The sequence below is a fragment of the Mustelus asterias genome, chromosome 13 (assembly GCF_964213995.1).
Source record: "Mustelus asterias chromosome 13, sMusAst1.hap1.1, whole genome shotgun sequence".
Taxonomy (NCBI): domain Eukaryota; kingdom Metazoa; phylum Chordata; class Chondrichthyes; order Carcharhiniformes; family Triakidae; genus Mustelus; species Mustelus asterias.
The window spans coordinates 95,467,846-95,718,818 of NC_135813.1; the positions used below are offsets into that span (position 1 = coordinate 95,467,846).

Here is a 250,973-nt window from a genome sequence, read left to right on the forward strand (position 1 = left end):
AATTCTCAACCCCAGAGGACTGTGGGTGCATTTGAATATATTCAAAACAGACATTGATTTTTTTTTTGCTCTTTAAGGGAATCAAGTGATATGGCAATAGGACTGGAAAAATGGAGTTGATGTAGAAAACCAGTCATGATTGTACTGAATGACCTAATCCCACTCCTATTTCTTATATTCTTTATGTATTAAAAACAAGTTCAGGCCTCCATGGATTTAAACTTGTGTCGCTCCCTGTGGGAGTTGCCTTGTTTACGGAAAATTCTTTAGGGCCTCTAGAATTGCTCTAGAGATTTCTGCTTGTTGCTCCTCTTATGGTCCAAGTGATGCACTCTGTCCTCTCCTATCCAGAATAAGGACAATCATTCCTATTCTTCTGAACCTCAATTAGCCCCCAGAGTTTGTTGCCTTTTCAGTGAGTAATCCGGAGTCTCCAAATCTTTTAAAATAGCTTCTCATTTATTAAATTGACATTGTTTTCAATTGAAACTGGCAGCCCTGATTTCCACTGGGAGTTCACCTGAAACCTCTACTCTAGCTGGGCTTCTACACAGAAGCCCTGACTTTTGTTGACATCCGAACCTTAAGACCTGACTCGAGCTAACATTGCAACTTAAAGCCTGAATACAGCTCAGATCCTAACATGAACCCAACCCCATGCCCAACATTAGATCACCATTACAATCCTAAGATCATTACCAATTGAGGCCCTAACATGAACCCAACCCCAAGCTCAACTCCAGTTGGTATTTTAACCCAAAGCCTGATATCAGCTGAGACCCCTAACCTGAGGTGCCAATCCTAATCCTGGCACCTTGACCTTACACCTGACTGCAGCTGGGATTTTAACCTAAAGCCCATGACTGTGGCTACGATCCCCTGGAATAATGGGGTGGCAGGTATTTCATAGAATCATAGAATCCTACAGTGCAGAAGGAGGCCAATCGGCCCATCGAATCTGTACCAATAACAATCCCACCCAGGCCCTATCCCCGTAACCCCACATATTTACGCAGCTAGTCCCTTTGACACTAGGGGCAATTTAACATGGCCAATCAACTAACCCACACATGTCCGGACTGTGGAAGGAAATTGGAGCGCCCGGAGGGAACCCTCGCGGACACGGGGAGAACGTGCAAACTCCACAAAGACAGTTATCCAAGGCCGGAATTGAACCTGGGTCCCGGGAGCTGTGAGGCAGCAGTGTTAACCACTGTGCCACCATGCCACCCATATTTAATGTGGTCCTTGTAATCTCAGCTCCTTTTTGAGACTGGTTTCTCTGTCTCCAATCAGCTAGTTTCAGATTAACACCCACAGCATTCTGTGCTACAGGGAGAGTGGAAAAGAGCTCCAAAAAAATGCAGAAAGAGGAAGTAGGAAAATGAGCACTTGCTCTACCTGAGTGCCCGTTCCATTAAACATCGGCCACCTTTGTTAAGGTGTTCTGTGTGACCGTGCCAATGCTGTGTCAATTAGTATGAGTTATAGGACTGGATACCAGCTCATTCCCACTTGGAACTGGCAACGGGTTAAGGTTGTTGAAACAGAATTTGCAAGCTTTGGTCCATGAGTTTCAAAGAGATTCTTGAAATCCCAAACCCACTTGCCCACCTCAATCTCATCCTGGTCAGAATCAGGGCTGGTGTTTGCAAGAGATTGTTAGATTCTTAAATTGTTTTGAAATTCAAAGTAACAATCAAGTTACCAATTCCAAAGAAGATAATTTCCCCACTTTTTCTTTTCTTGCACCGAAGTAAATCCTTGAATATTTTGATTTTTGAGAGCAGTTTTAAAATCTCCTTGCAGATAAACGGGCGAGTGAATCTCCCTTGAATTAATTTCATTTCAGCCCCAGATATGGGTAGCACAAGAGGGGAGATTTTTTTGTGGATTCAATCCCAGAGATGATAGGACAATATTCAACCCAGGAACCAACCAAAGGAGAAAAGACATCCAGATCCATAAGTGAAAGGATGTCTAATGTATCACCCAGTTCTAGAAAGAGACAATATCCAATGTATGTATCACTCAGTCTCATATGTGAAGGCTGGTGTCTAACCCGTGCATCATCCAGCCACAGAGATGAATCCACACGTCACTGAGTTCCATCCTTCCCACACGCCGTTCAGTCCTAGTAATGAAAAGCATGTCTAACCCACATAGAATCCTACAGTGTAGAAAGAGGCCATTTGGCCCATCAAGACTGCACTGCCAACAATCCCACCCAGGCCCTTATCCCTGTAATCCCACTCATTGACCTTGCTCATTCCCCTGATGCTAAGGGGCAAGTTAGCATGGCCAATCAAGCTAACCTGCACATCAGACATGCTGGTTGGGTGCATTGGCCATGCTAAATTCTCCCTCAGTGTACCTGAACAGGCACTGGAGTGTGGTGACTCGGGGATTTTCACAGTCACTTCATTGTGGTGTTAATGTAAGCCTACTTACGACACTAATAAATGAACTTTAAACTTTAAAACTTTAAACTTTAAACTCTTTAGACTGTGGGAGGAAACTGGAGCACCCGGAGGAAATCCACGCAGACACGGGGAGAATGTGTAAACTCCACACAGACAGTGACCCAAGCTGGACGGTCCCTGGCGCTGTGAGGCAGTGCTAACCACTGTGCCACCATCTGTTGCTGACTGATAGTTAATTAAGACAGTAATCTTTAATTAATACATTTGGTTAATACAAATATACACAGGTTCAGAAAGACAGTTTGTGGAAGACAATCAGTGCTGGGAACCCAGCTATTCACGACATATATTAATGATTTAGATGAGGGAACTAAATGTAATATCTCACATATCTTCCTTTGCACAGGGTCAGAAATACAGTAGGTTTCTCAACTCATGTCCAGCAGTAGATTAGGAAGCTAATGTAAAGAGCAGGGGAATAGCCCTTGGATAGCCCTTTGAAAGAGCTAGCACAGTCACTGTGGGCTGAGTGGCCTCCTCTGCACTTTATCATTCTATGGTTAAATCATATCAAATCGTTATGATATTCAATTACTACTTAATGCTGGATGGGAAGAACAGTGAAGTATTCCTGTCCTCAAATACATCCACCAAAGTAGAAAGACAAAATGCCAGAAATATTTGGCTTTCTATCCCGTCCAAAACTTCACCCTCACCAGGAAACTGGCTGACCCACTTTTATTAAAAATGTTATTTCTTTCTCCGAATTACTGAGCCAGTGTACAGAGTGGACGGAGCAAAGCCTCGCATCCATCTCCTTGCTTGCTCCAAAAAAAAAATCAAATTCAGGCTGAATTCAATTCATGGTCCCCACAAGAACGACATTTTTTGATTTGATTTGATTTATTATTGTCACATGTGTTAGCGTACAATGAACAGTATTGTTTCTTGCGCATTATACAGACAAAGCATACTATTCATAGAGAAGGAAAGGCGAGGGTGCAGAATATAATACCACAGTCGTAGCTAGAGAAAGATCAACTTAATATAAGGTAGCTCCATTCAAAAGGTTGATGGCTGTTCTTGTGTAGGTTGGGACGCGACGGCAGGCGTTTGTATATTTTTCCTGACGGGAGAAGGTGGAAGAGAGAATGTCCGAGATGGGTGGGATCCTTGATTATGCTGGCTGCTTTTCCAAGGCAGCGGGAAGTGTAGACAGAGTCAATGGATGGGAGGCTGGTCTGCGTGATGGACTGGGGTATGTTCACGACCCTTTGTAGTTACTCGCGGTCTCAGATCCAAGCTGACAAGAGAAGGCATTACCAACCTGGTCTCATCCTACGCTTGAAAGGCTGAGAAGAGGCTGACCCACCGTGCAATTCCTGTTTAATTTGCTGCATTTGTGGTTTCCTTTTAGCTTCCATCATGCCGGGCTGCTTCGGGAAAATCCCTTTTGAGTACAGCGACGTGTGAAATGTATATATCGAATATAACAAAGTGGGGTTTGCAAAGGCTTGAATTTATTTATCACCGGCGCTCCGTTGCTACATGTAATAACTTCCCAGCACCCTGCAACCGTAACACTGCGTTGTGGTAGAGTTAATTTACATTGGCGAACTAGGTCTGATTAGCATAAAACATCAATCTGTATCTTCCTCCTCCCCTAGTCCCAATTATAATCTCCTAAACTTCAGTGATTCCTTTCAGGTTTAGAGCGGAAAAAAAACTCTTTTCTGCTGCATTTGCATAAATAAATTAGACTAAATTAACATAATTCAATAATTTATTATCCCGAGAAGAATGCTGGCTTTTCAAGTTGACTTCATAAAGCTATTTGGTAAGCATTAAGGGGGAAAAAAAAACTTGTGTTAGAACTTGCCTAATTTGCATCCATAAATTAGGTCGAATTAGCATAATTTAGTGGTACATTTTCCCGAACGGAATTAACTATTCGCAGGAAGATAAGTTAGATTTTTGCGTTATGCCAGCGAGACTATTTTATAGCCAATTTCCACGTAAATTAAGCATAATTGAGCATATGTTAACACGGAGTAAATGAATGGGTAAAACCTTTGCTGAGTTTTGCTGCATTTACTGAAACGGATAAAAAGATTTGTGATAAATTCTAGGACTCTGCTCCCCATCCCCAGCGCCACATTACACATGGATCGGGTCAAGCGGAGACGGTAAGAGAAATACCTGGCCGTCTGAACTGTTTAAACAGCGCTAGGAAATGTTCCCAGTGCACAACAGGTCTGTCGTGAGCTGTATGTCTGACAATGCAATGTATCTGGCAAATATTGGCGGTATTTATGAATGGAGTGAGTAACATACAGTATTGGAAGAATCTGATTTAGTTCGCACCTTATGTGATGTCAAATTTGAATGGTCACATCTCACACTTCCATGCAATTTTATGAACAAAGTGTATTTTTTTGGGGCGGGGGGGATGTTGGGGGGCGGTGGAATAGACTGAAGGAGAAAGGGCAGCTTCAGATTTCAAATGTGGCTGGAGAAGGTTCTTCCGATTGACAACGTCAAGTAAAGATAAGGCCAAACAAAACCAAAAGAATCAAAGATCACAAGGCTTAAACATATCTACTAATGGTGGTGGTCGATGGAAAATTTTCGGATTGGAGGCAGGTTGCTAGCGGTGTGCCGCAGGGATCAGTGCTTGGTCCTCTGCTCTTTGTGATTTTTATTAATGACTTAGAGGAGGGGGCTGAAGGGTGGATCAGTAAATTTGCTGATGACACCAAGATTGGTGGAGTAGTGGATGAGGTGGAGGGCTGTTGTAGGCTGCAAAGAGACATAGATAGGATGCAAAGCTGGGCTGAAAAATGGCAAATGGAGTTTAACCCTGATAAATGTGAGGTGATTCATTTTGGTAGGACAAATTTAAATGTGGATTACAGGGTCAAAGGTAGGGTTCTGAAGACTGTGGAGGAACAGAGAGATCTTGGGGTCCATATCCACAGATCTCTGAAGGTTGCCACTCAAGTGGATAGAGCTGTGAAGAAGGCCTGTAGTGTGTTAGCTTTTATTAACAGGGGGTTGGAGTTTAAGAGCCGTGGGGTTATGCTGCAACTGTACAGGACCTTGGTGAGACCACATTTGGAATATTGTGTGCAGTTCTGGTCACCTCACTATAGGAAGGATGTGGAAGCGCTGGAAGGAGTGCAGAGGAGATTTACCAGGATGCTGCCTGGTTTGGAGGGTAGGTCATATGAGGAAAGGTTGAGGGAGCTAGGGCTATTCTCTCTGGAGCGGAGGAGGCTGAGGGGAGACTTAATAGAGGTGTATAAAATGATGAAGGGGATAGATAGAGTGAACGTTCAAAGACTATTTCCTCAGGTGGATGGAGCTATTACAAGGGGGCATAACTATAGGGTTCGTGGTGGGAGATACAGGACGGATATCAGAGGTAGGTTCTTTACGCAGAGAGTGGTTGGGGTGTGGAATGGACTGCCTGCAGTGATAGTGGAGTCAGACACTTTAGAAACATTTAAGCGGTTATTGGATAGGCACATGGAGCACACCAGGATGATAGGGAGTGGGATAGCTTGATCTTGGTTTCAGATAAAGCTCGGCACAACATCGTGGGCCGAAGGGCCTGTTCTGTGCTGTACTGTTCTATGTCTATGTAATTATTTCTCCAATGACTCAGTTATTAGATTGAAAATGTAGGAATGTTGGAACAAAGTATACTACCTGAAGGTTATATCACACAAAGTATACTACCTGAAGGTTATATCACACAAAGTACACTACCTGAAGGTTATATCTTGAAAGATAGAGACAGGAAAGACAAAATAGCCTTTGCTCTAAAATGGTAGAACTGAAGAGACCTATCAGGAATTCCCTGTCAGAAATGTGGGAAAATTAAATTTATTGTTCACACTGAATCTCAGCCTGGATGAAGGAATGATGTTCCTCCTGAAGCTGTTTTGATTGTTTCAGATTCTGATAAATCTGGTGTGACTTAATGTACGTTTTAAATATTTTCTAATTTTATTTAGCTTGCTGAGCATTTGTGATTTTTTCCTCTATATTTTTGCAATTTGTTTTGATGCTGTGTGGGAATATGAAGATCACAGAATTGTTAAGGTGCAGAAGGAGGTCATTAGGCCCATCATGTCTGCACCAGCTCTCCAAATGAGCATTGTGGCTTCGTGCCTTCCCCTGCCTTTTCCCCCTTTCCCTGCACATTGTTTCTATTCAAGTAATTATCTACTGTCTCCTTGGATGCCTCGATTGAACTTGCCTCCACCATATTTCCAGGCAGTGTGTCCCAGACCCAAACCACTCGTCTGAAAATATTTTTTCTCACATCACATTTGCTTCTTTTCCTTCTGAGGGGTTGGAGGAAGCCAGCCACAGATGTCAGATGCTGTCATTCTGGAACCCTTTCCTCCACTTGAGTGCTGTGTACCTTGAGAGCTGTGCTGTGTACCTCTGAATTCTGAGTGCATTCTGTAATTCATCTTGAGCTCTCTTATTTTCTATTCATTCACAGGATGTGGATGACACTCGCAAAACCATCATCTATGGTCCATCCATAATTGCCTTTGGTGTAGAACCACCCACTGCTGTAGGAAGAGAGTTACAGGCTTTTACCCAGCAAGCGTGAAGAATTGGTGGTATAGTTCCAAGTGTGTGATCTTTGAGGTGAACTTGTAGGTGTTGCTATTCCCAAAAACCTGCTATCCTTCTAGGTAAAATAAATCATGAGTTTGGAATGCGCTGTTGAGAAAATTGCTTGCCACTTGCTTCGGTGCATCTTGTAGGTGGCACATGCTGCAGTGTGCCAATGATGGAGGGCTTGAATGTTCAAGGTGGTGGATTGGGTGCCAGTCAAGCAGGCTGCTTTTTCCTGAATGGTGTTGAGCTCCTTGATGGTTGGCAAGAGGAGAATGTTTCATTACATTCCTGACCTGTGTTCTAAATGATGGAAAAGCTTTGGGGAGTCAGGAGCCAAATTACTCACCACAGAATTCTCAGCCTCTGACCTGCTCTTGTACAGTAAGAAGTCTCGCAACACCAGGTTAAAGTCCAACAGGTTTATTTGGTAGCAAATACCATAAGCTTTCGGAGCAGAGCTCCTTCGTCCGATGGAGTGGATATCTGTTCTCAAACAGGGCACAGACACAGAAATCAAATTACAGAATACTGATTAGAATGCAAATCTCTACAGCCAGCCAGGTCTTAAATGTACAGACAATGTGGGTGGAGGGAGCATTCAACACAGGTTAAAGAGATGTGTATTGTCTCCAGACAGAACAGCTTGTGAAATTCTGCAAGTCCAGGAGGCAAGCTGTGGGGGTTACTGATAATGTGACATAAATCCAACATCCCGGTTTAGGCTGTCCTCATGTGTGCGGAACTTGGCTATCAGTTTCTGCTCAGCGACTCTGCGCTGTCGTGTGTCGTGAAGGCCGCCTTGGCAAACGCTTACCTGAAGATCCAAGGCTGAATGGCCGTGACTGCTGAAGTGCTCCCCCACAGGAAGAGAACAGTCTTGCCTGGTGATTGTCGAGCGGTGTTCATTCATCCGTTGTCGTAGCGTCTGCATGGTTTCCCCAATGTACCATGCCTCGGGACATCCTTTCTTGCAGCGTAGCAGGTAGACAACGTTGGCCGAGTTGCAAGAGTAGGTACCGTGTACCTGGTAGATGGTGTTCTCACGTGAGATGATGGCATCCGTGTCGATGATCCGGCACGTCTTGCAGAGGTTGCTGTGGCAGGGTTGTGTGGTGTCGTCGTCACTGTTCTCCTGATCATCGACACGGATGCCATCATCTCACGTGAGAACACCATCTACCAGGTACACGGTACCTACTCTTGCAACTCGGCCAACGTTGTCTACCTGCTACGCTGCAAGAAAGGATGTCCTGAGGCATGGTACATTGGGGAAACCATGCAGACGCTACGACAATGGATGAATGAACACCGCTCGACAATCGCCAGGCAAGACTGTTCTCTTCCTGTGGGGGAGCACTTCAGCAGTCACGGCCATTCAGCCTTGGATCTTCAGGTAAGCGTTCTCCAAGGCGGCCTTCACGACACACGACAGCGCAGAGTCGCTGAGCAGAAACTGATAGCCAAGTTCCGCACACATGAGGACAGCCTAAACCGGGATGTTGGATTTATGTCACATTATCAGTAACCCCCACAGCTTGCCTCCTGGACTTGCAGAATTTCACAAGCTGTTCTATCTGGAGACAATACACATCTCTTTAACCTGTGTTGAATGCTCCCTCCACCCACAATGTCTGTACATTTAAGACCTGGCTGGCTGTAGAGATTTGCATTCTAATCAGTATTCTGTAATTTGATTTCTGTGTCTGTGCCCTGTTTGAGAACAGATATCCACTCCATCTGACGAAGGAGCTCTGCTCCGAAAGCTTATGGTATTTGCTACCAAATAAACCTGTTGGACTTTAACCTGGTGTTGCGAGACTTCTTACTGTGCTTACCCCCAGTCCAACGCCGGCCTTCACATCATGACTGCTCTTGTAGCCACAGTATTTATTTGTCTGGTCCTGTTTCTGGTCCATTGTAAGCCCCAGGATGTTGGTGGTGGTGGACCCAGGGATGCGATTGAATGTCAGGGGAGGTGGTTGGACTTGCTCTTGTTGGAAATGGTTATTACCCGGTACTTGTGTGATGCGAATGTCACTAATCAGTTTCAGTTTGGTGTCCAGCTCTTGCTGTGTGGTTATCTGAGGAGCTGAGAATGGAACAGAGTGCCGTGCAATCATCAGCAAATATCCCCATGTCACACTTTATGATGGAGAGAAGGTCACTGATGAAGCAGCTAATGGTGTTGGGCCTCGGACATTACCCTGAGGAACTCCTGCACCGATGCCCTGGGATTGAGGTGACCAACCTTCAACAACCACTGCCATCTTCCTTTGTGCTCCGACCAGTGGAGAGCATTTCTCCAGTTTCCACTGACTCCCATTTTGCTCCTCAGTGAAACACTTGGTCGAATGCTGCCTTGATGTCAAGGGCCGTCACTCTCACCTCACCTCTGGAGTTCAGCTCTTTTGTCCATGTTTGGACTGAGGTTGTAATAAGGTCAGCATATCGGAGTGTCCCTAGTGCAAGCGAAACTGAGTGTCAGTGAGATGTTATCGCTGCGTTAACTTGACAATACCTACCACCACTTTGCTGATGATTGAGAGTAGACTGACCGGGTGGTAATTGGTCAATTTTCATTTGACCTGTTTTTTGTGGACAGGACATTTTTCCACACTGTTGGCGAGATGCCAGTGCTGCAGTTATAATGGAAGCCTTGACTAGGGGCACGGCAAGTTCGAGAGCACAATTATTCTGTACTATTGCTGGAATGTTGTCAGGTCCTATTGCCTTTGCTGTTTCCAGCGCACTCGATTTAATAAGCTGCAGACTGGCATCTCTGATTCTGGGAACCTTGGGCGGAGGGCGGAATGGATCATCCACTCGGCATTTCTGGTGAAGGTGGTTGCAAGTGCTTCAGCTTTGTCTTTTGCACTCGGTTGCTAGGCACCCCATAACGAGGGCGGCCATATTTGTGGAGCTTCCTCCTCCTGTTAGTTTTTTAATTGTCCACCATTATTGAGGACTGGATGCCACAGGGCTCGAGAGCTTAGACCTGACCCATTGGTTGTGGAATCGTTTAACTCTTTCTGAACTAATATGCTTCCATTATTTACCATTCCTGTATTGAAGCTTTGCCGGGTTAGCACGTTATTTTTAGTTTTGCCAGGTGCTGCTCCCACCGTATTCTCCTCATTGAACCAGGGTGGGTTCCCGGGCTTGACACCCTGTGCTGTTTGCCTCTCCCTAACATCACTTGTCTCCCCCTGCATTGTGCCCCCCCCATGTCACATGCCCCCCCGCATCACATGCCCCACTCGCGTCGCGTGCCCAGCCTCATGTCACGTGCCCCCCTCGCGCGCATGGCCCACCTTGCGTCATGTGCCCCCTCTTGTGTTGCGTGCCCCCTCACATCGTGTTCCCCCCCCTCACGCGCATGCCCCCGTCGCATCGCGTCCCGGTCACGTGCCCCCCTCGCAATGCGTGCCCCCCCTTGCGTTGCATGCTGCCCTCACGTCGCGTGCCTCGCGTCACGTGTCCCCCACATCACGTGTCTCCCATGCATCGTGTGCCCCTCCCGCGTCACGTGCCCCTCCCACGTCCTGTGCCTCCCTTGCGTCGCGTGCCCCCTCCTCGCGTCATCTGCCCCCTCGCGTCGCGTGCCCCCACGCGTCGCGTGCCCCCCTCGCGTCGCGTGCCCGTCCTCGCGTCGCGTGCCCGTCCTCGCGTCGCGTGCCAGTCCTCGCGTCGCGTGCCAGTCCTCGCGTCGCGTGCCCGTCCTCGCGTCGCGTGCCCGTCCTCGCGTCGCGTGCCAGTCCTCGCGTCGCGTGCCCCCCCCTGGCGTCGCGTGCCCCCCCGGCGTCGCCTGCCCCCCCCCCGGCGTCGCCTGCCCCCCCCGGCGTCGCCTGCCCCCCCCCGGCGTCGCCTGCCCCCCCCCTGGTGTCGCCTGCCCCCCCTGGCGTCGCCTGCCCCCCCCCTGGCGTCGCGTGCCCCCCCTGGCGTCGCCTGCCCCCCCCTGGCGTCGCCTGCCCCCCCCTGGCGTCGCCTGCCCCCCCCTGGCGTCGCCTGCCCCCCCTGGCGTCGCGCGCCCCCCCTGGCGTCGCGCGCCCCCCCTGGCGTCGCGCGCCCCCCCTGGCGTCGCGCGCCCCCCCTGGCGTCGCGCGCCCCCCCTGGCGTCGCGCGCCCCCCCTGGCGCCGCGCGGCCCCCCCTCCCGCCGCGCGGCCCCCCCTCCCGCCGCGCGGCCCCCCCTCCCGCCGCGCGGCCCCCCTCCCGCCGCGCGGCCCCCCTCGCGTCGCGCGCCCCCCCTCGCGTCGCGCGCCCCCCCCTCATGTGCATCTTCCCCCTCCCACACCTCGTGCCTGCCCCGCATCGCGCGCTTCCCCTTAGTGCTGTGTGCCTCCCCCCCTCATGTCGCGTACCTACCCCCAGCGCCCCGTGCCTCCTTCTCGTGTCATGTGCCTCCTCCCCCCTCCCACACCACGTGCCTCCCCCTGTGTTGTTCGTGTGGTAATTCAAGCTGGCGGGGCTCGGTGATTGATGGAGCATTAATTGTAGCAATGCTGTTGCTGGCGAGTGCTGCAGTCTCTTTACTGAAGCAATCCTCCTGGAGCCAGGAGCAGCCACTGCTGGTGAGCACTGACCCTGTGCAGCCCCTCCCTGCCACTGCTGCAGTAGCAGACAGTGTTCAGGCCAGGAGGAGATTGCACCTTCTACCTTTTTCAAACGATTGCAATTTTTGTGGCGGGGAATTAATTTACTCAACAACACAAAGGGTATAAATTTCACACAATTGACAAATCACTGAAATGTTTGTGAGTGCTTAAACCACAGATCAATGGAAAATGCAGGGAAATAGTTCACCTGATACACAATCAGATAGACACAGAGGGCAGTTAAATATACAATTAATAGAAAGTACTTTGACTTTCAAAGCTATGGGGATTATTGGGAGTGAATCTTGATGTATTTCTGTGTTAGAAATTGAAAAGCAGCCGCTCGGTTTGATACGGCTGCCAGTTATTTGATGCTGTGCCTGGTACTTTGAATTCTAATTGGGAAATGATCTGTCGATTAATTTCTGCCCAGTCATTTTCTGTGACCTGTAGTTTCTGCTGGTGACTGGGGTGTTGAAAGCTGAAGCCTCTTGTTGGAGGGTTTTGGATTGCCCATCCTCCCGTTCCTCCAGGCTGGGGCAGGATCCTGACAGGCCGTGCCATTCCCTCACCCACCTGATCACCTTTTCATAGAATCATAGAAACCCTGCAGCACAGAAAGAGGCCATTCGGCCCATCGAGTCTGCACCGACCACAATTCCACCCAGGCCCCACCCCCATATCCCTACATATTTTACCCGCTAATCCCTCTAACCTACACATCTCAGGACACTAAGGGCAATTTTTAGCATGGCCAATCAACCTAACCCGCGCATCTTTGGACTGTGGGAGGAAACCGGAGCACCCGGAGGAAACCCACGCAGACACGAGGAGAATGTGCAAACTCCACACAGACAGTGACCCAAGCCGGGAATCGAACCCAGGTCCCTGGAGCTGTGAAGCAGCAGTGCTAACCACTGTGCTTTTAGACTGTAATAGCTGCCGATGGATTCACTGACCGGGGGCATCGTCTGATCCCCGCATGTTTTTCCTGCTAGGATGTCTGGATAGTGACAGGAGTGTCGTGGACTTTGTCCCCCCCTCTCCAGCTCAGGGATGCTAGAGTCAAATTTAATGACCTAATCAATGCCCTAGCCATGATTAGCTAACTCAACACGGTGGCACAGTGGTTAGCAGTGCTGCCTCACAGCGCCAGGGACCCGGGTTCGATTCCCGGTTTGGGTCGCTGTCTGTGCAGAGTCTGCACGTTCTTCCCGTGACTATGTGGGTTTCCTCCGGGTGCTCCGGTTTCCTCCCACAGTCCGAAATATGTGCGAGTTAGATGCATTGGCCGTTGTAAATTTTCCCTCAGTGTTACCCGAACAGTGTGGCGACTGGGGATTTTCACAGTAACTACTTGTGACTAATAAATAAATTTTAACTTTAACACATGCTAGAACTTTGAATTTAGGTCCTTATTCATTTGTACTAGCAGAGAATATTTGTGGTGAATTTAGTATCTTTATTGCAACAGAATTTCTTTAACGTAGGATTTTGGGTGAGCAGAACGCTTACCAGCGCCATTTTCAAGGAAGACAACAACTCTCTGCAGAAAATGTGTCTTCTCCACACTGGGTAGAGCATGTGCCACCCCAATCAATGAGATGTCACATTTGGAGAATGGGATGATGGGACGGACACAATGGATGGGATTTTATGGTCCTCTCGTGACGTGTTGTCCAGCGGCAGAGGCAGCTTGCCATTGGCTGGTGGAGAGACCTTCCAGACTGAGCACATATCCTGGGAAAAGACACTGTTTTGTATCAATGACTTAGGAAACCTGGTCGGCATGGACAAGTTGGGCTGAAGGGCCTGTTTCCATGCTGTATATCCCTTTGACTCTAATGGCACCCCAGATATAGCTGGAGATGGGGAAAGTCTGCTTTGGTCCATGCCTGGGAGTGGTGCGAGAATCTTTGGCTGATCAGCCTTTTCTATACCTGTGTCAATATCCTATATTCTCCTTGGCTGAATATACAATCGCAAGAGCTACTTTGAAAGTCCTGGAATGTAAGTTACGTGGCTCTGTCTCTAACATCCGGTAAACAAAGTAAAGTACAGTTTATTTATTAGTCACAAGCAAGGCTTGCATTAACACTGCAATGAAGTTACTGCGAAATTCCCCTAGTGGCCACACTCTGACTCCTGTTTGGGTCAATGCACGTCTTTCAGATTGTGGGAGGAAACTGGAGCACCCGGAGGAAACCCACTTGGAGAACGTACAAACTCCACACAAACAGAGACCCAAGCCGGGAATCGAACCCAGGTCCCTGGCGCTGTGAGGCAGCAGTGCTAACCATTATGCCACCGTGCCGCCCAGCGGGGGCAAGCGTGGGCGTGCACCATTATGCCATTTACTCATGACTTTATCTTGTTATCCTGTTTTCCTTCAACTGCTGAAATACCCTTTCAGTGTTTGTATCTTTGGAGGCACCGTTCGTAATGAAGGATCCGAACCAACTGTGTTGGTGCTCTTTCTTTATGTATAATGTGGAACAATGATGATGCTGTACTCGAACAATCCTTGAGGATTTGTTGCGTGTTTGTAAAAATGGGAAAAACCTTCAATGGAAATATATTTTTTACGAAGCACTAATGCCCTCATGGGAGGAGGGGAAAGAGAGAGAGTCGGAGTGTTTCACCTCTGCAGGAGTCATGGGATGGTACGGTGGCACAGTGGTTAGCACTGCTGCCTCACAGCGCCAGGGACCCAGGTTCAATTCCAGCCTCGGGTCTGTGTGGAGTTTGCACATTTTCCCCGTGTCTGCGTGGGTTTTCTCCGGGTGCTCCGGTTTCCTCCCACAGTCCAAAGATGTGCGGGTTAGGTGGACTGGCCATGCAAAATTGTCCCTTAGTGTCAGGGGGATTAGGGGGGGTAAATATATGGGGTTATGGGGATAGGATGTGGGATTCTTGTCAGTGCAGGCTCGATGGGCCAAATGGCCTCCTTCTGCACTGTACGTTCCATGATTCTAAGATCAGCAGCAATGATACTGACTGAAACATACTCAGCTTCTCAGACCAGGAGTGCCAAGACTAATGGTAATTCTTTTACCACACTGACATCAACCAACTTAACACAGACTAGAGGTTTCTGTGTGGAGCTTTCCGGGTCTGTATATGTGCAGTGGTGAGCCTTTAATAGAGTATTGTGTACAGTTTTAGTCATTGCATTGTACTGGGTACAATGATGAGACATCAAACTGATATTGGGAATGAAGCACTTGGTTGAGGAGGCGAGATTCAGGAGGCTGGGAATGGTTTCAGAAGGAAATAAAAGTGCAGGGGGCAACCCAATCAGTTTTCTAAATTCTCAATAGACAAAATGCGCACCAGCAAATTGTTTCTGAGTCAATCTCTGTAACCAGAGCAGACAGACTGGAGAAAGGGAAGAAAAACAGTTTGCTGTTTTAAACAGGTTCTGCTGAATTGAGGACAGGAGAGCAGGTTAGTGTGAGCCAACTCAGAGGGGAATCTGATTGAGTAATTGGTGCATGTTATAGTGTGGGGGAGAAGCCATACAAATGGTCATTCGCATTATTGGTCCTGCAAACTTTTGGGAGCTGGTTTTCAAACTGGCAGCAGTCACAATTGCCATTCTCTGGAGGGGGAGAAATATTTTCATTTCAGATGGAGGCAGGAAGTTGTTAAACACCGGAGAGCGGATATGGAATGAGCTGCCAGGGGAGGTGGGTACAATTACAACACTTGGACAGGTACGTGGATGGGAAAGGTTTAGAGGGATACGGGCCAAACGCAGGCAAATGGGACTAGTTCAGTTTAGGAAACCTGGTCAGCATGGACGAGTTGGGCCGGAGGGTCTGTTTCCGTGCTGTATATCTCGATGACTCTAAGAGTTAATTTTCATGTTCGTCCTGCGTTATTTTAGTGCTGTATTTAAGCAAATATTAACCTGTTTGGAATAAATATACTAACAGCTGCTCTAACATAGTGCCTGGATAAATGCAGAATGTTAAACATTCATACGTGAGCTTTTCTGATTGAGCAATGATGAACCTCAGGTTTGATCAACTTTTAAGCTCAAATAGTGGCTGATTCAACAGCTTTCACTGGGAAGCTTTATGCAGCCATGGAGAATATAAGCCATGGCTCATGGTGCATGCAGTGAGTCCTTCTGGTAAATGAGGATGTCAGTTTGGACTTCAGAACCTGAAGCCCAGCCACCAGAGACACCAGCTGACACTGCAGAACCAAAGCCAAGGTGCTTTCAGCAAATTGGGATCAGCAGAAGCATTTAAAACAACAATGGCAAATGTCTGTTCTGGGAGAATGCGCTGCAGTGTGAATTTATGCAGCAGGCAGGTACTGGAACTGAGGTTTGCAGCGTCAGCTCATCTGGCCGTTTCAGAAATTTAACCACCGGTGGCACAGTGGTTAGCAGTGCTGCCTCACAGCGCCAGGGACCCGGGTTCGATTCCTGGCTTGGGTCACTGTCTGTGTGGAGTGCGCATGTTCTCCCCATGTCTGCGTGGGTTTCCTCCGGGTGCTCCGGTTTCCTCCCACAGTCCAAAGATGTGCAGGTCAGGTTGATTGGCCACGCTAAATTGCCACTTACTGTCAGGGGGACTAGCTAGGGTAAATACGTGGGGCTACGGGGATAGGAGCTGGGTGGGATTGTGGTCAGTGCAGACTTGATGGGCTGAATGGCCTCCTTCTGCACTGTTGGGATTCTATAACCTAATTCGCTGGGTGGCAAGGTTTTTTTTTAATTCGTTCACGAGATGTGGGTGGCGCTGGCTAGGCCAGCATTCATGGCCCATCCCTAATAGCCCCTAGAGGATGGTGAGCTGCCTTCTTGAACTGCTGCAGTCCATGTGTTGTAGGAATGCCCACTGTCAAGATCGATGTTGGGTGGCTTGTCTGGTTTCATTCCTTTTAGACCTCATAGTGGTTTGTTACTGAGTGGCTTGCTAGGTCAGCTAACAAGGCCACGGGGGCAGGCAGTAATACACAGGTTTATGATCCAACAAACATTATTCTTCATTAGCGTCATCAGGGGTTGGAGGGGGGGGGAGTGGTGGTTAGATCAGTGTTGACTCCGATCCCCATCAGTTTCTCAACATACGGGCTGAAATAAAATGATTCTTAGCCTGTCCGGAAACACAGTGATACAGTAAATAAGCAGTGTCCTGCAAAGGGTTAATGGCTCCTTTGCTGTGATGATTTGAATGAAATGGACTCTTGCGCTCATGACTTGAGGGAATTAGAATGGTCGGCCAACCATTGAGTTGGGAGAGAGGCAGAGGGAATGATGCAAGGTAATGAAATTCAGTCTCCCCCTTGTGATAAACACCACAAGGAACTGGTGACAGAATGAAACGGGACGCTGCATGTTCCAGTCTGACACTGGGAGAATATATTTACACAGTGGGTCTGTCTGTGTGGAATCCAAATCGGCAGCCAGGTTTGATCATTCTGGGCTTATTTTTCTTTTAAAAAAGCTGAAGTTTAAAATCATAAGATGATCAGAATCAGGTCAGGAGTAGGCCATTCAGCCCATCGGCCATTCAGCCCATCGGCCATTCAGCCCATCGGCCACTCTCTGCCATTCAATAGGATTATAGCTGGTACAATTGTGGCCTTAACACAACATAATTTCTTGCTTGTTCCCCATATCCCTTAGACTCCCTAATGAAAAATCAGCCTTGGCTATATTGAATGGCCCAGCCTCCACTGCTCTCTGTGGAAGAGAATTCCAAAAACTAACAACCGTCTGAGAGAAAAGTTCCCCTTCATCTCCATCTTAAATGAGAGACCCTTATCTTTACACCATACTTCCATCTTCTAGATTCTACCACGAGAGGAAACACCCTCTCAACATCAAATCCCTTCAGAATCCAATATATTTTAATATCACCTCTCATTCTTCTAAACTCAGTGTAAGCTGAATATGGGCGGCACGGTGGCACAGTGGTTAGCACTGCTGCCTCACAGCACCAGGGACCCGGGTTCAATTCTCGGCTTGGGTCACTGTCTGTGTGGCGTTTGCATGGGTGCTCCGCTTTCCTCCCACACTCCAAAGATGTCCCGGTGAGGTGGATTGGCCATGCTAAATTGCCCCTTAGTGTCAGGGGGTCTAGCAGGGTAAATGGGGTTAGGGCCTGGGTGGGTTTGTGGTCAGTCCAGACTTGATGGGCCGAATGGCCTCCTTCTGCACTGTAGGACTCTATGATAAGCTCAATCTTTCCTCATAAGACAACCCTTTTGTATTATTTGGAGTTAGGACGGACCTGGAATGTAATTATCATTGGCATTGATTTAGAGATGGAGAGAAGCAGAGTGGGGCTAGAGTAAGTGAGTGAGAGAAAGAGAGAGAGAGAGACTGTGCATCTTTGAGGTGGGAACGAGATGAAACTTGTTGAGTATATGAAATCTCTGGTGAGTAAATTGGATTATCTGCTATTTCCAGAGGGGAGGAAAGAAAATCCCTGAAAATCTTTGGCTTCTTACCGTTCATGAGTCACCCGCAAGAAAGAACAAAAAAAATCAAGAATAGGAATCATAAGTGTTAGATTTTCCTTTATACGCTGGCAGGTTAACCCCTGCAATATGAACACTCTGCCCATTTATTCTCTGGGATAGTACTCACATTGTAATAATTGATTAGAGTAGCCTGGATATACAGGGAACCTGAGGTCAATGTGCAATTAATTGCTGGTGAAGCAACTGAGTAGAGGCCTGAGGCCCACTCTTTCTCTGAGGGGTGGATGCCACTCAGCTGGAAGATGGTGCACTAACTGAGCACTTTGGCCGCTGACCCCATGCAGAACTCCCTTTGGGTCACGTAATCTGTACCAGCAGCATCATCAAGGCCTGGATATCAGCTAACTCCACATTATGGGGTGATAACAATTCATGTGGAGATGCATGGTCAGGACTGTATTATTGGCACTTAAATGTCCTTTGGGCATCAGATCTCCTTTACCCTGTCTCATTTGGAGTGGGATCACAGGACGTGCTGGTACAGAGGAATTTTGGGAGTTGTGATGGGGATTGGTTATTCCAATTGTCTAAGTGGCTAGAATGTGGTGCAGAATGACACCAGCGGCGTGGGTTCTGTCCCGGTGCCGGCTGTGGTAATTCATGGAGGTCGGTCACCCATGGTGATCCCCCCCCTCGAGCTACGTAACCACCTGGTGCCTTGTGGAACGTGCCTAATTACTTTACCTTTGAGGGTAGGGGAGGGACGCACGTCATCATTGAAATTAGGAAGACATCTGTTCGGGCACAGAGAAGTAAGTGTTTTTTGAACGATGCCTGGAAAATAAATGAGGTCGTTTTCCTTACCCGCTCCAAGCAAGATGCTGCAAACCAGAATAATGGTACAATCCTTCAAAAAAATTGACACTTATACTAAATAAATTTGCTCCTTTCAACTACCGGAGGTATAAATAAATCGAAGTATGTCTGAGAGGAGAGTAGCTTTTTTACGCTGGATATCGATTCTATCTGTTTAGCAAGCAGGTTTTTTGTAGTGAGGGCCAAGGAATCTTAAACCAAAAGAGAAGATTAATCCGTACTCTTTTTTTTTCTGGCAGTTTTTCTGGTTTCTCTGAAACGCAATGTTGGGTTACTAAAATGTTATACTTTAACAATGTTTTGCATGGGATCTCACTGCGGACATGCGACATGATCCTTCCAGATATTGTCGCCAATAAACACTTACTTTTATTGTCTAGCGCATTCCCTTTCTGACACCGAAATAAGGATGTGGAAATCGTGGTCAATTATACTTTAAACGATGCATGTGAAGAGATACCACGGTAGGATTTCAAAGTGCAAATTGTCTTTTGCAAAGTACTGAATAAGTGTTTGGATTCTGCAATAAAGAGCCTAAATGAAAGGCCAAGTCCTGTAGTACAGGGTTCCACCCAAAGGAAGTAGCACGTAAGGTTATGTTAATGCACGTGTAATCCAGTTCTAATGAAGGGGCTTTTAACTGAACTGTTAACTCTGTTGAAGGTAAAATACTGCAGACTGGAATCCGAAACAAAAGGAGAAAATGCTGGAATTTGGGAATGTGAATGGCACTGATAAAGGCTGAGAAAGGTGCTAAGAGCATCCATTCATAGAATCCTTACAGTACAGGAGGAGGCCATTGAGTCTGTACTGACTACAATCCTACCCAGGCCCTATTCCCGTAACCCCATGCATTTACCCTGCTAATCCTCCTGACAACACTCGGGTTAATTTATCATGGCCAATCCGCCTAACCCGCACATCTTTGCGCTGTGGGAGGAAACCGGAGCACCCGGAGGAAACCCACGCAGACACAGGGGAGAATGTACAAACTCCACACAGACAGTGACCTGAGGCTGGAATTGAACCTGGGACCCTGGTGCTGTGAGGCAGCAGTGCTAACCACTGTGCCACCCTGCCGCCCCATCGAGAGATCGGAATGTGTGAATGGCAGAACAAAGGCGCAGGTAGTCAGAGGACAACCTGAGAAATACATAGTATAAATCTTGTCCTATTTTCTTCGTCTTTAGCTCTGATGAAGGGTCATCCAGACTCGAAAGGTTGGCTCTATTCTCTCTCCACAGATGCTCTCAGATCTGCTGAGATTTTCCAGCATTTTCTGTTTTGTTAACTCTTTCTTGCTTGATAGATGCCGCCTGACAAGCTGAGTGTTTCCAGCATTTTCTGTACCCCTTTCAAATTTCCAGCATCTGCAGTATTTTTATTTTGTCCTAATCCTGAAGCCTGGGCAAATGATCTGGAGACGTGTTCAATGTACGCCGCAGGGGCCAGGGAATTTCAATTCGGCTAATGAGATAAATTTGAAATTAAAAGCTAGTTAGCGGTAATGGCAACCATGAAACTGTTGGATTATCATAAAAGCCCATCTGGTTCACAAATGTCCTTTTACACACTCTGGAATATATGTGATTCTACAGCAATGTTGTTGCCTCTTAACTGCCTTCTGCATGGCCTAGCAAGCCACTCAACTTCAGCAAACTGCTGCAGAAAGCTATAATAACAATAAAGTCGTGGACAACCATAGCTCATCCACACCTTCTCGGTGGGCACTTGGGGATGGGGGAAGCATATGTTGACCTTTTCAGAAATGCCCAAATCCCATGAAGGAATTCAAACAAAAATACAAGGGAAGGCAAATGAAGAGGAAGTGATGAGGGAATTACAGACTTGGATATTAAAAATGTGTCTATTGTAAGGGTGAGGGATGGATGATGGAGGTCAGGAGTTCCACAAATTGGATGTTCTGGGAAAGAGTAGGTTAAAGGAAACCAAATATTGATCCAACACAAGAAGGTTTAAGAGTGTGCAAGACAATCTTATTCCCTGCGCCCTCCCCCCCCCGGCAGACTGGGTGGGGGGAGCTTGAAATTGCGTGCACGGGATTCCCTCTGGGATCCAGCACACCCCGATCCAGATGCGATTTCTACAGTGGGATGGACAGGGCTTCACACAGGAAGCTCACCCTTGCCCCAGTTAATGCTCTTAAGTGGCCACTTAATGGCCTTCCCCCGCCCAGCCTCAATTGTCAGGCTGGCAGGCGCCAAATAACTCGGGGTGGGAAACAGAAAAGGTTCACATCCTCGATCTCAGGTGGGAAAGCGGGGAAGGGGAGTTGGAACCTCCATCAGGAGCCCCCTTCTGACAGGGGAGGGCATCCTACCTGCGGACCTCCCTCCCCCCGCTCGCCCATCCACTGGTAATCCATCCACCTCCCACTGCTGCCTTGCGATTTCCCCCTGCAGGCATCCCCTACCCTCCCCATCCAGGGACCCCTGCTCGTTACCTTCACACTGACTCCCCGCATTTAGTCCTAGACATGGCTCTGCTGATCTCTTCTGACCATTGCAGTGCTGTCCTGGGATGGGCTCGACAGCAGTTGGCCAATTTGATTTTCTGGCAGCTCTCCAAGGCCGGACATCCTACTCAGCGTGGATGGAAATCCTGCCTGCTGCTAATCAACGCTCATTGGAACATAACTCCGGATGGGGTCAAGACCCCACCATCCGAGAAATTCAGGCCATGGATCTGAGGGGGACCAATTTAGACTCACTGACCATCATAATAGAATTCTCCAAATACTGACTGTGTGGCTCATACTGAAATTGGTGCAAAATATGGAAAGAGTCCTCTTGTCTGATAAAATAATTTACATAAGAAACAGGAGAAACCCGCACTGCTGGAGGACTGCTTTATATATTTCTTCAGTGGATATGGGATTCATCAACAGCACCTGTGTTTATTGCCCATCCATTATTGCCCTTGAGAAAATGGTGACAAATTGCTGCAGTGTTTGTTCAAGGAATTCCCACAATGTTATAGAGTCATAGAGGTTTACAGCATGGAAACAGGCCCTTCGGCCCAACTTGTCCACGATGCCTTTTTTAAAAAAACCCCTAAGCTAATCCCAATTGCCCGCATTTGGCCCATATCGCTCTATACCCATTGTACCCATATAACTATCTAAATGCTTTTTAAAAGATAAAATTGTACCCGCCACTACTACTACCTCTGGCAGCTTGTTCCAGACACTCACCACCCGCTGTGTGAAAAAATTGCCCCTCTGGACACTTTTGTACCTCTCTTCTCTCACCTTAAACCTATGCCCTCTAGTTTTAGACTCCCCTACCTTTGGGAAAAGATATTTACTATCTACCTTGTCTATGCCCCTCATTATTTTATAGACCTCTATGAGGTCACCCTTCAGCCTACTATGCTCCAGAGAAAAAAGTCCCAGTCTATCCAGCCTCTCCTTATTACTCAAACTATCAAGTCGCTGTAGCATCCTAGTAAATCTTTTCTGCACTCTTTCTAGTTTAATAATATCCTTTCTATAATAGGGTGACCAGAATTGCACACAGTATTCCAAGTGTGGCCTTACCAATGTCTTGGTAATTTACTAGGATGCTATCGGGACTTGATGGTTTGGGTTATAAGGAGAGGCTGGATAGACTGGGCCTACTTTCCTCTGGAATGTAGGAGGCTGAGGGGTGATCTTATAGAGGTCTATAAAATAATGAGGGGCACAGATCAGCTAGATAGTCAATATCTTTTCCCAAAAGTAGGGGAGTCTAAAACTAGAGGGCATAGGTTTAAGGTGAGAGGGGAGAGGTACAAAAGTGTCCAGAGGGGCAATTTTTTCACACAGAAGGTGGTGAGTGTCTGGAACAAGCTGCCAGAAGTCATAATAGAGGCGGGTACAGTTTTGTCTTTTAAAAAGCATTTAGATAGTTACATGGATAAGATGGGTACAGAGGGATATGGGCCAAATGCGGGCAATTGAGATTAGCTTAGGGGTTTAAAAAAAAAGGGCGGCATGGACAAGTTAGGCCGAAGGGCTGTTTCCCTGCTGTAAACCTTTATGACTCTATCTATGACTCGATGGATGAATACTGATTCATCAGCTGAGGGAGAGTGGCAGGTGATCATCAGCAAGAGAGTTTTTTTGCCCATGTGTGGTGACCTGATGCCATGAGACTTCATGGGATCCGGAGTGAATGTTGAGGTCTCCCAGAGCCACAGCCTACCGACTGTTTTCCACTGGAGGGTCTGCCTCATGATAGAGCAGTCTGGGACATTGACTGAAAGGTACAGTTCTGCCAGGCTACTGCTCGAATCTTCTGTGAGAAAACGCTCCCAATTTTGACACGTCTCCAGCTGTTCGTGAGGAAGCCTCCACAGTGTTGACTCTGCTGGATGCGCCTTTGACATGTCTGAAAGTGAGGCTAAGGTCAAAGTGGGGTGATCCAACCAGTCTGCTTGTATTCTTCATACGCCTTTTGGTAGCCGTTTGCCTCAACTAAGCAGCCAACTCAGCCATTTCGGTTCAGAGTCCACCACATTGTGGGGGGTCTGGAATCACTTGTAGACAGCAGCAGGTCAGGCGAACCAAATTCCTTCTGAAAGGACATTACTGAACATTATAGAAACCATCGACAGTGCAGTTTGGGATTCTGCCAATTAATCACTGCACCATGGAATTATAAAGGCAGAATAATCAGTAAAGTCACTGAAAAAGAAAACACTGAGGATAATCGGGAAAGATGCTTAAAGGATTAAAGTTCTATCAAATAAAGCAGACACTCTGCCAGCACCTCATTGAAAATATTTTCAATAATTTACTGCATCTCAGTTGCAGCGTTAGATCCAATACTTTCCACTCATTATACCGAAGCGAATCAGTCTTTTTGAAGGGACAGGGAACAGAATCTTCTCACTAATAGTTTACCCCTGACAACCCAAGGAAAATCTTCACTCAACCAACTGGAGGAATTGACTTCAGATTTAGGGAATGCAACAGAGACTGGGTGTGATCTCTTTGTGTTTGACACACAATATACTAGCAACTTAAACACTGAGACAGGTAACTGTATATCAACAAAAGACACAGCAGGAAAGTGGGCAAGCTAGGTCAGCGAATGACTGCGCAGATTATACTTCCAACACCAAGGAGAAATGGCAGCTCCCCATGCTCCCTCCTGCGCCAGCTCCCCGCGCTCTCTGCTCCTCGTGCTCTCTCCTGTACCAGCTCCCCACGCTCCCTCCTGCGCCAGCTCCCCGCGCTCTCTGCTCCCCATGCTCTCTCCTGTACCAGCTCCCCACGCTCCCTCCTGCGCCAGCTCCCCGCGCTCTCTGCTCCCCGTGCTCTCTCCTGTACCAGCTCCCCATGCTCTCTCCTGTGCCAGCTCCCCGCGCTCTCTGCTCCTCGTGCTCTCTCCTGTACCAGCTCCCCATGCTCTCTCCTGTACCAGCTCCCCGCGCTCTCTGCTCCTCGTGCTCTCTCCTGTACCAGCTCCCCATGCTCTCTCCTGTGCCAGCTCCCCGCGCTCTCTGCTCCCCATGCTCTCTCCTGTACCAGCTCCCCGCGCTCTCTCCTGTACCAGCTCCCCGCGCTCTCTCCTGTACCAGCTCCCCGCGCTCTCTCCTGTACCAGCTCCCCGCGCTCTCTCCTGTACCAGCTCCCCGCGCTCTCTCCTGTACCAGCTCCCCGCGCTCTCTCCTGTGCCAGCTCCCCGCGCTCTCTCCTGTGCCAGCTCCCCGCGCTCTCTCCTGTGCCAGCTCCCCGCGCTCTCTGCTCCCCGCGCTCTCTCCTGTGCCAGCTCCCCGCGCTCTCTCCTGTGCCAGCTCCCCGCGCTCTCTCCTGTACCAGCTCCCCGCGCTCTCTGCTCCCCATGCTCTCTCCTGTGCCAGCTCCCCGCGCTCTCTGCTCCCCATGCTCTCTCCTGTACCAGCTCCCCGCGCTCTCTCCTGTACCAGCTCCCCGCGCTCTCTCCTGTACCAGCTCCCCGCGCTCTCTCCTGTACCAGCTCCCCGCGCTCTCTCCTGTGCCAGCTCCCCGCGCTCTCTCCTGTACCAGCTCCCCGCGCTCTCTCCTGTGCCAGCTCCCCGCGCTCTCTCCTGTACCAGCTCCCCGCGCTCTCTCCTGTACCAGCTCCCCGTGCTCTCTCCTGTACCAGCTCCCCGCGCTCTCTCCTGTGCCAGCTCCCCGCGCTCTCTCCTGTGCCAGCTCCCCGCGCTCTCTCCTGTGCCAGCTCCCCGCGCTCTCTCCTGTACCAGCTCCCCGCGCTCTCTCCTGTACCAGCTCCCCGCGCTCTCTCCTGTGCCAGCTCCCCGCGCTCTCTCCTGTGCCAGCTCCCCGCGCTCTCTCCTGTGCCAGCTCCCCGCGCTCTCTCCTGTGCCAGCTCCCCGCGCTCTCTCCTGTGCCAGCTCCCCGCGCTCTCTCCTGTGCCAGCTCCCCGCGCACTCTCCTGTATATGCTCTCTTCCTACCAGCTGTCCACATTCTCTGCTGTGTCACGTCCTAGGTTTTTCTCTCCTGTACCAGCTCCAACTCCTCTACTGTACCAAGCAGCCATGTGGCAGAATGGCGCAATGGTTAGCACTGCTGCCTCACAACCCCAGGGACCCGGGTTCGATTCCCAGCTTGGGTCACTGTCTGTGTGGAGTTTGCACGTGCCCCCTGTGTCTGCGTGGGTTTCCTCCGGGTGCTCCGATTTCCTTCCACAGTCTGAAAGACATGCTGGTTAGGTTCATAAACCTGAACAGGCGCCGGACTGTGGTGACGAGGGGATTTTCACAAGTTCCCTTCCAAGCCACTCACCATCCTGACTTAGAAAAATATCACCGTTCCTTCGCAGTCATTGGGTAAAAATCCTGGAATTCCCTCCCTAGCGGCATTGTGGGTCAACCCACAGCACGTGGACTGCAGCGATTCAAGAAGGCAGCTCACCACCACCTTCTCAAGGACAACTCGGGATGGACAATAAATGCAGGCCATCCAGCAACACCCAAGTCCCACAAATGAATAAAAAAACCACAGCAACTCCTACATATCGGCACTGCTCTATCAATATTCTGAAAGCTCTGTTTTATGGAAGATAGATTAGTCTTCAGGGAGGGAGAGACATTCCTGTCGGGATAAATATACCACATGCAGCAGCTGGTAAAATGCAATGGACTCCATTGCAGTGTTAATGTCAGCCTACTTGTGACAATAATAGATAAACTTTGAACTTTACTGAATGTGATAGACTGGAGACTGGCAGATGAGTAAGGTGGCCTGTGAAGCACTTGACTTATGCTCAGTTGGGGTCTTTCAAGTTATAGTTGGGGTGCTGCAGCTAGTTTGTTTCTCTGGTTGGTAAGAGGAGAATCCATATGAACATTACGAAGAGGAGTGACCATTCAGCCCCACCGCTTGCTCTGCCCCACAACTTGATTGTGGGTAACCTCTATCCTGAATCCATTGTGCACCAGATAAAATTCCTGCTCCTAATCGCTCTCTAGTTAGTCCGGCTGGGATTTGTTGTGTAAAATTGGGTGAGGCCCTGGATCAGACTTACTATAACTCCCCGTGATAAATAAAAACCTCACTGCACCTCATAGACACTGCTCAAATATGGCGACTTGGACAAGATGTTCAGGCACTGTCGCTACTTACTGAATTATGCAAAGTGATTGACCAACTAAAGCTTATTTATTAGTCACAAGTAGGCTTACGTTAACACTGCAATGAAATTACTGTGAAAATCCCCGAGTTGCTACACTCCGGCACCTGTTTGGTCACAATGAGGGAGAAATCAGCATAGCCAATCAACCTAACCAGCACGTCTTTGGACTGCGCCCGGAGGGAACCCATGCAGACACGGGGAGAACGTGCAGACTCCGCACAGACGGTAACGCAAGCCGGGAATCGAACCTGGATCCCTGGTGCTGTGAGGCAGCAGTGCTAACCACTGTGCCACCCCTAACAAGGAGTGGGCAGCGGATTTTATAAGCTGAATGATAATTTTTCTTTATCGGTGTTTGCTGGATTGGCGTTGGAGTGAGTTTGTGGGTGTCATTGCTCCAGGCTTTGAGTGAATCCCCATTGAATCAGATGAAGGGACACTAATCCATTGCTATCAGAATTCCGCATTGCATTCAACATGTAATAAATAACTGCCAACTTCAGGAAGCTGCACATGACGCATTACTTATCATGCCTTTATAGGTCAGGCTTAATTATTAATTGATGAATTGTCCAAAATATTCAGCAGCCCTATTTCTGAACTCCAAGCCTTCCCTTGTTGTGCATAACACCTGGACCCAGTGTTTGATGGGGAACTCCGCTGTCTGAATTGGGAAACATGTTGCTCAGTACAAACTGTGCCGTATACAGCAAGATGAATCAGATTTCCCTCCCATTATCAAGCTCGGGCGAAGATGCTGGAAGGTCATTCAGATTCAGAGTAACTGGAGCAACTTTACAACGTCCTTCGTGCCTAATAATTACTACCTCCATCACCCAAAACTATTGATTTAATATTCACACTGTACCCCACTTTCTTTCGGTAACAGTGATTTAATATTCACACTGTACCCCACTTTCTCCCAGTAACAGAGATTTAATATTCACACTGTACCCCACTTTCTCCCAGTAACAGTGATTTAATATTCACACTGTACCCCACATTCTCCCAGTAACAGTGATTTAATATTCACACTGTACCCCACTTTCTCCCAGTAACAGTGATTTAATATTCACACTGTACCCCACTTTCTCCCAGTAACAGTGATTTAATATTCACACTGTACCCCACTTTCTCCCAGTAACAGAGATTTAATATTCACACTGTACCCCACTTTCTCCCAGTAACAGTGATTTAATATTCACACTGTACCCCACATTCTCCCAGTAACAGTGATTTAATATTCACACTGTACCCCACTTTCTCCCAGTAACAGTGATTTAATATTCACACTGTACCCCACTTTCTCCCAGTAACAGTGATTTAATATTCACACTGTACCCCACATTCTCCCAGTAACAGTGATTTAATATTCACACTGTACCCCACTTTCTCCCAGTAACAGTGATTTAATATTCACACTGTACCCCACTTTCTCCCAGTAACAGTGATTTAATATTCACACTGTACCCCACATTCTCCCAGTAACAGTGATTTAATATTCACACTGTACCCCACTTTCTCCCAGTAACAGTGATTTAATATTCACACTGTACCCCACTTTCTCCCAGTAACAGTGATTTAATATTCACACTGTACCCCACTTTCTCACATTGACAGAGATTTAATATTCACACTGTACCCCACTTTCTCCCAGTAACAGAAATTAAATATTCACACTGTACCCCACTTTCTCCCATTGACAGTGATTTAATATTCACACAGTACCCCACTTTCTCCCAGTAACAGAAATTAAATATTCACACTGTATACCACTTTCCCCCAGTAACAGTGACTTAATATTCAAGCTGTACCCCACTTTCTCCCAGTAAGTGATTTAATATTCACACTGTACCCCACTTTCTCCCAGTAACAGTGATTTAATATTCACACTGTACCCCACTTTCTCCCACTTACAGCGATTTAATATTCACACTGTACCCCACTTTCCCCCATCGACAGTGATTTAATATTCACACTGTACCCCACTTTCTCCCAGTAACAGTGATTTAATATTCACACTGTACCCCACTTTCTCCCAGTAACAGTGATTTAATATTCACACTGTACCCCACTTTCTCCCAGTAACAGAGATTTAATATTCACACTGTACCCCGCTTTCTCCCAGTAAGTGATTTAACATTCACACTGTACCCCATTTTATCTAGTCAGAGATTTAACATTCACACTGTACCCCATTTTATCTAGTCAGAGATTTAATATTCACACTGTACCCCACTTTCTCCCAGTGACAGTGATTTAATATTCACACTGTACCCCACTTTCTCCCAGTAACAGTGATTTAATATTCACACTGTACCCCACTTTCTCCCAGTAACAGTGATTTAATATTCACACTGTACCCCACTTTCTCCCAGTAACAGTGATTTAATATTCACACTGTACCCCACTTTCTCCCAGTATCAGTGATTTAATATTCACTGTACCCCAGATTCTCCCAGTAACAGTGATTTAATATTCACACTGTACCCCACTTTCTCCCAGTAACAGAAATTAAATATTCACACTGTAACCCACTTTCCCCCATTGAGTGATTTAATATTCACACTGTACCCCACTTTCTCCCAGTAAGTGATTTAATATTCACACTGTACCCCACTTTCTCCCAGTAAGTGATTTAATATTCACACTGTACCCCACTTTCTCCCAGTAAGTGATTTAATATTCACACTGTACCCCACTTTCTCTCAGTAAGTGATTTAATATTCACACTGTACCCCACTTTCTCCCACTAACAGTAATTTAATACTCACACTGTACCCCACTTTCTCCCATTGACAGTGATTTAATATTCACACTGTACCCCACTTTCTCCCACTAACAGTAATTTAATATTCACACTGTACCCCACTTTCTCCCATTGACAGTGATTTAATATTCACACTGTACCCCACTTTCTTCCTTTGTGATTTAATACTCACACTGTACCCCACTTTCTCCCATTAACAGTGATTTAATATTCACACTGTACCCCACTTTCTCCCATTAACAGTGATTTAATATTCACACTGTACCCCACTTTCTTCCTTTGAGTGATTTAATATTCACACTGTACCCCACTTTCTTCCTTTGACAGTGATTTAATACTCACACTGTACCCCACTTTCTCCCAGTAACAGTGATTTAATATTCACACTGTACCCCACTTTCTCCCAGTAACAGTGATTTAATATTCACACTGTACCCCACTTTCTTCCTTTGAGTGATTTAATATTCACACTGTACCCCACTTTCTTCCTTTGACAGTGATTTAATACTCACACTGTACCCCACTTTCTCCCAGTAACAGTGATTTAATATTCACACTGTACCCCACTTTCTTCCTTTGAGTGATTTAATATTCACACTGTACCCCACTTTCTTCCTTTGACAGTGATTTAATACTCACACTGTACCCCACTTTCTCCCAGTAACAGTGATTTAATATTCACACTGTACCCCACTTTCTTCCTTTGAGTGATTTAATATTCACACTGTACCCCACTTTCTTCCTTTGAGTGATTTAATATTCACACTGTACCCCACTTTCTTCCTTTGAGTGATTTAATATTCACACTGTACCCCACTTTCTCCCAGTAACAGAGATTTAATATTCACACTGTACCCCACTTTCTTCCTTTGACAGTGATTTAATACTCACACTGTACCCCACTTTCTCCCATTAACAGTGATTTAATATTCACACTGTACCCCACTTTCTCCCAGTAACAGAGATTTAATATTCACACTGTACCCCACTTTCTCCCAGTAACAGTGATTTAATATTCACACTGTACCCCACTTTCTCCCAGGGGAACAGGCATCCTCACCCTCAGGTTGAGGCACCCCCAGGAAGATGGGGGCTATGGGGGGATGCCCCTGGGTGGTGCCCAGCCTGGCACCACCGGCGGGGCACTGGGCAGTGCCAAGGGGGAGGGGACAGAGGGCTGGGCATACTGGGAGGGCAGGGCCTATTTGAGGGGATGATCGGTGGGGGAGTGGGTGGAACCCCCCTGCCAGTCTGCATTTAGGCAATCGGGGCAGGCCATGGGGGGAGGGCCGTCGGGGCTGGCCGTCACACTGTACCCGCTTTGTCCCATTCACAGAAATTTAATCTTCACACTGTCCCCCACTTCACCCATTAACAGATTTTAATATCCACATAGTACCCAACTTTCTCCCATCTCCCTTGCTTTAATATTCACATGTAATCCCTGTAACCCCTCTTTTATTAACACTGCTCTCATATTCAGCCTATTCCTTCCATAATACTCACTTAATATTCCACCAGCAAACTGACTGTATTCACATAAATTTAGAATCATAAATCCAGTATGAACATTAATCATTTTTGCATTATGTTGGACAGATTTCCTCGAGCTGTAAGCTCTGCCTCCGTAGAATATTTGTCAGACATCTATTAAAGATGTTGTAGTAATTCCGTCAAACGCCAGTTTCCCATCACCAAACACCATCACTGTGTAACGTGGAGACAGGCTGTGCCTGTGGCGTCCAGGTAGACGGTCTACACCTTGGGGCACACAATCCTGATCTGGGTTCAGCAGGTTTAAAAACCCCCACTTCTCATTAGACAAGTCTCCGCTCGCTCATTAAGGAAGCTCGTACCCCATGAAGCCCACACGGAGTTCTATCGATGATTCCCGTGGCCCTCGTGGCCATCGCAACATCCTTCCCTCCTTAGACCCGTGTCTCACCCAGCACCCCCACTGCAAGACGGTCCTTTCCACGGCTTAACGGTCGGTCTGAGGTCTGTAGAAGGCTGGGCTGGGAAACTGAACAGGGGGCCTTTGTTTCCAGAGGGAGCGTCGCAGGGTTAGCAATGCGGGGTCCTCCTCGGGTCCCGTTACAGCCCAGAGACCCACTTCTTCAGCCTCCATCTCTGAGTCTGCATATTCACTATCCGGAGGGGTTAATGTGGAGTCAGCTTTGAGATGAGTGCTGACATTGGCAGTGTCCACCTTCACGACTGGTAGTAATACCTGCTCGGGCATAGATCCTTGATTGTTAGTTTACAGTCTCCACAAAGATTTATCAGGCTTAAGAACAAGGACTACAGGTGCAGTCCATTCTGCAAATTGCATGGGCCTTGTATCTAAATTTTCAAGACTCCACCTTCTCCAGCATGGAGTATGGAACTGGTTTGGCTCTGAAATACCCTAGGTGTCGTGTTGGGGTCAGTGTAACTCTTGGCCCTGGCCCCTTTTATTTTTGATGTGGAGATGCCGGCGTTGGACTGGGGTAAGCACAGTAAGAAGTCTCACAACACCAGGTTAAAGTCCAACAGGTTTATTTGGTAGCAAATACCATAAGCTTTCGGAGCAATGCTCCTTCGTCAGATGGAGTGGTCTCTGTTCTCAAACAGGGCACAGACACAGAAATCAAATTACAGAATACTGATTAGAATGCAAATCTCTACAGCCAGCCAGGTCTTAAATGTACAGATAATGTGGGTGGAGGGAGCATTCAACACAGGTTAAAGAGATGTGTATTGTCTCCAGACAGTACAGCTTGTGAAATTCTGCAAGTCCAGGAGGCAAGCTGTGGGGTTACTGATGATGTGACATAAATCCAACATCCCGGTTTAGACCGTCCTCATGTGTGCGGAACTTGGCTATCGGATATTGGCTTGGTCCTTGCCCCAGTACAACAATGAATGGGAGATGAGCTGGTTGCTGCCTATAAGTTACTAGGGCCTTTTATTTGTAAAGGTTCCCCCATGTAGGTGGCTAGTCTGGCCTTCGTATCTTCCAACCTCAGGAGTTGGATGCCAGATTGGAGACGCTTACATGTCTGTTCTCCGAAAACAGAATAAAAGTCCTGTCTCCACCTCCATCCTCAAGGAATGGCCATTCACCAGTAATTATACCATTACGGGCAACTTTGTTGTGATGATACGATTGAATTGTATTGTCCATGTCTCTGGGAGAGGGGATACCTGTGTGGTACGCTCAGATACTGGCCTTGGCTTTTTCACAAGGCAGCACGTATTTTGCCTGTTTCTGAAATTTGGCCTTCGCTATGTCCTTTGACAGTGCTTGCAATTATCCGTCATCTGGCAACATCACCTTTCTGGACTATGTTCTCTAATACACTTGGGGTTGCCACTGCCTTTCCTTGACTGTCTGGTGGTGTCATTAGGGTTCCCATATCAAAAGGGGCCCTTTAATACCTGATTTACACAAGCACTCGTCATTGAGGACTGATTCCATGAGGACCCTCCCCCTAGTTGGAGGGCATTGCTGCCTGATGCCCCTTGTAGTTCCTGAGCCCTTTCTGCGTTCTCAAGTGATGAGGCTATTTCAATGGTATTTTTAAAGTCCAGATTGGGTTCTGCCAACAGCTTCTTTTGGATGGTTAGGTCGTTTATGCCGCATACCAATCTGTCTCGCAACATTACATTGAGAGGAGCTCCAAATTTGCAATATTCTGCCAATGTCCACAACCTAGCCAAGATCTCACTGACTGGTCCCCAGGAGTTCTTCCAGCGATGTTGAAGAGATATTTCTGGAGGATTGCAAAGGGCTTCAGGTTGTAGTGGTTTTTCACCAAGCCTACTAAGTTCATAAGTTCATAAGATATAGGAGCAGAATTAGGTCATTCGTCCCATTGAGACTGCTCCACCATTCAATCATGGCTGATATGCTCCTCATCCCCATTTTCATGCCTTCTCCCCATAACCTTTCAACCCATTATCAATTGTGGTCGGCACGCTAGCACAGTGGTTAGCACTGCTGCCTCACAGCTGCAGGGACCCGGGTTCAATTCCAGGCTTGGTCACTGTCCGTGCAGAGTCTGCACCTTCTCCCCGTGTCTGCGTGGGTTTCCTCCCACAGTCCCAAAGACATACTGGTTAGGTGGCCATGCTAAATTCTCCCTCAGTGTAACCCGAACAGGCGCTGGAGTGCGGCAACTAGGGGATTTTCACAGTATCTTCATTGCGGTGTTAATGTAAACCTACTTGTGACACTAATTTTAAAAAAGCTAAAAAGCTTTTAATTAAAAATCTGTCTAACTCCCCCTTAAATTTACTCACTGTCCCAGCATCCACCGCATTTTGGGGGAGTGAATTCCACAGATTCACAACCCTTTAGGAGAAGTAGTTTCTCCTCAATTCTATTTTAAATTTGCTGCCCCTTATCCTAAGACTATGACCTCTCGTCCTAGAATGCCCCACAAGAGGAAGCATCCGCTCCACGTCTACTTTATCCAGACCTTTTATCATCTTGAATACCTCAATTTCATCTCCTCTCATTCTTCTAAATTCCAGAGAGTATCGGCCGAAACTGTTCAATCTCTCTTCATACGACAAACCCCTCATCTCTGGAATCAGTCCAGTGAACCTCCTCTGAACTGCCTCCAATGTCACTACATCTTTCCTCAAATAAGGGGACCAAACTGTGCACAATACTCCAGGAGCAGCCTCACCAATGCCTTGTTTAGTTGCAACAATACTTCCTTACCTTTATATTCTATTTCTGTAGTTATAAAAGTCAACATTCCATTTGCTTTCTTTATTTTCTGCTGTACCTGCATGCTAGTTTTCTGTGACTCATGAATGAAGACAGATCTTTCTGCACCAGAGCACCCCAAAGTCTCTCCCCATTTAGGTAATAAGTCGCCTACCCATTTTTCCAACCGAAATGCATGACCTCACACTTATCCACATTAACCTCCATCTGCCACATTTTGGCCCACTCTCCTAACCTATCTATATTCATTTGCAAGGTTCTTATTTCTTCATTGCAACTTACTGTCCCGCTTATTTTTCTGTCATCTGCAAATTTGGCTATAGGGCCTTCTATCCCTGAATCCAAGTTGTGAATATAGATTGTAAATAGCTGAGGCCCAAGGGGTGGCAGCCCACTAGTTACTTCTTGCCATCCATTAAAAAAACATTTACGCCAACTCTCTGTCTTCTGTCTATCGGCCAGTCACCTACCCAAGCTAATAAATTACCCCGAATCCCATGTGATCTAACCTTGTAAATTAACCTTTTGTGCGGCACCTTATCAAATGCCTTCCGTAAGTCCAGATATACTACATCTACAGGATCCCTATTATCCACTTTGCTTCCTCGAAGAACTCCAGCAAATTAGTCAAACATGATTTGCCTTTCATAAAACCAGGCTGACTCTGCTGGATAGCGTTTTGACTTTCCAAATGTCCTGATATTGCTTCCTTGATAAATGATTCTAACACTTTCCCAACAACAGATGTTAAACTAACTGGTCGGTAATTTCCATATTTTGCCTCCCTCCCACTTTGAATAATTAGCATTTTCCGAATCCATAGGAACCTTTCCTGTGTCCAGGGAATTTTGAAATATTATAACCAATGGATTCAGTATCTCCACCAATTGGCAGGACTTGCAGATAGTGAGGAGCATTGTCAGAAGCTACAGAAGGATATAGATAGGCTGGAAATTTGGGCAAAGAAATGGCAGATGGAGTTCAATCCTGATAAATGCGAAGTGACGCATTTTGGTAGAAATAATGTAGGGAGGAGCTATACAATAAATGGCAGAACCATAAAGGGTGTAGATACGCAGAGGGATCTGGGTGTGCAAGTCCACAGATCCTTGAAGGTGACGTCACAGGTGGAGAAGGTGGTGAAGAAGGCATATGGCATGCTTGCCTTTATAGGACGGGGCATAGGGTATAAAAGTTGGGGTCTGATGTTGCAGATGTATAGAACGTTGGTTCGGCCGCATTTGGAATACTGCGTCCAGTTCTGGTCGCCACACTACCAGAAGGACGTGGAGGCTTTGGAGAGAGTACAGAGGAGGTTTACCAGGATGTTGCCTGGTATGGAGGGGCTTAGTTATGAGGAGAGATTGGGTAAACTGGGGTTGTTCTCCCTGGAAGGACGGAGGTTGAGGGGAGACTTAATAGAGGTGTATAAAATTATGAAAGGCATAGATAGGGTGAACGGTGGGAAGCTTTTCCCCAGGTCGGTGGTGACGTTCACGAGGGGTCATAGGTTCAAGGTGAAGGGGGGGAGGTTTAACACAGATATCAGAAGGACATATTTTACACAGAGGGTGGTGGGGGCCTGGAATGTGCTGCCAGGCAAGGTGGTGGAGGCGGACACACTGGGAACGTTTAAGACTTATCTAGATAGCCATATGAATGGAGTGGGAATGGAGGGATACAAAAGAATGGTCTAGTTTGGACCAGGGAGCGGCACGTGCTTGGAGGGCCGAAGGGCCTGTTCCTGTGCTGTATTGTTCTTTGTTCGCCGCCATTTCCTGTAATACCCAAGGATGTAGGCCATCAGGCTCCGGGCACTTATCTGGCCTCAATCCCAATAGTTTGCTGAGTACCTTTTCCCTATCGATGTTGTTTGTTCTAAGTTCTACCCTTTTGATTACCTCTGACTTGCCCGTTCCTACAGGAATGGTACTAATGTCCTCCACTGTGAAAACTGAAGCAAAGTATTGATTTAGCATCTCTGCCATTTCAGTGTTCACAGTAAGAAGTTTAACAACACCAGGCTAAAGTCCAACAGGTTTATTTGGTAGCAAAAGCCACACAAGCTTTCGGAGCTCTAAGCCCCTTCTTCAGGTGAGTGGGAATTCTGTTCACAAACAGAGCTTATAAAGACACAGACTCAATTTACATGAATAATGGTTGGAATGTGAATACTTACAACTAATCAAGTCTTTAAGAAACGAAACAATGTGAGTGGAGAGAGCATCAAGACAGGCTAAAAAGATGTGTATTGTCTCCAGACAAGACAGCCAGTGAAACTCTGCAGGTCCACGCAACTGTGGGAGTTACAAATAGTGTGACATGAACCCAATATCCCGGTTGAGGCCGTCCTCGTGTGTGCGGAACTTGGCTATCAGTTTCTGCTCAGCAACTCTGCGCTGTCGTGTGTCGCGAAGGCCGCCTTGGAGAACGCTTACCCGAATATCAGAGGCCGAATGCCCGTGACCACTGAAGTGCTCCCCAACAGGAAGAGAACAGTCTTGCCTGGTGATTGTTGAGCGGTGTTCATTCATCCGTTGTCGCAGCGTCTGCATAGTTTCCCCAATGTACCATGCCTCGGGACATCCTTTCTTGCAGCGTATCAGGTAGACAACGTTGGCCGAATTGCAAGAGTATGTACTGTGTACCTGGTGGATGGTGTTCTCACGTGAGATGATGGCATCTGTGTCGATGATCCGGCACGTCTTGCAGAGGTTGCTGTGGCAGGGTTGTGTGGTGTCATGGTCACTGTAAAGTAAGCGTTCTCCAAGGCGGCCTTCGCGACACACGACAGCGCAGTTGCTGAGCAGAAACTGATAGCCAAGTTCCGCACACACGAGGACAGCCTCAACCGGGATATTGGGTTCATGTCACACTATTTGTAACTCCCACAGTTGCGTGGACCTGCAGAGTTTCACTGGCTGTCTTGTCTGGAGACAATACACATCTTTTTAGCCTGTCTTGATGCTCTCTCCACTCACATTGTTTCGTTTCTTAAAGACTTGATTAGTTGTAAGTATTCGCATTCCAACCATTATTCATGTAAATTGAGTCTGTGTCTTTATAAGCTCTGTTTGTGAACAGAATTCCCACACCTGAAGAAGGGGCTAAGAGCTCCGAAAGCCTGTGTGGCTTTTGCTACCAAATAAACCTGTTGGACTTTAACCTGGTGTTGTTAAACTTCTTACTGTGTTTACCCCAGTCCAACGCCGGCATCTCCCATTGATCTCAAGCAGAGAGCCGTTGGACCCACCTTCTCCCCCCCCTGCCCCGCCCCCCCGCCCCACCCCCCACCACCGATCTCAAGCAGAGAGCCATCGAACATTCGGCACCCACCTCCTCACTAACTGGAGCGCCCGAATTGGACTTTTGTGCAGCATGTCTGTTTTGCACTGATTCTGGACGGGCAAAAGCGGTGGTAACGGGGGAAGTGCCGGTACGTTTGGGTGCGCAGCCCATTAAGTGAATTTAAATTCATACAAATGCATTTAAATGGCCTTTGCTCCCGTTTCGGGCGCGGTCCCGATCGCAGCCATTTTCAGGCCTTGGTAAAGGGGGAACTGGCGTGGAGGTGGGCGCAGATTGTGGTACTCGCCTCGCGCCCGACTTTACCAAGTTTTCGTGCCCGAATACGGGCACAACTTGATGGCAAAATGGGGCCCTGAATGTCAGAGCACTGCATTGCCATCAACAAATCACCTTTCGTTTTCATCTCCTTCAATGTTGTTAGGACAAAATAAGTAACACACTGCGCTCTGCATATTGGGCCCAGCCTTCCCCACTGGTATCGTAGGGTTTCTCGGAAAGAGGTATAATGGCCTTTTCTTCCCAGAGAGGATTCTTGCCTTACGGAGGCTGTCTGGAGGAAGAGATGGAGAAAAAAATCTTCTCCTTGTCACCAATGGAGTAATTCAGCTAAATGGCAGTTTCCCATCACCAAGGCCCCTTCATTGTGTACCAAAGAGAAGAGCTGAACCTGCGGCTGACAGCCAGACAGTCTACACCTCGGGACCTACAATTCCGGTCTGGATTGAACAGCAGGTTTAAAAACCCCATTGACGGTTCTTATTGGGCGAACCTTCGCTCGCTCAATAAGGAAACTCGTACTCCATGAAGCCCAGGCGGAAATCGATCAATGATCCCCTGAGGCTTTTGTGGCCATCATAATAGATGTTCACACTAAATTTATAGTTTAATCCTGAACGTTACGCAAACAGGTTCATTTAAAGGAAGAATCATGCATTTATATTACCCCTTTCATCCCCATTGGACACCTCAAATTGCTTTACAGCCAATGGAAGTGTCATCACTGCTTTGTAGACAAATCAACAACGAGGTAAATGACCAGTGAACCAGTTCTGGTGACAGGTTATTGACTTGAAACACAGGGTGGAATTCTTCCATTGTGAGACCGAGTGCCTGGGCAGGGGTGAGAGTGTGGACTGTTTCCTGCTGTGGAGGCTGGCCCGCTATTGAAGAAAGACAGTGGGCCGACTGATAATTCAGATAGATCACCGAGAGCACTCTGAGACCAGAAGATGGACCTCCTGAGAATGAAGGTAAATCTCCAGGAACATCCTCAGGCTGGATGATGGACCATCTCCAGGACACTGAATCTGCAGATGCTCTCCTGACCCACTGCTAAGGTGGTCCAGGGATGCGGGTGGCCTCAATGGCCAACTGCAGAGGCAGCCACGGGCATTGTTCAGGTGAGTCCCGCCATGTTGTATGGACATGTTTCACGCTGGCGTGCTTTCCCGCCAGTATTGTGGAGAATCTGGCACGGGGGAGGGGGGGGGGAGGTGGCAGCAGTGGTTGATCCCATTAATGGGGTGCTAATGACGTGCCATGGCTGGCACCAGTGGAAGATCCTACTGTAAGTTTATACCAACGTGACACCAATTTCTCGCCCTCCCACCATATTCTCCCAAAATGCCTGCTACCAAACTCGCCGGCGGGTGCTTGGGAGTGTTCCATTCATTAACTCTGCTTCTGTCGCCACGGATAGTGCCTTACCTTGTCTTTTTCAGTTTAAGGTGAGGTTCACTGAGGGATGAATGTTGTAAGAAGTCTCACAACACCAGGTTAAAGTCCAACAGGTTTATTTGGTAGCAAACACCATAAGCTTTCGGAGCACTGCTCCTTCGTCAGATGGAGTGGAAATGTGCTCTCAAACAGTGCACAGACACAGAAATCAAGTTGCAGAATACTGAATAGAATGCGAATCCTACAGCCAGCCAGATCTTAAAGGTACAGACAATGTGGGTAGAGAGAACATTAAACACAGGTTAAAGAGATGTGTATTGTCTCCAGACAGACAGACAGACAGAATAGCTGTTCTGTCTGGAGACAATACACATCTCTTTAACCTGTGTTTAATGTTCCCTCCACCCACATTGTCTGTACCTTTAAGACCTGGCTGGCTGTAGGATTCGCATTCTAATTAGTATTCTGTAACTTGATTTTGTGTCTGTTTGCACTGTTTGAGAGCACATTTCCACTCCATCTGACGAAGGAGCAGTGCTCCAAAAGCTTATGGTATTTGCTACCAAATAAAACTGTTGGACTTTAACCTGGTGTTGTGAGACTTCTTACTGTGTTCACCCCAGTCCAACGCCGGCATCTCCACAATATGAATGTTGGCCAGGACACTGGAAAAACTGCAAAAGAAAATAAAGTAAGGCAGCTGCTGGAAATCTGACACAAAAACGGAACATGCTGCCAAAATTCTGGGGAAGGGAGAAATTGAGGGAATGTTTCGGGTATTGCTAGTTGTGACAGAAGGCGGAGGTCATCCTGTTGCTCTTGAGATAGAGCCTTGGGATTTTTGTTATCTATAGGAACAGGTAGATGACGTCTCTGTTTAATATTCTATCCAAATGACAGGATGTATTAAAGTGTAGCATTCTCTCGGTGCTGCACAGAACGTCAGTCATGATGGACAGATTTGTCATTCGTGATGGGTTGAAGGGTTATGGTGAACGGGCGGGTAAGTGGACTTGAGGCTGAGTTGAGATCAGCCATGATCATATTGAATGGCGGAGCAGGCTCGAAGGGCTGCTCCTGCTCCTAGTTCTTATGTTATATATTTAAATCCTGGCTTGGAGCTTGAATCTATTATTCATGATTCTGCACCAGGAGCACACCCACAGAACCAAGATAGCAAACATGCATTTGTAGGTGAAGAACAGCATCTTGCTTCCTATTTGATTCCCTGACTCCATAATATAACACATTACTGACAGGAGTCATGCTCCAGTGTGTATGCGCTTTCAGACAATACTATGCAACTTTGAACAAAAACTGAATGTTAAAAGAGCCGCTACAAATCACATGAAATTTTGATATAATCAACTCCAGGTATTCCTGAGATTTAAGCAAGTATTTAATTAAATATGGACATTCACAGCCACGTGGGAAATTCACACATCCCTTTGTTTAAAGGTGGAACATTGAGAAAATTGCTACAGCAATCTAGTTGATTGGTCTTTCTGCTTCACTGTAGACACATCAAAACTCAGTGTGTGTTTGATGAATGTGAATGAGTTCCCATCGACCACCCACTGTTTTATGATGGTAGCTTCTCCAGCCCCAGATTGTCAAAAGGCTCACAAAAGGATGTTTATCGACCTGGCTGATTTGGAAAAGGATTTTGAACTCCAGAACAGGTCACATTGTTTAGCCGCCATGTTGGTTGCCTGCGTTTTGAATCAGCTCTGCAGAGTTAGAGAGACCCTCAGAAAACCATTGAACAGGCTGCAGTCAGTGAAACACAGTAAGAAGTTTAACAACACCAGGTTAAAGTCCAACAGGTTTATTTGGTAGCAAAAGCCGCACAAGCTTTCGGAGCCTTAAGCTCCTTCTTCACGTGAGTGGGAATTCTGTTCACAAACAGGGCATATAAAGACACAAACTCAATTTACAGAATAATGGTTGGAATGCGAATACTTACAGCTAATCAAGTCTTAAAGGTACAAACAATGTGAGTGGGGAGAGCATTAAGACAGGTTAAAGAGCTGTGTATTGTCTCCAGACAGGACAGCCAGTGAGATTCTGCAAGTCCAGACAAGCTGTGTGGGTTACAGATAGTGTGACATGAACCCAAGATCCCGGTTGAGGCCGTCCTCATGTGTGCGGAACTTGGCTATCAGTCTCTGCTCAGCGACTCTGCGCTGTCGTGTGTCGTGAAGGCCGCCTTGGAGAACGCTTACCCGAATATCAGAGGCCGAATACCCGTGACCGGGCATTCCAACCGGGTATTCGCATTCCAACCATTATTCTGTAAATTGACTTTGTGTCTTTATATGCCCTGTTTGTGAACAGAATTCCCACTCACCTGAAGAAGGAGCAGCGCTCCGAAAGCTTGTGTGGCTTTTGCTACCAAATAAACCTGTTAGACTTTAACCTGGTGTTGTTAAACTTCTTACTGTGTTTACCCCAGTCCAACGCCGGCATCTCCACATCAGTGAAACAGCCATGGTAATAAACAGCAAGGGCAAGTGGAAGGACTTTCTCCAACCTGTTCCAATTTCAAGTTCACTTGAGAACGAACCACCTGGGATTCAATGACAAGAAGAGTCACAGCTTACTGGGAAACCTCTGCTTATAAGACCTTCACTTCAACGAAAAACATCAGCTCAGCTAAGGAACAACAGGTCTGCCATGAAAGAGAGACTGAGACTATTATACACTGTAATCATGTTGGGTTTTTTCACCTGTATCAAATCTTTGTGTGTGTGACAGAGTGTGTGAATCGAGTGAGTTCAATGTTGCATTTTTAAAGGTGGAGGATGGTAAATAACCTTCGTTATTTTAAAACTCACACAAAAGCTTGCTGCTGGATTTATTTAAATTGGGACAATCACTCTGAGGGTAAGAAAACACACCCACCTCACACACAAGACCATTTTGATCACTGTTTATTACTCACAAACAACCTGTCCTGGTCCCCCCCCCATGCCAACACTATAGTTAAGAAAGCCCACTTTTCTCAGAAGACTAAGGAAATTCAGCATGTCAGCTACAACTCTCACCAACTTTTACAAACGCACCATAGAAAGCATTCTTTCTGGTTGTATCACAGCTTGGTGTGACTCCTGCTCTGCCCAAGACCACAGGAACTACAAAAGGTCGTGAATGTAGCCCAATCCATCACGCAAACCAGCCTCCCATCCATTGACTCTGTCTACACTTCCCGCTGTCTCGGCAAAGCAGCCAGCATAATTAAGGACCCCACGCACCCCGGACATTCTCTCTTCCAGCTCCTTCCATCAGCAAAAAGGTACAGCAGTCTGGGGTCACGTACCAACCAACTCGAGAACAGCTTCTTCCCTGCTGCCGTCAGACTTTTGAATGGATCTACCTTGGATTAAGTTGATCTTTCTCTACACCCTAGCTATGACTGTAACACTACATTCTGCACTCTCTCCTTTCCTTCTCTATGAACGGTATGTTCTGTCTGTATAGCGCGCAAGAAACAATACTTTTCACTGTATGTTAATACATGTGACAATAAATCAAATCAAATCAGGGCGTAAGAAAACACATCGGGTGCGATCTTACCAGCCGTTCATGCCACACTCCCGCTGAAGCGAGGTCAGAGAATTTGGCACTCAGCCAAATCTCCGTTCACTGCAGCAAGATGGGAACATCCCGCCGGCGTGAATGGCGATAAGATTCTGACTGTAAATTCAGTCCGTGGCACAGCTGTCGTAACTCGTCAACACCTTCAGTGCGAGTCATTGGGCAGCTCTTCGGTTCTGCTCTCCAAGGAATGTCTGACCAGCCTTGCAAAGTTCAGAGCAGTCGTATGTGCGTGAACTGTGCACCTATGTTCCAAACCCATTGAGCAGTATTGGCGGGAATAAACCTGGCATCCATTAAGGGCTATGGGGAGAGAGCGGGTAAATGGAGTTGAAATCAACCATGATTGAATAGTGGAGTGGACTCGATGGGCCGAATGGCCTTACTTCCGCTCCTATGTCTTATGGTCTTATCCAGACTGGACTGCGGAATGCTTTCACTGGCTTTGCAAATTAAGTGAGGGGGGGGGGAGTCCCTTTAAATGAACAGCAGTAGGCAACCCCCCCCCCCCCCCCCCCTCCCGGCCCCACCACCCCTTCCCCCACCTGTGAAGAGATTTGAACCTTTAGGACTAATGGAAATGGAAATGTCCAACATTGATTCATCAGCCCAGATGCACCTGAAAGGACCAGATTTTTGCCAAGCGATCATAGTCACATTAGAAAATGTCATACATCATTCCACAGGCAGACAGATGAGCTTTATACAGTGATAAAAAGGGCAACTCGTTATCAAATGGAGTCTGACTCAGGATTAAAATGCTCTTTTAATTAGCGACTCATATTTTGTAAAGGTTTCTCTTTTCTGCTGTGCACTAGGAAACGGGGCTGGTGACATGGTGTTTAAGGAGAGATGTTTTTACAAATGCCGCATATCACATGTGGGTTTGCTCAAGCAATTCCTTAAAGATCTTACTAAATCAGAGTGGTTGGTGACAATTTGGTGGATTCACAGTTGAACAGAACCTTCAGTTCTGAGCAGTGTGTTGAAGATTCTCGGCATCTTGTCTGCTGCACCGGCTGATCCAGCCCCGACCAGTCATCACTTTGTAAATACCAGGAGATTCATTTCTCTCCTATTGATTTTTATTATTTTTCTAAAGGCTAAGGTGAAATATTAAAACTTGCAAAGCACAAAGTGGTATTTCAGTGTGGTGGCTTAGCTGTGGGGCAGCTTTTTCAGGATCTTTGATGCATGCAGAGACACTGAGCTCCTGATCGCAGCTGACATGTGCAGAATGGAGATGGAGGTGCAGGGGGAACAAGGAGATCAGTCAGATGATACCCCTTGTCTCGAGTGTCCTGTTGGTCTGGGGGAAGTATACAATGGAGGAAACAAAAAGAAAATTACAAATGTGTGAAGTTGTAAAGTCAGTCCGGTGGCAAAAAGCACTGAAATATTAATTGACAATAAAACTAATGCAGTTTCAGCATCTGAGAGGCTCAGGCCCGAATCTTAGGTGTGCTATTTACAGGAGACACCAGAGCGTACAAAGCTGGAGCAATGGCTGAGGCCTCCCAGAGCTGGTCTGGTCACTGCCCCCTTCAACGGCAATGATGTGCATCGCTGGGGAGCAAAGAAGACTGTCCCTGTCTACATCAACGGGGACAAAGTAGAAAGGGTCGAGAGCTTCAAGTTTTTAGGTGTCCAGATCACCAACAACCTGTCCTGGTCCCCCCATGCCGATGCTACAGTTAAGAAAGCCCACCAACGCCTCTACTTTCTCAGAAGACTAAGGAAATTTGGCATGTCAGCTACAACTCTCACCAACATTAACAGATGCACCAGAGAAAGCATTCTTTCTGGTTGTAACACAGCTTGTTTGGCTCCTGCTTTGCCCAAGACCGCAAGGATCTACAAAAGGTCGTGAATGTAGCCCAATCCATCACGCAAACCAGCATCCCATCCATTGACTCTGTCTACATTTCCTGCTGCCTTGGCAAAGCAGCCAGCATAATTAAGGACCCCACCTACCCCGGACATTCTCTCTTCCACCTTCTTCCTTTGGGAAAAAGATACAAAAGTCTGAGGTCACGTAGCAACCGACTCAAGAACAGCCTCTTCCCTGCTGCCGTCAGACTTTTGAATGGACCTACCTCGCATTAAGTTGATCTTTCTCTGCACCCTAGCTATGACTGTAACACTACATTTTGCACTCCCTCGTTTCCTTCTCTATGAACGGTATGTTTTGTCTGTATAGCGCGCAAGAAACAATTCTTTTCACTGTGTGATAATATATGTGACAATAAAAATCAAATCAAATCAAAGACTAGGTCAAGGGAAAACACAGTCTGATGAAGTCAGTACAGCGGAAATGGTTTTGTAGAATCATAGAATGAAGAGCTGAAGGAAGTTGGTATTAGTGGATTTGGTGACAATTCGGTGAATTCACAGTTGAACAGTTGAAGATTCTCGGCATCTTGTCTGCTGCACCGGCTGATCCAGCCCCTACCAGTCGTCCCTTTGTAAATACCAGGAGATTCATTTCTGGGAGGTTTTGGGGAAATTGATGGGATTGAAGGCGGACACATCTACAGGGTCTGATAATCTTCATCCCAGAGTACTTAAGGAAGTGGCTCTGGAAATAGTAGATCCATTGGTGTCATTTTCCAAAATTCTTTGGACTCTGGAATGGTTTCGATAGATTGGAGAGTAGCGAATATAAACCCGCTCTTCAAAAATGAAGGTGGAGAGAAAACAGGGAACTTTAGACCAGTGAGCCTAACGCCGGGAGTAGGGAAATTGCTGGAGTCCATTATCAAAGATTTCATAGCTCAGCATTTGGAAAACAGAGGGATAATCAGAACAAACTCAGCATGGATTTACAACAGGGAAATCATGCTTGACCAATCTACCGGAATTCTTTGAAGATATAACTAGTAGAATTGACCAGGGAGAACCAGTGGATGTGGAATGGCCTATCCTCCTGTTTTCTATACGTGTAGAATGGCTACGGCACAGATGGAGGCCCCTTGGCCCATTCTGTTCGTGCCTACCCCCTGTAAGAGCGATTCATCTCGTCCCACTCATTGCCTTTTCCCCGAGGCCCTGCTAATGTTTCTCCTCTGCTTTAGATTTTCTATTGAAAACTACAATTGAATTTAACTCCATCGCGCTCTCAGATTTTCATGTTTTTCAGTCGATTGAGGCAGGAAATGGAGCAGTCTTTCCAGCTCCCAGAGTGACAAACTGTGTGTGATGTCGTGTGGTTCCCAGCAGATTGAAATAATCACACTTTTAGACACAGGTACACAAGCTGACCGAGTGCCGGGACTGACCGAGTGCCGGGACTGACCGAGTGCCGGGACTGACCGAGTGCCGGGACTGACCGAGTGCCGGGACGGACCGAGTGCCGGGACGGACCGAGCGCCGGATCTGGTGATGGCCTGGGGTTCGTTCACAACACTTTCTTGCGGTCTTGGTCAGAGCGGAAACCATTCCAAGCTGTGATACAACCAGAAAGGCTGCTTTCTGTGGTGCATCTGGAGAAGTTGGTGAGAGTTGTAGCGGACAGGCCAATTGTCCTTCGACGCCTGATAAAGGAGAGGCGTTGGTGAGCTTTCTTTACTATAGCATCTTAATGAATAATGTGGCAGCCCAGACGTACATGTATACATGCACATAACAATGTAGTTCCTGCACCATATTGTAATAATAGAACACAGCGTTTATAGGATGAAGGGACATGGATTCAAAATTATGTGAGAAAAGGTTTTCACGAGATTAGTGGTTATTGGCTGAGTTTCTGATTGGAACTACCACAGCAAATTGTGGTAACTCATTGGGGCGATTCCCCCACCTCTCCACGTCGATCCTGGAGAATAGCGCACGGGCCTGAAGATCGGTTTTGTGCCCGGCACCAAACAGTTTGCGACTCTCCAGGCCTCTTTCTAATGGTACAGACCCAGAAAGGGTGTGAGGCAATTAGCATATTTAATGTAGCATTTAAATATTCACGGCCCATTCAACACCCAGCACACGGAATGTTCTGGCCTTCGGGTGCGGCGCAATAATCAGCGCTGCCCTCCAGCAGCGGAGAGCTGGCACCATGGTCAATCCAGGGGCCTCGGAGGCACTTGTAGCTCCAGGTAGTCAAGTGCTCTATTGGACAGTGCCACCTGGCAAGGCCCACCAAACACCCTGGCAATGGCCACTGGACACACCGACGGTGCCAGTTAGACACCACCAGTGTGCCAGGTAGTGCCGAGAGGGTGGGCCTATGATAGGGGGCTGGCAATGCAGGTGGGATCATGCAGGGGTGGATCATGATGAGGGACCCATCGGTGACCCGTGTCGGGGAGCGGGTGGGGGCACATGTTGCTGCCGGTGAGGGGAGGGGTCCCGTTGTCCATGGTGGGGAGGGAGGAGGGGATCTCCTGTTGCACTGAGAACAGACATCCCCTGCGAAATGGCGCCCGGGTGCTCTGCAGCTGGACTCACTTCATGTTTAGGTCCCACCCCCGCTAATATCGCTGTGAAACTCCAAACTCTCCAAAAGCGGATCGCGGGGTGGGTCGGGGTGCGGGGCGGGTCAGGGTGCAGGGTGGGTCAGGGGTGCGGGTCAGGGTGCGGGTCAGGGTGCGGGGTGGGGCGGGGGTCGGGGTGGGGCGGGGGGGCGGGTCAGGGTGGCGGGGCGGGTCGGGGCGGGTCAGGGTGCGGGGCGGGTCAGGGTGTGGGGCGGGTCGGGGTGCGGGGCGGGGGCAGGTCGGGGGGCGGGGCGGGTCGGGGTGCGGGTCAGGCTGACGGGGCGGGTCGGGGGGCGGGGCGGGTCGGGGTGCGGGTCAGGGTGACGGGGCGGGTCGGGGTGCGGGGCGGGTCGGGGTGACGGGTGCGCGGATCACTCCATTATTCTCGCCGTTATGACACGTAGTTTTCTTTTATGAGAACTCTGCCCTGTGTAGGACAACCATAAGACAGCCCACTTCCGTGAGCCAACATGGCGGCACAGTGGTTAGCACTGCTGCCTCACAGCACCAGGGACCCGGGTTCAATTCTGGCCTCGGGTCACTGTCTGTGTGGATTTTGCTCATTCTCCCCGTGTCTGCGTGGGTTTCTTCCGGATGCTCCGGTTTCCTCCCACACTCCAAAGATGTGCTGGGTTAGGTGCATTGGTCATGCTAAAAATTCTCCCTCAGTGTACCCGAACAGGCGCCGGAGTGTGGCAACCACGGGATTTTCACAGTAACTTCATTACAATGTGAATGTATGTCTACTTATGACAAATAAACTTAAATAAATAAGTAAACTTCCTCTCCCAGGCACAGTGTGAGAGTGCTGCACTGTGCAAAGACCCAGAAGAACAGCAAGGAGAGTGGGAGATGCTGGAAACCCTCCTTCCCAAACTCAGAGAGAGGAATGTTTCTCGGCAGTCGGTTAGTGATGGGGAATATGTCAATGACTTCTGAAGCCTAGCATTCTGGCCCTTGAGGTCCAGGCAACCCACTGCTACCTGAGTTTGTTTGCCAGTTCACCCTCTGTGGGATCTAGTGGTTTGGAGAGGGATATTTTAAGCACTGTTGTCTCCTTGATGGATGAACCTTTAATCAGATCACCAAGAGCTGTCACTATTAGCAACCTGAGAAATAGGCCAATTAATGGGAACATGGACTTGAAGTTTATATGCGGCCCCAAGGTATCATGGTATCCACAAAGACAAATGATTGGCCACTCCTGCCCTATGGGAGAGAGGGACTGGTCTGAGCAAAGAGTCAGAGTGAAAGATTAGAAGCTGTAGATTGACACAAGCTGAGATTTTACTGAGCATCCATTTTTGACCATTCCTCAGACGGTCTGGCAGGTACGTGGGGCCTGGAGGGTGGGCAGGGGAGGGGTGGGGGGTGGGAGGGGGAAGGGGCAAAGTTGTGATAGAGGTTTTCCTTTCCTAAAAATGGTCATTTCAATTTGCCTATGTGACCTTGCCTTGACCCTGAGCTGTTCACTGCCAGTGAGCTGTGCCACATTGCAGTGAAGGTGGAAGTGTGGACAATCCAGGCCCTTCCATCAATGACTGCTAATCCCACCTCTCAGCTCTCCCTCAGTATTCCCACACTTGTATCAGCTCTGAAAGTCACCCCTTTACAAGGGGGAGAATCCTGAGCCCCACCCCGAGCAGACACTGTGGCCTGAATTTTCAGGATGCTGGGCACTCAATTCCTGCCATCCAAAGAGTCAGTAGGGAACACATCCCGGCAACCCCAGGAGCACTGATGCTGTGGCATGATCCTGTTGAGGATTAACCAGACAATGCAGGGTGAGTACTCAGTCTCCTAACCTACCAGTAATAGACACAGTGAATTGCACTGTGATGTTCTGTTGATTCATACAGATAATTAACAGCAAATGAGAAACGAGCAACTTTCTAATCCTCCATTTGCATACATAGTCCACCAATCATAGCATAGTTTTTTGCCCTTTCTTATCCAATAGAAAACCATCTCCTTCATTAGTGTAATATGTCAACATATCTTGTTTTTTGCTATTTGTCATGGTAACTTGTCTTTGTTTCATTCTGTGGCCAAGACCGGGTATGCAGTGTTTATGAAACTGACACAAGGCTAGATTAGTCTCTTTCCTGAATGGGCAACCGCTGATCTCAATGAGGCCTTGTTTCCATTTTTGCTGACAGAGTTGCCTGCCATTGTTGTTGTAGCTTAATGTCCCCACCAGCGTTTGCAGTTTCTAACTGTTTTTAACTATAGTTTCACAAGTCCCAGCAACCCCATGGTGCTTTAACAGTGACCACGACACCACACAACCCTGCCACAGCAACCTCTGCAAGATGTGCCGGATCATCGACATGGATGCCATCATCTCACTTGAGAACACATACTCTTGCAACTCGGCCAACGTTGTCTACCTGATACGCAGTAAGAAGTTTAACAACACCAGGTTAAAGTCCAACAGGTTTATTTGGTAGCAAAAGCCACACAAGCTTTCGGAGCTCCAAGCCCCTTCTTCAGGTGAGTGGGAATGCTGTTCACAAACAGGGCATATAAAGACACAGACTCAGTTTACATGAATAATGGTTGGAATGCGAATACTTACAACGAATCAAGTCTTTAAGAAACAAAACAACGTCTGTTTGTGAACAGAATTCCCACTCACCTGAAGAAGGGGCTTGGAGCTCCGAAAGCTTGTGTGGCTTTTGCTACCAAATAAACCTGTTGGACTTTAGCCTGGTGTTGTTAAACTTCTTACTGTGTTTACCCCAGTCCAACGCCGGCATCTCCACATCATGACTACCTGATACGCTGCAGGAAAGGATGTCCCGAGGCATGGTACATTGGGGAGACCATGCAGATGCTACGACAACGGATGAATGAACACCGCTCGACAATCACCAAGCAGCATGCCCATGTTTAGGCTCCACATCAACCTCTTCCCATTTAACTCCTGTACTTTTTCCCTCATATATTTACCTAGTTTTCCCTTGAATGCCCATTGTCCATTATTTCAATGACAGCCATGGTGGCGGGTGAGGTTTCCAGTGTGCACTGTGCAATAGCGAGTGTGAGGTAACTTGGTGTTGTGAGACTTCTTACAATAGGGAATAGCCATGATTTAGATAGTGTTGGCTATCCAGGAGCAATGTGACAGGGAGTCGCAATAATCCCTTCCCCTTGAGCGTTCAGTCAGCAAATCTGTAATTCCTTGAATATCCTCACAGGAAAGGATGTTTTGACATGCTAATCACCATTTAAAAGAGGTAACAAGAAGCCTTCCTGGAAGCAGATTGGAAAATGCATTCACCCCGATTTTAACCCACCCTGAGCCTGACGAGAATGGGATGTTTGAAATGGGGGGGGCAAACCTGCCCATTCACATTTGAGTTTCGCCTGAGCTGCTATTTCAACTCGTGGGTTTTGAAAGGAGTGTGTCAATAATATTTAAATATCTGGGTGCCTTTATTCACACCCTGACCTGAGTTTTAAACTCCCCCCCCCCCCCCCCCCCCCCCACGTCCCACAAGGGGTCTTGTGTGTTATACAGTGCGGACCGGCTTGGGGAAGAGTGGCTGGGTGGATTCGGAGTCGGAAGGAATCCTGAAGTGTGACCATGGAGCCTTGAGCCAGCAAGGAATCCCTGGGTGGGAGACAGTGCTGATGGGAAAAGGACAAAGCAAAATCAATTTCACAAAGACTCGTTTTCGACGACATCACTTTAGACCTAAAAATATGTTACTGAATTGGATAATTCAATGGGACGGCACAGTGGCACAGTGGTTAGCACTGCTGCCTCACAGTGCAGGGACCCGGGTTCGATTTCAGCCTTGGGTCACTGTCTGTGTGGAGTTTGCACCTCCTCCCCGTGTCTGCGTGGGTTTCCTCCGGGTGCTCCGGTTTCCTCCCACAGTCCAAAGATGTGTGGGTTAGGTTGATTGGTCATGCTAAATTGCCCCTTAGTGTCAGGGGGACTAGCTAGGGTAAATGCATGGGGTTAGGGGTATGGGGCCTGGGTGGGATTGCGGTCGGTGCAGACTCGATGGGCCGAATGGCCGCCTCCTGCATTGTAGGGATTCTATGAATTATCAAGAAGAAAATGACAAGGCTACAGCATAAAGGGCAGGGAGGGGAGTGAGTTGCTCTTGAAGTGAGCTAGTACAGAGATGATGGACCAAATGTTCTTGAACTGTGCTGTAATCATTTTATGAGTTCAAGATGAGACAGGAAACACGTTGGCCACGGTGCAATGTCTGTGGACATGACAATGCCATTCCTGTCAATGTCTCCACTGCAGAGGTGGCTGGTGTTATAGATTGGGAAGTCTGGAGTTGAAAAAACACAATAACTTTATCAATTAAATTATGTAGGGATCGGTGAGAACGGAATATTTCCAAGTCCTGTACAATAATGGACCGGGGCTAAATCCAGTCCAGGAAGATTGTCTGTGTATTCCTGTGTAACACACTGCTCATCTGCTGCTGTTTGGGATCAGGCAGCCTCTGTGACTTGACTAATGCAGGGGAAAAACTAACTATACTGCTCAGATCAGTAAGAAGAGCAGAGTTGATGTCTGCTTAACTGACTCAGCTGCAGATAAATCAGTTTTACAAAGAGGCCATGTGATATTCGGAGAACCTCAGAAAAGCCCGAGCTGCTGATTCAGGGCTAATTTGCTTAAATGCATTGACTCCGTGAGGATTAATGAAGTTTGTTTGAAAAAAAATAATTAATTCCATTGAAAAATCACAGAATCAGCAGGGGCTCCTATCAGAGCGCACAGATTCTGGTGTAATCAGTAAAAAAAATTGGAAGAAAGCGAATCAAATTTAAATTGCTTCTATAAAATTAATGGTATTGAAGAATTTTTGGAAACACTCCAAACACTCCCCAAAATCAGAAGTACCATCTCATTCCCTGAGGAATTGAATGCGAGATATTGGATGCAAGCTTGTAAGTTATCAGACGTACATACACAAGTTGCACATCTCAAGGTATCCCTGATGTACACAGGAGATCCTACTCCGGTACTAACACTAGATTTTACTTTTCTCTCCAATTTGTCCCTATGGAGCCTTCCTTAAAGTTGTTGGATTGTCTAATGGGATCCACTCCATTGGGGACCAGCTTCGCCTACATACCTGCCCCAAGTGGATAGTCTTCACCCGTGACCCTCTGCAGAGAATGTCAACACAATATTCAATGCTGCAGGGTTTTAGAGCCCCGCCAGAGACCCTTCTCTTTACCCAACACCTACAAGTATGCACATGGCCTTCAGACAAAGACTCAGTGCTGATTTAATTGTGAGCCCTCCCCAGAGTGCTAAGACAAATGCCAACTGTTGTCCCAGCTCAGTTCAGCAAACTCCAACAGGTCAATGAGCAAACTCAAAAGAGATGCACATTCACATTTGGAGAGTTCAAGACTGTCAGGACAAAAGCTCCCAAGAAATACATCTGAGAAGCCCCAGAAATAAAGGGGGTAAAGGGGTTCGGCTAAAAGCTTGCCAACTTCTTTGTTATAGCAGACACAGTAAAATATCCAGCGTGATTTCAATTTCCAGGATAGGTTGGAGGCATGGTTGGAGGCGGCACAGTGGTTAGCATTGATGCCTCACAGTGCCAGGGACCTGGGTTCGATTCCCAGCTCGGGTCACTGTCTGTGTAGACGTTGCACGTTCTCCCCATGTCTGCGTGGGTTTCCTCCGGGTGCTCCGGTTTCCTCCCACACTCCAAGGATGTGCGGGTTAGGTTGATTGTCCTAATGGGCAATTTAATGGCTGAATTGCCCATTAGTGTCAGGGGGATTAGTAAGGTAAATAAGGATGGTCATGGGGATAGGGCCTGGGTGGGATTGTGGTCAGTGTAGACTTGATGGGCCGAATGGCCTCCTTCTGTACTGTAGAGATTCTATGATGATGATTCTGGGAAGCATGAGATTAGGATCAGTGCAGGAAAAACCAGGGGATCTGTCACAAATGAAGTTAATTACAATCCTGCAGCGGGGCAGAGGTAATAAGAGTGAATATGGAAGGGTGTAATGTATAAGGAATGTCCTTTATCATTGAGGATGTTACTGCCCTGGTGAATGATGGTAACTGATAGATTTTCCTATTCAGGAAGTATTTGGTAAGATTTCTCACAGAGAGTCATAGTCAAAACAACGGCTCAATGGTGTAGTTGTAAATTGGGCAGGGAATTGACTTGGCAAAAGAAAATCTGGCACAAGAGAGATGGTGGCATAACAGTCATGTCACTGAACTGGTAATCCAGAGGTGCAGACTAATAGCAGCTGGTGGAATTAAAACTCAATTAATGAAAGTTGGAATTGAAAATTAGTCTCAGTAACGACCATAAAGCTACCATTGCTTGTTGTGTTCAAAATCATGAGAAGGCGGGAGTGAGTAAATAGGGAAAAACTGTTCCCACTCATAAAAGGATCAAGAACGAGAGGGCACAGATTTAAGGTGGTTTGCAAAAGAAATGTGATGTGAGAAAAAAACCTTTTCACATGAGTGGTTCGGGTCTGGAATGGGCTGCCTGGACTTGCAGTTAGTGAGGAACATTGTCAGAGGCTACAGAAGGATATAGATAGGCTGGAAATTTGGGCAAAGAAATGGCAGATGGAGTTCAATCCAGATAAATGCGAAGTGATGCATTTTGGTAGAACTAACGTAGGGGGGAGCTATATGATAAATCGCAGAACCATAAAGGGTGTAGATATGCAGAGGGACCTGGGTTTGCAAGTCCACAGATCCTTGAAGGTGATGTCACAGGTGGGGAAGGTAGTGAATAAGGCATATGGCATGCTTGCCTTTATAGGACGGGGCATAGAGTATAAAAGTTGGGGTCTGATGTTGCAGTTGTATAGAACGTTGGTTCGGCCGCATTTGGAATACCGCGCCCAGTTCTGGTCGCCACACTACCGGAAGGACGTGGAGGCTTTAGAGAGAGTACAGAGGAGGTTTCCCAGGATGTTGCCTGGTATGGAAGGGCTTAGTTATGAGGAGAGATTGGGTAAACTGGGGTTGTTCTCACTGGAAAGACGGAGGATGAGGGGTGACCTCATAGAGGTGTATAAAATTATGAAAGGCATAGATAGGGTGAATGGTGGGAAGCTTTTTCCCAGATCGGTGGTGACGTTCACGAGGGGTCATAGGTTCAAGGTTAAGAGGGGGAGGTTTAACACGGATATCAGAAGGACGTATTTTACACAGAGGGTGGTGGGGGCCTGGAATGCGCTGCCGGGCAAGGTGGTGGAGGCGGACACACTGGGAACGTTTAAGACTTACCTAGATAGCCACATGAACGGAGTGGGAATGGAGGGATACAAAAGAATGGTCTAGTTTGGACCAGGGAGCGGCACGGGCTTGGAGGGCCGAAGGGCCTGTTCCTGTGCTGTATTGTTCTTTGTTCTTTGTGGTGGAGGCAGGTTCCACTGAGGCATTTAAGAGGAAATTAGATAATTATTTGACTAGAAACAATGTGCAAGGGTACGAGGAAAAGGCAAGGAAATGGCACTAAGTCATAATGCCCTCTTGGAGAGCCAGTGTAGACTTGATGGGCCGAATAACCTCCTGCACCGTAACGATTCTGTGATTCTGTGAAGTAATAATTTTTTGATGCAGCGTTGACTAGTAGAGTCCCCACACAAATCTGTTCTGGGACCTTTTTCTATCCACAAGGTTTATTAATAACCTTGATGTGAGGATAATGAGCAAACTGTCCCGACGACAGATGATAGTCTCCCCAGAACATCAGCAGCAAAGGCTTCACATGCACAGCGTCCTTACTGTGGAACTTTCCTTCTGGAGTTTGTGAAAATCTGTCACTTGTACGGAGAAGGTTAAATGTGGAATGAGTCACAGCTTGTGAATTGACGAAAAATGCAGCTGAGAGCAATTCATTGCCTGTTGCTACCCTATGTAATTCCACCAGTTTTCCTGCACTTCCTGCAACATCGGGATCAATTTTGAAAGGTATCAATCCTGATTTGCCAAACAAATGAGAAGATAAGAAATAGGAGCAGGAGTTGACCATGTGGCCCCTTGTGTCTGCTCTGCTATTTAATCCACTGTGGCCGCTTCAACTCCACTTACCTTCCTGCTCCCCATACCTTTGAGGAACATCACTACAACAGATTATCTGGCCATTCTTACCTCGCTGTTTGGGGAGCTTGCTGTGTGCAAACTGGCTACCACATATCCTACATCACAACAATGACTACACCTTAAACTACCCCATTGACTGTAAGATGCTTTGGGATGTCCAGTAGTTGTGAAAGGCGCTATATAAATGCGAACCATCTATATTTACTTGAGAGTCACTGCAAAGTGTAGTGGCTCACTACACTGACTGATTATTCACACTAAGCCAGGTCCGAGGTGCAATATAGATTTTACCCTGCACTCGAGTCTCTACCCATAATTTTTGTAACAATGATATTGAACACATGAATTTATATTATACGTGAGGTTATTGGGAGAATTCCAAGTATCAAGAGACCATTGGACTGGAGGGCTATATGGAATTCAACCTTCAAACTTACTCCAGGGAAATGCTAAATAATTTTGACAAGGTAATTAATCATCTCCATGATGTCAACAGGATATCTAGTCTGGTACAAATATGAATTCACTGCTTGAAAGAGTAGTGGTAACTGATTGAAATGTAATTTTCTGAATAAGTGCTTGAAAAGGGAAAACAGGGCTGTGAGGGAAGAGGAGGGGAAGTGGGACTAATTGCATAGCTGTTTTCAATGAACCAACATAGACCTGATGGGCCAAATAGCCTTCTTTTGTGCTGTGTGATCCTATTCTAGAGGGCAAAATGGTGAATATTGTGGCTGAAAGCCTGCTTAACTCGTACGTTCGCTGGGTAATATCACCAGAATGCAAGTGACCTGATACAATTCCATCCTTTAGGTTAGACGCTGCAAAGGAGAGGGATGGCAAAGTTCTTCAGTGTTTTCTCCTTCTGGTGCTGACCCATCCTTTAGGCCCATTCAGCTTAACTGCCACTGATTGTGGTTGGGTGCCATTCTCCTCAATGTCCCCTTCCCCTCCTCAATTAAGTCCTTTTGCCATTTGGGCTCCAGCTGCTGCCTCAGAAAGTGCCGTCCTTCTCAATACCATGTGTGAGGGGCAAACGACTGGGAACAAAATTTAATTAAGGAGCTGAACTGACTTTGATTCAGAGAGTTGACAACCGTACTTGCATGAGGGCAAAAGAGCAGGAGTTGGCCATTTTGCACTTCAAGCCTGTTCTGCCATTCGATAAGATCATGCCTGATTTTCCAACCTCTACTCCACCTTCCTGCACTATCCTTATATCACTTGGTACCCAAAAGTCTGTCTTGAATATACTCCCTGACTGAGAATCCACAGCTCCCTGAGAATCCCAAAGATTCACAACCATCGGCATGAAGGAAATTTTCCTTATCCTTGTCGTAGATGGGCAACACCTTATTCTGGGATTGTGGCCTGTTCTTCAGATTCCCCAGTCAGTATTTGCAGACTATTCTACCGCATCAATGTCACAGCCAGACTCAATCTTCACTGCCAACCCCGACTACTGATCAAGAGCAGAAATGCTGTCTGATTTCGCACCCCCCCCCCCGCTGCCCCCCCAACCCCCCCCCCCCCCCCCCCCCCCACCCCACTCACACTTGAACTCCAGGATACTGAGGCACATTGTAGCATCTCTATTTCTCTCCCCCTATTCGTGCTCATTCAGAAGTTGTCTTTGTAGTCTGTTTGATTAAACTAGCTGCTCTGCAATGGACTGGTACAAGTGTCAGGGAGAAGCTTTGTTGTGTGACTGTTGTATCAATAAGACTCCTTTTTTTAAAAAAAACTCACTTTCTGTGGAAAATAGAAAATTCTAATCATGTATTTTTCATTCGCTGCAGAGGCTGTACTGCAGTCCTCAGCTTATTCAGTGGAGCGAGCTCTCTTCACAAATAAAACTTCAAACGTCAGGAAGTGGTGTTGTATAACTAGAGTTTGTGAGCAGGAAATTCGTCCACATTCTTCAGTCCATTGCATAGTTTGTGACATCTTATTCCTCCTTTGAGGAATGAAGCAATTTTTCATTTAGTTATTATTACAATTTTACTTCACTTTGCACCTCTCCTGATCTGCCCCACATCATCTTGAGCTGGATATCATCCAGTTAGACTTCATTTGATGCCAGGAGCTGCCAGGAATTGATTGTCCACAGCAGGTAATTGGATCTTCATAGAATCATAGAAATCATAGAAACCCTACAGTACAGAAAGAGGCCATTCGGCCCATCGAGTCTGCACCGACCACAATCCCACCCAGGCCCTACCCCCATATCCCTACATATTTTACCCACTAATCCCTCTAACCTACACATCTCAGGACTCTAAGGGGCAATTTAAGCATGGTCAATCAACCTAACCCGCACATCTTTGGAATGTGGGAGGAAACCGGAGCACCCGGAGGAAACCCACGCAGACACGAGGAGAATGTGCAAACTCCACACAGACAGTGACCTAAGCCGGGAATCGAACCCAGGTCCCTGGAGCTGTGAAGCAGCAGTGCTAACCACTGTGCTACCGTGCCGCCCAGCATCTTCTTGTTCCATCACTTCAATTTTGTACAATGTGCCTGGGCCGTACTTGGTACCTGTCACCCATTCTACCTGTCTTTTCCCTTTACCCAAACACAGGGACAAAGCTGGATGTTATCAATGGGTTTCGGGCAGGAGGGAGAGAAAATCATAATCAATGGTGCAAACTGTGTATCACATCAATGTGTTGAGTGTGTATCCACACTGTATTAAACAACACTTGGGCAGCATGGTGGCACAGTGGTTAGCACTGTGCCAGGGACCCTGGTTCGATTCCCAGCTTGGGTCACTGTCTGTGTGGAGTTTGCATGTTATCCCCGTGTCTGCGTGGGTTTCCTCCGGGTGCTCCGGTTTCTTCCCACTCCAAAGATGTGCAGGTTAGATGGATTGGCCGTGCTAAATTGACCCTTAGTGTCAGGGGGGTTAGCAGGGTAAATACGTCAGGTTACAAGGATGGGGCCTAGGTGGGATTGTTGTTGGTGCCGGCCCTATGGGCTGAATGGCCTCCTTCTGCACTGTAGGGATTCTATGTTTCTACTATGTAATTAATAAACTGGGCATAGCTGACTCCAATTTTCTAGTCTGGTGTACCTTTGTCTTTTGGTGTGACCCTAAAGGAGATTATGGCCAATATCAAACAGAGAACCATTTCACTCAGAGGGGATCACACTGAACACAGAAGAGGCAGGGACTGCCATACAGAGAATTTAATTCAGCACTTCATCATCGGCAGCCATACCTTCAGCTACCTGGGCTCTGGAATGAGTGATTCATTGAAATCCTCCATTTTTATAACCTCTTTCTCCTTAAAGCCTGTCTCACAGCGCCAGGGGGGCCAGCGGGGTTCGATTCCTAGCTTGAGCCACTATCTGTGTGGAGTTTGTATGTTCTCCCCGTGTCTGCGTGGGTTTCCTCCAGGTGCTCCGGTTTCCTTCCACAGTCCAAAGATGTGCAGGTTAGATGCACGGCCCATGCTAAATTCTCTCTGTGTACCTGAACAGGCGCCGGAGTGTGGCGGCTAGAGGATTTTCACAGTAACTTCACTGCGGTGTGAATGTAAGCCTACTTGTGACTAATAAATAAAAACTTTAAACTTTTAATCACATGTGCTAATACCTCCTTCAGTGGCTCAGGGTCAAATTTTGTTTGATAATATTTCCTGTGCAAAGCCTTTAGACATTTTGTTCTGCAAGTTATTTTTATAGGAGAGAGGGAGAATGAGAGAGTATTGGTACTGAGTATGAGGAGGCAGGGAGCAATTATACTGAGTAATGAGTGGAAAGGTGGGAGCAATGATATACAATAATGAGATGGTGGGAATATATAAAATAATGAGGGAGGCAGTATTAACCTGAGTATTGATGCAATTGCACATAAGGTAATGAGAATGAACAATTACACCGAGTAAGGGAAAGAATATTAATAGAGTGCTGAGAGAGAGAGCAATACTATATAAAACAATGGGTGGGACGATGACTTACAAAGAGTAATGAGAGGGAAGAGTATTTGGAATAAGGGCATGATCACACACTTTGAGAGAACAATTGGAGAGAGTAACATCCGGGGATGAAAAATTGATGACAAGAATTTGGGGGAATTGCTACCCAGAAAATGAGCTGATGTATCTGACTCGTTCCTTGAAAAGTTGAAGAATCCACTCCCCCTAAGTGTTGAGAAGTGCAAGATGCTTTGCAGTTTATAAAATATTCAAGTCATTATACAGTGTAGTTATAATGGATGTTGTGTACGCCTGCTGTTGCTTCAAATTCTATTTCTTTAGTTTCACCAGCTTTTCATTGCTTCTAATCAATCTTCCTTTGGCTGGCCATCTGTTATTCCTCACTCCTCTGCGAAGTACCTTGGAGCATTTTTTCCTATATTAGAAGATGTTACATAAAGGCACATTGTGGGTGTTGTTGAAACATAAGAGTTTGGAACAATCTTCCCGACGGAAAACAAGAGGCTTTGATCCAGCTGTCCAACTTCTAAATGTTTATCTTGTGGAAACAGGAATGTGGCAGTTTTGGTGACTAAATCCCATTATGGTTTGTTGATTTCTGTCAAGTCAAATGACTTTAGAGAATGTCTGCCAGAGCAAAGCAGAATGTAAATGCTCAGATATTAAACTGGTGGATTAGATATGATGCCTCCACAATTTTGGACTCAGTTTCAATGATGCTTACGTGATTGTGGATATAACAGGGTCTCATATCTCAGCATGAGCTAAGCAATAGCACCTCCGAACGGGCCAGTTATAATTTGCTTAGCCATCTGGATTAATCTGAATTTAATTAATGTCCAAGAGGAAGTTTTCCCATTAATCTTAAAGGCAATGGAACACATATTATCCACCTTTTCTTCCTGGGTTTATTTGTCAGGAAAAAGCAAAAGTTTATTGATTAGTCACAAGTAAGGCTTACATTAACACTGCAATGAAGTTACTGTGAAATTCTCCTAGTCGTCACAGTCTAGCACCTGTTCGGGTCAATGCACCTAACCAGCATGTCTTTCAGAATGTAGGAGGAAACCGAGGACTGATATTTACCATTTTAATCATTTCTTGACACAAGAACATAGGAAGAGTAGGCCATCCAGCCCATCGAGCCTGCTGTGCCATTCAGTATGATCCTGGCTGATCATCCACTTCTTGCCTTTTCTCCACATTATCCCCACATCCCTTTATGCCATTTAAAGAATCCGTCAATCTCCGTGTTAAACATACTCAATGACTCTGCTTCCACAGTCCTCTAGGGCAGAGAACTCTAAAACTTCACAACCCTCTGAGGAGAAACATTTCTCCTCACCCCAGTTTCCCCCTCATTTTGAAATGGTGCCCTCTGACCTCAGACTTGCCTCCCAGGGGAAACATTTACTCTGTCTATCCCTTTAAGTATTCTGTAGGTTTCAATGAGATCACCTCTCATTCTACGAAACTCCAGAGAATACAGGCCCAGTTTATCCAGTCTCTCTTTATAGGACAATCCTAATTGGAACAACATTCTTCTCATCGATAATTTTAACAAAAATAATCCAAACGATCGAATTTTGAACTTGCACCAAATGTCCATTGAAATCATGAAGATTTTCAGTCCATTGTGTTTTAAAACAAGAATGTGCTGTGTAAACTGAGTTACTATGGTAACAGAGGCTGAGGATATTTGTGGATGGATTTCTCATTTGGCAGCAGATTGACTGGGAGCATTCTGACAGCGTTACACAATGAATCAGGGTATTACCCAAGTGAATTCACTCTTTCACCTTAATCTGCACAGCCGCCCACCCCCATGTTTAATTAAATCAGAAAGTAACGTTTGCACATTTCTATCCTTCCCTTTTAGTTTGCCACTCTCTCCCCACCCCAAATATACACACATATATCATTGCTCTGTCTAAAGTTTTTTTTTATTAGTGTCACAAGTAGGTTTACATTAACACTGCAATGAAGTTACTGTGAAAATCCCCTAGTCACCACACTCCGGCACCTGTTCGGGTACACTGAGGGAGAATTTAGCATGGCTGATGCACCTAACCAGCACGTCTTTCAGAATGTGGGAAGAAACCGGAGCACCCGGAGGAAACCCACGCAGACACGGGGAGATTGTGCAAACTCCACACAGACAGTGACCCCGAGCCGGGAATCGAAGCTGGCGCTGTGAGGCAGCAGTGCTAACCACTGTGCCACCGTGCCACTGCTAAGCAGCAGGGAGGAGAGATAGAACATAGAAAGAACATAGAACATAGAAAAACTACAGCACAAAACAGGCCCTTCGGCCCCACAAGTTGTACCGAACATATCCCTACCTTTTAGGCCTACCTGTAATCCTCCATCCTATTAAGTCCCATGTACTCATCCAGGAGTCTCTTAAAAGACCCTATTGAGTTTGCCTCCATCACCACTGACGGCAGCCGATTCCACTCGCCCACCACTCTCTGTGTGAAAAACTTCCCCCTAACATCTCCCCTGTACCTACCCCCCAGCACCTTAAACCTGTGTCCTCTCGTAGCAGCCATTTCCACCCTGGGAAAAAGCCTCTGAGAGTCCACCCGATCTATGCCTCTCAACATCTTATATACCTCTATTAGGTCTCCTCTCATCCTACGTCTCTCCAAGGAGAAAAGACCGAGCTCCCTCAGCTTATCCTCATAAGGCATGCCACTCAATCCAGGCAACATCCTTGTAAATCTCCTCTGCACCCTTTCAATCTTTTCCACATCCTTCCTGTAATGAGGCGACCAGAACTGAGCACAGTACTCCAAGTGGGGTCTGACGAGGGTCTTATATAGCTGCATCATTATCCCCGGACTCCTAAACTCAATCCCTCGATTGATAAAGGCCAGCACACCATATGCCTTCTTAACCACCTCCTCCACCTGCGGGGCCGATTTTAGAGTCCTATGGACCCGGACCCCAAGGTCCTTCTGATCCTCTACAGTACTAAGAGTCTTTCCCTTTATATTGTACTCCTTCATCCCATTTGACAGATCCCATCCCAGATGTCCCCACAGTCAATGCCCTCTCCGAATCTGGAGTGTGTGTCAAGGCAAGTTGGGAATCTTGGGTTCAAATCTTCTTGCTCTCTCTAAAACCCCATCACTGACCCACTCCTAACATTGAAAACTTTCCAGAAAACAGGAAATTAAAGGCACATGGGACAGGAAGGCAGCGTTTTGAAGAACTGTGATGAAAAATTCTCAGGCGAGACATGGGAAGGTAGGAGTTAGGAGCAGGAGTAGGCCATTCCGCCCTACGAGCCTGCTCCTCCATTCAATAAGATCATGGCTGGTCAGGTTCTGGTCTCAAATCCACTTTCCTGTCTGCCTCCCATAACCCTGTCTATCAGAAATCTTCCTCACTCAGCCCTTGAATAAATTAATTGGCCCAGCCGCCACTGCTCCCTAACCCTAACTTCACCCTCACCTTGATCAACTGTGCATTGTGTGTTCTGGGTTTAGTTCGGATTTCTGTCTGTGGGTTTCCACCGCCCCACCAACCCTTTCCTTTGGTAATCTGGAAATGTTTTGAAAGAAGTGATCCTGGGGCTTGGAGCACAGCTACTGACAGCCCAACTGGTTAGAATTGAGGATTTGATTTGGTTTATTATTGTCACAATGTATTCGGGTCCAGTGAAAAGTATTGTTTCTTGTGCGCGACACAGACCAAACATACTGTTCATAGAGTACATAGGGAAGCAGGAAAGGAGAGGGTGCAGAATGTGGTAAAGAAGCAGCTCCAAATGAATTGAGTCTGAGGGGAGATTTGTGGTGGTGGGTCCGCAGCTTGGTGTGTGCGGGGTTGTGAGGGAGTTTGCACTGACTGTGGCTTGGGCCCCCCCTCACTGTCACACACACAGGGCAGGCTCTGCCTTTATTTTAGAATGATCAATTTGCATGAAATAGCACCACAGTGACTGACAGCTACAACATTGGCGAGCAGTAGTGGACTAATATCCAACAGCAGAGGCAGAAACTGGGAGGAGGGGGGTACAGTACTGACTGCAATTAAGCAGCAACATTGCTTGCAGGACACACACACACACAGAACAGACAGGAGGATTGCACTGCAGCATCTCGCATCAGGACCTGTTCCCATTCTCTCAGGTAATGTTCCCGCTTGACTTTGATTATTTATTAATGTAGCCCCACCATTCTGCCCCCCTCCCCTAAAAAAAAATCTAGTCTTTATCCCATCGAATCGTAAGCATCAGCAATTTATATTTGCGATCTTTGGAGCAGTGATGTGATATTCAGCGCGCTTCCCGGGACATCAGTCACCCAGGGTTAGTTAGCAGGCGTGTTGGGCAACAGAGGCGAGGTAATGTTTTATTTCAGTGCCTTGACTGTAAGGGGTGTGTTTTAATATTCCTGCTCAGCGCTCCTGCTCTCACCCTTTGTATGTGAGTGGACATTAGCGCTGAGCAGCCGGTATAGTGCCCAATGCAGGGGGTTAAACCCCTTCTCCCTCTCCCCAGATATTTACAGCCACTGTTTATTTTGTTGTGTGTGCGGCGAGTTGTTACATAGCTGGAGCCTTCAATTGAGCATGTTTACAGTTCTGGGAGTTGGCAGGACGGTGGTTGGGGGGGTCGGGGGAGAGGGGCTCAGCTTGGGAGCAAGGGGGGCTGAAGTGTTGCCTTTTCAGTCTCTGGTTTTATGAATGGGGTTGAGAGACAAGAGCGCGGGACTGGATTAATGAACACACTTGAATTCCTATAGAACTGGCCCCAAATGTCCATTTACCCCAATAATGTCGAAAGCCAGGTTGAAGTTTTTTTGCTGATACGATTGATTCTTTATTAAAGATTGGAACATTTGCTGTAATTGGGGGGACAAAAGAATTGTGCTTTGCATCAGGGGGGGGGTTTAACTGTGTTGCCACTGCAGTTTCGAAAATGAGTGTAGCGAATTCACAAAAGATCCCCTTGACTGGATTTTATTGTGGGCTGGGAAGGAGGTGTCTGCTGCGGAGTTTTCCTAAGCCCTATATTTGAGATTCAGCCCACACGACAGGACAGAGCTCCAGTGTACAGTGGGCTTGGAGAGTTTCAATCCAGCTCCCACTGGGCAGTAAGCTGTCCCCGAGTCAGCATTGAGAAAAGCCGCCTGGCGAGGGGAACACCGCAGTTTAGGGTCTCTTGGGGTCACTCTGTTGGAGAGAGAGCTTCGCTCTGCACCAAATGCCTTGTCTCTCGGGGTGTTCGGTACCGGGTTTGGAGAAGTAGAAATTCACCCACTGCGCTGCCGGTAGGTACCACTCCACTGGCTCCAGCTCTGTAAAAGCAGCTTCTCAACAGGTTCAAATAGGGAATTAGATCCATTCCCAAATTCCCCTTGATCAAAACAAGACTGAAGCTTTCACCCCCCCCCCCCCCAACAATTTCTGTTGGTTCTCCCTGGTTTTTAGGAGATTTTTAAAAATAATTTTTAACTCCATCCTTAAAGTTACAAAGCCAGTGCTCAGAGTGGACCCGGCAAATCCCAATCCATTCCTTGCTGCAAAAAAAAGCAATTTCAAATTCCAATTCATGGTCCCCATAAAAGGGACAGACAAGATCCAAGCTGGCATTGCCCCCCCTACCCTCAAATCTTGGGCTTGATCTGACTCTTGATCCAGATACACAAACAAAAATGCCCCGCTTCCCCCCCCCCCCCAAACTCTCACTAAAACGGGAGGTGTTGACACATTTAACCTCAGTTGTTGGTAGTTATTCGGCCCGATTTTAACCTCAAGTGGGATTTGGATGGCTACAAGCTTTACATTCGCTGGTGTAACATTCAGCCGGACCGGTGTTATCTCCCGGGCTTCATTGTAAACAATTCCACATTTACCCGTGGGAAGAGGGTGCAGAGGTGTTGGGAGGGGGGCATAGGGCAGGGTTTCCAGCGGTATGGAGTTAGGGGAAGGGATGAGAGTTTGGGAGTGAGAGTTTGGGGTTGTGGTGTTTGGGGGTGAGAGTTTCAGGGGGTTGTGGAGTTTGAGGGTGAGAGTTTTGGGGCGTTGTGGAGTTTGGGGTTGTGGAGTTTGGGGGTGAGAGTTTGGGGGTGAGAGTTTTGGGGGGTTGTGGAGTTTGGGGTGAGAGTTTTGGGGGGTTGTGGAGTTTGGGGTTGTGTTTGAGGGTGAGAGTTTTGGCGGGTTATGTAGTTTGGGATTGTGGAGTTTGGGGGTGAGAGTTTCAGGGGGTTGTGGAGTTTGGGGTGAGAGTTTTGGGGGGTTGTGGAGTTTGGGGTTGTGTTTGAGGGTGAGAGTTTTGGCGGGTTATGTAGTTTGGGATTGTGGAGTTTGGGGGTGAGAGTTTGGGGTTGTGGTGCTTGGGGGTGAGAGTTTGGGGTTGTGGAGTTTGGGGGTGAGAGTTTGGGGTTGTGGAGTTTGGGGGTGAGAGTTTGGGGTTGTGGAGTTTGGGGGTGAGAGTTTGGGGTTGTGGAGTTTGGGGGTGAGAGTTTGGGGTTGTGTTTGGGGTGAGAGTTTTGGGGGTTGTGGAGTTTGGGGTTGTGTTTGGGGTTGTGGAGTTTTGGAGGTTGTAGAGTTTGGGGTTGTGGAGTTTGGGGGTGAGAGTTTGGGATTGTGGAGTTTGGGGGTGAGAGTTTGGGGTTGTGGAGTTTGGGGGTGAGAGTTTGGGGTTGTGGTGTTTGGGGGTGAGAGTTTGGGGTCGTGGAGTTTGGGGGTGAGAGTTTGGGGTTGTGTTTGGGGTGAGAGTTTTGGGGGTTGTGGTGTTTGGGGTTGTGTTTGGGGTTGTAGAGTTTTGGAGGTTGTAGAGTTTGGGGTTGTGGAGTTTGGGGTTGTGGAGTTTCGGGGGTTGTAGAGTTTCGGGGGTTGTAGAGTTTGGGGTTGTGGAGTTTGGGGTTGTGGAGTTTGGGGGTGAGAGTTTGGGGTTGAGCCCAGCTCCTTCTAGCTTCACGGCCAAAACATTTGAACTCCACCCTTTGCAGCAGCCAATGACCCTGCTTTTGTTTTCCCGCTCAGACCGCATGTCCCAAGTTGTATAAACGCACGTGGTTTCTGTCTGTTTCGGCAGGGAATTTCTGGGATAGTCATAATTTAATTCCTAAATTGTCCTACATCGCAACAGTGACTACTAAATACTATTTATAATATATTCTGAGGGTGCCTTGAGGTTGTCAAAGGTGCTAAATAGATGCAAGTTTATTGTCATTTTTAACCATCCCTGAATTCCTGTGGGAGTGATAATCTTTTCCCAAATTCTCCTCCAATCCAACCTGTATTGTATCCCACTGCCCACTTTGTGTTATAAAATTAAGTCACTCTGACAAAGGTGTGGATTCATTAAGGAAAGTCAGGCAAATGGTGTTCATTTAACTTGCTGGAGTTTCTGAGGCCACAGAGGGTTGATGAGAGTAACACAGTTGATGTGATGTGTATGAACTTCCAAAAGGGATTTGATAAAGTGCCTTTCAGAAAAGTTGAAGTCTGTGGAATAAAAGGGACAGTGGCTGCATGGATATGAGCGGTGAATGGTTGTTTTTTGGACTGAAAAACTGTTCCAATTAGAGAAAAGGTTAAGAACCTTTTCCCCAGGGTGGGGGAGTCCAGAACTAGAAGGCATAGGTTTAAGGCGAGAGGGCAAAGATTTAAAGGGACCTGAGGAGCAACATTTCCACACATAGGGTGGTGAGTATATGGAATGAGCTGCCAGAGGAGATGGTAGAGGCGGTTACAATTACAGCATTTAAAATTCATTTGGACAGGTACACGGATAGGAAAGGTTTAGAGGGATCTGGGCTAAACACAGGCAAATGGGACTAGTTCAGTTTAGGAAACCTGGTTGGCATGGATGAGTTGGGCCAAAGGGCCTGTTTCGGTGCTGGATATCTCTCTGACTCTCTAACCAAAGGACCCTGATTTTAAGGTCGTTAGCAAAAGAAACAATGGTGTCATGAGGAAGATTTATTCGGTGAGTGGTTAGGATCTGGAATGTCCTCCTTGACTGGGTGGTGAAGCCAGATTCAAGTGTGGTTCCCAAAAGGGAACTGGATAAGTACCTGAAAAGAAAATAAATTGGTAGGCTATCAGGAAATGGCAAGAGAGTGAGACTAGCAAAGGTGCTCTTGCGGACAGCTGATATGAGCATGATGGACTGAATGGTCTCCCTCTGTGCCAAAGCCATTCTATGAATTCAATCAAGTAATGACTCTTTAAAATGCAACAAATATAAACCAAACTATATCCAAGGGAGTGAGGGAGAGAACCCAAATATAATTCAGCCAGCAGGAGAAGGTTGACTGGTCGAGTACCTAGGTCTCAGAATTAGAAAGGAGATCCGGGAACTTTTGTTTGAAATATTTTTCAGGGTGGCTGAGTGATGCTCAGAACACATGCTTGCAAATAACTTCTAGAAAAGGCTGTTAAATTAAGATATTCCATTTGTGGTGGGGAGAGTTTCCACCCTCGGTCCCTAAGTTATTTCTTTTAAATAATGTACAAAATTTGCATTCTATTAATCATAGAATCATAGAATCCTACAGTGCAGAAATAGGCCATTCGGCCCATCGAGTCTGCACCAACCACAATCCCACCCAGGCCCTATCCCCATATCCCTACATATTTTACCCACTAATCCCACTAACCTATGCATCCCGGGGCACTAAGGGGAAATTTAGAATGGCCAATCAACCTAACCCGCACATCTTTGGACTGTGGGAGGAAACCGGAGCACCCGGAGGAAACCCACGCAGACACAGGGAGAATGTGCAAACTCCACACAGACAGTGACCCGAGCCGGGATTTGAACCCAGGTTCCTGGAGCTGTGAAGCAGCAGTGCTAACCACTGTGCTACTGTGCTGCCCCATGATCTGTGCTATTGATCAGGAGAAGGGTGGGGTAAGGGGCATAATTTTTAACATGTCTTTTGTTTGCTAGTATCTCCGACTAGTTGCTCTTACCCATGGTATCAGAATACCTTTACCTTTGTGACTGACATCCAGAAGTATTCATAACCCCTTTCCATATCTATTGCAATCTGCCCATTGAGGCTACTCCTCTCAACACTGACTCAATGCCCAACAGAACCATTTTTGCACCATGTGTGATGATTGCTTTCTGTAGGTGGCAAGGTGGCACAGTGGTTAATACTGCTGTCTCACAGCGCCAGGGACCCGGGTTTGATTTCCAGCTTGCGTTACCGTCTGTGGAGTTTGCACAATCTCCCCGTGTCTGTGTGGGTTTCCTCCGGGTGCTCTGGTTTCCTCCCACAGTCCAATGACGTGCTGGATAGGATGCATTGGCCATGCTAAATTCTCCCTCTGTGTACCCGAACAGGTGCTGGACTGTGACAACTAGGGGATTTTCACAGTACCTTCATTGCAGTGTTAATGTAAGCCTCCTTGTGACTAATAAGTAAACTTTAACTTAATGATTCCTGAGATTGCTGGGTCTGTGGAACTGAATAACCAATGAAAGTCCACGATGCATAGTATATGAAGTAAGGTTGGTAGATATTTTGGAGTCTTGCTTAAGGATCTTTTGTAGAACCTTGTCTCAGGATGTGGCTTGGATCGAGTTCCTGATGCGACAAATTGTAATGGTCTGAAAAAGGTCTTGATGAGCTAAAGAGCCTTTTCTCATTATGCCTTTTCACAAAGGCATGCTCTGGGGGAGGGAGAAGGGGATGATGACAGCTGTGGCTTCAAGACCTTGACCTGAGAATCTGTGCTTAGTATTAGATAGTCCTGATTCCATTGCCCTAATAAATTAAACCCATGTGCCCCACACAGGGGTTTAATTTATTCCAAGCAGTACTGAGAGAAAGATCTGACTATTATATACTCACCTGATGAAGGGGCAGTACTCTGAAAGTTCAAGCTACCAAATAAATCTGTTGGACTTTAACCTGGTGTTGTGAGACTTCTTACTGTGCCCACCCTAGCCCAATGCCGGCATCTCCACATCGTTATTATTATACGTCCTTACTTTGGAGGAGTAGGGTAAAGGAAAGTCCAAAGGTGTGCGGGGTTAGGTGGATTGGCCATGCTAAATTGCCCCTTCGTGCCAGGGGGACTAGTAGGGTAAATAATGTGGGATAGGGCCTGGGTGGGATTGTGGTCGATGCAGACTCCATGAGCCGAATGGTCTCCTTCTGCACTGTAGGGATTCTATGATTCTATGAAAGATGAAGTCAATGTCTTGACGTTGCTTACAGAAGGTGTGTCCAATTTGTGCTCACAAAGCTGCAAGTAGCAAACCAAATGTTGGCAATGCAATCCTCAAAATCCAAAAAACTCAATCTTTTATGCTTCTATGTTACTTAGTTCTTTTGTCCCATTGGAATATTGCAGCCTTTGAAGTTTGGAAAAGGCAATCCTTAGTATCGTTCCCTTTTGGTGAATATGTACAAAAACAAACTCTGTTGGTGTCATCAAGATGCGCGTCTTTTGGGCTGTATTGGGAATATTTGATTTGATTTATTGTTGTCACATGTATGAGTATATAGTGAAAAGTATTGTTTCTTATGCGCTATACAAAGCATACCATACAAAGAGAAGGAAAGGCGAGAGTGCAGAATGTAGTGTTACAGTCATAGCTAAGGTGTGGAAAAGGTCAACTTAATGCTAAGGTAGGTAGCATTGTTAGAGAGTTTAAAAGAGTTAGGATGAAGCTTTAGAAGCATAGAACGAGAGTAAAAGATAGAATTAGAAGGTTTGCTGGGCACAGCTTGCAAGAAATTACCTCGCACCGGCACCATCTTGGGAAAACAAAATGGGTTTAAGGGTTATCTGTGAGGCTATGCTCCATGGTACATATCCTTGGGTCCTATCAAGACAAAAGCTTGACCCTCTGCTTTTAAGACCAGTAAGTATGACCGTTAAACAAAGATCCAACCCACAAGTAAATCTGCGTTGGGGGCTGTATTGAGAAAAGCTTTTCAATGCATGTGTGTGGCTGTGAAGAGAAGGGGTTACTATTTAAAACAAAAATTAAAGAGCCCCTCTGCTCGGTAGCACAGTGGTTAGCAGGGGGCGGCATGGTAGCACAGTGGTTAGCACTGCTGCTTCACAGCTCCAGGGACCTGGGTTCGATTCCCGGCTTGGGTCACTGTCTGTGCGGAGTTTGCACATTCTCCTCGTGTCTGCGTGGGTTTCCTCCGGGTGCTCCGGTTTCCTCCCACAGTCCAAAGATGTGCAGGTTAGGTTGATTGGCCATGCTAAAAATTGCTCCTTAATGTCCTGGGATGTGTAGGTTAGAGGGATTAGTGGATAAATGTGTAGGGATATGGGGGTAGGGCCTGGGTGGGATTGTGGTCGGTGCAGACTCGATGGGCCAAATGGCCTCTTTCTGTGCTGTAGGGTTTCTAATGTTTCTAAACTCTGGATAGAAAGTACTGCACAGAAACAGGTCAATTAGTCCAATTGTTCCGTGCTTCACATAAGCACTGCATTAGATTTAATCTGAAGTCAAGTCTTGGGTATGAGTGACTCAATAATCAAAGGTGAATTGCAAACGTCTGGGTATTTGACTGCAGCACATAGCAACATAAAAACAAATGTAATGACAATTGAAATTTGGCCCAGTGAGTCTGCATCTGGTGAACAATTTACACTCGCACACACACTCTCTGATTTACTTCATTTTCGGAAGAGGCAGTGAATGGCCACAGGTTTATTGTTACTTCCATGTGATAGAGCCATGCTCGGCCAGTTGTGTAATGGAGTGGATTGCAGACTGTTACCAGCTGCAATGCTGTGTCCATCAGGCGTCCCTGGCTTGTCAGGCTACTGCAGAATAATAAGGAGCTGACTGCTGCTAAACCACCACTGGCACGAGGCTGCGTACTGCAGGGATTCTCTGCAGCTCTCTAATGCAGAAATAAAAGCAGCATTAACAGAAGTAATTGGGGGAAGAAGCTCTATCCTGAAAGTTCTTAATGTAGAGACTATCGGACGACAACAGCGGTAATGACCTGAGTTCTGAAGCTTTTTGGAAACGTGTTCTGCAAGAGGCAACATCTGAGCTGAAAGATTTCCATATATATATATATATTTTTATTGACAACTTTTGTGACTGATTATTCTCAGGATTGAATTTTTTTAACGTGGTCCGGGAGAAAGATAGCGTGATAATGGATGGTGTGATAATGTAAATGTTTCCTCCCATTGATATGCAATGAGCTCGACTTAAATGGTGTTGGTTCTTCATATTATTCTGGCTTCCTCATCTGGATATTGACCTTGTTTTGCACTGGGGACTTGGTCTGTAAAGTTCAAGTCGAAATGATGTAACTAATAATGGTGGCCCTGTTTATTTTGTTGTTTCAATGGTTGAGTTCTTCTGCTTTGTGAACATTTGAAATGGTGTGACTACACTGCTCGAAGTATTGATGTCGCCCGCTGTAATGTTAAAGCAGCTTAAACCAAAGCGAGAGTTGATGTTTGCAGCAAGTTGAGGCTTACTTGGAGGTGGAGCTGGAAGGTCTTGTTCCGCTGGGGAGTTTAGGGGGGGGGGGGGTTGTGATTTATTCTAATGGGGAGTATTCAGGATGCGTGTGAGAGATTTTTGGGGGGGGGGGGGGAGGGTTGTCGCTCCGATGGGGAGCGCTGTGGTTGGGTGGGGGGGTCTATATTCTGAATGAAAAGTTGGTGGTGCTCAAATGGGAAGAGTTGGAAGTCTGCCTCCGAGCAGGACGATTGGAATCTTGTTGGGAATGGGACCGTTTGAGGGTGCTGAGGGATGGATGAGGGTGATCTTAATGTGAAGGTTAGACGTTTGATGGTGCTGCACAGATTCTGTTTTTGTTAGTGAGCCCCGAGGTGGTGGGACAGTAACTTTAAATATAGCTGCCAAAAATTGTGTTCTTTCAAACTGCAACAGCTGGTGCATTTAACATGGACCTGCGAGTTCTGGAGATTTTATTTCAGTTTGGAGATGAGGGAAGGTGCCAACAAACAGGGAACAAATGTAGTATTAATAGACCAGTAGAAAATTGTTCAGTTTAGGATCTGTAAAGTGAGTTTGTCAGTAAAGCTCTAGAAACTTATAGCAAATTGGTCACTATCTAATTCCTTCAAATGGGGCACTGTCACATTCACACATGACAACCAGCCTCCCTCCAATGTGAACGCCTGTTTTTCTATTTAATTTTAAGATGTTGTAATGGTAGAATGTTTCCATTGATAGTTTCATGATTTTTTTAAAAAATAAATTATATTTTTTATTGCTCCTTTTGTATGTCTCCCAACAGCCCCATTTAATTTCCCAGATAAGAGGCTGGTATTGATCCAGTCACAAGGGAAAGGCGTATGCGAGTGGTTTTGGAAACAATTACTCCTTTTATTTATTTAATTCCTCTCCTTTGCTTGGCCTGAATTTGATGTCTGCTCCTGTCAGGAGGCAGCAGTCAGGAAACTAGTGACCAGGGAACTGTGACAGTAAATTCACATCCGAAGCATCACCGATGCAGCTTATTGAAACGTCACTGTGCCGCACTGCCACGCTGCTCACTTTCAATCATTTTAAATAGGCTCTGCTCACTGCTTGAAAATAACAAGCCCACAGGATTGGGTTGGCACAGCCTTCACTCCCCTTCTGAGACCTGGGTTCAAATCCAGCTCAGACTGATGGGATGGAAATCTGTCCAAAGTGAAATGAGTCCAAGGAACCCGCAACCCAGTGGCCATGAACTTTCGTCATAAGCTGGTCTATAATTGTCACCAAATTGGCAGGCACACCGAAATAGGTCACAAGAGTGGGAAGCTGCAGAACCTCGGCTTGAGCAAGTATTCCCTTAATGTGAATGGCCCAAATGATTGATGCAGTTTGTAATGAAATAGGGCTGATGCCGGGTGAAGCTGTCTAAAATGACAACAGCTATTTGTTGTTAAAAAACTGGGAGGGGTGCCCAGTTAACAGACTGAGATTTCACTTCTTCTGCAATCTAGAACTTAATCCAGTTTGTAGAGGTTGTGAGCCTATTTTCTCTGCTGATTCTTTAGGCTTTATATGCAATGAGTTTTGGCAGCCAGTGAACATTTACCCACCATACAAAATGAAGCAAAAGCACAAAGTGACGGTCTTGTTTAGCCATAGGAAGGCTGCTGTGAGAATGGAAGTATTTACAGGGATGTAGTTACGGGGTGCTCTTGTGTGATTTTAATAAATCTTTCATGGGATGTGGGTGTCACTTGCAAGGCCAGCATTTATTGCCCTCGAGAAGGTGGTGGTGAGCCGCTGCCTTGATTTGTTGCAGACCATTTGGTGGGGGTACTCCTACAGTTGGGGTACATTGTTGGAGCAAAGGAAGCTAAACTCTGCAACTGACTTCACTGATGCTGATACTAATTGTCAATAGTGCAGAATGTCTTCCGCTTGCCAATACTAATGTCTTTTTGCCTCGATTAGCATAAAATGATAAAATTTTTCTACTTTCCTATCACTATGTTGGCGGCGGTCTAAGTGTTGGAGTCGGTGATTCATTCTACTATGGATTGGGATTTGTGCCCACAATCCTTCCCCCAGCATCAATGTTTATCTGTAGCTATGTTTGTTGGGAAAGGAGGAAAGGAGGTATAGAGGATAGAAAGTAACAATTGTTACGGATGCAACTCAAAACATTTCCAGTCATTCACTCACACATCATGAGGGCAAAGGTTTGAGTGCGAGTTGGGGAATGGGAGCTGGTCACCCACCAAGACTATCCTAGGAGTAGGTGGCACATGATGCAAAGCATCTGGCGAGGAGGAGGAGAGGGTGTTCACGGGAAGCGATGGCAAGAGGACATTGTGAGCCCAGAAGGTGCTGTAATGTTACTGATTGCCTTCGTTAATATCGCTGCCAACTCCCTCTAGAAACACCATCACCACAATCAAATGAGCCAACAAATCTCCATTGCCCAAGTATATACCCAATAGTTGTCAGCTTTCCTTTATCTTCATCCTCCTGTTTTCTTCCTTTGCATGGTAGGTTGTTGCATAAGGTTAAATTTCATGGGACCCAGGGTGAGGTAGCAAAATAGATACAAAATTGGCTTGATGACAGAAGACAGAGGGTGGTTGTAGAGGGTTGTTTTTCATACTGGAGGCCTGTGACCAGCGATGTGCCTCAGAGATCGGTGCTGGGTCCACTGTTATTTGCTATTTATATTAATGATTTGGATAAGGATGTAGGAGGCATGGTTAGTAAGTTCGCAGATGACACCAAAATTGGTAGCATAGTGGACAGTGAAGAAGTTTATCTCGGATTGCAACAGGATCTTGATCAATTGGGCCAGTAGGCTGGTGAAGGGACCAATGGAGTTTAATTTAGATAAATGCAAGGTAATCATAGAATCCTAGAAACCCTACAGTGCAGAAGGAGGCCATTCAGCCCATCGAGTCCGCACCGACCACAATCCCACCCAGGCCCTACCCCCATACCCCTACATATTTACCTGCTAATCCCTCTAACCTACGCATCTCAGGACTCTAAGGGGCAATTTTTTTTTAGCATAGCCAATCAACCTAACCCGCACATCTTTGGATTGTGGGAGGAAACCGGAGCACCTGGAGGAAACCCACGCAGACACGAGGAGAATGTGCCAACTCCACACAGGAGCATTTTGGTAGATTGAACCAGGGCAAGACTTAATTAATGGCAGGGTGTTGGGGAGAGTTTTAGAACAAAGAGATCTAGGTTCTTGTCACCTTGAAAGTGGAGTCACAGGTGGACAGAGTGGCGAAGAAGGCATTCGGCATGCTTGATTTCATTGGTCAGAACATTGAATACAGGAGTTGAGATGTCTTGTTGAAGTTGTGCAAGACATTAGTAAGGTCACACTTGGAATACTGTGTACAGTTCTGGTCACCCTATTATAGAAAGGATATTATTAAACTAGAAAGAATGCAGAAAAGATTTACTGGGAAGTTACCAGGACTTGATGGTTTGAGTTATAAGGAAAGGTTGGATAGACTGGGACTTTTTTCTCTGGAGCGTAGGAGGCTGAGGGGTGATCTTATAGAGGTCTATAAAATAATGAGTGGCATAGATGGGCAACATTTTTTCCCAAAGATAGGGGAGTGTAAAACCAGAGGGCCTAGGTTTAACGTGAGAGGGGAGAGATACAAAAGGGTCCAGAAGGTCACAGAGGGTGGTAAGTGTCTGGAACAAGCTGCCAGAGGTAGTAGTAGAGGTGGATACAATTTTGTCTTTTAAAAAGCATTTAGACAGTTACATGGGTACGATGGGTATAGAGGGATATGGGCCAAATGCGGGCAATTGGGATTAGCTTAGGGGTTTTAAAAAAAAAAGGACGGCATGGACAAGTTCGGCTGAAGAGCCTGTTTCTATGCTGTAAACCTCTATGGCTCTCAAACTGAATTTATGTCATCGAACTGGGCCTGAATGTCCCAGGACTGTGCCAAAGTTGTTCATTTTATTTCATCTTCACTGACTACCCTTGAATAAGGAACAATTATAGTGAAATTGCACAGCTCATTGTGCTGTGAAAAGTAATGAATTATAATAATTTATAACAGGCTCCACTTATCCTACCCCGAGCCAAAACAAACTAATAGTCTGTTGATTTGAATTGTGTTGGCACATCCCATAATGTTGCCAACCTGTAACAGATAGAGAGCCTAATGACTAAATTTCACAATCAAAAACCTTTACAATTAATTTGCTGATTCATTTTCCTTTTGACTTTTGTTTTCCTTTCTCCTCTCCAGAAGGCGGTGATTCTTGCTCAGTTACAGCTCTTTGGCTGAAGGCAACGCTCGCAAATGACCAGTGTTAACCAAGGCAGTGAATCCCACTGGAAAAATCACACCAAATGCCATCTTGATGCTCGCCCAGTGTGTGCTCATGCGCTTGGCAGCAAAAGGAGATTAGCAGGCAGCAGTGGAGAGCAGTTGCCATGTCCCACCTGCTGTCATTAGTTGACTGAGCAGAGACTGAGCGAGGGGGCTAGATTGGCTCATTCTCACTTCAGCAAAGTGCATTTTTCCCACTGAGCAGTCGGCAGCCCACTCTTTTCCTTGTTTTGTCAATAAACTTTCAGTGGCTGATTTGGCAATTTGTCAAGCAGTTTACACGATGATTAGATCACCATCTGCTATTGCATCCTACAATCCTGCGACGAGTCATTCAGACGGCAGAATAGTTAACATAGAACATAGAACAGTACAGCACAGAACAGGCCCTTCGGCCCACGATGTTGTGCCGAGCTTTATCTGAAACCAAGATCAAGCTATCCCACTTCCTATCATCCTGGTGTGCTCCATGTGCCTATCCAATAACCGCTTAAATGTTCCTAAAGTGTCTGACTCCACCATCACTACAGGCAGTCCATTCCACACCCCAACCACTCTCTGCGTAAAGAACCTACCTCTGATATCCTTTCTATATCTCCCACCACGAACCCTATAGTTATGCCCCCTTGTAATAGCTCCATCCACCTGAGGAAATAGTCTTTGAACGTTCACTCTATCTATCCCCTTCATCATTTTATAAACCTCTATTAAGTCTCCCTTCAGCCTCCTCCGCTCCAGAGAGAACAGCCCTAGCTCCCTCAACCTTTCCTCACAAGACCTACCCTCCAAACCAGGCAGCATCCTGGTAAATCTCCTCTGCACTCTTTCCAGCGCTTCCACATCCTTCTTATAGTGAGGTGACCAGAACTGCACACAATATTCCAAATGTGGTCTCACCAAGGTCCTGTACAGTTGCAGCATAACCCCACGGCTCTTAAACTCCAACCCCCTGTTAATAAAAGCTAACACACTATAGGCCTTCTTCACAGCTCTATCCACTTGAGTGGCAACCTTTAGAGATCTGTGGATATGGACCCCAAGATCTCTCTGTTCCTCCACAGTCTTCAGAACCCTACCTTTGACCCTGTAATCCACATTTAAATTAGTCCTACCAAAATGAATCACCTCACATTTATCAGGGTTAAACTCCATTTGCCATTTTTCAGCCCAGCTTTGCATCCTATCTATGTCTCTTTGCAGCCTACAACAGCCCTCCACCTCATCCACTACTCCACCAATCTTGGTGTCATCAGCAAATTTACTGATCCACCCTTCAGCCCCCTCTAAATCATTAATAAAAATCACAAAGAGCAGAGGACCAAGCACTGATCCCTGCGGCACTCCGCTAGCAACCTGCAATTCGATTTTGTGTAAATATAACTGATGAAATAGAATGCACAAGCAGAGGGAAGTGTGAAAAGGGAACAGGAGTTACATTGTGAGTTGCTCAAGCAGCAAGCTTGGCCAACAGTGTGAGCGTCATGTTTGCCCCTGGCTAATTGAGATGGGTCCGTGGCCATTTTAATTCCTGCCCCTCAAATTAATACACCAGGCTTGACTCCCATTAGAATGTGACATCCGTTGCATGAGGCCCATGGGAGAAAGTCAGGCACATGACACAGGAAGTTGTGCATGGCAGTCGGGTAAGTTAATCGCAGAGGAGGGGGTCACTGGGGATCACGGTCAGTGGAGGGAGGAAGCCTAATGCCTGTCGTTTTCTTGTGGGGTCTTAGCCCTCTTCTGGGTCTGCACTCCCGACACAACACACCACCCTAAAGGCATGTAGTAAACATAGCATAATTTTGATTGAGGTTGTAAGACTCCAATTCTTGAGTGTCAATGAGATTGTTGCTTGCCTAGTTCAAAAACCGCACACACTACCTGAAACAAGACAGTGGAAATGTTCACGGCATGTGTACCCCATGGATGTGGTAAATGCCATGTTGTAAACTTATTAATCCCTCACCTGACCCGTTCTCATTTGGTTTAACGTTGGCACGAGAAAACTTTGAACCCCAGCGGTATGCAAGCGAGCTTTGCTGTTCCAACATCGCAATAAGTGACAGAGTATAAGAACAGTTGACAAACTGCTGAGTGATCCTGTTCTAAATGGAAGTGCTTGAAAGCACAAATGTTAAGCAGTGCACTACATTGCTTTGACTGCCTGGAATATGATCCATAGCCAGTGACTTACAGTGCTATTAGTGTTCCAAGTAATCACCCTCTTCTTTTAACCGCGAAAATGTCAAGACGGCTGGAGGTTTTTCTTCATTTTTTTGAAACCATGGTTATTGATGGCAGGATTGTACATTATAAAGAATTGTTGTTCAATCACACATGAAGATCTAATCACAAAGTGACACTTTTTTTTATTCCTGCAGTTTTTCTGTCACAACAGTCTCGCCAAAAACACTTGTTTAAAAACTTGAGATTTTCTTATACACTAAAACAAGGTTCTCGGCGAAGTGAAGATGTCGTTGTGTAGACAGCTGTCAGGAAGTTTCTGGTGAAACAATGTCTAATATCCCTTGATTTAGATGATCTTTAAGTCCAATAGCTCCTTGGTTCAATTGGATTGGATCCATTATTCTACAGTTTGGTAATCGTTAGGTACAACATTGTTGTTGCAGCTACCTTAAGTCCAACATGAATTTAACAGGATTGTTGAGGTAATAAAGGTCAACCATGTTTTAATATGTAACAGAGATTTATGTGCATAATATATAAGTGGTCTTGCTGGTCAAAATTGATCTTATAATTGGAATAAATCTGTAAAAATTGGGTGTTGCAGGACAGATGTCAGGTGGCACAGTGGTTAGCACTGCTGCCTCACAGCGCCAGGGACCCGGGTTCAATTCCAGCCTTGGGTCATTGTCTGTGCAGAGTCTGCACATCCTCCCCATGTCTGCGTGGGTTTCCTCCGGGTGCTCTGGTTTCCTCCCACAGTCCAAAGATGTGCGGGATAGGTTGATTGGCCACGCTAAAATTGACCCTAGTGTCAGGGGGATTAGCAGGATAAATATGTGGGGGTTATGGGGATAGGGCCTGGGTAGGATTGTGGTTGGTGCAGACTTGATGGGCCGAATGGCCTCCTTTTGCGCTGTAGGGATTCTATGATTCTGAGATTCTATCGACTCAACTAAGACCCTTGCCTCCGAGTCAGAAAATTGAGGATTTAGGGCCAAATATCGTCAACGCATAATCCAGATTGAATCTCGGTGCAGAAATGAGTATGTGTTGGATATATCTTTCTGATGAAGGATTTTGTGATTCTATTTGAAAACAAGTAGTGAGTTCTTCCACTTTCCAATCAACATTGCTCCCTTAAACCAATATCACTGGAGCGGAACAAACAGAAAGGCTGTTCATTTGCTATTTTTGTGATTTCGCTGTGTGCTTTTCTCTCCCTTCTATTCACATGATAACAATGGCTGCACTTCAAATTGCCCAGGACATTCTGAGGACGTGATTAGGTGCTATTTAAATGCAAGCCCTTTTTTTTCCTTTTCCTACTGTGGACGATATGAATTTCTCTGGAGGTTTGGAACCTATTAGAGAGATTTACTTCCCTTATTTGAGATTGGGAATTGAATGCAGTCGAGGATTGAAGTCAATCTCAGCATTCTATGGAGCTGTATTGGTTAGTAATGGTCTGGATTGTGGATCTCTCAACCCTTTCTTTATAATGTATCCAGTGGGATTGAGATGACTCTTTCAGAAGGGGTGATAGAAAATCTTTTCAGGACAATGATTTGTCTCCTGTGCCATTTTATTTTAATCAGAATGGACCATTGCTATAAAAGTAATTTTATGACATACGTTCTGTTTGGTTAGTTTCTTTTCTGACGTTTATGGGCAAAATAAATCAGGTGATGTGAATGCCTCAATCATTGTCACTGGCCTGCCATTAGAGGGCAGGGTACATAGTGTCCTGGTGAGATTAACTGTGGAGAATTCTTAATGGCTATGAATTATATATAGCGTTTAAAATTCTCGGGAGCGAGTAATAAGACAAATCAAAAGTTTCCTCAGGAAATCAAGTAGTTTGGGTGGAATCCAAGACTGAGCAGATTGTTCAAGAACTGCGGAAGGAACAGTGCTGAGGGACTGATTGACCTTTTGGCCATCCAACTGGTATTGTTAAACACCAGAGCAAGGATCAAATCGTTTCTAGATAAACCTTGTGCTGAAATAAAAGCTTTGTATGCTCCACTAGTTGTGATTGTTACATATTGACTCCTCAATATAACCAAAACTTTACTAATGACAGCTGAAAACACTGCTGACGTTAAATTGATGAAAAAGCAAGAAGCCTTGTTGATGTATCCATTAGAGAATAATACAGTTTCACATCAGGGGCAAGTAATATAAAAATGATTTGTTTCCAGTCATGAAATAGAATTATAAAAGAATGAAGAATTAAATACACATATAAGTCATCTATTTGAAAATTTCTACTGATAAAGCCCACTGGACGTCAGCTTCCTTGTCAGTGATGATCTGTTTCAGGGTAACCTATTCACAAACTGAGACTCAACTTTGTACCCTATCCTCTGGAGTTTTACAGTCCAGATTTTCCCGCACAAAAGTCTTCTACCTGCACTCTCCACATCCAACAGGCTGCTTCATTTCCTCTGAAAAGTTTAAACTCAACTGGCCCCAGCTGGCCTGAGAACTCGGCTGTGTATCTGGAGAGCTATACGCCAGTTTTCAATCAGAGCCTGACGCTGACAAACTTTGGTAAAAATTCCACCCGTCAAATCTAATTCTCATTTCTGAATTCATTGAGTTAAACTTGGACTGACAGTATTGTGTTGCAACTCAACGCAAGTGGGATTACTTCAGAACTAAACTCTGTTTTGCTTTGTTTACGCAGACTCTGCTCGCTCTTAAGTTTCCAGCCATGACGGACACGGTATTTGGGAACAATACTGAGCGTTGGGTCTGCCCTAATGACCGCCAGCTCGTCCTCAGAGCAAAGTAAGCAAAAGCATTCTTTTCTAATTTTGATTATAAGAAAATGCATGTGGAAGCCTTGTTGTGTGATAAAAGAAGTCTGCTTCACCATTTTCCCCCCTCATGCCTGTTTTTGCATGCTCAGTCATACTCCGTTGCATTGTAATAAGGAACTAACTTATTGAAACCCACTGAAAGGCCATGAACAATCCATTACAGACATAATGCTGCAAGCCATTATCATCACACTGCTTCCCACATCTTCCCAGTCCCATGGTGAGGCTTGGATTTCTCGCCAATTATCTCAGCACTGAGTCCATTTCTTCCACTGTTTTTTAGTTTTTGCTCTGGCGCTGAACTTGTAAGAAGTCTCACAACACCAGGTTAAAGTCCAACAGATTTATTTGGTAGCAAATGCCACTAGCTTTCGGAGCGCTGCCCCTTCGTCAGGTGGAGTGGGAGATCTGCTCACAAACAGGGCGTACAGAGACACAAACTCAATTTACAGAATAATGATTGGAATGCGAGTCTTTACAGCTAACTCTGTTTTAATTTCTGAACTTGTAGCCAATGACTAACTACTCCTGAGAAAACTTTCTATAACTTCTGTACAGCAAATGGTAATGTGCTGTGCGTGTTGAGTGTAGCTTTTAAATCAACGTCAAATGTTGTTCTTCCATCCATGTTGAAGGCAGATCCATAGGTGTAGAAAATTCTCTAACGGTGTAGACTCTGGTAGCTCTGAAGTTGTCTGCTTTTTGCAACACCAGTGGAATGATTGTGGCCTCACTGGGATGCTACACACACTGAGTTCTGGGGGTAACTTGGGAAGAATATTGAAATCTGGTGGCTTGGCCAGAATACCTGGTAGTTGGGGAATTTGGTTACTGATCTCACTGACATTAAGGATCCCAGGTCAGATGCTGCTTCAGGTTCTCATTGCAAATTTGAGCGCAGCTTATCTCTGATCTCTGGGCAAAAGTAACCCTTAAGACAGTAGATACCATAGATTTCCTGAGACGCTAGGTGCAGAGTGCACAAGATCTCTGGGACACCAGGTGAGAGAGGCAAATGACCCACTCTTCCTTTAGTGCTACTCTGCCGCCAGTCTCTGGGAGTGCAGTGAATCTCTGAGAGTGCAGTGAACAGCCTGCATCGAATTCATTATTCCCGAAACATTCGAGGCAAGTAAATTCCAACATCTGAGGATATTTGCTGCTCCACTTTTTCGATATCTTTTTCTCTTCCAACTCGAAGAAATGGATTCAAGTTTGATCCACAATACTTGATCATTCACCTCTGTTTTAATTGGAGATCTAAAGCAAGGAATTGCTGCTGTCAGTATTAGCAGACCAACAGTTAATGTGGTGAATAGGCATTAATTCATGGAAATCCATGAATTAGGCTGTAATCTTTCCCTAATTAGTCTCGTCCTTGTGCCACAGCACGGCCATAGACATTATAGACATTATCCAGCTGCTTCTGGACACGTTGTGCCACACAGTAGGATGATTACCTTTCTGGTGGCTCCATTTTAAGAAATGTCAGCATGATAATAAATGTAACTATGCATGTTCAGTGAGCAGTGTTGTATTTACAATCATACGCATCCCGTAACAACACTGCATGGTTTTAAATATTGTCATGTGCATTCAGTGTTGCATGATCCCATTTAATTTAATGAATGGATGGAGATAAAACAAGTACTCATGTGTGATTTCTATTTTGGGGTTGAGTAAAAGTCTGTGAGATGTAAAAAGACGGAACAAATAGGTTTGCTGTTGGGTTTGAAGCAATGTTGCTGTCAAATTCACTTTGAATAATAATACCTTTTTTAAATTGTTCGGCAAACAGCGGGCAGAAGAATTTTAGACAAATGCATTTTAAAGAGATGTTGGCACTGGGGGTAACTATTAAAGTCCAGGTGAGGTCAGACTTGGAGAGATGGTGCCTGAAGTGCCAGAGAGGTTGCCCTATGAAGGTAGCCCTGGTGCTTGGGATTTGGAATGAGACCCACTCTGATCTGGAGCTAGGGTGGGTGAGGGTTTCAACTCCACTGCACTTTCACCAGCTGAGTGGGGCCCAAAAGAAACCTCTTGAGAACATGTGCGGAGTTGAGTAAGATTCCACCAGAATATGGTGCAGATATTTTATTTTGAAAATGTACGCCCAAGTCCTCCAGATCTCACAAGGAATACGCATGATGAGTATAGTGTAGATAAATTTGTTAACATACTGAGAGGATTGATACAAGGTTTCCTAGTCTTGCGAAGACAGATTGAATTGTCTGGGGTACTGTGATCAGGACTTGCTGCTTGCAGTGCTCAGTTTGTAAGTTCAATTTTGATTCCTTCCTTTGTAACCAAAATACAAGCTGGGCTGTCAAGATAAGCCAATGTCAGTTCTGAGCTGAAGACTGTGATTTTAAAAAACTCTGGGCTTTTACTCAACCTGATGACCTGGTAACAATGAAAAATGCTGCAGGAAGCCCGTGTCCTCGTGTGAATTGGAATTTTATTTTAATTTTTCGTTTTCTTTCTTTGCTTAATCCTCTACGTAGTGAGAAGGAACAGTAAGTAATCTATCTTCTCTCTTGTTCTATGTCACTGTCTGTTACTTTTCTTGGCTTTTGATCATTATTTTTAATAATAAATAAATTAAAACCGATGTTGCAAATGTGTTAAAGCAGACTAGGCACCTGGCTGCTGAGCTCTGCTCAGGGATCCAGTGGTTTAAGTTAACCTGCCGCTGAGCCATACTGAATGGGAAGATCACAAGTCTGATTGTTTGGTGCTGGACATGGGACACAAACTACAGCTGGCATCAGCACCCTGAGTTCGGGGGAAAGAGAAAGTTAGATGAAGTTCTTGACCCAGCAGCTGCTGTGGAAAATTATTCCGGATGTCTGGTGAGGGTCGATAGGGCTTGCCCCTTGGGACTTGAATTGCCAGCTGATGTTTGTTCAGACAGGAAGAGTGATCCCTTGGATGGCATATCCGACTACAGCTAGCACCCTCAAAAGCCAAGAGTGGAAAGCTGCAGTGTGGGGTTGGGGGAAGTCATTAGAATCCCTTTCTCATGGGTTTAGTTGATAAATCACTCCCAAGGCTTCAGTAATGTGGAAGATACGCCATTCATCCATATTGGGGTTTTATTTTACATTTTAGGACGTTTTCATTTACGGAGCTTGCTACCAGATCTCCTTTTTGAAGGTTTGGTCAGAGGCTCTGGAGAAATGGCACCACCAGGAAGAATTTCACAAGGAAAAATCCTCCGCACAATGGGAATCCCCCTGTGGTTAGAAGTTTGCGCTTGCTGACATCCTCTCCACCTCCTCCCCTCTTGTCAGTCAAATTGCCACAGATTAGGTGGACCTATTTGTAATGGCTTTTCTCCACAGAGCTGCTTCTTTAATGAATATATTTGATTTGAGTGTATTGAGCAATATTGTAATGATTCTGGTGAAGGGCCACAATCTCCCAATACTGGGTTTGGGTTCCTTCAGACACCGTAATGAAAGTTGAGGAACCCGGCTACCCAAATATACTGTTCTTCAGAAATATTTCATTCTGTACAAATATAGGAGATGGGACAACAGTCTGACACAACCAAAACAAATTGTCTATAGTTTTGTCAGTGTTGCTTATAATATTTGTTATATTGAGTTGTCCATAGGACAGGGGAATCCCATCTTCCATTCCATGAACAGGAATTACTACTTCCCAAGGTTGATTATCTCAATTTCTGAATCATAAAGGAGTCTCGTGCATTATGGTTGCAGTTTTACAAAACAAAAAGGAAATTAAGCAATATCAATCACTATAGATGGACCGATAGCTCCTTCTCTAATATCTAGAACTTTCTATAGCAAATAATGATGAGTGGCACTTGCTCCATAATGGAGAGTTTGTGGGGGGAAGAGGAGACAAAAATGCCCCTCCTGGGTATTTTCTCATCTGCAGATCATATTCTGAGTTACACAGGCATGTGTATCATAAAAAGACACAATGATATTTCTAGTCCAATACACAACTCGCAAAACAGAATTTGAATGTATTTATACTATTTTCTTCAGCTCCTCTTTCAAGTGAATTTCACATTCTAACCTCTCTCGGTAAAGAGATTTCTCCTGAATTTCCGATTGGGTTTATTAACAGCTATCTTCATTCTTTTGACCCCTAGTTTGGTATATTCCACCCTATCCAACCCATTTACTATCCTTAAGCCCTCAATTGGGTCCCTTCTTCACTAGAGAGGGGAACCCCAGCCTGTTTAGGTTTTGCCGAGCAGCTGTAGTATTGCCGTTGCAATCTTTTTTTGCACCTTCTCCGATATCTCCACACCCTTTTTTATAATATGGAGACCAGAATCTAAGTTAAAATGTGTTCACGAAGATTTGCAAAATAGTTATTTGTTATATCTTCGATAAGACGTCAGCATTGGCTCAAAGATTCCATCTTCCCCTCCAAGTCAAGAGGTTGTGAGTTCAAGTCTCGCTATTGGACTTGACCACGTAACCTGGATTAGAGTATGGCACTCCAGTGCAGTACTGATTGAGTTCTACATTACTTGGGATGTTGTCTTTCAATGAGATGTTAAACTGAAGCTGCTCTGTCCTGAAAAGGCTGATGCACAATATCCCCTTGCACTATGTAAAGAGGAATTGGGGAGTTCCATTAGGCCATTGAGTTGGATGATCAGCCATGATGGTAATGAATAGTGGAGCAGGCTCGTAGAGACAAATGGCCTCCTCCTGCTCCTATCTTCGATGTTTCTCCTGGTGTCCTGGCCAGTATTGATCTTTCAACCAACATCAAAAGAAAACATACTATTTATTCTATTGCTGTTCATAGGAATTTGCTGTGTGTAAACTAGTTGCCATACTTGCCTACGAAACAACAGTGACTACACTTCAAGAGTAATTGGTTGGCTATAAAGCTTCTTGACACATCCTTGGGGCACTACTTCATAAAAACTCCTTCCATCAAGAACAACTTGAGCAGGATTAAACAAAATGGCACAAACAAGAAGTGACTCTGATACCCCAGCTCAGAGGTGGCATTAGCCAGACGAATGAAGGATTGGGTCAGGATGTATTGCTACAGGATGGACAGAAGTGTGTAGTACAGAGGAGTTTCCACTTCTACATTTATAGCTGCAGTTACCATTACAGGGATGTCATATTAGAACAAGAGAAGGGTGTCCAAGAGTGCAGTGGTCAAGGTACTTGGTTCACAGAAAACAGGGACGCATGTAATACAACAGAGTCAGTTACCCTGGACATGATGCAGAAGGAATACAAAGGTTTGGGCTCCGATTCAGGAGGGGACACTGTGCCCAAAGTGAACCATTTGACTCATAAAGATCTTCAGAGCCAATCCTCCAATGGACTCTCAGTGGCAATGAAGGTCATGATTGCTCTAAACTTCATGCTTCAGGATACCGAGGAATACTTTACAGAAATAGGTCACCTTGCCATTGATATTCAGGAGATAACTGGAGTTCTATATTCTCAGGTGCCATCTATGTACAGCATAAAAGCAGCTAATTTATTTCAGTTTTTAAAAAAACATTTCATGGGATGTGGGTGCCATTAGGTAGGCCAGCATTTTTTGTTGCCCATCCCTAATTGCCCTTGAAAAGGTGGTGGTGAGCTGCTGGAGTCCATGTGGTAGCCACACTTGGTGTTGTCAGGGAGGGAGTTCCAGGCTTTGACCCAGCTGTACTCATCCAGGCATGTGGAGAGTATTCCATCACACTCCCGACTTGAGCTTTGTAGATGGTGGACAGGCTTTAGGGAGGCTGGAGGTGATTTGTATGTCTAGTGAAGTTAAGTTTCGACCAACATTCTGGGGGTTACAGAGACTACAGTGTCATCAACACGCAAGAAGCTTGACACCATCCAAGACAAAGGAGCAGTGATATATTCCCAAGTCACTTCCAAGGATAGTGGGGGCTTGGAGGGGATCTTCTCGGTGGTGATGTTTGCATTCATCTGCCCCTCTTATCCTTCTAGTTGGTACAGGGTATAGAGTTTGGAATGCTGTTGAAGGAGCTTTGATGAGTTGCAGCTTGTAGATGGTGTACACTGCTGCCACTGTACGTCAGTGGTGGAGTGAGTGGATATTGAAGGGGGTGCATGGGGTGCCAATCAAGCCGGCTGCTTTGTCCTGGATGTTGTCGAGCTTTTTGAGTGTTGTCGGAGCTGCACCCATCCAGGCAAGTGGGGAATATTCCATTACACCCCTGAGTTGTGCCTTGTAGATGATGGACAGGCTTTGGGGAGTCAGGAGGTGAGTTAATCTGAGCAAAATTCACAACCTCTGACCTGCTCTTGTCGTAAGAGCACTGCTCCTTGAAGGAGCAGTGCTCCGAAAGCTTATGGTATTTGCTACCAAATAAACCTGTTGGACTTTAACCTGGTGTTGTGAGACTTCTTACTGCGTTTACCCCAGTCCAACGTCGGCATCTCCACATCATGACTGCTCTTGTAGCCACAGTCCAGTTCAGTTTCTGTAACCCCCAGAATGTTGATCGAAACTTAACTTCAGTAACCGTACAAATACGGTGGCTACAAGAAGCGGGGAATTCTGCAGAGTAATTCACCTCCTGACTTCCCAAAGCCTGTCCTTTATCTACAAAGCACAAGTCAGGAGTGTGATGGAATATTCCCCACTTGCCTGGATGAGTGCAATTCCAACACTCAAGAGGCTCAACACCATCCAAGACACAGCAGCCCGCTTGATGGTGGCTTCCTCTGGTTTAAGTGAATATTAGAGTATTTGTGAGTAAAATTCAAAGGCTTAATTAAACACACAAGCTTATTATTCCATGAAAGGAGCAGTATATATAATGAGACTAATGAATCGATGAAATAGAATTTACCAAGTTGGCCCTGAGCCATTGTTTGAGAGAGTTGTCCATTATAAAGTGGGTTTAATCAACGTCTCTTCATTTACACCCATTTATTGTCAGAGTAGATACGTGAGAAATATTAATGGATATTACAGGTCACTGTGATTGGCATGTTCCCAAATCACCCATTATACTATAATATACCAACCAGTCCTTTCAATTGGTAGGCCAGTAAAATCTATGAAAAATGTGGCATGTAATCCTTTCGGGAAAAGAGGATTTGGGTGGAATTGTACGACCTCATAGTGCCCGTGTTACAGTGGGAAAATGTTGTAAAATCGGGTGTGATGTGCCCAGCAGGAATGGCACCTGTTTTCGCGCCCATTCCCATTTTACCAAAAACAAAATCGGCACAATTGGGACCCCACCCAAAACGGACAAAATGGCAATTTGCATTTTTTTGCATTCATCACAATGTCATTAGTGAGCTTCACTCCCAATCGTCCCAGCTCACCCGCCTTAACCACCTCGTTCGCTGCAGCTTGATCAGTGAGGAAAACACCTCCTCTATAAAAGTCGGATTCGGGCGCTTGATCAGTGAGGGTGAGCGAGGAGGTAAGTCTCTGTGTTCGAACTGCTCCGTGCTATTCAGAGGGGGTTGCGGCCATGTTGTGTTTCGGGTTGAGGGGGGCGCCTGTGAGTGTGTGGGGGGAGGCTGGAGGGACTGCTGTTGCTCACGGGGTCCAACTTTGGACTGTCAGCATGGACCCGGTTCAGAGCGCTGAACCCGGGCCTTAGCGCTGATTCTGGATCCTAGTGCAGGCGGCAGCAAGCGCTGTTGCAGGTGGGGGAAGAGGCAGTGCCGCAGTCTCCGAACTTGTCAAGCAGCACTGTCTGTGGCCACTACTGCATGAGTTCTGGGTGTGTGTTTGTGAATGGGGGGGGGGGTCTGTGTTGCCATGCTGGGATCTGGGGGGTATGGGGTGTGTGTGTTGCTGGGGATCTGTGGGGAGGGGTATGGGGAGTGTGTGTTGCTGGGGGTCTGTGGGGGGGGTATGGGGAATGTGTGGTGCTGAGGGTCTGTGGGGAGGGGTATGGGGAGTGTGTGTTGCTGGGGGTCTGTGGGGGGGGGGTATGGGGAGTGTGTGGTGCTGAGGGTCTGTGGGGAGGGGTATTGGGAGTGTGTGTTGCTGGGACTCGGTGAGAGGGTATGGGGCGTGTGTGTTGCTGGGGATCTGTGGGGAGGGGTATGGGGAGTGTGTGGTGCTGAGGGTCTGTGGGGAGGGGTATGGGGAGTGTGTGTTGCTGGGTGTCTGTAGGAAGGTTGCATGGGGAGTGTGTGTTGCTGGAGGTCTGTCTGGGGTGTATGGAGAGTATATGGTGCTGGGGGTCTGTGGCGGGTAATGTGGGGAGTCTTTGTTGCTGGCTTGGGGCAAGCAGAATTCTTTAACCTCTCTATCTGTCTCCCCAAATTCTGTCCACTCCCCTTCAGACTGACGAGATGGCTTTTGCAATGCAACCATTGATCTTGCTGTTCTTTTGGTTGCTGCTGGAGCTGAGGAGGAGGAGCTGGAGGAAGAATTGCGAGCAGAGGAGGCCCAGGTCTTGTCATTCGCTGGAGTAGAGGGAGACGGCCGCCAGAGGCAGAACGTGGCTGCCATTCGCCCTGAGGGGAGTGGCAGGAGAAGGAGGGAGCGGAGACCCTGCCAGTTCTGGCGACCCTGCCAGTTCCGGCGACATGGTGTCACAGTGGTTAGCACTTGCTGCCTCACAGCGCAAGGGACCTGGGTTCAATTCCGGCCTTGGGTCACTGTCTGTGCAGAGTCTGCACATTCTCCCCATGTCTGCGTGGGTTTCCTCCGGGTGCTCCGGTTTCCTCCCACAGTCCAAAGATGTGCGGGTTAGATTGATTGGCTGTGTTAAATTGACCCTCGTGTCAGGGGATTAGCAGGGTAAATATGTGGGGTTACGGAAATAGGGCCTGGGTGGGATTGTGGTTGGTGCAGACTCGATGGGCCAAATGGCCTCCTGTGTTGTAGGGATTCTATGAAAGTTGCGCACGCGAGCGTCCTTCGAGCAACCGTCAGACTTCGCGTGCTGCCGACGGTTCCAGCTCCAAGAGGAGACAGTGCGACACCTGTGCCATTTGTTGCAGGATCTTGTACCTCGGGGCACACGGGGTCACCTGTGAAAGTCACGGCCGCCTTAAACATTTACACCATCGGGTCCTTCCAGGCTGCCAGTGGAGACCTTTGTGGCATTTCACAACAATCTGTGGACAAGTGTCTGAAGGAGGTCGCGGATACCCGGTACGCCCGGGCCTGCAGGATTCGCAGCCAGTCGGGGTGATGCCAAATGTACAGGAGGCTACAGACTGCACCCATGTTGCATCAAGGCCCCAATGAAGAATCCAGGAAGATTCATGAACAGAAAGAGCTTCCATTCAATACATGTGCAATTGTTGTGTGACAATCATGCACATCTGCACCAGACACCCTAGCAGTGTGCATGACAGCTTCATATTGAGGAGTTCTGATGTCCCGGAGGTGCAGGGATGGCTCCTGGGGGATATGGGGTCCCTGCTTGGACTTGGCTGATGATGCCTGTCGGAGGCCTGAGACTGATGCGGAGACCCGGTTATAATGAGGCCCACGTTGTCACCCGTTCAATGGTGGAGCGGTGCATTCTCTTCAAAATGCGATTCCGGTGCCTGCACCGCTCTGGCGGGGCTCTCCAGTGTAACTCCCCGATATCGTCCTGCGTTGTGGTGGTGTGTTACACAACCTGGTGCAGCAGCGAGAAGACGGCTTGGAGGAAGAGGACGTGGAGGCTGACCAGCTGGGCGTCACTGGGGATGAGGCTGCCCAGCAGGAGGAAGAGGAGGAGGATGACGAGCAACATGGCCTCTCAGCCACTAGCCACACAATTTTGAGAAGCCTGTTGAGGCCTTCAGCTGTGGCCCTCTGGGACTTCGTGGCCTGCTGCGACTTGGCCATCGCTTGGACCCTACCACTCATGGTGAGGATTCCCTACTTGGCAGGCGCTGTAGGGCTGACGGCAGCAAGGATCAGACAGGCGAGGGCGGTGAGAGGGGGGGCCCTCATCACTCGGGACCTGTGTTGCCGCACGTGGGTTCCCCCCCCCCCGCCCCCTTGGAGTCCTACAATCTTCTGCAACATTGTGACCAGAGTGGTGGGCCTGGGCACGCTGTGGTAACAGGTTTCTGTGGCAGGCAGGAGGGTGATGATGACTCGCTAAGCGCCATTATGATGATGCCCTACTGCAAACTAGTCTGACTCCTACCTGAGCTCCGCATGCACATTGGCACCTGGGCCCACGTCTGGGTGGCGGGTAAGGGAGCATTAAACCCCCATGCAGAGCCCTGGGCCGAGTGGGGGGGGAGGAGGGACACTCTCGTGGGTTCTGGGGATGCCATGGCAGATGCTGCAAGTCACTGCCAATGCATGCCACCCACTGTAGCTAGTGAATTATTTGAGCACCTTGATTTTCTCAGTAGCAGTGCGTTGAGGGGCCTCCCCCACTGACCTCAACATGCAGGGCCCCTCCGGTGACCGTTGGGGTAAGTACATCCCTGATAGAGGCTAATTAGAAACAAGTTAGTCACAAGTGTGAAGTGAAATATATTTATTGTTGCCAATAATAGTGCTCTCACATTAAGTGAGAATATAAAAACGTGAACGTGAGACTTTAAAGTGCCTAAATATTCTATCTACCGAGCGTTGCCCTTCACCTGTGCCACCTTAGTGCCGCGAAAGCTTCTTAACCTTATGTGGCTTATCACTACATCTCGGTGTCTCCCCAGGATGTACATCAGAGATGGAGATGGTCAGCTGCCTACTGTGCCCCTTGGCCTGTGATGCCCTTGGCGAGCATCCTCTGGAAAGCTTGGACCTTGAGGGCCCTGGTTGGCTTCAGGGATGTATCAATGACCCTCTTTATCCCACTGCACCTGAGATGCCCTGGTGTCAGGAAGGGGGGAGTCAGAAGGTGTAGCCACTGCCACAGTCTCCTGGGTGGAAGGCCCCGGCACAGGCTCAAGTCCTTCCTCCTCCCTCAGGTACCTGTGGGCCACTGGATCACTCCATGGGATGGCGGTGCTTCTGCAGTGAGCTCCAGAAGCTCCGGTGTCACCTGACTCTACATCCTGGAGGACCACCTATGTTCCTGCCATGGTGGTCGAGCCCTCTGCGATGGCCGTCTTAGTCGGGGGCCACCTGTCAATGGCAGCAACAAGTGCCATCTGACTCTGGGCCGTGCGCTGTAGCCCCTCAGCCATGACCCTCTGCGATTGAACCATGTTCTCGAGGCCTGCTGCCTTACTCCACTGTGTCTCAGCATTGGCCCACTGGGTCTCCTGCAAGCTCTCGAGCCTCTCCGCCACTAGCCACAGAATTTTGAGGAGCCTGTTGAGGCCCTCAGCTGTGGCCTGCTTTGACTCGGCCACGGCCCTCTGGGACTCCGTGGCCTGCTGCGACTTGGCCATCGCTTGGACCCTACCACTCATGGTGAGGATTCCCTGCCCCAGGCTTTCCACTGCAGACCCCACCCTTGCAGTGTTGGCCTGGGAACCGCACAGGACAGGCAATAGCTGGTCCACCTGAAAGCTTTGGGACTCCTCCCAACAGCCTCCAGTTGGTCCAGTGTGGCCATCAGCCCCTCCTGCATTCCCTGGCTCTGTTGCTGCATCACCAGCAGCTGAGGGAGAAGTGATCTCAGAGGCCCAGCATGTAGCCTGGGGCCAGCTGAGTCCTCGCCTCCAGCAGGCCCCCGCGTGCCAGAGGCCTTGGATGTTCCCTCCTCCATCCGATGTACATTAGCAGATGTGTCGTGCACAGCAGAGAGCGACCACCAGATGCCTCGCCACTAACTTGACCTCCCGATGTGAGAGTCTCTGTCATGGTGAGTTGCGAGGTGGAAGCTGACGCAAAACTGGTGCCGGTATCGGAGCTCCCTTCATCCGTTTCCTCCGAGGAGTCTTCCAAGCTGTCAGGGGCAGGATGGGTGGGAGCAGCAGTGGGGGCCGCAGTGCCAGATGGCCCAGGCACGTGGGGTCACTTCCTGCAACACAGGACACAAGGTTAAGCACAAGGGCGGGAGAGGAATCTGGGCTGCATGCAACTTACTTGAGATTTCTCCAACAAGTGGAGAGTTGGTAGGTGCTCACTTCTGTGCTCCAGCCCAACCATGCTGTCGCCTAATGGTCCGCATCCCCTCCTCTCCCGCAAGCTCCAGTGCCCCCGCTCCTCAAAGGAGGTGAGGACCCGGATCTCAGGCTCACCGCCCCCCTGTCTTCGCCCTCTCACAATGATTATGGGTATTCTTCTCCTGTGGGGACAGAAGGAGCCACGTCAAATCTAATGGCACAAGTCCTGCAGGGTTTCAGGGGGTGGCCCTCGGGGGCCAAGGGTTGTGATACTCTTGGGTGGGAGAAGGGAGGTGCTTGGAGGTCAGGGGCTGAAAGCATGCAGGGTGCTGGGGGTGGGGATCTGGGGGTCATTTAGGGGGAAGATGCTAGATGAGGTAAAACACTCCCCCTTGCTGTCCGGATGAGGTGATTCAGTTTCTTGCGGCACTGCTTCCTTGTTGCCCTGGCCAGTACCCTGGCACTAACGCATGCTGTCACTGCCTCCCAGGCTGCGTTTCCATCCCGCCCTCTGGGACGGCATCCTGCTGGGAGAAAGAGGGTGTCCCACCTTTCCTCCACCACCTCCACCAACCTGGCTCGGTCCATGTCTGTAAAATAGGGAGCTGTCTTCCTGGAGGCCATTTCTTCCTGCACTGCCTGTCTGTCCATCCTTGGGGTTTTTATGGAGCTCTCCCTTGTTGGGGCAGATCAGCCGCAGACAGTTTGGGCGAGTCACACGGCCGTTAGAGCAAGTTTAATGCAGTTTGCCTTGTTACCATGGAGGGGAAACCACGTCAGCACTTGCAGGTGTGGTGATGGAGGGGGGGGGGGGCGGGATTTGTGCCTCTGTGATGATCGGGGGAGAGAGAGGGTCATGTCAGTCATCAGAGCCGTGGGGGGGGGGGGGGTGTGGTTGATGAGGGGGCCATGTGTCGGGGGTCTGGGTAGGAGGGGTAAGGGGGTCAGTAATGTTGGGGGGGGTCTCTGATGTCCGTGGGGGGGTGGCAGGGGGGGGGGCTGTATCTGGCCCCGGGGGGGGGGGGGGGGCTGTATCTGGCCCCGGGGGGGGGGGGGGCTGTATCTGGCCCCGGGGGGGGGGGGGGGGGCTGTATCTGGCCCCGGGGGGGGGGGGGGGGGGCTGTATCTGGCCCCGGGGGGGGGGGGGGGGCTGTATCTGGCCCCGGGGGGGGGGGGGGGGGGGGCTGTATCTGGCCCCGGGGGGGGGGGGGGGGGGGGGCTGTATCTGGCCCCGGGGGGGGGGGGGGGGGGGGGGGGGGCTGTATCTGGCCCCGGGGGGGGGGGGGCTGTATCTGGCCCCGGGGGGGGGGGGCTGTATCTGGCCCCGGGGGGGGGGGGGGGGGGGGGGGGGCTGTATCTGGCCCCGGGGGGGGGGGGGGCTGTATCTGGCCCCGGGGGGGGGGGCTGTATCTGGCCCCGGGGGGGGGGGGGGGGGGGGGCTGTATCTGGCCCCGGGGGGGGGGGGGGGGGGCTGTATCTGGCCCCGGGGGGGGGGGGGGGGGGCTGTATCTGGCCCCGGGGGGGGGGGGCTGTATCTGGCCCCGGGGGGGGGGGGGGGGGGGCTGTATCTGGCCCCGGGGGGGGGGGGGGGGGGCTGTATCTGGCCCCGGGGGGGGGGGGGGGGGCTGTATCTGGCCCCGGGGGGGGGGGGGGGGGCTGTATCTGGCCCCGGGGGGGGGCTGTATCTGGCCCCGGGGGGGGGGGGGGGGCTGTATCTGGCCCCGGGGGGGGGGGGGGGCTGTATCTGGCCCCGGGGGGGGGGGGGGGGGCTGTATCTGGCCCGGGGGGGGGGGGGGGCTGTATCTGGCCCCTGGGTGGGGGGGGGGGGGGAGGCTGTATCTGGCCCCGGGGGGGGGGGGCTGTATCTGGCCCCGGGGGGGGGGCTGTATCTGGCCCCGGGGGGGGGGGGCTGTATCTGGCCCCGGGGGGGGGGGGGGGGGGGGTTCTGTCAGCAGAGCTGCTTTTTTCTGGTTTTCCTGCACGTGCGCAGCTTGTGGCTCTGATCTGACCTCCCGGCTGTCTGGTGAATTAGGCCCCGCCCACTGCCTCTAGCAGCTGGAACTGTCTCGCCCATATGTTCAAAGACTAAGTGCATAAAATTGGGAGTAAAAACTCGTCCGAAAAACGGATCAGCAACTCTCCCATATTCACGCTAGCTGGACACTTTGGAAAAAATCTGATAAAGTTCCGCCCAAGGTGCGGCTCTGTTTCTGCAACATGATTCCAATGTTGCGCTTTCCCCTGAACAGAACGGGTATTATTTTCACAGCGATGCTATCACAGTGCCCTATAACAGCTGATAATCAGTGTGAGTTTTGGCAGGGTTGGCCGCTCATACTGTTTTCATGTTAGTAAGACCACATTAAACATGGAGCGGGGGATTGTAATCCAGTCACTATTTCAGTGCATCCGAGATCCACTCAGCTTTCAATGTTGATGTCATCCAAACCCTTGACTGTTATTCATCAATAATTTAAATTTGTGGACCATAACTGAAATAGATGAATTTTCAATTTTATTTTTATGTCCCAAGAATTAAGTTAAAGCTATTTTACAGTATTTTAGCACTAGAGTTCTAAATGTCCGTTTCCTTCTGCACTTTCCAAGTGTGGAGAGGAACCAGTAAAAAATCTTGAGCTCACTGAATGAGTCGAGGACTCTCAATGTTTAAGAAGCATTTAGATGAGCACTTGCAATGCCTTCGCGTACAAGGCTACGGACCAATTGCTGGAAAATAGGATTAGAATAGATAGGCGCTTGACGGCTGGCACAGACCTGCTGGGCCAGATGGCCTCATTCTGTGCTGTAAAGCTCTGACTCTCTATGAGGATAGGCTCTATGGGCAAAGAGTTGAAGTACTAACAACATGGCACTGTGCACTGAAACATTGAGCACAGCATTGCCCCTCTATGAAAATCTGTGTCAGGAATGGGCCTGGAAACCAGTAATCCTTTCTTGCTGGGTTGGTGCACAGAATGGGGAGAATATACAAAGAACAAAGAAACATACAGCACAGGAACAGGCCCTTCGGCCCTCCAAGCCTGTGCCAATCATGATGCCCTAACTAAACTAAAGAGAAACCTTCCCTTACTCGGTCCGTATCCCTCTATCCTCTCCCTATTCATCTACCCATCCAGATGCCTCTTAAATGTTGCTAATGTGGCTGCTTCCACCACCTCCTCAGGCAGTGCGTTCCAGGCACCCACCACTCTCTGCTTGAAAAACTTCCCCCACACATCTCCCTTAAACTTTCCCCCTCTCACCTTGAACCTGTGCCCCCTTGTAATTGGGGAAAAAGCCTCTGACTATCCACCCTGTCTATGCCTCTCGTAATCAGTCTCTGTCTTTCCAATGAAAACAATCCTAGCTTATTCAACCTCTCCTTCTGGTAGTGTGGCGACCAGAACTGCACGCCTTACTCCAAATCCGACCTAACCAAGGTTTTGTATTGCTTTATATATAACACGAAACAGATGGAGAAATTTATCCCTTTTTATATTAAAATAAAAACCTTACTAACTGATGTGCAAAATGTAGCAGGAGGTGCATTCTACAACCCAATACTACACTTGAGATTATGTCATTGTGGATTCATGACATTTAGAAATATTATGGAGCCTCACAATGCAATCAGTGTAAATAAGCCCTTTTAGAACTGGCAGTGCTTATATTTAAAGCTCATCATCTGTGGAGGAAGGCAGTGATAAAAATCAGATGAAAAGATGCCCATGGGATCCATCACTGAAACCGTATGCTCGCCTCCCTCCATTCAATGAGCTAGAATCAATATGAACCAGCAGTGCTAACCGTTTTGCCACTGTGCACTCCCAATAACCACGGACACCCTTTATTAGACAGGTGTTACTTCAGTCTGGCATCCCAAACCCCAGAACTGCTGCTTAGGAACACCATTCCTCCCAAATGAATACTTCGCCGGAGTGATTGCCTGTTTTGAGGTGGGTACTCACACCAACTTTGACCCCCTCCCCAAAAACTCCAGGGCAGGGAGAGCTGTCCATTGCACAATTCACGGTGCTACAAAGGAAAAGTTGCATCTAGCCTTCAGCAACATTGGACAGAGCTGCTGAACTTCTGGAAGTGAATATGAAAATCACCTGGTCTGCCAACTTATAAAACTGAGGGGACTCGACACAAAACTGTTCCCTGTGAAAATGACACAGCTCTAACCCTGGGAAGACTGTTTTGCCAGGAAATTATATGCCCCGATCCAGTTGCACATATAAAGCTGCAAATATGAACTGGCATTAGCTGATCTATCTGGTGTCGTCCATTCAGTAATTCATCCAGTGGTTTAGTCAAAACAATCACCGAACTAAAACCTATAGCTTGCATAAAAATGATTTGATTTGGAACTGTATCAATGTCTTGGGCAGCAAATTGATTACATTTACTACTGAGTATTAAACCCTGGATAATCTCGGAATATTTTATTCTTGGATCAGGATTTTGTGTTATAACCTGGATCAGAAATGTCATGATGTGGAGATGCCGGCGTTGGACTGGGGTGAACACAGTAAGAAGTTTAACAACACCGGGTTAAAGTCCAACAGGTTTATTTGGTAGCAAAAGCCACTAGCTTTCGGAGTGCTGCTCCTTCATCAGGCGAGTGGGAATTCCCACTCACCTGACGAAGGAGCAGCGCTCCGAAAGCTAGTGGCTTTTGCTACCAAATAAACCTGTTGGACTTTAACCCGGTGTTGTTAAACTTCTTACTCAGAAATTTCATACAGGGCTCGATAGGAAGGAACTTGATCAATTTGGTGTCTGTACCTTAGCAATCAATTAAAAAGGGGGGTTAATCGATTGAGATTCTGTTTGGTTTGAATCCTGATCATGGTTTCTTTTAGGTCAGTGACAGTTGATGGGACAGAATCTTGACCTCACTGTAATTCAATACAAGGTTATGAGAAAGTTGATCTAATCACTGTCCAAACTGACAGTCTGTGAGAGGATCCCAGCCATACGTTTCCAAGGCAAACATCTGTGAAATTTGTTGAGTTGTGTGACTGACAGTTTTTTTGGTAGTTTAGCTGACAGTTATCCAAATTTATAAAGCTTTAGGTAGTGCTTAATTATCTCCGTGTTCAAGTTGGAGAGTTGACGACTGGAACTTGCAAAGAGACTTGTCAGACCTGTAAATACCCACTATTCTTAAGAATATAATAAAATGGCAATTATATAAATAGCCATGTTTTCGTGATTGTGAACCATTTATTATTTTCCTTAGTTTGATGAAGAGTGTACACAAAACTTATTTGTCACGCTGCCTTTGGAAGCCAGTCATCCAGCTGTGGGTGTGAGATGTGTGCGCATTTTGAGAAGTGCACTCATGTGCATGTCCCCTGCGCCCTGTTGATGTGACACTCACTCCTCATTTGGACCCTGCTAGTTCATTCAGTGAATGCATCAGCACTCACCAAAGATCAAGGATCAACTATAAGAAGGGCCCAGCAAGCTCTGGTGTTATTTAAAGGTAGTCATGATGTGGAGATGCCGGTGTTGGACTGGGGTGAACACAGTAAGAAGTCTCACAACACCAGGTTAAAGTCCAACAGGTTTATTTGGTAGCAAATACCATAAGCTTGCGGAGCACTGCTCCTTCGTCAGATGGAGTGGAAATGTGCTCTCCAACAGTGCAAACAGACACAAAATCAAGTTGCAGAATACTGATTAGAATGCGAATCCTACAGCCAGCCAGGTCTTAAATGTACAGATAATGTGGGTGGAGGGAGCATTCAACACAGGTTAAAGAGATGTGTATTGTCTCCAGACAGAACAACTAGTGAGATTCTGCAAGCCCAGGAGGCAAGCTGTGGGGGTTACTGATAATGTGACATAAATCCAACATCCCGGTTTCGGCCGTCCTCATGTGTGCGGAACTTGGCTATCAGTTTCTGCTCAGCGACTCTGCGCTGTCGTGTGTCGTGAAGGCCGCCTTGGAGAACGCTTACCTGAAGATCCAAGGCTGAATGGCCGTGACTGCTGAAGTGCTCCCCCACAGGAAGAGAACAGTCTTGCCTGGTGATTGTCGAGCGGTGTTCATTCATCCGTTGTCGTAGCGTCTGCATGGTTTCCCCAATGTACCATGCCTCGGAGGACGGCCTAAACCGGGATGTTGGATTTATGTCACATTATCAGTAACCCCCACAGCTTGCCTCCTGGGCTTGCAGAATCTCACTAGCTGTTCTGTCTGGAGACAATACACATCTCTTTAACCTGTGTTTACTGTTCCCTCCACCCACATTGTCTGTACCTTTAAGACCTGGCTGGCTGTAGGATTCGCATTCTAATCAGTATTCTGCAACTTGATTTTGTGTCTGTTTGCACTGTTTGAGAGCACATTTCCACTCCATCTGACGAAGGAGCAGCGCTCCGAAAGCTTATGGTATTTGCTACCAAATAAACCTGTTGGACTTTAACCTGGTGTTGTGAGACTTCTTATTACGTTATTTAAAGGACCAGGCACATACCTTGCCAATATGATAAATTTAAAGAATAACAGTTATTGCAAGGTTTGTAGAAGTACTGTGGTGTGTCTTTGGAGGTGCTGTGGCAAGTAACTGGATTTGTCACGGGAGTGTTGCAGCATTGTCACCGGGAGGGCAGAGGATTTAGTGCCCTGTCCACACCAGGTCTACAACAGTTATAGGGGCAACAATGCAAGACCTTGTGGATCTGCAGCATGGCAGGGGAGGTGGAACAGAGATTAAGCAGAGGGTATTCGCTGCAGAATGTCCATTGTCGACCTGCAGCCAGATTCTTGACAGTGACAGAGGTTGTCTGGTAGGTCAGCTAATGCACCCAGAGTCTCAGCCGGCATGCCCATTTAGTGCTCTCCTGTTTGCTGCCCCACCAAGGCCCTCATTGGAGATCTGCAGCAGAACCTGTCTGTGACCTCACTGTGGGGAACTGATAAACCATCCTGTACCCTTAAATACACTCATGGCCAGTGACTCACCATGTGCTGGTCCCAACTCATAACCTCTGAGGTATATGTAGTATCAGTGTCTGAGCTAATGGCCACCAGTGTTAGATTAAGAGATGGGGCTATATTCCTCAATGCTGTGCTGTTGGCTCTCACTCCTACTCCTGAGGCTCTTGTGGCAGTTCCTAAATGCATGAAAACAGAAAATCAGAATTGGAAGGTTGGTCTTGAAGGAAGGGGGGGGGGGGGGGGGGTGAAGTGAAATGCAAGAGGCCCATGGTGACACAATCTGCACTTTCTCATCATCATGACAGATAGTTGGGAGTTGAGAAAGGGCATAAGGCAGGAAAAGACCATCATCCCTTGTAACCTGAACCAGATCTTTATGGTTTTCACTGTAATCATTCTAAAGATTGACTGAGAACCTTGGCCACCTGTGTTCCCACTGTTAGGGAACTGTTGACCTGAACGCCCAGATCCCTCTGTATGTTAGGTGGAAGGTAAAGCCTGATTATGAATCAATAAAGTTGCTTCATCTCACTGTAAGATGAGCAATCAGTAGAGCAGTTATGATTGGTCTCATTAGGCTAGATTTAATGAAGGCGACAGGGATTTTGGCCGTGAGTCCCACATTGCCTCTGTTACAGAAGACTTGCTGAATTAAATGCCACTCGGCCTCCTTCTCCAGGATCAAGGACCCCAAAGTCCCATTCACAGAGCTGCCAGCAACTCGTGGGCCTGCAGTTCTCCAGTGCGCTGCAGTGTCACTGGGGAGGCAGTGGCTGCTGCCACTACCACATCCAGCTGAGACTTGGATCAAAGAGGAACACAGGCACTGGTGAGTGGGGGCAGGATTGAAGTCGTAGGGAAGGGGGTTGAGAGGGGTGGAAGCCAGAGAAGGGTGGTGGCTTTCAGCGACCATTCCCTTCCTGACGCCGGCTCCCTCGACCAGGCACTGAGTGCCTTTGAATGAGGGGACCCCCAACCCCCAGGGCTCCATACACAAACATGCCAGGGTTTACTTGTCATACTTCCTGCATAGCGAGTTTCCCACTTGTTTAATACCAGTGATGGTGCAATGAAGCCCTTAACTGGGCATTAAGGTCTCAATTGACAGTGGGTCAGGATGGCCATCCAGGACCTTCTCACCCTGGATATAATTAGGGTGGAAGCGGGAATGTGGTGGCATTCCCACCTTCCCCTCTGATTAAATGCTCCCCTGCCACCAAACTCGCCATGGGGAGGATATTAAATTCTGCACATTTAGTGCAATTGGAACACCTTACCTTTGCAATAATAATATAAAATAAAGAGTGCGACAAGCTGCCCCACATAAATAGGTCACCTTATTTGACTTATGATATAGATAGATTGGAGACTTGGGCACAGAAATGGCAGATGGAGTTTAATCCGGACAAATAAGAGGTGATGCATTTTGGAAGATCAAACTTGGGTGTGAATTATACTGTAAATGGCAAAACCCTTCAGAACATTAACATACAGAAGGATCTGGGTGTGCAGGTCCACAGTTCCTTAAAAGTGGCAACACAGGTGGCCAAGGTGACTAAGAAGGCATCTGGCATGCTTGCCTTCATCGGCTGGAGCAAGAGTTGGGAAATCATGTTGCCGTTATATCAAACCTTGGTTAGGCGGCATTTGGAGTATTGCGTGCAGTTCTGGTCACCACACTACCAGAAGGACGTGGAAGCTTTGGAGAGATTGCAAAGAAGGTTCACCAGGATGTTGCCTGGTCTCGAGGGTGTCGGCTATGAGAAGATGTTGAATAAACTAGGATTGTTTTCACTGGAAAGACGGAGGCTGAGGGGAGACCTGATGGAGGTCTACAAAATTGAGAGGCATCGACAGGGTGGACAGTCAGAGGCTTTTCCCCAGGGTGGAAGTGCCACTTAAAAGGGGGCACAGGTTCAAGGTGAGAGGGGGAAAGTTTAAAGGAGATGTGCGGGGAAAGTTTTTCACGCAGAGAGTGGTGGGTGCCTGGAACGCACTGCCAGAGGAGGTGGTGGAAGCAGGAACATTAGCAACATTTAAGAGGCATCTGGATGGGTGCATGAATAGGGAGGGAATAGAGGGATACGGACCGAGTAAGGGCAGAAGGTTTTCTTTGCAGTTTAGTTAGGGCATCATGATTGGCACAGGCTTGGAGGGCCGAAGGGCCTGTTCCTGTACTGTACTTTTCTTTGTTCTTTGTCCTTGGCATCCAAACGTACTCCATTGTTGCTCATCTGAGTTTCGATAAAATTAGCTGTAGTTTTTTTGAGAAAGGGCAGACGGAACCGTACTCTCTCCCTCCCCCTGCCTCTGATTTTTAATTCCTTTTTGTGCTATTCCTGTCATCCGCCTATTCCCCACGGATCCATTCTCAACCAGAAAAGGATCAAAGATGACAACAACCTGTGTAGCGCCTTTAACGTAATAAAATATTCCAAGATGAATCACAGGAGCAGTGAAAAAAACAAAGTGACACAGAGCCACATTAGGAGATATTTCCAGGATGATGAGATGGTGGCACAGTGGTTAACGCTGCTACCTCACAGTGCCATGGACCTGGGTTCAATTCCAGCCTCGGGTGACAGTCTGTGTGGAGTTTGCATGTTCTCCCCCTATCTGCGTGGGTTTCCTCCGGGTGCTCCGGTTTCCTCCCACAGTCCAAAGATGTGCGGGTTAGGTTGATTGGCCACGCTGAATTGCCCCTTAGTGTTGGGGGGATTAGCGGGGTGACTATGTGGGGTTACAGGGATAGGGCCTGGGTGGGAGTGTTGTTGGTGCAGACTCGATGGGCCGAGAGGACTCCTTCTGTACTGTAGGGATTCTATGACTTGGGAGTCCTTTAAAAATGGCAGGTGGGTCCTGACTCTATGATTCCCACCCCTGTTCCTGGCTCTCTGATTTTCAGAAATGCCTTTAAAAGGTGTGGGCTGGTTCAGGTCATAAGCTCCACCCAGCACTCCTGAATGGACTGATTCCATTGCAGCGATAGGCATGTCGGACCAGATTTATAAGAGTTGTCGATCAGAACCCATCAGAGCAGTCGTGAACCCTAGTCTGCATGAGGGAATCTTTTAAAAGGTGAGTTTAAGAGGTTCTCCTCATGCCCCCATGCCAGGATAAGGCCCCCAACCACCACCCAATAGCCCCTCTTGCCCCAATGCCAAGCCATGCTTTTCCACCAACCCAACATGACTCTTTTTGTATTCATTCGTGCAATGTGCCATGGGTTGGCCAGGATTTATTGCCCATTCCTAATTGTTCTTCAGGAGGTGGTGGTGAGCTGCCTTCTTGAACTGCTGCAGTCCATGTAGTGTAGGTACAGCCACAATGCTGTTAGGGATGAAGTTCCAGGATTTTGATCCAGCGACAGTGAGAAAACATCTTCTAAGTCAGGACGATTAGTCGCTTGGAGGGGAACTTCCAGATGATAGTGTTCCCATGTATCTGCTGTCCATGTCTTTCTAGTTGGTAGTGGTCGTGGGTTTGGAAGGTGCTGTCTAAGGAGCCTTGGTGAGTTCCTGCAGTGCATCTTGTACATGGTACACACTGCTGCCACTGTACATCAGTGTCCATCATGTCCCTTATGCTAAGCCATGGCACTCTAACTCCCCCTGTGGTCCCTATGTCAAGCTATGGTACTTCCATATCCGTTGATCCTCGAGACACTGCACAGAGCAAATGAACCCCAATAGTGACAGGAGAAAACTATTTTAAAAAGGCATTGATTAAGGCCGAGCCAGCAGTGTCCAAATCCTGTGGGGAAAAAATAAAAAGAATCTCCACTTTGCTTTAAAAAAAGCCATTTAACTACAAGCAATAAAAGTGTCAATCGTCCACACCCTTTAAAGTATCAATAATGGGTGAAAGGAGCCCAGTCATTGGTGGTTGTAATGGCCCCTGGCGCCCTTGACCTGTTTCAGACAGATTTGGCCAGGCCACCTGTTACTAATTGCTATCCACTGACACCTTGTTGGAAAGTGAGTGGATGTAAACATTATACGCAGCTCCGTCTACGGGCCCGATTTTATCGCGGTAAAGTTGGGCGTTGGGCCTATACCGCGATCTGCACGCGATTCCGAGCAGATCGCGGCTTTACCGACACCCGATTCGGGCGTGGGTCCGGCTCGAATCGGGCGGCCCAACGATTTAAATGCATTTGCATGCATTTAAATCGACTTAATGAACCGCGCGCCCAACTCTACCGCGGCACGGTAGCACAGTGGTTAGCACTGCTGCTTCACAGCTCCAGGGTCCCGGGTTCGATAGCAGTGCTAACCACTGTGCTACCGCGCGCCCAACTCTACCGCGGCACGGTAGCACAGTGGTTAGCACTGCTGCTTCACAGCTCGGGTCACTGTCTGTGTGGAGTTTGCACATTCTCCTCGTGTCTGCGTGGGTTTCCTCCGGGTGCTCCGGTTTCCTCCCACAGTCCAAAGATGTGCGGGTTAGGTTGATTGGCCAGGTTAAAAAATTGCCCCTTAAAGTCCTGGGATGTGTAGGTTAGAGGGATTAGCGGGTAAAATATGTGGGGGTAGGGCCTGGGTGGGATTGTGGTCGGTGCAGACTCGATGGGCCGAATGGCCTCCTTCTGCACTGTAGGGTTTCTATGATTTTTCTATTTCTAAATCCCACTTTACCGTCTCCTGGTCCGATGCGGATCCGCGCTCTAATCGACCTGCCGACTAAAAATCCGAAGTCGCCGCTGCAGCCTCCGAAGAGCGGGGTCAGAGACTGCAACGGCTCTCTGACCCAGCTCCTCCTCTGGGGAGGGGGGCGGGTGGGAGGAGGAGAGGGGGTGTGACGTATCATCCTCTAGGGGGGGGGGAGGGGATGTGACCGATCATCCTCTGGTGGGGGGTGCTGCCACTTTGCGGCCGATCGGTGGGGAGGGAGGGGGCAGGGGGTTCCGCTGCCACTCTGCAGCCAATCCCTCCTCCCCACCGGAGGAACGAATCCCTCCTCTCCGGAGTGGCCGCATACTTCAAACACCACGACTGTCATTATTCACCTCAGCAGAATGCTGAGCCCCCTGCCCCCTCCCTCCCCACCGATCGGCCGCAGAGTGGCAGCGCCCCCACCCCCGCCCCTCTTCCCCCACCCCACCCCCAGATTGTCTGTGTCAGAGAGCCGCTCTCTCTGCTTTTTTTCTTCCCGCTCGGGCGCGCTCTGTCAGATTTTTTTCGACCTGCGCATGTGCAGTTCAGAGCTCCGATCGGTCCGGCAGTGCTAAGCCCTGCCCACAGCGCGGATCGGACCGGAGCTGGCAAAACGCGTATGGACGCGCTGGAAAGAGGATTCCAGGCTCGGATCCGTATTACGCCCGGATCCCGCCCTTAGACTCCAATTGGTAAAATCGGGCCCTACATTCTGATGCCAGCCTCCTGCCACCACCTCCCCCCCCCCCCCCCCCCCACCTCCTCCCACCCACCCATCATTGTAGTCAAGCAGTCAGACACAGACTGAATGTCAACGGGTGAAATATGTGGGGGAGAGGACTGGTGTCACTGATACTGGGGTCCTGCTTTAACCAGCAGGTTCAGGAGGGGTGGGTATGTGGCAAGTGATATGAAGGGAACAGTCAGAGAGAAGGCAAGATGGAATGGGTCTGTGTGTAACGTAGTTACACCAGTGCTCAGTCACGTAATCCCTCATCACTGTCTTGCTGGAGATAATGTCGTGATTTATGCAGACTTGCAGTTCTCTTGTAAATTCCTCCTTTTGCAATTTTGTAATGTAATAATTTATGATCCTTCATTCAGGGGATATGTTGCAATTCTTCCCTCCTCCCCCCAGTAAGATTGTAATAGATTTTAATAAGTGAGAATGTGGCTTTGGAACATGGAGAAATTGCCATAAATTCTCCGCAGACAGAGAGGTCTGTTTATTTTTTAATGTGAGAACTGGCTACACGGAGCAGGCGCTACGGCAGCAGAATACTAATCGGACCCTTCACAGTCCTGCAGCCAGGAAAGAGAAACCCAAAGTTCTTGTACCTTTTGGTGCTGCGTATGATAAGGTCAGCATCTAATTGTATTGGCAGAATAATGGAATGTTTCTGTGGGACGTGTCCCAGATTGAACAGTTCAGTATCTTTTTGCAATGCTGTCTGAAGCATATTAAAGTTTAATGAGGAACATAACAAGAGCACAATGCCTTATTGCATTTCTTCTGTTTAGTTGCATTTATCCAAGGAACACCACTGTTTCTCTTACCTGGATAAAGTTCTCTTTCTAGGTGATGGCCCAGTGGTATTATCACTAGACTATTAATCCAGAAACTCAGCTAATGTTCTGGGGACCCGGGTTCAAATCCCACCACGGCAGATGGTGACATTTGAATTCAATTAAAAAGAAATCTGGAATTAAGAATCTACTGATGACCATGAATTGTCAGGAAAAACCCATCTGGTTCACTAATGCCCTTTTAGGGAAGGAAAATCTGCCGTCCTTACCTAGTCTGGCCTATATGTGACTCCAGGGCCACAGCAATGTGGTTGACTCTCAACTGCCGATGGGTAATAAATGCCGGCAAACCAGTGACGCCCATGTCCCACGAATGAATAAAAAAACTCCTTTTTTCCTCTCACTCCTTCTTTCCTACTCTCATTCATTCTCCACCTCTTTTGTGTATGGCTCTTTCGCTGTCTCTGTCTGTCTTAGTGTTTAGTTCACTCATTCATTGTCTCTCTCTCCTTCCCCTCTTGTGTATGGCTGTCTCTCCCCTTTCTCACTGTCTATGGTTCAGCTACTCTGGCTCTGTCTCTCTGTACATGGGCTGGATTTTATGCATCCCTGCTGGTGTGCTTGATGGTGGAGGGAGGTACATAAAACTAAGTTGGTGGCCTTCCTGCCACTTATCCACCCACCCCTCACCTGTCTGAAAGTTTATGGGGGCCTTAGGCCTATTGAGACCCTTGAGTGGCCAATCCTGTCCCTGCTAGCTTTTACCTTTGGTGGGGAGGGGGGGATCCTTGCCATGTGGGAAGCCTGAAAACTTTAGCTATGAGAGCTTCCTGTCAGGCAAAGATTGGGGGATCCTTCTTGGGGGATATCCAGGGCCCATCAGGAACACAAAGGCCAACATTGCCTTCCCTTAACACTGTCCCCTGGCCTGTTGAACCTGCCTGCAACCCCCCCCCCCCCTTAACTCGCATTGCTCACCGCAAGTCCCAACCCTGGATTCATCTGTTAGAGCCAATGCTGAGGAACGCAGACTATCTGCTTTTCCAACAGTGCCTGAGATTGCAAAGCTAACCCGATTGGCAGGCAGCTCTCTAAAGGTGAAACTTTCTTCGGTCAAAGGGGAGGAGGTTTTGCCCCAAAGCAATTGAGGCTGTTCCCAGCATTAAATTGCTGTCGGGCAGCCACCAGGATCATGTGCAGCCTCCCATTCTCCCCAGCGACTTATTAGCTGCCTCTCTCTCTGTACCTCTCTCTCTAAGTCTCTATTTGTCTATCGGTATCTCTATCTCTGATGCACCATCAATTGAGCAAAGACTAGTTTGTATGCAAGAACAAATAGGCTTTTATTAGCAAAAGACTTGGAGCATACCCATGCCGATGAACTGGTCCAGACTGAGGCAGGGGGGTGGGGAGCAGTCGCCTTTATACCTGGACCAGGGGGGGGAGGAGTCTCGGGCAGGGCTGGCAGGGATGTGTCCAGGCATGTCACATATACAGGTAATATGCTAACAGTGTTTTACCACATTCTCATGCTCTCTTTCTCTCCTCTCTGTCATTTTATCTCTCTCTATTTCTCCCCTTTCTTTATCTCTCTCTCTCTCATACTGTGTATCTTTCACTGTCTTTCTCTAGTTCTCTCACATGAAGTATGTCAGGGTTGATAATGGAGTACCTTGTGTTGGCTCTGAAAGCTGCAGGCCTGCATGTGCTCCAGGTGCTCATTGCCCCAAACTGTGGGCTGTGGGTCTGCTGGGAGTCAGGTCGCAAGGCTCATTTAAGGACCTCTGCAAGATTAACTAGGGATTTCGACCACCCAACCCCCACCCCCACCCTGGCTGTTAAGTGACCCAGGATTGTTCCCTAATTGAACCCACTATTCCTGCTGGGTCTGGGGCTGCATGAATATGGGATAATGTTTTTCATGCAATTTGGGCTTTTCAATCTTCTGTCTGTGCAGTAACGGCTGTCTTCCTGTTTTCGCACACTCACAGCTCTGGCTGAACCCCCCGTCCCCCCAGTCTCTGTTCTAATGGAGTCCCATGCAAGGATGTCCCTGTGAGATTTGGTCACCCTGTAAGGGACAGAATTGGCTGCAGTCACTCAGCCAACCCCATTACTGGGCACTGAAGGTACCCTTGTTTCCAGGGTTTTCTGTGAGATCCACTTCAATGCTGGGTGTCGGAAGGTGGTTGTCTTTGTTTCCCTGTGACCCCCCCCCTTGCCCCTTGCTTAAGCACCAATGGTGGTTCACATTCTCTGTTTGCATCCAAAATCCCAATCCCCCAAACTCACACTCAGCACTACGTGTTTGCCAGGAGTATTTTTTTATTCATCCCAGGGACATGGATGTCGCTGGCTGGGCCAGCATTTACTGACCATCCCTAACAAAAACATTGCATGAGCTGATCTCTTCTTGTGGCACAAGGTCAACTTATTCGGGCACAGCCACTGACTGGTGAGAGAACAGGGAAGATCATATTAAAGAAATTGAACAGCATCTTCTGTTACTCTGAGTGTCATTTACTGAATGGGGGATAGATTTATTACCTCCTCCTGGGCCCTCAGACAAAACACTGAATGCTTTTTCTCACTTAAACCAGCTTTCGTTCGCCACAGTGTTACTGCCCAATAAAGTACTGTGCAATTTCACAGAATGTAACAAAGCATGGTGAACCCTTTCAGCCGATATCTACTGGGTAAGCCCCTCCAGCTGACAGCCGCAGGCCGTACCCTCAACATAGAACATAGAAACCCTACAGTGCAGAAGGAGGCCATTCGGCCCATCGAGTCCGCACCGACCACAATCCCACCCAGGCCCTACCCCCACATATTTACCCGCTAATCCCTCTAACCTACGCATCCCAGGACTCTGAGGGGCAATTTTTAACCTGGCCAATCAACCTAACCCACACATCTTTGGACTGTGGGAGGAAACCGGAGCACCCGGAGAAAACCCACGCAGACACGAGGAGAATGTGCAAACTCCACACAGACAGTGACCCGAGCCGGGAATCGAACCTGGGACCCTGGAGCTGTGAAGCAGCAGTGCTAACCACTGTGCTACCGTGCTGTCCATACGCCAGGTAGATCCCTCTGGGCCATTTCAGTAGGAGAGACAGGATAGCATTGTTCCTCCTGGCCCTGTCTCCATAGTGTTGCATGTTATCCATCTAATTTCAAAGCGTCACTGTGATTTGATTCAGTATTTTCTCTGTGACCAGACAGTTGATCTCAGATGATACAGTTGTCAAGACTGTACACTTGGCTGTGGCTCGCTCAAAACCACAGCCAAGTGGACAGGTCAAAAGGTCAGGGATCTTCTACCATGGGAGGGAGAGGGTCCACATCAAAACCACATCCTATCCACCAAAGTTTCACACAGGAAAACTCTCGGTGAGAGTTTACTCCATAATGATGAATATTGGAGTTTTGGTCAGTCACCATTTTGGAAGGTGGTTGTCTTTGCTTCCCTGTGACCCCCATTCAGTGTTTTGTCTGAGGGCCCAGGAGGAGGTAATAAATCTATCCCCCATTCAGTGAATGACACTCAGAGTAACAGAAGATGCTGTTCAATTTCTTTAATATGATCTTCTCTGTTCTCTTACCAATCAGTGGCTGTGCCTGAATAAGTTGACCTTGTGCCACAAGAGGAGATCAGCTCATGCAATTTTTTTTTAGGGATGGTCAGTAAATGCTGGCCCAGCCAGCGATGCCCATGTCCCAAGGATGAATAAAAAGAAAGATACTCTTGGCAAATGTGCAGTGCTGAGTGTGAGTTGAGTTTGTGGGATTGGGATTTTGGATGTAAATAGAGAATGTGAACCACCATTGGTGCTTAAACAAGGGGCAAGAGGGGGGGTCACAGGGAAGCAAACGCAACCACCTTCCAAAGTGGTGACTGACCAAAACTCCAATATTCATCATTATGGAATAAACCCCCAACTAGAGTTTTCCTGTGTGAAACTTTGGTGGATAGGATCCGATTTTGATGTGGACCCTCTCTCTCCCATGGTAGAACAGCCTGGTACAGAACAGGGGGAGTGGTCAGTTGGTGAGACGCAGGAATACACCTTCCACATTTCCCCACAAGACAGGGAAGTGGATGGGTCAGCAGGTCTGGGATCTTCCGAGGTGATAGTTTTCTCCTCCGCTGTGTGCTACTTTGGGGGAAGCAAATAAATTAAAGCAACAAATTGAGAGATAAAATGAAAAGGCAGCCCTGAGAGAGAAACTGCATCAAAGTAAACAGAATCTCAAAGAAAACGTCAAGCCTCAAAACAAAGTGTAATTAAAAGGGTCAATAAAATACCACAGTCCCCACGGTGCCCACTGGGCATGGAAGGCCTTGATGATGCTGGCCGACAACGTGTGCTCTCTTTCTGGGCAACCTGGCAGCAAACATAGCCGAGGAAGAAGGGCAGACAATTGGGACAATGACCCCCCCCAACTGCCCACTGCTTGGATGTATTAGTGGCCAGCTTGGCGAAGCCTTGGTGAAGGTCCTCCTCCCTCTCTTCCCATCCCCCATTCCGCTGCAATGTGTCACTTTTCAATGAACAATGGGACACAAAATGCAATTAAACAAATAAAGTATCTTCATGACTGCAAATAACTTTTAACGAGTCTGACACTGGAGAAAAGGGAAGTAAAGTTGGCAGTAAGCCAACCTGGGACATTAATCATAGTTTGGAGGCAGCAAGTTTCATGATGAAAGGATGCACAAGTAATTTGTCGACAGCAGACCGGTTGTGGAAGAGCCAGAGAAAACTTGCTCCAAAACTTAATCAAATCTCACAAACCAAATGGGAATTGACGGAATAATCAGCTTGGTTTAATATTTCATCTAAATAATGACTTCACTAATAGGTCTATGGGCAAAGTGCAGGGGAGTGGGGCAAATTGGATAGTTCTACCAAAGAGATGGTCATATACTGACCTCCTTCTGCACTATATCATTACAAGATTCGATGACAATTGTGACAATACTATAAGACAATACTTTAAGAAATGTATTTATATCTTGTTTCTTGTAAAGGGTGTGTTTGGAAGTCAGCTCTGCTGACGGTGTGGATCTGTCTACATCAGGAAGCCCACATGCTGAAAATGCAAGAAATAGTTGATCCTAGATAATGGGGTGTTCATTTTAATCGAAGCAAATGCATTTTTAATGTATTTTAGGGTTTTCCTCTGGGGTTTCAGAGTAGGGTTTAATTAGTTTGATTGACAAGAGACAGGGTCATGGGAGGAGTTAAGCTTATGGAGAAAAGCAGGCAGATTCTGCTTGGATTTGCAAGGAGCAGGAGGCTCGGTTTTTGCTCTCTCTCCCTCTGGAGTTGGCTGTTTGGGACCCTACTAGAAAATTGGTCTCTCTCTCCAGAGGTGTTGAGGACTGGCGACCATTTTATCATGGTATTTCTCCAGGTAGAATATAAAGAATGGTAGTGCGGGATAACATAACGGGTTGATCATTGGATTAATGCCTTTACATTATCAGGGTTCAAAATTTACTAGTCATTAGAGTTTATTTATTGTGATAATGAGACATAGCGTTGGACTATTCTTAAATCTTGTCGTCTTACACCTTAATACAATCAAGTTCCTCAGGGGAGTGCCCTAGGCCCAATGCTCTTCAGCAACTTCATCAATGACTTTCCTTCCATCATAAGGTCAGAAGTGAGGATGTTCGCTGATGACTGCACAATGTTCAGCACCATTCACGACTCCTCAGATACTGAAGCAGTCCATGTCCAAGTGCAGCAAGACCTGGCTTGGGCTGACAAGTGGCAAATAACATTCACGCCACACAAGTGCCAGGCAATGACCATTCTAACAGGAGAGAATGTAACCAGCTCCCCTTGACTTTCAATGACATTACCATTGCTGAATCCCCCACTATCAACATCTTGGGGTTACCATTGACCAGAACCTAAACTGGACTAGACATATAAATACAGTGGCTACAAAAATAGGTGAGAGGCTAGGAACGCTGTGATGATTAACACATCTCCTGACTCCCCACGTCCTATCCAGTATCCACAAGGCACAGGTGAGGAGTGCGATGGAATACTCTCCACTTGCCTGAATGTGTGCATTTCCAACAACACTCAAGAAACTTGTCCATCCAGGACAAAGCAGCCTGCTTGATTGGCACATCCTCTACCATTGACGTACAGTGGCAGCAGTGTGGCAAGATGCACTGCAGGAACTCACCAAGGCTCTTCAGACAGCACCTTCCAAACCCATAATCACCACCATCTAGAAGGACAAAGACAGCAGATGCATGGGAACACCACCATCAGGAAGTTCCACTCAAGCCACCCACCAACCTGACTTGGGGATGTATCATGGTTTCTTTACTGTCGTTGTATCAAAATACTGACACACCTTCTCTAACAGCACTGCGGGTGTGCCCACATAGTTTGGACTGCAGTGGTCCAAGAAGGTGGCTCACCGCCACTTGTCAAGGGCAATTAGGGATGAACAATAAATGTTGCCCAGATCCCACGAATTTGTTTTCAGTTCTGTAGCAGGCAGCCACAATGAGATCTGTCTGTAGGTAGCAAGTAGTGAAGTTTAGGGTTTGGCAGTAATCTCTCAAAGAAACAGTGGAACTCATTACACCTATTCTTGGGTGACTCCAGGCCGCAATTGTATGAAACACCCACGTATGTTTCAGTCCCACTTTTGTTTCAGCCACATGTTTGCCCATGGGAGGGGTTACACTTCACTGCGGAGAAAAGAGTAATCTGGGCAAGACGGGAGAGGCCTTTCCCTCCACACCCAGTTAGGTGCCCTGGGATTGTAAGACTACTTATGTTCTTAGTGATCTCTCGAGCATCTTGCCAGTATAGCTTATTATGAGCAGCTCCAGATGAGGCTCCCCAAAAGTCGCTGACCTGGGCAAGACCCTGCGATTTGTTATCGTCCTTCTGAGATACCCACAAATTGTTACAAACCCAGGTGAGGTAGGGTGACTGGCTTTATTCAATCCACCCTCTGCTGGGAGCAACAAGGTTTGATCTAACAAAGTTCCCTTTCCTTTGGATACTTTTTCCAGACCCAATAGTTATGTTTAAAAAGGAGTCAATTTAACCAGGCCTTCTTGAGGTAAGATAAGAGTAAGTTTATAAGGAAGGGGAAATGGTAAAACACATGCCTCTATATTCATCTGGATTAGAAGTAGGAACTTTGTTCAATAGTAAATAAATATAAATAAAACATTTTTGGAACAGTCCTTGACTTGTGTAGAATAGATGATGAAACGTTGCGGCCGTAATGCATTGATTCCAGTATAATTGACTTCTGCAGGCGAGTAGATCATTCTCTGATTCAGTTGTACTTCAGTTTTTTCTAACTGTGATACTTTTTGCAAGGCTGGTTGACCTCCATAGTCAGAGGGGGAGTTTTTAGATATTCCTGCAAAAGATTTCCTTTTTTTTCAGGGGCACTGCTTCTGGTGCTGTATCACACACCTTCAGTGTGTGAAACTTCCAGCTGCTTTTCCTCACCGTGCACACAGGCAGAGTGACAGGGCAGAACGGCCCTGGGCAGCTCTCCCAACTCCTTTTGTGTTCCAACAGGAAACCAAGAATATGCTAGTTGGTGCAGGCAGTTATACCCAGGGTTTTTGAGATGAGATAGTTGTTATGTTCTTTTGTCTTTACCGGAGATGGTAACCAAACTTTGGATTCTATTAGAAGCACCTTGTCTGGAAGCATAGGGGAGGGTTCCATTGTCCTTTTTAGAGAGAGACCCTGCAGCCATTCCTGTCAGTGGCTAGCTGTACATTCTCAGCCATCTTGAGGGGTTGTGTCCATTTTAAAACATAAAACTCATGTCTTTTTAATGCCCAGTATATATATTCCATTGCATTTTATCCCATCATCATAACAAGTTGTCGGACAGTGCTCTTCTTATCACAGAATGGCACTGTTGTTCAGCCACGTCTTGGTGTGGAGAGGGTGGAATTTATGTGCTTGGTGTGGAATGTGTACCGTCTGCTCTTCCACTTATCGTTGCCCAGAAACCTACCCACCAGCTCTGAGAGGCAACGATCCTAAACAGATTGACCATATCTACACAGAACTTCTCCCCACTAACCTCAAATCCTACGTTCTACTACGTTAAAGTTGCTTTATAAATGCAATGATAGAAAAGCAAAGTATTGTGGATGCTGGAAATCTGAAGTAAGAACAAAAAATGCTGAAGAAGCTCAGCAGGTCTGGCTGCAACCCCAGAGAGAGAAATAGAGTGAACATTTTGTGTCCAATATGAGTCTCCTCCTTTATATCATACAAATGCAAGTTGGTGTTAATGTCAACAAAAAATCAAGTTGTTTTGCCTCTTCTGTTTGGACATTGACTCCAAAGACAATCAGAAAACAAAGACCTACATTTATACAGCGCCTTTCGTGACCACAGGATGCTTTACAGCCAATGAGCTATTTCTGAAGTGTAGTCACTGTTGGAATGTAGGAAGCACAGCAATCAATTTGCGCACAGCCAGCTCCCACAAACAGCAATATGATAATGATCAATATTTGCCAGGACACCAGGGGTAGCTCCGCCTTGCTCTATTTTGAAAGAGCTGTGGGATGTTTAATGTTCATGTGAGGAGGCCAATGGCTCCTCAGTTTAACGTCTCAACTGAAAGATGGCACGTCTAACAGTGCAGCACCCTCTCAGTACTGCACTGGAGTGTCAGCCTTGATTTTTGTACTCAAGACCTCAACGAGTGAGAATGTAGACTTATAGTGGGGTCGTGCACTTTATATACAGTGACCATATAAATTATCTGTGGGTGGCACAGTGGTTAGCACTGCTGCCTCACAGCTCCAGAGACCTGGGTTCAATTCCCGGCTTGGATCACTGTCTATGTGGAATTTGCACGTTCTCCCTGTGTCTGTGTGGGTTTCCTCCGGGTGCTGCGGTTTCCTCCCACAGGCCAAAGATGTGCGGGTTAGGTGCATTGGCCATGCTAAATTGCCCCTTAGTGTCCCGGGATGCATAGGTTAAAAGGATTAGCAGGGTGAATAGGTGGGGTTATGGGGATAGGGCCCGGGTAGGATTATTGTTGGTGCAGACTCGATGGGCCGAATGGCCTCTTTCTGTACTGTAGGGATTCTATAATTCTATGAATGTACCCTTAATTATACTGTGCCTTCATAAAGTATATACAAGAATGCACATCTGTATATATAATAACTTCGTAAAATGTGAGTATGTTCTTGAGTTCCCGTGAAAGAAGTTATAACATACTCTGCTTTCAAATCAAATGGAAATAGTCTCAAAGGGAGATTAATGCAGATATGAGGTGACCAAAAAAATGCTTTCAGTGAATTTTTAGAGTCATCATTGGTGATGTATCAACATTTCTCAACCCCACAATGGCTCAGTTTGCTGTGATAATGGGTCACACAGATAGGCAAGGCTCCAGGCCTGAGCCCCTCATCTGTGCTGAGATACCTGGTTTTAGTCACAGTAGCAGTTGCTTTCACACCCTTGGAACAGGAAGGGATATAAATCTGTCAGGGTATCTCATCTGATCATTTATCCACCATCGTTGGAAGGTATGAAGTGGAAACCAGAGGGAAGACAAGTTCTGACTTTTCTTTTCCCAATTCATTCTTGGGATTTTGGACTTTGCTGAGAAGGCCAGAAATTGTTGTCCAGTCCTAGTTACCCTGAGAAAGTGAATGAAGGCCCCTTTCTTGAACCATAATTTGTTAAAACTGAGTGGTTTGCCCACTTCAGAGGGAAGCCAGTGATGTGGGAATGGAGTCGTATTTAGCCTTGACTGTGATGTTTCTTCCCAAGTGGAGAATAGCCTGACAACAATCACTCTCTGGGCATACGGATGGTTAAAACAGTTGCATAAGATGCCAAAGGACACGGCCTCCAGAGAACCTTAACCCTGAGAAATTAGTGCCATCAAGAATGAAGGGGGGGGTGCAGGGGAGTGCTCCCACCACAGAGTATCTCTTAAATATGACCCTTGTAGAGATGTGGAGCGAGAAGTGATTGTCTCCCTCCTATTGGAAGTTTGGGGTGGCGGGGTGGCATAGCGGTTAGCACTGCTGCCTCACAGTGCGAAGGACCCGGGTTCAATTCCGGCCTCGGGTCACTGTCTCTGTGGAGTTTGCACATTCTCCCCGTGTCTGCGTAGATTTCCTCCCACACTCCAAAGACCATAAGACATAGGAGCGGAAGTAAGGCCATTCGGCCCATCGAGTCCACTCCACCATTCAATCATGGTTGATTTCAACTGCATTTTAGGTGGATTGGCCATGATAAATTGACCCTTAGTCCCAGGGGGGGTTAGCAGGGTAAATATGTGGGGTTACGAGGATCGGGCCTGGGTGGGATTGTGGTCGGTGCAGACTCGATGGTCCGAATGGCCTCCTTCTGCACTGTAAAGATTCTATGATTCTATGTATTATTCCCTCTACTCTGCTGGGAGTATGTCAATCCCCCTCCCCTCCCGAGGGGAGGGTGCGATTGTCCAGCTTCCTTTTGAAGACAGTGGTATTATTCCGTACGTATCTGTGGATGTGTCTTTAAACACTGTCTGAAAACCTGTGACAGACTCGGGGCCGGCTGGTCAGTCCACACCAACAAAACGGAGAAACAACGGAAAAATGAGGAACTGACTGAGGAGGAAAAGGAAATCATCAATAGAGTAATTGCCCGAGCGGAGAAGATGGAGGAGATGGAGCAGGAACGGATTCGGTGAGTCCTGCGTAATGGAGGGGGAGGGGAAGGGGAGGGGAGGGGGTGTTCATTACCCAGGCATCGGCTTCTGTTCAAGATAGTGACGGACTCAAAAATACTAGAAATGAGGGACTGGCTGCGACTGCTCTTTTCAAAGAGCCAGCACAGGTGGGACAGGCCGAACGGCCTCCTTCAGTGCTGTAATCTTCTGTGGTTATATGAAATACTCAGTATGTCCAGGAACATTTGAAAAGAGAATCCAGGGCTAAGATTCTGGCTGGAGAGCCCACCAGAAATTTAAAATGTACGTGAAGGAAAATGATCTGACTGGGCACCGGGGAATGTGATGCAGTTACTCACAAATAAAACCCACTCCCTCTTCTCAGTTTAACCAATAGCTAGCAATAATAACTATGTATTAAGATTTATATTATTATTGATGACTTAATTTGTTAATAATTGTCAAATTATATTAATTATTGTTTAATTATATCATTAAATTTAAAACAAGCAATTAACAATTAATTTGTCTTTCTGTTGAAAAATTCCAGAATGAGTCACTAATTCATAAAATGTCATCAAGCATCAGTCCACATTTTAAGGTGTAAAAGGTCATGAAATGGTTCAGGGCGGCACGGTGGCACAGTGATCAGCATTGCTGCCTCACCGCGCCAGGAACCTGGGTTCAATTCCAGCCTTGGGTTACTTTTAAAGTTTATTTATTAGTCACAAGTAGGCTTACATTAACACCTGCAGTGAAGTTATTGTGAAAATCCCCTAGTCACCCCACTCCGGCCACTGTTCGGGTACACAGGAGAATTTAGCAAACTAGAGCACCTGGAGGAAACCCATGCAGACACGGGGAGAATGTGCAAACTCCACACAGACAGTGACCCAAGCCGGGAGTCAAACCCGGGTCCCTGGTGCTGTGAGGCGGCAGTGCTAACCACTGTGCCCTCCGTGCCACCCCCACTGTTTGTGCATCTGTGCAGAGTCCGCACGTTCTCTCTGTTTCTTCTGCATGGGTTTCCTCCGAGTGCTCCGGTTTCCTCCCACAGTTCAAAGATGTGCATGTTCAGTGGATTGACCATGCTAAATTGCCCCTTAGTGTCGGGGGGCTAGCAGGGTAAACGAGTGGGGTTACGGGGATAGGGCCTGGGTGGGATTGTTGTCGGTGCAGGTTCGATGGGCTGAATGGCCTCCTTCTGCACTGTAGGGATTCGATGGTTCTACTTTTCCTATTTGTCCATTGGATTTTTAAATGGTGAAATTTCGATCCAAACCACTCAGCAAGAAACTGAACTGACAAACACTGTATACATTTTAATCTCTACTTTATCGGTTTTACACTCAGGCGTCTTGTGGATCGTTTGGACAACATGCGAAAGAATGTCATGGGTGATGGCCTGTCTCGCTGCATCTTGTGTGGGGAGCAGCTGGGGCTGCTGGGTTCACATTCCGTGGTGTGTGAAGACTGCAAAAAGGTAATTGATGTGCTTTGTGGAGTTGGTGCAGTAGGCTCAGCATTGACCAGATATATCATGGCAAAAACAACAATTGTTTATTGCATATCAATAGTTAGGACAGAATCACAGAATTCTACAGTGCAGAAGAGGCCATTCAGCCCATCGAGTCTGCACCGACTCTCTGGCAGAGTATCTTCCCCAGGCCCTCTCCCCTGCCCTATACCCCGTAACCCCACATATTTAGCCCACTAATCCTCCTAACCTACACATCTTGGGACACTATGGGGCAATTTATCATGGCCAATCCATCTAACCCGCACATCTCTGAACCATGGAAGGGAACCAGAGCACCCGGAGGAAACCCATGCAGACGCAGGGAAAATGTGCAATCCCCACACTCACCCAAGGATGGAATTGAACCCAGCTCCCTGTTTAAAAGACATTTTACTGAAATTACTTACTTGTATTTAGGTGCAGTGCATTGGGGTTTTATTTGAACACCTATAGAGAGGCACTCGGTTACAGTTCTGTTTGCACTTCTGACCCACGATCCTGATCTGTGGGTACCCAGTGTGGAGAACCTCCTCATGAAACTACACCTGGGCCTGACCAAACTTGCCAAAAAACAGATCCAGGCAGTGGGCGATCGAGGGGGTTGTCTAGCTCAACTGTCTGCCCCTCTACCGCAGCTATATTCATGGCCGGGTGTCCCTGGAAAGCGAGCAGGTGGTACCATTGAGGTCATCCATGGGCACCGTGGGGACTGGCATGTTTTATTGACCCCTTTAATCACATTTTAATTTGATGTTTTAAGTCTCCTTTACCATTTTGTTTTTGTTCGATGCAGTAACCCTTTAAGGAGCTGCTCTTCTGATTTACCCCTCAATTTGTTTAGTTTAATTGGTTCAACCAAAATAGTATAAGGAGACACTGAAATTGCAGGGTTGGATTAGGAGTTATATACTTGTAATATTTCACTCTGCAAATAAAAATGACTGAGTAAAGATTGGTTCCAGTATTATCCTTCATCAATGATGCTCTGGATTATAACAAGCACAGTCTTTGCAGGAGTGATATTCTTCAAATAATGCTGACAATCTGCCAAATGAACAAGCAGAGCTGAACTCACTGGGCAAGTGATTTTGGTTTAAGAGGTCCTCCAGTTTAAAAATTCACAGCTTGCTTCCTAATGGGTGTTCTCTCAATCAGAGAAGCCATATCTGTGCCTCAGACAGGAGGTATAATGCTTCTCTGCTCCACCTTCCCCAATCCTTTCTCACTGGTTCATTAAAATCTCCAAAACTTGTTCATTTTGGCTTGGAATAGCTGGAGCAGTGCTGCTGGGAGAAAGATGGCATGAATTGGAAGCAAGCCATCAAAGTTGTGGCTTTGATCATTTTAAAATCAAGATTTGAAATATAATTTTCCTGTCTCTGACTCATGCTCCCGTTGAGTGAGGCAACAGTGCAGGCGTGAAACCTTTCAAAATTGGCCTCAACTTCGATTAGTATCATCTTCTTCTCTCCAACATATTTTCAGGTCTTCCCGAGTCTGGGCTGAGAGGAGTAGGTGGGAAGGGTTTCCCTTGCTTCCTGTCCGGGCTGGATACCTGCATTGCAGCCGTAAGGCCATGTTCCATCTGTTTGCACCCCATCGATGAACTGTGACATCTTTTTGAAAATACTGATTTATACAAAAGCAAAATATTGCTGGGGATCTGGAACAACAACAGAAAATGCTGAAAATACTCAGCAGGTCAGGCAGTATCTGAGGAGCAAGAAACAAAATTAGGTTTAGAGTGATACGTTGGCCTGATTGACGCCCTTTTTAGATTATTGCTGTCCAATTTCCATTCATTTTTTTTTTCATTTCATTAATAGCGCATCAATTCAGCTTACTTTGTGAATAAGATTTATTGTAGCCCGCGGAACGGTGGGTAATTATGTGAAGTGGGACTTTGATTTGGAAGTGTCATTTCAGGTGGTTGTGATTTCCAGCTCTGTTTGCTCAGTGTTTTTTTTTTTCACTCCCCAATAGGCAATGATTTGTGTATTTCTGAGATAAAATGGCTTGAGTCATATCGTATCCCATTTGTTTTTCAATTTCCTGGTTGTCTATGACCACCTTGGCCTCGATGTTTACAAGCAATATCATCGCTTGGGCCAGAACTCTCCTCGGAGCTGCTCCTGCTCCTCCACAGCAGTGTTGCCAGAAACTGTAGAAGCGTAGGACACAGAAGGAGGCCATTCAGCCCATTGTGTCTGCAAACTATCCAAACAGTCCCACTCCTTGCTCTTCTCCAATAATTTGCAAGTGTTTACCCAATTCCCTTTTAAAAGTTATTATTGAATCTGTTTCCACCACCCTTTCTGGCAGTGCCTTCCAAATCACAGTAACCTGCTGTGTAAAAATAAATCCTTTCCTTGTTCTGGTTTCCATTGCCAATTTATTTAAACCTGTGTTTTCTGATTACTGACCCTCTGGCAACTGGAGACAGTTTTTCCTTATTTATTCTTTCAAAACCGCTCAATTTTAAATATTAAATAAAGGTATTAAATCTCCCCTTAATCTTCTCTTCTTTTAGGAGAAAACCCAGCTTGTCGACTGTAACTTTGGTTGCCTACATAACCAGGCTTTCCACCACACAGTAATTTATCTCCACAGCTACAGACTTGGTGCCAATGGCAAGATCTTAGTGCTCCCTCTGATGTCTAGTTGGATACACTACACCCACAGTTCAAATACTTTGTTGGCGGGGGGGGTGGTTCTCTGGAATAGATTTTACATTTTTTCCCCTTCCAGCTAATTAGTGAGGATGGCAGTACCTTCACCTGCTCCAGTGGATCTGTCTCTATCTCTTGCTGCAGTATAATGCATTCACACAAAAAGCATCAACAGTTAAGGTCAGTTGCTGACCACTGAACTTCACCTCAGCGGCAGTCTGTGCCTTCAGGAGGAGAGGGGAGGGGTGAAATTGAAAAGGGGTCTGAGAAGTTGGGACAAAACCAAAACTCCTGATAGCTAGCTGTGTGTGTCGTTGTGGTTCTCTGGAATAGTTGAATGCAGTCCAGACCTTGGAAAATTCATGATTCTGGCTTTTCTGTGGGCTTTAATTCAGTTTTCACTGGGTGGAGTTATTAGGTGATTGGCTAATGTTTTGCATTAAACCCCTAACTACGCTAGTCACTAAACTGGGTCATAAAATATCAGTGATGAATGCCAATGTGTGTTCTGTGCCAACAGCAACACACTGAAGAAATGAAACCATCCTCAAGAGTTCCATCCCTATTTGCATAGACTAGGAGGGGAAATCCGAATTGACAGAGTGGCATTAATTAACAGGAGGGTGCCAGAGGACTGGAAAGTAGCTAATGTAACGCCGCTGTTTAAGAAGGGAGGGATGCAGCAGACGGGAAATTATAGGCCGGTTAGCCTGACTTTGGCCATTGGCAAGATTTTAGAATCCATTATTAAAGATGAGATCACTGAGTATTTGGAAGTGCATGATAAAATAGGACTGAGTCAGCACGGCTTTGTCAAGGGGAGGTCATGTCTGACAAATCTGTTAGAGTTCTTTGAGGAGGTAACAAGGAAGTTAGATAAAGGAGAACCAGTGGACGTGATTTATTTAGATTTCCAGAAGGCCTTTGATAAGGTGCTGCATAGGAGACTGTTAAATAGGTTAAATGCCCACTGTGTTAAGGGTAAGATCCTGGCATGGATAGAGGATTGGCTGACTGGCAGAAGGCAGAGAGTGGGGATAAAGGGGTCTTTTACAGGATGGCAGCCGGTGACTAGTGGTGTGCCTCAGGGGTCAGTGCTGGGACCACAACTTTTCACAATATACATTAACGATTTGGAAGAAGGAACTGAAGGCACTGTTACTAAGTTTGCAGATGATGCAAAGATATGTAGAGGGACAGATAGTATTGAGGAAGCAGGGGGGCTGCAGTAGGACTTGGACAGGTTGGGAGAGTGGGCAAAGAAGTGGCAGATGGAATACAATGTGGAAAAGTGAGAGGTTATGCACTTTGGAAGGAGGAATGGAGGCATAGACTTTTTTTAATGGGGAAATACTTTGGAAATCAGAAGCACAAAGGGACTTGGGAGCCATTGTTCAAGATTCTCTTAAGGTTAATGTGCAGGTTCAGTTGGCAGTTAGGAAGGCAAATGCAATGTTGGCATTCATGTCGAGAGGGCTAGAATACAAGAGCAGGGATGTACTTCTGAGGCTGTATAAGGCTCTGGTCAGACCCCATTTGGAGTATTGTGAGCAGTTTTGGGCCCCATATCTAAGGAAGGATGTGCTGGCCTTGGAAAGGGTCCAGGGGAGGTTCACAAGAATGATCCCTGGAATGAAGAGCTTGTCGTATGAGGAACAGTTGAGGACTCTGGGTCTGTACTCGTTGGAGTTTAGAATGATGAGGGGGGATCTTATTAAAACTTACAGGATACTGCGAGGCCTGGATAGAGTGGATGTGGAGAGGATGTTTCCACTAGTAGGAAAAACTAGAACCAGAGGCCACAACCTCAGGCTAAAGGGACGTTCCTTTAAGACAGAGATGAGGAGGAATTTCTTCAGCCAGGTGAATCTGTGGAACTCTTTGCTGCAGAAGGCTGTGGAGGCCAGGTCATTGAGTGTCTTTAAGACAGAGAAAGATAGGTTCTTGATTAATAAGGGGATCAGGGATTATGGGGAAAAGACAGGAAAATGGGGAATGAGAAAAATATCAGCCATGATTGAATGGCGGAGCAGACTCGATGGGCCGAGTGGCCTAATTCTGCTCCCATGTCTTATGGTCTTATGGCATTCCAACGGAATGCAATATTGTTCTTAATTGGAGTCTTCAGAGGTTCCTTTTCCAGAAGGATGACAGAGAATGGATTGACGAGGAAATAAATCTGGTTGATAGTATCATTTTCTACTTTCCAACTCATTACTGAGGCTGACTGTAGTGGCCCATCTGCTGTGTCGGGTGAGATGAGTTAATCTGCTATAATTGGGGGAAGCTGCCAGATGTGTTTTATACAATGTAGTGCCTCAATGTGTTAGAACTGAGGAACATTGAGGAACATCTTTTTACACTGCTCCTGTCAGCACTTTCCCACCTCCAATGTAATGAGAGGGCATCTTCATTCCTTGTCAGATCTGGCTTTGAAGCAGCCCTTTTCACGTCTAGTCAATGGGGAGCGCATCTTCCAGGAGCTTTTGGTTGACTTTAACAATGGACCAAATCATTTAACTTTCTCACCTCCAGAATGTCTGCACCAAGTGTGGGATTGAAACACCCAATCGGCCTCGAGCTGTGTGGTTGTGCAAGATCTGCAGCGAGCAACGAGAGGTAGGTGCCAGCGTTGTGATTCCTCCTGTTCCCCATCAAGAAAAATCAACAGAAATTGGCAGTTTGCTGTGTACAAACCGCCTGAGATCATGTGATGGGTATAGGATGCCAAATGTTAAGGTTCAGTGGCATTTAACGAAACAATGCTGGTCCGGCTTGGGGGGCCGGGGACAGGGAGATAATTAGACAGAGTTGCACCATTCTCCTGGCTGCCCTCCCACACAGGCCCTAGCTGCTGATTTCAGGGTGATATTGGTTGAAGCGGATGTCCACTTACAGGTGAGGGAAACACGAGTCAGGATTTGCAGGTAACAAAGCAACTGACTGAAATTTCTAATTTGGGAACATTTCCGACTCGACCAAGTTAAGATTCGCACTAACCCACACGCATAAGGACACAAAGCCATTTTAAAAAATTACAAGGTATTTAGTTTGTTGTCTCTTCATTAATGCCATCGTTGGCTCAACATTTCAGACAGTTTCCAGCCTGCAGTTTGTGCCTGACTGGGGCTGCTGTGAAGCAGTTGTTGCCATGTCAACATCACAGTTGAACTGTTTGAATTACTGTTGAAGGCCAAGCGAGAAGCTGCTCGTTACCTGATGGTAGATGCTGCTTTCTGTCATTATCACACGAACGTACCATCTCCCCGAGGAGCATAAATAACATGAAATAAAATCATGTGTTACCCTGGCAACCACATCTGTTCATCTGGTACCGTTTGCACATTGGAACACATCACTCTCTATACCCTTCCTACCTCTCCAGCAATATCCTAATGATCTTTCCGCACTCCACTTCCCAATTGCTACCTTCCTTACCGTCAACGTTATTCATTTTGTTCTTAATTAACTTTGCCACTGAATAACCCCTCGTCCTCGGGGACATTATGCCCAGCACCTTTTAAGGATTTTGGTTTGAGTCGACTGAATTTTAATCAGGCTGGGTGATAATTCTCCAAAGAAAAAAAAGTCTGAGTTTTATAATAGCTGTTTTTTTTTTCTGGTTGATTTTGTGGGATGTGGGTTCTGTATCACTGGAGTGAATAAAGCTTCTAACAATTTATGATCATGTTATAGTGACATTGCAGGTTTTTGCAAACATGCCAAACTAATAAAAAATAAGTTGAATGACCACTGCAAGCAGGCGGGCATAGACTGGGGGACATGATCTTAGGGACGATTTTGAGGTTTTAGTTTTGTAATGTATCACATTAGTGAAATGTGAACAACTACTTCCTTCAATTAGTCACTGCCTGGGAATGTGGCTTCAATGAAAAATTCAAACTTTTCTTCTTGGTTTAAATAATTTTAATGCTGCATAATTTATCAGATTCTCATTTATTCTTATCAACAAAAGTCCAGATTTCAACCCTGCCTAACTGGCGGGAACATTACAGATTGGGCTGGGGGTGAGGGAGGGGTGGTTAAAATGGCAGGAGTGTTTGCAACTCGTGTCGAGGAATCTGTGGGGGGGTTTCTCCACCCGCCTGCAACTCCCATCCCCTCCCTTGACGTTAACTCAGGGAGCGATCAAAGCTGAAGTTTCATTTAGGTGTCAACAAAACAGCCAGCCTTGGTCACTTGTCCAAAAGTCACCTCAACAGTCACCACCCCACATTCGACTCACGGGGCCCTAGAACGGGCGCGAAAACGTGGTAAAGTCGGGTGTGAGGTCATTAACGTGATCCGCGTCCGCGCAGATGGCCACTTTACCGAGACCCGGGAATGGCGGCGATCTGATTCGCGCCCGAAACGGGCACAACGGCGATTTAAATGCACTTGCATGTATTTCAGTTGAATTAATGAACTGCCTGCCCAACTTTATCAGCATTTCCCCCTTTACCGCCGCGTTTGCCGATCCGGAATTGCGCCAAAATGAACCTGCTGAATAAAAGTCTGAATCGGGCGCTCCAGCTGCTGAAGAGGCGAGTTCAGAGCTTCCAATGGCTCTCTGACTCAGATCGATGGTGGGGAGGAGGAGGGAGGCGGGTCAGATCATTCTCTGGTTGGGGGGGGGGGGGAGGGGGAGGAGGTGGGTCAGATGTATCTCTGGTGGGGAGGGGGGGGGAAGGAGGCCCGGTCATTGTCTGAGGTGGGGGAGGGGGGGGTGAGTGAGGCCAGATCGTTCTCTGTGGGGGTGGCGGGGGGGGGGGGGGGGGGGGGAGGAAGATGAGTACGGCCAGATCGTTCTCCGGGGGAGGCGGGTAAGATGTATCTCTGGTGGGGGGGAGGCCCGATTGCTCACTGGTGGGGGCGGGCAGGTGGATCTCTGGTGAGGGGTGCAGGGGGGTCCGCTGCCACTCTGCGGGCGATCAGTGGGGGGGGGGCAAGGGGGCAGGGAGTCGCGATCGGTCTGGGTAGTGGGGGTGGGTTGATAAAGGGGCAGTGATGTGTGTGGGGACCATTGCTCCTGCTTTTGGCTCCCGGGCCACTTTCTCTGCTTTCTCCAGCCCGGGAGCGATCTGACACGGGCGCGCTTTTTCAAATTTTTTTCCAACTGCGCATGCGCAATTCGGAGCACCAATCGTTTCGGCCGTGCTAAGCCCCACCCACAACGCGAATGGGACCTGCGATTTTTTTTTTTTTCCAGGTTGAGTGCGTATGGGGGCGCCTGGAAGCAGATTTCTAAGTCGGATCTGAATTAAGCCCAGATTCAGCACTTAGAATAAAAATGGTGAAATCAGGCCCACAATGTCCCACTCCTGGCTTCCTCTCATTTGCACTGGGATCTTGCGGCCAGGCGGGGTGAGGGGGGTGGCGATGATGGGCAGGTGATGGGAAGCGCGCTGCTGCAAGGAATGCTCAGTTCATGGGCACATGGTAGAAGAAAAATACACAGAGGACCTGTGACCCAGAACCAACTCAAGGATTCTGGAATTACTGTTGTTAGTGAGAAAAGTCCTCTCCTGTTTTTAGCCCTTTCCACCTTATTTAAAGGAGGTTTGAGATGCCTCATAACATCCACCACTTAAATTTCCCGCTGGGGCATGGGAGTATATGCACTTTTGGAGGAACTCAATGAAAAGACACAAGGCATGATGGCCAATTTCACTCACAGATCAGACTTGTTCAAACTTTTCATATGGAAGGCAAAATGTTTCTCACCCAAGAGGGCAATGGACATATTTCAGAAAGATAAAGTTTTGCGCAACATGAAACGTATATTACAACAAAAAAGATCGAGGTATGAAAAGAAACAACTTGCTGAGCAATAAAAACAATGAAAAGTAAAGGTGATTAGGGTGAGAGTGTTTCTCCAGCTCTCTCCCAAGTTCAGGGTGCTCATTTACCCACCCTCACCCGCTGTGAGAGTGCGTGATGGTGGCTGAGGGTGTGTGAGAACCCGAATGGAGGTGAGCCAGACCTTTGGACACGTTCTGTCCCCCTCACTTTCACCACCACAACTCACCACCCGCACATCATCTCACCCCCTCTCCCACTCCCTCATCCCTCTCCCACTCACTGCCTCATTCTCTCTCCCCTCAATTCTCTCTCTGCCTCACTCTATCCCCCCCATCTCTCTCTCTCCCCCCCTCACACACTCACTCCCCATTCTCTCTCTCGCTCTCCCTCACTCGCTCTTTTGCTTCCCAACTCATACTCTCACTCCCCATTCTCCCTCCCTCCCTCCCCCCTCACTTTCTCCCTCATTCTCTCGTTCACTTCCCCTCACAATCTTTCTCTCCCTCCCGTCTCTCTCACATAAATTCTCCAGTCACTCACTCTCTCAGACACCACTAGCATCTCTGCTCTCTGGGTCCTGCGCGTTGGCAGCTTTATACCTGGGCCCCCACACACTGTCATCCCTGCTCCTTGGGACCTACACACTGTCATCCCTGCTCCCAGGGGCCCCGTGCTCTGCATCTTTGCTCCCCGAGACAGGCACACTGGCACCTCCGTTCCCTGGACCTCGCGCCCATCACTCAGTTTCCCACGTGCCGTTCCTTGGCGCCTGGCCTCTGCTCCCCAGCACCCGCTGCTCACCACTGCTGGCGTTTGCTGCTGTTCCAATCTCTCCCGTATCTGCTGCTGATAGACCTGTGATTGGAGAGCAGCTCCTTGCAGATTCTTCCATTTAAACCTGTTTAACGAGTATTTTGAAACTTGACTCCAGGGGGCCGCATGGAAGGGTCTCGAGGGTTGCATTCAGCCCTCAGGCTACACGTTGGAGATGCCTGCATTAGGTGACCTGAGTGGGGCCTGCTTGTGTATTCATCCAGAAAATAGGTACCCCTTCTTCACACATACATATTTTATCACATTTTACTTGATCTCCACTAACCTCTTTAAAATATGCCATTAAAAATGTGACTGATGCTAGGGATTCTTCTAATATGCCTGAGCAAGCAGCTACTGCATGGCATCCGCAGCAACAGATCAGAACAGCTCAGTAATAGGAACATCATCAGAATGTACCCAGGAGGTGAGATCAGCCAAACAGAAACCTCTCCATCCTTTCTCATCCACCAAGCCAGAGAAGCTCCATGTGAAACTCCTCACACTGGCAGCTGGATTGTTCCATGTTCAGCTGCCTTGGGATTTGAATTATGTTCAAATGGGATGATAATTTCTGCACAGCCTTGGTTTCTCCAGAGAACAGACATCACACTGAGAGTGAGCTGGTGCCGTGGATACTTATGAGGTAAATCTCATTGTTCATATTGCCAAACTATAAAAGGAATCCTCATAGCAGCACTGCATTCCTCTATAAATCTACAACTGAATAAACCCAGCTCCATGTCACATGCTGCTATCCAATAAAAATGCTGATGCTTACCACATTTGTTCCTTCACTGTATAGGTGAAGATATTAAAATTTTGTGCCGTGATAACTCATTGATTCTAAAATTGAATAATCTGAGTTTTGGATTTTGTGAAGGGAGTGTAGAGATCCAGGTGCTCATCTCACAACTTCAGCACTACAGACGTTAGGCCCACCAGTCTGTAGTTCCCAGGCTTTTCCCAGCAGCCCTTCTTAAACAAAGGCACAACATTTGCTGCCCTCCAAATTTCAGGCACCTCACTTGTGCTGTCAATTATTCAAATATCTCTGCTAGGGAACCTACAATTTCCTCCCTCGTCTCCCACAACATCCTGGGATATACCTCATCAGGTCCCGGGGATTTAGCTACCTTGATGCGCTTTAAGACTTCCAGCACCTCCTTCTCTGTAATATGCACACTCCTCAAGACATCACTATTTATTTCCCCGAGTTGCCTAACATCCATGCCTTTCTCAACAGTAACATGCAAATTAGCTGTTTGTCCCAACCAATCTGTGTCGGTTATGCTTCACATGAGCAGTAGTCCTGATCCTGGTCACAATCCCTTTTGTTTCTTTTCATTTCAAGCATCTACCTAATTGTTCTTAAATGTTGACATGGCCTCTGTTTCAATCACTCACCCCAGTAATGCCTTCTATTGCCTCACAACTATCTACGTAAATCAGGCCTCTCCTTTAAATCTGGTTCATATTTAACTGCGCATCTGGGTCCCTTAATTTTGAAACTCTGCATCGCTGAAAACCATCTGTTTCTATTCACTCTGTTCCATCCTTTCAAAAACTTAAATACCCCAATCAAATCAACTCCTCTTTTCTAATGAAAATAATATCAGACTTTCAAATCATTCTTCATGTTATAGAATCATAGAAACCCTACAATGCAGAAAGAGGCCATTTGGCCCATCGAGTCTGCACCAACCACAATCCCATCCAGGCCCTACCCCCATATCCCTACATATTTACCCGCCAATCCCTCTAACCTACGCATCTCAGGACTCTAAGGGGCAATTTTTAGCATGGCCAATCAACCTAACCCGCACATCTTTGGACTGTGGGAGGAAACCGGAGCACCTGGAGGAAACCCACGCAGACACGAGGAGAATGTGCAAACTCCACACAGACAGTGACCCAAGCTGGGAATCGAACCCAGGTCCCTGGAGCTGTGAAGCAGCAGTGCTAACCACTGTGCTACCGTGCCACCCTTATATTTCTGTAGTGCAGACTGTATCCTAGAGAATGCTGTGCCCTCCCTGTTGCATCAAAGTCCTTCCTAAAATGTGGAGCCCGAAAGGACAGAAAGTGGTGGAGGCGATGTCATTGAATATTATTTAGGTAGACATAGGTAGATTCTTGATGAACAAGGGTGTCAGAGGATATAGTGGGTAGCGGGCAGAATGTGGAGTTGAGACCTGTCCCAATCAGATGTGCCATGACCTTATTGAATGGTGGAGCATGCTTGAAGGGCTGAATGGCCTCCTCCTGTTCTGAATGTGGATGCACATCTGAATACTTGTAAACACACAGTGCTCCAACTGTGGTTTTATATTGATTCACCATTGCAATTTGCTACAATACTCCATATTCTACTGGCTTTCTTTTAGGGCATTTTCAATTTGAACTATTGCATTTAATGTCTTGTTGACCCAGATCTCTCTGCTCTTCCACACCAAACAACCCTGTTCAAAGTGCAGTTTACTTGCATTGTTTTTACCAAGATGTGCCTTAGAAAAATGGACATTTTATTCCATCATTCATGATTTTGCTCATTCTGTTATCATCTTTTAATGTGCAAATGTCTGTGCTCCTCAGAACTATTGACTATGGCTTCCGAAGAGTTGAATGCCATTCCCTGTAGCCCGGGACAGAAACCTGTAGGATGCAATACTCACTCTGAGAAACCTCCCCTCTACTCTCCGTTTCCACCTTTCGAGCCAGTTTTTAATCTATTTACTGCCATCTCCCTAATTCCATTTCCCCCTTAATCTTTGCATTAACCACTGATGTGATATTTTGTCTGAAGCTTTCTCATGTCCATGTACTGAAAACGCATCAATTCACCTTCTCAAAGATCTCTAGATTTGTCAAGTAGTCTCCCTGACTGGAATTCATGTCGGTTCCTGCTCATTGATTTTGCTTCCTCTAAATATGTGGTCATTTTAGCATTAATTAAAGTTCCAAAGCTTTCCCAATCAAGATGTTAAACCAACTTGCCTGTAATTAGCCAGAATAGCTCCATATGTCTTTGTAACTCTCCAGTCCCCTGGCATACATCAATTCTCAATGGATCCCTGAAATATAGAGGGGACACTTTAACCCTGTAGGGTTATTAAACCTGGGTTGTTAAACCAAGCTGGGACATACCTGTCCCAACCCGATCAGGCACACAACTATTTTAAATTGCAAGTACACAGCGCTGATGGGTTCCTCTGGCAGGGGAGTTCCTTAAGGCCCTAGAAATAAACCTTCCATCACCCTCCCCCGTCAGGATGCCTCTCACAGTTATCCAACTGGCATGCCATTCCCGACAGTGGATTTCTGCTGCCTGAATTCCCAATCCCTCCTGCCAACCAGGCTGAGATTCCAAATCTCATTCTGGAAATGAAATCCAGGAGCAATCTTTGCCATTCTCTCACACGCACCTAGCCTCTCGCATGATAAAACCACCCCCATATTTTATAGTTGTTTCCCGTATGGTGCACAAGGCAGACATTCATTTCCATAACTAGTTCTTCCAGGAACAAGTCACTGGTCTGTCACCAGGGGCTTGAGGGTAGGGGGGCACACTGCATCAAGCATGGCTGACCAGGAGTCTTTCCCATTCTTGTCACTTGCCATTTGCATGTGTTGAAAGGATTTTGTAAGTTGATACTCAACTTGTTGGCCGCATTGTGAACACACTTTGCTTGGCCATCAAATCCTGGGGTGGGACTTGAACTGGGAGCTTCTGGCTCAGAGGCAGGGATGCTACCCATTGCACCACAAGACCTCCACGTACTTGATAGTGCCTCTACTATTTTCTTTTTTTGTTTCCCTCAGGAGCCTTCAATATATCCCCTTAGCTTAGCTAACTTCTCTAATATTTCCTCATGTTGTATATGTAATTGCTGGAGCTAGACAGACATACAAAGGAGAAGGGAATAGAGGGTTATGGTGATAAATTATGGATGATTAAGGATGGGAGGAGGCTCGAGTGAGCATGGACTGGTTTGGCCCAATGTCTTGTTCATGTGCTGTATATTCCCTGTAATTCTATGCAATCTCTCATCCCATATTTAACCAATTTGGAGGTCATCTCTTCTCCACTAGTCTTCACTTCTCCAAATGGTGATCTGAGGTAGTTCTGAAAAACCTGGTCACCGCCCTCCCACTAACCCACTCCTCTTCCAATCCCTGTGGGGGATTGTCTCACATCTGACCATTTTTTCTTCTGTGAAATATATCACTGTTCTTTTTAATAAAGCCTTCCTGACCACACTATCAGACTTAACTGGCTCACAATTGGAAATCTGGTATGTGACTGAACATAAGCCCAAAGCATGTAAACAAACCCAAACTGATGCAAACATTGAGTGACAGAAACAATCTGGTTCAGAGTGACAGTGTGGGAAGTACAAATGTCACGCTAGTTACAATTCAGTCAGGGATGTCCCTCAAGGGAGGGAATCAAATTGATCTTACATCTGGCCTGGACATTTCTGGTGTCTGATACTGGTATAAGTAGAAAATTGCTCCATTTACAGAGCTCACATCTGTTAACCTTGACAAGCACAACATTGAGAATCGTGTTTTTTTTATTTGGATTTGCCAGGCTGAATTTCTTTTCACTAAATTCATTTTTCACTGCTACTGATCCAGGTCTGGAAGCGCTCCGGTGCTTGGTTTTTTAAAGGTTTGCCTAAACAGGTGCTTCCGGAACCAATGCCTGTTAACAAGCAGAACCTAGAGCCTGGTAAGGGAGAACATCCTTCACAGGAGCCTCCAGGTCCAGAGCAGAAAGCTTCCCAGAACTGGACCCAAAACAGAGGTGAGTGGAAATGCTCTTCAAGATTTCAATTAGGCAAAACTGTTCTCTTCCAAAGGTTGACTGTGTGAGTTGGGATTTATTGCCCATCCCTGAGGGTATTTAAGAGTCAACCACATTGCCATGAGTCTAGAGTCAGATGTAGGCCAGACCAGGTAAGGATGGCAGATTTCCTTCTATAAAGGTCATTAGTGAACCAGATGGGTTTTTACAACAATCGAAAATGGTTTCATGGTCATCATTAGCCTTTTAATTCCAGCCTTTTTTTTATTGAATTCAATTTTCACCATCTGCCATAGTGGGATTCAAACCCGGATCCCCAGAACATTAGTGTGGGGGCGTGATCTTACCGCTCGTTCACGCCACGCTCCCGCTGCAGTGAGGTCAGAGAACTTGGCAGCTAGCCAAATCTCCGTTCACTGCGGTGGGGTGGGAAAATCCTGCCGGCGTGAGTAGTGGTAAGATTCCGGCCTGGATCTCTGGTTTAGTGGTCCAGCGATGATACCATTACCTGCTGAGATCATGTGGTCAAGGACTGTTAGAACCATGAAGCTATACTCTAGCTTGGGTGGTGAGAAGAAAATTTTGTGGTGGTGGTGGGGGGGGGGGGGGATGAGGGATGGCATTGGAGAGGTCTGAAATTCAGGGACAATATAGGAAATGAAGGCGCGATTATTCCCTCTTTGTAGAGATAACTGGGATTTAAAGACATGCAACACTCTTTTTTTCTGATTTTAAGAATGTGTCTCGGAACTTTTACAAAAAGACTTCTTTTCCAGAAATAAGAGATATAAAGTGCTTTGATAAAATGTCACCTTCCTACTACATAATTTATTAAAGAAATATTTTTCATAAACTGCAATCTTGAAATGTCAAAATCCACCAGGATCTGAAGCAGGGCAAGTTGTGGGGCCTGTAAACCTCTATGGAGACTCCTCCCCAGTGACATTCCTGTCACTAACATTTAATTTCAATAACCCTGTTCAAATATGGGCAGTTTATTAATGTTCTCTGTTTTAAATTACAACCAGCTTTTTTGGAGGGAAGGGGAGTTCACTCCAGGAGTGAGTTGGAGCCACTGCAGTCATCAAAATGCCCCATTTCACACAACGTTTGCTGGCACTTCAATATCTTTGCGCATGGTTAGGCAACGTCAGGGCCCGCCCAGGGTTCCACTTGCAGACTATTAAAAAAGCCATAATTTAAGGGTGGAGGCGCCATCCATGCTCCAATGAGCTTTCAACTCTGATTAAGGACCTGGAATCTTTTAAATTTACAGCAAATTCTCCCAGTCAAAGAATCCAGTTCCTGTCCTCCAGAGGACCATTAACAACAGATTAAATAACCCATGCCTTATTAGCATTTCCCTGTTCACAAGCTCTTTTTATAGCAAGCTTCAATGACATTATCGTCTGTGCACGGTAGACATCTGGATCATCCATCACCAACTTGATAATGTTTTTATTGTCTGCGGACACTTAATATTTAAAATCAATCAAAATCCCGTTTGCAATGCCACAGACAACTCAGCTGTGCAACGTTTCCAGGCTTGGAATCATGTGAACATGCAAGATACACTGTGGGCCTGATTTTTCCTCCGCATTGCGTGGAAATTTGGTAAAGTTGGGCGTGAGGCGAGCAGCGCGATCCACGCCCCCCTCCGTGCCGTTTCCCCCTTTACCAAGGCCCAAAATAGGCCGCGATCGGGACCGCGCCCAAAACAGACACGACAGCCATTTAAATGCATTTGCGTGCATTTAAATTGACTTAATGGGCTGCACGCCCAATCTTACCGGCACTTCCCCCGTTACCGCCGCGTTCGCCCATCCAGATTCAGCGTGAAACAGACATGCTCTACAATCGTCTGATTCGGGCGCTCCAGCTAGTGAGGAGGTAAGTGCAAGCGTCCGACAACTCTCTGCTTGGGGCCAGTGAGTGGGAAGGGGGGGTCCGCTGCCACTCTGCCTGTGATCAGTGAGGGGGAAGGGGGGGTCCGCTGCCACTCTGCCTGAGATCAGTGAGGGGGAAGGGGGGGTCCGCTGCCACTCTGCCTGAGATCAGTGAGGGGGAAGGGGGGGTCCGCTGCCACTCTGCCTGAGATCAGTGAAGGGGAAGGGGGGGTCCGCTGCCACTCTGCCTGAGATCAGTGAGGGGGAAGGGGGGGTCCGCTGCCACTCTGCCTGAGATCAGTGAGTGGGAAGGGGGGGTCCGCTGCCACTCTGCCTGTGATCAGTGAGGGGGAAGGGGGGGTCCGCTGCCACTCTGCCTGAGATCAGTGAGGGGGAAGGGGGGGTCCGCTGCCACTCTGCCTGTGATCAGTGAGGGGGAAGGGGGGGTCCGCTGCCACTCTGCCTGAGATCAGTGAGTGGGAAGGGGGGGTCCGCTGCCACTCTGCCTGTGATCAGTGAGGGGGAAGGGGGGGTCCGCTGCCACTCTGCCTGAGATCAGTGAGGGGGAAGGGGGGGTCTGCTGCCACTCTGCCTGAGATCAGTGAGTGGGAAGGGGGGGTCCGCTGCCACTCTGCCGGTGATCAGTGAGGGGGAAGTGGGGGGTCCGCTGCCACTCTGCCTGTGATCAGTGAAGGGGAAGCGGGGGGGTCCGCTGCCACTCTATCTCTGATCAGTGAGGGGGAAGGCGGGTCCACTGCCACTCTGCCTGTGATCAGTGAGTGGGAAGGGGGGGTCCGCTGCCACTCTGCTTCTGACCAATGAGTGGGAAGGGGGGGTCCACTGCCACTCTGCCTGTGATCAGTGAGGGGGAAGGGGGGGTCCGCTGCCACTCTGCCTGTGATCAGTGAAGGGGAAGGGGAGGTCCGCTGCCACTCTGCCTGAGATCAGTGAGGGGGAAGGGGGGGTCCGCTGCCACTCTGCCTGAGATCAGTGAGGGGGAAGGGGGGGGTCCGCTGCCACTCTGCCTGTGATCAGTGAGGGGGAAGGGGGGTCCACTGCCACTCTGCCTGTGATCAGTGAGGGGGAAGGGGGGGTCCGTTGCCACTCTGCCTGAGATCAGTGAGGGGGAAGGGGGGGTCCGCTGCCACTCTGCCTGTGATCAGTGAGGGGGAAGGGGGGGTCCGCTGCCACTCTGCCTGAGATCAGTGAGGGGGAAGGGGGGGTCCGCTGCCACTCTGCCTGAGATCAGTGAGTGGGAAGGGGGGGTCCGCTGCCACTCTGCCTGTGATCAGTGAGGGGGAAGGGGGGGTCCGCTGCCACTCTGCCTGAGATCAGTGAGTGGGAAGGGGGGGTCTGCTGCCACTCTGCCTGAGATCAGTGAGGGGGAAGGGGGGTCCGCTGCCACTCTGCCTGTGATCAGTGAGGGGGAAGGGGGGGTCCGCTGCCACTCTGCCTGAGATCAGTGAGGGGGAAGGGGGGGTCCGCTGCCACTCTGCCTGTGATCAGTGAGGGGGAAGGGGGGGTCCGCTGCCACTCTGCCTGAGATCAGTGAGGGGGAAGGGGGGGTCCGCTGCCACTCTGCCTGAGATCAGTGAGTGGGAAGGGGGGGTCCGCTGCCACTCTGCCTGTGATCAGTGAGTGGGAAGGGGGGGTCCGCTGCCACTCTGCCTGAGATCAGTGAGGGGGAAGGGGGGTCCGCTGCCACTCTGCCTGTGATCAGTGAGGGGGAAGGGGGGGTCCGCTGCCACTCTGCCTGAGATCAGTGAGGGGGAAGGGGGGGTCCGCTGCCACTCTGCCTGTGATCAGGAGGGGGAAGGGGGGGTCCGCTGCCACTCTGCCTGAGATCAGTGAGGGGGAAGGGGGGTCCGCTGCCACTCTGCCTGTGATCAGTGAGGGGGAAGGGGGGGTCCGCTGCCACTCTGCCTGAGATCAGTGAGTGGGAAGGGGGGGTCCGCTGCCACTCTGCCTGTGATCAGTGAGGGGGAAGGGGGGGTCCGCTGCCACTCTGCCTGAGATCAGTGAGGGGGAAGGGGGGATCCGCTGCCACTCTGCCTGAGATCAGTGAGTGGGAAGGGGGGGTCCGCTGCCACTCTGCCTGTGATCAGTGAGGGGGAAGGGGGGGTCCGCTGCCACTCTGCCTGTGATCAGTGAGTGGGAAGGGGGGGTCCGCTGCCACTCTGCCTCTGATAGGTGGGGGGGTTGCAAATGGTCTGGGTGGTGGGTGGGGGGGATAAGAGGGTCAGCAATGTTGTGGGGGTGGGGCAATGTCTGTGGGGGCCAGCGGGAGGCATTATCCGGCCCGGGAGGGATGTGGCAGGGGAGCCGCATTCCATCAATTTTGTTTCTGCGCATGCGCTGATCGGAGCTGCAGGATTTTGGGCGCGTTAAGCCCTGGCTTATGCAGCACGATTCGGAATCGCTGATATTTTTTCAGGCAGAGTGCGTATGGGGTCACCTGAGAACGGGGTCTAAAAGCGGGATCTGAAACACTCCCAGTTTCAAGTTCACCCAGCACTTGGAATCAAAATGGTAAAATAGGGCCCCATGTGTCTTGTGTGCTGTGCTGCAGTGATCTACATTGACAATCACTCTGCATTCTGCTGATGAAGTAGTTTGTGTATTTCATCACAAAACCTGCAAATAGAGAGGGCTGGATACATTCTCCCCTCTTGTCTGCTTCAGTTTTTAAGGTCTGTTTTGTTTGCTCCACACTCACCTGGATGCTGGAATGCTATTAGCTGTGGTGGTATTGATGCTGCTCTTGGGAGGTATCCTAGGGATGGATCAGCTGGAGATGCTTTGGAGTCCCTGGAGATTGAGGCTGATCCACACAGAGAGGACACCTGCACTCCCCGAGAATGACAAGTACAATGTGTCCCCGCTGGGTGAAGTCACAGACGAGTGACTTGTTCTCGGGCGGAAAATGTTGCTGAGAGAAACACAGAAATTAAGAGCAGGTCATGTGGCCCTTCGAGCCGACACCACTGTACAATACCATAAGACCTAGGAGCGGAAGTAAGGCCATTCGGCCCATCGAGTCCACTCCACCATTCAATCATGGTTGATTTCAACTCCATTTACCCGCTCTCTCCCCATAGCCCTTAATTCCTCGAGAAATCAAGAATTTATCAATTTCTGTCTTGAAGACGCTCAACGTCTCGGCCTCCACAGCCCTCTGTGGCAATGAATTCCACAGACCCACCACTCTCTGGCTGAAGAAATTTCTCCTCATCTCTGTTCTAAAGTGACTCCCTTTTATTCTAAGGCTGTGCCCCCGCGTCCTAGTCTCCCCTGCTAATGGAAACAACTTCCCTACGTCCATCCTATCTAAGCCGTTCATTATCTTGTAAGTTTCTATTAGATCTCCCCTCAACCTCCTAAACTCCAATGAATACAATCCCACGATCCTCAGACGTTCATCGTATGTCAGGCCCATCATGGCTGATCCTCTATTTCACACATACTCCCACATTCTCCCCATACCCCTTGACCCTTTCAGAGTCTAGGAATCTGTTTCTTTCTTAAATATATTCAGTGACTTAGCCTCCAGGGTAGAGAATTCCACAAGTTCACCACACTCTGAGTGAAGAAATGTCTCTTAATCTCGGTCCTAAATGGCTTATCCTGAGACTGTGACTGTTCTAGACCTCCCAGCCAGAAGAAACAAGACCCCTGCACGCAGTCTGTCCAGACCTGTCAACCTTCTGTACTTTTCAATTGAATCTTCTCTCATTCTTCTAAATTTCAATGAATACAAACTAGTTGACTCAATCTCTCCTCACACAACAATCCTGCCATCCCAAGAATCAGTCTAATGAGCCTTCACTGCACTCCCTTTATGACAAGTGTGTCCTTCCTTAGGCAAAACTGCACACAATACTCCAGACGTGTTCCCACCAAGGAAAGAGAGTTTTATGGAAAGTGGGTCTGAGATGCTGTGCATTCAGCAACGTGCTTTATAATTCACACATTTGGTGCCATACTTTTCTCTGAAACAAGTAAAGTCCCCATTATCTGTGTTCTATTTGACTCATGCAGATTTTCATTTTGGAATTTGTGTCCTGAGAATGTCGTTCCATTCTTGAAACAGGGTCAAAAATATCATGGGCGTGATCTTACTGGCCGTTCACACCACACTCCCGCTGCAGCAAGGTCGGAGAATGTTGATAACATTCCGGCCCATGTGTGTGTGTAAAGGTCTCCATGGCAGGTCTGTGTTGCAGTGTTGTATGAAATTATTCGGTGTCATTTCTGAAAGGGTCAGTTACACACATTGAATAAATGTGCATTTATTTCTCTGACTCCCAGAGATCAGTGAGAGGCACATGGAGAATATTTTTTAAAATACAGGCTGCAAACACATTTGTTGATTCAGGTGGTTCAGGTTGTGTAGCAGGGCTTCCATGATGAGATGGGTTGAGGTGCTGGCATAGTGCTGTAAGTACAGTCAGGGTGAACGTGTAGACATTTGCTTAAAACCAATCATTCCCCTCAACTCCACCTCTGAAAGTTGCAAGAAGCTCCTTCCCCACCAGACATATATGAACCAAATCAAGAGTTACATAAAACAACAGCGGATATTCAATTTGTCCAACAATTCAAAAAAGTACAACTCCATGTTGGTGATCACATTCATACATGTCATCATAGAAACCCTACAGTACAGAAAGAGGCCATTCGGCCCATCAAGTCTGCACCGACCACAATCCCATCCAAGCCCTACCCCCATATCCCTACATATTTACCCACTAATCCCTCTAACCTACATATCTAAGGGCACTAAGGGGCAATTTTAGCATGGCCAATCAACCTAACCCACACATCTTTGGACTGTGGGAGGAGCACCCGGAGGAAACCCACGCAGACACGAGGAGAATGTGCAAACTCCACACAGACAGTGACCCGAGCCGGGAATCGAACCCAGGTCCCTGGAGCTGTGAAGCAGCAGTGCTAACCATTGCGCTTCCGTACCGCCCATGTAAAGCCTATTTGATTTTACATTGTTCAAGTTGTTTATTAAATATCACAGTATGGGTTTCTCTGTGGAATTAAACTTTTTACAAGATGATATATGTAATTATTTTGAAAAATCTTACATCAGTGCACATTTCTTATCTGCACGTGACTTCTCATAGAAACTAGAAGCAGGAATAGGCTGTTTGGCTCTTCGAGCCGTTCATTTTGATCATGACTGATCATCAAATTCAATATCCTGATCCCCTCTTTCCTCTTCCCCTCCCCCCCCCCCCCCCCATATCCTTTGATCCATTTAGCCCCAACAGATATATCTAATTTCTTCTTGAAATCAGATATTGCTTTGGCCCCGACTACTTTCTGTGGGAGTGAATTCCACACATTCACCACTCTCTGGGTGAAGAAATTTCTCCTCACCTCAGTTCTAAAAGGTTCAGCTCTTATCCTCAAACTATGACCCCTAGTTCTGGACTCCCCCATTATCGGAAACATTCTTTCTGAATCTACCCTGTCTAACCCTGTATGGATTTTATAAGTTTCTATGAGATCCCTCTCACTAAACTCCAGTGAATATCATCCTAACCAACTTAGTTTCTCCTCATATGACAAAACATAATTGATCTTAATTGATTTAATGTTTGTTTTGATCTGAATTAATGCAAGGTTCTGTTGTTTCGTGCTTTCCACTAGGATTTTCAGAGTGAGGCTTGATTAGGTGCATTGACAGGTCAGGTCATATGACTGGGTACAGCTGGTGCCCAGTTTGGTCTATACGATTATTTAGATTGTTACTTGAATGGGTGTTAATTGAGAGAGGTGTATACTCAGTGAGATCTTGGTGTCCTTATGCATCAGTCATTCAAAGTAAGCGCACAGGTACAGCAGGCGGTAAAGAAGGCAAATGGTATGTTAGCCTTCATAGCGAGAGGATTTGAGTATAGGGGGAGGGATGTTTTGCTGCAATTGTATAGGGCATTGGTGAGGCCACACCTGGAGTATTGTGTGCCGTTTTGGTGGTCTTTATCTGAGGAAGGATGTCCTTGCTATAGGAGGAATACAGCAAAGCTTTACCAGGCTGATACCTGGGATGGCAGGTCTGTCATATAAGGAGAGACTAAATCGGTTAGGATTATATTCACTGGAGTTTAGAAGAGTGAGAGAGGGATCTCATGGAAACTTATAAATTCTAACAGAATTAGACAGGGTAGATTCAGAAAGAATGTTCCCAATGGTGGGGAGTCCAGAACTGGGGATCATAGTTTGAGGATTAGGGGTAAACCTTTTAGAACTGAGGTGAGGAGAATTTTCTTCACCCACAGGGTGGTGAATGTGTGGAATTCACTACCACAGAATGTAGTTAAGGCAAAAACGTTGTCTGATTTCAAGAAGAAATTAGATATAGCTCTAGGGGCTAAAGGGATCAAGGATATGGGGAAGGGGGGGGAAAAAATCAGGATATTGAATTTGATGCTCAGCCATAATCAAGATGAATGGTAGAGCAGGCTCGAAGGGTGAAATGGCCTAGTCCTGCTTCTAGTTTCTATGTGACTGTAGCCCCACACAATGGGGTAAACTCTTAACTTCCCTCTGAACTGGCCGAGCAAACCACCCAGTTCTATTCAAGAAGGCGGTTCCCCACCACCTTCTCAAGGGCAATTCATGACATGCAATAAATCTTGGCACCACAGCAATGCCCACACCTTGTGAATGAATACAATAAAATAAATGGTTGGTGGATGTCTCATCATAAATCATCGTTTTCTGGATGTTCTCTGGGCAAGTGGATGTAAAATTGCTTTCAAAAGAGGCTGTGATCCACTGGGATTAACTGTATCTTTTTTTTCCCTCTAAGAGTCTATCCCTTCTAATCTCTATGAATTGAAAACCATTTTATCTTGCGAATTGTGTTTGCTGTTCAATGTTCACTTATAAAGCTTCATTTTGAAACAGAGTGGACTGAATATCTTCACATAAATTAGTTTTCATGTTAGTTTGCTCAAGGGCAAAACAGTGGGAGACTGATCGATCAGACTGCAGCCCGGTGAGGGATCACAAACATGCACCTAGCTTTAACAATTATAAAGAGCACAATAGAAATATTTACTTCGATATATGTACTATTCAACTTATATGGTGACGAGTCGATTGGGTGGACATTTATATAAAAACAGTGGGATTAAGTTTCTTTATTATGTAATTTGATATTACAAAGTAATTAATACTGGGAAAGTGTCCATTTGTCCCCCGAGAGCATACTTCTCACTTTATTTGATACAGTACTAACTATATTTATCCTAAAGTGTGGTTCACATGGGGGTTTTCCATTTAATAAATTCCTACATAAAAGCTTGCTTTAGATTTAGCCACTAGGCGAATAACTAATGGATGAAATAATCCCTTCTCTTGTTCCCCAAACCCAAGAATATTGGGCGCAATCTTACCACCTCACCGCACCCGTTGATCAGTGTGGTGAGCTGGGAAAATAGCATGCGGGGCAAAAAATTCCAATCCATACCTCTCGGGTATGACGTCACACTGGCGCGAATCACTACCTCTCAATAACATTGTGATCAGGAGCAGCAATAACAAAGATCCTGGAGGTGAGGATCACTGAGCACCAACTCCCAGGGTGCGGGGGGCGGCTCCCAGTCGCTGCCATGGTGCGGGATGGGGGGGGACACTGCATGGGTGCAGGGGTTGGGTGGGGCTTGTAGCAGTCTGGGGGACCTCAAGTCAGGCTTTGCTGATGGCACGGGGCTCCTGTTGCACACATTCCCCCTGCCTGCTGGATGACCCCCAGGGGTTGCATATTAGGTTAAGTCACAACGCCATTGATGTCGCGCTGGTTACCCTGTCATCTGTCTGCTGTGAGAAGTTTAACAACACCAGGTTAAAGTCCAACAGGTTTATTTGGTAGCAAAAGCCACACAAGCTTTCGGAGCTCCAAGCCCCTTCTTACTCACCTGAAGAAGGGGCTTGGAGCTCCGAAAGCTTGTGTGGCTTTTGCTACCAAATAAACCTGTTGGACTTTAACCTGGTGTTGTTAAACTTCTTACTGTGTTTACCCCAGTCCAACGCCGGCATCTCCACATCTGTCTGCTGGACAGATGTTCCATCCCAGCCCCACTAACAGTTACAAACACCAGGCCTGGCAGCTGTTGCCCCAATCACGGGTTCGCTGCAGGTTGGTAGCACGTCTCCTCACACTGCACGGACTCTGCGGTGCTTGATACAGCGGCAATCAGTCACATGAAAGTCAGGAGGGCGTTTCTCCATCCTCGGCCTGAACTGTAAGCCATTCCTGGAAGCCAGTGCACCAGACCACTGGGCAGGTGCACACAGGTTAATGCCTCAATCCTCTCACTAAGCCTGCCATGGTAATGATGTGGTAACGGTCAGCAGCCCATTGAGATGGCACATGGTACCAGGGATGGTGTTGGGTTGCCAGTGTCCATACTCATGAGGAAATGGGTTGCTGGGAGGGAGTGCGGGGCATGGGATGAATAACCTTATGGACTATCTCTCTCCTTTGCCCCCCCCCCCCCCCCCACATTTGTGGCTGCTGAGGCAGAGGAGGGAGATAGCTGCTCGCGGCAAGGACCACCCAAGCTAGAGGCCGCAGCTGGGGTTAGGACATGGTTGCCCATCCTCTGCCTGATGTGGAGATGCCGGCGTTGGACTGGGGTAAGCACAGTAAGGAGTCTCACAACACCAGGTTAAAGTCCAACAGGTTTATTTGGTAGCAAATCTCATCCTCTGCCTATCAGAGCAGAGGACGGTGGTAACAGAGGCCCGGGTGTACAGGACCCTCATGTCCTTTAATGAGCTGCTGGATGCTGTGTGCCACCTGCCGCAGGCTCTGGCTCAATAAGGTGGCAGTGTGGCATTTGTGCCAGCTGCTTGCGCACCTGACACTTTGTGGAGCAGGACAACAGCTGCTCCCTTTGGCAGTGAAGGTCACGGTGGCCTTTTCACCACCAGGTCCTTCCGAGCCTCCAGTAGCAGCATCTCGCAATCCTCTGCACACAAGTGCATCCGTGTGGGCACAGATGTCCTGTATGCCCGGGCAGGCAGGTCCATCCAATTACATGGACTGGGCCCACCAGGATGCCTGGGTTGCACGCTTCGCCGACATCACTGGAATGCCCCATGTGCAGGGGGCTATTGACGGCTCTGCGGGCACTGTACAATTAAGGGGTGTCCTTTATTAATCGAAAGGGGTTCCACTCACTCAACGTTCAGTTTGTGTATGATCACCTTCTGAATATCATGTACGTGTATGCACATCACCCAGGGAGCGTGCACAATAGCTTCATTCTGCGGAACCCGGACATTCTGTCTTCGAGGACCTTCCCGGCTGCCGGGATGGCTCGTGGGGGCAAGGACTACCCACTGCAGTCGTGGCTGATGATGGCAGTGCTGAGGCCCCAAACAGCAGAGACCTGCTACAATGATGCCCATGCTGCTATCCAGTCCATTGTCAAGTGGTGCATCGGGCTCCTGAAGACGTGGTTCCGCTGCCTGGACTGCTCTGTCGGTGCCCTGTAGTACAGCCCCCTGACGGTCTCCTGCATTGTGCTGGTCTGCTGTGCGCTCCACAACTTGGCGCAGCAGTAGGGAGACATGTTGGAGGAGGAAGAGGACCGGGCGGACGCCCTGAAGAGGAGGTGGCCCAGGAGGATGTGGAGGGCAAGGCCGGGGAGGAGCTGGATGATGGAGGAGAGGTGGCTGCAAGGGTCTGGTGGGGCGGGAGGGTGGGCCTACATGGCCCCCACTGCTGGGACTGGAGCAGAGGAGCTCATGCTGCTGAGTCCCACATCAGTGGTGGGGGATGGAGGCCTCGTGACACTCACGGCATTTTCAGATTAGCACTTGGAGCGCCACGGCAGTCAGGGATCTGGTGCTGGGAACTGGGGATCCCAGACTCAGTGGACCGAAGGGTGTCTCTTGTGAAGTATGGCACTCTATACCTCACTGTGTACGGTCGGGGTACAGTCCCTGTGAGGCAGGAACACATTAATCACAGCTGTGGAGTGTGTAAATTGACAAGTACCAAAACACTAACTAGTGCATGCCTTAACCCATGCCCTCTTTGTGACCCTACTTCTTAACCTTACATGGCCTACCGCTACATCTCGGTGCCCCCCAGGATGCACATCAGAAGGGTGGTCACTTGTATCCTCTCCCCCCCCCCCCCCCCCCCCCAACCCAATGGCCTATGATGCCCTTGGCAGGCATCCTCTGGGGAGCTGGGACCTGGAGGATGCCTGCCAAAGCCGTCCAACTTTCAGGTGTCTCAGAAGTAACCGTGCCACCCTGTTCAGGCTGCTATCCGTGCATTGTCAGGAAGGGTGGACTCGGGAGGGCTGGGATGGCCGGAGTCTCCTGGGTGGAAGGCCCTGACATGTGCTCCAATACTTCCTCCTCTGTCCCAAAGAGATAATGCTTCCTAGTTCTGTTTCGGATCAATCTCCTTGTTTTGAGCCATTCCGCCCGACTCCCACCTCACCAGCTGAGAAAATTGTCCCTGGAATATATCAAAGCTCATTTCAACAATTTGATTACGGTGCAGGTAAATCCAGCCCTTTCCCTGAACTGTTTGCCTCAGCTCTACACTACGCTGACCTTTAACACACTTGACTAAGCCACTAAAGAAGCTTCTTCATCAATCTTTTTCCTTCTCTGCTGTCAGACAGTTTTGTTTGCTTGATCTTCAATTTATAAAGCTGGCTCTTGACTATCTGTATCCTTTTAATTTTCTCCTACTCTGTGTTTCTCAGGTCAGGCAGAGGGTGCTATCCCTGCTGAGCAGGCCTCGTATGGTAAGACTGTTTACAGCACCAATACAGCATGTGAAATCCCAGTACATGCATGTGAAATCCCAGTACATGCATGTGAATTGTATGTCCAAACAACCTGCCCGAGAATGATGATGGGGGCCTCTCCAAGAACAATTTATATTGTTGTTGCTTGTTTAGTTTTGATCCCTGGAGTAATGGCTGCCAGCTAAACTGTACTGCTAAAATTGGCTTTCCTGCACCCTTTTTGGTGCAGTTTAACAGGTCTGTGATTCTCCTGTCAGGATAAGGGTACTGGTCCTGCAACAAAGTTGATGCAAGGGGCTGGCACAGTGCCATTATCTCTCGCCAACTAAACAAGAAAACAAACAGCATGTATGACATGGATCAGTGCCCAGCACGGAATGGAGATTTGAATATTGGTGACTTGTGTTTAAGAACAATGACTGTTGCTGGAGTCTGGTCAGGGAGTTGATGACTAAGGAAGCACTGATTTGCAAAGGGTTTTAGAAATTTAGATTTATTTGCTTTCAAACCTTTGACTCTGAGCACAGTTGAGAATTGTGTTATTCCTCCCCTATCCCACTACCAGGAAGTTTTGCCTCTCTCCTCTCTTGAAGCTGCTAACTTATTGGGATATGGGTTCAGAGCTGACGGTGCTGATATATCAACTGACAGTCTATCCTTTGTTTTAATCAAGAAATTAACTATTAGCAGACTACAAATGTCGCGGCGACATCCCCATCCATGTACAGAATTTCTCTGATGTGGAGATGCCGGCGTTGGACTGGGGTGAACACAGTAAGAAGTCTCACAACACCAGGTTAAAGTGCAACAGGTTTATTTGGTAGCAAATACCATAAGCTTTCAGAGCACAGCTCCTTCGTCAGGTGGAGTGGAAATTGCATTTCCACTCCATCTGACGAAGGAGCAGTGCTCCGAAAGCTTATGGTATTTGCTACCAAATAAACCTGTTGCACTTTAACCTGGTGTTGTGAGACTTCTTACTACAATTTCTCTCACAGATCCACACTTAACAGGAAGAATCACTTGAAGGTAATTGGCTGGAATACTGCCTACATATTTTTACTTCAGCTCAAAGAGGAATCGAGATCAATTCGGACGACCCTGGCTGCGATCATTGTCTGAGAATCAAACCTCAGATCATTCTATTCTGGTCGAATTTATTGCCACGCCTCAAGATACATTTCCAAACTAAACTAACTATTAAATGTAATAATTTCTATAACTTTTATTCATTAGCGAGGACTTGGGAATCGCCAGCTACCAGCATTTTCCCCATCCCTAATAGTTATTGAAGGTGGTGTTGAGCTGCTGCCTTGAACTGCTGCAGTCCACGTGATACAAATGCAACCACAGCGCTGTCAGTTCCAGGTTTTTGTACCAGTGACAGTGTAGGGATGGTGATATAACTCCAAATCAGGATGGTGCGCGGCTTGGAGGGAACTTGCAGGTGGTGGTGTTCACATCTACTGCCCAAGGTGCTAGCGATCACGGGGTTTGGAAGGTACGTTCAGAAGAGGCCTGGCAAGTTCCTGCAGTGCATCTTGTAGGTGGTGGAGACAGTGAAAGTTTTACGATGGTGGATGGAGTGCCAATCAAGCGGGGTGCTTTTTCCAGGATGATGTCAAGATTCTTGTCCAAGCTGTGCTCATCCAGGAAAATGGAACGTATTCCATCACACTCCTGACTTGTTCCATAGATGGGGAACAGACTTTGTGGAGTCAGGAACTGAGTCACTCGCTGAATAATTTTCAGCCTCTGACCTGTAATCGCAGTATTTATACGATTCATCCAGTCCAGTTTCTAGTCAGTGGTAATTTCCCAGGTGTGGATAGTGAGGGATTCAGTAATGGCAATGCCTTTGAAAGTCAAAAGGTGATGGTTGGATTTTCTCTTGTTAGAGATAGTCATTGTCTGGTATTTAAGTAATGAGAATGAGAGTTGTTGCTTATCAGCTCAAGCCTGAATATTGTCCGGGTCTTTGCTGAATCTGGGCATGGACTGTTACAGTATCTGAGGAGTTGTGGACAGTGCTGAACATTGTGCAATCATCAGTGAACATCCCCACTTTGACCTAATTATGAATAAATCATCTGAAGATGGTTGAACCTAAAACTCTACCCTGAGGAACTTCTGCACCAATGTCCTGTGACTGAGATAATTAGCTTCTGATAACCACAACCAACTTCCACAGATATCACTCTAACCAATGAAGAGTTTTCCCCCACTCCCATTGATTGCAATTTTGCTAGGTCTTAATGTCACATGCTACGGCCTTGATGTCACAGACAGTCACGCTCACATCACATCTGGAACTCAACTCTCTTTTTCATGTTGGGACCAAGGATGTAGTGAGGTAAGGAGCTGTGTAGCCCTGGCAGAATGAAATGGCATTGTATGTCTATTACAACTAATCCTGAGTTGTAACTTCATCAGGTTGACACCTCATTGCCCGATGCTGATTATGGAATGCTCTCCTGCACTCTTCATTGTACCAGGGTTGATTGATGGTAATGGTGGAGTGAGGTATATGCTGCGTCTTGACATTCCGAGTGTACTAGAATACAATTCTGCTGATGGCCCACAACACCTCATGGAAGCCCAATTTTGAACTGTGAGATCTGTTCTGAATCTGCATTTAGCAGAGTGGTAGTGTAAAGATGGGACTTCATTTCCACAAGGACTGTGTGTTGGTTCCTCCTACCATTGCTGTCATGGAAAGATGCATTTGTGAAATTTAGATCGGTGAGGGTGAGATCAGGTATGTTTTTTTCCTCTGTTCTCTCACCACCTGCCTGGTTTGGCAGATATGTCCTTCACTAATCAGCCAGCTCAGTCACCAGTGGTCCTCCTGAGCCACTCACTGATGGGTACTGAAGTCTCCCCAGAGTACTTTCTGTACTCTCGTTATCCTCAGTGTTCTTTCCAAGTGATGTTCAACATGGAGGCGTACTGATTTATCAGCTGAATATGGTGGTAGGCGGCAATCAGCAGGACGTTTTGGCCATATTTGATTTACTGTCATGAGACTTCATGGTTTCCTGAGCAACTCCTTCCTGGTTTCATGAGCAACTCCTTCCTGGTTGTATATTACTGTGCTGTCCATGCTTAATAATGGAAGGGTCTATGACATTGGCTATAAGGTATGATTCTGTGAGTATGACTATGTCATGTTGTTCCTTGTCTGTGCGACAGTTATCATTTGATGTTAGTAAGGAGGACTTAGCAGGGTCAACTGGAAAGGATGTGCATCAGTCGTTTCCAGTGCCTAGGTCAGTTGTTGGCTGGTCATCTGATTTTATTCTTTTTCTATTGAATTTCAACAGTGGTTTGATATCATTGAGTGGTTTATGAGGCCATTTCCAGAAGGCAATTAAAAGTCAACCACAGTGCTGGGGGTCTGGAGTCATATATAGGCCCAATTGGGTAAGGACAGCAGATTTCCTTCCCTCCAGGACAGAGATGGGCAACCTAAACTAGTGAGTGGATGGCTTGAGTGGCCCTCCTTTATCTCAATGGGCTGCAAGATTGAAATCAGACTTGTTCACTAACCATGTCCCCATGAATAAGATTAAATACATGCCAAATATTTTGCAACGAGTTATAGAATGTGCTTAATCATTTATATACTAATAGAACTATCAACTTCAAATGGTAAAAACAAAATAAATATTTACACTTTGGATGTTTCTGATCGCGTGCACAGCATTCTGAAGTGGGAGGGTGATCAGCCAGATGTCATGGTACACATCGGTACCAATGACGTAGGAAGGAAGAGTGAGGAGATCCTAAAGAGTGAGTATAGAGAGCTTGGTAGGAAGTTAAAAAGCAGGATCCCGAGGGTAGTAATCTCAGGATTGCTACCTGTGCCACGTGCCAGTGAGGGTAAGAGTAGGATGCTCGGGCGGATGAACATGTGGCTGAGGAACTGGTGTAGGGGGCAGGGTTTCAGATTTCTAGATCATTGGGAACTCTTCTGGGGCAGGTGGGACCTGTACAAGAGAGACGGGTTACACCTGAACTATACTTGCAGGGAGGTTTGCTAGTGTTATTGGGGAGGGTTTAAACTAGATTTGCACGGGGATGGGAACCAGAGTGCCAGAGCAGATAGTGGAGTGGGGGTGAAAATAAATGATGTTAATAGTTCATGCAAAATCACAAATAGAAGGGTTGTGTGTGGTGGTAATAATCTTCTGAGGTGTGTCTATTCCAATGCCAGGAGTATTGTGGAGAAGGCAGACGAGCTGAGGGCATGGATTGACACATGGAATTATGACACTATAGCCATTAGTGAAACTAGGCTACAGGAGGGGCAAGACTGGCAGCTCAATGTTCCAGGGTTCCAATGTTTCAGACGTGATAGAGGCAGAGGGATGAAGGGTGGGGGGGTGGCATTGCTAGTCAGGGAAAATGTTACAGCAGTGCTCAGGCAGGACAGATTAGAGGGCTTGTCTACCGAGGCCAAATGGGTGGAGCTGAGAAACAGGAAAGGTATGACCACATTAATGGGGTTGTATTATAGACCACCCAATAGTCAGCGAGAATTGGAGGAGCAAATCTGCAGAGAGATAGCAGACAACTGCAGGAAACATAAAGTTGTGATAGTAGGGGATTTTAATTTTCCACATATAGATTGGGACTCCCATACTGTTAAAGGTCTAGACGGGTTAGAGTTTGTAAAATGTGTTCAGGAAAATTTTCTAAATCAATATATAGAGGTACCAACTAGAGAGGATGCAATATTAGATCTCCTATTAGGAAATGAGTTAGGACAAGTGACGAAAGTGTGTGTAGGGGAACACTTTGGTTCCAGTGATCATAACGCCATTAGTTTCAACTTGATCATGGATAAAGATAGATCTGGTCCTCGGGTTGAGGTTCTAAACTGGAAAAAGGCCAAATTTGAAGAAATGAGAAAGGATCTAAAAAGCGTGGATTGGGACAGGCTGTTCTCTGGCAAGGATGTGAATGGTAAGTGGTTTCTCAAAGGAGAAATTTTGAGAGTGCAGAGTTTGTATGTTCCTGTCAGGATTAAAGGCAAAGTGAATAAGGAACCTTGGTTCTCGAGGGATATTAGAACTCTGATAAAGAAGAAGAGAGAGATGTATGACATGTACAGGCAACAGGGAGCAAATAAGATGCTTGAGGAGTATAAAAAGTGCAAGAAACTACTTAAGAAAGAAATCAGGAGGGTTAAAAGAACTCATGAGGTTGCTTTGGCAGACAAGGTAAAGGATAATCCTAAGAGCTTCTACAGGTATATTAAGAGCAAAAGGATAGTAAGGGATAAAATTGGTCCTCTTGAAGGTCAGAATGGTCGGCTATGTATGGAACCAAAAGAAATGGGGGAGATATTAAATGGGTTTTTTGCATGCGTATTTACTAAGGAAACTGGCATGGAGTCTATGGAAATAAGGCAAACAAGTAGGGAGGTCATGGAACCTATACAGATTAAAGGGGAGGAGGTGCTTGCTGTCTTGAGGCAAATCAGAGTAGATAAATCCCCAGGACCGGACAGGGTATTCCCTCGGACCTTGAAAGAGACTAGTGTTGAAATTGCAAGGGCCCTGGCAGATATATTTAAAACGTCGGTATCCATGGGTGAGGTGCCAGATGATTGGAGGATAGCTCATGTTGTTCCGTTGTTTTAAAAAGGCTCAAAAAGTAATGCGGGAAATTATAGGCCGGTAAGTTTGACGTCAGTAGTAGGTAAATTATTGGAAGGAGTACTAAGAGATAGGATCTACAAATATTTGGATAGATAGGGAATTATTAGGGAGAGTCAACATGGCTTTGTGTGTGGTAGGTCATGTTTAACCAATCTATCAGAGTTTTTCGAGGAGGTTACCAGGAAAGTGAATGAAGGAAAGGCAGTGGATGTTGTCTACATGGACTTCAGTAAGGCCTTTGACAAGGTCCCGCATGGGAGGTTAGTTAGGAAGGTTCAGTCGCTAGGTATACATGGAGAGGTAGTAAATTGGATTAGACATTGGCTCAATGGAAGAAGCCAGAGAGTTGTAGTGGAGGATTGCTTCTCTGAGTGGAGGTCTGTGACTAGTGGTGTGCCACAGGGATCAGTGCTGGGTCCATTGTTGTTTGTCATCAATATCAATGATCTGGATGATAATGTGGTAAATTGGATCAGCAAATTTGCTGATGATACAAAGATTGGAGGTGTAGTGGACAGTGAGGAAGGTTTTCAAAGCTTGCAGAGGGATTTGGACCAGCTAGAAAAATGGGCTGAAGAATGGCAGATGGAGTTTAATGCAGAGAAGTGTGAGGTATTGCACTTTGGAAGGACAAACCAAGGTAGAACATACAAGGTAAATGGTAGGACACTGAAGAGTGCAGTAGAACAGAGGGATCTGGAAATACAGATACGTAATTCCCTAAAAGTAGGGTCACAGGTACATAGGGTCATAAAGAGTGCTTTTGGTACATTGGCCTTTATAAATCAAAGTATTGAGTATAGGAGTTGGAATGTTATGGTGAGGTTGTATAAGAGATTGGTGAGGCCGAATATAGAGTATTGTGTGCAGTTTTGGTCACCTAATTACAGGAAGGATATTAATAAGGTTGAAAGAGTGCAGAGAAGGTTTACAAGGATGTTGCCGGGACTTGAGAAACTGAGTTACAGAGAAAGGTTGAATAGGTTAGGACTTTATTCCCTGGAGCGCAGAAGAATGAGGGGAGATTTGATAGAGGTGTATAAAATTATAATGGGTATAGATAGAGTGAATGCAAGCAGGCTTTTCCCACTGAGGCTAGGGGAGAAACAAACTAGAGGACATGGGTTAAGGGTGAAGGGGGAAAAGTTTAAAGGGAATATTAGGGGGGGCTTCTTCACGCAGAGAGTGGTGGGAGTGTGGAATGAGCTGCCAGATGAAGTAGTGAATGCGGGCTCACTTTTAACATTTAAGAAAAACTTGGACAGGTACATGGATGAGAGGGGTGTGGAGGGATATGGTCCAGGTGCAGGTCAGTGGGACTAGGCAGAAAAATGGTTCGACACAGCCAAGAAGGGCCAAAAGGCCTGTTTCTGTGCTGTAATGGTCTATGGTTCTATGGATAGGGAGGGAGCGCAGAGCTCTCACAGTCAATGTTGCGTGCAGTCAGCACGCACCTCACTTCATTTGCCCTTGCTTTATGTGCGTATCACTTCAATCATACTGATAGGAATAAAATCTATGCAGATGGAAATCAACGAAATGTGGCAACCCTGCGCACAGAGGACAGTCAACAAAATGTTTTGTGGGCTGCACTCAGAACCCAGATGGGCCACATGTGGCCCCCGGGCTGCAGGTTGCCAACTACTGCTCCAGGACATTAGTGAACTGATGGTTTTTATAACAATCTTGTTGTCTCTTGATCACCGTTACTGAGGCTAATTTTTATTCAAGATTTGTTAATGAATTGAATTTAAATTCCAGCAGCTGCTGTGTGGGATTTAAACTCGTGTCGCTGCAGTATTAGTCCCAGCCCCTGGATTATTTGTCCACTAACATATCGCTATGCCATTGTTCCCGTGTGCTTTAGTATTGTGGGAACATGCAGATATGAATGTGCTATTTTAAAATTCAAAATGTACATGCAATTCTGAAATTGTACAGGACTTTGCTATTATTTGATATAACCTTTCTGTCCCCATCACTATCACACCTTCCACATTAACCCATAAATTCTCATTCAAGGTAAACACAGAAATTTCCCACAGATTTATACAATTAATCTCACTCCTCTTTCCCCTGTCATTTATTCCTATCAACGATTTATCCAGTTCCCTTTTGAATGTTGCTGTTGGATATGCTTCCACCTCCCTTTCAGGCAGAACATTCCAGACCACAACATTTCGCTGTATCAGAATGTTTCCTCATGTTGCGTCTTGTCCTTTTGTCAATCATCTAAAATTCTTCTGCTGTTGGAAATGATTGCTCCCTATTTACTCCATCAAAAAGCACAGGCACGATGGGCAGAATGGCCTCCTTCTGTTCTGTGAGGTATTATTCTATAATTCTGTGATTCTAGATGTTCCTTTTTGTGCTTCTTTCACTCCCAACTTCCTGAACTTGGTTCACACATTAATTAGCATTGTGCTTTGACGAATAGAAGTGTCATTGCCTCCCATTTCCCACCCCTCACCAGTCTCCCCCCCACAAGAGGAGGATTTTTAATGAGGTTGACTCTCTCATTTCTGAACAAGCATTGCACATTTTTAACCTACGCACAACACTTACTTTACTAAGATATATCATAAAAAGAGAATAAATAAAGCATTTGTGACAACCCAAAGCTTCAAGGGTCGGGGGGGGGGGGAAGTTGAACAGGGTGCAAACAGTTCCTGATTCCGCATAAATGTGGCTTCAGGACTGGCTTTGAGACTTTATGTGATATGCCCAGGTTAGAAGTTTCTGCTAACAATTTGTGGTTCTGTGTTGCACAGGAGATCCAACCGAGAAAAGAGGAGTCAGCAGAAAGTCAGGTAAGTCCTTCACTCGCTGATCAATATTTTTTAGTTGATGATAACATTTATTTTGGGGATGGGGCAGTGAAATAAGTACTTTCTATATAAAACAAACCCTCCTTTGTGGGTTTTTAATTATATATAGAATATACTATCTGTGGTGAACCATCGTTGGTTCACCACTGGGGTTGTTATTATGTTACTGTTGGGCTAGGGTGTTGTTGTTGTTATGGGGGTTGTACTATGTTGTTGGGTTAGGGTGTTTACCTGTTCTAAGTGCTGTCTTGGCACACTCCAGTGGGGTCCCGCCTCCGGTGGCAGGGTATAAGACCCCCTGCTCCGGCAGGACCCCTTCAGTCTGAACGGTTGTATTAGTGTTAGCAGTTTCGTTGTTATCTGATTAAAGCCTTCAGTTCTAAAGCCTTGTTTCCGGGTGCTCATTGAGGTGCATCAATTTAATCAGATAACTGAGAATATGGAACAGATTCTAAAACCGGATCGTCTGACACTGGACCCACGTGCGGTCGGTGCAACTAACACGTTCGAACATTGGTGGAAGTGCTTCGAGGACTACCTGGCAGCCTCGGTAGCTATCACTACAGACAGTGATAGACTCCAGGTCCTCCACGCAAGGGTAAGCGACACGATTTACCTAGCCATTCGTGCAGCTTCCACTTACCAGGGTGCCGTCGAGCTCCTAAAGAATAGGTACATTACGCCACCCAACGAGATTCACGCTCGTTATCTCCTCGCTACACGACGTCGGCAGTCGGGCGAGACCATAGAAGACTACGCCAATGAACTCCTGCAGCTTGCCAGGGCTTGTGACTGTAAGGACGTCTCCGCCGAGCAGTACATGCACGACCTCGCCCGAGACGCGTTCGTAGCAGGGGTAGGGTCCTCATACATCAGATTAAAATTATTAGAAAAGGGGAAACTCACCTTGACCCAGGCAATGGGGATGGCCGTGAGGTTGGAGGCGGCGTCGAAGAGCTTGGCGCTGTACCCCGAGGACCACGTGCAGTCAACGTGGTTGGAACAATCTCTGCTCCCTCCTCGCCCCGCGAACCCGCGCTCCCAGATCGATTCGACAACGGCGGCAGCTCCAGGTGGCCAGCGATGCTATTTTTGCGGTGGGGCCAAGCATCCACGGCAACAGTGCCCGGCAAGAACGGCAATCTGCAGCCAGTGCGGTAAAAAAGGCCACTACAGCAAAGTCTGCAGGTCCAAACCTAAAAACGGCAGTGCAGCTTGTAACCCTCCAGAACGGAGACCGTCTCTTTCGACGCCGCAGTACCCACGAGGTCCGACCACGTGCGATCTCAGGACGGCGCCATCGTGGCAAACAGAGGAGCAGGAAGACCACCAGGAGTCGCTGCGCTTGGTGCCCTCGGCCACATGCTATCCATGGGGGCGGCCATCATGGTCCACGACGACTAGAAGCGACCAGCAGGGGTCCTCAGCATCCACATCGGCAGCATGCAGCAGCGACCAGCAGGGGTCCTCAGCATCCACATCGGCAGCATGCAGTGACACCCAGGGGCCAACGGTGGCGTCGATCTCCCTGGATCAGACCAGGCATTTCAGACTGGAACATTCTATGATGGAGGTAAAGGTTAGTGGCAGAACTGTAAATTGTCTGTTTGACAGCGGAAGCACCGAAAGTTTCATACACCCTGAAACTGCTAAAAGGTGTGGACTCCGGATTCTCCCTGCCAAACAGACAATTTCCATGGCATCACAGTCCCGGTCTGTACCGATCCAAGGACAATGTATGGTAACTCTTGAGGTACAGGGCACAGTTTACGAGCAATACAGGCTCCTTGTGTTACCTCACCTTTGCGCGCCAATTCTCCTCGGACTAAACTTTATGGCCCACATGAGGAGTGTGATCCTACAGTACGGTGGGCCACTCCCTTCACTGGCAGTAGGGAACCAGCCGCAGCCTCCAAATTGCCCAAAGCGCCCCGCGTGCAATCTATCCACCCTGAAAATCACTACACCATCCCTCTTTAAAAATCTGGTACCTGGCTGCAAGCCCATCGCTACTAAAAGTAGGCGTTACAGCGCTGAGGACCGGATCTTTATTAGATCTGAGGTTCAGCGGCTCCTCAAGGAAGGGATCATACAGGCCAGTGCTAGTCCGTGGAGAGCGCAGGTCGTGGTAGTCAAAAGCGGGAACAAACCTCGGATGGTCATCGACTATAGTCAGACCATTAATCGTTATACGCAGCTGGATGCGTATCCTCTCCCGCGCATTTCTGATATGGTCAATCAGATTGCGCAGTACCGAGTGTTTTCTACCATAGACCTTAAGTCCGCCTACCATCAACTCCCCATCCGCCCAGAGGACCGACAATATACGGCTTTTGAGGCGGATGGTCGTCTATACCAATTCCTCAGGGTTCCATTTGGTGTCACCAATGGGGTCTCGGTCTTCCAGCGTGCTATGGACCGAATGGTGGACCAGAACGGGTTGCGGGCTACCTTCCCGTACCTGGATAACGTCACCATCTGCGGCCATGACCAGCAGGACCACGACACAAATCTCCAACACTTTCTACGCACTGCATCTCACCTGAATCTGACCTATAACAGGGAGAAGTGTGTATTCCGTACGCGCAGGTTAGCTATCCTTGGATACGTGGTGGAAAACGGGGTCATCGGCCCTGATCCAGACCGTATGCGCCCCCTTACTGAACTTCCCTTGCCCGCTAGCACGAAAGCACTGAGGAGATGCCTCGGCTTCTTTTCGTACTATGCACAGTGGGTCCCCAACTATGCGGACAAAGCTCGTCCGCTCATTAAGTCCACGACCTTCCCACTTACACCGGAGGCCCAATTGGCCTTCAAGGCTTTGAAAAGCGACATTGCGAAAGCCACGATGCACGCGGTGGATGAATCCATCCCCTTCCAGGTGGAGAGTGATGCATCTGATTTCGCCCTAGCCGCCACACTAAACTAGGCAGGCAGGCCCGTCGCGTTTTTTTCCCGCACCCTTCAAGGCCCCGAAATTCGGCACTCGGCGGTGGAAAAGGAGGCTCAGGCCATTGTGGAGGCAGTCAGACACTGGCGCCATTACCTGGCAGGTAAGCGGTTCACCCTGATCACGGATCAACGATCCGTGGCGTTTATGTTTAGTAACACGCAGAGGGGCAAGATCAAGAACGATAAGATCTTGCGGTGGAGAATTGAGCTCTCCACCTATAATTACGATATTATGTATCGTCCAGGGAAACTCAATGAGCCCTCGGATGCCCTCTCGCGCGGAACATGCGCCATCATGCAGGAGGACCGCTTGAAGGCTCTCCACAATGATCTATGTCATCCTGGAGTCACCAGACTCTACCACTTTATAAAAGCCCGCAACCTACCCTACTCGGTGGAGGAGGTCAGGTCAGTTACGAGAAGTTGTAAGACTTGCGCAGAATGCAAACCACACTTTTATCGACCAGACCGGGCACATTTGGTCAAGGCCACTCGCCCTTTTGAGAGGCTGAGTGTAGATTTTAAGGGCCCCCTTCCCTCAACGGATCGGAATGTCTATTTCCTTAACATAATAGACGAATTTTCCCGGTTTCCGTTTGTTTTCCCCTGTGCGGACACGTCGACTGCCACCGTCATCAAGGCATTCAGTGAGCTTTTTACCCTGTTCGGGTACCCCTGCTATATTCATAGCGACAGGGGCTCGTCGTTCATGAGCAACGACTTGAGGCAATTCCTGCTCTCATTCGGGATTGCCTCTAGTAGAACCACGAGCTACAACCCTAGGGGTAACGGACAGGTGGAAAGGGAGAATGCTACAGTCTGGAAGGCTGTCCTACTGGCACTAAAATCCAAGGGCCTTCCAGTCTCCCGGTGGCAGGAGGTCCTTCCAAATGCGCTCCATTCTATCCGCTCCCTCCTGTGTACGGCAACCAATGCTACTCCCCACGAGAGGATGTTCTCATTCCCTCGGAAGTCGTCCTCGGGGACCTCATTGCCAGCCTGGTTGACGTACCCAGGACCCGTCCTTCTGCGGCGCCATGTGAGGGCTCGCAAGTCCGACCCCTTGGTCGAACCGGTCCAACTCCTCCACGCCAACCCTCAGTATGCCTATGTGGCATATCCTGACGGGCGAGAGGACACTGTCTCCATCAGAGACCTGGCGCCCGCAGGGGACGTAGCAACTCCTGTCGCTCCTATTCCCCCAGTCACAGATCCACTACTCCTCATTACTTCCCCAGACGTGGCGCGGTCAGCACCGGGACCAGTGCATAACACTTTTACCCCCATGTACAGCTTGCCTGAGACTCGGAGATCGGCGCCACCATCATCACCACCACCAGCACCACCAATCGTTCCAGGATCCCCTGCACCATCGCCTCATCAGGGCCGGCCGGCCCGGGAGTCTTTGAGGGGACAGCCAGATGTTGCTTTGAGAGAGCCACCGCAAGCACCTGCTCCGGTTTCGCAACCGGTGTTGAGACGATCGCAGCGTCGGTGTGGTCCTCCAGACCGTCTGGACTTGTGAATCCTGTTATTTTTTTTTTTTTTTTGTCATTATCTGTTCTCATTCACCCCGCCACCTTTGGTTCCTAAAGGAGGGGTGAATGTGGTGAACCATCGTTGGTTCACCACTGGGGTTGTTATTATGTTACTGTTGGGCTAGGGTGTTGTTGTTGTTATGGGGGTTGTACTATGTTGTTGGGTTAGGGTGTTTACCTGTTCTAAGTGCTGTCTTGGCACACTCCAGTGGGGTCCCGCCTCCGGTGGCAGGGTATAAGACCCCCTGCTCCGGCAGGACCCCTTCAGTCTGAACGGTTGTATTAGTGTTAGCAGTTTCGTTGTTATCTGATTAAAGCCTTCAGTTCTAAAGCCTTGTTTCCGGGTGCTCATTGAGGTGCATCACTATCAGAGAAAGTAGAGATGTTTAAAAAGGCGCTTGAGGATTATAGCGCTATTAATAGATCATCAATTCAGATGGGGTTTAAAAGAGTGTAAGCTCTTGTATTACACAGAATTAATAGTCTAAAAGAACAGACCATTTGGCCTAATGTTTCAGGATCCTCCTCCCTCCCATCTTCATCCTATTACCATATCTTCCTATTCCTTTACTTAGCTTCCCCTTAAATGCGATTCACCTTAACCAGTTCATTTGGTAATGGGTTCCACTTTCTCACAGCTTTGAGTAAAGAAGTTTTTCCTACGCTCCTTATTGAATTTATTGGTAGAAAATATTAATGCCTCTAGAGCATGATTTTCAGCCCCACCCACTGCTGGGATCATCTTGTCCCGTCGAAAGTCAATGGGCTTTTAACTGGGCCACCGAATCTCCCGCGGCGGGCGCGGAAAATCCTGGCCCGAGTTTCAGACACTCCCACAGTTGGAAATGTTCTACTCAAAGTCCACCATGACTTTAAAGCCCTTTGAAGACCTCTATCAGGTCACCTCTCAATCATCTCTCCCCTACAGAAATGCTCAGGAGAGGTGTAAAACAAAGGAATAACGTTTTACAGAAACAATGGTGGAAAGAAAACACATGAAAACTTTCACTGGGGAAGATAGATCTTTAAAACATTAAATAAAAGGTGGTAGGGAAAGGGGTGGAGTATGTAGTGGTGATCTGATGCAGACAACATGATTGGTCAGCTCAATTCCCGTACTGTGAAATTTTAATTAGAAGATAATAGGCATTGCACAATTACCGATTGAAGTCAATGGAAGCGGAGCATTATAATGCGTCCTTCTGATTTCAATGAGGAACTTTAATATTCTTTCCCTTTCCAGTATGTTCCCCTGTATTGAGTCATTTTTAATCATTTGATCTGAAGTAGTACAAGCAATTGCGTATTTCCATTCTCCCAGGGCAGTGGGAAGCTGTTGTTCAGGGATAGTCAGCAGCCTCTTGTCACCAGATCACACCGTCCTGGCTGCAATGAAGTTTGAACAAAGTAGTTTTGCTTGCTCGTGGACTCACTGGGGGAGATTTTCCTCCCTGCCCTCGCTCAGTCCTGGTAATAAACTGTCAGTGAATCCTGTCCAACTCCATTATCGCTTGTCCTTCTTTACTTTGTGTGGCTGATAAACAACAACTTGCATTTGTGTAGCACCTTTAATGTAATAAAATGTTTCAAGGCATCTTACCGGGGCACCATCAAACTTAGTACGACACCAAGCCTTGTGAAAAATATTCGGACAGAGGACCAAAAGCTTGATCAAATGGGTAGGTTTTAAGGAGTATCTTAAAGAAGGATAGAGCAGGGGAGAAGTTTACGGAGAGAATTCCAGAGCTTAGGTTCCAGACAGTTCAGCCTGGCTAAAAAAGACAGGCTTTCATGGGTGGAGATAGGCAGTGACAAGATATTTACTGCTGTTGAACATTCAGGGCGGAATTTAAAATCCCAGTCTTTCTCACTTCCCAAATTTTGCCCAGACCCTGAACCCCTGCAGACTTCCTGGAAGGTGACGCTCTGTGGCTTCAAAAGCTATAAAGGGCTTATTACCAATGATATTTATACATATTATATATATACATATATATACACACACACACAAATAAGGATCTGAGAGACCTGTATACACATCTTCTCTCTGCTCCTCCCTGGCTCCAATTGAGGTTCCTCCCTGACCCAGGACACACACCTTTACGCCCGATTGGCTCGGCTTCCAGCTCTGCCTCTCCATAGGGTTCGGCCTGATCACATGGTCCTCTTAAAGGGGCCACACTACCACACTTTCGATTGGGAGAGGTCCAAAAGCAGACCACAGCACCACCACCTTTGATTTCCCAACCCCCATCCCTCAAGGCTACTGTGGCACCCGCTATGTATCAACCAGGAAAACAAGGTGGAAGATTAGGACTGTGCTTCCCCCATATCATATACAACCTGTGATGGGCCTTCACCTACTGCAGGTACAGTCCAAGTTCAACTCTCAACCCCTCTTCCTGGAAATTCTTAGACACTATTAAATGGGCAGAGTCGTGAGGACAAAGATCAGGATCAAAAACTATCCCATTTTGACAAAAGGGCTTGGGTCCATTAACACAGGAAATATTTCATTGTCTTCCAATCATTAACTGAGATCCTGCTTTTAAAGATACATAATTGATACGTGTACATTTCCCTGTGTATAATAGCCCCGAGTGTGGCGAACCAGCTGCTAGTCAACCTGACCTTCACATTGCAGCAACAATCTTGTCCTTAGCACTGACAATGTAAAGCAAATGGAGCCGTGCCACCAGAGTCATTGCTGTTGACGAGTACAAACATTGCACAAGGAAAAGACAACAGCTCGACTGGCTGTGGACGCACCGTAAAATCCATGATCAGCAACTTACTCTTGGCCTTCAGGACCCTTCCTCTTTCCACTGGGAAAGAACAGCAGAAATCAAAGTGTAATCTTTGACATTCTGATGGCTGTGAATGCTGAGCCGATTGTTGCTCCAGCATTCTGGAATGTGCCCTGTGATAAGACGCCAGCAGCCTTGGGATATGCTCCAGAAATACTTCAAACAGTTGTGAATGAAAAGAGGGCATGAAAGAACTAAAGCCGTCTGTCAGAGGAAAGCAGCCGCTTTGAAGCTTGTTGCCACAGTGTGAATTATACATCAAAAATAAATCACTGGTGCAATCAGATTATTTAAGAGACAACTTCATCTGGGTGTACTACTGGAATAAGCATATTGTGTGCACAGGTTCCCTTTTACTCACTGTATTGATAGGAAAATCAGGTCCATGTAATGGGTGGCCAGTGTGGTACTGTCAGACTCCACCGGCAAGTTGAAAATTCTGCCCATCTTCTCCTGATTAGCCTTTTCGTTGGCCTGTAATTCCTCACTGTGCAAAGATTTCATCCATACTGTTTCCAAAGATGAAAATATCCCTCATCCCAAAAGCACTAGCAATTTTCAGGGAGCTTCTATTGGGGCAGAATCTCTGTCCAAAAACGTGTGTTCCTCTGCTGTCAAAGGGAGCAAGGCAAGTGAGTGCTGGGGGGTTCTCCATTGCCTGGCTTACAGTGGGGCCTAGAGAGATGAGCTATCTGCAGAGTGTACATGGGCCACACGGAGGAGGGAGAGTAAGTGCTTGCCACGAGGTCTCCTCCAAACCAGATGTCCCCGTCCGTTTTTTTTTTTTTTACCCCTACCAAAATAGAGATACCCCAGCTTCGCCTGGTAATGCTCTCCTCAGTAAGAGCTGTGCAGGGAAAACAACATCACAGAATCACCATTTGGCCCATCGTGTCCAAACAAGCTTAGTGCCATCCCCCTGCCTTTTCCCCATTACCCCAGCAGTTGTTTCTATCCAAGTAATCATCGAACACCCTTTTGAAAGCCCCGATTGAACCTGCCTCCACCACGCTTCCAGGTCCTGCATTCCACACCCGAACCACCCCGCTGGGTCAAGAGGTTTTTTCCCACATCACATTTGCTTCTTTGGCAAATCACCTTAAATCTGTGCCCTCGCATTCAGGGCACTGTGTTCCAATCATCAGGAACAATCCACACTTTTATGAACATTATTTATTTTCCCCAATAATGTTCCCTTTAATGTTCCGACAGATAAGCAAGCTGCAGTATCAGCTGCCTTCGCATGGGAAACCAGAAAGGCAGCAAGCTGTTACCCAGCTGCCTTCCTGCAGGGGACAGAGAATGAGTCTAATTAAAGCGGAGCTTTATTATTATCAAATCAAGTAAATAAACTATGAGGTGCATTTGGAGATTGGGAGGGAGCAGTGTAGCTCCAATGTAAGACCATCGTACCTCTTTGCATAATGCTGACTTATAGAGAGTGGGAATCAAAGTTATTAGCAGCACTATCCTGTTTAATGATACCCCACGGCTGCGATGAAAGCTTTGCTCCATAGACGTTAAAATAGTGATTTCTATTTTTGTCCTCAGCCGTTACATAAATCTGTCTCACTGTCCTAATTCTATGGCTGTTTGCAATGGCCATTGGAACCCGAATCACCGAAAAGCGGTTAGCATTGATGAATGAAGTCTCCTGCAAACCATTAGAGATTCTAAATCCTCCAGAGCTTCCTAATGACATTTCGTGTTAAATTTAGGATATTTCAGGGTCGAGCTGGCCTTTTGGGCAAACAAACTGTGGCTCAAGCAGTTGAATTGATGAAACCGGAGGCGGATTCACAGTTTGTGGGGCCCTGTGCTTAGCTTCATCCCCCCCCCCCCTCGCATATTCACACCTCAGATCTGAAGGCTGAATCATAGAATCCCTACAGTTGCCCCCCCACCCCTTGCGCACGCTCTGTCTTACCCCCCCACCCTTCGCCCATGCTCTCTCTCTTTCTTCACCCCCCCCCCCCCCAAAAAACCCCTCTCGCACGCTCTCACTTCTTCCCTGCCCTTCGCACATATTCACTCTCCCTCACCACCTCACTCCCCCGGCCCCCCACCTCCACCACTGGTGTGATGGGGAATGTTGAGGTACAGGAGCTTGATGGAAATGTATTGGCCAAATAGTTTCTGAATATTCTATTATCCCCAACATGATGCTTACGAAGTGAAAAATATTAATGCTGGTTGGCATTTAATTTCAAACCATCAATCATTAATCTTTAGCCTAGCTAGAAATTCATTACACAACAGTTTTAATTATGTAATTCAAGCCTATTAAAACATTAATTATAGAGCTCTACCATAAGATATGGAAACAATCTGGGTAAATATGGTTAAGATAAAGGTCAGTCATAATGGCACTTCAAGCCCAAGAGGCTGAATGGCCTACTTTTGTTCCTGTGTTCCTATCTAGATATTAATAGATGGGGTTTGGCACGTGTGTGCAAGCATTCATGCATCAAGCTCTTTCTCCAGTTCCTCCTGAATGTCACTGGCATCCCCAGCTCCCACATCCCTCCCTCCTCCCCGCCCTCCCCCCCCCCCCCCCCCCCCCCCCAACACCACCATCCCCACATCACTACAAATGAATGAGTCAGCCCCTCCCATGAGTTCCACTAGGGTCCACCCCTACACTGCCCCCGGCACCGGTTGGCACAGTCAGGCACGGTGCTAACCTGGCAATGCCAACCTGTGCCAGGAGGCAATGCCAGGGGACAGCCAGGCTATGTGCCTCCCCCCCCCGCCCCCCCCCCCCCCCCCCCCCCCGGAAGTTATACTCACCTTTATGCCCCCTAGGGGATCCCCACGACAGGTTCACATCTGGGTGAACCGGTTGTAAACCTCGCTGACGTGACATCATGTTGGTGAGGTTTGACAATACGCCTGGGGGGCAGGGGGCGGAGGGGGGGGGGGGGAGTATATAGTGAGGGGGGTGTAAATTATCTGGAAATGAATGTTAATATGTTAAAATCAGGTTCATGACCAATCGGAAATCACAATCTCACCAGTGGGATTTGTGGTTTCTGGGTTTCGCCGGATGTTGAGCCCCGCTGCTGTTCCCACTCACGATCCCGTCAACGTTCCTGGGATAGAATTCCATTGGCACTAACCAGCTGGTAGCATTTCATTCCCATGATGATTGATTCATGAGCCAACCTAGACAGAGTGCGTGCTGTCAAGTTGACCCATTGTAGGAGGCATCCCAATCAAGTCTGATTCAGTCGTCATCAGATGTCTACATGTCCATACTAGCCGGCAGTTCCTGAGTAGAAGCTGTGGATTATAAACCTTCTTCAAGGCTAGGAACAATGCGCCGTACTGTAATGTTACAACTGATTCCCTGGTTAGGATCAGCTAACTTGGTGCTGGGCAACCTGGGAATCCCTGGTTTGTATGGCTCTGTCCCAGTCATAGATTCAGCCATTTTAAAGATCTTTATCCACCTTTAATTTTTCTTTGAAATAGCAATGAGCATATCTCTATATATTTTATTAAAAAACACACAGGGTAATGTTTTAGTCCCTCAAAATATTGTACATAGTTTAATATGAACTGTGAGGAAAGTCTGTGATCATCTGTTCCCAACACAGTTATTGTAAATCCCTGACCTGAGCCCCTTCCTGATCTGGCTCCCAACTGGGAATATGGGATTGAGTAATTATTTGTTTGTTAGAAAGTGGTGGTGGTGAATGTAATGACTTTAACAAGGCCCACAATGTGGACCTCTGAGAATACGAGCTCCCTGATTTAAGGTAGTAATGGCTTATGCAATCAAGGAGCTCTGCATGTGTATGTAACGTGGAATGTCAGGGTTGCTGGACTCCGGGTTTATACTCTGTACAAGGAAGTACCTGTCTGCGTTTTGCTTACTATGTAAATAAATCTATATTTGGTGAAGGGACACTGGCTTCAGAGGAGTCATTTCAGTGGACCTACATCTTGGATTAGTCATAGAAACATAGAAAACTACAGCACAAAACAGGCCCTTCGGCCCCACAAGTTGTGCCGAACATACCCCTACCTTTTAGGCCTACCTATAACCCTCCATCCTAATAAGTCCCATGTACTCATCCAGGAGTCTCTTAAAAGACCCTATTGAGTTTGCCTCCACCACCACTGACGGCAGCCGATTCCACTCGCCTACTACCCTCTGTGTGAAAAACTTCCCCCTAACATTTCCCCTATAGTTACACCCCAGCACCTTAAACCCGTGTCCTCTCGTAGCAGCCATTTCCACCCTGGGATAAAGCCTCTGAGAGTCCACCCGATCTATGCCTCTCAACATCTTCTATACCTCTATTAGGTCTCCTCTCATCCTACGTCTCTCCAAGGAGAAAAGACCGAGCTCCCTCAGCCTATCCTCATAAGGCATGCCACTCATAATAGGCAATTTGTTCAGCTGAATGGCATTTTATATTACTTCAGAGGATAGTTAAGAGTGAATCACATGGGGTTGGAGTCACGTAAAGGGAGGACTGACCAAAGACAGCATGTTTCCTCCCTTAAACCGTAAGCCAGGAAGGTTTTTAATGACAATCCTGCAGTGCAATTGCTGGTACCCAACTTCCCATTCTTCATTTGCTCAACTGCACCTTTCGGGGCAATCCTGTTATTTGGAATATCTACCCTTATTAGTCTGGTCACCGACCAGTATTAACCGAGGAGTCTTAATTTTCCAAATGCTCTCTTTCAGCTGGTGAAGTTGGGTCAATGCCTCCAGGACGAGCCCCCAGTTACGTTTCCTCAGGACGCAGGCCAACCGAGTCACGAGTGATAGCAGGCAGCGAATATGGAGAAAGTGAGAGTCAGGATGGATATGGTGGTGACATGGAGAGTGACACCAATAAGAGCCCAGGAGGTTAGTGAAGTCATTGAAAATGAATGGACGTATAATTTTATTCCAACCTCATGTAGTAAACCGTTATTCTCTCTTTCACAATCACTTCTCTGTTACCCTTTTTCCTTCTCCATTCTCTCACATATTGTGTTCCTTCACGCGCACTCACATTTTTTTGTCTTTTGCCAGCTTTATTTACAGATAACTTTGTTCCGTGTGCAGATAATCAGCTGTGATAATCTTCTCACATTCTCATCTCAAAAGTCATGTAGTTTCTGTGGAGAGTGAAATAAATGTCTTCAGCTTTGAGGAAATAAGTTTCTGTCGGTGAACACTGCCCTCAGCATTAACGATGTGGAGATGCCGGCGTTGGACTGGGGTGAACACAGTAAGAAGTCTCACAACACCAGGTTAAAGTCCAACAGGTTTATTTGGTAGCACTATGTAGCATTATGGTATTTGCTACCAAATAAACCTGTTGGACTTTAACCTGGTGTTGTGAGACCTCTTACTGTGTTCAGCATTAACACCAGAGAGAATGTTAACTGCGACCAAGCTTAAATCATTCACAGATGCTTTGTGTGTTTTTCAAGATGGATTTTATTGAGGGTTGTCGGTTGTGCATGGGCACACTTGCGGATGATGCTCCTCTGCATTACACTGGTATTCCCGCTTAATCCTTGCAAGAATATTCCACCATTGGTGTTTGCAGGGTGATATCATTGATGCATGGTGGACAGATCAGTTGCAGTTGTCCTCAAATGCTTGTACTGTTGCAAAAGCCTCTCTCTATCTTTTCCAGTTTCTACATTACTTTCAGAATATGAATCCATGCATGCTTAGAGATCTTGGCTCCTTTTCCAGTTAGCTTTAATTCACAGAGCTGATTTTGAGAAAGTTGGATCACTGGACCAGCTTCATGCCTTTTGTGTTTGAGACCGGCATGTAGATGGCTTTATGGGACCCCTGGGTTTTGTCAATAAATTCCTGCAGTCAAACCTGAAGTACCATCTCGATTTTCCTCGTGTCTCTCTATTCCCTCCTTGTTATGTATCAGGTCTAATATGCACTAATAAAAGACCATGAAGTAAGTGGGAGTAAATTAACTGGAACTGTTTAATAACACATCTATTCTCCAGCACAGTCAACACAAGACTGGCTTGGAAAGCTCCCCCAAGGTGGAGCTTGAGTCCTGGGTCACCTGACCTGTTCTCTTAAAGGGGCATACAACATACATAATACACACACACAATGCAACTATATATAAAAACATTTTAAAGTAAATTTATTAGTGTCACAAGCAGGCTTACATTAACACTGCAATGAAGTTACTGTGAAAATCCCCTAGTCGCCACGCTCCGGCGCACCTGTTCAGGTACACCAAGGGAAAATTTAGCGTGGCCAATGCACTTAACCAGCACATCTTTTGGACTGTGGGAGGAACCCGGAGCACCAGGAAGAAACCCATGAAACAGTGACCCAAGCCGGGAATCAGCGTCGCTGGCGCTGTGAGGCAGCAGTTCTAACCACTGTGCCACCGTGCTGCCTTGTGAATAACAATATCAACGTCCACTTAAATGTCTACATAGACATGATCAGTCTGTCTGGAGGACAGCCGTTCCTGGATGAGTGTCTCCTTGCCTCAGGAGTCTTCTTGGGTGTCCTTCCCAGAATTCCTGGAAGCTCTCGAGCTTCCCCTCTCGCTTGGGTTACTATCTCCAGTAGACTCTGCCAATGTTTCCTCTCTGGGGGAAACCACCTTTGCTTCAGGAACCCTAAAGCCGGTCGTTTCCCCTGGCTCTGCCTGCCACAATTGCAGAGCAGGGAGGACTTCCTTCCTTTGAAGTGGGGCGGCCACCAGTTTATCCGTGTGCCTCCTTCAGACCCATTCATCTTGGATCTGTACAGTATAAGACAATGACCCTGTCTGGGCCACCACTGTCGCTAGAACCCATTTCTCACCCAACAATAATTCCTCGCCAACACGGTTTCTCCTTTCCTGAACTTCTTTCCCCTCCCACCAGACCACCTCGACCTTCCTACTTTCCTGCCACCACTTTTCTTGTCCCTCCTGCCCACATCAGATCAAAAGGGGTTCTCAATTTGCGACCAAGCATCAACAATGCCGGGTAACACTGGGTCATTGCACGGTGTGTTTAGTATGTATTTAGGAATCAACTCATTCACCTTCCAAGGGAACCCTCCCCTTGGGAAACCTTAAGCACCTGCTTTAAGGTCTGGACAAATCTTTCTGCCTGGCCATTTATCATGGAGTGGTATGGAGCTGACCTCACCTCTTGGGGGTTGAGGTTGTCCACAAACTCCTTTGCCACAAACCGTGGCTCGTTGTCGCTCATTATTTGCTCAGGACTCCCAAATCAAGCAAACAACCTGTCAAGTCAATCTATTGTCACCTCTGCAGACACAAACTTCATACTTGCTACTTCTGGCCATTTTGAGTGGACATCGAACACCAACAAAAGTATTTTTCCTTCCATCAAACTTGCGAAGTCTACATGAATCCTCTGCCAGGGAGCTTCAGCCATAGATGGATGGGCAACAACGGCAGTACTTGCCGCACAGAATTCAGAAGCACCTGCCTTCTCCTCGATCTGTGAGTCAACACTTGGCCACCAAAAATAGTTGTTGGCAATCTCCTTCATTCACACCACTCCCAGGTTCTCTGGGTGCACTTGATCCAGCATCTTTCTTCGTAACATAGGAGGAATGATCACTCTCATTCCACACAAAAGGCAACAACTCCCACCTCCTGGACAGGTAGGGACACAAATCCAGGCTGATTTGTACGTATAGTCTTTCCTCGTAAGACGAAATCCATTACTGGATCGTTTCTTGTGGCGTTTCATACCGGGGCTACAGCCATAGTGCTTTGTCATCTAGGTGAAAACACATCATTTTCAAAAGCCAATCAGGAACAGCCTCCACTGGATTGTTCCCTTCTGGAGGCCACATACAAGCCAGTCCTGTAATGCACCCTGCAAGAAAGCCCCAAAGACACAGTGCTCCACTAGGCTCAAGGACACATTTGGCATTGGTCTTGCTCTCCATCTGGTCCCACTTGTCGAACCGGAACCGTTCTGCAATCAGCAGTGGTTTTGGTACAAAGTGCCCCTCTAGTACTGTGCACAACTCTTGAACAGTTTTCTCCATTGCTTTTTTTGGCTACAGCAGGCTTCACAAAACGCCCAACAGTTTACTTCCCATTGTGCTGAAAAGGACCGGCACCACGTCGTCATCTGCCACCTTCAAGTTTATTTATTTATTAGTCACAAGTAAGGCTTACATTAACACCACAATGAAGTTACTGTGAAAATCCCCTAGTCGCCACACTCCGGTGCCTGTTCGGATACACTGAAGGAGAATTTAGCACGGCCAATCCACCTAACCTGCACATCTTCGGACTGTGGGAGGAAACCAGAGCACCCGGAGAAAACCCACGCAGACACGGGGAGAATGTGCAAACTCCACACAGACAGTGACCCAAGCCGGGAACTGAACCCAGGTTCCTGGCGCTGTGAGGCAGCAGTGCTAACCATTGTGCCACCGTGCTGCCCTTATTCGCGGTGGTAAAATACTGAACAATTTGATGTAGGCCGTCCACAACAGCCTCTTTATCGAGTGTCCCAATCAACCCGAACTTTCCTGCCAATTCTCTGTATTGACTGCAGAGATTTCCCTGCCCCTGGACTAGGCCCACAGCCTGTTTTTCCTGCGCTGCCTGATGTGCTCACTTCTCCCCAAGCGCTTGGTGTTGCCACACCCGACGACCGAGTCTTTTCGATCGCCCGCAACCCGATGCCAGCAACGGTCGTGGAGACCGACTTTAAACCTTTGACAGCTCCCGAATCCGTCCATTTGCTGTTTTCCATGACGCCCTCTTACCCCCATGGTCCTCCCATCCTCCAAGGATTTCCATCTTTACTGTGCATTGTGGATCTCTAGATGGTCCGTATTGAAGATTTTTTCCTTCACTTTCTAGGCCGTCAAAAGCACGCCACCTTCATCACCAGTGTTAAACCCGTTGTACTGAGGCTTCTCCTCAATAACTGCCCCACAGTCAGACGTCAGGGAACACAGCTCTTTATTATGTCTACTTGCTCCATACTCCAAACATTGACTGCCCATACAGGGCGGTTCCCAACAGCTCCCACTCCCGAGGTCACATGACCAGTTCTTAAAGGGGCTATGCCCCAACATGCATAACAGCGGTTAGTTTATTGGTTGGTATCCCTACCTGATACCCACACCAGCAATGTAGCTTGATGTGTCAGCTTGGCTCAGTTGAAAGCTCTCCCATCCCTGATTCTGTAAACTGTAAGTTTTCAGTGTATGATCTCCAATCTTTATAAGCACAAAATTACTTTTAGCACAAAATGCAGCACGAGATCTACTCCTGAGAAATTCAACTTTACTAAAACCCCCAAAATGTGCATAATTCTCACCTATTCTTAGTGCGACACCTGTGCTTGCGCACGATCAGTGAGTGCTGTGACGTCTGGGTCGTAGTTTGAAATGGCCAGTCTCTTACAGTTCAACAGATGAGCATTTGTGAGATGACTTGGACTTGATGATTTTCACCTCACAGAGGTATGTGGACCAAAGTAGGCCTTCACCTTGAGTGCACACAAGGCAGAAGAGGGTATTTCTGTTTACAAGTCCTTTGGTTTGTTCGAACACCTGCTGACATTTTGCTGTCAGTTTTCAAATGTCCACTTAAAAAAAAACGATTTGAGACAAACATAATCTTGTCTAACTCCTGAAAGTATCGGTTGAATCCCTTTTCCAATTTGTTCAGATTGTCACACAAATTGTTTGGATGGAACCCTTTCTGTTTTGACCTGTTGTTGTATTTTCCCCACATTTGGGAAGAGCTCAGTAGTTTTGTTTTTTTTTCAAACTGTGAGGACCACAGGCCCAGTTTCAACTTGAACACACTCACTGCACTGATCAGTCTCTGTCCCTCCCCTGCAGTTCATGGTTCAGCTAATTCAATTTTGTTCTTATGCCTGCAAGAAACACCCAGTCAAGCAACCATGCATGATCTGACAGCTCACTTCATTTCTTGATTTAAGAAAGCTGACAGTATCAGGGAGCAGACCTTAAAATCTCTGGAAGACTTTTCCTCGACTTAACCACCTCACATCCGCACAAAGGACTAGTTCACTGTTGGTGGCATCAAGCTCATCGAGTAACGATTTGAACAAGCGATGTTGCAGAGTGCTGGCACGAATTGAGCTGACAATCTTGACAACTATCATTACACAAGAAAAATGAATGACCTTGCTCACTGGAGCTTGTTGGTGGATAACAAAGTGGTAATTGACAAAGGAGGGGAATTCCGTGTCATTTCTGCAAAGCGTGTTGACACCCAGCACTGATGGTGCACCATCAGTTGTGATTGAAACCAGTTTCTTGATCGGAATGTTATTCTCATCACGTACCTTTTAAATTAGTTGTAGACATCCCCACCCCTTGTCCTCCGAGTGGCAAAAGAGTGAAGAAGTCCTCCTTTGCTGTCGCATCTTCGAATGCCATGTGGACGAAACAATCAGCTGGGCTGTAACTGCCATGTCTACTGATAGGTCAAACTGCAGTGAGAAACATTCACAGCCTGGTAAGTCTTGGTGTATTTGCCGAGACACAATTCCGCCCTTCTGGCTACTGTTAAAGCATCAAACGGCGTGCTCTTGATGGCTATCATAATTGCATCTCTGTTTTTAAACAAGGTGGCAGCAGCAGCCATCATGCCGTCTTGATAACTTCACCGTCAGTGAGCTGCTTCTTATGTTTGGCCAGCAGATGGCCAATGTGAAAAAAACACATTTTTGCGAGCCTTGCGTTTAGCCACACGTTTTGAAGAGTGATTGTTGAGTTTGCAACATTTCCTTTAACTCCCAGTTTTCTTTGTGCGAATGGCGCTGTTTAAAGGGAAATTTTATTAAATTTTTGCATATGTTGTCTTGTGATGCTGTTCCAAACCACCTCTTTTACTCAAGATAATACTCTGTTGACAAGTAGTCTCGCCTTTGACATATTCAAAAGAAACTCACTTTCCCATTCCTGGTAGAAATGGTAGGTTTTTGCCTCTTGGAGGTCCCTCGCCCCTCACTCATCTTTTATCCTCACCCAGCTTTGTCCATGTTTTGGCTCCTGCGATTCAGCAGTCAATGAGCTGATTCGTTCACCATCACGAGAAGCCCAAGTCCCGCCCGTTTTCAGCAGCCAATGACAATTGACTTTTCAAAACTCCAGGATAGATCTGTCAGTTGTGATCGAGCATTTGGGGACCACTAATCGAGGCTATATGTTTGCGTTGAGGGATGACTGTACTGTCAAGAGAAACCACTACCCTTTTGGCGAGGTGTTAAACCAAGGACCTGTTTCCCAGATCAGTGATTAGAAACATAGAAAAAAACAGAACCGGGAAAGAAGGCTGAGTCTAAAAACTCTCAATTGCCCACTCCCTTAAATATCTATCCAATTCTCCCTTAAAGTTTGTTCACACTGTTAAGACTTCATAATGTCAACTTGAGCAGTCCATTCCACACATTCACCACCCTCCTGTGCAAAATAGACAATCATAGAATCCTACAGTTCAGAAGCAGGCCATTCAGCCCATCAAGTCTGCAGCAATCACAATCCCATCCAGGCCCTATCCCTATTACCCCATGCATTCACCCAAGCTAGTCCCCCTGACACTAAGGGGCAATTTAGAATGGCCACGCAACCTAACCCACGCATCTTTGGTCTGTGGGAGGAAACCGGAGCACCCGGAGGAAACCCATGCAGACACGGGGAGAATGTGCAAATTCCACACAGACAGTGACCCAAGCCGGGAATCGAACCCAGGTCCCTGGCTCTGTGAGGCAGCAGTGTTAACCACCGTGCCACCCAATACTTTAATCCAACCTTCCATTTTCTAAGAGAGACTCTATTTCCTATAGCATAAGCGTATTTTGTATAGCAAGGGTTATGGGAAGGAGATGGCGCAGTGGTATTATCGCTAGACTATTAATCCAGAAACTCAGCTAATGCTCTGGGGACCCAAGTTTGAATCCCGTCATGGCAGTTGGGGGAATTTGAATTCAATTAAAAATTAAGAATCTACTGACCATAAAACCATTGTCGATTGTCAGAAAAACCCATCTGGTTCACAACCATTGTCGATTGTCTGGTTCATCAATGTCCTTTAGGGAAGGAAATCTGCTATCCTTACCCGGTCTGGCCTACATGTAACTCCAGAGCCACAGCAATGTGGTTGACTCTCAACTGCCCTCAGGCAGTTAGGAATGGGCAATAAATGCTGATGTGGAGATGCCGATGTTGGACCGGGGTAAACACAGTAAGGAGTCTAACAACACCAGGTTAAAGTCCAACAGGTTTATTTGGTAGCAAACGCCACTCGCTTTCGGAGCGCTGCTCCTTCGTCAAGTGAGTGGGAGTTCTGTTCATAAACAGGGCATATAAAGACACAATCTCAATTTACAGAATAATGAATAATGATTGGAATGCCAGTCTTTACAGCTAATCAAGCCTGAAAGGTACAGACAATGTGAGTGGGTTCATGTCACACTATCTGTAACTCCCACAACTTGCCTGGACTTGCAAAGTCTCACTGGCTGTCCTGTCTGGAGACAATACACATCTCTTTAACCTGTGCTAATGCTCTCTCCACTTACATTGTCTGTACCTTTAAGACTTGATTAGCTGTAAAGACTCGCATTCCAATTATTATTCATTATTTTGTAAATTGAGTTTGTGTCTTTATATGCCCTGTTTGTGAACAGAACTCCCACTTACCTGACAAAGGAGCAGCGCCCTGAAAGCTAGTGGTATTTGCTATCAAATAAACCTGTTGGACTTTAACCTGGTGTTGTTAGACTCCTTACAATAAATGCTGGCCAGCCAGCGACGCCCACATCCCACGAATGAATAAAACAAAACTGTGGGACTGGGAAACAGTACTGCTCAGAGTGTGAGGTAACAAGACATATGACCTGAGACTAGAGTCAGTTGTGTACTGGATGTATAAACCTGGAGTTAGATCATAGTTTGGGCTATACCCTATATATGTGTAAAAGTTGTATGTTATCAATGAATACATAGGGTGGAATTTTCCCATTTTTGCAGAGGGCTGTTGCATCTCTCTGGAACTACATGGTGGAAGTTCCCTTTAGGTGGTGAATTTTTCCCTTATCTGTGGGGTGAGGGTTCCCTTGTGCATGGGGTGGGGAGGGGGTGGGGAGGGGATGCTTCTTTGTTTTTTTTTATTGGAGATCGAGGTGTCCCGACCTCAGGAGTCCCGCTTTTTCTGGCCCTACCCTGTCAACATGACACATGGGCCACTCCTGCAGATCTGTTTTGCAGAGAGTGCTGCATTATCTGGTGAGTAAAACTGGCTGTGCAACTGGTGAGGGTCAGTACTCCACGCCCGCGTCAGCACTCACGTCTTCGCGCTGATCAGAGACGCGGAAACTTACCAGGAGGCAATCGATCTCCTCAAGAGCCAGGACAACCGGCAGCCGAATGAGGTCTACACCAGACATCTGCTGGCCACTCGCAGACAGCAGCCCAGGGAATCGACTGAGCAATTCCTGCACAAACTGCATGCGCTCGGCAGAGCCTGCAGCTGCAAGGCCGTTTCAGCCGCCCAGAACGCCGACGACCTGATCAGAGATGCCTTTGTCGCGGGCATCAGGTCGACCTATATCCGGCAGCGCCTGCTGGAACAAGGTGGGCTGGACCTGAAGAAAACTGTGGAACTTGCCAGTTCGCTGGAGGTGGCTTTCCGGAACCTCGAGGCCTACACTCCCGACCACGAGGGCACACCGTGCACACCGCGACCGCAGCCATCGCTGTACCCGGGAGGGCCGCAAACCTACGCCACGCCCCGTCCCGACGCCAAACTGACCACTGCGGCAGTCCCCGGAGGCCTGAGGTGCTACTTCTGCGGCCTGGAGAAGCACCCACAACGATGCTGCCCGGCGAAAGACGCGATCTGCTCTGGCTGCGGTAAGAAGGGTCATTACCTGAAAGTTTGCAGGGCAAAATCGGCCCCCAGGCCCAGCAGCGCCACGTGCGATCTGCGGGAGGCACTGCCTTCGCGCCATCGGCGTGTGCGATCTGTGGGTGCCACCATTTTGGACACCAGCGGCCACGTGCGACCTATGGAGGCAGCCATCTTGGACACCATCAGACACGTGCGACCAACGGGAGCCGCCATCTTTGGTGACGTCAGCCGAGTCATGGGGGCCGCCATTTTGGGAACCGTCCACCGCATTGCCTAATCCGACAGTGGCCTCGGTCGCGTTGGACCAGTCCAGGCCTCACCAACTCGCCTGGTCGATGATGGACATCAAGGTAAACGGCCACACTACTAATTGATTATTTGACAGTGGGGGTACGGAAAGTTTCATCCACCCTAACACGGTGAGGCGCTACGCACTGCCAGTACTGCCAATGCAGCAATCAATCTCCATGGCTTCGACATCCCAGTCGGTGAATGTCATCGGGTACTGTGTAGCAACTCTGACTGTACAGGGCACGGTGTACGATAAGTGCAGGCTCCTCGTGCTGCCACAGCTCTGCGCTGCCGTACTACTGAGGCTAGATTTCATGTGTCACCTTGGGAGCGTCACCATGGTGTATAATGGGCCTTTTCCCCCAATCTCCGTCCAAAATTCACAGCTATCAGACCAGCCACTGCGCACCACCTGTGGTCTCTCGACCCTTAAAGTCGCCCCTCCCTCACTCTTTGAACACTTCACCCCCGACTGCAAGCCCATTGCCACCAAAAGCAGACGGTACAGCGCTGGAGATAGAGCGTTTATCAAGTCCGAGGTGCGACACCTCCTGAGGGAGGGGATCATTGAGGCCAGTACCAGCCCCTGGAGAGCCCAAGTGGTGGTTGTTAAGACTGGGGAGAAACTTCGCATGGTTATTGACTACAGTCAGACCATTAACCGATACACGCAGCTGGACGCGTATCCCCTTCCCCGCATATCTGACATGGTCAATCAGATTGCACAATATCGGGTGTTCTCCACCATTGATTTGAAGTCTGCATACCACCAGCTCCCTATCCGCCCGGAAGACCGCCAATACACTGCCTTCGAGGCGGATGGCCACCTCTATCACTTCCTTAGGGTCCCCTTCGGCGTCACCAACGGGGTCTCGGTTTTCCAGTGTGAGATGGACCGAATGGTGGACCAGAACGGGTTGCGGGCCACCTTCCCGTACCTGGATAATGTCACCATCTGTGGCCACGATCAGCAAGACCACGACGCCAACCTCCAAAAATTCCTCCATACTGCGGCACTCCTCAACCTGACCTATAAGAAGGAGAAGTGCGTATTCCGCACACGCTGCCTCGCCATCCTTGGTTGTGTTGTGGAGAACGCGGTCATCGGCCCCGATCCCGACCGCATGCGTCCCCTCCTGGAACTTCCCCTCCCCACCATCCTCAAAGCACTGAGGAGATGCCTGGGCTTCTTCTCGTATTACGCCCAGTGGGTCCCCAATTATGTAGACAAAGCCCGTCCGCTCATCAAATCCACATCTTTTCCCCTAGCAGCGGAGGCTCGGCTGGCCTTCGACCGCATCAAAGCGGATATCGCGAAGGCCACAATGCACACTGTAGACGAATCCACCCCATTCCAGGTGGAGAGCGATGCGTCTGATTTTGCCCTAGCCGCCACTCTTAACCAGGCGGGCAGACCCGTGGCCGCCTTCTCGCGCACCCTCCAGGGCCCTGAAATTCGACACTCCTCTGTCAAAAAAGAGGCACAAGCCATCGTGGAGGCTGTATGGCACTGGCGCCACTACTTAGCTGGCAAACAGTTCACCCTGCTCACGGACCAATGGTCCGTTGCCTTTATGTTCAGTAACACACAGCGGGGCAAAATCAAGAACGATAAGATTTTGAGGTGGAGGATCGAGCTCTCCACCTACAATTACGACATTTTATACCGGCCTGGGAAGCTCAATGAGCCCCCAGACACCCTGTCCTGGGGGACCTGTGCCAGTGCGAACCTAGACAGGTTACAGACTCTCCACGATGACCTCTGCCACCCGGGGGTTACCAGGTTCTTCCATTTCATCAAGGCCCGGAACCTGCCATATTCCATTGAGGAAGTCAGGTCTGTAACCAGACACTGCCAAGTCTGCGCGGAGTGCAAGCTGCACTTCTATCGGCCAGACAGAGCGCACGGCATCAAAGCCACCCGCCCTTTCGAACGCCTGAGCGTTGACTTCAAAGGCCCCCTCCCCTCCTCTGACCGCAACATGTACTTCCTCAACATCGTTGATGAGTCTTCGCGGTTCCCCTTTGCTATTCCCTGCCCGGATATGACCTCGGCCACGGTCATCAGGGCCCTGCACAGCCTCTTCACCCTGTTTGGTTTCCCCAGCTATATTCATAGCGACCGGGGTTCCTCTTTTATGAGTGACGAGCTGCGCCAGTACCTGCTCTCCAAAGGCATAGCCTCGAGTAGGACCACCAGCTACAACCCCAGGGGGAACGGACAGGTGGAGAGAGAGAATGCGACAGTCTGGAAGGCCGTTTTATTAGCTCTCCAGTCTAAGGGTCTTCCAGTCTCCCGCTGGCAAGAGGTCCTCCCTGATGCGCTACACTCAATTAGGTCACTACTGTGCACGGCTACCAACGCCACCCCTCATGAACGAATGTTTGTTTTCCCCAGGAAGTCCTCCTCGAGGACCTCACTACCGTCGTGGCTGACGTCCCCAGGCCCTGTCCTGCTCCAGAAGCACGTGCGGACCCATAAGTCGGACCCCCGGTCGAAACGGTCCGGCTCCTCCACGCCAACCCCCAATACGCCTATGTGGCGTACCCCGACGGGCGGGAGGACACGGTCTCCATTCGCGATTTGGCCCCCGCAGGTAATACGTCCCACGGCCCCTCACCCCCAGCTCCCAATGTTGTCCATGATGCACCAGAGTCGCAGCACGCCTGAGCCCCAGGAGCAGCCTCCACACACCCGGCAGTCTGAAGGCGCTACGGACGGCTTCACCGGTTATGGACTGGCGTCTGACCCATCACCACGGCCTCCTGAACCGGCACCACGGCCGACACTGCGGCGGTCGCAGCGGCAGATCAAGCCCCCGGAGAGACTGAACTTGTAACTTGAATCAATAACTTGTGACTGTCGTTCCACCACCTCGCCCCCGCCGAACTCTTTTTAAAACAGGGGGTGAATGTGGTGAACCACTGTAGTTGTCTGTCTATGTGATAGTTTATGTGATATGCCTGGACACGCCCCTGCTGCCTCAATCCGGGGCTCCGCCCTCCTCGGGGTATAAAGGTGGCTGCTCTCCGCCCCTTTTGCCTCAGTTCGGGTTAGCCATCGGTTTGGGAGTGCTTCCGTTCTTTGTTAATAAAAGCCCATCTAGTCTTTGCGTATTCAATGGTGCGTCACATTGTTTGATTGTATGGTTTTTACTGGAGCTGGTTAGTTGTGGTTCAGCTCCTAGGCTGATCTAAAGAGCCAATCCTTATTGCATTCAATGGAATTGATTTAAGACATGAACGACCACACCATAACTCTATGAATCCAGAAATTCAGCTAATGTTCTGGGAACCTGGGTTCAAATCCCGCCTCGGCAGATGGTGGATTTTGAATCCAATAAAAAATATCTGGAATTAAGAATCTACTGATGACCATGAAACCATTGTCGATTGTCGGAAAAACCCATCTGGTTCACTCATGTCCCTTTAGGGAAGGAAATCTGCCGTCCTTACTCGGTCTGGCCTACATGTGACTCCAGAGTCACAGCAATGTGGTTGACTCTGAACTGCCCTCCTAGGGCAATTAGGGAGGGCCAATAAAAGCTGGCCGGGCAGCATGTCCCACGAATGAATGTGGGTCTCGGTGAGACAGTAAATTTGATATTTCATATGGAATTATTTTAAGTCCAAGACTAAGGAGAATTTGAACAAAAGCTTTGACCTTGAGATTTTCTCCATTATGTATAACTGGGATTGATACAAGCATTTTATAAAATGAGATGAAGGGGCTGCTACACAAAGACTGAGTGGGAAGTTGGATTTTATTTGTTGTGCTTCTGTGCACCAATTTTAAATGTGCTGTTTGTGTTGCTTTGAAGTTTAACACCCTGATGCTGTTGGGAATATATTAAATCAACAACTGTGCCTACACACATACCTGCCCTGATAAGCAAGTAGGCAAACATTAGAGTTCCTATTGAGAAGCAAACTATTTTGTGACCCAAAATCAGCCTACCCACTAAGAGTGCATGAGAAAAAGATCATGTTTATCTTTTCGAAGATCCAGATTTTGTCTGTCGTCTTATGGGAAATGCAAATTTGTGAATAGCAACGGCGAATTTGTGCCAAAATGGCACAATAACCAACTCCACCCCACCTCCAGCCGTCACTCCAAACCGGGATTAGGAAAAGTAAATATGCTGAGGACCCGATTCGCAACTACTCCTTGAACAAATAGCCAGTGCTCCAAACTGATACGAGAGGAAAATCTAATATAATCACCATTACCAGTTCCATTGGATAAGATTTGAGATTGGATTGCTTGCTCTCCAGGTTTGAGCATGTTTAAACTCTGTTGGGGCAACGTGTGAGTCAGAGAGAATAAAATAATTTTGCCTCCATGTGGCACACACTTAGCTCAGTTGTAACGATCCTGGAAACTTGCTTTCGGAGAGAAACAGAGTTCACCTTTTGAGCCTGTTGACTCTTCTCCTGGTAGATGCTGGCAGCCCTGCTGAGTTTTTCCAGCATCCGCTATTCTTTACTTCAGGTTGCAACATCTGCAGTATTTTGCTTATTGTAGTTTTAGTACTGTAGGTCACCATCTCACCACAAACAGATTTTTTAAAAAGCTCCTCTAATTTGCTCCACTTTTCTCTTCAGCATACCATTTCATGTAAGGATACTGTTCCACCAGTGCCACGCACTCTACTACCAGTGTCAAGTGGAAGCACTGGTTACTTTTTTAACTTTTTAAGTTTTCTTTGTCAGTAATATGGGGGACTGGAGATATTTGAAGCATTCTTAATTGTGGCCTTGGTTGAAATGAGCCAACTCAGTAAAGACAAGGAATCGAAGCTATGCCATTTGTTCTGTTTGGCTCACCATCTGAGCCAGTGGAAGAGCTGGATGTATGTTTTAACATTTTTATTTTGCTGCAATAGATAATTAATGAGATGAAGGGGCGAGAAGTGGGCTGCACGGTGGCACAATGGTCAGCACTGCTGCCTCACAGCTTCAGGGACCTGAGTTCAGGTCCAGCCTTGGGTCACTGTCTGTGTGGAGTTTGCACATTCTCCCCATGTCTGTGTGGGTTTCCTCCGGCTGCTCTGGTTTCCTCCCACAGTCCAAAGATGTCCAGGCTAGATGGATTAGCCGTGGGACATTGCCCCTTAGTGTCCCAAGATGTATAGGATTAGCCATGGTAAATGTGTGGGGTTACAGGGATAGGGTGGGGGAGAGGGCCTGGGTAAGATACTTTCTCAGAGAGTCGTTGAGACTCGATGGGCCGAATGGCCTCTTCTGTACTGTCGAGATTCTATGATCACTGACAACAGACAAAAGCTACAAAGCTTGAGATAATTCTGCTGGAGGAGTATAAAGATTTGTTGGCTACAATGATTAGAACGAGTGTTGAGGAACAAAAAGTTAGAACAGGTAGACAAGCTGTAGAGCTTAGGGACGATTAGAAGTTGGTTCATTGGCCAAAACCTTTCTTTAGACCCAGCTTTAAATCAGAGAAAGCTAGAAAGTTGGAAGGTGCTCGAGAGGACACGCCAGAGAGAGAGAGAGAGGGCACGCCAGAGAGCGAGAGAGGACACGCCAGAGAGCGAGAGAGGACACGCCAGAGAGCGAGAGAGGACACGCCAGAGAGCGAGAGAGAGGACACGCCAGAGAGCGAGAGAGGGCACGCCAGAGAGCGAGAGAGGGCACGCCAGAGAGCGAGAGAGGACACGCCAGAGAGCGAGAGAGGGCACGCCAGAGAGAGAGAGAGAGAGGACACGCCAGAGAGCGAGAGAGGACACGCCAGAGAGCGAGAGAGGACACGCCAGAGAGAGCGAGAGAGGGCACGCCAGAGAGCGCGAGAGGACACGCCAGAGAGCGAGAGAGGACACGCCAGAGAGCGAGAGAGGGCACGCCAGAGAGCGAGAGGACACGCCAGAGAGCGAGAGAGGACACGCCAGAGAGAGAGAGAGGACACGCCAGAGAGAGCGAGAGAGGGCACGCCAGAGAGAGAGAGAGGACACGCCAGAGAGCGAGAGAGGACACGCCAGAGAGCGAGAGGGGGCACGCCAGAGAGCGAGAGGGGGCACGCCAGAGAGCGAGAGAGGGCACGCCAGAGAGAGCGAGAGAGGGCACGCCAGAGAGAGCGAGAGGGGGCACGCCAGAGAGAGCGAGAGAGGGCACGCCAGAGAGAGCGAGAGAGGGCACGCCAGAGAGAGCGAGAGAGGGCACGCCAGAGAGAGCGAGAGAGGGCACGCCAGAGAGCGAGAGAGGGGGCACGCCAGAGAGAGCGAGAGGGGGCACGCCAGAGAGCGAGAGAGGGCACGCCAGAGAGAGCGAGAGAGGGCACGCCAGAGAGCGAGAGGGGGCACGCCAGAGAGCGAGAGGGGGCACGCCAGAGAGCGAGAGAGGGCACGCCAGAGAGAGCGAGAGAGGGCACGCCAGAGAGAGCGAGAGGGGGCACGCCAGAGAGCGAGAGAGGGCACGCCAGAGAGCGAGAGAGGGCACGCCAGAGAGAGCGAGAGAGGGCACGCCAGAGAGAGCGAGAGAGGGCACGCCAGAGAGCGAGAGGGAGGGCACGCCAGAGAGAGCGAGAGAGGGCACGCCAGAGAGAGCGAGAGAGGGCACGCCAGAGAGAGCGAGAGAGGGCACGCCAGAGAGAGCGAGAGAGGGCACGCCAGAGAGCGAGAGGGAGGGCACGCCAGAGAGAGCGAGAGGGGGCACGCCAGAGAGAGCGAGAGAGGGCACGCCAGAGAGAGCGAGAGGGGGCACGCCAGAGAGCGAGAGAGGGCACGCCAGAGAGAGCGAGAGGGGGCACGCCAGAGAGCGAGAGAGGGCACGCCAGAGAGAGCGAGAGAGGGCACGCCAGAGAGAGCGAGAGAGGGCACGCCAGAGAGAGCGAGAGAGGGCACGCCAGAGAGCGAGAGAGGACACGCCAGAGAGAGCGAGAGAGGGCACGCCAGAGAGAGCGAGAGGGGGCACGCCAGAGAGAGCGAGAGGGCACGCCAGAGAGCGAGAGAGGACACGCCAGAGAGAGCGAGAGGGGGCACGCCAGAGAGAGAGAGAGGGCACGCCAGAGAGCGAGAGAGGGCACGCCAGAGAGAGCGAGAGAGGGCACGCCAGAGAGAGCGAGAGAGGGCACGCCAGAGAGCGAGAGAGGACACGCCAGAGAGAGCGAGAGAGGGCACGCCAGAGAGAGCGAGAGGGGGCACGCCAGAGAGAGCGAGAGGGCACGCCAGAGAGCGAGAGAGGACACGCCAGAGAGAGCGAGAGGGGGCACGCCAGAGAGAGAGAGAGGGCACGCCAGAGAGCGAGAGAGGACACGCCAGAGAGAGCGAGAGGGGGCACGCCAGAGAGAGCGAGAGGGGGCACGCCAGAGAGCGAGAGAGGACACGCCAGAGAGAGCGAGAGGGGGCACGCCAGAGAGAGCGAGAGGGGGCATGCCAGAGAGAGCGGTAGTGGTAGGAAGTGCCATGGAGGCTTCCACTCAAAACAAACCCAAGTCTGTTGGAGGGATGAGAGATAGGCAGAGTCAGATGTTGGCATTACAATAAACAGGGCCTCATCAGATCAATATGCTCGAGATTAAACTGTCATCCGGTTGGGGTTATAAATGGCAGTCATGATGTGGAGATGCCGGCGTTGGACTGGGGTAAACACAGTAAGAGTTCTAACAACAACAGGTTAAAGTCCAACAGGTTTATTTGGTAACAAATACCATTAGCTTTCGGAGCACTGCTCCTTCGTCAGATGGAGTGGAAATCTGCTCTCAAACAGGGCACAGAGACACGAAATCAAGTTACAGAATACTGATTAGAATGCAAATCTCTACAACCAACCAGATCTTAAAGATACAGACAATGTGAGTGGAGGGAGCATTAAGCACAGGTTAAAGAGATGTGTATTGTCTCCAGACAGGATAGCCAGCAAGTCCAGGAGGCAAGCTGTGTGGGTTACTGATAGTGTGACATAAACCTAACATCCCGGTTGAGGCCGTCCTCATGTGTGCGGAACTTGGCTATCAGTTTCTGCTCAGCGACTCTGCGCTGTCGTGTGTCGTGAAGGCCGCCTTGGAGAACGCTTACCCAAAGATCAGAGGCTGAATGCCCGTGACCGCTGAAGTGCTCTCCCACAGGAAGAGAACAGTCTTGCTTGGTGATTGTCGAGCAGTGTTCATTCATCCGTTGTCGTAGCGTCTGCATGGTTTCCCCAATGTACCATGCCTCGGGACATCCTTTCCTGCAGCGTATCAGGTAGACAACGTTGGCCGAGTTGCAAGAGTAGGTACCGTGTACCTGGTAGGTGTGAATCCCAAGAACAAGATTAGTAGCTGTGGACACACCAAAAGAATACATTGTCCTGCTAATAGAAACACTTTGGTAGACAATTACACCACCCAGGGAAGGCATACGTATGTTAATCTTTTAGAACAACAGAGGCTGGGGGGGCGGGGGGAGGGGGGGGGACAGACAGCCAATACACAGAAAGAACCATCAAAGAGAAAGGATAGTATAATTGGCAAGCTTTGTGAAAGCAGGGAGACAGATTCCAACCAGCAGCCTGAGGGGCAGGTTTCCATCTAGTAGCCTCGAAGCCAGTTCGAGCTAGCAGTACAGAAGCAAGAGTGTAGAAACCTTCGTGGAGGTAGTTAAAACCATATCTTTGCTGAACGAAGAAGTGACGTTCTGCATCATAAGTATTCAATCATATACAGTGTGGTAACTGAAGCTGGTCTTTACTTATAGACCTGTTGAGTTGGATGCTGTCTGGGTAGAGGGAAATCCTGAAAGAGTTCAGATCTCGTGAGTGTATTTTGGATCAAAAAATTTCTACTTAAACTGTATGGGTGTGTTTAGTAGTTATGTAACTGTATACACAGACCCGGCTTGGGTCACTGTCTGTGTGGAGCTTGCACATTCTCCTCGTGTCTGCGTGGGTTTCCTCCGGGTGCTCCGGTTTCCTCCCACAGTCCAAAGATGTGCGGGTTAGGTTGATTGGCCATGCTAAAAATTGCCCCTTAGTGTCCTGGGATGCGTAGGTTAGAGGGATTAGCAGGTAAAATATGTAGGGATAGGGGGGTAGGGCCTGGGTGGGGTTGTGGTCGGTGCAGACTCGATGGGCCGAATGGCCTCTTTCTGTACTGTAGGGTTTCTATGATTAGACCATTATAGTGTACAAGAGTAGAATTTCCCCATCCTGCCCACCACAGGAATCATAGCAGGTGGGACATGGACCATGCAAATGTCCAATGACCTCAGGCAGGATTTTCTGGCCTTGGGGCGAGTGCGGCTGGGAAATGCTGCCCTACAATGTCTTTTCTTTCTTGTAATAAATAGCTTTAATGCATGTTATACTGTGACTGGACTGGTTACTGTTCTCACTGGGTCTTGCATGTGGATCCTCACACCATTCCTGTAAACAAAATTATACACCACCACGAACTGGTGGGACACCCTCGCAGCTATCAGCCGGGTTTGTAACACCTCTGAACACAAAATATGTTCAACAGAAACAACAAGAACAGATAAAACAGCAGGAAAGTAAAGCAAAACATTGTGTCTTCCAGCAAGGACAAGGAGTGTTGGCCAGGAATTACTCCGCAGGAGGGAAATGGGTTCATGCCATGATCCTTGCACAGACTGAACCTGTCTCATACTATCCAGACCAGAGATAATGTCACCTGGAGGCCGCATGTGGACCAGTTGTTGGCAGGGAGAACCGATCCACTGGAAATGGAACCTGCAGAAAATTTTACTCAACTGTACTAAGTCCTGACCTGAATCTTTCTGAAACCCTGACACCGATAGACATGGTTGAGGAAGACAACACCTTACTGTCAGACCAAGCACAGAACCAACCTCTAATTACCACATCGGCACTGGTCAAAACAACCACTGATGAAGTTGGTACAAAGACGAAAACGCCAGAGGTTACAACAAGTGCAAAGAAGAAGGCACCAAACGTTCACCATCAACCATTCTGAGAGCGATGAGCTCCAAACTGTCTGACTTATTGATTATTGGTGGGCGGCACAGTGGTTAGCACTGCTGCCTCACAGCACCAGGGACCCAGGTTCGATTCCCAGTTTGGGTCACTGAATGTGCAGAGTTTGCATGTTCTCCCGATGTCTGCGTGGGTTTCCTCCGGGTGCTCCGGTTTCCTCCCACAATCTGAAAGACACGCTGGTTAGGGTGCATTGGCCCGAACAGGCGTCAGAGTGTGGCGACTAGGGGAATTTCACAGAAACTTCATTGCGGTGTTAATGTAAGACTTGTGACTAATAAATAAACTTTAAAAAAGCTTTGCTTTTGATTATTGTTCATGTTACACTGGTTGATATTGTTGGGGATGTTCAGTTTCATAGAATCATAGAAACCTACAGTGCAGAAAGAGGCCATTCGGCCCATCGAGTCTGCACCAACCACAACCCCACCCAGGCCCTATTCCCACAACCCCATGCATTTAACCAGCTAGTCCCCCTGACAGTAAGGGACAATTTAGCACGGCCAATCCACCTAACCCGCACATCTTTGGACTGTGGGAGGAAAGAGGAGCACCCGGAGGAAACCCATGCAGACACGGGGAGAATGTGCAAACTTCACACAGACAGTAACCCAAGCCAAAAATTGAACCCGGGTTCTTGGTGCTGTGCCGCCGTGCCGCCCATTCGAGTTTGAAGGGGGAGGAAATGTTTTCTTTTTACATCAAGTCTTAGTAACTACACTAAGCACTGTGTATTAATATAAACATCTCGTCACCGGAAGTGACGTCACAGGTCGCCAGAAGGAAGAGCCTATAATGAACAAACCTTGTAAATAAAGCTCCATTAGTTTTTAACCCTCCGTGCTTCCTTGCGTCAATTCCACAATACACAGCATTTAAACCTCTTTGAGAGACCTGCTGAACATACAACATTTCCCAAATCCCAGGAGGGCAATCTTGAACGTATTAGGGTATTGTTTATTTAAACTTTTAAGTATCTTGAATACTTAAATTTTTTGAGACTTCTCTTCAAAGTAAATAATTCCAAGCACAATCAAGTGTGAGATATCCCTCAGAGCTATTTTTAAAAACCTTTATTTCACCTGACAACTGAATCAACATATTTTCTTAAACCAACACCCAGACAAAGCAAATTAACCAGTTATTTATCTCATTGCTGTGGATGCAATATTTGCTCATCCAAAATGTGTTTCAAATACAACAGCAGATATATCATGTCACAGTCATTGTGTGAAACATTTTGAGTGGATTCAGTGTGATAAGTGCTATATAAATGTTATGAATTATATTTTAATACAGGTTCTGAGCATTAAAACAAATCGAATGTTTAGTTAGTATTTTGAAGAGATGTGTTAGTTGCTGAACTTTGTCACTTAAACGATTGAACATGCACATGATTCTATTTTTGTCTGGATTATGACATAATTACTGTTGAGGTTTGTCTTTAAAGTGGTTTTCTGTTCCATTACTTCCTGTTGACACTTGTTCTCACTTGCTCTCCCTTCTCAGGTGGACGACGCAACATTTCAGCTCAAGGTTCACGACCATCCTCCACTCCACACCAAACTAACCCAGCGCAGCCACCTCAAGCAGGTAAGTACCTCAAGGAATAGAATGTGACCGTAGCCAAAAAGATCTGAAAATTAATGGTTGATGCCAAAAATGTCTGAAAACCTTCTGTGACGAGGAATTATGTATTTTTTTCCAGCACTTTATCATCTCCACTGCATACAAATGATTCTCGGCTCCTTCAAATAGGTTGCGTTATTAGACTTCAAGTGGGTAGAAACATTAATTCTCTCTTTGTTTGCCCTCTATTACCATTAAAATTATTGGAAATTTGCATCAAATCACCAATGTGACTTCAGCATTCAATGCAGTTAGTGTATGTGAAGTGTAGACCAACAACAGATCATGACCTTACTGTATTATGTACATGCAAAGTGAAACAGTGCTATGCAAACTATTTCCAGTGTTACCACATTTTAACTCAGCACTACCGTCTCATGCAAAATTAGGGACTGGCAACAATTTCAGGCCTTGCCAGAGACACCCATGTCCCATGAACGAATATATTAAAAAACTCTTGAAAATTAACATGACCAGTGAAAATAAATCAGCATTAAAATTGCATAGTAACATACAGTATACAGTTATTAAAGTTTCCATCGGTCAACGTACACAATATTATCATACAAAAAACTTACCCCCGAACAGCCTCTCCCAATCAACGGCCACCAATTCCTGCCTAATCTGGCTATGGTTAGCCTTCCCCCAATTTAGCACCCTACCCTTAGGACAACACTCGTCCTTGTCCATTACTATCCTAAAGTTAACAGAGTTGTGGTCACTATTTGCCACATGTTCCCCTACCGAAACTTTGACGACCCGAATGGGCTCATTTCCCAGAACTAGATCCAGTATAGCCCCCTGTCTAGTTGAGCTATCTACATACTGTTCCAAAGAACCTTCCAGTGCGCATTTTACAAATTCCTCCCCGTCCAGACCCCCAGCCCTAAGCACTTTCCACTCTATACCAGGGAAATTGAAGTCTCTCACTACAACAACCCTATTTTTTCCACATATCCAGAATCTTCTGACATATCCGTTCCTCCACTTCCTGTGGGCTGTTGGGTGGCCTGTAGTATACCCCCAGCATAGTGATTGCACCTTTCCTGTTTCTGAGCTCCACCCACAGTGACTCATTACATGACCCCTCTAAATTGTCCACCCTCTGCACCGCTGTAATATGCTCCCTAACTAATATCGCTACTCCCCCACCTTTTTTAGCCCCTCCTCTGTCTCACCTGAAACACTTATACCCCGGAATATTCAGCTGCCAGTCCTGTCCTTTTAACCATGTCTCCGTCACCGCAACCACATCCAAATTCCGCGTAAACATTAAGGCCCTAAGTTCGTCTGTCTTACCCGTTACGCTCTTGCATTGAAGCAGATGCCCTCCAGACCCACTCAGGTCATCCTGCTCCAGAATGCTCTTCTTCTTAGCTAGCCTTGCCCTGACCCCCAGCTCGACCCCAGCCTCAGTACTTACTGACCTACTGTTTTGATCCCCAACCCCCTGCCACACTAGTTTAAACCCTGCCAAAACACTCTAGCAAAACTCCCAGCCAGGATATTTGTGCCCTTCCAGTTAAGGTGTAACCCATCCTTTCCGTACAGGTGCCATCCTCTCTTGAAGAGTTCCCAATGATCTATGAATTTGAAACCCTCCCTTTTGCGCCAGTCCTTTAGCCACGTGTTCAATTGTAGAATCTCCCTGTTCCTGGCCTCACTAGCACTAGGCACCGGGAGCAGTCCAGAGATTGCTACCCTAGAGGCCTTATTTTTTAGCCTAGCACCCATCTCCCTGAATTGCTCTCGTATGACCCCCCTGCTCTTTCTACCTACGTCATTTTCACCAATGTGTACAATCTAGTGCACCTTGTAGACAGTACAAAATTCTGCCACTGTGCATCAGTGGTGGAGGGAGTGAATGTTTGTGGATGAGGTGCCAATGAATCAGGTGGTTTTGTCCTGGTTGGTATCCACCTTCTTTAGTGTTGTTGGAGCCGCACTCATCCAGGCAAGTGGAGACTATTCCAGACTCCTGATTTGTGGCTTGTAGATGGTGGACAGGCTTTGAGGAATCAGGAGGGAAGTTACTTGCTGCAGGATTCCTACCCTCTGAGCTGCTCTTGTAGCCAAGGATTCATATGGTGAGTCCAGTTCAGTTTCTGGTCAATGGTAACCCCCAGGATGTTGATAGTGGAGGATTCAGTGATGGTAATGCCATTGAATGTCAAGGGGCGATGGTTAGATTCTCTCTTGTTGGAGATGATCTTTGCCTGGCAGTGTGGAACAAATGTTATTTGCCACTTGTCAGACCTGGATATTGTCCAGGTCTTGCTGCATTTGGACATGGACTGCTTCAGTATCCGAGGAGTCGCGAATGATGCTGAACATCATGTAGTCATCAGTGAACCTCCCCACTTCTGATCTTATGATGGAAGGACGGTCATTGATGAAAGAGTTGAAGATGATTCGGCCTAGGACCCTGAGGAACTCCTGCAATGGTGTCTTGGAACTGAGATGATCAACGTCCAACAACCACAAGCATCTTAAGCTAGGTTGACGACCAACCAAGTGGAGAGCTTTCTCCCTCATTCCCATTGACTCAGTTTTGCTAGGGCTCTTTGGTGCCAAATTCAGTCAAATGCTGCCTTGATGTCAAGGGCAGTCATACTCTCATCTCACCTCAAGCTCAGCTCTTTTGTCGATGCTTGAACCAAGGCTGTAATGAAGTCAGGATCTGATTGACCCTGACAGAACCCAAATAGAGCATCAATGAGCAAGTTATTGCTGAGTAAGTGCCGCTTGCTAGCACTGTTGATATCCCCAGCCATCACTTTGCTGATGATCGAGAGTAGACTGATGGGGTGGTAATTGATCGGGTTGGGTTTGTCCTGCTTTGTGTGTACAGAGCATAACTGGACAATTTTCCACGTTGCTGGGTTTATGCCAGTGCTGTACCTGTACTGGGTAGGGGTGCAGGACACGTACCCATGCTGTGCCCCTCCCTCCCCAAAAACCTACCCACACTAACTGGGTAGAGGAGGAAAACCAAAGCTGAAACCAACCTGCTTCCAACACCCACTTTCACATGAATCCCACTGAGGCCAGCTTGGAGTTTGCACCACCAGTGGCAAACAAAAGGTTAGTGTTAGTTAAATCCAACTCCTTCAGTCCCTTTCTCCTTCCCGCCCCCCCCACCGCTTTCCCTGATGACCAAGTTTTGAGACCTAATCTATCTCTTTCTCCCTCTGCTTTTAAGTGAAAAGATAAGAAGGGTTTTATAAGTTAGCTCTGCTGCTTTAATCGTTATCTTTATTGTTTTTAAATTATCAATTTATTGCTTTGACATAGATTTTTGTTGGCTCCACCAGGTATATATGTTTTCCTCGTATCTTAAGCTTTGTTTTTGAAGACCATGTTTGATGTTGTACTAAACCATGTCTCGGGCAGTCACTGCTGGGTTTCTTGTTGAAAGGGAATGAAGGGCTCAAGAAGTCTGGTTGCTTTTTGGAGGTCATTTTTGCTCCACTTGAAACAGGAAGAGCTAAAGATGCTCAGCACATCTGGCAGCATCTGCACAGAGAGAAAGAGGTCAGTGACCCTCCAACAGGGCTAGTGAACATCGTGGACCTTCGCATTAACCCTGTTGCTCTCTTCACAGATGCTGCCTGGTCTACTGAATATTTCTAGAATTTTCTGCTTATAATTTCAAATTTCCAGCACCCGCAGTATTTCACGCTCCTGTTATATGCTCCCTGCTGGGCATTTATAAGTGTGGTTAGTTTCAATTTAAAGTGAGAAAATATTTATCACTCAGTGCAAAATGTATTTTTTCTGTGAACATTGATTGGTGCTAATTTGCTGTAAAGTTTGCCATTTTTCAATTTGGAAGTGAAACCAGGAGCTATGTGCCAATGGAACATATCACTGTTAGTTCAAGATATTCTCATTTGTACATCGGATTGCTGACTACATTGCTTATGAGGTTCAACTCTTTTAGATGTTGCTGACTAGATATTGTATCGGGCCGGATTCAAAGAAGCAGAACTGGTTGCACATTATGAATGATCAAGTTGCGTGTAATAGTCTTGGAAAGCCATGGTTATACAAGTGTATTATACTGAAACTGGAGCTTTCAATGGACATTCTAAATGGAGGCATAGAGTACAAAAACCAAGAAGTTTTGCTGAACTTATATAAACCAGCTGGACCCCACTGTGATTATGATTCCCAATGCTGGACACCTAAAGGGTGTGAGGGGGAAGGTTAAAGGTGGGAGTAGGAGAGAATTCAGCACCCAAAAACAAGAAAAGCACCTGAGCTTCTCTACTTGGCCCTAGGGTAAGAATGAGTTGGAATGGAAACCTATGAAATGAGTTAGATTTTCAACGAAAAGATGTAAGGAGAAGAAACCACATGAGGGTTGTCCAGTGTTATCCACATGTGAATATTCAAGGAACAAAATTGGGCGAGTATCAGTTGAAATGGTTGCAGCAGCTGACTGACCACCTTCCCCTCCAATTCTGCTCCCTTTCAGCAGGTAGTCATTTTAACCTCTCTTGAACAAGTGGGACCCCTATTAAATAACAGTGCTTGACATCATCAGGGCCTGATTTTAAAAGGCTCCTTGCTATGTCTGCACCACCAGTCAGTTCAATATGGTGAAAGGCAAGCTGGGGCCCCCGAGAGGGTTCATCAGGCAGGTAAGAATTGGGGTAATTTTCTTTGGCTATCTTGCACGTCAAGTGGAAATGTTCCTTCCAATGTCCAAAATGCCCTCCCAATCATTTATTTGCATGTGGAAGAGCATTCCTTTTGATCTCCAGCCATTCAGTGCTTCCTGCAGGTTTGGACAGGAGATTAAAATCAGGTGGAGGGTTGTTTCCAAGGCCACTCACTAGAAGACGACTGTGTACACTGCCCGATGCACATCTCTCATCAGAGTTTGTGTCCCCTCCACACCATTCAACTCCCAGTGAAGAAGTGATTAAGAACATAGGAATAGGAGTAAGCCATTCAGCCCATCATGTCTGCTGAGCCACCATTCAATGCAAACATGACTGATCGGGCATTTCAATGCCTTTTCTTAGAATCTTAGAATCCCTACAGCACAGAAAGAGGCCATTCGGCCCATCGAGTCTACACCGACCACAATCCCACCCAGGCCCTCCCCCCATATCCCTACATATTTACCCACTAATCCCTCTAACCTACGCATCCCAGGACACTAAGGGGCAATTTTAGCATGGCCAATCAACCTGACCCGCACATCTTTGGACTGTGGGAGGAAACCGGAGCACCCGGAGGAAACCCACGCAGACGTGAGGAGAATGTGCAAACTCCAGACAGACAGTGACCCAAGCCAGGAATCGAACCCAGGTCCCTGGAGCTGTGAAGCAGCAGTGCTTACCACTGTGCTACCGTGCCGCCCACACTATCCCCATTATCTTTTATATCATTGTTAATCAGAAATCTATCGATCTCTACCTTAAACATACATACTGACTGAGCTTCCACAGCCTTTTCGGGTAGAGAATTCCGAAGATTCACAACCCTCTGTGTAAAGAAATTTCTCCTCATCTTGTTCCTGGTTTCCCTTTATAGTGAAGCTGTGTCCCCTGGGATGGCACAGTGGTTAGCACTGCTGCCTCACAGCGCCAGGGGCCCGGGTACAATTCCCGGTTTGGGTCACTGTCTGTGCGGAGTCTGCACGTTCTCCCGCGTGGGTTTCCTTCGGGTGCTCCAGATTCCTCCCACAGTCCAAAGGACATCCTGGTTAGATGCATTGACCATGCTAAATTCTCCCTCAGTGTACCCGAACAGGCGCCGGAGTGTGGCGACTAGGGGATTTTCACAGTAACTTCATTGCAGTGTTAATGTAAGCCTATTTGTGACAACTAATAAATAAACTTTAAGACAAGACTCCCCATCAAAGAGAAATATCTTACCTGCATCTACCCTGCGTATTCATCTAATCTGATTGGATTTCACTAGCTATCAACCCAGCTGACTTCAATACGTTGAAATCCAATCATAAATCTCCTCAACTCTGAGCAGCACGGCTTTCTGAGAAAATGCACAGGGTTTCCCAAAATAGAATTTCACTCCTAGAGAAAGGAAAGTCCAGGGAAAGTACCCTTGCTCAAATTTGATTTAGAAAATAAAGGTAGAACTTGCTTTAATGGAGGAAAAAATGCTTTATCAGGTCTTCCTTGGTGCTAAACTATTCTTAATATACCATAGATACCTTGCTGTCCATGCCAGCCATTTTTTAAAAATCCATGATTTCAAAGCACCTTGCGTACTGCACCAATGTCTTGCCATCCTGCCTTCAAATCCAGTGTCTAAATGTTGTTGAGTAGAGATGCAGAAATCCAAACTCAAATATGGTTTCCCATGGGCAAGGGCTCTCCATTCACTCTCTGGCGGTCTCAAAGCTTCTCCCACCTCCACTTGCTGAATCCCCATATTTTAGCTTGGATGCACGCTCGAGCCCCAGTCACTGTCAACACCACATTTGCAAGACAGCAAGTAAGATCCAGTTTGAATCCTCATGACTGGTAATAGAAGAATTCAATGATGGCAAGTATTTTACTTTTGTACAGAATGGACAGGTATACTTTTCAGTAGAAATTGATCTTCGAAGAATTTCCTTCCCCATTAAAATTCATTAGGGCTCTTTCATGGAACTCCGTTCTGGTTCCTTTTCTACTGTCAATGTGAGAGAGCTGCTGACTCTTCAGGCTAACTAGACTGACATATTTCTGATCTCCCTGTTCACAGGTGCTCCTGGAACCCATAGGCCAGGTCAGGGAATGACTCCCAGATATCCAGAGCAAATGTCAAGTAAGAATGGTTATGAGCAGTTCCATTTTCAGTGTCTCATTTCTCATTTCAGTTCTTCCTGTTTCTGAATCCCTAGATTCATCTTGGAACATTCTACCATCCAGCAGCTCCTCAATCTGAAGTGAAGTGAATAATTGTTCTCTGTTTTCTTCTGTTTGTTTTCTCTCTGCAGTGGGAGGTCCTCCCTCCTTGTCGCATTCAGTGACCAATCAGCCCACTCCACCACCTGATGCAAGCTACACCCCGGTGAAGGAGGAGAGAGTTGTCCGCCAGCACCCACAGTATACAGCACCAAGTACAGCCTCAGCACTGCCTCCTTCCACTCGACAACAGCAGCAGCAGCAGGAGGAGGAGGATGAGGATGGAGATCTTTATGACTCGGATGAAGCCAGTGAGTAATATTTTGGTCCACAGATACACGTGGATTTGTTACAAAATGCACAGCAAGTATAATGTGTGGTAAGTACTGCCAATGATCATTAGAGGAATCCAACATTTCACTCTTGGGCTGAAAATAAAAGCAAAAAGTACCAGGGAGATGTAATGTCGCAACTACGTTAGGGATTGTGGGTTTTAACAAGAAGAAAAGAACGTGTTTTGCACACATGGATTCAAAGTAGCAACAACAGATTTATTCTAGGTGTGATGTTCTCAGCATAGAGTACAAACGAAAGTAAAACAGCAGCCTGTGGCAACATCCTAATGACATCACTATCAAATCAAGTGATCAGCCCGTAAGCATTCATGTAACCCGTTTAAATATATAACAGCCCCCCCCCTTGTGGTAATGACAACAAATTATTACAATGATACTCTAGACACAGTACTATACATCATTAAGCATTATACACAGTCAATAGGAAAATCAAATCGGGACGATGTCTATTCCTCTTGGTTGTTCTTGACTCTAGAAGTATGATTTGGAACTTCACTAGATAATTCTTCTCTTAGAACTAATTCTGCATTATTCTTGCATGGTATCGTAGCTAAGACACAATTATCAGGCAACCCAGATTCAACTAAGTCCTCCGTAGTAATCTTTACAACACCAGGGACTAAAGAAGTGGTACTTGAGATGGTTCGGAGAAATCATTTCGAGATGATAACAATTGGTCAGCATGATGTCACCAAGCTAGTTCATCACAATCTGAATGGTGTAAGAAATTGGGCTTGTTTTTTGCTAAAACTATGGCTGGTACCCATTTCTCAATTGTGGCATGGTTACGCACTAACGTTCGACCTCCTTGTTGAAATGAGCATTGTTTAGCCCTCACGTCTCAAGATTGATGTTGACGTTCGACTATCTTTTAAGTTTCTGGAGGTAATAACAAATCAAACATAGTTCTCAACTCTCTCTTTAAGAGTAGCAACGCAGGTGAATTTTGGGTAGTCGCATGAGTAGTGTTTGTACAAGATGCCAAAAAGTTATTCACATGACGTGATAATGAACCTTGTTCCTTTGAAGCTTTTAAAAATGTTTCAAGGATTATACGAATCTTTCAGCTAATTGGTTGGTTGTTGGATGATAAGGTGCAGATTTTAAATGCTGAATTCCATTCATTTAGTGATAATCCTGAAACTCTTATGAAGTAAACTGTGCACAATTATCGCGAACAATTTGCTCCAGTTTACCAAATCTTGCAAAGATTTCATTAAGTTTTTCAATGGTTTGTTCAATTGTAGAAAATCTTATGATAACAACTTCTGGCCACTTTGAGTGTGCATCAATTATGACTAAGAACATCTAACTCTCAAACGGACCAGCAACATCTAACTCTCAAACGGACCAGCAAAATCTACATGTGATCATTGCCTCAGCATTCGAGGCCACTCTCAAGGGTGTAAAGGAGACAATGGGGTGTGTTTCTTATTTGTGCACAGGATTGACACTTTCCCACTTTTTCTTCAATCTGAGCATCCAAACATAACCAGGTGCTAATTACTTCATCCAATCTAAGGGCAGCACGGTGGCACTGCTGCCTCACAGCACCAAGGATCCGGGTTCAATTCCGGCCTTGGGTGACTGTGTGGTGTTTGCAGGTTCTCCCCAATTCTGGTAGCTTTCCTCTGGGTGTTCTGGTTTCCTCCCACAGTCCAAAAATGTACAGGTTAGGTGGATTCGCCACACTAAATTGCCCCTTGGTGTCCTAAGATGTGTAGTTTAGGTGGATTAGCCACGGTAAAAGTGCGGGGGGTGGGGGAGCCTGGATGGGAAGCTCTTTCGGAGAGTCAGGGCAGACTCCATGGGCCGAATAGCCTCTTTCTGCACTGTAGGGATCTATGACCAGGATGTTCTTTATGTAGCTCAAAAACTCTTCCAGACAGGCTAGGAGGAATGATCACTCAGATTCATCACAATGTACGCCCACCTCGATGGACAACTCAAGCTTTCTTGACACATATGGTTTCATATCAGGATGTGGACAATGTGTCCCAGCTATTGTTCCTTTCGATACCATATCCATCACCTTCCCCACCACGGGATCATTTCTGGGACGTCTCTGAACTTGAGAAGCTGTCACAGACAAATGATGTACCAGTGAAAAATAAAGAATATTAGCAAAACTGGTTGGTGGCATTGGCTCAACAGATAAAAGTAAGCGTGATAATGCATCAGAATTAACATGGCATTCTGACTGATCATACTTTATATCATAAGAATGTGCAGATAAGATCGGTGACAATCTTTGCCATTGACTAGCAGCTAACAACGGTAGGCCTTTATATGGCCCAAAAATAGTAAAGGGTTGACGATCAGTCAATAATGTGAAATGACAACCATGTAATTGACGATGAAACCTTTGGATGCCAAAAATTATACTCAATGGGCGGGATTGTCTGGCCGTACCTGCCCCAACACTGGAGAAACCCACCCGAGGTCAATGAACCTTTACATGCCCCCCCCTGAACTGAACTGCCATCTGTAAAAGATCATGCTTTTCTTTCTTGATATGCAGACCATGTGCTTGAAGACATTTCAATGTTCTTCTAAATTATTCAAGTGCTTCTATTCACTGGACTCTGTAATTATATCATCTAAGTAACAGAGAGACCATTTAAAATCTGATCCATCAATCTTTGGAATAACATCTGCACCAGCCCTATTCCAAAGTGTAATCTATATAACAAAAAAGACTGTTATGAGTAATGATGGCAAGCAATGGTTGCAAGTCAGCAGCTACATTGATCTGTAACAATGCTTATGAAAGATCAATATTGCTAAATTTGCCACCTTATAACTCAGCAAACAAATCTTCAATTAAAGGAAGCAGATATTGATTAGCACACATCACTGAATTTATGGTCGTTTTAAAATCACCACAAATATGAACTGAACCATCTGGTTTCATGGCAGGTACGATAGGGGTAGCCCAGTCACTCACTGTAACCCGTTCTAACATACCAGTGTTGTGGGAAATTACCACCGGAGTCAGACTGGGGGTTCAATAACACAGTTTTATTTCGGACACGAAGCTTCGAGGGCGAAAGCACTAGTACTCCGCAGTACTTGGCAGCTACCTTCTCAATAATACAATAGCAGTTGGTCATTTTTATACCTTTCAGACAATGGATAGTCCGGATATTAGCCATTTAACACATCGTTATAGACAGATCATGGTGACCGGTAGTTAACACATCATTACAATCAGACAGGTACAGACATGGGCATTTAACATCGCATTGTTTCATAGAATGGATACATTTCCTCTATCAATGACTATCAAGGATTGGTTTCGGTCTATACATACAGTGATTGGTTTTGCTGCATTTATGTATTTCTGTTCCCATCTATGGCTGATCTTATTATCAGACCTTATTGTCCTGGGTCTGTCCTTATCTTTAAAGTGCCTCAAGCTCTGACTAGCTTTCTGCAGTATTTGGTTCCTGCATGTTTAACGTTAAATAACTGTCTGTGCTGCATGTTTTAACTTTAAGTAGCTGTCTGTGCTAAAAGCCAGTGCCTGCTTAATGTCTCTTCCCAGGTAACCATTTTTATAATTTTCCCCACTTCACCAGTATTAACAAGTTTTACTAATTCTTCTTCGATCTTGGGACGAATTACATATGGCACCACTTTTGCTTTGAGATTCTTTGGTTGACTGTTAGGCTTTATCTGAAGTTTCACTTAACTCCCTGCATTGAGCCAAGTGTTTCTTCGTATACACTCTTGTATTTATCCAGAAGGTACTGTAAGTCTGTTTTGACTTTGACCTGTCTGTTGACAGCACTCCAATTCAGCTTAATCTTCGCCAACCATGATCTCCCAAATAGAGCTGGAAAATTACCACGGACCACATGGAGAGGCAACTCCACTGTTTGTCCACTCAACTCTACATTGACCAATGGTGTAACCTTTTAATGGCACAATCTCTTCCATGTATGTTTTTAAAATCACATCAGCTGGTTTTAAAGGAAGATGCTTCAGCTTTTGTTGGTATGTAGTGTCAGGAATTAAAGGTACAGCAGCACCAATATCAATCCTCATCCCAATAGGTTGTCCACTTAACTTTGGAATCACCCGGAACCTATGTGATTCACCCTGTATGGATAAAGCATTCAGATGGAGCTCATCATGTTTCTGGACATTCTCTTCTTCAGAGTCATAATTCTTCTCTTGCTCCAACATTCACTTACTAGCCCATTCGTGACGTGTTTGTAGCTGTTTTGATTTCGTATGGGCAGTTCCCAACTTCATTCCTGCACAAAATTGTGAAGCCTCTTTAGCAGCCAATTCCATCAACACTGCACTTTCTACTGCTGTCTTTAAAGTCAAAGCATGTTCAGTAAGTCATATTCTTTGGACAGCCTCATTTTGAAGACCAATAACTAGACAATTTCGAAGAGTAACTTCTAACGACTCAAACTCACAATGTTGTGCCAGCCTTTTTAGGATTGCCACAAACTGAGCAATGCTTTCACCTTCCACCTTCCTTTGGTGAAACCTGAACCGTTTCACAATGATCAATGGCACTGGAGAGTAATGCCCTTCAAGGACCTATGTCAAGTCATCGTAAGCTTTGGTCCCTAGCTTTGCTGGATGAAACAAGCACCGGAGTAAATTGAAGGTTTTACTTCCTATTGTACTGAGAAAAACTAGTACAAGCAACTCGTTTGCAATTTTATTTGCTTGTACAAAGTACTGAAGCCACTCGGCATAGGTACTCCATGATTCATTTTCTTAATTGAAAGGGCCTATGGATCCCAATTGACCAGCCATTCCTCTTACAGACATGAGCAACTCGAGACTCCTCAGCATATATTTTTACTGTCGTCTCAATACTTCCCTTTTTTACCCTGGAGACTGTTGAATTGATTTTTTTTTTCAAACAATCCCAGCCGTACAGCAAAGCATTCCTTCTTTTCAAATATGCCAGATATTGCCTGGAATTTCACCTCTGATTGGAAAACCCCTCTTTTAAAACCACACAGAGAGCTTTTTTCCTCACTTGTCTTCCTGCACTGGAATTTCAATCTTTAATCCGATAAGGCAGCTGCCTGCTTAACCAGGCTATTTAACTTACTAAATGGTTATTACTTCGAGATCAGAATCTTGACTCTTGCTCTAAAATTGAACTGGAAAAAGATTTACCAGTTGAATTCCCACTTTGATCAAAATTCCCGAATATACTCACTCAGTCTCTGTCTCACTCAGGCCGAAGTCTCCTCTCACTTTCAAAAGCCCACATTGACCCCTTAATGACCTTTGGGTCACCTTGGATCTCGGTCTTCTTGCAAGCCAATGTCTTCTAGTCTACACCTTGCAGCTCCGTCTTTAAACTTGGAGCCTCTCTCCAGCTGCTCCTCACGCTCGACCTCACTAAAGAGGACCATTTTTCCCAGATTCCTGTTCTTTGTTCCTTTTATCGGAAGCTCTTCTTGGTACTTGCTTCCGTCCCTCTCCTTGGTTTCTGGAACTTTCTTCTTTAGTTTCTGAGACTTGCTTCTGTAGTTTGGGACCTGCTCTCTGCAGCTTCCTTTAACATTTTGCCTGTTGCAGCAGTTTCTGTGAGCGCTATTTACTCCTGCATTATTCTTTCAACTGGGTGAACTGTTTCCGCTTGTCTATGTGGATGCTGGCTGATAAGAAACAGTCTATTTTTTAAAATATACGCTGGGCAGGATTTTCCGGCCCTTCCCGCTGCCAGAATCTTCCATTCCCCCTGTGGCAGGTTGCCAGGCAGTGGGGAGGGTGGGCCATACAAAATGCCACAGACCTCGGCAGGACCAGAAGATCCACTGATGGAAAACCGTCTCCACCACCAGGAAACATGCTGCTGTGGGTCTGGAAAACCCCAGCCAGTGTTTGTTTTAGGGGTTTGATTTATGAAACCTAATGCAGCATCTAAACAAACCCACAGACCTGCAGGCTACTTTTAAAAATAAAACCAAAACTCAAGGTTTTTAACCCTTTCTTAACACACAAGCTTAAACTTAAAAGCCACAAACACAAAAATAACTTGCTTAAAACTATTTTTATTTCCTAACTGAGCTAATAGAGTGGATACAGAGAGACTGTTTCCTTTTGTGGGGTACAGCATAACCAAATACCATCAATGTAAGATAGTCACCATGGAAACCAATGGTTTAGGGAGTTCTTCTGATCTCCTTAAAGAGTGATGAGAATCTGGAACTCACGACCAGAGGAAGTGATTTAAGCCAATAGGATGGATGCATCAATGGGAAACCTAGAAAAGCATGTCTGGATAGACTTAGACATTAGAAAGGTGGATGGCTCAAGTGGAGCATAAACACTGAGATGGACTGGTTGGGCAAATGGCCCATTTCTCTGCTGTATATCTTATGTAATCCTGTGTAAAGACAGACATTGTGCAGCAGACCGAAGCCCAGAAACTATGTTGAGCAGTAGAGTCCTAGAATCATAGAATCCCTACACAGTGCAGAAGAGGTCATATGGCCCTTCAAGTCTGCACCAACTCTCTGACAGAGTATCTAACGCATGCCCTTTCCTCTGACCTAGCTGCACAACCCCACGGCTAATCCATCTAACCTACACATCTTTGGACAATGGGAGGAAGCCAGAGCACCTGGAGGAAACCCACACAGACACGGAGAACGCGCATACTCCACACAGACTGACACCCAAGGCCGTAATTGAACCCCGGTCCCTGGAACTATGAGACAGCAATGCTAACATTGTGCCACCCAGTCATGGTCAATATGTCTACATTAAAATTTCTTAGCCTACTATTTTAATCTATTTTGTATTATTGGGCGCGACCTTGCCAGCTCATCGTATCAGTCAATCAGCGTGGCCAGCCAGGAAGATAGCATGCTAGGCCAAAAATCTGATTCGCACCTGGCACCATAAGTGTGCCGGGGCAGTGCCAAGAGGACGTGACCTAGGTGGGGCTATACACAATGACAGGGGGCTTATGCATGGGGGGGCGTTCTGCAAGGGAAGGGTTGTGCAGGGGGAAAAGGGATGGGTCAGGAGAGATGTCAGAGTCTGCCAAGGGACTCATTTGGAGGGACCTGATACCTTGATGCCAGCAACCCGTGTTAGAATCATAGAATCCCTACAGTGCAGGAGGAGGCCATTTGGCCCATCGAGCCTGCATTGACAACAATCCATTCAGGCCCTAACCCATGTATTTACCCCACTAATCCCCTTATCCTTCCCATCTTGGGACACTAAGGGGCAATTTAGCATGGCCAATCCACTTAACCCGCACACCTTTGAACAGTAGGAGAAAACCAGAACACCTGGAGGAGATCTACGCAGACACGGGGAGAACGTGCAAACTCCACACAGACAGTGACCCAAGGCCAGAATTGAACCCAGGTCCCTGGCACTGTGAGGCAGCAATGCTAACCACTGTGCCACATATAAATGCAACTTGCAGAGGATGGTGTTGGTGTGGGCGATAGCAGTGCCGATGATTTGGGTGAGGGGCAGATGGGAGGAAGTCTCCCATGTCTGTGGGAGATCCAATATCTCTGCTAAAGTAGTGGACCAAGTGGTCACACAATATAAATTCCAGGCTCAAGCATTTACTATATAATATCATAATCTTTCAACTGAGACCATCAGGCAAGCATACCAATGCAATAGTACATTACATCCTGAGATGCACAAATGAGCAGTTTAAATGATGGAACTGAATTTACCTTTAAGATGATGGCTATTAAAATAGATCACAATTTTAAACCAAAATAAATGCTGTGATTGACTGTTTTGCTTTCATAACTCTCGTTGGTAATGGTTTTGTTGAAGAAGTTGTATTGGTTGTGTTCACAGCTACATTGGGAGCACTGGAGTTCAGCCTAATATATGACCAGGTCAACAATGCTTTGCACTGCACCATCATAAAAGCAAAGGTGAGGTGTCTGATTTATTCATTTTCTAATGGACTCTGTAACCAAATTCAAAATGAGGATCTGAGAAAGAGTCAACTAGTTAGCCCTATTCTCTCTCCACAGATGCTGTGAGACCTGCTGATGATTTCCAGCATTTTCTGTTTCAGATTCCAACATTCACAGTAATTTACTTTAATTCAAAATGAGAATACTGGGTAACCAAGGATATCAAGGCAATTTCCAGTCAACTTTGAAATTTTCTGTCACCCCCAAAGAATTGTAAAGTCCTCAATAATATGTGGTTCCAAATGTTTTTATTTCAAAGAACTGTTTGGGTTCCTGCTGTCTGACAACACATGTATAGAAACATAGAAAATAGTAGGCCATTCCACACTTAGAGCCTGCTCTGCCTTCATTTTCTCCGTGGCTAATCATCAAATTTAATATCATGATCCCGCCTTCCCTCCATATCCCATGATTCCTTTAGCCCCAAGTACTATATCTACTTTCTTCTTGAAATCACACAATGTTTTGGCCTCAACTATTTTCTGTGGTAGTGCATTCACAATATGGCAATATGTTAGAATGGTAATTAAAGACACTCAGTGGTGAGTCAGTGAAAACACTCCTTTTAGAGAAATTGGGAGGTATAAGTCACTTCAAAAATTTGTGTTAGCATCCAGTTCAGACCAACAGGAGGAAAATCTCCAACCTTACCTGTAAAGGTGCCACATGGTTTGTGTTTGTCAGATTTCAACCCCTTACTAAGTCTGCAGTGCTTAATTAATTTTAAACTGGTAAGCACATATCAAGTCAAGCAGAGGTACTGTTGGAGGTGGTGACTCCATGTTGTTTACATATGGCCATATTGTGAGATTCAGCTATGGACTTAACCCAAGTGCTGACTGGGCGTTTGTGATCTTCCTACCTTCCAGGGACTGAAACCCATGGACTCCAATGGCTTGGCTGATCCATATGTGAAAATACATCTCCTGCCAGGGGCCAGCAAGGTAAGATGTTCCTGTCAGATTGTAAACATCATATTGTATTACTGTTGGTGCAAGATGCAATATGGTCTATGCCCACTGTAATGTATTGGGGAGTTAGCTGTGCCACGATAATAGAAATCAAAAACATAGAATCCCTACATTACAGAAGCAGGCCATTCGGCCCATCGAATCTGTACCGATTCTCCGACAGAGCATCACACCCAGACCCTATCCACATAACCCCATGTATTTACCCCACTAATCCTCCTAACCTACACATTCTGGGACACTACGAGGCAATTTACCATGGCTAATCCCATAATCTACACATCTTTGGACACTAAGGGGCAATTTAGCATGGCCAATCAACTTAACCTGCACATCTTTGGATTGAGAGGGGAAACCGGAGTGCCCGGAGGAGACATGGGGAGAACGTACAACCTCCACACAGACAGTCACCCAAGACCAAAATTGAACCAGGTCCCTCGCGCTGTGAGGCAGCAGTGCTAACCACTGTGCCACCCATAAACGTACATCATAATTACATTCATTGTGTAACTATCACCCAGTAGGTATTTACAGTATCACACAATCTTTGGACTGTGGGTGGAAACTGGAGCACCCGGAAGAAACCCACGCAGATACAGTGTTACAAGTCAGATTGGATACTTCAAGGTGCTCTATGAAGCTCGCCTGACCTGTAACGTTTTACATTGAATTTGGCTAGGATCAGCATGAGAGGTTCCACCTCAGGTGTGATTCAACTGACCCACGGGGACCTTTTATCAAAAACAAAATTTAATTAAGAATATTGTTGACATGTATAGTAAGACAATTAGCAAGAACTTTTAACAATTACAAACAAGAAACACAACAACCACGATAATGTATAACTCTTAAGGAAATATCTCGAATGTGTTCCAATCAAAGCCAACATCCAATACACAAAACCCTCCAAATAAGCACAATACAGCATAGGTTAATGCCCACTTGTAACAGGAATCCAGCCTACTGGGTTGAATGCTGAAAATCCCTTGTGAGAAACTCAGAAGAGGTTGTAGTCGAATCTGTTTCCCAAAACACAGCTTATTTAAGGCAGAACTAAATAAAGAGAAAAAGAGAGAAAGAGACTGCTTCTTAGCTTGCTGCTAAACTACTTCCAAACACTCCCCAAAATGAAAAAAATCCTATCACCTGACTGCCACAAACGAAACTGAAAGCCCCATCATCTTGACTGCCACGGAGTAGCTCCACCCCCCAATGACATCGTTGAAGCTGTAGGCTCCATGATTTTAAAAAAACTTTCTTAAAAGGTACACTCACATGACAACGGGGAAAACGTGCAAACTCCACACAGACAGTGACCCAAAGCCATAATTGAACCCAGGTCCCTATTGCTGTGAGGCAGCATGCTAACCACTGTGCAACCGTGCCACTCATAAACATGATGTACGTTTATGGGCAGCATGGTGGCACAGTGGACCTGGGTTCAATTTCAGCCTTGGGTGCCTGTCTGTGTGGAGTTTGCGCGTTCTCCCACTGTCTGCGCAGGTTTCCTTCCGATGCTCCAGTTTCCTCCCACAATCCAAAGATGTGCAGGTTAAGTTGATTGGCCATGCTAAATTGTCCCCTAGTGTCCAAAGATGTGTAGATTATGGGATTAGCCATGATAAATTGCCCCTTAGTGTCCCAGAATGTGTAGGTTAAGAGTATTAGTGGGGTAAATACGTGGGGTCATGTGGATAGGGTCTGGGTGGGATGCTCCATCGGAGAGTTGGTGCAGACTCGATGGGCCAATGGCTAACCACAATGCCACCATGCCGCCCATAAACATACATCACAATTACACAAGTCGTGTTTCTATGGCTGTGTTACTTATGATGTATGGGGAGTGTCTGTGACAAGTTAACAGTTGAAATGCTATGTCTGCATAACAGTTTTCATTGACATCTGTAATTAATATGTCTACATTAAATGTCTTCACCTACCATTTTAACCATGATACAGTTATCAACATATCAAGGTAGATCTTTGTCTGATACTGTAAATACATACTGGGTGATAGTTATTTGGTTTGGACTGTCACACAAAGTCAAAAGTACAGCGTAATTTCTATACTATTATGTTCCCCTTACTTTCCAATACATTCGAGAAAAGTTTTGATCTCAGCCAGGCAGAAGGCTCAAAATGGAAGGCAAAACATTTACTGGAAGGAAGGATGGGAAATAATGGAAATTTGGGTGCTTTGAAGCACTTCACATCAAATGAATTCACAAAGTAACACTGTAACCGCCCACCAGAGTGGGTGGCTTCCTCACCCTGTCAATTGATAAAGAATCCGCAATCGGAACAGCACAAGAAATATAAATACATTTCAATATGAATCAACAACCAGATGGAGTTCCCCTAATTTAATGGTAGGTAGATGTACGCACTGATAGAGTAATGAGTACATTTATACTGAGTCAGTTAATCTAAATGTCATGATACAGGAAGCTGCCTCAGAAGACCAGGCCCTAACATAAACCACTGACCGCAGCAAAGATGGGCAGGGAATTTGAGAAGAAAAATAAACTAGCCTGCTAAAATGTCAGAATTGTTCATGCTTTTTGAAACCCCCCCCAAAATGGCAGTCTAAGGAATTGAATGAATTGACATCTAACATCTTTATATTCCAAACATACAGTCAAACAAGCTACGCACAAAAACACTGCGCAACACCCGAAATCCTGTCTGGAATGAACGGCTAACGTACCATGGAATCACTGAGGATGACATGCAGAGGAAAACTCTCAGGTGAGAAATGTTGACACAGTGGAAAGCAATCCCTCCGGCAATCTCAAACCAATCAAAAAGCTCTCCAGTAATCTTCAACTAACTCAGCAACGACTAGGAATTAGTGCATTGTGAATAGTCATAAGAACATAAGACATTGATGGCTATTCGAGGCTCCTCTGTCAGTCTGTAAGATCATGGCTGATCTTCTCCATCAGTTGCAACTTCATAGCTGCGTGTTAATTCTGCATAATCACATTATGATTAAAGTGCCCTGTTGTCATGCCTATAATAGCAGACTGTGGCATTTTCTCTGCTATCAAGGCTCACTGGCCTACAGTTCCCCGTTTTCTCTCGCCCTCCTTTTTTGAACAATGGTGTTACATTTGCAATGCTCCAATCCATGGGGACTGTTCTTGAACTTAAGAGAATTCTGAGAGATAAAAATTAACACATTCGCTATCTCTGTTGCCATCCCTTTCAAAACTCTACGATGTAGGCTATTAGGTCCAAAGGATCTGCTGAGCCCCTTCCTCACCTTGCTACCCCACCACCAGCAAGATAGGGCTCAGGCCTCGCTTTTCCTATAGCTTCATTATTTCCTTCCCAATTGGAAGCCAAGTCTGTCAATTAAACCGAGATCAGGGCATGGAGCCAGTCAGTGACATCAAAGTTTTCTACAAAACTGCACAATGTGTGTGTGTACATCTTGAATGATAGGTTTCCCATACTCTACTGTGCCTCAAGCCCCTCCACTCTTGGCTAGTACCCCAATAGAAAAGCTCCCACTCTACCCTGAAAAGTCATTTAATCTATTTGCCATTTCCTTATGCCCCATTATAATTTCTCCTGTCTCTAAGGGAGACTTACTAATCTCTTCATTTTAAGATACTGTATCTATCAAAGCTGTTACAATCTTTTAAATCTCTTGCTCATTTCTTAATTCTTATGGAAACATATAATCATTTAAATAATTAATTAATGGGTGGGATTTTCCAGCTGGGCTCACCCCTAAACCGTAAAATCCCTCCCAAGGTCAATGGACCTTTGCATGGTCTGCAGCACCCTCCACCCCTGCCCACTACAATTCCTGTGGCGGGCGGGACGGGACAATACCTCCCATAATGTGTGCTTATTAGTCTCAGAGAACAGTTAACTGCCAAGCCTTTGCTCAAATTCAAACCAGGTGAGTCAATTCTGATTCGTCAAGGCATTGCCCTGGGGATTGACTCGGGGAATGGCTATCTCCCAAGTTTTTGTTTAGTTGAAAAAACACAATGCATGGCCATGCTCCTTCTGTCTGCAAAGGCGCGATAGCACAGTGGTTAGCACTGCTGCTTCACAGCTCCAGGGACCTGAGTTCGATTCCCGGCTTGGGTCACTGTCTGTGTGGAGTTTGCACATTCTCCTCGTGTCTGCGTGGGTTTCCTCCGGGTGCTCCGGTTTCCTCCCACAGTCCAAAGATGTGCAGGTTAGGTTGATTGGCCATGCTAAAAAAAAAATTGCCCCTTAGTGTCCTGGGATGCGTAGATTAGAGGGATTAGCGGGTAAAATATGTAGGGATATGGGGGGAGGGCCTGGGTGGGATTGTGGTCGGTGCAGACTCGATGGGCCGAATGGCCTCTTTCTGTACTGTAGGGTTTCTATGATTTCTATGATTTCCCCAGTTGACCTGCTTGGTTTGAATTTGAACAAAAGCTTGGCAGTTAACTGTTCCCTGATGCATTCTTCATGGCAACACCTGCACCAGAGTCCCCTTGCCAACCAACCAGCACTCTCTTTTCTTGCAATAAAAACTGTTGTTTCCTTTTCTATTGGTATTTTTGCGAACAGTCCCGATGAGTTCAAGATAAAAAGATATTTTTTCAGCAATGCTCACATTCTGTTCTATCAAGCAACTACAATACAAATTATCCTTCAGTTTTCCCAGTGTTTCATTAGGCTTATCCAGTGAATAGCTGATGCACACAAAAGGAAATTTCCAAGGATAACTGCTGAATTAGCTGGTTTCAGTTTGGGCTGGAGTCTGAGCACAATTGTGCTCAATGCAGTGCCCCTTGGCTAAAGATCAACCAGGATAAACATTTCAATCCCTATTCAGTGACCCATGATAGAAGAGCACATATGTTAATGTCAAATGAACATCACTGGGCGGCACGGTGGCACAGTGGTTAGCACTACTGCCTCACAGCACCGGGTTTGATTCCCGGCTTGGGTCACTGTCTGTGTGGAGTTTGCACGTTCTCCCCATGTCTGCGTGGGTTTCCTTAAGGTGCTCCGATTACCTTTCACAGTCTGAAAGACGTCCTGTATAGGTGCATTGACCCGTACAGGCACCGGAGTTTGGCAGCTAGGGGAATTTCACAGTAATTTAGTTGCAGTGTTAATGTAAGCCTACTTTGACTAATAAATAAACTTTGCTTTACTTACTTTAAATGAAATCTCCTTTCCTGGTCTGGCCAAATGTGACTCCAAATACACATGTGGTTGACTCTTAAAATAGCCTTGCAAGCCATTCAGTTCAAGGGCAATTAGGGATGGGCAATAAATGCTGGCCCAACCCTTGAATGAATAAACCTCCCCTTCTTTAACATACTTATAAAACCTACTTCTTCGATCAAACATTTGGTTATCTGTCCAAATAACCTCTCATAAGACTCAGCGTCAAATTTTATTTGATCACCTTCCTGCGAACAATTTTGGGACATTTTACTATCTCAAAGGCACTATGAAAATGCGCAGCTTGTTGTTTGTTGTATTTTCAACCTGAATTGGTCTCTTTCAATACAGGATCTCTGTCCTGGATGAAGACAAATTTGGCCACAATGAATTCATCGGGGAGACCAGGGTTTCTCTGAAAAAACTCAAACCCAATCAAGCAAAGAACTTCAACATCTGTTTGGAGAGAGTGGTGCCAGTAAGGGGAATACTAGTTATTTATTCTTCAGGGGGCAGAGTCTCATGGTCAGTTAAAGCTTTGAATTTTCAGCTGTAGAATCAGCGTTTCAAGCAAACTTGTGTTGAAACTATGTGTTGAAACTGTATTTATTAGCCATTCGTGCTTAAAATGAGTTTTGGGCAGTATTGACCCCATTTTAAGTTGGCATGAGTCACAGGAGTACCTAAATATGTCACAAACAGTACATTGATAAAATAGCTATATACCAATGCTGACAGTGTCGAGAGGAGACCGTTCTGATATTGGAGGAATAGGTGGGCTGACCAATAAATAACGCATAGGAAAAACAAGCTTCCAAAGTTGCAGATCAGAAATACATCTGAATTTATTCATTTACTGCCTCTCAGACTGTCGCTAAATGCATTGTGAATATTTTCATAGGTAAAACGAGGTTCAACAGTTGGGTCAACACGAGGCATGTCACTTTATGAGGATGAGGTAAACTTGGTCTTCATATTGTACTTTTTTTTTAAAACTCTGATTGAACAACAGTGTATGTTAATGTGGTACATTTTACTGCTAGAAGCAGTAAAGTCCCAAAGGGTTTCTCAGAAACATTGTATGGTGCCAAGCAACATAGAGATATTAGGGCAAATGACCAAAAGCTTGTAATCCAGCTACATCTGGCAATGGATTATTAAACCATTTGTCCACTAAAGATGTTCAAATATGCATCCCTTAGACTTAAAGGAAGTGATGTGAGGGGGTATACCAGGGTAACAATTGGGGTGAGAACATGTAATGGTTTTATTGGGGGCAAGGACATTGAAAGTAAAAGTGAGTGTGAGATCCAGCAAATCAGTAGCTGCAGGCAGGTCATGATGAATCGCGAGCCAAAAGATAAATAGTTAAAAATGCAGTGATAAGGGACTTGAGGGAGGGTGCACACAGAAAGAAGTAGGGTTGGGAGGGGAAAGGGGAATGGGGGGGTGGCACGGGGCACAGTGGTTAGCACTGCTGCTCCACAGCGCCAGGGACCCGTGTTTGGGTCACTGTCTGTGTGGAGTTTGCACGTACTCCCCGTGTCTGCGTGGGTTTCCTCCGGGTGCTCCGGTTTCCTTTCACATTCTGAAAGACGTGCTGGTGAGGTGCATTGACCCGAACAGGCACCAGACTGTGGCAACTAGGGGAATTTCACAGTAACGTCATTGCAGTGTTAATGTAAGCCTTACTTGTGACTAATAAATAAACTTTAACAACTTTAATATCTCTGGAGAGAGAATCAAGGAAATGATCAGAGATTGCCTTATCAGTGATTGTTATGATGAGTAGCAAGGTCAGATTGAAGAGGTGCACATGGATCGGAAGAGTTTATATGGTGGGATAGATTTAAGAAGGAAAAGAGGTCTGTGAAATCTGAGGGAGGGAGAACAGAAGAGTTGTGATGGAGGTTGATATCACTGAGGATGAGAATTCACTCTGTGCAGAGGTGGAGGGAGGAAAGCAAAAAGGGAATCTCAGTGACAACTTGGTGTGATACTTGAGTGGATGATGTAGAAGAAGGAGACCCCCCCCCCCCCCCCCCTGTATATGCTAATACTATCCTTTAACTAGTATGTTCAGCATTAATCATTTTAATTAATTTTTATTTTGGGCATAGCCTGCCATGTCATTGTGTGACTATAAAGGTTCAGTCAGACATATTCTACGGGCATGTTCACTGCTTTCTCCCTGCAGGGCGAACATGGCGTTGAAACTGAAGAGCGAGGCCGGATTCTTGTCTCCCTCCTGTACAATAGCCAACAGGGAGGCCTGATCGTGGGAATCATACGTTGTGTTCATTTAGCTGCCATGGATGCCAATGGATACTCTGATCCCTTTGTCAAAATGTATGTATTGATGTTATCTGCCATTCTATATGGCTTTCTTCTAACTTGGTCCAGTGGGCATGTTAAAGTTCTGCCTTTTCTGCCAACTCTTGTGCTCTTCCAGTATGCCTCCCCAAATGTCTCGTTTCCTGCCTCCATTGACACCCCGGCCCTGTTCTCTCGTCAGGACCATCTCAATTTTAGTCCCAGCTGTCCATCTAGGCTGCACTGTTCTGGTAGGCCTGTGTCATTGTTTGAACTCAGCAACATGCATATATGTTCTGCCAATCTGTCTGAGTGTACAGGCTCTCAGTGTGTAGAAAATGCTACCTGTCTGTTTTCTGCCCAAGGACCTCAAACCCAGTCCTCGTTCCTGTTCTCCTCTCCGAGTGGGCCTGTTTTAGTACCTAGTCTTGGCTGTCCGGCAGATATTTTGTCCTGTTCTTATTCCCTAGGTTTTCATGGTGATAATTTTGTTCATGCATTGAGTTTTTTTTCATTTACTGATGAGTTCATTTTCTCTACTGCTGCACTGTAAAAATTGACAACTGCCTGATTTGTACCACGCAAGGGCAAAATGTTCATAGAATCCCTACAGTGCAGAAGGAGGCCATTTGGCCCATCAAATCTGTACTGACCACAATCCCACCCAGGCCCTATTCCCGTAACCCCACATTTGTACCCTGCTAATTCCCCTGACACTAGGGTCAATTTAGCATGGCCAATCAACCTAACCTGCACATCTTTGGACTGTGGGAGGAAACCGGAGCACCCGGAGGAAACCCATGCAGACATGGGGAGAATGTGCAAACTCCACACAGTGACCCGAGGCTGGAATTGAACCCGGGTCTCTGGTGTTGTGAGGCAGCAGTGTTAACCGCTATCACCATGCCGCCCTTAACTGACTCTTGGCTAGTTATCTTCAGTTACTGATCCCTCAGACAGTATCCATTGTAATTGTTCAATTACATTGCAAGTGTACTTGCACCATATGGACTGCAATGGTTCAGGAAGACAATTCACCATTACTTTAAAGAAATGAGGAATGGGTAATAAAGCTGGTCTTGCCAGCGATGCCCACAATTCACGAACGAATCTAAAAATGTAAAGAATGAACAGCTGAGAGAGATGCATAGGATTTATTATTATAGTTAGGCATTGTAAACGGAAGTAGGCCGACCGCGGGGTGACCTGGGAAGAAAATTTGTTGTTTTTTTTAAGCGCGCGGGAGGTTTAAAAGCAGGCCGCACTATCCAGCGGGCAGCGTCGTTAGCGGGCAGCGTCGTTAGCGGGCAGTGTTGTGAGCAGGGAGCAGAGTGAGAGCTAAAGGGCTTCGGCTCAATGGGCTTCGGCGTAAACAGGCAGAGGCAGGGTAGGTTCTGTTCTTCGTTCATCCAGTAGTTTAAAGAAAGGGGTAACTATGAGTGGGAGGCCAATTTTTTGCTGTCGGATGTGGGAGTTCATGGAGTCGCCTAGCCTCCCGGAAGTCCATATCTGCGCCAGGTGCGTCAAACTGCAGCTCCTGAGAGTCCGCGGTAGGGAACTGGAGCTGCGGCTCGATGATCTTAGTCTAGTCAGGGAAAATGAGAAGTTAATAGATAGGAGTTACAGGCAGGTCGTCACACCAGGGCCACGGGAGGAAGACACCTGGGTCACGGTTAGGATGGGTAAAGGTCACGTACCAGAGAGTACCCCGGTGGTTGTCCCCCTTAACAGTAAGGGATGGGTGTCAGACGGGAGAGAGGAGGGGAGAGAGCAGTCAGTGATGGGATCCCCTGTGGTTGTCCCCCTCCAAAATAAGTGTACCGTTTTGGATACTGTGGGGGGAGATGACCCTCCAGGGGTAAGCCACAATGACCAGGTCACTGGCACGGAATCGGGCTCTGTGGCTCAGAAGGGAAAGAGGGGAACCAGGAGAGCAATAGTAGTGGGGGATGAAATGGTTAGAGGCACAGACAGGCAGTTCTGTGGACGCGAACGAGACTCCAGGATGGTAGTCTGCCTCCCTGGTGCCGGGGTCCTGGATGTCTGAGCGGGTAGGAAGCATCCTAAAAAAGGCGGGTAACCAGGCAGACGTCATTGTCCACATTGGTGCAAATGACGTAGGCAGAAAGAGCAGGGAGGTCCTGAGAGAGCAATTCAGGGAGTTGGGTAGTCGGCTAAAAAGCAGGGCCTCTAGGGTAGCGATCTCTGGACTACTCCCAGTGCCACAAGCTAGTGAGGCTAGGAACAGGGAGACTGCACAGCTGAACGCGTGGCTAAAGGACTGGTGCAGGAGGGAGGGTCTCAAATTCGTGGATCACTGGGAAGTCTTCAAGAGAGGATGACACCTGTACAAGAAGGACGGGTTGCACCTAAACTGGAGGGGTACGAATATCCTAGCTGGGAGTTTTGCTAGCATGGTTCGGGTGGGTTTAAACTAATGTGGCAGGGGGGTGGGGATCAGAACAATAGGTCAATAAGCATAGAGGCTGGGGACGAGACTGGGGCCAAGACAAGGCTATCTAAGAGGAAGAGCATTCTGGGGGAGGATGACCTCAGTGGGCCTGGAGGTCTGGAGTGCATCTGCTTCAATGCGAGGAGCGTCACGGGGAAGACAGACGAACTTAGAGCCTTAATGCTTGCGCGGAACTTGGATGTGGTTGCAGTGACGGAGACTTGGTTAAAAGAAGGATAGGACTGGCGACTGAATATTCTGGGGTACCAATGTTTTAGGCGAGACAGAGGAGGGGCAAGGAGAGGTGGGGGAGTAGCAATGCTGGTTAGGGAGCATATTACAGCGGTACAGAGGGTGGGCAATATGGAAGGATCAGGTAACGAGTCACTGTAGGTGGAGCTCAGAAACAGGAAGGGCGCAGTCACTATGCTGGGGGTATACTACAGGCCTCCCAACAGCCCACGGGAAGTTGAGGAACGGATATGTAAGGAGATGCTGGACAGGTGCAGAAAAAATAGGGTTATTGTAGTGGGAGACTTTAATTTCCCTCACATAGACTGGAAATCGCTTAGGGCTGGGGGCCTGGACGGGGAAGAATTTATAAAATGCATACAGGAAGGCTCTTTGGAACAATATGTTGACAGTCCAACTAGAGAGGGGGCTATGCTGGACCTCGCGCTGGGGAATGAGCCCAGTCAGGTCATCAAAGTTGCAGTAGGGGAACATGTGGCAAATAGTGACCACAATTCTGTAAACTTTAGGATAGTAATGGAAAAAAATGAGTGTTGTCCTATGGGTAAGGTGCTGAATTGGGGGAAGGCTAACTACAGCCGGATTAGGCAGAATTTGGTGGCATGTGGGAGTCTTTTAAGGAGCAGTTAATAGGACTGCAGGACAGGCATGTGCCTGTAAAGAGGAAGGATAAGAAAGGTAGGATTCGAGAGCAGTGGATAACCAGTGAAATTGTGGGTCTAATCAAAAAGAAAAAAGAGGCATACATGAGGTCCAGGCAGCTAAAAACAGATGGAGCACTGGAGGAATACAGAGAAAGTAGAAAAGAACTCAAACAGGGAGTTAGAAGGGAAAAAAGGGGTCACGAAATGTCCTTGGCAGACAGGATTAAGGAGAATCCTAAGGCATTTTATACATAACGTTAGGAACAAGAGGATTGTTAGGGAAAGAATTGGACCTCTCAGGGACAAAGGAGGGGAATTATGCTTAGAACCAAAGGAAGTAGGTGAGATCCTAAACGAATACTTTGCATCAGTATTCACAAAGGAGAGGAACATGTTGACTGGTAGTGTCTTAGATGTGTTGACCCGTTAGAAAAAATCTCAATTACAAGGGAGGAAGTGTTAGGTTTTTTTGGAAACTTTAAGACAGACAAATCCCCAGGGCCGGATGGCATCTATCCTAGACTCCTCAGGGAGGCGAGAGATGCAATTGCTGGGCCTCTAACAGAAATCTTTGTCTCTTCACTGGACACAGGTGAGGCCCCAGAGGATTGGAGGATAGCAAATGTGGTCCTGTTATTTAAGAAGGGTAGCAAGGATAACCCGGGTAATTATAGGCCGGTGAGCTTGGCGTCCGTGGTAGGGAAGTTGTTGGCGAAGATTCTTAGAGATAGGATATATGTGCATTTAGAACTGAATAATCTCATTAGCGATAGACAGCATGGTTTTGTACGAGGGAGGTCATGCCTCACAAATTTGGTTGAGTTTTTTGAGGAGGTGACAAAAACGATTGACGAGGGAAGGGTCGTGGATGTCGTCTATATGGATTTTAGTAAAGCATTTGACAAGGTCCCTCATGGCAGGCTGGTGCAAAAGGTTAAATCTCACAGGATAAAAGGTGAGCTAGCTAGATGGGTGGAGAACTGGCTTAGCCATAGAAGACAGAGGGTAGCAGTGCAGGGGTCTTTTTCCGGTTGGAGGTCTGTGACTAGTGGTGTTCCGCAGGACTCTGTACTGGGACCTCTGTTGTTTGTGATATATATATAATTGATTTGGAGGAAGATGTAGCTGGTGTGATCAGTAAGGTTGCAGATGACACAAAGATTGCTGGAGTTGCGGATAGTGATGAACATTGTCAGAGAATACAGCAGGATATAGAAAGGCTAGAACATTGGGTGGAGAAATGGTAGATGGAATTTAATCCAGATAAATGCAAAGTGATGCATTTCAGTAGATCTAATGTAAGGGGGAGCTATACAATAAATGGCAGAACCATCAGGAGTATAGGCACACAGAGAGACCTGGGTGTACAAGTTCACAGATCCTTAAAGGTGGCAGCACAGGTGGAGAGGGTGGTGAAGAAGGCATATGGCATGCTTGCCTTTATTGGACGGGGCATAGAATATAAAAGTTGGCATATGATGTTGCAGCTGTATAGAACGATGGTTCTGCCATTTATTGTATAGCTCTTTTGTGGCCGCCTCCCCTCAGGTTATTATGCAATCAGGAACTCAATCCAATGGAAATCATGGCATGAATTTGTGTCTCATTTTGCTAGATACCGCAGTATGTTGGGATTTCAAAGCCTATAATTACGAAGAACAATACAGCACAGGAACCGGCCCTTTGGCCCTCCAAGCCTGCGCCGCTTGGAATACTGCATCCAGTTCTGGTCGCCACACTACCAGAAGGACGTGAAGGCTTTGGAGAGAGTACAGAGAAGGTTTACCAGGATGTTGCCTGGTATGGAGGGTCTTAGCTATGAGGAGAGATTGGGTAAACTGGGGTTGTTCTCCCTGGAAAGACAGAGGATGAGGGGCGACCTAATAGAGGTGTATAAAATTATGAAGGGCATAGAGTGAACAGTGGGAAGCTTTTTCCCAGGTCGGAGGTGACAAACACAAGGGGTCACGGGTTCAAGGTGAGGGGGGCAAGGTTCAACACAGATGTCAGGGGGATGTATTTTACACAGAGGGTGGTGGGGGCCTGGAATGCACTGCCAAGCAAGGTGATTGAGGCAGACACGCTGGGATCGTTTAAGACTTATCTAGATAGCCACATGAACAGACTGGGAATAGAGGGATACAAAAGAATGGTCCAGTGGGCACATGAGCGGCGCAGGCTTGGAGGGCCAAAGGGCCGGTTCCTATGCTGTATTGTTCTTTGTAATTATAGGCTTTGAAATCCCAACATACTGCAGTATCTAGCAAAATGAGACACAAATTCATGCCATGATTTCCATTGGATTGACTTCCTGATTGCATAATAACCTGAGGGGAGGTGGCCACAAAAGAAAAAAATCTACATGCATTTCCTTGAGACACTGCACACCTACAGGAGGTGGTTACTGAATGGCATTGCAGAAGGTATTTGTCCAAGGATTAATGTGTGGCCATGGGGGTGACTCCAGAAGAGGAAAAAAGAATAATAACTCAGATTTATGATGATAACATGCCACAGGCCTGTAATATACGACTTAAATGGCAGTGCCTGGAATAAGCTTGTCCCATCCCATTAATTCCCAGCTTTCACATACAGGGCATTTATTTAAAACCCTGAGCCTGACTTTCCTTGGTTTCTTTCAGCTGCCTCAAGCCTGACATGGGAAAAAAGGCCAAGCAAAAAACTCAAATCAAGAAGAAGACACTGAACCCTGAATTTAATGAGGTGAGGCTGATTAATCGTGTGTAAACATCCAGGATGTTGGAGGATATACATGATTCCACCATCAATAAAATAGCTCCTTGTATTAATCCATTTTTATTCACAGTGGTACACATTCCTCGATCAAGGTATATTGGGGTTTAACATATTTGTCCTCAGTGAATATTAGCCCGAGAAGGGCAAAAGAAATCATTTTGGAAACGAGTTAAGTGAGAAACTAGGAACCACAGTTGTACACTATTCATGAGTAGGTTTGCAGTTCCCTGCCGAAATTTTGCTATCTTCATATAACCTGGATTAATACCTCATCTAAAGAATCGGACAAATGAACAGAACAGCATGGTGCCTTCATCTCTGAATAACACAGGTGACTTCTAAATTCATTGGGTGGGATTTTTTGCCCCCAATCTCCAGCAGCAGTGGGTTTTTTGGTGGCAGAGGCAGGTTGCTATTGGCTGATGTCAATGGCAGTGTTGTTCACCAACCACTAGAGAATCTGCCACAGGAGTCACCATTGAGATTGGAAGATCCCGTCAGCAGTAAGGACTGGAAAATTCAGTCTATAATATTACAAACATGATATTGATCCTTATTGTCCTAACATTATTATTGGTTTATGAAGTGGTTCTCTGAGGTGCACTTGCACCAAATCTCACTGTCATAGTGGTGGAAAGTCGAGTTCACTTATGTCTGTGGCAAAACACCAGGCCTCCACTCAGCACTATCCCAAGCAGAGTGAGGATCATTCAGGGACAAAAACCACAATTTTAAGCTGGGACAAGATATAAGAGTTAGAGCGGGAGGGAAGCACACACAGCAGCACCAGCTAGAGGTCTGAATAATTTTAAATCTTGGGCCTCAGTTAAGCGTTCACGATGCTGGCTCCTACCCGAGAGGGATGACATAGAGTTGGGCAGGTGATAATGGTAATTGTGGGGCTTCACGCTGTACTGGAAAACCAAGAAAATGCTCCTCAGTAAGAATAGTGACAATGGCAAATGGGTTTATAATAACCCCACTCCCTTCAGGGAAGAAGAAAGCTTGAGATAGAGGGTCTAAGGAATCCTTGTTGGCCACAAGGAACAGGACTGTTTCCTCCTGGTCCACAAGGATTTTGATTTGATTTATTATTGTCACATGTATTATCATACAGTGAAAAGTATTGTTTCTTGCGCGCTATACAGACAAAACATACCGTTCATAGAGAAGGAAACGAGAGAGTGCAGAATGTAGTGTTACAGTCATAGCTAGAAAAAGATCAACTTAATGCGAGGTAGGTCCATTCAAAAGTCTGACGGCAGCAGGGAAGAAGCTGTTCTTGAGTCGGTTGGTACGTGACCTCAGACTTTTGTATCTTTTTCCCAAAGGAAGAAGGTGGAAGAGAGAATGTCCGGGGTGCATGGGGTCCTTAAATATGCTGGCTGCTTTGCCGAGGCAGCGGGAAGTGTAGGCAGAGTCAATGGATGGGAGGCTGGTTGAAATGTTAAAAGAAAGAAATCGCCTTGGCCTCTTAGACCATAAGTTATTCAGCCCATCAAGCCTACTGAATCATTCAATGAGACCATGACTGATGTGATCATTCTCAACTTCGCTTTCCCGTCTTATCCCCATAATCCTCGATTCCCTTATTGATTAAAAATCTCTGTATCTCAACCTTGAACACACCTACAAGACCCAGCCATTATAGCTCTCTGCAGTAGAGAATTCCACAGATTCACTAGCTCCTGAGAGAAGAAATTCCTCCTCATTTCTGTCTTAAATAGGTGACCCTCTGGTCCTGGTCTCTCCCACGAGGGGAATCAACCTCTCAGCATCTACCTGTCCAACCCCCTGAAAACCCTGTATGTCAATATAGTCGCCTCACATTCTAAACTCCCATGAGTACAGGCCCAGCCTACTTAATCTCTCCTCATAAGAAAATCTCTCCATACCCAGGATCAATCTAGTGAATCTTCCCTGGACTACCTCAAATGCCAGTATACCTTTCCTTTGATAGGGGGCCCCAAATTGTTCACAGTATTCCAGGTGTGATCTAACTAGTGCCTTGCATAGTTTTAGCAAGAGTTCCCTATTTTTATACTCCTTTCCCTTTGAAATAAAGGCTAACATTCCATTTGCCATCCCCATTACCTGCTGAATTTGCATGTTAGAGCTTTTTGTGATTTATGCACAAGGATCCCCAAATTCCTCTGTGCTGCAGCTTTCTGCAGTCCTTCTGCATTTAAATAAAACTCAGCTCTATTGTTCTTCCTACCAAAGTGCATAACTTCACATTTTCCTACATGAGATATCATTTGCCAAGTTTTTGTCCATTCAACTAACTTGTGTATGTCCCTCTGTCATCTCCACTACTTGCCTTCCCACCTAATTGTGTGTGATCCACAAACTTGACAATAGTACATTCACTTCCCTCATCCAAGTCATTAATAATGTTGTAATTAATTGTGGCCCCAGCACTGACCTTTGTGGCACTTCACTGGTTACAGGTTGCCATCCTTAAACGTTCCTATTATCCCAACACTGTCTTCTATCAGTTAGCCAATTATCTATTCATGCTAATATACTACCCCCCAACACCATGGACTCTGATCTTATTAAGTATTCTTCTGTAGAGCACCTTATGGAACACTTTTTGGAACTCCAAGTATATTGCATCTACTGATTCCCCTTTATCTATCCTACTTCTAACCATCTCAAAGAATTCTAATAGATTTGTCAGGGAGCCATGCTGACTCTGCTTAATTATATCATGTATTTCTAACTGCTCTGTTAACACATCCGTTACAATGGAGTCTAACAAGGGGAGGCAGTGACAGAGTGGAATTGTCAATGGACTATCAATCCAGAGACCCAGGGAATGCACTGGGGGCCTGGGTTCGAATCCCACCACAGCAGATGGTGAAATGTGTGTGGGCGGCATGGTGGCACAGTGGTTGGCACTGCTGCTTCACAGCACCAGGGACCCGGGTGCAATTCCAGCCTTGGGTGACTGTGTGTGGAGTTTGCACATTCTCCCTGTGTCTGCGTGGGTTTCTACCGGGTGCTCAGGTTTTCTCCCACACTCCAAAGATGTATGAGTTAGGTTGATTGGCCATGTTAAATTGCCCCTTAGTGTCAGGGGGACTAGCAGGGTAAATAGGGTTTGGGTGGGATTGTTGTCGGTGCAGGCTCGATGGGCCAAATGGCCTCCTTCTGCAGTATAGGGATTCTATGATTTTCCCAATGACAGATGTTAAGCTATGATATGGAAATGCCGGCGTTGGACTGGGGCAGTCACAGTAAGAAATCTCACAACACCTTCCTACATCCTTCATCGGACAGGGCATCGAGTATAAAGGTTGGTAAATTATGTTACAGTTATATAAAACATTGGTTCGGCCACATTTGGAATACTGTATCCAGTTCTGGTCACCACACTACCAGACGGACGTGGAGGCTTTGGAGAGCGTGCAGAAAAGGTTTACCAGGATATTGCCTGGTATGGAGGGCATTAGCTACGAGGAGAGATTGAATAAACTGGGATTGTTCTCCCTGGAAAGACGGAGACTGAGGGGCGACCTGATAGAAGTTTATAAAACTATGACAGTAGATGGGGTGAACAGTTGGAAGCTTTTTCCCAGGGCAGAAATTCAAGATAAGAGGGGGGGAAAGGTTCAGTGGAGAAATGCGGGGTAATTTTTTTTTTAAAACACAGAGGGTTGTGAGGGCCTGGAATGCACTGCCAAGTGAGGTGGGGGTTGAGGCAGTTACATTAGCCACATTTAAGACTTATCTTAATAGGCATATGAACAAACGGGGAACAGAGGGATATAAGCGGTTGGTTAGATAGGTAAACGTGATGGGCGCAGGCTTGGAGGGCCGAAGGGCCTGTCCCTGTGCTGTACTGTTCTTTGTTCTCACACCAGGTTGAAGTCCAACAGGTTTATTTGGAATCACTGTAATTCCAGATAAACCTGTTGGACTTAACCTGATGTTGAGAGACTTCTGACAGATGTTAAGCTAACTGACCTGTTTTTTTGTCTTCCTTCCTTTTTGAATAAGGGTGCTACATTGGAAGCTTTCCAATCCTCCAGGAACTTTCTAGAATTTAAGGATTCTTGAAAGATTACTACCAGTGTCACTACTTGCTTTAATATCCGGGACAGAACCCATTAGGTCCAGGGGAATTATCAGCCTTTAGCCCCATTAGTTTTCCTATTACTTTTTCTCTTGTGATACTTATTGTATTTATTTCCCCTGCCCCTCCCCACCCATTTCTGCCCCTCGATTATTTGGTATTTTTGGAATGTTATTAGTGTCTTCCACTGTGAAGACTGACGTAAAGTATTCGTTTAATTCCTCTGCCATGTCTTGGTTCTCCATTATTACTTCCTCAGTCTCATTCTAATTTTGATTATTCTTGCTCCTGCAAGATTTTGCGAGTGACTCGGGGACTCGTTTAACTGTTAAATCCGTGTCAGGTCTGAATTACATAATGGCATTTATATATTCACATGGCCTGTCAGCTTATGTCAGGGGACTTGACATTCCAAAAAACAGCAGAGATAGGAAAGACAGTGGAGTCACTGTAGGCCCTCTTGCCTATATAGATAATAGGTGAGCAAAAGGGCTTACAATTGGCATGTCATCTCCAGGCAGCTTGGACATGCACAGTGACGTGCATCAGACTCATATTTGTTCATGTTACACATCGGGCCCTATTTTACCATTGCCTCGCGCCCAAAAACGGGCGCAAAAACGTGGTAAAGTCGGGTGAGAGGCCATTATCGCGATCCGCACCTGCACCCGCGCAGATTGCCACTTTACCGAAACCCGGGAATGGCGGCGATTCGATCCGCGCCCAAAACGGGCGCAACAACGATTTAAATGTATTTGCATGCGTTTAAATTGAATGAATGAACTGCCCGCCCAACTTTATCAGCATTTCCCCCTTTACCACCGCGTCTGCCAATCCGGAACCGCGCCGTAACGGACCTGCTAAATAGGTGGATAAGGGAACAGTGATGTGTATGTGGGTAGTGGGAGGGTGGATAAGGGGGACAGTGATGTGTGTGGGTAGTGGGGGGGGTGGATAAGGGGGACAGTGATGTGTGTGGGTAGTGGGGATGGTTGGATAAGGGGGACAGTGATGTGTGTGGGTAGTAAGGGGGTGGATAAGGGGGACAGTGATATGTGCGTGGGTAGTGGGGGGGTGGATAAGGGGGACAGTGATGTGTGTGGGTAGTAGGGGGTGGATAAGGGGTACAGTGATGTGTGTGGGTAGTGGGGGGGTGGATAAGGGGGACAGTGATGTGTGTGGGTAGTGGGGGTGGGTGGATAAGGGGGACAGTGATGTGTGTGGGTAGTGGGGGGCTGGATAAGGGGGACAGTGATGTGTGTGTGTCCACCCCTTCCCCCTTCCCCCCCCCACCGATCACCCGCAGAGTGGCAGTGGACCCCCCTGCCCCCCCCCCACCAGAGATCCATCTGCCCCCCCCCCCCCCCCAAGATACACCATTGCTCCCGCTATTTGCTCCTGGGCTGCTTTCTCCGCTTTCTGCGGTCCGGGAGCGATCAGACACGGGCGCGCTTTTTCCAATTTTTTTCCAATTGTGCATGCGCAGTTCAGAGCTCCGATCATTCCGGCCGCGCTAAGCCCCGCCCACAGCGCGAATGGGACTGGAGATGGCTGAGAGCGTATGGGGGCGCCTGAAAGCAGATTTCTAAGTCGGATCTGTACTACGCACTTAGAATGAAAATGGTAAAATCGGGCCCATCACCTTAACTTGACAATATATTGCTGTATTTGTGTTGTGATTGGGTCAGCATCCAAGGATTGATTGCCTGTCAGAACTGCAGCACCTTCTCATTGCAACTAGGAACTGGAAATAAATGTGGATTTGCCAGGTTGTCCACGTTTTAAGAAAATAAAAAGATACAGATCTTTTCAGCCACACTCATCAACAAATGCAATTAGTGCCTGACTCAAGGAGTCCACGCAAAATGTAAAGAAAAGTGAACTGAAAGTAGAAAGGCACCCAGTAAAATACTAATTGTGGTTATTGCATTATGAAGAAATGAAATTAAAGCCTAAAGTTTACTTGTAGGGGAGGATTTAAAGCAGTTAAGTCAGCTATCCTAAATGATCCTCCTTTGAGCCACATTACATTTGATTTCAATATCCTTTAGTACTCACTTTATCTCTTCCCTTCTATCTTTCGATCTCAATCCCATTCTAAGTGGTTCACAGAATTGGAAGTTGTTTATTTTCTTCCAGTATTAGTTGGAAGCATGAAAACATGTAGTTAACGATTCAATTCCTGTTTCTATAGGAGTTCTTCTATGATATTAAACACAACGACCTGGCTAAGAAAACTCTGGAACTTTCTGTGTGGGATTACGACATTGGCAAAACCAATGATTACATTGGTAAGTTATAAGTCATAAATTCTCGCAGTTAAAGGTGACAGCCTAGAAAACAATTAAACTATTTAAAAGTGTTGCAACATGCTTCTGCATCTTTTGTAATAGGCAGAACTCCAAGTCTTACAATATATTTCATTAACAACCTTGGTACATCCCATTTGATTCTTCTGGATCCAACTGAGCAGGTCTGAAGTAACTGAGCTAGCTGATATTTCTCATTTTGGGTAATTAGATGGGTGGCATGGTGGCACAGTGCTAGCACTGCTGCCTCATAGCGCCAGGGACCCGGGTTCGATTCCTGCCTTGGGTCACTGTCTATGTGGAGTTTGCACGTTCTCCCTGTGTCTGCGTGGATTTCCTCCGGGTGCTCCGGTTTCCTCCCACAGTCCAACGATGTGCTGGTTAGGTTGATTGGCCATGCTAAATTGCCCATAGTATCCCGGGATGTGTAGGTTATAGAGGTTAGCGAGATAAATGTGTGGGGATAGGGCCTGGGGTGAGATTGTTGTCAGTGCAGACTCAATGGGCCGAATGGCCTCCTTCTGCATTGTAGAGTTTCTATGATTTCTGGACCTGGGTATCTCTACAATCATGGTATTTTTGCTTTGGGAGCTTGAATTCAGCTCCCTGACACTGATTTGCTTCTCAGTATGGGCACGCATCATATTTCGTTTAGTGGTGGCCACCAGTTAGAGATGCAAAGCTTCAGGGACAGCTACTCGCCTGTGATGGTCATCAAGAACCCCAACTATGAGTGCATACCATTATACTGGGCTATGAAATACTGCTACATAAACTACCAACCTAAGACAATATCTTTATTGGCAACCTCTTAAAGGAGGGACCACACAGTGTGAGGTAATTCAAAACTGATACCAAATATGGTTGTGATGTGATCCTTCTATGTGTCTTTGAGGCACACAATGGGCCATAACTTCCTGGCTTCCCAGCATTGGATCTGGGGGTACCCCAAAGCTGCACTGAGGAATCCCAGCTGGAAATTCGCATGTAATGATTCACCTGGCAATTGTCCACGACGGCAAACTTGCTAACTAAAATCGCTAACTTTGGATGGTTCTGCCAGTTTATACACTCATAGGAGAAAAGCACTTCTAACATCAGATTATTTACTTTAAATACTCAGACCAAGCCCCACATGGTACACCTCCCATGCTCCCCTCCCTCCAACCCAACCAGGTCCCGACTCCCTCTCCGCACCAACACAATGTACAGTCACCCAGCAAACTTCCACCCCCACATCCCATTCACATACCTTAGACACTTACCTTCTCCTTTTCAATGGGACCTTTAAACTTTCCTGCTTTAGGGTGGGTGATATTCCTTCACTCCATTCCTTTTGCACTTCACTGCTGGAGATGTGAATGCTCTCCACTTCTTCAGTCTCACCCAGCCAGAATCAGGAAAGTCGGGTGAGATAGGCACTTCGCAATTTAAGCGCAGGCAAATCGCTATGGAGTGGCAAGCTGCCTTTGTATGCCACTCTGAGGAAGTTACGGGCATATGTCTTTTATGTAGTAGGCATACAAACACAAATATAATTAACTCTTCCTCTTGAGATGTCGGGTAAAATCAAATTGAGCCTGTTGGAGTGGGCATGATAGCAGGTGGGCCGAGAGAATTGGACAGGAGTACCTGTGTCCAATTCTTGGCATTGGGAAAACTATCGCCAATTAAGTTGGGGGGCAGAAAGGACCCGTCATAGGAATCCTGCTTGGTAGCAGTGGGATGCCAATTAAGCTCATTAAAAGCCTCTTGGCACCAATTATCCCTGAAATCACCAGAATTCAGTGGTGGCTCAGGAATTAAACTGGGCTCTCTTGTGCTTCCTGAAGAACATCCAGCAAACCCTGTCAGGTTGCCTGTGAAGCGAGTTCCCTCATTGTCAGGCACTCAGGCCTGATCAAGGAACCCAGAATCAGGAATAGACAAGGGGACTCCAGCTGAAAGTGGGCCTTCTTGCCCTTGCTTCCAACCCATCCCTATTGTACTAAACACATCCCAGTCACAGTCTTCATTGTTTCTTTCGATTCTGACTCTCCACAAATTGTTTAAGAAAACTCAAAATCATTATCGGGCTCTGGTCACGCACACACAGGCAATGCCAAATGATTCATTATGGTCCCAGAATGAAGTCATGAACAAGATCCCCAAAGACAAGGTAGTTCCTACAAAATTTCCAGATGGCTAATCTGTTTACCACCTAACATGCAGTTAATTATCCTGAGCCAATGAATATTCTTATCTCAAGACTATCATGGCTGTTTCATTTCAAAGTATGGTGACTAAAAGTGAACAGGCATAATCACACACTTTCAGTAGAGATTAAACAAAGTCATCTAAATTGTACCCTGACATATTAAAAGCATCCTGGGAGTGAACTTTAACAATTTCATTATTTCTACCTACAGTACATAGCTAAGACATGTCTAATAAAACAAAAATGGGAATCATATCTTAAAACTAAATCCTAACTATGTATTATGTGTAAGCACAACTCCGGGTTTCTTACAAACTGGGCAATTTGAGTCACGATTGCCATAGTTACCTTCCAAGCATCCAAGTACAATACTGCATAGTAGATTTACTCATCAACAATTGTTTAGCCTAAATCTTTGTACAAAGAGCTTTAACTAAGCCTCAGGATACTTGGTGACAGTGTTGACCCTCAGCTTAACCCTTCCTCCTTGCAATTGGTTCTTCTGGCTGTTATTCTTCAGACTTGTAAGCCAGAACCCAATTTTACAAAAAGAAACTAGCGTCTAACACCAGTGAAGATAAACACCCCTATCTGGATGAAGCTAATCCCTGGATATTAGATTCACTCTTGGTGGGAAATCCACTTTGGGACCAGTGACCATAATGCTATTAGTTTTAAGATAGCTATGGAGAATGATAGGTCTGTCCCAAAAGTTAAAATTCTAAATTGGGGCAAGGCCAATTTTGATGGTATCAGGCAGGAACTTTCAAAAGTTAATTGGGGGAGTCAGTGGGAAGGAAAAGGGACGTCTGGTAAGTGGCATGCTTTCAAAAGTGTGTTAACCAGGGTTCAGGGTAAACACGTTCCTCTTAGAGTGAAGGGCAAGGCTGGCAGAAATCGGGAACCCTGGATGACTCGGGATATTGAGGCCCTCGTCAAGAAGAAGGAGGAGGCACATGACATGCATAGGCAGCTGGGATCAAGTGGATCCCTTGAAGAGTATAGGGGGTGTAGGAGTAGAGTTAAGAAAGAAATCAGGAGTGCAAAAAGGAGACACGAGATTGTTTTGGCAGAAAAGGCAGAAGAGAATCCAAAGAGCTTCTACAAATACATAAAGGCAAAAGAGTAACTGGGGAGAGAGTAGGACCTCTTAAGGATCAACAAGGTCATCTATGTGCGGATCCACAAGAGATGGGTGAGATCCTAAACGAATATTTCTCATCAGTATTTACTGTTCAGAAAAGCATGGATGTTAGGGAACTTGGGGAAATAAATAGTGATGTCTTGAGGAATGTACATATAACTGAGGAGGTGGTGCTGGAAGTCTTAAAGCGCATCAAGGTAGATAAATCCCCGGGACCTGATGAAGCATATCCCAGGACATTGTGGGAGGCTAGGGAGGAAATTGCGGGTCCCCTAGCCGAGATATTTGTATCATCGATAGTCACAGGTGAGCTGCCTGAAGATAGGAGGGTGGTAAATGTTGTGCCTTTGTTTAAAAAGGACTGCAGGGAAAAGCCTGGAAACTACAGGCCGATGAGCCTCACATCTGTGGTGGGTAAGTTGTTGGAAGGTATTTTGAGAGACAAGATCTACAGGCATTTAGAGATGCAAGGACTGATTAGGGACAGTCAACATGGCTTTGTGAATGGAAAAACATGTCTCACAAATTTGATTGAGTATTTTGAAGGGGTAACCAAGAAGGTAGATGAGGGCAGGGCAGTTGATGTTGTCTACATGGACTTTAGCAAGGCCTTTGACAAGGTACCGCATGGTAGGTTGTTGCATAAGGTTAAATCTCACAGGATCCAGGGTGAGATAGCTAAATGGTACAAAATTGGCTTGATGACAGAAACCAGAGGGTGGTTGTAGTGGGTTGTTTTTCAAACTGGAGGCCTGTGACCAGCAGTGTGCATCAGGGATCGGTGCTGGGTCCACTGTTATTTGTCATTTATATGAATGATTTGGTTGAGAATTTAGGAGGCATGGTTAGTAAGTTTGCAGATGACACCAAGATTGGTGGCTTAGGGGACAGTGAAGAAGGTTATCTAGGATTGCAATGGGTTCTTGATCAATTGGGCCAGTGGGCTGACAACTGGCAGATGGAGTTTAATTTAGAAATGTGAGGTGATGCATCTTGGTAGATTGAACCAGGGCAGGACTTACTCAGTTAATGGTAGGGTGTTGGGGAGAGTTACAGAACAAAGAGATCTAGGGGTACAGGTTCATAGCTCCTTGAAAGTGGAGTCACAGGTGGACAGAGTGGTGAAGAATACATTCAGCATGCTTGGTTTCATTGGTCAGAACATTGAATACATGAGTTGGGATGCCTTGTTGAAGTTGTACAAGACATTGGTAAGGCCTCACTTGGAATACTATGTACAGTTCTGGTCACCCTATTATAGAAAAGATATTATTAAACTAGGAAGAGTGCAGAAAAGATTTACTAGGATGCTACTGGGACTTGATGGTTTGAGTTATAAGGAGAGGCTGGATAGACTGGGACTTTTTTCTCTGGAGCGTAGGAGGCTGAGGGGTGACCTTATAGAGGTCCATAAAATAATGAGGGGCATAGATCAGCTAGATAGTCAATATCTGTTTCCAAAGGTAGGGGAGTCTAAAACTAGAGGGCATAGGTTTAAGGTGAGAGGGGAGAGGTCCAGAAGGGTAATTTTTTCACACAGAGGGTGGTGAGTGTCCGGAACAAGCTGCCAGAGGTAGTAGTAGAGGCAGGTACAATTTTGTCTTTTAAAAACATTTAGACAATTACATGGATAAGATGGGTTTAGAGGGATATGGGCCAAATGCGGGCAATTGGGACTAGGTTAGGGGCTTTAAAAAAAAGGGGCGGCATGGACAAGTTGGGCCGAAGGGCCTGTTTCCATGCTGTAAACCTCTATGACTATGACACTTCTGAGAAATGCTCAGTTTTGTTTAATCAGAAAAGCAAACACCAAATTGGGAAAATAGTTCTGTCGTCCAGAGCTGCTGTGTTGTCTCGGTGAAGGTGCTACTATTGTCTATTGTGGAGACCACTGGAGAATAATTCATGTATGTCGGTGTAGATTGTGCCAGCTACCTTCATTCCTTGACATTGGCACTCAAGGAAAAGGAATAAAATCACATATTGGAATGGTAGTACGAGCAGTCTGGGAGATTTTGGAATAATCTCATTTAGATGGATCCTTGGCAACTCTTTTGTGACCTCAGATATGTTCCAATGTCATTCATTAATTCCTCTTCCTTATGACACATGTTCAGAGCTCATTCATCATCTGTCTTTGCTGTCTTCATCATCACAGAGTTAAAATGGAATGTATGGAATTCAGTATACAAAAATGAAGGGCCAAAAATCCACAGGATGAAATATTAAAGGCAGAAGTAAAAACCACAAGTCCAAAAAGGATTTTTAAAGTTTTATAGTGTCTGAAAATGTGGAACTTATCAGATGTGGAGTGGTTAGGCTGGAGGTGCCCCTTTTCTGAGGATAGTCAAACTCAAATTAGGAGCCTGTTATGGTTCAGGTCAGAAACTCTGAAGTGTTTTATGAAGCTCACCTGAACCATAAGTATTTTACATTGAATTTGGCTAAGATAAGCATGATATGTTCCACTTCAGGTGTGATTCAAAAGACCCACTAGCAAGCTTTTATCAAACAAAGTTTCTTTAAGAATATAGTTAACGTGTAGTGATAAAATTAGCAACAACTTTTACCAATTACAAACAATAAGCAAAACAACCACTATAATGTATAACTCTGAATGAATGTATATAACCTGTCCCCGTCAAAACCAACCTCTATAGACAAAAGACCCTTTTCACGGGTTTAACACAGCACAGATTAATGCTCACATGATACTGGGATTGAGGCCGTTATTTGAATTCTGCAGTCAAATGCTCTTGAGACTCAGAACAGTTTGAAGACAATACAGCTTCCCAAAACTCCAAAGCACAGACTACTGCAGCCATGAAAACATAGATTCTTTACTGCAGGATGGCAAACAAGATGTGCTTTCAGGTAACTGGTAAAACTTTCAAAATAAAAACGGGGAGATTTCTTTCTGCTTCTAACACTGCAGCCAAAACAAAACTAAAAACAACCCTTGTCACCTGAGCTGCACATAGTTTTTTTTGATCCTCCCAATGACATCACCTAAGGCTGTGAGCACGATAAACATGGATTGTGAGAGCTGCAGAGATCATGATTGAAAAAAAAAAACTCTTAAAAATCTCTAAAACGGGAGGCACGGTGGCACAGTGGTTAGCACTGCTGCCTCACAGCGCCAGGGATCAGGGTTCAATTCTGGCCTCGGTCACTGTCTGTGCGGAGTCTGCACATTCTCTCCGTGTCTGCGTGGTTTCCTCCGGGTGCACAAAGATGTGCAGATTAGGCTGATTGGCCATACTAAATTGTCCCTTAGTGTCAACAAGATAAATACGTGGGATTACGGGAATAGGGCTTGGGTGGGATTGTAGTCAGTACAGACTCGATAGGCTGAATGGCCTCCTTCTGTACTGTAGAGATTCTATGATTCTATGTTACAATATTTATGGAAGTCACGGTGGCTAGCACTGCTGCCTCACAGCTCCAGGGACCCGGATTCGATTCCCAGCTTGAGTCACTGTCTGTGTGAAGTTTGCACATTTGCCCTGTGTCTGTGTGAGTTTCCTCCAGGTGCTCCGGTTTCCTCCCACAGTCCAAAGATGTGTGGGTTAGGTTGATTGGCCATGCTAAATTTCCACTTAGTGTCCCGGGATGTGTAGGTTAGAGGGATTAGCAGGATAAATGTGTGGGGTTGTGGAGGATAGAGTCTGGGGTGGGATTGTTGTCAGTGCAGACTCGATGGGCCGAATGGCTTCCTTCTGCACTATAGGGATTTTACGAAAGGGACACTAACGTCACAAGCCATCTATAGAAACAAAAAGGGAAGTTCAAATTTACACACAAGTTTCACAACCAGGCAGCTGTTGATTTTAAAATATAGAACAGATTTGTAAGTAAGTTTAAAGTACATGCGATACATGAAGCTTTATGTCAAATGGGACAGGAGAGTATTTTAAGTGTTTAAAAGACAGGCAGAAAAGATAAAAATGTAAAATATTCGACTATGATGGATGAGGAATGAACAGAATATGAATGACACCTACTCGGAAAATTCAGCAAGAAATGTAGCAAACAGCTAACTGGTCCAGGCCCCTTCGCCCTCAGTAATACTACTACTGGCATTGAGGCAGGTGGCAGATCAGAAACTTAGCAAAAGGGTTGTATCCACATTAATTTAGGGTAAGAAAATGACATTTACACCAATGCTTTCAGCAAACTTGTGCCAAAGTCATTAACTCAGATTGTCAAAACTCAAGCTGATCATTTATCTTTTCAGACACTGACATGCCAACATTTAAAACGCTGGCAAGAAATTCAGGCCACACAAGATTAAACTGCTCATCCATCTCCGTTTAATCTAGTGAGGCTTTAATTGAACAAGTGGTACTTAAAATCAGAGAAACTGATTAAACAGATTAGTCCCAGACTTTCCCAGCCTTTCAGAATGTTAATCCTATTATAACTATTAAAGATCTGTTTGCATTACTAGAAGGGGAAGGGGGAGCGGGGGGGGGGGGGGGGGGGGGAAGTGGAGAGCAGGCTGCAAATTTCCAGAGACTTCAATATGGATATTGGATCAACTTGTGTTCGATAGCACATTTAACCCAGTAAAACATGCAAAATATTATGAAGAAGATTACATTTTGATTTGGAAATACTGAAGCAGAAAGTATTTCTTCTTTAATATGAATATTATTTTCTAAGCTTACATATCTGCCTGAAGTACAGGTTCAGAGTGCAGTTTGGAATATAGGCAGATTTACACAGTTGGGTACAAGACATTAATGGGGTTGGTGTCATTTCTTGGGACACAGTATTGGATAAAAATAAATTAAGTTTTAGAATATCAAATACTTGGCTTCCCTTCCCATTTTACATTGTCATTATTTTTTGATTGTCTTTTTTGATGATATTTACCTATAATACCATTTTTCTCTCCCCTCTGTAACAGGCAGTATTATAATGGGCATCAATGCAAAAGGAGACTGCTTGAAGCACTGGTACGAGTGTTTGAAGAACAAGGATAAGAAGATTGAGCGCTGGCACACTCTGTACAATGCAAATCCCATCCCGAGTGACTGATCAACATTCTTATCAGAGCCTACATTTAGTTTTTAACCATCAAATTCACTCATTCATTTCCCTCCTTCCTCTCTAGTCTCTCTCATTCTCTTTAATCTCAAAATACTTTGAATTGGGGGAGGGGAATACCAGATGAAGTATTGGCATCTGTGAGAAATCATCTTCATGAGAAGTGTTTAATCAACACTTGTCTTTTGTTTACACACAAAATATATGCTACATCACCTTGGATCACATCAACGCACCATATGTGCAAAACATCACTGTGAGAAAAATGTGCATGATTCTTCTGGAATTATTTATTCTCCCACAAAGTTGCCAAACAATTTTCTGGGAAGACTTTGTCACATTAAGCAACTATATGGGTTTGTGTCTCTTTTCTACTTTCTGGAAGCACCCGACCTTTCCTTAGCAAACTTTCTCCAATTAGAACCAGCTGAAATACAAATGGTCCTGGAGGGACCGCCAGTTTCTTCAACAGCTTTGCACTGGTACATGTTATCGCTGGGTGTCCTGTACCAGGGCAGGTGATCAGCTGAAACTTGCATGCAGCAACCACCACCATCTCCCCCATGCACCACCACATGATGAATGTTTGTGCTGACCTACACTCACCAGACTAAAATTCCCATCAGGGATCAAACTGCAGTAGAATCTGGATCCGTCAGGTATCCTACCCTTTAATTTACTTGGCACTCAGGTTGCTTCTTAGCCTGTTACATCTGGTACAATTTTGGGTCATTCCTGAGATAAAAGCCGATGTAGCTCCCTCTGGGTCTATCTTAAAAGGGGATAGCAATGAGAGGATTAATACATGGAAACATTTTTTCCTTCCTCTTCATCCTGTTTTGGAACTCCTGACTCCTCCTTCTGGAGCAGTGGTGTGTCACTCCAACTTCTGTCTCCTCAGTGAGCAGACACCTCTGTTGCATTGCTAAAAGTACAAGCCCTGCCCCAAGTATTCACATGACTCCCATCTCCATGATATAGGGCAGGGTCACTAGCAAGCACAATGCCAGATGCAAGTCGTGCCACTGCATACGCTTTCTCAAAGGTATCTGCAGAATTTCCTGCCTATTGTCTCATGGCAATGCAATTTTGACCTAAAATGATTCAATCTAAATTGTCCAGTAACTGCTTAAAAGGCAAATTAAGCAACATATTTGACAATGAACATCAGGTTCTAAAGTATATCCACCATAAATATTGACCTAAATCAGTGGTTAGGTTATTTTTAAAAATCATTTGAGCATGAAGATTGAAGAATCTGGTACCTGGAACTCTGGAGTTTGATTTAAATGATGTAATAGAGAATCACTAGCTTCCTGTAATCAATATTTACATTGAAACTCTGACTTCAATTATTGACCTGTTTTTCAAGAGCAACAAAACCAGAGCAGGGTAGCAGAGAGAACTTAAGGGGAAAATATATTAAAGTTGTAATGGTGAATCTCTGGATACCTCTTGATGTCTTAGCTATTGATTTGCTAGTTAGAGTAGGAGAGCAAAATATTGTAAACAGCCTCCCCTCATGTATAATCATAAATGCCAAGTGTTGTCCTCAGCATATTATTCTGATTTATGCTATCACAAGATCATGATATGAATAGGAGGAAGGTTTTATTAAAAGTCTGCTTTCAGGCTGTGCATAACCATTTACACTAAAGCACAAAACACTAACAAAGAATACATGACAAGGGAGATGATGTCGTTAACACCCTTTTATAACTTTGAGGTGATTATATAGAATAATTGTTGTTTATAACTGATTTAAGGGCAATGTAAATGAGTTCCTGCAAAGAATTATTTTTAAAAGAAGTTGAGAGGTGCGCATTCCAATGTAGAAGGAAGGTTCGGAAAGGCTGAGTTTTGGTATGGTGTACTTTTAAAATGTGGCTGTATAAGAATATCACATCATCACTGGGGGAGATTTTCTGCTATGCAACAGGTACTGCATCTTTTATAACAGTTTTGCAATAATCTTTAATCTTACTTTTAATTAAAACTATTATCACCGAATCTGGGATCACAGCAGGCGGTCTCGCAGTTGGCCTCAGTGCTCCATTTTATGGAATGTTCTTAGTCCAGTGCCTTGGTGTTGCATAAGCATTGCATGTTGGGACAGGACAGAATTAGACTCCGCTTGCATATCTGCCTGAAGTACTGAAAGATTTCTGAACCTGCCTTATGCAAGGCCTCTAGCAGAGAAAGGGAGAAAATTGAAGAAAAAGTACCTTCCGAACAATTTGGAAAACAAAAGCTGGAAACATTCAGCATTTGAGAAAACATACAAGTTAACATTTCAGGCATGAAAATACCTGCTTTGCTGAATTGGTTATTTTCTCCACAGATGCTGGCTGATCTGTGGTGTTTCCAGCATTATTTGGCTGAGTACCAGGATAGTCAGTCAATCTTTTTTTTGTCCACGCATCTTCTGTTTATATAGCAACATAGTTTATACAGTCCAAAGATGTGCGGGTTAGGTTGATTGGCCGTGCTAAAAAAATTGCCCCTTAGTGTCTTGAGATTTGTAGGTTAGAGGGATTAGTGGGTAAAATATGTAGGGATATGGGGGTAGGGCCTGGGTGGGATTGTGGTCGGTGCAGACTCGATGGGCCGAATGGCCTCTTTCTGTGCTGTAGGGTTTCTATGATTTCTATGATGAACACATTTCAAAATAATTAATTACCATCTCATTTTATCAACATTTCCCTGCAATTAAAGGTCAGCAATAGAAGGCATCGACAAATAAAGGAAGAATAAGTATTCACTGAATTACAATATAATCCTAAATGATATCAAGAGCACTTACCGGTCATTCATCCTTATTTTGTCCATGTTTTATGCTTTCAAGCTGCTGGACTAATGTAATCCTGGAACAGGCATTTTGTATAGAATCCTGTCATTAGAGCCATTGTGAAGCATTATAGAAGTTCATGGCCATTGTCAGAAATGGGGATGGGTTTTCAGTCACACTCGCCCCAAAACCACCTGAGATCAACGGACCTTTGCATGGTCCGCCCCCCACCCTCTACGATTCCCATGGCGCGCAGGGATGGGAAAATTCACCCCCCCCCCCCCCCCCCCCCCCAGCCCTGGGGAGTCTAGATAAATACTCCAAACTGTTTCTGGACTGATTATTGAAAACATAACTGGGAAACATGGCAAGGCATGTAGCTAGCCTGTCTGCTGGAGCTTGCACAAGTGACAGGCAGAGTGTTTAACACAACTTTCAGTCTGTGCAGAGTCAACAGCTGAATTTATTAATGAAATTGATTTTGTTGGAACATAAATAGTTGTGTTCAGAATAATCAGTATAAATGGCACTTAAGCATATTAATCCTCACCCCTTAACTGTCCAGAGATTATCATCAGATGACTAAAATTACCTGAAAATCTAGGGAGTACATCCTGTGTGTTCAAAGTATAACATATTTATTTCAGAGTACCAATTAACAGAGAAAACACTGTTTAACTGTTGACTTGCACATGAGAACAAAGGCTCTAATAATGTCTCCATAGGACCACAGGGTGCTGTCAACAAAGAATCCACAATGTTTGCAGTTCAAATGAAATAATACTCAGAAACAGGCACCTTGGTACAAATGGTACTCAGGTTGTGGGTATGAAATGATTTGGAAAAGGGCATTGGAAGCACATTCTTCAAGTTTGGAGATGAATAAGGAGCCAGGCACAAGGTTACCAATTCAAAAGATATGGATCTACTGAGAAACGGTCAGTGTGGAAACTTATACAAGAACAAGTATAGAACAGCTGAACTGAACAGTGTGAGGTCAGTGATGGAAAACAGAAGAACAAAAGTAGGCTATGGGATAACAGCTGACTTGCATCTCAATCAACCTACCTTAGTTCCATAAGCCTTAATGCCCTTGCATAATAAAAATCTATCAATCTCAGTTCTGAAGTTGTCAATTGGTACTCACAACCGCTACCACCCTCCCTACCCCAAGCCTTAATAGCTTTTTGAGGGAGGGAGTTTCAGATTTCCACTACACTTTCTACCCCCGAATAGCTTAGATCTAATTTTAAGGTTATGCCCTTTAGTTCTGGACCCTCATGCTCCCCTCCTCCACTAGATTCCATCAAGTCCTTTATTTGAATTAAACACATCAACTTGCTCACCTATTAATCTTCTATACTCTTATCATTCTGGTGAATCTACACTGCATCCCCTTCAAGGTCAATATATTCTTCCTGAGATGCAGTGGCCAGATCTGAAAACAATATGCCAGATGGAGGCAACCAAAGTTTTATAACACTATATAACTTTGACCCTTTGTTTCACTGCCCCGAGAGATAAAGGCCAATTTTTTGTACCCATGTTCAGTGATTTCTGTATTGGCCTCAATTTCTCTGCTCCTTCACTGTTCCGATTTTCTCACCATTTAGAAAATATTTTGATCTACCATTCTTGGATCCAAAGAGAATAGCCTCATACCTAACATTACATTCCATCTGTACAGTTTTGCCTGCTCACTGGATCTATCAATATTCCTTTGCAACTGTTTGTTTTCATCTAAAGAAAGGGGAAGAGGCAGACAGTGAAGTGGAACTGAGACCACACCAATGATCTTACTGAATGGCAGAGCAGGCTCGAAAGGCTGATAGGAGTAGGCCAAAGTCATGTTACTGTGTCCTCTCACCTTGGAAACCTGTGCATAAGCCACTCCAGATTAATGCATACAAGTATTTTTTCTCCCTGCTGGCTGCTAGGGTCCTAACTAAAATGAATTGGGAGTGGTGGTGGGTGTGGTCAAATTTTGAGTGTGGGTTTAAAAACACAAAATTGCCCATAATTTACACAGTGTAGTCATTGTGAATATGGTAAATGGAATGGCTAATTTGAAGCTTTTCTGAGTTAGGATGGGGTAGGTCTAGCTTGTTGCTATGGAGTGGGAGCAATGTTAATCCAACCCATGCTGAATCTGCTATTTACGGGATTATTACTGATGTGAAGTGATGCAACTGTTCCATTTCCCAATTCCCACAGCCATCATCTGATGGAAACAAAACTGCTCAACACACAGAAATTAACAGCAACAACAATATTCCACATGTATATAACATTCACCATTAACTTTGTGATATGTGCAGAGGTAGTTTATAGCAGTGTTATCAAACAAAATTAGATTTATTATTGTCACATGTATTGGTATACAGTGAAAAGTATTTATTCTTGCAAGCTATACCGACAAAGCATACTGTACATAGAGAAGGAAAGGAGAGAGTGCAAAATGTAGTGTTACAGTCAAAGATACGGTGTAGAGAAAAATCAACTTAATGCGAGGTAGGACCATTCAAAAGTCTGATGGCAGCAGGGAAGAAGCTGTTCGAGTCAGACATGACCTCAGACTTTTGTTTCCCCCCCCCTCCCCCCCCAAGGAAGGTGGAAGACAGTATGTCCGGGGTGCGTAGCGTCCTTGATTATGCTGGCTGAAGATTAGAGTGTCAGTAGGTGGGAGGCTGGTTTGAGTGATGGACTGGGCTTCGTTCACAACCCTTTGTAGTTTATTGCAGTCTTGAACAGAGCAAGAGCCATACCAAGATGTGATACAACCAGAGAGAATGTTTTCTTATGGTGCATCTGTAAACGTTGATGAGAGTTATAGCGGACATGCCAAATTTCCTTAGTCTCCAGAGAAAGTAGAGGCGTTAGTGTGCTTTCTTAACTGTAGCGTCAGCATAGAGGGGCCAGGACAGGTTGTTGGTGATCTGGACACCTAAAAACTTGAAGCTCTCGACCATTTCTACTTTGCCCCCATTGATGTAGACAGGGGCATGCCCTCCACTACACTTCCTGAAGTCGATTACAATCTCCTTTGTTTTGCTGACATTGAGGGAGAGATTATTGTCACCGCACCAGTTCAAAGTTTGATCCCGATAAGAAGTTTAGTCAAAGAAGGAGGTTTAAAGAATTGTCTTAAGGGTAGAGAGAGGTTCAAGGCGTGAATTTCAAGCTGTAGAAGACACCAGTGGCAAACAGAATTAACTTTGCTGTTCCTGAATGAGCGGATTATTTCAATTTTTATGGAGCTATGCAAGTCATTCAATGGGTGTAGAATTATTGGCTGTGCCTTGTTACATACAGCAGTAGAGACACAAATTCCAAGTAATCACAGTCTAACGAGCACAATGTCATCACAATAGTAATCAGAACAGGGGAGATACAAATATAGCAACCCATTCCTGAAATCTCTACAAGCACCTTACAGAATAGAATTATTTTCATTTTCTCTGTCCTATGTATGCTAATTGTCACCTAATTCTCAAATCTTCATCAAATGGCCAGGAGGAAGCTTTTAAAAGGAAGAAAATACTTGGCACTAAACACTTCTTATAAGCAGCTGGCCTTAAACAATACCCACCTTCTCCAAGTAGGATATTAATCAAATAATAGTAGTCTTCCAGTGTGTTTTTGTTGAATTCTAATTGTCCTTCTACAATGTTAGATTGAAAATTCCGAAGCTGGCTGTCCATGCAGCCACCCCATCCATTCTCTGGAGCCTGAAGAGCCAGCATGGAGGGGGGAAAAAAAGTGTTGTGATGATTATGTACTGATAGATGTCTTGAACTCTTTGTAAATAGGATATGATGCAGTATTTAATCAAATATGGTAGTGGCATCTAGTAACAGAACTTAGTACATCATTGACCTTTACTTTCTATTTTATGAACAGGCCATCTAGTTTGGACAGCTTTGATGCTTTCTCTGGTGCTTCCACTGGAATGGCTAATAAATGTCCTTTGTTAAATGTTAGATAGATTCATTTACTTTTTTTTTCATTTGAGATTAAAATTTGAGGTTATCACTTTATTAGAATAATGTGCACAGTGACTTTTGTGACGGATTTAACTAATGCACTGAAATGTATTGCACCCCGTATCTGATTTTACCAATTTTGGTGTATGATACAATCTGGAGCAGGACACCCTAAGGTTGGCAAATTGAACATTCCAGTATTATGGCATTTTGCAGCTATCTGTCAGAATCCTATCACAATCTGAACTCTGTATTTGCAGAGTTATACATTTTCAATCTTTGAATTCCAAATTTGAAACTTAGTTTTTTTTTTAAATGGTAGTTTTAGCTATTAAATTCAAGCTTTCATTTCCCAGCAACCTTTCAGAATATAATGGAATCTTTCTGAGACTAATAAGCATCATAGTAACCAACAATAGCACATTAAAAAAAACAGATAGGTCCTAAAAGACAAAAAAAACCAGGAGATATCCGTTCTTCCATTAACAAAGATTTGCATAACCCTACCACAGGACCTCATCAAGTCTCATTGAGACTCACCAACATTTCATGAAATGACAGAGATTCTCCAAGCTTTCATGAGGTCTTCTTTCTATCCTTTCATGGGATGAGAGTGTTGCTGGCAAGGATGTTGCCCATTCCCAATTGTTCTCAAGAAGATGGCGGTATGCCACCTACTTGAACTGCTCTGGTCCATCTGATGCAGGTTGCTGACATTTCATGCAGTCACACTGACACTTGCTGAGGTTTCACAGAATCACACCAAGACTCGGAGGTTCCATGGAGTAACCCTGAATCTCACTAAAACCGCCGAAAATCTCTGAGATAGTGTGGAACTTCACACAAGTTTGACTACATGATGATATTGTAGTTAACTTCCTTATAACAGGTGCATGGGTCGCAATATTCCACTGCTCACCTCTGTAAATTGTCTTCCATATGATTCCAGTTGAAGAGAAGGACATCATCAAACCAGTCAGTAAGAAAATGGGAATCTTTTACAGCAGAATGAAAACCAATCACTACTACCAATCCTTACTCGGTCATTGATCTAGCACACAAAGTGTTTTTCTCCACATCTTATCCTTTATATATAAATCAGGCTTATACTAGTCATACATGTCACCTTCTGGTCCCTGTCTTTGCTTCTGTTCATCTATCTGTAATTTACTTGCTGCTATGAGTTTAGGCAGGTGCATGTTGCCATACAGCAGGCACTTCTAACAACCACGGGCTTTTAGGGGGGTGAGTCATTCAATAGCAACAACGATAAATTCTAATTTAATGCTAAAATCTGGAAGTATTAAAATCTAAAAGTGCCACTTTAGTGTGCTTATGGATAAAAATAAATCTACCAATACTAAAAGACACAAAAGTAAGGGTCAGCTATGAGGTACAGCCCCTAGCTCTGTATATAAGCAGCATGTGATACCTACTTAATCAGCATGATCAAACTGATTACAATTGGAAGCTGCATGCTAATTTGCAGCGAGTTTACATTCAATTATGTAAAAGGAACCAAAACTTTATTTTGTATTGAGGTGCCTGCAATACTTAGGCTGTCTTCCAGTGCATGCAGATATATGCTGTGAACACTTCGTCCTGATGTTGCCTATAAAGTGATTCTACACACAACCCTGTCTTGCTCTGTTGATTTAAAGTAATAAAAGTGCTGGTGGTGGATAGTTTGTGCCTTTGAGCATGGCCGTATTAGGCTGTGTGACTGACACACACACACAATCACATGGAATTTGAGAGCCAACTGCCTTTAAGGTTTCATGATGTGGAGGTGCCCGTGTTGGACTGGTATGGGCACAGCAAGAAGTCTCACAACACCAGGTTAAAGTCCAACAGGTTTATTTGGAATCACGAGCTGTTGGAGTGCTGCTGGCACCTGATGAAGGAGCAGCACTCTAAAAGCTGGTGATTCCAAATAAACCTATTGGACTTTAACCTGGTGTCGTGAGACTTTTTAAGGTTTCATATAGGCCTAACCATGGTAAGGTAATCTCTGGCAGACAGCAGAGCCCGCCCCCAGCTGTTTACAGTTTTCTGCTCGGCGTTATAACCATGAGGACTGAAGACGAGTGAGTGCACCGAGAGAAAGATTAAACATCAAACTGGATAATGACCTGGCAGTCCTCCAAAGAGGACCCCTGCGGTGGGAAACGCATTTGCGTGTATTAAGGCCTTCCAGCGATTTAAGCGGCGCCAAACAATTCACAAGTTGCTATTCCATTTCCACAGTTTAAAAAGAAACAAATGGTAAAACAATTTAAAACAGGTGCGTGACTTGCAGTTAACCATCAGGCCGGCCGCCATGTTCTCCTCAGGGTGTCCGGCGCCATTTTGGATGGTGGGGGGTCTGTTTAGTCCAGGTTTGGACCTTGGTTCCAATCCTTTCTGCACTCACCTTAAAACAGCCTCTGATCTCCAGATAGTATGAGCCAAGTCTGGAATCAATTACCGAGTAGATAAAACGGCAGCCATCTCTAGATCTCGATAAAACTGCAGCCATCTACTATATCTCGATGAGCCTGTTGGTAAAATAATCACCCTGACAGCCCTATACTTTGCTGCAGGTGAAGGGGAGTGATGGGTGTTTTTATATTTAAAAAATTAACGTTTTCAAAAGTGGGCACGTGAAAATCAATTGTTGTGTCAACACCTGTGAGTAACACTAGTGCTCGGAAGGGGGTTGCTGAGACAATTGCAGAGGATTTCAGAATGAAACCATAATCCAGAGGGGACAACAAAAAAGTGACATGGGGAGACACTAAGTCATAAAGCTTACACAAAAGAGGAGAAAGACTGAAGACCGAGGCAGACCAGAACATGATGGACGCTTAAGGTTTTTTCAAAAATAAGAAATCCAGATACATTAAAAACTGGCTGAGTTACCTTAACTAAAGGATTATAGTCTCAGAGTAAGATGCCAGAAAAGGGTAGATAACTTACATTTATATAGCACTTTTAATACAATGAAATGCCCCAAAGTGCTTCGCAAGACCATTATCAAACAAAATTAGAAACCGAGCCAGAGAAGGAGATATTAGGTAAATTATCAACATGATAGTCAGAGGCAGGCCTTTAGTAGTTTTCTAAAAGGAAATGGGACAAGCAAAGAGGCAGAGAGATTTGGGACCTCGGCAGCTGGAAGCAGTGGTAAAATGATTAAAGTAAGGGATACACAAAAGGTCAGAATTGGAGAAGTGCAGAGATCTTGTGGTGGTTATCCCGGGTCAGTGCTTGAAAGTATATTCATAGCTGGACAGAATTAATGCCCACCATAAATCTTTTGCCAAGGTGTTCAACAGGACACCCTTGTCCTCTTTGAAGAGGCCCAACAGTGGTTTGTGGTCAGTAATGATGGTAAAGTGTCTACCATGCAAGTACTGGAAGCTCAAGACTATTGATAGTCCTTCCTTCTTGATTTGTGAGTAATTTTTTTTGGCCTCTGAAAGGGTTCTTAACACACACCCTATCGGTCTTCCAGAGCCATTGTCCATCTCATGGGACAACACCACACCAATGCCATATGGAGATGCGTCACAGGTCAATATCAATTCTTTATATGGGTCAAAGTGTACTAACAGGTTAGAGGAATACAGCAATTGTTTCCTCCTGGGGAGCCTTCCAAGACCAACCCATCGTATTCCTTTCACAGAATATGAAAGGAGGTCAATACTGTCAATAAATTGGTCAAAAGAAATGTCCGTAGTGATTTACCATCCCCAAAACAGGGATTGTAAATCCCCATTTACAATGGTAAATGGGGATTTACCCACTTACCATTGGGCTCAGTTGTGTTTGTGGGGGCAGGTGCCTCCTTTATTGCCTTGACCTTATCTTCCATGGAGTATATCTAATCCATTTAAGGACAACACAGCAGAGTAAGGGTCACATGGCCTGGATGACCCTTACTCTGCTGTGTTGCCCTTAAAGGGACAATCACCACAGGAGATTATTGAGATATGATATGGAAAAGCTATATAGGGATTTGGAAACCAGGATGAAAACTTCAAAATTGACGTATTGCTGAACTGGCTATTGAGCACAGAGATGATGAATGAACAGGATCTGGTATAGTTGGGATATGTACAGCTGAGTTTTGAACGAGCTTATATGTACAGAGGATGGAAGATTGGAGGGAGGCCCTGGGAAAGTATTAAAATATTCAAGTTTCGAGCTAAGAATTACATGGATGAATGTTTCAGTGGCACAAAAGCTGAAGTAGGATGGAGTCGAGCGATGTTACAGAGTGTAGAAAAGGCAATAATGGCATGGATATGTGGTCAGGTGTTCACCTCCGCGTAAAAATGACACCAAGCTTGCGAACAGTCTGATTTAACCTCAAGACAGTTATCAGGGAGAGGCATGAAGTCAGTGGCTCGGAAATGAAGTTTGAGGCAAAGATTGAGATGATACCTTTTCTCTATCCAATAGTTATTTAGAGCAAATTTCTGCTCATCCAGCCCTGGATTTTGGACAAGCAGTCTGACAAGAGAGTAAGGTAGATTTGGACACGAAAAGTGAACACGTGGACACTCGTGCTTTTGGATGATGCTGACTGGCAGCATGTAGATGAGAAATATAAAAGTAGACACTGGGGGGGCCTCAGAGATGATGGTACATGATTGAGAAGAGAAACCATTGCAGAGGATTCTCTGACTATGACTGGTCAGAAGAAAATGCAGCCAAGTGAGTGCATTTCCTCCCAGCTGGACAGCAGTGGAGTGGCAATGGATGGCAGTGGTATTATTAAAGGCTGCAGATAGATCAGGAAGGATGAGGGGGGTTTCTCTTTGTCACAGCCACATGGAATGTCATTTGTGACTGAGAAGATCCACTTTGATCTGTGGCAGGGATGGAAACCTGATTGCAGGGATTCATACATGGAGTTTCAGAAAAGTTGGTTATGGACTTGGAAGGTGACACAGTGGCACAATGGTTAGCACCACTGCCTCGCAGTGCCAGGGACCTGGGTTCAATTCCGGCCTTGGGTGACTGTGTAGAGTTTGCATATTCTCCCCACACCTGCGTGGGTTTTCTCTAGGTGCTCCAATTTCCTCCCACAATCCAAAGATGTGTGGGTTAGTTGGATTGGTCATGCTAAGTTGTCCCTTAGTGTCCCAGGATGTACAAAGTACAAAGAACAGTACAGCACAGGAACATGCTCTTCGGCCCGCCAAGCCTGCACCAATCACCTTTACCTATCTAGACCAACCACTATCCCTCTATCCCCCGTTTGTTCATATGCCTATCAAGATAAGTCTTAAATGTGGCCAACATAACTGCCTCAACCGTCTCACTTGGCAGTGCATTCCAGGCCCTCACCACCCTTTGTATAAAAGAACTTCCCCCTGCACATCTCCACTGAACCTTTCCCCCCTTACCTTGAACTTGTGCCCCCTTATAATTGTAATTTCTGCCCTGGGAAAAAGCTTCCAACTGTTCACCCTATCTATACCTCTCATAATTTTATAAACTTCTATCAGGTCACCCCTCAACCTCCTTCTTTTCAGGGAGAACAATCCCAGTTTATTTAATCTCTCCTCATAGCTAATACCTTCCATACCAGGCAACATCCTGGTAAGCCTTTTCTGCACTCTCTCCAAAGTCTCCACGTCCTTCTGGTGGTGTGGTGACGAGAATTGAACACAGAATTCCAAATGTGGCCTAACCAATTTTTTATACAACTGTAACATAATTTGCCAACTTTTATACTCGATGCCCCGTCCGATGAAGGCAAACATGCCAAATGCTTTCTTCACCACCTTTTCCACCTGTGCTGCCACTTTAAGGACCTGTGGACTTGTACTCCCAGATCTCTCTGTGTGTCTATGCTCCTGATGGCTCTATTTTATAGCTCCCACCTGAATTGGATCTACCAAAATGTATCACCTCACATTTGTCCGGATTAAATTCCATCTGCCATTTCTCCACCCAATTTTCCAGTCTATTTATATCCTGCTGTATTCTCTGACAATTTTCACTATCCGCAACTCCACCAATCTTACTGTCATCCGCAAACTTGCTAATCAGACTAGCTATGTTTTCCTACAAGTCATTTATATATATTACAAACAGCAGTGGTCCCAGCACTGATCCCTGCAGAACACCACTAGTTACAGACTTACATTCAGAAAAACACCCTTCCACCGCTACCCTCTGTCACCTATGCCAAGCCAGTTCTGAATCCATCTGGCTAGTTCACTCCTGATCCCATGAGATTTAATCTTTTGTACCAGCCTGCCATGAAGGACCTTGTCAAATCCTTTACTAAAGTCCATGCAGACAACATCCACAGTCCTTTCCTTGTCAATCATTTTTGTCACCTCCTCAAAAAACTCAATTAAATAGTGAGACCATGACCTCCCTCGTACAAAACCATGCTGTCTGTCGCTAACAAGACCATTCAGTTCCAAATGTGTATAGGTCCTATTCCTAAGAATCTTCTCCAACAATTTCACTATCACTGACGTCAAGCTCACTGGCCTATAATTATCCGGGTTATCCTTGCTACCCTTCTTAAATAACGGGACAACATTGGCTATCCTCCAACCCTCTGGGAGTTCACCAGTGGCCAACGAAGAAACAAAGATTTCTATTAGAGGCCCAGCAGTTTCATCTCTTGATTCCCTCAGTAATCTGGGATAAATACCACCTGGCCCTGAGGATTTGTCTACCTTAATGCATTTTAATTCACCTCACACTTCCTCCCTCGTAATAATGACTAGTTCTAAAGGGTTTACACACCTCTCCGAGACACTATCAATCGACATCTCCCTCTCCTTTGTGAATACCGATCCAAAGGACTCATTAAGGATCTCACCCACTTCCTTTGGTTCTACACATTTCCCTTCTTTGTTCTTAAATGGACCAACTCTTTCTCTAGCTACCCTCTTATTCCTAATATATGTATAAAATGCCTTGGGATTCTCCTTAATCCTGTCTGCCAAGGACATTTCATGACCCCTTCTTGCCCTCCTAACTCCCTGTTTGAGCTCTTTTCTACTTTCCCTGTATTCTTCAAATGCTTCATCTGTTTTTAGTTGCCTAGACCTCATGTATGCATCCTTTTGACTAGACTCTCAATATCCACGGTTCCTAAATCCTGCCTTTTCTGTCCTTCCTTTTCATAGGCACATGCCTGTCTTGCACTCTGAACAACTACTCCTGAAAAGACTTCCACATGCCAAATGTGGATTTGCCCTCAAACAGCTTCTGCCAAACAACAGCCTCCAAATCCTGCCAAATCTGGTTGTAGTTTGCCTTCCCCCGATTTAGCACCTTAACCCTAGGACAACATTCGTCCTTTTTCATCAGTATCCGAAAACTTACGGAATTGTGGTCACTGTTCGCCACATGGTCCCGCACTGCAACTTTGATGACCTGGCCGGACTCATTCCCTAGTACTAGGTCCAGTATAGCCCCCTCTCTAGTTGGACTATCCACATATTGTTCCAAAAAACCTTCCTGGACACATTTAACAAATTCCTCACCATTCGGACCCTTAGCCCTAGGGGATGTCTAGGTTAGATGGATTAGCCATGATGAATGTGCAGGGTAACGGGGATAGGGTGGGAGAAAGGGCCTGACTAAGACATTGTCAGAGAGTCAATGCAGACTTGATGGGACAAATGGCCTCCTTCTGGATTGTACTCTCTCACTACTGCACTGCAGTGGACTCAGCTACCTGATAAAAGATTTGCAGAAGGCACTGTAGCTTGCTGCTGATGAATTTTAGGTTTGCACACTGATCAGGGAAAAAATATAGAAACCCTACAGTGCAGAAGGAGCCATTCGGTCCATTGACTCAGCACCGACAACAATCCCACTCAGGCCCTATCCCCGTAACCCCACATATTTACCCCGCTAATCCACGCATCCCAGGACATTAAAGCATGGCCAATGCACCTAACCTGCACATCTTTGGAGTGTGGGAGGAAACTGGAGCACCCGGAGGAAACCCATGCAGACACGAGGAGAATGTGCAAACTCCACACAGACAGACCCAAGCCGGGAGTCGAACCCAGGTCCCTGGAGCTGTGAAGCAGCAGTGCTAACCACTGTGCCACCGTGCGTATCTTAAGGATATAATAAGTGGAATTGAATTAGCAGGGAATGATTTGAAATATACCAGGTGCAGCAGTTGACATGCTACTTTCAATGCCCAGCTAAAAAAATTAAAACAAAGGTAATACTGGGTTATTAAAGAGGTAATTTTACTATCCTGTGCCTCCAGTTGGAAGCTATACTGACAGGAAGTGTGAATTGGAAACAAATCTACAACATTATAGCCCAAATTCTGTTTCCTCCTGCAATTAAAGGATAGTAGAATTATTCTAACAACTAAAATACAAATCTCCAAGCTTGTGCTAAATTCAAATATTCTAGTCAGGACAGACCTGCAATACTAGTTCTGCCCACGAGGCCACAAAAATACCTACAGCATCGGCATTTCAAGAGGGTTCAGAGAAGAACAGTACAAACAATCCCAAACATGAAGAGCTAAGAGGAAAGATTAGAGGGATTAAAGCAGTTTTGATAGAGACTCCTCCTGGAGGTGTCTAAAATATCAAATACCTGTGTGGAAGGCAAGTCCAGATTATCCTTCAACATAATGACATAAAATAGGGCTACCAGATATAAATTAATGAAAAATTAAATGGATATTAGGGAAAACTTATTTTCCTAAAAGATTTATTTTAAATAATCAGTAAGGCAGAGTAGTAAAGCCAAAATCATTAAAGAAGTTTCAAATGTAAAGGCACGCTAAAATGAAAATGACAAATCACTTGACAGAATAGCTGTTGGATTGAATGATCTATTCACATTTTGACTTTTCTTGTGTCGTATTCTGGGAGTTAAATATGGAACCAATAAAACTAAGAGATGAGGGAAATTTTAATTCCATAGCAGGGGCTGGTTTTGAACCTGGATCGTAGAGGTGAAGGGCAACACACAGTGTAACTCAAAGTGCCATGTTGTCTCACATACTGTGCTATCAAGTCCCGGAAATGGGTTATTCATTGAGCATGAGTGTCGTGACAGCAGAGGGGCACCGTGTTCTCTGTCAGTAAGTAACCTCTTTTCCCACAACAATTATGGGAAGGTTCGTGAAATATTAATTAATTTCTATCCTTTTTTAATTTCAATGGAACACTGAGTTGCAATAAAACGTATTGTAATGTTAGCTGGTTATAGTTTGGTAGAACTTTGACATAACAGCACATATCCACATCTGAGGTTAAGCTGTGAATTCAATAAATCTGGGCAAAAGTATCCACTTAACATCAAAGGATAGATATATTTAATTCAATCAATTCATGGCTATAGAGGGGAAATTATATGTAAATTTAAATACATGCTTTATTGCAGTTTTGCTCAGCTGTGGAGTATTGATGAATCAGGTTGCTTCCAAACTACTGTCAGTATGCCGCTCACCTAGATTCTAGTAGATCTACATCTAGTGCAATCTAGTGGAAACCTTTTTTTAAACCATCTCTTCTACCAAATCCCCCCCCCCCCCGGAAGCTATCCATCGTCTGAAGTGTCTCCAAAACAATACTCTTTAAGATCAGAGACTACTCTCGGCAATACACCAAGCTGCATCTTCCTGCTGTGTGACACATCACCCACATCCTTCAGAGCTTTTCTGTTTTTGTTTCCTTACCATTTACTCACTATAAATTAAATCAAAGGGTATCCCTTTTAAGCTATTAAATAAGATGGCCTATCTTGCTGAAAATGTGTGCGGACACAGGGATGCCTTTGAGCTGGCATCAACACATTTTTAAAAATTCATTCATGGGTCTTGGGCATCGCTGGGGGGCCAGCATTTATTGCCCATCCTTAGTTGCCCGAGGGTAGTTGAGAGTCAACCACATTGCCATGACCCTGGAGTCACGTGTAGGCCAGACCAGGTAAGGACGGCAGCTTTCCTTCCCTAAAGGACATTAGTGAACCAGATGGGTTTTTCCAACAATCGACTATGATTTCATGGTCATCAGTAGATTCTTAATTTCAGACATGATCCAGTTTCACCTGGTAGGGCAGGCAGGAATTTCACTGACCCATGTATCCTGCTACTAGTTAATCTATTCACCCTTCCTGGATAAGCCCTCATTTCTTGTGTAGGATGAGATAGCATTATTAAAAACATTGCAACTGATTAAAGGGCAATACATTTTTTTGAGTACCAAGCAGCAATACAGTGCTGCAATGAGTGACAATAGCATCCGAAGGGTGGTCGGCAACAGAAATGGATCTCAGATTTATTAATTTCTGTAGCTGGAATGCCTTTTGTACCTTTTTTATTTTACCATTCTGCCATGTATAGACGGGAAGAGCCTGAAACTACCAAGATTTGTACACCCTATTCTCAAAGTGAAGACTTATTAGGAACAGGTATGACATTCCCTGTAGGCATTTCCTTGTATATGCCATTATCCGAAGAAGGGGGAGTGGTGGCATTGCAGCAATGCAGAGGTCCAGGCTAATACTCTGGGCTTAGGAGTTCAAAACCCATTTTGGCAGTTGGTGCAATTTAAAAGTTCAATTAATGAATACAATATGTAATTAAAAGGTTAGTGTTAATACGAAGGGAATTAAGGGATAAGGAGATATTGTAGGAAGGTGAAGTTGCTGTGGAAGATCAGCCATGAACGTACCGGGCGGCACGGTAGCACAGTGGTTAGCACTGCTGCTTCACAGCTCCAGGGTCCCGGGTTCGATTCCCGGCTCAGGTCACTGTCTGTGTGGAGTTTGCACATTCTCCTCGTGTCTGCGTGTGTTTCCTCCGGGTGCTCCAGTTTCCTCCCACAGTCCAAAGATGTGCGGGTTAGGTTGATTGGTCAGATTAAAAATTGCCCCTTAGAGTCCTGAGATGTGTAGGTTAGAGGGATTAGCGGGTAAATATGTGGGGGTAGGGCCTGGGTGGGATTGTGGTCGGTGCAGACTCGATGAGCCGAATGGCCTCCTTCTGCACTGTAGGGTTTCTATGATTTCTATGATGAATATTGAATGATGGAGCAGGCACAAAGATTGAAATGGTCCGCTCTGCCACTATTTCTTATGTATCTTTTGACACAGATTTAAGGTAGCTGCTAAAAGGGCCAGGGGTGAGGCGAGGAGGAATTTAGCTTATGCAGTAAAATCTTGATCCAGATTTTGTTCTAATGACCAAACTGATGATATTCACCATTGTTACCTCTCTGAGGTAACTTCTGGATTCTACATATGTGCTGTGAAATGTGGCAGTCCAGACATTGTTGTCGGTGATTCTTTGTTTCTCCACAGGTTTGCCTTTGAACTCCCCACAGTCTGTAGTCAATTACACCTAACTGAACTGATAAAAGCTTTTCCTTTTATGCTGAAGTTTCACTGTCAATACCCCCCCCCCCCCCCCACCCCACCTTCCCCATCCCCACCAAATGTTCCACCTTGTTAATGAAACGTAACTGGGTTTGTACTGAAACTTCTGGCTCTGGAAAACTCATTTTGTAATTGCAGGGTATCAAATATCTCCATTTTATTTCAAAAGCTCCCAAGTTTCTTAAATTTATACCCCAATTATTTACTTCTCTCCGTAAAATTTAATGGAAAGTGGTTTCAAACAGTGAATTTTACTTAAATAAAAGCAAAATAGTGTGGATGCTAGAAATCTGAAATAAAAATAAAGTGCTGGAAAAATTCAGTAGGTCTGGCAGCGAGAAACATCTGGAGAGAGAAACAGATTTAACGTTTCAAGTTGGAGTTCCAAAGAAGAGTCATTTGACTCAAAACGTTAACTCTGTCCCATAGATGCCAGACTTGCTGAGTTTCCCAGCACTTTCTATTTCTATGAACATATTTTATTTCCTTTGCTCACTGTCAGTGAGAATACTTCATTGTTATTGACTGCTAACCCTGAATGACAACTTCAATGTTGCAGAATGCCTGGAGGTCTCTTTGACTTGGTGCCAGATTGAGACCTGAATTAGGACAGGGGAAATCCACACTACAGATTATTTTTCCAAAGTTAGTAGTTAGCATTGTCGCTTTGCTGCTGACTGTAAAATACAGGCCATCTGAAATGTACTGCCCGGAAGGTTAGGGAAGCAATGACAATTCTCATGTTCAAAAAGCAATTTAGATAAATATTGGAAAGGAAGAATAATGTAAGAGTATGGAGAAAGAGCAGAAGAACGGCCTTTATTGGCTAGTCCTTTCTAAGAGCTGGCTAAGGCGCAATAGACCAAATGTCTTCCTTCCTCTAAGATTCTATTCCAAATATTTACCTAGTGCCAAAACTATGATGTCAAAGCTAAAATCATTCACAGATGTCAATGTGACCTGCTAAAACTAGAAAATAGCTTTATACTTGCTTTTATACAATGATGGCATAGTAAGACTAAATTTAAACATTCAAATAAATCGACTGTAAAAGTTGTTCTAATGCTATTATAGAATAATGCAACCTCATTAGAGTATAAGGCAAGGAAATAGTTTTGTAGTGCCAAAATACAGAGGAGGGATAAAAGGTCTCCCACATAAATTTATTAATGGTAGATCTTGGTTTTATTTACATTTTACACTGTAAATGATTGGCAGTTTGTGTTATTTTCTGGTAATTAGAGATGCTGAATAATGCAGACTACTGACAGTCAAACGTGGTTTATTTTCAGTCCCTACACAAAGACATTTCTTGAGCATGCAGAATGACACATGCGTCCACTCTGATGAACCATTTTGTATCATCACAAAATAATTATGTTAATCGTGGGAGCTGTATGTCTTATCAAGGATTCACAAGAGATTGACTCCAAATGAAAACACAAATTTCCAAACGCATCTCACAAACCAGGAAAGTACTGATTTCCAGCACATTCTTCAGTGGTTGGCACTGCTGCCTCAGTGCCAGGGACCCGGGTTCGATTCCCAGCTTGGGTCACCGTCTGTATGGAGTCCTCCCTGTGTCTGCGTGGGTTTCCTCCGGGTGCTCCGGTTTCCTCCCACAGTCTGAAAGATGTGCTGGTTAGGTGCATTGACCCGAAGAGGTGCCGGAGTGTGGTGACTAGGGGAATTTCACAGTAACTTCATTGCAG

General features: G+C 46.4%; 1 protein-coding gene across 1 annotated transcript; it reads left to right on the forward strand.

The window, feature by feature from the left end:
* Positions 1–80,841: 80,841 nt before the first annotated feature.
* On the forward strand, positions 80,842–231,102 carry LOC144502909 (rabphilin-3A-like). The gene is made up of 19 exons (XM_078227321.1): positions 80,842–80,923; positions 116,639–116,782; positions 118,119–118,248; positions 123,489–123,572; positions 132,210–132,378; positions 145,019–145,060; positions 153,501–153,539; positions 165,557–165,721; positions 186,480–186,563; positions 193,561–193,779; positions 201,649–201,728; positions 202,643–202,717; positions 205,383–205,492; positions 208,262–208,388; positions 208,812–208,868; positions 210,108–210,259; positions 216,214–216,295; positions 222,604–222,700; positions 230,972–231,102. Exons 1-19 carry the CDS (start codon positions 80,847–80,849, stop codon positions 231,100–231,102), a joined length of 2,064 nt encoding a protein of 687 aa, XP_078083447.1. The 5' UTR covers positions 80,842–80,846.
* The last annotated feature ends 19,871 nt before the right edge of the window (positions 231,103–250,973 follow it).

Coding starts and splice junctions, on each gene's coding strand:
- LOC144502909 (XM_078227321.1), top strand. CDS start 80,847: ATGACGGACACGGTATTTGGGAACAATACTGAGCGTTGGGTCTGCCCT. Junction 118,249..123,488: donor TGTGTGAAGACTGCAAAAAG/GTAATTGATGTG, acceptor TCTCACCTCCAG/AATGTCTGCACCAAGTGTGG. Junction 186,564..193,560: donor AGCGCAGCCACCTCAAGCAG/GTAAGTACCTCA, acceptor TTCTCTCTGCAG/TGGGAGGTCCTCCCTCCTTG.